This window comes from Cyprinodon tularosa, unplaced genomic scaffold (assembly GCF_016077235.1).
Source record: "Cyprinodon tularosa strain WSP-4 unplaced genomic scaffold, ASM1607723v1 ctg551, whole genome shotgun sequence".
NCBI classification, from domain to species: Eukaryota; Metazoa; Chordata; class Actinopteri; order Cyprinodontiformes; family Cyprinodontidae; genus Cyprinodon; species Cyprinodon tularosa.
In genome coordinates this window covers 1282343-1556591 of record NW_024039287.1, presented here as the reverse complement: position 1 = coordinate 1556591, position 274249 = coordinate 1282343, and the positions used below count along the sequence as shown (strand labels likewise).

The 274249-nt window shown below is 37.8% G+C and overlaps 12 protein-coding genes across 21 annotated transcripts in view; 7 read left to right on the top strand and 5 right to left on the bottom strand.

The window, feature by feature from the left end:
- Window positions 1-5834: 5834 nt before the first annotated feature.
- Window positions 5835-14111, bottom strand: LOC119796553 (zinc-binding protein A33-like). The gene is made up of 6 exons (XM_038305156.1): window positions 13481-14111; window positions 12911-13006; window positions 8408-8641; window positions 8254-8276; window positions 7733-7848; window positions 5835-7031 (listed from the first exon to the last, which is right to left on the bottom strand). Exons 1-6 carry the CDS (start codon window positions 13997-13999, stop codon window positions 6466-6468), a joined length of 1554 nt encoding a protein of 517 aa, XP_038161084.1. The 5' UTR covers window positions 14000-14111; the 3' UTR covers window positions 5835-6465.
- Window positions 14112-17923: 3812 nt separating this feature from the next.
- On the top strand, window positions 17924-20329 carry LOC119796502 (endonuclease domain-containing 1 protein-like). The gene is made up of 2 exons (XM_038305092.1): window positions 17924-18397; window positions 19601-20329. Exons 1-2 carry the CDS (start codon window positions 18095-18097, stop codon window positions 20207-20209), a joined length of 912 nt encoding a protein of 303 aa, XP_038161020.1. The 5' UTR covers window positions 17924-18094; the 3' UTR covers window positions 20210-20329.
- A 2578-nt stretch (window positions 20330-22907) lies between these two features.
- si:dkeyp-121d2.7 (zinc finger protein 92 homolog) lies at window positions 22908-27897 on the bottom strand. Its single transcript, XM_038305149.1, has 5 exons — window positions 27707-27897; window positions 27031-27343; window positions 25939-26219; window positions 24402-24513; window positions 22908-24297 (listed from the first exon to the last, which is right to left on the bottom strand). Exons 2-5 carry the CDS (start codon window positions 27329-27331, stop codon window positions 23276-23278), a joined length of 1716 nt encoding a protein of 571 aa, XP_038161077.1. The 5' UTR covers window positions 27332-27343; window positions 27707-27897; the 3' UTR covers window positions 22908-23275.
- A 6177-nt stretch (window positions 27898-34074) lies between these two features.
- On the top strand, window positions 34075-35777 carry mif (macrophage migration inhibitory factor). Its single transcript, XM_038305128.1, has 3 exons — window positions 34075-34287; window positions 35242-35414; window positions 35496-35777. The coding sequence occupies exons 1-3, from the start codon at window positions 34180-34182 to the stop codon at window positions 35560-35562; spliced, it is 348 nt and encodes a 115-aa protein (XP_038161056.1). The 5' UTR covers window positions 34075-34179; the 3' UTR covers window positions 35563-35777.
- A 2434-nt stretch (window positions 35778-38211) lies between these two features.
- Window positions 38212-51972, top strand: LOC119796542 (zinc finger protein 777-like). Of its 4 annotated transcripts, XM_038305142.1 has the most exons (9): window positions 38212-38358; window positions 39674-40030; window positions 40135-40262; window positions 41648-41695; window positions 43009-43066; window positions 44113-46095; window positions 46537-46817; window positions 48709-48812; window positions 48926-51972. In XM_038305142.1, exons 7-9 carry the CDS (start codon window positions 46541-46543, stop codon window positions 49841-49843), a joined length of 1299 nt encoding a protein of 432 aa, XP_038161070.1. In that variant the 5' UTR covers window positions 38212-38358; window positions 39674-40030; window positions 40135-40262; window positions 41648-41695; window positions 43009-43066; window positions 44113-46095; window positions 46537-46540; the 3' UTR covers window positions 49844-51972. The 4 variants fall into 4 exon arrangements, with proteins under 4 accessions (XP_038161070.1, XP_038161067.1, XP_038161068.1 ...); XM_038305139.1 differs by lacking the exons at window positions 46537-46817; window positions 48709-48812; window positions 48926-51972 and having other exon boundaries at window positions 38213-38358; window positions 44113-45946; XM_038305140.1 differs by lacking the exons at window positions 46537-46817; window positions 48709-48812; window positions 48926-51972 and having other exon boundaries at window positions 38246-38600; window positions 44113-45946.
- Window positions 51973-61381: 9409 nt separating this feature from the next.
- LOC119796543 (serine/threonine-protein phosphatase 2A 55 kDa regulatory subunit B gamma isoform) lies at window positions 61382-89237 on the top strand. 2 transcript variants are annotated; one of them, XM_038305144.1, is made up of 11 exons: window positions 61382-61585; window positions 61936-62258; window positions 69651-69807; window positions 75863-75960; window positions 76112-76277; window positions 77932-78044; window positions 78468-78645; window positions 79285-79449; window positions 81491-81660; window positions 85846-85937; window positions 87366-89237. In XM_038305144.1, exons 3-11 carry the CDS (start codon window positions 69726-69728, stop codon window positions 87658-87660), a joined length of 1359 nt encoding a protein of 452 aa, XP_038161072.1. In that variant the 5' UTR covers window positions 61382-61585; window positions 61936-62258; window positions 69651-69725; the 3' UTR covers window positions 87661-89237. The 2 variants fall into 2 exon arrangements, with proteins under 2 accessions (XP_038161072.1, XP_038161073.1); XM_038305145.1 differs by lacking the exon at window positions 69651-69807 and having other exon boundaries at window positions 61389-61585.
- A 1751-nt stretch (window positions 89238-90988) lies between these two features.
- Window positions 90989-102618, bottom strand: wfs1b (Wolfram syndrome 1b (wolframin)). Its single transcript, XM_038305124.1, has 10 exons — window positions 102453-102618; window positions 100537-100917; window positions 98686-98762; window positions 98383-98527; window positions 98092-98265; window positions 97932-98012; window positions 96775-96932; window positions 96362-96598; window positions 96137-96255; window positions 90989-95305 (listed from the first exon to the last, which is right to left on the bottom strand). Exons 2-10 carry the CDS (start codon window positions 100913-100915, stop codon window positions 93763-93765), a joined length of 2913 nt encoding a protein of 970 aa, XP_038161052.1. The 5' UTR covers window positions 100916-100917; window positions 102453-102618; the 3' UTR covers window positions 90989-93762.
- Window positions 102619-110296: 7678 nt separating this feature from the next.
- jakmip1 (janus kinase and microtubule interacting protein 1) lies at window positions 110297-138443 on the top strand. 4 transcript variants are annotated; one of them, XM_038305112.1, is made up of 23 exons: window positions 110297-110595; window positions 119314-119628; window positions 120770-121102; window positions 121970-122131; window positions 123602-123814; window positions 124150-124305; window positions 124522-124668; window positions 126207-126377; window positions 126990-127049; window positions 128121-128249; window positions 128427-128555; window positions 128644-128727; window positions 129557-129619; window positions 133762-133860; window positions 134601-134702; window positions 134794-134847; window positions 134935-135000; window positions 135153-135221; window positions 135322-135399; window positions 136362-136571; window positions 137245-137310; window positions 137984-138057; window positions 138148-138443. In XM_038305112.1, exons 2-22 carry the CDS (start codon window positions 119473-119475, stop codon window positions 138032-138034), a joined length of 2598 nt encoding a protein of 865 aa, XP_038161040.1. In that variant the 5' UTR covers window positions 110297-110595; window positions 119314-119472; the 3' UTR covers window positions 138035-138057; window positions 138148-138443. The 4 variants fall into 4 exon arrangements, with proteins under 4 accessions (XP_038161040.1, XP_038161041.1, XP_038161042.1 ...); XM_038305113.1 differs by having other exon boundaries at window positions 110298-110595; window positions 124192-124305; XM_038305114.1 differs by lacking the exon at window positions 136362-136571 and having other exon boundaries at window positions 110298-110595.
- An 82-nt stretch (window positions 138444-138525) lies between these two features.
- LOC119796515 (rootletin-like) lies at window positions 138526-154431 on the top strand. The gene is made up of 18 exons (XM_038305111.1): window positions 138526-138661; window positions 139163-139338; window positions 139589-139723; window positions 140691-141554; window positions 142680-143159; window positions 143255-144655; window positions 144813-144875; window positions 144958-145104; window positions 147431-147547; window positions 147772-147894; window positions 147977-148033; window positions 148146-148658; window positions 150316-150546; window positions 150677-151238; window positions 152100-152230; window positions 152346-152399; window positions 152481-152655; window positions 153382-154431. The coding sequence occupies exons 3-17, from the start codon at window positions 139661-139663 to the stop codon at window positions 152592-152594; spliced, it is 4920 nt and encodes a 1639-aa protein (XP_038161039.1). The 5' UTR covers window positions 138526-138661; window positions 139163-139338; window positions 139589-139660; the 3' UTR covers window positions 152595-152655; window positions 153382-154431.
- Window positions 154432-162668: 8237 nt separating this feature from the next.
- LOC119796525 (Kv channel-interacting protein 1-like) lies at window positions 162669-227675 on the top strand. The gene is made up of 9 exons (XM_038305123.1): window positions 162669-162805; window positions 163011-163289; window positions 220091-220215; window positions 221222-221291; window positions 221366-221436; window positions 223143-223250; window positions 223337-223441; window positions 227118-227180; window positions 227603-227675. The coding sequence occupies exons 2-9, from the start codon at window positions 163202-163204 to the stop codon at window positions 227648-227650; spliced, it is 678 nt and encodes a 225-aa protein (XP_038161051.1). The 5' UTR covers window positions 162669-162805; window positions 163011-163201; the 3' UTR covers window positions 227651-227675.
- A 1362-nt stretch (window positions 227676-229037) lies between these two features.
- On the bottom strand, window positions 229038-232595 carry LOC119796524 (T-cell leukemia homeobox protein 3-like). The gene is made up of 3 exons (XM_038305122.1): window positions 231882-232595; window positions 230539-230776; window positions 229038-230148 (listed from the first exon to the last, which is right to left on the bottom strand). Exons 1-3 carry the CDS (start codon window positions 232306-232308, stop codon window positions 229965-229967), a joined length of 849 nt encoding a protein of 282 aa, XP_038161050.1. The 5' UTR covers window positions 232309-232595; the 3' UTR covers window positions 229038-229964.
- Window positions 232596-258791: 26196 nt separating this feature from the next.
- Window positions 258792-274249, bottom strand: part of LOC119796513 (histamine H2 receptor-like) — a 22410-nt gene continuing 6952 nt past the window's right edge. Inside the window, exons 2-6 of one of the 3 annotated variants that reach the window (XR_005282481.1) lie at window positions 266440-266459; window positions 264899-266351; window positions 264609-264780; window positions 264250-264397; window positions 258792-259406 (exon numbers count right to left, since the gene is read on the bottom strand). Coding sequence is in view for 1 of the 3 variants with exons in the window: in XM_038305110.1 (XP_038161038.1) it covers window positions 264605-264780; window positions 264899-265904 (1182 nt within the window). In the remaining 2 variants the exon portion in view is untranslated. Of the gene's footprint in view, window positions 259407-264249; window positions 264398-264604; window positions 264781-264898; window positions 266352-266439; window positions 266460-274249 lie in introns of those variants that run through there. The other 2 variants (XR_005282482.1, XM_038305110.1) reach the window with 2 other exon arrangements.

Here is a 274249-nt window from a genome sequence, read left to right as displayed (position 1 = left end):
TCTTGTTTTCATATTGTCTGCTCATTCATTCTGTAAAAGATGCAGGGATGCTTTAACCTCAGCTGCTATGCAAGGATGAAAGGCGTGCTTTAAGCTGAACCACATCACCTCTTCATTGCTCCTGCATGTATAATCCCTTTCATCAGGCATGGCTGAGCTCACACGCACACACAGGTAGACATGTCGGCAGCAACCTCTATTTTTAGCTGAGCGAGCACACAGCCGTGTTAACATTTTTTTGTGCTTTTTTGGCTCCTCCTGGAGAGCTGTGAATTGCTTTGTCTTGCTTGTCCAAAAGGAAGTAATTCCCCTAAAAGCATTAGGTTTCCATAAATAAAATGCCCCGTTAATTTTTCTACCCTCATAGGCAGGTGATCGACAGCTAAAATCTCACTTTTTGTCCTTGCTTTACCCTCAGAGATAATCTCCTAATAACCCGCTTTAAATACTAATAATGTATCGCTCTCCAGTTCTTAAGGTTTCCATAGATCACTCTGACGACATCCCTCTGCTGCCTTCTTGTCCCTTCTCATCCCCCCTTCCTCATCGAATATTGATTAAAAGGTCAGAGACAAATTCCCGGGGAAATTGAGCTCTGTAACCGGAATGAGGCTTTAAACCAGCAGGTTGTATTTTAGGAGCAGATCCATTGAGAAAAGTGAAAGGACTTTTATGAAGTATTTTTCCTATTTTTGGCCTACATTCACCTGAACCTGCAACAAATCCACTCCCAGACATGTTGCACCAAGAGCAACAGATGGGTTCATAATTTAGAGGTGAAGGATTGTGTTTCTGCCAATTATGATATCTTGTTGCACATCAGGCCTCTATGGTTAATGTAATGGCTCGTGGCACAGATACGTTTATGTACGTCAGACTAATTTTCATTACTTATTTCTCTGCAACAGTAGTCACTGACACACTTATTAACCTTGCCTAAGAAGTTGGTGAAAAAGGAACAAGTTGCTACTGTATCTGACAGGTAAACACAGACACAGCCAGGAGGCGGCTAGTCGAGCGATTATCGCTGCTCTAATTCTTAAAACTCATTTTATTCTAAGGATGATCTGCAGAATAAACCTGAGAGTTAAACAGGAAAATATTTAACATTGTGTTTGTCTAATATTTTTTGTGTTGAAAAAAATCTATATTTAAATTGAAATTGGATCAAACTGCCTGTAGCCTACAGTAAGTGTATTTGATTATCTCCAGTCTGATAAAATAACTTTTGGGTCTGGCTGCAGACTGATTCTCAAACCCTGTGTCCGTCGCCTTTATTGCGCTTTAAATGCTTTATGTATTTTATGACAATATTCTGTGACAGGGAGCTTTACCAGCTTTGAATCATCAGTCAGATTTATATCCATATTGGATTAGATTCAACTTTATTGTCATTACACAAGTACAGGTACAAGGAAACGAAATGCAGTTTAGGTCTAACCAGAAGTGCAATAGCAGCAAGTGCAGGATAAATAGTGGTTCCATAAATACAGGATATGGGTTTCTACTGAATGAGTATAGAGATGAATTCCATTATAAATAATGAATATAATACATAGATCACTAGTGTTATGAACTAAATTTACAGCTGTATATGTACCGAATATAATATACAGGTGGATATTACTCTATCTATCTATCTATCTATCTATCTATCTATCTATCTATCTATCTATCTATCTATCTATCTATCTATCTATCTATCTATCTATCTATCTATCTATCTATCTTCTCTGCAAGGTTTGCAATAGTTTCTGTCCTACATTGAAATGATGGATTTAGGGCTCTTAAATATGTTTGTGGTTATGTGCCAAAAAGTATTCACACCCCTGGGTTATTTCAATTCAAAATAGTTTTAGTTAAGTTAGTTAAAGAAGAGAGTTTTGATAAGAAATAACAAAGGCATCTCTGCAAAGATGGTGGAACATATTTCATTTACATTTCATTTTAAAATTATATGTTTAAACTTATTATTGCCTTCTCAATAGGTTTTTGCAAATTCTCACATCTTTTAAACAACATCCTGCCATTACTGTAATCTTTAGCTCTGAACATAGAGTCTTCATCAGATTTAAGTCTGGACTTTGGCTAGACTGATCCATAACATTAACACTAGTCAGAAGAAACACCTTGAGTTGAAAAGATTGCATGAAGCTGTTGCAGAGCTGGACAACTCCTGCAGGGACTGAATGCTGCATCCTAGGTGCATGAAGGAGCTCCATCATATATTATTCGTCTCCGCAGCTGTTAGACCTCACAATCAACAGCCCCAAAGTTACTCATAACGTGTTTACATGTTTTCTATTTTTAGTTTTTTTTCCTTCTTTTGAAAATTCAGATGATATTGTATATGCATGAATATTCATACAATATTTTCATTATTTTAAATCACCCTACTTAACTGCATAATGAGCTTTTACCACCATCAGTGTATGACTGTGTGAATGTAGTGATTTTGGAGTCCCCTGACTTGAAAAGGTGCAAAAATAAATACAGGCCATTTATCTGAATGTTTTTTTTTTTAACTGTAGTTTTACTTGTGCTGTAAATTTGTCACTCATTTCATCCTTTTGTTTTGTTTTTCTTGTTTTTATATTTGTACCTTTTTATCTATCTTCATGCTGGCAACTGGTGCACCAAAGTAAGACACAGCCTGGGCACCTAATCAAATGATTATCCCTTTAATGATGTTTTTTTTTTTTTTCAATTGAGACCAGAAACAAAATAAAATAAAATAAAAAAACAAAAAAAAAAACAGAAAGGGTCTAAGTTATAGATAACAAAAACAAATGAAGTCCTTTAAAATAAACTTTTTTAGGTAGATTTCTCTGCAAATTAAAATATTACATTTATGACCATTATTTACCTCAAGCCAGTGGGTTTTATTTGCTTCAGCTTTGGGCTCCAATGAAAATAAAATATATTTTGGTTTCTAATTGAACTGTCGAAGCGCAGCTTCACATAAAAGAGATCTGCAACAAAAATACAACCCCAATAATCCTGTATGAACAATTGTAGCTTCATTGAGAAACAGGCAGAGCTTGGCCCTGACTGCAGAATCAGTACCTGTTGGGCTGGATCACAGCATAGCTATATGTGTAGTCAGGGCAGATAACTTAAAACCTTGTGTAGCTACTATAAACCTAGATATTTAGACTTAAAAAACATATAAAACCATGAATTTTAACTCCTACATTTGATTAGGTTTGGGCATAATTAAAAGGTTTTATGCAACACACAGATGTTTATTCTCATTACTTATTTCTTTGTAACAGTAGTCTTAGATTATTGAATTTCTCTCTTGGCACAAAGAGACTCATTAACCTTGCTTAGGTAGACAGTGCCCAAGGAACACTTTGGTGTCTGTGACAGGTTAACACCAAACTCTAACACAGCCTGGACAGCTAATCAAATGATTAGTCTGACGTTCAGCTTCTTTCACACTGCATGTTCTTGTCTCTGTGTCATTTCATTTTAACTATGAAGTAAAAAAAACTTCATAAAAGCATATTTGTTGTCTTCATGCTACTAATGGCTTTATGAAATCTTCAGTTCTTTATTTCTAAGATTTTCTTATCTTTGGGAGAAAGATGCAAAGTCAATAGGTTGCAGTTTGGTTTTCTTCAACAAAGTAGTGCTCTAGTTTCAGAACATTTGAGGATATACTGATATTTCAAAAAAAAAAAACTCAGCTAAGAACATAGAAAATAATGTTACTGATGACCATAAAAGCATAGATAGGAAAATTACACATAGTAAAATTATTCCTCACCCTCTTAACTCAATAATTAGCTCTCTGCATCTTTCGCGAACAGAAAAAAGTTCCCATATGTTGATAATTAGGACCGGATCATATCTACTGGGACGAATTTTGGCCCATTTCTCTGAAGCATACTGGATTTACCCTCTAAAACTGGTTCTTTTAGCATCTAGCTGCTAGATTATTGGACTTGCTGCCTGAACAGAAGCTTCTTGAACCTGTCTATGGATTCCGGTGTTAAGGATCATTGTTTCGACACAAGCTCAATTCTGTTGGTGTACAATTGACAGATTATGGTGTTTTTTTCTTTAGATTGGAAATTATTTAAGTCAGTAATGATTGATGCTATCAGATTAAATTAAATAATCTCATCCAAAGTAGCAAGAGAATCCAAACCATGATTAAAAAAAATAAAAAAAATACATGAACTCAACTCAGTTGTCTTTTTATTCAGTGATGTCCCATTATCAGGATATAAAGTATGTCCTAAAACTTTCTTTAGGTTAATAAAGCCCAAGTAGAAACAATCTGTTTAACAGATGGAGATACAAATGGAGTTCATTTTGGATGACCTCTAGTGGAAAAAAGTAATAACAACAGGAAATGTAAAATATGATTGAGCGCTACCATCTCACACCAGTTCTAAACTAAAATTGAATCTGCAGTTTTAAAGGAGAATTCCGGTTTTTAACACTTTTAGCCCATTTTCTGTAGTGTCCAGGATGAAATCGAATGATCGACACCAAAATTTTGACAATTGGTCCTGTCTCTGCTTTTCGGCTCATTTAGAATCAACCCCTGGCTGCTTCAGAATGGCTTACATAGTGCATGTCCGATAATGTCCTTAAAACAACCTTAAACGTTCTTTTTTTAAAATATGCTCCTCACCGGGTCGTCAGCGCTGTTCAATGACGTTCCAAAAAAAGTTTCGTAAAGAAAAAACGTTCCTGTAGTGTTTTATTTAGCATTTTGTAAATCCCATTGAGTTCTGTTGGAATAGTCAATATTCCGCTGCCACCGGAAACGGAAATGGGGCCTGTTTACACAGTTGAAGTCTTTTCGCTTCACTCTGTGTACTCCGACGTCGAGAATCAAGAATCCACCTTTCGTATTCCATTTTCAGAGTTTTTAAAAGTGTTTAACAGAGACGTTAGCACCTCGACGTCGGAGTACACAGAGTGAAGCGAAAAGACTACAACTGTGTAAACAGGCCCCATTTCCGTTTCCGGTGGCAGCGGAATATTGACTATTCCTACAGAACTCAATGGGATTTACAAAATGCTAAATAAAACACTACAGGAAAGTTTTTTCTTTACGAAACTTTTTTTGGAACGTCATTGAACAGCGCTGACGACCCGGTGAGTAGCATATTTTAAAAAAAGAACGTTTAAGGTTGTTTTAAGGACATTATCGGACATGCACTATGTAAGCCATTCTGAAGCAGCCAGGGGTGGATTCTAAATGAGCCAAAAAGCAGAGACAGGACCAATTGTCAAAATTTTGGTGTCGATCATTCGATTTCATCCTGGACACTACAGAAAATGGGCTTAAAGTGTTAAAAACCGGAATTCTCCTTTAATGTAGAACCGAAATAAAGTGAAATCAAATTAAACATAATTAGGAAGAAGGTTTGGAACAAAATCGAAGTAGTGACATTTTTGTGTATATTCCAATAAACAAAAACTTTATATGTTCTTTAAATAAACAGGATTTTGTAAACAAAATATTTCTAAAAATTTTATATTTTACTGTTAGACAATTACAGTGAATTTACAGGAAATAACTTTTTAAATAAATACAAATCCTAAGGGATTATCAACAAAAAGAAAAAAAGTTGTATTTCAGGCAAGAATATACTCACTACATTTACGAAATTTAAATGGAAAAGGTAAGTCCACATTTTCTTAAGTCAGTAGATGAAGAGAACAGTTAACCTAACCCAAGAATTTCATTTAAAAAAAAGAAGAAGCAGGTTTTATTAGACGCTATCAAAGAGAAGAGGCAGCTTATTTATCAAGGAGCATTTTCCAGCAATGATCACCTAATTTTGCAGCATAGACTCAAAATAAGTCAATCCTGTTTGAGGGGTTTATTTAAATTGATAAATTGTGTCAGCTGTGTGTTTCATTGATTTGCGTGTGCAGGTGAAGTTTATAATCCACTTTGTTCTGAGATGCCTGCATGTTTTCTAAATGAGGGAGGATCTATGTGGGGACCATAACAGGAAAACTGTACATTACAGAAACCAGATATTGTAATAACAGTCAGGAACAGCTTTCCCTTGCATGTTGGTATGTTACAAAAACAGTTTATAGACGCAGCAAACACACAGAGAGTAAAAATAAACCTAAAGGCATGTACTGAATGGAAACTATGTACATTGTGTAAGATGCATACAATTTGTCAAACTATTTGCTAATTTAAGTTTTGTGTTGAGAGTTCGTAAAACCAACTGAGAATTGTAAAGTGTCTGGACTGATGCCATGCTAAATTAGCCAAACAAACATAAATCTGAAGAGTACATGAATGGAACAGATCAAGGTTTAGCTGCACATTTTGTAGGCAAACATCTTAAATTAGATCTTTGCATGAGGCTGTGAGGTCCTAAAGTGTCATTTATGGTGTTCGTCTCTGGTTTTATCTCCATGATAATTAGCTGATGATTCCATAATAGTGTGTAGCTAGAATCTTCTGCAAAACGGCATCTACTCCCAGTGTGGCGTTACGATGGTGAGCGGCTCTCTGTTCTGTCCATTGATGATAGGCCAGGGATTAAAGTAAGGGAAGACGGGTTCTTTAAAGTTTGCATTGTAGAAGGTAAAGAGATGGCTCATATCTGTAGCATCATAAAAAGACACCTCGCCACGTCCATAGTCCAGAAAGACACCCACTCTCTTGGGAGGTTTGGAGGGAAATATCAGGGTGTCATCTGCATCAGTGCACGCTTCGTATTCGCTGGTGCCATCGCTTTTGTACCTGCACACCATGGTCCAGAATCCATCATCCGGACAAAGGCTGATCTCCTCCTTTCTGTTGACAGAGGTTCTTGCTACGCCCAGACCCCATGCTTTCTTGCAGCCTACCTCCACCTCCCAGTAATGTCTGCCTGAAGAATACGCCTCAGAGCCAAGCACGATGTTGTACCGGGTAAAACGCTCTGGATTGTTGGGAAGGTTGGCTTGGATTTTCCCCACCTGGACACTGGTGTGACATGGAGACACCCACAAGCAGGGATAGGCTGTGTTCGGGTCAAGAGTCACTGCTGAGACAGCTGAAAGGAAACAGGAGGAGTTGGAAAATGGTCAATGAATAAACATTTGTACCAGGAAGAAGCTGAGAGTCAGAGTTGATAACATACAATGCTTTTAAGATCAATATTGTTAAAGAAAATACAGGATAAGCACATTATTTTTGACACTACAAAGAGAAAAGTAATGACCAACAGTGTTGGGAGTTACTGTGTTACATAATAACGCCATGAATAATCATGTTAGTTTTCATTCAGAAAGTAACCTTAACTACTTTTCTCATAATTTTAACAGAACTCTAATGCATGCTTAACAACTAAGTCAATGAAGTCAATCAAAACCACTGTATAAATGCATTTAGTGCTGCAGGGAGAGATTTTTACTGCAGAGACGGGGCAGGGGAACTCAGACAGAGGAACCGATTGGCTGAGGAGGGTAATAGGACAGGATGTTCAGCATGCATCCATTGCTGCTCACACCGACCAAGAGGAGAGAAGATGGCAGAAGGCTCTGCTGTCTATGATAACCCTCCTAAACCGGGCATTCTCTCTGAAGTCAAAACCTAAATGTTCCCGCTATTTGCTCATTATGTCGGGGAGCAAAGCCTTAATCCCACGAAGCAGTGCTGATCCAATGAAGCTCCTCATATAAAGTTACAACAAAAAACACATTCAAATTTGAGATTTGACTTTGAAAAACTTAAAAACTAGACATGTGCTCATACCCGGCCGAAAAATGGTGCTCATTTTCCTCCAGGTCCTGTACTGCAAGGGTCCCAGATACTCTCCTGCTTTCAGGTCCACACTGACCTCTGGGGGGCGCTCAAACAAACCCGCAGCTCTAGAGGAAAGAAGGTTTTTATAGTTGTGATGCAATTTGTGGAAAAAAAGGGATGCAATCTAAAGTTAAACAGCAGCTAAAAATGAGATTCGTTAAAGAAATTTTCATAAACTGTAACCTTGAAGAGTTAAATCTTATCTTAGACTCAAATAATTGTTATAAACTCTTTAGATCAGGTTCTTCTTCCTGCTGATTGTCTTCATATGTGACAGCAATGAATCACAAGACCACAATCATGCCCCAACATCCTGTCAGAGCTCACTCTACGAGTGATTACGACATCACACCACCACCTTGTGACATTGATCAGGACAACAGTCACATGGACATTACGAAGACATGACCTGTAATTCAGTCAGATATCTGTGTTGATATTTTTGAAATAAGAGTGGAAAAAATACCCACCCTCCGATGAAATCTTTGATTCCCTGAAACAGAACAGAACAATTGGTACAAAACACAGATACAATCTTTGATGTTAAACTTAATCAAACTGATCTCCATTCTTTGGTTTTCATCTCTATTTTGTTTCTTCTTCTTCTGTTCTGCTTCTACTTACCTTGAGTTGTTCTGGATTTTCTTCTTCTCTCAGTTTAAGGCGAAGTTGTTCTGCTGTGCTTTCCAGTTGGCTGATTTGCTCGGTGGTGTGGGTCAGCGCCTCCTCCAGCTGATTCAGCTTCTCTTCTTTCTCCTTCTGCAGCTTCTTCTTAATGTTCTCCTCTTCCTCAAGCAGGAACTCCCTCAGACGGCCAAACTCAGCAGTAACCAGCTCCTCCAGGTCTCCTGCTCGCCCCTATATCACATTAAAATCTGAGTTTGTTGAGCATAAGGACTGGAGTTCCAGTAAAAAACAGATCAAGTTTCTAAAAAAATTTTAAAACATATTTTTTTACACAGTATGTTTTTGGTTGAGCTGTAAATTCTATGTCAAATAAAGTTAAAACATTTCCTGCAGACCAGAGATATCCAGCAAGCGGAAGGAAATCTACAATTTCTCTTTTTAATAATACTTTTCTGTGGATTTTGCAGCAAAAAAAAAATATATCCTGGTGTTCTTTTTTCAGCATTTAGGAATCTTAGTGTTGCTACTTATTACCAGGTTTCCAAACACAAAACTTTTTGGCTAAAATAATGGTATTCAAATATTGTCATCTGAGTTGAAAACATTTAGCTGGTTGAGTTCTGTTGTACTAAAAAAATAACTAACCGATAAAAATAACAGAAATAAAGAGTTGAAGCAGCTTTCAAAATTTCCGAACCAAATAACCAAATAATAATTTTTTTTGGCACCTGGGCAAGTTTAGGCTTGTTAGATTCCCCAATTTACCAACAACATCTGACCTGGATTGAACTGGATTAAACACAAATCCTTTAATTTCACAGTTTAAAATTCAAAACACCTTCCTTTCACTGCATAGGAGGAAATGTAATAGTCCAATACAGTAGCTGAATACAAATCATCACAATTATAATTAACCCAAATTTCTCAAATGTCTTGTTTCCCATCATTTCAATTCAAAATTAAAAGTAAAAATCTGGTATGGGGAATAATGCTAATCTTACTCACTAAATATATCTTTAACATTTAGATTTTACATGTCTGGCATCTGAAATATGGTGTCCTAACAATGAAAAACTTTCTATGCTGCAGTATTAGAAATTTAAACACAACAAATTTTGATGTTGCCAAGGATTGGATGAGATTGTGGAGCTTTATTTACTGTAAAACCCAGAAGCAAAATGATTTAGAGCTGTGTAATTGAGCTTATTGGATTTTATACCAGCTTGTGCTTATTTGGTTTTGCAACATAATGAAATTGGTGGACAAAAACTCAAGCTGTGATGCAGCAAACTAAAGGAGACAAATCATTTAAATATCCATTCAGGTAAAAAAACAAACAAACATAAATATAGTTTGTTTTTTATCTTTTAAACAATTAAATAAAAACTAAAACCCAAAAAGTTATTCTATCAATTTGTTCTCATGTTTGTTTAGAAAAATGATGAAAATTAAATTCCATACTTTTAGGACTCTATAGATGTGTTGGTATCGACTTATTATTACCCTGTAAATTAGAAAAAACAATGCAACAACGTGTTAAAAAATTAGTTAAAAAAGAAAGAAAGAAAACCCTACAATTCCTAACATTTTTTTTAAACAAATGGCTGGTAAAAGGTTCATTATTGCATTATAACGGACATGTGGATTACTGCAAGTTATCTAGGATTACCTTAATGAACAAATGTTAAATATACACATTATGAAAAGCTGCAATTCCTCATTGTTATTTCAGTTTTAGTTTTCACTCAACTCAAGGCAAACCACTGCACTAATTCCGCATTTAAATCTCCTAATTCCTCAAGCCTCTGCTAGAACTCAGAAAACGGGCCTATTTGTACATGTTTTGTATGACGAATAGCATCTCATGTTTTGACTTGTTTGATTTAGAGCTGTAGTTCTTAAACATTTTGAGAACAATTGTTCCAAAAAGGCAAATGAAAGGAAAAAAAGCTAATATAAATGAAAGCAAATACCAATTAAAAGAAACAACAACCAGCATAGTATTTTTCTGTAAAACAAATTAATTAAATTTGTAGCAAAGGAAAGACGCTTTGAGTTGGATAGCAATCTGGATAAAGGAACAAAAGCTGTTTGTTTTGGCTTAGACACATAAATGAATTGTTGGCTAACTAACAAGGTTTTACTGTGTGCAAATCAAAATGTCACATTAAATAGGCTAAACATTAAATTCTGCTTTTTCACTGTCTATAGGGGAGGGCTTCATTTGCTGTTATAGACAGTTATAAATGACTATAAACTGATTCCTACAATACAACTTTCTACAGCTAAAGGTGGGATTTGGGTGCTGATTTGCAGAAAACATTGACCCCGTAATGTTCATAAACACAGTAAATGTTTTTGATTAGGAATAATTATGGAATTTCAACTTTTAATTCAATCCCAAGTTTCTAAAATATTCATTTATAACTTTCATCTGTTCAACGGGGCTCGATATTGAATTAATTTATTAAGACCAGGGATTGATCTGGGAGGAGTGGTTTTATAGTAGTTAGAGCATTGCTCTTGGGTCCCGAAGGTTGTGAGTTCAAGCCCCACTCCCAAAGACTGCCACTCTGAGTCCCTGAGCAAGACCCTTAAAGGAGAATTCCGGTTTTTAACACTTTTAGCCCATTTTCTGTAGTGTCCAGGATGAAATCGAATGATCGACACCAAAATTTTGACAATTGGTCCTGTCTCTGCTTTTTGGCTCATTTAGAATCCACCCCTGGCTGCTTCAGAACGGCTTCCATTGTGCATGTCCGATAATGTCCTTAAAACAACCTTAAACGTTCTTTTTTTTTAAATATGCTACTCACCGGGTCGTCAGCGCTGTTCAATGACGTTCCAAAAAAAGTTTCGTAAAGAAAAAACGTTCCTGTAGTGTATTTAGCATTTTGTAAATCCCATTGAGTTCTGTTGGAATAGTCAATATTCCCCTGCCACCGGAAACGGAAATGGAGCCTGTTTACACAGTTGTAGTCTTTTCGCTTCACTCTGTGTACTCCGACGTCGAGAATCAAGAATCCACCTTTCGTATTCCATTTTCAGAGTTTTTTAAAGTGTTTAACAGAGACGTTAGCACCTCGACGTCGGAGTACACAGAGTGAAGCGAAAAGACTATAACTGTGTAAACAGGCCCCATTTCCGTTTCCGGTGGCAGGAGAATATTGACTATTCCAACAGAACTCAATGGGATTTACAAAATGCTAAATAAAACACTACAGGAACGTTTTTTCTTTACGAAACTTTTTTTGGAACGTCATTGAACAGCGCTGACGACCCGGTGAGTAGCATATTTAAAAAAAAGAACGTTTAAGGTTGTTTTAAGGACATTATTGGACATGCTCTATGGAAGCCATTCTAAAGCAGCCAGGGGTGGATTCTAAATGAGCCAAAAAGCAGAGACAGGAGCAATTGTCAAACTTTTGGTGTCGATCATTCGATTTCATCCTGGACACTACAGAAAATGGGCTAAAAGTGTTAAAAACCGGAATTCTCCTTTAACCCCACACTGCTCTCCAAGGGGATGGGTTAAATAAAGAGAGTGAATTTCCCCATTGTGGGACAATAAAGGGATTTACATAAGCTAAGGTTTTTCCACCACAGAAGAAGTTGTAGGCAGATTAACAGATGTTTTGGTAATATGTGCGGATTTAGAATCTGTTGTTGGTAGCTAAATGTTTAAAATAAAAAAATATATATATATAAATATTTTTTTTTAATCTATAGCTATAATGTTTATGTTGTTCAGCTTTCTTCCAACAACCTTAATATATTAATACATCATGATAAAAAAAAATAAACGGTATCATTTAACTCCTGAAATTGTTCTAAACCGTATAGTAAAAAAATCAGTTACTAAAGCAATAACCAAACTCTTTAAATGTCAACATTACATCAAGTGTTTGCCATTTCTGTGGTCTGGCAGATACTCGTCATCATAGTTCGTCACATAACACTGAGAAGAAAAAAAAAAAACATGCACCGAGGCAGAGACGACTTCCTCTCTGTTCTGCTAATCCACATCCTGCTCTAGTGACAGAAAGGAAGAAGTGAAAATGTGTGATTGTGCAAATAAAGTGGGTCAGACAGACATCAGAGACAGGAAGGTAAAAACAGTCTATAGTAGCCGACATGTGGTGCTATCTGCTGCTGCAGAAACGACCCCTTGAAGCACAACACACGCTGAGGCAGTAGTTTTCCTCCGGGTATTGGCACGTTGTTAACATTTCTTTAGGTATAGGTGTATGAATAGAGTGGGTGTGAGGAAGACAAACAAAACAGGCTGTATTTACACTAGCACATTTCAGGTTGAAGCTCAACCTGACAGTCGCCACATTCAAACAAGGCCCAGTAACAACCTGTTGTGTCACAGCCTGTCATTAGTCATCCCACAGTCTCGTCTGTCACAGCTGGAGGCGCAGGAATGCAGGTGGACGTTCCCAAGCTCCCTGGACTTCTTAATGTAAGGTTAATGGATGAAGAAAAAAGCTTTAATACCTTAATGAGCAGGATCTTTTCATTGGTTTGATTCTGGAAAAGCGTTGCCTCCTCTGATTGAAGCTGAATTCTTCCCAAAGCTACAACCAGCTTCTCCTGATTGGACAGAAATAAAAAAGAAAATTTGTTAAGAATCCAAGATGGCAAACTAGATTACTTAGAGTTAATGTAATCTGTGCTTTGCTCAGACCGTATGCAAACTTTAATCAGAGTCATATGATGGCTGACAAAAGAGCAGCCCAGTGCAAAAAACTGAATAATTATAATAAAAAAAACTGGTCAAAAACACAAAAGTGGTGAGGATTGAGGGGGAGTTGGAAAACTTCACAGAGGTCTGTTGAATTCCAGTAAAAGTAGACAAAATCTGTCTGAGCAAATAGGGAGTCTCCTTTCAAAACACAGCAGCCATGCTTGTTCTGTGAAAGGCCTGTGTGTAAAGAGCAGCAGTGAGACACTTCCTGACTGGAGCTCTGAATCTGAAGTGTGTGGAGTCAGTGGATTAAAGGATTGATTTTAAATGGTTAAAAAAGGGGGAAAGATAATCAGGAAGAAAAGAAGAGAAAGGCCTACCCTGTAGTTTTCAAAGGCCTCAGTGATCGGGATGACATTGTGGGTTTTATGGTCCCGGGACATCCCGCACACCAGGCAGATGGGCAGCTGGTCGTCCTCACAGTACAGCTTGAGCTTCTCCTCATGTTCCTCACACATATCCAGAACCGTATGAGGCCAGTGTCCGATAGAGGAGGCCACGCTGCCCATACTGGAACCGGGTTCTCGTTCCTCGGGCATCTCCAGGGGCCCCACGGGATCCCACCCGGGCGTCCCCGCGGCCGCGTCCATGGCGCGCGCTCTGCGCACACTGTCCACCACGTTACACAGCAGAGAGTTGGGCCGCAGTTTGCGAGCGCAAGTCTTTCTACACTTTGGACAGCTGGAGAGCTCGTCCGCCTTCGCTTCCCAGCACTGGATGATGCACACCTGGCAGAAGTGGTGACCGCACTCCAGGATCACCGGGTCTCTGAACAGCTCCAGACACACCGGGCAGGTGAGCTCCGACTGCAGCTCTTCAAGCGCGCTGGACTCCGCCATTCTCCGACGCGCTCATAATTTTTTCCCCCCTCAACAGAAACAGTGGCAACTATGGGGTTGAGACAAAACTAGTCTTCCGTTTATGCCAAGAAAGGGTGTGGCCTGAAGCTGCCAGCAGTGCGAGTGTCCTCAAAAAGAGGCGTGCTGTTACAGGCTCAGAGCTGCTGCGCAATGGAGAGGATCAGCCAGGAAGCGCACCACTTCAGCCCGCAGCGCTTTGACAAACTTTCTTAGAAAGAAAAAAAAAAAAAATAGAAGAAACAAAGAGTAAAAGACGAGGTAGTTTAAAAATGAAGTAAAACATAAACCATAAAAATCAATCCAGAGCCTGACCAAGGTATAAGCGAACTAAGTCATGAAGCAACATTTGATTTGACAGGGTGTTTTGCAAGCTTTTTCTTAACCATTAACTGTTTTTTTTTTATTATTTTGTCACGTCACAAAAAAACCCTGAGTGTTTCTTATATTGTTTTATTTGATAGTGCAACACAATCATATAGAAATGATGTGGAAATAATTAAGTGTATGACTGTATTCAGACTCCTTGAATCAGAACTTTGTTGAAATATTACCTCTGCATTTAATCCATCTCCTTGGGGAGCAGTGGGCTGCCATCATGGGGCACCCGGGGGTTAAGGGTCTTGCTCAGAGACCCAGAGTGGCAGTCTGTGGGAGTGGGGCTCAAACTCAGAACCTCAGGATTCCAAGCTCTATTCCCTAATCACTAGGACACCACTACCCTACCTATACTCATACTTGCAGGATCCGCTGTAATTCACATCCATCGACTGGCTTTTCACATCTGGAGAGTAAACTCTTTGCTCATTCTTTTTACAAAAAATATCTCTGAACATCTTACAATTTTTTTTTTATATGGGTTTAAATCTAGGCTTTGACTGAACCATTCTTACAAATTTTTATTGAAACCATTTTACAGTAGCTATGAGGAATCTAAACTTCAGTCTTAAGCCCTTTTCTCATGGTTTGCATGTAGGCCAAATGTTTAATTTAAGTCTCAACATCCTCCACAGGTTTCCTTATGGATGAGGTGGATTTTGATTGGATGATTTTTCTCATAATAATGACTTTCTTTTTACATTATTCCATCTATATGTCTTTGGTGCAGAACAAACAGACTGAAAGTCTTCCTCCTGAGCTGTCATTCTCTACAGCTCCTAGATGGGCTTGGGTGGTGGTAAATACTTGTGCAAAATAAAATAAAAAACAAAAAAAATTGTTTTAAGTGTGTGGAGTACATGTTTATACATATCTGAAGCTGAAAATCTTAAAAAGCAGGGGTTTAATTCAGGACGACATTTTTTGAAGGAGGTTGAGGAAACCTGCTGCAAAATGTTGGTTTAATTTCTCTGTGAGGAATTTTTTTCAAATCTATATACACTTTCTATCCCATCATTGACCGTAAATAAAACATAATAACTCTGAAAAGAAAATAACATAGAAATACCTCGTTAGTGCTTTATGAGTGGTGAACAGTAATTCCAGCGATTAGCTACTTAACAATGATAATTTACCCTAGAAGGTATCTACACATTTTGGGTTTGTTCTGAATATAAACGCTAGACCTTGCTAATGCTATGGAGAGTGGCAGACATCCTCCAAAAGAATACATTCGATGATTTGTATAAGCAGTAAGTAAAAATGTTTAGTGAATTTTATCATTTATAACCTTTTTTTATACAGATTATTTCAATTTCAGATTTTGTTTTTAGGAGACTGACAAAAATGTAAATATGTGCCTTTTTCTGGAAATAAGTACATTTTCCCTTAAATTGATCAAGTAAGTAATAACATAAATCCTCTTATTACAGAGGAGTGGGCCAAAATACCTGCTGAGCAGAGCAGAAGCTTTACTGACAGTTAAAGGAATCGTTTAAGTGTAGTTGGGCAATAAAACATTAGATTAAGGGTACCATCATTTTTGTCCAGGCCTGTTTAATGTGTTTATATATATATATCTCTTTAGTCGGATTCAAGTTTTTTCTATAACCATTGTGGATTTTCTTTTATTAAAAGAGGGAAACCAATGATTTTGTCTGCATGTGTTTGTGATCAAGAACTATCAAGAACCTGATTACCTAGTGTGTCATAGTTTATGTAACAGAAGGATGACAGTTATACAGAAATACTGAAAGAGAAACAAAAACAGGGATTCGGTGAAATGTGTCATTGTGTCAAAAAATTTTAAGAAATAGCTTCAAAGCAGTAAAAACTGCATTTCCTATGAAATGCAGTGACACAGGACTCAGGGTTCAACTGTAAAAATGGAAGCAAATATTGAATGCTTTAAATCGTCGTAGAAACCTGCTACTGTTTAAAACAGAGGTCATCGGTTAAGCTGCTGTCTCAGAAATCTTGCTCTGAAGTTTGCACTATGCTCTGCAGAGAGGTTTGGTGGAATTCCGGGCTTCTTGTATTTCATAATTCTAAAGAAACAGCCATTTGCAAGTCATGCCATGTGAAAGAAGACACATAATTTTATGTTTTCATCAGTACTTTATTGTTGATTTATTGTTAAAGGTTGGACAGAAAGAGGAGCATGTTTGCCAGAAAAAAAAGAACAAAACAAACATGAAATTTAGGCGTTTAGCTTAATATTATAGTGGATTAACAGCTTTAAGTGGTTAACAATGCAGTGACTATGAAGCTTAAACAAAAACAGGGTTTTGATAATTGCAGCATTCATCTTCACCTGTTTAAGCTTTAACATTATAGCTGAATGTAAACAGGCCAAGTGCATTTTTAAAGAAAATAAGTTATTTGATTGTAAGGAGCATTCGATTTTCATTTTCTACAGGAACTATAATTTCTGGACAGATTTATATATATATATATATATATATATATATATATATATATATATATATATATATATATATATATATATATATATATATATAGGCATAAAAAATTGAAGCTGAATGATGAGACTAGGGTAAGGATAAAGTAGGTAACAACAATAGGAATGATTTAATGCATCCACACAGCATCATCACCAACAATCCCATGTGAACATCTCCACAAATGGTTTGGACTAATATACAATTTGCAACTTTAGCATTTCTCAAAGTACAAAAACCTCAGTAGAGCTGCGTGATTTAAAGGAAAATATTTGATTTGCTTTTTCTATGTATCGAGGACATTTAATGGAACAGGCACTGTTTTCAATAACAGATTTACTGAGAAAGCAGCAACCACAAATAGGCTTGAAACGGAAGGCAACTTGACAGTTTTTGAAGACGTTTTGACACCTATCCACGAGCCTTTGTCAGTTCTGTTGGCTTGCACTATTTACACAGGCATGAGAAAGGAGCCATTCCATGCGTGCATCAGGGTGCTCATAGTGCAAACTAACTGGTTTGCACTTTTATAACAAATATATCTATTTATTTATCTAACCCTAAGTCTAAAGGCACTTTTCTGTTTGCTCTTACAAGATGTCTCTACTCTTAGTTAGCAGTAGCGTATTAGCCACAAAAAACTCCCCTGTGATTGGCGTCCATATAACGTGGCCAATATGCAGAACATTGTGCAAAACACTTTAGATATGTCTGTGGCTAAATATTACAGTCAAGCAGTCCTTTGTGATTGTGCTGATGGACACTTTGGGTTTGATGCCAACCAATATGCATCTCCAGACTGCAGTTGCCTTGTAATGGGGGCATTTTTCTAAATGTTCAAATATTCAATGCTTTGAATATGAAATGGATGAAAAGAAAAAAAACAAAAACAAAGTCAGTTTGTGTAGGAGTAAACTTAAAATTGTTTCAGTTTGGCCACAAGATTGTTAGTGTGTCTTGTTTCCCGTCACTGATGTCATAAGACCAAACATTAGGTTATAGGAAATTATCTAACTGCTACAAAATTCTTATTACCTGTTTCTGCTACTTTGACCGCAGGTTTAGGTAAGAAGTTTTGCTGAAAATGGGTGTTGTTCAAAACATCCCCACAAGGTTTCGCTTGTCAGCATATAAAGCATCTCCCTGAGAATACAGCACCTTATAGGAGGAAGCCCATCTGCAGATCTTTCATCTCTCTACCGTTGATTCCTCTCATCTGACCAACTTGCTCCACAAGATGTGGAAGAACTCGCTGCCGTTCTCCTCAGCAGTCCTGCTCTTTCTCTTGCCCTGGTTTGGTGGTCTGGTCATGGGAGAGATCAGCAAGGACTTCTCCCCCTGCCTCGATTTCTTCTACAATAAAACTCCCCCTAGGGGGATTATTGGTGCAGAATACCAGCCTATTTGTCAGCGCTACAAGAACAGATATCACTTTGCCAGCCTGTACAACCGTCGGCATCGGGCTCCTTTGTACTCTGCCTACATTCTGAGTCCTGCTGATGGAAGGCGGCCCAAACCCAAGTGGAAGTATGAACCACAGGTAGGTCCAATAAGAAACATAGTTGAACTATAAGTCCATGATTTTAGAAAAGTGAAATATGTACAAAAGGTCCCAAAGCTGAGTATCATTCTGTCAGTAGTAACTAGTTACTCAGTTACATTTTCATAGGTATTCATTTAATCGTTTTACTGCACATCACTTATAATATTATTTTAGGGTAACACTTCTGGCTGCTCTAATCCAACTTACTTTACTCTATGATGAAATGCCAAGATCTGCAAGTTAGGTTGTGATTTTGATTCAGCTTGTGATGTCTTTCCATATTCTGCTACTTTTGCTGTTTGTCTTTTTATTTCTGTTTGTTTAGCCCTTTTTTATTTGTTTCTCTGAAGAATTTCTTTGTGTTTTTGGCTGGTTTTGTCTTTACTTCCTCAAGGCATTACTTTTGCTTTTTATTTTACTGCGTCTCTTGTATTTCCTCCATTTTATCGTTTCCCCCACAGCTTCTGTTAATTAGCTGGTTTCATGCACCTGTTGCTCATTTGTTTGATTATTCAAACCAGTCTTGATCCTTATATAAGGGATCAGTCTGTTGTTCCTCATTTGCTTGATATGATCGGCTGAATTCTCAGTATTCACCGTTCTGCCTCTGAGTGTTAGTCTGCATTTTTTTTCAGAACCCCTCAACAAGCCTGTTTTAAACCAAAATTGTTAACTTGCTTCATCGTTTTAATTAAATCTTCTCTTTGTTGAGTCCTTGTATGTTTTGGAACATGGATCTAGAAAAATTTTTCTACTACCTTAATTCGTTGTTTTTTAATTATGTTATTTATTTGCTCTGTTTTTGTATTTTTATTATCCTGAAGACTAGAAGCTGCACATAAGTTTTAGATTTTCTGTTTGTTACATAATATTTTAATGAGGGTATTTTTGCTGGGATGATCACCTTGAAGTGACTAAACGTATGCCAGAGTAGTAATGCAAATACTTAGTACAATTCTTGGCTTCTCTTCCCACCACTGCCTCTGTATTCATATGCCTCATACACATTTGCACTGTTAAAGTAATTGCCAACTTTTAATGTAAAACACATAAAAGAATATTTCAAAGACTCCTTAAACAATTTTATTGGTGTATACATAGTTGTGTCCATAGTAGGAGTTTTATTTAATCTGTTGAAGTTTCTACAATCGATAATTATTGATTGATTTAATCATTCATTCACTGTTGTTCTGCTACCAGTTGGCGTTTTCCGGTGCCAGTCCAGAAATGAAAGATTTTAAAGCCACAGTTGATCAGAATGTTGTTGAAAGCCAAGCCGTCCTCCAGGACTACAAGAACTCTGACTTCTCCAAAGGTCACCTCTGTCCTAGTATGCACCAGAGGAGGGAAGAAGACAGGAAAGCCACCTTTACTCTGACAAACATTGTCCCTCAACGGGTTGCCTCAAACTCTGGGCCCTGGAACAGGCTGGAGAAAGAGGTGCTGAACAGATTCAAGGACTTCTGCAACGGGCTGATGTACGTAATCACTGGTACCATGCCTTACAAATCAAAGACACGCTGGATCAAAAACAGAGTGTCTGTTCCTGAGTACATGTGGTCTGCTTACTGCTGCCCCTCGTACAGAGCTGACCTCCCTGAGGCTATGAAACAGTTCTTTCCTACATTTGGTGCCGTGGGAAGAAATGATCGCAGCAGCGGAGAGGAGATTGTTCCTATTAATGCTGCAGTGAAGCCATCATTTCGAGGTTATGATGTAAGGCAGGTGCCTCTGAAGAATTTGGAGGGCATCCTGGCGCAGAGGCTGAATGCTACTATCCGTCTGTTTAGTGGAAAATGTGAGAAATGAAGGAATTCAAATTTATAAAAGGATTGGCTTTATTACTCACCACTGAGTCACAAGTAATAATTTGGATTGTTTTATTTGTTATAATAAATTTTACAAGGGCTACAATCAACTAGACTCTTTTGTTTTTTTTTTCTGTGTCTAATTTTCCATTAAACAATTAGAGAATAAGCATGAAACAAAACGAGACTTAAGGCTTTTTGTCATAATAGTTTGATGCTTTTGAAAGATTTTTTTTTTCTTCATTTCTGATGTAATCTATTTGTATTAATCTGTGCTGTAATTGACTTGGGATTCGTATGATTGGATTACATTTCATGAGAGGAAATCTGTTGTTAGGCCTGGATAAATGAATGAAGTTGAGTTGAATGTACAATAAGCAATATTATGGAAATTAAAACTAACAGAACAAAGGAGAGACTCATAATTATTTACATAAAAATTATTTTTAAACTGATGTTTCCCTTTGGGATTGATAAAGTATTTTTGAATTGAATTGAAATGAATGATATGCTCCCACTGATCTAATCATAATCATAAAACTACTGTTTTTTTTTAATTTATTTTAGGCCTGGTTTGGCCTCTAGTCTGCCTTTATTCACAGATTAGATATAACCCAACAACTCTAGGTTCACTGGCGGCCAAGGTGGGAGTGCCCCTTTGACTTGCACTCTTCCCACATAGCAACAGCACAGTTATTGTATAATTATTATTTTTTTCATTTTTAATGTTTAAACAAAAACTCTTAAAGGCAATAACCTGAAGAATAAATATAAGTTTTAGGGATAGAATTACAATATTACAATATACAACAACTTAAAGAGTCTGTGAATGTGGTGAGTGCAAAATTAAAAGTAACTTTCAGCTGTACAATCTAAAGTAAAGCTAAAATATCAAGGTTAAGACAATAAATTTGAAAGGCAAAAGTGAAACAGAATAAATGTTAACTTGGTTATTACAATAACCAAGTGTTTTGTGTCATATATAGACCAGAATAAATCAAAAGCAGAACTCAACTATCTCAATGTAATTGTAAAAAAAAAAATCTTATTTACTTAAAAACATTATACCACAATGTGCAATCAAAGTCATCTTAATGAATGTCAACAATACAGGATCACTAAGATCTCTTTTTAAGGAAAATAAGTTGACACAGAACTTACACCAAAATCTCACTAATATTCCCAATTTTTAAATTTAACTAATCAGAATTTCCTATTTCAGTATCCATGGTTTCACAATATATAAATACCGGTACATTTAGTTCATTTTTCTCATTATGCAATGTTGCACCATGTCCAGCAGATGGCGCCCCCGGCAGCTGCCTGTGTCGCCTGTTGGAAAATGCCCTGTTCAACCACTGATCTCTATTCACATAAATGATTGGTGCAGATACCTTCTGATTGCAGAAGGATGTAGGAAGCCTGAAGTATAAATATACTGAGCATTTTAAAGTGGTGTTTGTTTAATAAGCTATATAGAGTGTTTGAAGATTAGATAAAAACTAAGCAAAACGTTGCAGAAAGGTTTTAAACCTTAAGGGTTATAAAGGGTTATCTTTTCACTTTCTCTCTCTATTCTACAGCGCCCCCTGCAGGCTTTCCAGTAGCTAAACTCCTCCTTTGCTTCTTCCTCCCTTTGCAGAGTGGATGTTTTTCTACTTTATTCCATCCAGACCAATTTACTCTGAGCTTCTCTGTGGCCACAATGCTCAGGGGCCATTTTAGTCTAAAGCTAACTACAATAGTAGTACATTTATTAGACAAAATTACATTTTTGAGGACTCTTTGAACAACAGTCAAGAGCCAATTTAAACCGCTAATAAAGGAACATTGAAAAAAGGGGAAGTGATATTTTGGCTTTCTGAGAAAAATCCATCATGGCACAGCTAGAGGGGATTGTCTGTTAACATTGAACTCAAATAAATGGAAAAAGGCGAGAATAACTTATATTATGTTTAACATAAATGATCAAGTTCAATCATGTTAAGAATGGGGTATGTGATTAGAACTACCGGTATATATTTCAGGCCCTGGTGCAGTTTGTAGCACTGCTGCCTTGCAAAAACATGACTGTTGGATTAATTGGTGTCTTTACATTGTCCTTAGGTGTGTGTACGCATGATCGTATGTCTCTGTGTTGCCCTGCGCCAGACTGACGACCTGTCCAGGGTGCAGACTGCTGGAAACACAGAATTCACATTAAATTCTTTGTTTCTAGCAACCCTGATGACTATTTAATTCTTCTACAATTCTTCAGCGCAAACACAACACAGGAATGTTGTTAAATCTGAAGCCTAAAAGCAGAAAGACACATGGTGTTGTTTATCATTCAACTTGTTTATCATACAACTTTACTTTTAATTGATCAGCATCATTTACACAGAATATTAAATGTTATTTCAGAATATTTAATGTTATTTCAGTGGAACAGGCTTTTTGGAACGTTGACCACTTAAGTTCTCACTTTCTAAACACTGACTGTTTATCTTTGTTCTTTGGGAGTTTTTAATTAGCAAGGCATTTGAGAACCAGTGGAGCAATATTTTCTTTCCAGTCAGGTAAAATAACTGGAAGAAAATAAATCCAGAGAGCACCCTGTTAACACTGAGAGTACAGAAGGAAATATCAGGGTTTTTGGAACAAGGTCTTCTGAGAGGCAGCAAACCGTGACAATTGAACCTGTAAATAATGTGCACACATTTCATCTGATGAATCAAAACGTTTATTTTTCTTACCAGTGACCAAAACACAAAGATACAAAATACAAAGCCTACAAAACGGTCAGTTAAATTGGCAGGAAAGGAACTGGTACTAAATACAAGTGAATTATTGCTAAAATAATGAAAACTAACAATGTAGTCTTTCTTATAAATATTTTCTGATTTTACACATTTCCACAGAAAAACAGCAGATATTTTTATGACCTGCAACAATAAGAATTTTTGAGTTGATTTCTTGCCAGCAAAAATCACCCAGGTGCACCTATAACATTATCACAGAGTAACGCAGTCGTGTTCGTTTGCCAACTCCAACTTTCTACAGAGTCTGAGGTTCTCAAAGGGAGGCTCTAAAAGCACTGATGGTTCTTCAGCTCCTCCACATCAAAGAAGCTCCTCCCACAGTTGGAGCACTGCAGTGTTGGCTTCTCACTGTTGTGAATCAGCTGGTGTCTTTTTAAATACTCCACACGGCTGAAGCGTTTGCCGCAGGCCTCGCATCCGTACGGACGTTCCCCCGTGTGGATTCGCTGGTGCCTCTCCAGGTTGCCTAGACGACTGAAGCAGCGACCACATTGCGGGCAGCGATGTGGCCTCTCGCCTGTGTGCACCAGGTGATGGCGTTCTAGGGACCGCGAGTGTGTGAAACGCTTCCCGCAGATCTCGCAGCAGTGCGGTCGCTCAGCAGCGCAGGCGCACTCGTGGTTTTTGAGGGCCCAGGCATGGCTGAAAGTGTTGCCACAGTGGGCACAGGGGAAGAGGCCCCCTTCTGCTCCGCTGCCCTGTAGATGGGCGACACCTAGTGGACACGGATGCTCATCTAGCTCCGCCTCTGAAGTGAAGCCTCCTCCACAATGTGGACAGAAGTGGAGCAGATCTCCTCCGCCCTCTTCTTCTCCGCTCTCCTCAACGCTTCCAGGAGCAGACAGATGATGCAGCTGCTCTGACTCTGCCTGCTCTACAGAACCCTCTACAGGCTTTACAACAGCACAGTCTGCCTCTCTCAGCTTCTTCGACCAGGCTAGCTTTAGCTCCAACCCATCCACACCTTCAGCCCTCACATCTTTCAAAGCAGCTTGCACAACACAATTCTCCCTCTGCAGAGCAGGAGGCTTAGGATCCAGTTCTTCTTCCTGTTCCAGTCCATCCAGTCCAATGTACTTCGGAGCCACGCTTGTCTCATTCCCTTGTGTCACCTCGCTGTCGCTCCGTGTTGTACCGGTGGCCTGCTCGCGGCCTCTCTCAGCTCTCAGCGCAGATTCCAGACCTCGAAGCTCATCCATTGTCATGCCTCCAGCTGATGGTTCAGGACGGTTCAGAGCCCAGTCCTCCTCTCCTTTCTGATGAAGAGATGGAGGGCGATCTGTGAGGTCTGCAGGGGAGACACAGAGGGAGGAGGGAGTTTGTGAGATGAAGAGTTTGCACTTTCTGTAAAACTGCTCGTCTCTGAAGTCTTTCGAAGTCTGACACCATTACCTTCACTCGAGGGTTTTGAGCCACAGTGGAGGTTCTGGCTGGGTGGATTCATCTTCAAAGCCTCCTTTATGAGCCTCAGAGAAGCTGGTTGATAGCCTTCAGTCTGAGAAAACTACATCAAACCACAGAGAGAAAAACACAGTCATTGAAGAGGATAGGATTTGTTTGAAAATCAGAGTCTGTTTATCTAGGTTTTTTTAAAAGAACAAATGATCTCAGCAGAACTAAATTGCAATCTTAATCAAGTTTTTTTTTTTTATAAAAGTTTAGTAGTTTTGTAGGTACTACACAAAAAGATGGATGCAGAGGACTGGAAGCTAGTAGAAAAATACATGTTAATGTATAAACAGCTGTTGATGTGAGTAAATGTGTCAGGGTAGGTAGCCGTTGCTTAGACTAAAATAAAGCTTAAAAGTTAAAGAAAGCCAGTTTTTATTTAATCAGCGCATAATTAATTGTTATAGGATGGTAAATAACTAACAGTAAATGTAGTGTGTATCGCTAAGGGGTTGATATTATTGCCGATAGAAGGATGCCGGGATGAAAGAAGGCATACTTTATCTAAATTGTATATGGCCTGTACTTATATAGCGCTTTATCAAGTCAGAGGACTTGACCAAAGCTTTACACTACATTCATTCACCCATTAAGTCACACACTGATGGTGGCAAGCTACATCGTAGCCACAGCTGCCCTGGGGCTCACTGACCACCATCAGTCTAAATCTAAGGAGTTTAATCTAAATCAAACTCTTGCCGTTCTTGTCTGCTGTGATGCACGGTGGTGGCTGAGTCATCATTTCGCTTGTTTTGTTTCTACACACACTTCCCTTTTATTTTTTTAAAACTATATTTCTAAAAACTATGGTTTGTATTTGGATTCAGTCCAGTAGAGTTAATGTTTGGAGAAAACAAGTTTGCGGTTTGTTTCTCCCAGCTTGGTGCTACTTAAAGCCTGAAAACTTTGTTTCATTCAGTCTGAAGAGCAAAACGGAATATTCATTTATCTCGGCTCTTATTATGACCTGGACTATTCAAACACATGCTTGATCTAAACCATGAAGTTGTAGCTCTGTCTTAAGGTTTTGGATTATTGTCTTGCAACAGGAGTATTTTTCCAAGTCAAAAGCCTGTTTTTGAAGCTAGTAACAGATTTCCTTATTTATCTAATAGTTAGCTCCATCTATTTTGATTTGGCTAAGATGCGGTATGAATTTACTACTTGGGTGTCAGGCTGCATAGTTAAAAGCTTCTCATCTCTTCCAGCTTTTTTTTTAAGCTAAAAGTACTAGACAGTTGAAGATCTCCACTCCAGAGAAATTCTTGAAGATTAAAAAACTAATCAGCAGCGTTCCCCCCATCACAAACATTTCTTGCGTGAATTTCTTTTTTTTGAGGAAAGAACAAGGGCAGGAGAAACTCTCATCACATCTCCTCATTATCTCTGTCAACATTTCCCATGATCTGCCGAGCAACACAGTGATGCTGCGCCACTTTTCTCCTCCTACTCCTCCTCCGAGAAAGCCTGTCTCTCTTACCTCCTCTTTGATGTTGGCATTCTCCTCCCCCTCACCGGTGAAGCTGCCCTCCCCGTCCTCGTCCTCCACCATCTCTTCCTCCTCCTCCTCATCCCTGGGGAACTGGACATGGTACGCCTCCCTGGCCTCCTTCCCCCCTCTTTCTCCTGCTGCTGTTACTAGGCCTAAAGCTCCAGTTCCTCCTCCTCCCCCACCGCTTCCGCCACCTCCTCCTTCCTCCCACACACCTCCAGGCCATTCTTTGCCATGGGCTGCTGATGGGACCTTCTTCTGCTTGCCTCCTGCAGATAGGGGAGGGTGGCAAAGGAAGGACAGAAAGGAGGCGTGGAGACAGAGGGCACAGGGAGACAGAAGATGAAATATGAGGGGGAGAGAGATGAGTGGGAGGAGATGATTAGGAGGGTGAAGAAGAGAATATGGGAGAGAGGAAGATGGGGAAATGAGTGGAACAGAGGTTGGGGTGAAGGAGAGAAGAAATCAAGCAGAGGGAGGAGTATGGATGATGAACAAGTGAGGAGTGTGGGCGTAGAGGGAGCGAACATGTGAGAAATGACAGGAGAGGAAGAAGAGTTGTTGAGAAGGAGGAGACGCAGGGTGGCATGTTGAAGGAGAGCATGAAGGAGTAGAGAGAAAAAAAGAGAAGTTGAGTGTGTAATTATGGAGGGCGATGGAGAGAGAAGCAGGAGAGGAGGCGGGGGAGAGAGTGTGTGTGTGTGTGTGTGCAACGTGATCAAGCAGGAGGAGGAGAGCGGAAGGAGGAGCAGGAAGGGGAGGAGGGAGCCAGAAGCAGAGGAGCAAGGCAGGAAGGGAGGGAGCAAAAGCAAAGAGGAGTGGGAGGGACAGAATGCAGTGGAAAGCAGGAGAGGGGGGAGGTGAAAGATGGAGGGAGAAATCATGAGGAGGAGGCGGAGGAGGAATGGAGGAGGGAGGGAGAGAGATCAGCTCTTGCCAGATGGTTTCCAACAAAACAAGTGTGTCAGTGTCTGCACAGCCAGATTAAAGCCTCGTTCAATAAAAAAATCTGCCAGGAACTGATGAAAATACAAGTGTTTGGTTTTCAACCCTTCTTTAGAGGCCAATAGAAATACTTACGGGCGATGTCAACTTTCCGTTTCTGCCTTCCTCCAAGCTCCTCGGCCGCTGCCAGCCCGGCGTTGCGGCGGTTGGCCGCCCAGCCCATGCCGTACTTCCGCTCGGTCCTCAGCTTGCTCTCGGTGAGCTTGAGCCGCAGCTTCAGAGCCTCGTTCTCCTTCCTGTTGAGAGACAGCTCCACCAGGTAGTCGCTCACGGCCTCCTGGAACAGCTTGCTGATCTCACACACCGAGGCGCGGATCAGGCTGTCCATAACCGCCGTGAGATGCGTCTCAAAGGCGCTCACCGACTCCTCCATCATGTCGACTTCCAGCTGTGGACACGATCAACACAACATAAACATTAAAAATCCTCGCGTTAAAGAAACGATTTCGACAACAGGATCCTAAAAGTTGATCATAACGTCTCAAACAGACGTTACTTTGAGCTCAAATGTGTGAATCAACTGTTAAATCCCAGGTTACCACACCTGAAACAACTCAACCTAACCATAAAGCTTAGATTTATTAGCCCCTGTAACCGTAACCATGGTGATGTGGCAGTTATTTAAACACCAGCAGACAGATCTTGAGTATTTTCACATGTTGGCTAACTCCAAAACCCGCAACAATGTTTAAGTGGAAGCAGCAGGAGCTCTAGTGCTAGCAACCAGGCTAATTTAGCTCTTTATACGCACCTTCTGCAGATGATAAGCCCACTATTACCTCACCACACGTAAAATAATAAAACACACGATGTGGTTGTATTTATCACAGACGGTCGTAGCGGGAAATCAGCTCTGGGAAGCGGCCGCAGCCCAACTTCAGCCCCCTCCGTCTCCCTTTCTCCTGCTGCCTTCAACTGTTTTCCTCCTCCTCGGCTCCTTCAGCTCTGCTTATGATGCATGCCCACTACCGTAATAACCCTACTACGACGTTCAGCTGTAATTTGTAAAAAGTGCGCATTCTCGATTTTTTATTGAAATAATTAAAAGCCAGATTACAAACATGCAGGTCAATAATTAACATATGTCACACACCCAGGGAAGCAACACTTTACTAATTTACTCAGCTACATATCACGGTAGCTGATATGGAAGTCCCAAATCTCATTGTATCCGTTGCAGAATATAATGACAATAAAGGCTTTTTGACTTTGACTTTTGACTTTGACTTTTGAGTAACTTTTTGACAAAAAAAGTACTTTAAGAAGAAGTTTTACAACATGGCACTTTTCTTGAGTAATATATTGGTAAAATATTTCCATTTTTACTTGAGTAAAAGGTTTTTGCTACTTCATTAAGTGTGAGTAACCTATATATATAAAACACAGTTAATGTTTATCTAGTGAATCTACTTTTATAGTTGGGGTCAAGCTTATTTACAGTAAGTTGAAATTATTGTCACTGGAGATACTATGTTTACAAGTTTTATGTCAAAAAGAGAACTGGTTTGGAAAAGAGCTTCTTCTGCCTGAATTTCTTATTTTTATATTACATTATTTATTTGTTTCAATTATTTGATAAAAGACTTTAAAAAAACCAAAATTTACAAATAACTTTTCATTTTTGTCTTTCTTATTAAACATTTTAAATAGTAAATCAGATCTTATGATTTATTCATTACATAAGCAGCCTTTTTACCAAACACTTTTAATTAATTTATTAGACGTATACATCTCATTCTTGCTTTTGCTTAAATATGATGAAGTAGTGCTACTCTTAAATCTACTTACCTCTGGAAAGCAATTTACTTTAAAATGAATGCTAAGTTTTTATATTTTTTGTCACTAAAACTAAATAATGAGTTTCTGTCAAATAAATAAATAACAATAATAATCAAACTGTTCAAAATTATTTTTTTGTGCATGTGGGAACTTTTTATCCAAAAGAAAAGGAGTTCCATTCCCACTTCAGATTAGGATAATCAACCCCTTGAATTTTTAGAAAACTGATCTAATCATGCTTCATCTTCATGTATTTTAAAGCTGACAAATTTACCACACCTAATAAACCTATAGTAAGCTATCTTGATAAAAATGTATTTTTGTATTGTACTTGCATTGGCTTATATTGCCTGAAATACATTTAAAACACATTCGAGTCACAGAAAAGTATGACCTTCTTGGTCATATTTTATGAAGAAAAAAATAAGTAAATAAAATAAAATCCACACTAACGACAAATAGATAATTCACTTAAATAATGACTTAATTAAATTATAATACAACTATATAATTTAAGGGATATGCAGAGAAAATAAGTGTGAAACACAATAACATTTTTTGCAGCCCTATAATATATCATGCAGCAACTGGACTCCAGCAAACTGTGCAAGGATCCTATTTTTGAACTTCAGCTTTGCCTTTAATGTCACCGAACACCAAGAGCTTGACCTCCAGTCACCAGTCACTCAAGCTACTGAAGTTCGCGGATGACACCACCTTCATTCACATCATCCTGACCATAATATTAGCTACATCCTCTTCATCCCACAGAACCTGAATTGGGAGCTGAACATCTCCTCACCAAGAGGACGCAGCAAAGGATGCTTAATATCTCAGCAAATGTGTACACATATTATTTAGACTTAAACTTAGACAAAATTCGTACCCTGTGTATACAAAATAAAATTTCGATACATACAGCTTTCAGCAGTGAAGAGGCAACTAACGACAGTGAAATTAACTTCACCATTTATAAAGTGCAGTAGTTATCAGAATGTTAATAGTGTAGGAGAAAAGGAAACTGGTTTAAAGTCATGGTGTAAAAGGCATTGATTTTGAAAGGTTCAGTATGGTGCAAATACATAAATATGCTGCAAAATGCAATAGAACATTGAGTTGTGCTCTATGTGAAGGTAGTGCAAATATGATGTTTACCGGTGTGATGTACAGTCTGGAGTTTCAACAGTTCGGCAGTCTGATGGCAGTGGGAAAGATGCGGTTGCAGAATCTGCTGGACCTGCATCAAATGCTTCGAAGCCTCTCCACTGAGAGAACAGTCCATGGTGGGGGTGTGAGGGGTCATTGAGTCCTCTTTGCTGTTCTTACCACTCTTCTCACCTTCTTCCAGTCTGAAACGCTGCAGCCTCCACACCACAATGAGAAAGCTGGTCAGACGATCTCTATGGTGCTTCTGTAGGTGGTGAGGATGGGTGGGGGCAGGGGGCGGGCTCTCCTCATCCTCTGCATGAAGTACATGCGCTTTTGTGCCCTTTTGACCAGTGAGGTGGTGTTTACATTGGTTGTTTTAAGTGTGCTTTATAAATAAAGTTTGAGTTGAGTTGAGAAAATTGAATTGCTTTGCACATTATTTTATATTCCTTTATAATCATACTCCTATGATGTTATTCCCTAGCCCTTTTCCGTTATATCATAAGCCCCTGTTAAAGCTACAGTGTGTAATAATTACAGGGATATACAGTCAGAAATGTAATATATTATACATAACTATGTTATTTTATCATCATCTACGAGCTCAGCCTCTTAACCTTAATATTTGCGTTGCCTTAGAATTCGTTATTTATAATTACATAGGAGCGGGTCTCACAGCCATGGAGGCAGACATCTTTGCGCTACGGCAGCGCAGAGCCAACAAACTAGCGATTGCGAGATCGGCCATTACGCTCGAAAGTAACTACGGCAAGTTTAGAGAGATGAACTGAGACGGTACTGAACAATAGATGGCAGTATTATGCCTGAGAATACTATCTGTAAAATTATCTATGTAAACAAACCTCATCACATGAGAAGGTAGGTGATGCGACATCGTGGAAGACATTTTGTCCCGTAACGCTCGCCGTACTGTTGGGGGGGAGAAGCGGTGGGGGGGAGATGTTCATGTTGCTGCGGTCTGCAGTCTGGACGTTAGATGTCGCTGAAAATTACACACTGTAGCTTTAAGTAATAAGTAAAATATATAACCACAATAAAATAAAACCAAAAACGCAAAAGAAACGAAATAAGCTATCCCCACATAATAGGTGACCCGCAATCATCTTCCAAGACAAAAAGTGTCGCTGTGATAAAATGTAATACTTTAAAAATAACCCAATCAGTGCTGCACCACCATGGTTGTTTCAAGAAACAAAAGTTAACTTGAAAATAAATGAAATGAAAAGAGAATGGAAACATAATGAAGTTGGGGTTAAAACTAGCATATGTATTAAACAATTGTATTATAGTTATTTAAAAATTTACACAGATAGTTCAAAATATTCAAAGTGAAATGTGGGAATAGGGATATTCATTCAAGAGTTTAATATATGTATATGTAAAAGATTAACAGGCCTTTTTTCTATATACACAACAGAAATGTTAGCAATTATTATTAGTTGACAGTGGGTGGAGGAGGTTAGACCGGACAGGGTGGTGATTTGCACATTCTAAAGCTGCAATAGAAAGCATTCATTCAGGAGGAAATAATAGGAAAGACCTTGTACTAGAAATTCATCAGAGTTTTTAGATTATTTAGGTATGAAATAGATGTTCAGTTCTGTTGAGTTCCAGCACACAAAGGGGTGAGAGGAAATTAAATAGCACACAAGTTAGCTAAAAGGCTTTAGGAAAGCAGAATATACATCAGATTCCATTTGGGAAAGGGGAAGGTAAATCAGTAATCAAAAAGAAAGAAAGAGAATTATGGCAAAAAAACATGGGATGAAGATGAGAAAGGAAGAAGATTATATAGGGTTCAACAATCTGCAATTGTTAAAAATTATGGAGAAAGAAGCAATAATTTATACTAGATTAAGAACTGGACTTACTTACTTGAATGAGTTTTTGTTTGGACTAGGGAAGAGAAATAAAAATATATGTGAGAGTTGTGAAAGAAAAGAAAATTTGGATCATGTTTTGATGGATTGCATTAAATATGCAACTGAAAGAGAGAGGATGAGGAAAATAATTATGGAAAAAGGGAGAGAATGGAGTATTAAAGGAATTTCAGGGACAGGTGGAGACAGGGAGGGAAATTTGGTTATTAATAAAGCATTGTTTTTATTTTTACATAACACAAAAATAAAAAATAGAATATAGTAGGTGGAACTAAGTATTTTGTTGTCAAAACGAAAGAGAAGGAGGAAGTAAAAAGAAAGATTTTTTGTTTTTGTTTTATGGTTGAAGTGATCAATTGTAGAGACTACAAGAAAAGCCGAAATCAAAGTAATAGTGAAAGCTGCAGAAAAGTATCTTACGTTAAATATTTAAATTGGGAAATGGTTGAAAGCATGATAGGAAAACCAATAAGACCATCAGAAACTGGCAGAGTGACGATAACTTAAAGATAATTTAGAAATTATGAGGGCAAATGTGATTAAGTATTTATTATGTTTGGTTAGTGAGTCGTTTCCTGTTTCCTAGCTTAACTCCTTATCAGTTATTTTTTAACAAAAAAAATATTTACATTTTCAAGTAGGAATCACCACATTTGTTTCTTACATAAAAAAAGAAGACAAGATATATTATAAACTTAAATATTGCCAAGCAACTCCTTATCAGTTGGTGGCGGTAATGCGCTTTTCACCAGTTTGCCAACCGCCATAAAAACTCACAAGAAGAAGAAGAAGGAGGAGCGGACGAGGGGAAGAAGAAGAAGAGGTGTCTAGGATTGCATGTGGATGGTCGTTTGGTGCATGGCGCGTGTTTTGAAGCTGCTTATGGAGAAATGTCTTGGGCCGTGAGTAGTGAGGAAACAGGAAGCGATTCTTGTGGGATGGAAGAGGGAAATAGTGACAATGAAGGTTGGAAGATAGCAACATCAAAAAATGAGAAAAAGCGGAAAAAACAGAGATCAGTTCAAGGGGAATCTAGTTCAGAACAATCCAGTGATGATCATTCCATACATTCCACAGCACAACAAAATGAATTCAAAGTCATATTCAAAGTCGTTAATCAGGCAGACTCTTTTACAAATTGGAATCCGGTTCACTTAACAAAAACCATCAATAAACTTGTCGGAGAAGTCAAAGGTGCCAGAATTCTGTACAGTGGAGACCTGCTAATTAACTGCAGAGACAGCGCCCAGCAAGGCAAAGCAATACGTATCAACAAAATTGACGGGATAAGAGTTCAGTGCAGCTTAATGGAGAACAAAAAGATCAGCAGGGGAGTCATTGGAGGAGTTCCTCTAAAAATTTCTGAAAAAGAGATTCTGGAAAACATAAGCGGTGCAAAAGTAAAAGAAGTAAAACGGTTAAAAACAACAAGAAACGGAGAAAGATCTGACAGTTTATCTGTGCTAATTAAATTCGAAGTAGAGCAATTACCAAGCAAAGTATTCATCGGTTACATAAGCTATAATGTCAAAATCTACAATCCTCCACCATTGAGATGTTTCAAATGCCAAAAATTCGGTCACATTGCAGCAGTTTGTAAAGGGAAACAGAGGTGTGGAAGGTGTGCAGGAGAACATGAGTACGGAAAATGTGGAAAAGAAGCTAAAATAAAATGCTGTAATTGTGGTGGAGAACATACTGCTGCCTATCGCGGCTGTGAAGCAAGCAAAAGGTCTGAGGAAATAAAAAAAATGAAATTTGAGCTCGGAATAACCTACGCTGAAGCTGCAAAAAGGATCCCATCTCAGTCAGAAAAACCCAAACCTACAGTTCAACACACGGCAAATTCCAAACCTCTAGAGAAATCTCTAAAAATTGATGAAGACTCACTTATTGTTAAAAAGACAAATTTTGTTCTTTTCATGGTAGAAGTGATTAATTGTACTGCACAGACAACAACAAAAACGGAAAAAATCAAAATAATAGTGAAGGCTGCAGAAAAATATCTGGACATTAAAGATTTGAACTGGGAGATGGTTGGAAGTATGATGGGAGGACCGATGGGACCATCAGAAACTGTCAGAGTTAAGATGACCTAGAGTAAATTAAAATTATATGGGCAAATGTGATTTAGTATTATGTTGGTTTAAGTTACACAGGTTTTTTTTTTTTTTTTTTTTTTTTTTTTTTGGGGGGGGGGGGTGAATCGTTTCCTGTTTTCTTGCTTTACTCCATATCAGTTGGTGGCGGTAATGCACAATTCACAAGTCTGCCAACCGCCATAAAATCCCATAAGAAGAAGAAGAAGAAGGAGGAGCGTGGCTACTTTACTGTGAGCAGGAGGAGGGATCGTTTATTGCAACCCGATTAAGTGAGGGAGAACTTAGCAATAACCATGCCGATGTTCGTGGTGAACACCAATGTGGCCAAGAGCGACGTCCCTGCGGCGCTGCTGTCTGAGGCCACGGAGGAGCTGGCTAAAGCGATGGGGAAACCAGTGCAGGTAGGCCCGGCTGGGGGTCACCGGTGCTGCAGGGTCCCAGTGAGCCCGCATGATATGTAAACGCCTCCGTTTTCTACGTTAATTAAACTTACTTTTGATGCCATGTGATTTGCAGAAGTCATATTTCATACTAACATGTGCTGTTATTTTCCTGTGTGAAACTATGCAAACATGGCCGGAACCGATGAATGATTAACCAAAGAGGGCCCTTTATTTAAAGCAATGCTGATATGATTAAATCAAAATCTTTGTTTTTAAGATTTAAGTACAAAAGGAAAAAAAAAAAAAAAAAATTATTACATTATTGGCTCATGCTACAACTGCAAGTCAGCAGCCAACACCAATATCCCGAGTTATTTGTTCCCATTTACTTATTAAAATGTTGAATAATGGAATATTTTAGACTTTATTTTGGAAAAACTATTTTCATCGCTTTAAATGTCCTTTATTTTTCTTTAGTCTCTATATCCATTGTTTTTCTACATCATTTTCTATGTATTTTGTATATTTTGAACGATCTACACCTGGGTGAAGTCTAAATATTCACCCATATTAATTATATCTGTAGGTATAAGAGGTTAGTATGTTTATATATTTATTTGTTTGTTTTTTGTTCACTTTCATATTCTTTTGAACAATTTCTGTGAGTTTTAGCATAGAAAACAAAGTTTTATTGGCTCATAGACTGTCAGAGCACTTAACTTGAATTGCATGAATTTTAGGCCCTTCAGTTTCACAATTATTTATATTGTGAAGATTGTTGCATTTTGTGATCATTGTGCAGCCTTATCTGAAATGTCTAGAAGACATTAAAAAAAAAAAAGTCGTAAGAAACCATTAACCAGTGTCAACAGAAATTTGAATAAAACCTGCAAACCGACTTCTCTTAAATGATCTAACACTAATCAATTTGATCTGACTGTTATTTTTTTGCCAATGTATTGTTTACACCAGTATATTGCTGTGCACATCAACCCAGACCAAATGATGATGTTTGGAGGAAAGGGAGACCCCTGTGCACTCTGCTCCCTCCACAGCATTGGCAAGATCAGCGGTGCTCACAACAAGCAGTACTCTAAACTCCTTTGTGGACTGCTCAACAAACACCTGGGTGTCTCTCCTGACAGGTAACAAAAGCATTGAGTTATTTGACATTAAACATTAAAGTCAGTTCCCTTTGACCCGTTTTCCCCTTTTTGTCATTTCAGGATTTACATAAATTTTGTGGACATGGATGCAGCCAATGTGGCCTGGAACAGCACCACGTTTGGCTGAGTTTGAAATCAACGCTCTCAAACAAACTACCATTCCAACATTCTCCTTCGTTACAAACCTAGTCAAGTGATGAAATAAAGAACAGAGACCCTCAGAAACACATTAGTACTTTCAGAATATAATAGGCTTGCCTAAAAGTCACTTAACTGGACCCCTTTCCTTTGCACTAAGTCTTTACCATTCGGTTAAATAAATAAAATCCTGTAAATCATAAATGAGATTGTGTTTGCTTTGATTGTCTCTACATTTCAGAAAGTTAGTGTTGTGAAGGCCAAGTTTGCGTAGTAAACTTCTATTTTTCAGAAGAAAAACACGAGAGATAACTGCAGAAAGAAGGCTCCATGTTCGATTACCAGCCCGGAGTCTTTCTGCATGGAGTTTGCATGTTCTCCCTGAGCATGCATGGGTTCTTTCTGGGTACTCTGTCTTCCTCCCACAGTCCAAAATATAACTTAGTTTAATTAGCTTCTTTAAATTCTCCTTGGAGTGAGTGCGTGCATGACTGGTTGTTTGTCTATGTTGCCCTGCAATGGACTGGCGACCTGTCCAGGGTGTACCCTACCTCTCGTCTGTAGTCAGCTGGAGATAGGCACCAGCAGCCTTTGCGACCCTCCAAGTAAGCATTGACAATGTGTCAAACACAACTACGCATTGATTTGGTGTGAATATAAGCCATTCAGCCACTTGTCCAATTTGAGCTGGTGCTCATCGCTTATTTCCCATTTGCTGAGAAGCAGTCAAGTATGGCAGGCTGTATTGACATTTATTAGCTAGACTGAATATGTAATCCAGATGTTTCAAATGATTTTCTTCCTTGTCAAAATTAACATTTTAGATATCTGAAATGTAATTCTTACTAGTAAAAATTACACATGAATACAAAATCTAAAACCTTCTTCATATCTAAAAATTAATTCTTGTGAGGCTGAAATCTAATTTCAAATCTCCATATTAAAGCATTCAAATTGATTCAAAAGATTTCTATCTTAGGAAAACCAGTGGATGACTTATTGACTCAAAGGCCATTCCTCACACCAAACTTGCTTATAGCGACAGTGGAGAGGAAAAACACCCTTTTAACAGGAAGAAACCTCCAGCAGAACCAGGCAAGGTGTAAGCGGCCATCTGCCGAGACCGACTGGGGTTCAAGTAGACAGACGCAGACATACAGAAAAAAGCAGAGATACAAAGTGCTGATGAAGATTCTCAGTCATCCAGGTCATAGTCATTCCGTAAAAATTAAAAAAAAATCCACTGGACTTGGTTTCCAAGATTTGAAGACGCTTCACCACCTCTCCTGGGAGCTTTCTCAATTTAAATGTCTTGCGGGCATGTTTCCAAGTGATACAAGGCTGTGTCTATATAAGACTCAAACTCACTGCAGATCCAGACATTGGAATTGAGAAAGCTCCCTGGATAGGTGGCGAAACGTCTTCAAATCTTGGAAACCAAGTCCAGTGGATATTTTTAGAATTTTTATGGAACAGAGATACAAACCGACATCTCCCATGTCAGAGGACGGACAGAGCACATCCAGCCAGTCACAGTCAGGGAGACAGGACTACACTTAAAAATGGGCAGAGGTCAAACATCTATAAACAAAGGTGTTGATGGGAGCAGCACAGCTGATATTTCTCTCCAGGATGGAGTCACAGCCAAACAGGAACAGACGAGATGAAGCTACTATGAGAAAAAGCAGAGAGAATTATTTTCAGATATTGAACTAACAGGTTCTGCCGAGTGGGAGAATAGAGATAGAATGATGAAAAGGGGGTCCCTATGTCCTAAAGGAGTCTAAGCCTATTGCAGCATAACTATAGAGATAGCTCAGGATAACCTGAGCTACTCTAACTTTACACCTTATCAAAAAGGAAAGTTTTAAGCCTAACCTTAAAAATTGACAGAAAAAAGACAAAAACTATAACTAAAAGATCTGCAATCACCTCCCACTCTACTTTTAGAAATTCAAGGAACCACTAGTAAACCTGCAGATTGAGAACGAAGTGCTCTGTTAGGAAAATAAGAAACAATTAGATATCTGATGTAAGACGTACCTCGGCCTTTTGAAGGATTTATATGTGAGAAGGAGGATTTAAAATTCTATTCTGGCTTTAACAGAGAGCCAATGAAGAAAAGCTAGGATAGGGGAGATATAATCTCTCTTTAATTTTCATCAGAACACTGGCTGCAGGCTTTTAACTACAGTTTCTGAACAGAAAAAATCTGAATCATTGCAAGAGGAGCTGAAAAGTTTTTGGGACTCGTAGAAGTTAGTTGGGAAAGCCATGCTACATGGTTGGAGATGGAGGGAAGAACAGGAGCATCTGGAACATAAAAGTTTAGGATATTAAGAATCAAGTTTAGTTTATTGCCAAGTAGGTTTGCACTTACAAGGAATTTGACTTGGTGTTGTTGGTACAGACAAAAAACAAATAAAAAAAACAAAACAACAACAAAAAACAAAATAAGATAGAAGATAAAGATACAAATGATAAATAGTGATTATATTAGATAAAGATGTAGGATATTGATTTCTTATATTATAGATGTAAAGTATATACATTTATTGGGTAATATGCTGTCATTTTTTTTCCACAATCTATACCAGTAGATGGCGGTAATACATTTTCAAATTGTTTGCCAACTGCCACTAAATTTAATTTAACGAAGAAGAAGAAGCTCCAGAGACGTCATTGCGATAGTCGGCGGGAAAAAGTCAGTTTGGGCCATCGTTCCATCTACTTCGACTTGTTTACCTTACTTTCACTGACACAAAAAAAACCTCCCAACCCGTAGGTGAGCCAAGGCTAGCTTCAAACGCATCCTGTCTCCCGGTGAATTCTTGAACGACTATTACCGGTTGTTTTGGTAACCACGGTGCTGCCCACTGATCTCTATGATGGCTGGATTATGCTAATGCTAGTTTATCCGAATGCTAGGCCGTAGCTATCACATTGATAGTATATTTAATTTGCATCTTAGAATCTGAATAATATTGATATTGGGCTTCAAGGTGTTGGAGTGGATTACGAAACGCGGTATGTTGTTTATATCTTAGTTGGTTTTAGACAGAAATATGGCGGACGATGATCATGTTTCCTCGTTTAGGTTATCAAAGTAACTAGAGGCTAATGTTGTGAAAGTTGCCTATGAGGCAAAGTTTAGCAAATCATATTTTTGGTCAAAACTACCAGCACCTGTCCCCCCTTCTTTGTAACGTTTGCTTCTTTTGATGCTTCTTGTTAAGTATCTTTATTTTAAAAAGGAAGTCATGTCTGTTTCCAGTCACAACAAACCCAGCCTACTTTAGAGACGGATAAAAAATAACCTAATCTCTGGGTATAGTTCTTTACCTAATAAGGTAAAAAAGTATTTTCTAACTTTAATATGTGGTATAAGTGTTGCTTGTACAGTTGGAAGTTGCTTTATGATAAATAATGCAGAATCATAATAAAACAAAGAAAATATAATTTGCTGTGTTTTCTGTTACTCTTCAAGTCCAGCTCTACAGGTTCTGTAGGATTAAACAAACTAACTGATGGCATTAACTTACATACAATATATTATTATTATATGTACTTACATTACTTAACACACTTGGGGATATTATAAAGGGATTATTAAGACAAATTGGTTTCTGTTTATCGAAGGCTAATCTTCCACAATCATTTGCAGAAATCCTGGGTCGTATAGTGGGACGATTGTTTATTTTAAATCTGTCAGATTTTTTTAGCATTAAAATTCCAACACCTGAGTTGCACAAGTTTACGTTATTGTGCTTGGAAGGAAAACTGTTACTTATTCTTGAATTTTGGTTAAATAGAGGTGTTTGGACACACCAAATTTGAAAGGATGCAATCAAGAGCTATCTAAATAATTTTGCATAAGCTGTTTATTTTGTTGTTCCCATGATAACGAGTTTCTTATTCTGTTTTATTGCACTATTGTGTGCTCTGAACAGGTTGTTTCAACATGCTGGTGAAATAACAGCATTGTGCATCATTTACTGTACATGGCATGATTGATATTATAAAAATAAACCATAGAAAATCCATTTTGGTTTTGAAGACAACTTTAACCTGATTATGTGTTCTTGTGTTTAACCAATCAGGACTCCCACAACCTCTCACTGTAATTAAAGGTTGATCATCTCCAATCATGTCCGACCATCTGATGCGAGGTGTCCAGGTCCAGCTGACCACAGCGATGGACAATGTCTTGAGGACGACCGTGTTTGAAGTCATGAGGATTTTTGAAAGCGCGTTCCATGACCATAAAATGGAGTTGGTGCAGAAGGGAGAAGAGATTGCTCAGCTCAAAGTAAAGCTACAAACTGCAGAGCTTAGGATAAAAGACTTTGAGGTGCACAATAAAAGAGGAGCAGAGAAAAGTAAAACTCAGACGGAGCCAGAAGTTGTTTCAGATGTCCCAGAGCAGTTTACAGTTGTCCCTGAGGTTGATGCTGAAGGTATATAAATTTTTTTTTTTTTTTTTTTTTTTTTTTACCTCAAGTAATCTAAATATTTACTACAGTGGAGGTTGAACATGCTTTCTATGTTTGTTTTTGCACAGTGCCTGATGACTGGTGTGCTCCACTTTGCGATGATACAGCGACCAAGCCAGAGGAGGGTTTTTGTCCCAGCGTAAGGCTGCGACAGTTTTCCATTCCTCTGTACCCTGTCCCACTTCTTAAGTACGAGGTGTGTAGATGAATGGGGAAGTTTTTGTTCACTGAAGTCTGCTAGTTTCATCTTTACTCTTTTTGCATGTGAGGCTGGGTTGGTTGGTTCAAAGAAGTTACCAGTTGGAAAATTTTAAGATTTGTCTAAGAATTTGGAGAGTGTAACCTCTGGCAAAAATTGTGGAATCTCCAGCCTCAGAGGATGTTCATTCAGTTGTTTAATTTTGTAGAAAAAAAGCAGATCACAGACATGATGCAAATATAAAGACATTTCAAATAGCAACTGTCTAGCTTTAAGAAACACTAAAAGAAATCAGGAAAAAAAATATGGTCGTCAGTAACGGTTACTTTTTTAGACCAAGCAGAGGGAAAAAAATCATGGAATCGCTCAATTCAGGGGAGAAAAAAATGAAATCATAAAAAACAAAAGAACACGTCAAGACATCACTCGTATTTTTTTGTACCACCTCTGGCTTTTATAACATTGCAGTCTCTGAGGAATGAACTTAATGAGTCACAAACAGTACTCTTCATCAGTCTGTTTGATTGCTGTTCATAGATCAGCTTTGCAGTTCGGAGCCTTGTCATGGACCATTATCTTCATTCTCTTCTTGTCATGTCTTTGATCTGCTTTTTTTCTACAAAATTAAACAAATGAATGAAGATCCTCTGAGGCTGCTGATTCCATCATTTTTGTGGAAGCCGATATACTGATGGACATGGTGCCTATAGTAGAGAAGCCTGGCTTCCTTCGCATCATAAAAGTGTGTGATCCAAAATGTGGCCCGCCAAGTCGTAAACATTTTGCGGATGTTGAGCTACCAAAACTTAACAATGAAGCACGACAAGCGCTCTTTGAAAAATTGGAATCTGCTTTGTTATTTACAACTACTGCAAATCTTAAGTCCACTCGATCTCTTCAGCCGTCATGAGAATCAGACTTTTTTCTTGCACCTGTGTTGAATATATTGGTGTACATTTTTAACTGATAAAAAATCAGTACAATTATTGTTGGGCGAATATTTGTGTTACTTGCACAAGATTTATGTTAAGAATATGGAAGTTTAAAATTTTTTTTAACCAATCATTTATTGTCGACTAAATATTTGTTACTTTGCCCAATATATTTCTGAATAATATTTTAAAATCGTAATTGTCCAAGATGACAAAAAAAAAAATCGAGATTTTATTTTTTAGCAATATCGCCCAGCCCTAGGCAGACATTAGGTAAAAATATCCCAAGTTACTGTCAGATCTACTCTTTTATTTATTTTGTTCCTTTTAGCTCCAAATCAAATTGCTTTGAGTGAATAACACTGGATCCATTTAACTTAGCAAAAAGTGTTGTTATCTGAATGCTTGATTGTAATGCAAAACAATTGACTTTAAATTTTTTCTCCTTAGCATTTATACTCTGTCAGACATGGAGCCAGAGTCAACCTTGGCAAACAGGTAAAACATGACATTAACCCAGTTTCTAACCTGAACTATTTGTGCAGTGTGAGCCCTGCTTCTAAATATGGTGACAACACTGAGAAAACTAATGGAGAAAGGTGCCAAATTCCTCACATATTCACAAAGTATAAATCCATCCTGCTCAGACCTGCAACTGACATGAGTCCAAGTTTGGTCCAACAATAATTTACAGCTGACAATAAGTATACAGATCAGCCTCTTCCACTATATGCAAATTATTGTGGAGTCTCACATCTTTGACTAAACAACAAACCAGCTAAACAGCTTAACAACCTTACTGTTCAGATAGCATTACTGAAATTTACCCAAGTGATTTGTGTATTTACTTGCAAACACTTAATGAGCCTTATATTGTCTTGACTAAGAAGTAAGGAAAATAATCAGCGACTTTACAAATTCCAGCAACAGTGAAAACTTAAGTAAAGTACAACGCCTTTTATTAATTCTAGTCAACGGCAAGAAATCAAGGGACTTTTCATAAGATGTTGCAGAAAAACTATAACTGACATGTTTAAAGTATGAGCTGATGAGATCCAGAACAATCGAAATAAGGACACATAAGAGGACGCTACCTTCAGACAACTGTTCCATGATCTTCTCTGGAGCGTAAGATCATACAGTTTTTAGCTAAGTGTTTTAGCAAGATTTTAATTCAAATGAACCAATGCTTTAACTTGTATTGCCCCTGTGTCTGGTTTCGAACACTCTTTATAATTTATTTTGAGTTGAATGCTTTTGGAAGGTGGTCTTACTTTGCAACCTGATACAGATTCATTTTGAATAGAGGGGAAATATCTTAACCCTCCCGCTGTGGGGGACATCAGAGTGGCAGTGGCAAAACAAGTAAACAGAAGAAAGGGCACAGGTACATATAAGATTGAATAATATAAAGTTATAGAAGTTGGCAACAAAAGAGCAAAACACCATGTGGTTATTAATGAAATCTCATACTTGAATAAAACTAAACGTTCAAATTAAAAAACAAAAAAGGCAGCCAGTTTATGGCATGATGGGGAATTAAAAGGAAAACTAATGACTACCGGTATAAGCCTTATCAGCTCCCACTGGCCCCGAGCACCTCTGAAGCCAATTGGAGGGTGTCTGTCCCCAAGGCCTTTTAAATGCTAAGCATCAATTTGAATTTAAACCCCATGATATACACAGATGTCAGTGCCAGGTCTGAACATGCAGAGAGTTGTGTTTAATTATGGTAAAACCCACAGTTCTCCCTATTTTCTATAGATAATGTGTTGCTCTTTAGGAATATAACGAGTCATTCAATTCTTTAGGTGGACATGGGAGCCATAACCCTGGGGAGAAATCTTGGAACCAGGAGATCCACAAGAAGTAAGTTGGTTTATGAACCGTTTTTTCCTTTGGGAAATCCTACCATTCCTTATGAATGAGCAGAGCTTTTCATTAATAAACACAGAAAATTCTGTTGGCTTTAGCGTGAGCTGACAGGACCTGACCTCACACTCCTTATAGACTTTATCAATGAATGGTTGCTGGTCAACCTTTAAACGATGATTATTATGATTATTAGCCATAATGAAGACTTATCAGTTCCAAACTCCATTTCCAAAAATCAGAAATAAATGCTTGGGAAAAAAATCAAGTGTAATAGCATGTGTTTTACATAAATTTCACTTTCTAAATTTAAGACATTTTACATTGAAATTGAAGAGATGAAAAAGCAAAGCAATAATTTTTAAGGTAGTCAAACCGCGTCTCTGTTTTTTTGGAATACTGCACAGAAAATGAACTCAATTATTTCACCAGCAGCTTTATTGCTATCTGTCATGCTCTCTATAGACTAAAGAGCCGTTCGGACAGTTTGTCCTTTTCCTGGATAGGTGTCAAGGTTTACATAATTGGCATGAACAGGATGACTGAGAATTAGCAAAGACAACATAAAAAAAAAACTTGATTCAGCCTTTTCCAGACAAAATCATGATTTTATTTTTTACAGATGCATTTCTGTAACATTTTTCACGAAATGATTGACATTGTCTCCATGATGTCATCTTTCGATTCATCAGCCTCATGAAATTTTGAGTAGGACACAGTCACTAGTGTGTTGGTGTTTGTATTTGTATTTCATTTAAGCCGTACTTTAAAAACATGCTGCATGAAATAACAGTTTTCTCTTTATCGAGTCTGTCTATTCATAACCGCCTTGCTGTAACGGTTTAGGTGAGGGCGAAAAAGCTGAGGGTTTTTATGCAGGTTAGATTTTCAGGTTAACCGTACCTGATCTTATTTTTTGGAAGTTAATTTCTCCCTTTTATTTACCATATTGTTAAATATAGAAAAGATCAATCATTTAAGACAAGTCAGTTCACTAAATTCATGCCACAGCATTATATAATACTCTTCTTTGTTCTTCCCAGGTTCTACACGAAAAGAAAAGGAAAAGCCCTACCAAGATAAAGACCTAGCCGTATGTCACCAAAGCAATCGCCCTCCAAAACTAAGTGGTGACCTCAAAAGATTATTCCAAGGTCTCAACACGAATTACTCCAACCTTAAAAGTTTGGGCCGTCTACGGAAAAGGAAGAGTGAGGGATCTTTTGGTGATGAAGAACAAAAAGAAAAGAAAGAGAAAGAGGACTTATCAGAGCAGAAAAATGAGGAGAAACCAAAAGAATCCGAACCAAGTGAATCCAAGGCAGCCATTCTGCAGGCAGTGAGAATGCAGAGCAAAGAAGCATTCTCCTGTGGAAGGTGCAAAAAGTCATATCCAACAAAACCTGGCCTGCTTGTACATTTGCATGCTCAGGTGAGTTGCGGGGGCTGCAACATGGTCTTTTGCTTCCAAGAGGCTCTTGACTACCATATACGATTTTGTGAAAAGCACAAGGCATTGATGAACAGAAATCACAAAGAAGATGAAAAGATGGTTACTGGTGAAGGAAATGTACTTAATTCCAGCAAATTGATCATAAAAGAAGAGAGGCCGAATTCTTCTGCTGTTAAAAGCAACACATCCCGCGAAGAGTATTCCTGCAAACACTGCGTCTTCAAGACTAAAAATACCGGCAAATGGAGAAAGCACATGAAAATTCATGGTGGGAGGATGATAACTTGCAGACTGTGTTCAAGGAAGTTCTCTCGGAAGCCTTCTCTCAAAGCACACATAACAAGAATGCACAGCCAACGCACCGATCCAGATGACAAAAGAGGAGACCTTGGATGGACAAAACCCTTGGAGGATGTCGACGAAGACAAGAATTGAAGAGACCCAGTAAATAAATGGTGTCTTCTATAAAATCCCAAGGGGACATTGTAACCACACAGGAGAGACGCTCTCCAACTGTGACAAGTGACATGCAACATGTCGCTTCCTCACTCTTTTACCATCCATAGGAAGAAATATAGTTGGGCTGGAAAGAAGTGCAGCTCTGCTCTGGAGGAGATCTCAGAAAACAGAAGGACTGATGAGCAGCAGTCTCTTACATCCACCATGCTGTCTGTGTTTGTGCAAACCTGTAAAGATTCTTTTATTTCCTAAACCATTTCATTAAAACTGAAAGATGTCTTAAATTGCAGGACAAACTTAAAAAAAGAAAAAAAACCTGCTATAGTTAGCTTCTGTGTTTCCTTGTTTTTCGTTTTTATTACAGCTCTTAATTGTCACAAAAAGACCTAGATGTGAAAGCTGTAAATGAAGCCAAAAGATATTGTTTGGTAAGATATTAGCTTTTTTTTTGTATGTTTTCAATTTGTTGGTTTGACTTATTATTTGACACATCTTTGGTAATGTTTTATCCGTTTTGTATGATTGCATTACTTAATGTTCTTTATCTGTGGATCTTGTCACAGAACTGTTTATTACCCGTGACAGGTGAAAAAGTTAAATGTTATTTAAAATTGGGTAACTCGCTCAAGGATTTCATTTAATTTAGTTCTAGTTTGAAATTTATAAGGAAGGTCTTTTTTTATTATTGGTTCAACTGATAATTTCAGTTTAGTTGTCAAAAATTGGCCTCATTTGATTTTAATGGGTTCTATGGTTGTCTTAAACATGAACATACAGTTTGGGATTTCTTTGAAATATTTGGAACAGTTGTAAAATGTCTTAAAAATTGAAGACTGGTTTTTACACAGACTCATTACCTGTTTGAGTATTTGCTGATTCCCATTTAGAGCTTTGTTCCTCTAAGGAGTGCTGAGATAAGAACATATATTGCAGTTTTTTAAATAAAACGTTTGCATGTTTTTCAACCACCCGTTTGATTTATATTTGTATTTGAAATTGTTATCTCTTTAATATAAATCAAAAATATTTTTAACTGCGTTACTCTCATATATCCTGCCTACCTTTACCCGCTGCTGAACGGGATTTCACGTTATCGCGAGATTTGCTGCCATAGGTAAGTTGCTGACCTGCTATATGAAACGTGCGTTTTTCCCTCCTTTCTAAGCTCTAACATTCATTTTATCTTGCCAAAAAAATTATATTTGTCCAGTAATGTACAACCGTTGCATCGGTCGGACAGTTTATGTTGCTTATTTTGTGTCTATAAAATAAACGGAAGTGCTAGCTAGGTGCTAGCTAAAAGTGGCTAATGCGACCTTCGGATCTTTGTTTACATAATTATTCAATGAAAACCACCGCGTGAGACGAGACAGTTATCGTCTCTCCTTTAACGACTTTTTAACCCAATTAAACGGAGCACATGTATCCAATGTTACGTGCGGCTGTTGTCATTTAGCCTAAATGTTAGCCTGGCGGTTTCTCAGCATGTGATATTTTTTATAAGCTCAGCGGCGCGTAGATCTGTCTGAGGATATTGAGTTTGATTTACAAACAGAAGCATGGAGGCTGTGAGGGGTGTTTTCCACGCTCAGCTGGCCACCGTCATGGATTCCCTGCTCGCTGCCGCCGTTTGCGAGATCGCCAAGATCTTCGAGAGCAGCCTGTGCGAACAGCAGGCGGAGCTGGTGCAGAAAGCGGAGGAGATCTCCATGCTTCGCTGCAGGCTGGAGAAGATGGAGAGGAGGTACAAAGCCAAGGAAGGGGGCACCGAGGAGGGAGAGCTGTCATCAGGAGTCAGAGAGGGCAGTCTGAGGCAGCAAACCCAGACAGGATCAGGTATGGCACATTCTATTTTATTGATCTCTCAGAGGCGTAGCCAGACATTTTTTATATGGGTGGCCAGGCAATAAACAATGTAGACTGAGGGGTGGCCGGAAGTGGATAGGTGCCAGAACCTCAGGGTCAAGTCCAAAGATAAGACTAACTATACTTTCCTACAGCCTTTGCTAACAAATAGAGGCATATATTTGAACATCAGCACTTTCTAGATGAAAGGTAAAGTTGAATCCCAGTCGGCCTGAGTCTGGTTCTGCTGGAAGTTTCTTCCTGTTTAAAGGGAGTTTTTCCTCTCCACTGTCACTATAAGCATACTTAGTGTGAGGATTGCATTCAAGTCAATGAGTCGATGCAATCAACTGGTTTTCCTTAGATAAAAAAACTTTTAATCAATTTGACTGTATGATCTTGTGAACTGTAAAGTGCCTTGTGATGGCATGTGTTGTGAATTGGCACTATAGAAATAACATGAATTGGATTGAATTGGATAAAATACTTTCAGGTTTGTATTCTGGGGCAAACATCTTTTCCATTGTCATTTCTTACCTACTTTTATCAATCATTCTGCATAACGTTGATATTTGCAAGTACTAATATCTACATAAATTGATTATTTAATATGTTTTTATTAAAATAGTAATTTATGATTTTGACTGAAGACTCCTAGATGACTTGCAGAGACACATCATTTTCTCTTTACCCCATAAAACACAAAATCTAGTTCTGAAAACAGTAGGAATTCTGTACTTATCTTTAATGTTAGTATATTGATGTGTATAATTAATCAGTGGTTTTGTTGTCAAGAAAGTATGAATTCATGAAAAAATAGTAAGTAATATCTGAAAAATTACTGCTGCTACCATCAGTATAGAGGGAAAAAAATGGTAGGGGTGGCCAATGATTGGCTAAAGGTGGCCATGGCCACCCCTGGGCCCCCATCTAGCTCCACCTCTGCTCTAGACCACACTCTGTGAGGATGTTGGCTGACAGTCTGAACAAATAGCCCTCATTAAATTTAAGAAACAAATTGGATCTATAAGGCATGTTGCAGTTTGGTTATATGATAGGTGTGGTTGGTGACCTGTGTCTGGGTTTAAAGAATTTCCGTGCACTGCCAGTCAGCTGGCTGAAAAAGGATCATGCCTCTAATTTATTATAAATAGAAGAAACTAATCATATAGCTTTTTAAAAAAAATTAAATGAACTGCTTAAAAGCCAATTTATATAATCATCCAAAAAATTAAAGACAGCTATGTATAAAGTGTAGCTTATTCATGTAAATTAGCATCTATATGATAATTGTTTAAGTTGACCTTATTTCAAAGTTAGCTTCTGGACAAACTGCAGCTTTAATGTCTGTTAATCAGCTGCCTGCATACTGGGTTACCCAGACTAACTAACCAGTTTAAACCTGCTAGTTGATTACTGCATCACCGTTCAACTCTACTGCTCAAGAACTGCATATTTTAGATGTTCCTCTGCTCCAGCACACCCACATCAAACCAATGCTATATTTCCAGGCCTGGGCTTAACATCAATGATAAGCTAATGGTGTCATTTAGCCAAAATTCCAGCTGTTTGACCTGCATCTGAAGCACAGTACTGAGGGCTGAGTTGGACACCCCTTCACTTATGCATAAAGTGAAATGACAATAAGCAGTTAAATCCACTAGTAATTTGTTTGTTTTTGATGCTCCATTTTGAAAGTTTTTGCATCAAACAAAAAAAAAAACCAAATACTTCATGTTAAGAAGGTTTTAGGTACTGAACTCTGGTCAATAAAGAAGCTATACTGCAATATTTGTTAGCCTTTCTGCTGCATGTTATTCAGTGTGACCATTTTTGGTAAACATGTCAGAGTATGCACTGAACTTTTTTTCTCTCTGCATAGTGCTGAATGGGGATAAAAATTCACCTCACTCGGAGCCAGAGGAGGAACTCCGCATGCTGAAAGAAGAGGTCACAGGGCAGGAAGGAGCCTCCATAAAGAACGAGGTCAGCTGTCTGTCTACTTCCCCATTGAAACACACACTCTACAACATGATTTTAAGTTAATGTTTTTGCCACTATAAATACAATTTTTCTATTTTTTGTTTTTTGTTTTACAGCCGGTTAGATCACGGTCTGTTACAGGCCAACCCACAGATGGTGACATTTGCATCTCCCAAGCTGGCTATGGCTCTCCCAAGCCTGATTCTGGTCTACTTCAAGCAGGAGACTGGACTGGACTGAACTCGACCCGCGGTGGTGTTTCAGGTCTGGAGAACCCGCACGGGGATAGAAATGTCTGCTCTGCTACAGCTAGCAGCAGCATTGGCAACGACCCTTCATGTTTCCAACCTGGTTTCGGGTCGGAAGAGACCAGCAATGAAGGTGACGCCTCATTTGTTTTTCTGGACCAAGAGTCTGAGAACCAGAACTCAGAGGAGGGCTCAGAAGAAAAGGAGGCAGATCTTATACCAGCCACCTCTGCTGAAGCGCCATGGCGACCAAGAGATGAGAGAGTCGCAAGAGGTCACGTCAATCACGCTCGAAGGATCACTAATGTTGCTAGCAGAGACCCGCTGCGGCCACAGTTGAACGCTCAGCTCACTCTTAATCACCCCACGACCCCCGCTGGAGGAAACGGTCGCCCTTACTCCTGCCCGTACTGCACAAAGTGTTTCACCTACCCTTCCCATCAGCGCAGGCACCTTCTGCGGCACACTGGCGTCAGACTGCATCCCTGTCAGTTCTGTGACAAGAGCTTCCTCACGCCGTCAGAGCTCACCGTGCACACTCGCACGCATACGGGGGAGCGGCCTTTTGGCTGTGCTCAGTGCGGCAAACGCTTCGCCCGCAGCGGCAACCTGAGAGCCCACCAGCGAGACGTCCATATGGGGAAGAGGCCCTTCGCTTGCATAGAGTGTGGAAAGAGATTCGCACACAGGGGAAACCTGAGGGTGCACAATCACAGAGTTCATCAAGGGGATCCGTACTATACTGAGGCTCAACCGGAGCCTGACGGCAACCAGAATGCTATATAAAAACAGCTGAAGATCAAGGTTATTACGCATCACCTTTGCAGCAATTTGGAACAATTTCTGACGTTTGTCTACGTTTGACTCTGTCAACCAATTTAGGTCAAATAGATTTGTGAATGAACAGTTATATTTATCTGGAACAAAAAGGCTGCTGATGTTAAAGAAAAATAAAAACTATTGGGATTTGTTTTCCTTTTTAAACATACTCTGCTATTCATTATTTAAAGCGATTCGTCTATAAGATCACATTTGTGGATAATCGATTGGTACTACAGCTTCATCAAAAAAGTGTTTCCAGAAAGTCTCCTTAAAAAGGGAAATTCAACATAGATTTTACATAGATTAATTATACCCAGAGCGAATATACATTTCTCCTATTTTATTCAGTCTTGATGGTCGTGGCTTACAGCTAATAAACCCATATTCAGTTCCTCATATTATTAGACAATCAAAAGAGCTTAATAAACCCATTTATGTCCGGCCATGTTAATGGAAGGTAAAGGTGTGGTAGAAAAAGGTGCTTATGTTAATAGATTTGCACACCCGTAAGATAACTGACTGACTTGTGCTTGAAATGTTTGCACAGACTTGGAGGGCCATGTCACCTGGCAGCATTGGTCTTTGGTTTCACAAACACAACATCTGATATTAACAAGTCAGAGCAGCTGTTTAGTGAAAGATTTTAGAGCAATATATTTTTTAAGAAGCTTCATGTAGGTTGTTATTTTAGATCTGTTAACACTGCAAGGTCTATCACAGGACTTGGTTGATCAGAAAACTGACCTGACTGAAAATTTAGATGGAATTAAAAAGTTAGAAAATGCTTCGATGTTTAAATTCCCTCAGATCGATCTGTGCTCATCTGTCTTTTCTTTGAATATAAAGAAACGCATTGCTAAAAAGAACAAAGCTCTTCTTCAGCTGAACATTCAGTGTTAGACTAGTCAGAAAAATGGTTCAAATGATTTCCTTATTTTATTTTAAGAAGTGTAAATGTAAAGCAATCACTCAGTGTGGCACAAATGCAGAGTTTGCACTCCTTTGGACTCCCTTGTTTGATCAATTCTATTAGAGCTCATGATAAAAAAAAAAAAGAAATAAAAAATGATTTCTCTTATCCTACATTTTCTTTATTTTTGGTTAACAGGGCACGTAATTAATAAGCAGCTGTGTAAATGTTATCACAGTTTTGTCACTCCATACCTTACATGGAGTGCACTCATTTTATTTTGATAATACTTTTCTTTCTTTTTCCAAAATCTAATAGTTAAAATTTGAATGCTACTGTTTTTTGTATGTAATAGAGCTAGAAATTATTTTCTAGATCTATTTAGGATTTATTTCTTTTCTACTTGCACCTATATTTAGAATATTTTTCATTCGCTTCATTTATCTCTCCATCTACAGGCTTGTTATATAGTCGGTATTGTTTAAAGTTAAAAATTACAAAGTAATTTTGTTTTTCATTCATCACTAAGTGATTTTATAAATGTCATTTTCTTGAGCCAATTTATTTTCTTTAAAGCAGATTATTTAACTGCTCGATGAGAGTGCTTCTTTTTAAAATGATTTTAATACCAAGACATTTGCACTATCCCTTTGCAGAAAACTACACGTCAGGTTTATTTATAAACGCTCTTGTGAAATGCTTTGATGTAGCAGACCAAATGTCTGAGACTGTCTCCCTGTTTTCAAGTAAATTTTGCATCCTGGGATTTTCATCTACAATAAATAAAAATGGGCAGCGAAGTATGTTTGTTGCAGTGTTTTTGGGAGACACTAGGGGGCAGTGCAAATACAAGCTAAGGTCTGCAGAAATGTCTCCAGGCAAATATTGTGATGAAAGTGTTGCTCTCAGCAGGTTTTTACCTTGTGTCCTACATCTGTCACTTCCTTCCCTCATACATGCACTCATGTGTCATGGAAGGTCAATAATGGATTTGTTTAAATTCACATGTTTGTTCAAATTAAAATGTGAAATGTTACTTTCTTTACCCTCACAAATGCTAACTTTTATTCACAAGTATGCAAAATGTGTAAGTTTCATTCTCATTATTGTATTTGGAAAATATGTTTTTATTTTGATTTTCTGCATACTAGAGATGCCCAATAAACATTTTGTTTTTTTCAGACTTTTAAATGTCTCATTGGGTTTTCATGGAGAACCACGTCTTGGTTTTTGAAGAAATAATTTTGCACAAAAACAAAACAAACAGCAGAAACTATAAAGGAATTTAATTAAGTGCAAGATGTTTTAATCTACCTTTTGAATACCTTCTGCTATTTGGTTGCTGTCAAGTCTTACATTTTATTTTAACAAAGGCAGAAAACTTCTGTTTTTTAAAACTGAAACCTAAACCTTTAATATAATAATTATTTAATATAATGTATTTTTTTTGCTTATAGGCTCCCGCTCAGCTGCTGAGTCCATAGATTGCTCACAGAATGACAACATGCAGTGACCTCCCCTTCCCCCCTAAGGTCACCTGTGTTTGTGTGAAGGTCACTTCCTGCTTAGGTTATAAAAGCTGGACATTTATTGAAAATATACAGGCCAGAAGCTGTGCAATAAAGACTAACAAGACGTCTGCATGCTTCACTTTTTGCTTCAACATTTATAAATCTGACTCAGAAAAGGTTTACTGTCTGCTGTTAATGTGGGTGGATTGCATTGGGAAAGCTGGAGGTTCTTGCAGACCTTTAAAGTGCACACAATTTCAGTACTGTATTTATGGCCTATTGAAAGCATAAGGTCTGATCATCATTAATTTGTGCAGGGCATGGTATCAGAATGTAGTTTGTTGCAGATTTTCCACATTTTTTAATTGTGCTTTTGAAAGGCAGATCATACCTTAATGATTTTTTCACATTGCATGGGTTTATCTAGCTCTGCAGGCTGAAAAAATGTGAATAAGTTATTTTTATACCTCTGCATTCACCCAAAGCAGTCAGTCCATCACCCTGACATAAATAATCTGCAGGAAAAACCCCCTCCGAACTTGTCCTCTAGATGTAACATAGATTTTCTCTCAGACTTCTTTTTGTATTGTTTCAGAGACACTATAATCTATTTTAAACATATAGTGGTTGCAGACAGATGTCGCTTGAGTAAACGTGTACAGGAGTCGAGGCTGTTTGGGATTTCGAGCTGCCCAAAGGTTGTTCATTATCCACCCAGACCAACACCTCTCCAGAGGCAGTGGTTTCGTGCAAGTTGCTATTACAGTACTGAACGTCCCCCCCCCACCCAGCCCCTTAGGGGAATTATGGAGCTGTCTCCTGCTCAGGGCACTGGTTGATCCATCGTCTGCTGACTGTATTTAAGCTCTCCCCTCAATGTGCTAATGGTGTAAAACTGGATGGAGGCTGCAGAGCTTTTAACTTTCGTCTTATAATGCCCTCAGTCTTTGGGAAAATGCAGATTTTATGGCTGCTGGGCTCTAAATATTGGTAATCGGTGGAAAACAGAATAATCAAGTAGGGAAAGGTTATACGTACTGCTTTAGCTTAGTGTACATGGATTTTTTGTAAAGGTTGTTAGATTCAGCTGTGTCTCCTGGTCTCATAATTTGTTGGCTGACAGGTTGAGGCAGAGGGCAGGGTGGAAACATGTTATCCTCCTCCCTCACATTTCCGAATGTGTGCGTGCATGAGAAGCAGCATGTTTGAGTTGGTGTTCTCCATAGGCTGCTTGTGGGTTGCTAAGAAACCATGCGTCTGCACGGTGGAGAGGGGGGGTGGGAGGCAGCAGGTCAACAGAGGCAGACGCAAGCGATGCAGGGTCTGATTGGACGCAGCTTATTGTCTGTGATAAATGATGGAGATCATTATCATGTTGACGAGGTGTAGGCCTGAATCGTGATGGGATCTGCCATTTGGCCCTTTATGGAGCATGAAGTCTATTTATCTGGTTCAGGGTCTGCCTGCTCTGCTCTCCTTGTTCTACAAGGTGAAGAAGCAGTAAAAGAAACTAATAAAACATGGCTAAATCAATAGGATATATATACTATAACTAATTTTTATAAAGAAAAATAAAAGGCATTAGAAATTATTAACAGAATAGAAAAGAACATCCATTTATTGTCCCACATTGGGGAAATTTTGGTGTTTACAGCAGTAAAAAGATTATAGAAAAAATGGTCACACAAATATGGAAAAATGTATAAGTTTAACATAACAGTGAAGAGTTAAAAGATAAACAAAAGTTGTTAATTCACTGTTCAAAGCAAATGTGTTTGAAATCAAAACACTATCATTTTGAGTTTGTGTTGTTTCCTGGTCTTCCTCATAACCTCATACACCTATTATTTAACAATAAAAGGCTATTACTGTTAGTTTGTGCAATTTTAATGTGCCTCTGTAGTTTTTTTCTTTGTAATAAAAGAGTAATGAATAATCAGATATTAAAAGTTTTTTTTTTCTCCAGTTTTTTTATTTTTAATATAAATAATCCAGTTTTGGTTCAATAAAGGCACATTTAATTTTATCTTAGACATTTTGTTTCTGAAGGCTTTAGTCTGATGTTATAATTGGAATAATGTGTGATATTAAGAAATATAATAACTTATTAACAATTGATAAACAAAGCTTCATGACATTTAACAGCATGAATTCAACAGCCATTATTTGTTGCTGTAGCAGATACTCAAAAACTGGTGGTGTCTGGTCAGTCGAGGTTTTTCAGCAGCTCTATCGAACTCTGATCTGTCATTTTTCTATGACAGGATTAATAATATCTGTCTCTACGAAGGCAGATTTTTTGCTAAACATTCTATCTAAAAGTCACCACGGTGTTCCACCATCTGCATGAGGAAGCCGGCGTGAGGGAACAAAAGCAGGTCAGATGCAATGTGGTGCGAAGGGTCCGAGTCAGGGATACGGTTGGTCATGCTGACAGTCACCATGGTAACTGGAAGGTCCTTGGCCAAGTCTTCACACCCGAACGGCTTGGTCTCTGCATGTGACAGACCGTAACCACACAGGACGGTCCTGTCAGGGTCATGACGGGTTAACAAGGGCAAGCTGAGGATTTAATGTACAGCAAAGCTGCTGCATGAAAGGGGGATGATAGAAATGCTTACAGGAGTTATTATTAAGTTGTTTTATATAATTTTTTTAACTTATTTTTTATTGTCTTGCTGTTTTTAAACAATTTAATTTGCTCTATAAATAAAGTTGAGCTGATAAAGAAGTCAACAAGGTTGGGAGGTTTGTTTGGAATAATTGTGAAAAGCCGAAAGCGGTATTTGCTCTTCAACATTAGGTCCAAGAAATAAACAAGATAACCTAATTTTTAAGTCAATGGCTCAGAATGACTTTTTCTGTCCCTTTATTGGCTGTTATTTATCAAGGCACCTTCTCTTGTCACATATTTATTGTTTTTGGTGAAAATAAAAACACTGTGACTCCATTTAACCTAATTGATTAATTTCTCACTAGAGGAAAAAAATTATTATAATCCTTCAGGATACATTTTACAGCAGCACTTTCCCAATGACAAAATAAAGATTAACAGTTTATTACCTGAAAGTTAATACTACCTTTATATAGATAAAAGTAACTAATGTGTTAGCCTAAAAGATTCATGACATTTAAATCATTATTAGAAAGTTCATTTGTAATAGCATCGCTATCATAATGAGAAACCAATATCAACTGGATTTTATTGGTGATTGTGAAAAAGGCTTCAATACATGGGTGGGCTTTGCGGTTCAAGCAGAACTGACATTGACTTGAGTGTCAAACTATTGGGTAATTCAGCTGTACCAACTGCAAAGTGTAATGTCAATGGAAGTATGCAGATACACAAAAAGGTTACAAAAAATGTGCTACTGTATATTAAGGAAAATTTTGCGAAAAAGGAAAGAACATGTTTGTATTCATGCATAAAAACAAAAGAAAACAAAGAATAGTGGAAAAGTTATATAAAAATAAGGAAAGATATAAACATACTGATAATACACCTGCTTGGAAGAAGAATCTGTGATGATGCTCCTTTGTGCACCTAGGATGCAGCAGTCTGTCATTGAGGAAACTCTCCAGCTCACCAACAGCTTTGTGCACGAGGTAGAGGACATTTCTGACAGGGATGTTCTGTTTTCAGAACTGGGTTGAGGAGGCTTCCTAGAGCAGAGCTGCTCTTCCTGAGGAGTATAACTGTCTGTGTCCTCTTAGCTCGAGAAAAGCTGCTGAATCCAACAAATTTCCAGTTTCATATCTTCCTTTTGTTTGAAAATGATCACTGCTGATTACTGATTGCAAATTCTAGCTGTTATATTTAGCCTTAGATCTCTAGACCCTTTCTGTGTGTTTGTGACATTACTATTACATAAAATATCTATGCAGCGCTTCCGTTAGGTATTTTGCTCCAGTTCTGCAGATTAGAAATAAATCTATTTATGAATTTCTTTTCTTTTTTTTGTTTTTTTTTCAGGTGGGGAGAAAAATGAGCAAAAATAAACAAAAAAAAAACTGTAATAAATAGATTTATTTTCACCTTTTTTGCCTGACTATTTAGCTTTAGACTAATGTTTTGAAAGAAGTTTGCAGAAGGATACAATTTTTGATTGTAAATAAACAACAAATGTGCAACCAAATACATAAATTAATGTTTTACAGGTTAGAAAAAGTACAGCAGAAGTATGATAGTTGATCACAAAACTGTTTTTATAAGAGAATACTTTATACTGTGCCTCATTACAATGTCTTAAAAGATATAGATATATTTTTATCCACTTTATTTTTATCCACTTTCATAAATTCAAAGATAAAAATATCTCTACATGAAAGACTATATTTTGGGGACCTTCTAGTGTAGATGTAGCATGTAGAGTGCTGCGTGAAAATAGTAAACAGTCGGGGAGATTAAGTCTGGCAGTCTTAGAGTAAGTCTGATGATGAACAGCACTTCTTGTTCCCTAGGAAGGAGGGTTAAAGCCTGGCGGCAGACAGCCAGCCTCAGTAATGGCACCAACTGTCCCTGGCAGTCCACACTCTTTGCTGCCACACCAAGTGTGTGTGTGTGAGTGTGTTTGTGTGTGTTAAGTGGTCATTAATGATCCCATAAAGTCGAAATGGAAAATATAAGAAATAATGTGACTCGATATTAACGGCAGTGCTTCTCCATTATGAAAAATGATTGGATTCATTGAACACAGAAATGTAAAACCAGTATTTTTATTTAAATACAGCTGTTGCTGTTAACACATACAGTACAATAGAAAAAGATTTAGAAAAGTCCACTGTACTTGAGAGAAAATGTCCATGTGTGCAGCTATTTGCTATCACTCACTGAAAGAACTGACCGCTCTGCTTACTATTATTTATAGTTATGAATTTTAATTATGATAGTTTAAATCAGGCATCCCCAAAGTCGGTCCTCGAGGGCCGCTGTCCTGCAGGTTTTAGAGGTTTCCCTGCTCCAGCACACCTGATTTACATTGATAGTTGATTAACAGGCTTTTGCTGAACTGCAATCATCAGAATCAGCAGTGCTAAAGCAGAGAAACCTCTAAAACCTGCAGGACAGCGGCCCTCGAGGAGCGACTTTGGGGACGCCTGCTTTAAACATTAAATTAATGTGTAGTGGTAACTTTTGACATTGCACAATAGTGTTAGATAACATTTCAACCCTAATAATTGTTGAATTGCAACAATAAAGAGGTTTTTTCAAACCCTATCACAGTGTTAACACTTTCAGCTGTGTCATTTTAACTTGATCTAGTTTGGACTAATATAGATACTTGAAAGTGTTGGATTTAACTCCTGATGAGTTACCTCACCTGGACTGTAAACACCATCTCACTGGTCAAAAGGGAACAAAAGCGCATGTACTTCCTGTCGCGGATGAGAAGAGCCCGCCTGCCCTGACCCATCCTCACAACCTTCTATAGGGGCACAATAGAGAGGGTTCGGACCAGCTGTCTCACTTTGTGGTATTGAGGCTGCAACTCCACACAATGGAAGAAGGTGAGGAGAGTGGTGAGAACTGCAGAGAGGATCATCGGGGCTCCTCTTCCTTCCATAAAAGACATTTCCTCCCAGCGTTGAGTGTCCCGAGCCCGTAACATCATCAATGATCCCTCACACTCCCACCATGGACTGTTCTCCCTGCTGCCCTCTGGGAAGAGGCTTCAAAGCATCTGATGCAGGTCCAGAAAAATGTCCAGTCTTATGTTTACATCTGATCATCATGTTTATATTTTATCACTGCTCCACTATAAGAAATGGAAATGTCTTGAGAGCTGTTCTGAACAAAATTTCGTTTTGTATACACTCTGTGTCTACAAAATGACAATAAAGTTTGTCTAAGTATATGTCTAATATTAACATTTATAAATCTGATGTCAACACTGCAACCCCAAATATATGGCAGTAAATAAAAGACGATTTTACTTGTTAGCCAAAAACTGAAACCTCTTTTGTAATCCTGCTCCGCATGTATTAAAATATTGTACTAGTGAATGAGAGGGTGATTAAAGCGGTTTTAATCACCTTGTTTTAATAATTTTTGTTTTAAAAATCTACTTTAAACATCTTAATGACCATCTCCGGTTGAAAAAGTTATGGCTTCTATATCTGTATGTTCTTATGTTCTTTATTTTTTTCATTTTTCCTACTTGCTTTGATTCTGTTTTATCTTCCTGTATTTTAATCATGTAAAGCACTTTGCATTGTCTTTGTACTGAATTGTGCTATACAAATAAATTTGCCTTGCCTTGCCTATAGAGGATATAGCGTTTCTCCTTTTTCATCTTACCATCCATTACAAGAGTTCTGCAAGGAACAAAATGTTGAAAGGCAGCTCTACTTTATGATTTTCTCATCTTCAGCCATCATTGCTGTTATAATGTGTTTGAGATGTTGCATAATGTAAACCACACCCCAGACATGTTTTGGTTTTAACATCCAAAGAGCTCAAAGATCTTATCTGAGCAGATCTCTCCAGGTATTGGTTTTGCTTGAATGAATCTTCTGTTGCAGATTTTGAGGAGATTTCAGTAGACTTGTCTTCAGGATAGGAGTTTGGAAGGAATGTAGAAAACTGAGCTAGATACACTAAGGGTCTTTCTAAAGCCCTCTACCCATGGTCATTGACCCTTAAACATCACTTAAGCTTCTTCTGTTAACCCTTTTGCTAAATATTTAACAAAGGCTACTTGGTATTGCTTTGTTTATGATAAAACCATGCTCCTTCACTTGGATTATGGTCCCAAAGGTACTTTATGGAAGATTACCTCTGTTGCTACTTTCATCTTTTATTTGGCAAAAATGAAACTGCAAGACTGAAGATAACCCTTTGATTTAGTTTTGCCCATCAGGATATGGTTCTCATTCCGCACATTGGTAATCATAAACAATTTAATGGGTCTTTATTTGGTACCAGACCAGCTGTTGTTATTTTGCAGTGATGGGGGAAGGATTGGCTTCTAAATATTCTACAGTAAAAAGTAAAGTATTTGCTCAGCTGCTTTCATTCACATATGAGCTTAAGTGATGTCCCATTCCTAATCCTTAGGAGTTCAATATGATGTTCGTCCACCCTTTGCAGCTAGAACAGCTTTAACTCTTCTGGATAGGCTTTCCACAAGGTTTAGGAGTGTTCATGGGATTTTTTAACCATTTTTTCAGAGGCATATTTGTGAGGTCACACACAGTGTTTGGTGAAAAGTCCTGGATCTCAGCTTCCACTCTAATTTATCCCAAAGATCCTCTATTAGATTGAGGTCAGGACTCTGTGCAGGCCAATCAAGTCCATCCAAATCAGCTTCTGCCATCCATGTCTTTATGTGTGCTGGTGTACAGTCATGTTGGAAGAGGAAGAGGCCAGCTCCAAACCATTCCCATGAAGTTGGAAGCATGGAATCGTCCTAAATGTCTAGATACGTTGAAGCATTCAGAGTTCCTTTCACTGGAACTAAGGGGCCAAGCACCTGAAAAACATGAAAACCTGCTAATTGAAAACATGTAAAAACAAAAACAAGGTTTGGATGGGCTACAGTACAAAACCTCAATCTCAACACTATTCCATTTTGCTTTGCATTTTGAATTGAAAAAGCATCCTGGATGGGAAGCAAAACGTCTTCAAACTTGGAAACAAAGTCCAGTGGACTTTTTTTGGAATGACTATGGATGGCCGAGACCTGGATGACTGAGAATCTTCACCAGCATGTTGAACTTGGTGATGTACAGGTTGGATGCAGCTGCTCGACCATAAAAACCCATTCCATGAGGCTTTCTGTTCTTAAGCTAATCTGAAAGCCATATGGAGTTTGGATGTTTATAGTGATTGACTCTGCACAAAGTTGGTGATATCTTCGGACTATGAACTTCAGCACCACTGTCCTGTCCCCACTCCTTCAGTTTGTGTAGTTTTCCACTTTGTGGCTGAGATACAGTCATTGAAGCAGCTGACAGTTCACTGTGGAATATTTAGGAGCGAGGAAATTTCACTACTGGATTTGTTGCACAGGTGGCATCCTATTACAGTTCCTGAGAGCGAACCATTCCTTCGCTAATGTTTGTAGCAACAGTCTGCATGCCTATGTGCTTGATTTTATACATCTGTGGCCACGGAACTGATTGGAACAGCTAGCAAATACTTTTGGCAATATAAGTGTATGTCACATGTCAAACTGAGTCTACGAGCCAAATCCCCGCTTCTCTGCAATCTACCCAAGTGCCAAAGAAGGCATATGTTATTTCAAGTGTACACTCTACAAAAAACAAAAGGAATAATCTTATAATACCAGAGCATTTTCATCTTTGGAAATAAAATAAGAAATCAGAAGTGGAATTATTCAGCTGCAACAGGTCAATTTGAAGACTTGTTGATGCCTAAACTGGCCTGATCTAAAAATGAGTTTGGTCTATAGGTTTATTTATAGACCACTTTAGGCATCAGACCATTTATTACTGATGCTGTAGAGTGACTTGGTGATGGGCTGCACTCACCAAATGATATTAAAGCTCAAACTTTTGTTGCTCTAGTAAGAATGAGGATGATTCCAGAACTTAAATATCACAAACTATTTTTCTTCCAATAACTTGAGCACTATGTTGTGAATAATAAGCCATAAACCTTTAACCAAAGTTTAGTTATTCATTTCATTTAAGGAATTTATGTTACGTTCCTAGCATGGTTATGGTTCTAACTCAGAAACTTTTTGTAGGCAATGCAGACTTTTAATGCAGTTGTCTCCTGATCTGTGTTGGCTTTATTATAAACATTTGTATGTGTAGAAAATGAGTCAGTTTTTCTATCTATGTGATGCTTTAGTCAAATCTCTGTGCTCTGGTTTGTTTTTAGGACCTAATGAAAAAATTGGGTTCCCCTTTCCTGCCTTTTCATTCATTGATCACAGCCCTATAAGATCCTCTGTCACTCCTGACCTCCCTCCTCTCCATCCTCTCTGCTTCTTCATCATAGATAATCACCTACAGTCAGTGGTTGGGCAGATCCTCGTTTCCGTGATGATTGGTTCCTCTTGATGGAAGGTGGAGTCTCTACCAATGCATCATCCAAACGTAACAGCGCAGCAGGACTCATCCTCTCTGCCTCTCCCTCCCCCCCTCCTACCTCTCACTCTTGCACATACGCCAGAGCTCAGACTGCAGCAGAGCGCAGAGCCAGCAAGGATTTTCTCTTTCTATTTGTGGGAAGGCTGAGACATCTACTTGGTGCGAAGGTCCTGCATGGAGAATTGACTGAGGAAGAGATTCTGAAAAAAGCTCCTGAGTGTGTCGGTAAGAGTGTCCTCATTTCATCATCTGAGTGTGTCTCCATGTGAGTGGGTTTACTGCAGGAGCAGCAGCACTGCAGATACTTTGATCAAGAGCTGTGCTCTGCTCATCCCTCCCCTCCCATCCCCCCCCTCTATCTTCTTCTTTTTACTCATCCTCTCATCTGTTTTTGGACAATCCCACAGTAACACTGACTTTACCAATTTCTGTCAGGACTGTGATGTATGGGTGTGTTTTCTGGTGAATATTTAGATCAGCCACACCTGGAGTCAGCCACTGCAGGGTGCACAGGTGCTGCTTTATCTCAAACCATGACTGATATGAATGCTTTCAAATATTTCCCTCTTCTGTAGGTTGACAACTGGCTGTCTGAAGGAATTTTTAAAGCCCCATCTCAATCTTTTCTAAGGGACCTGTCAGCTACCCATCATCTCCTCAGATTAGGATGCTCCGCTGTGCGCCCCTGTGCTGAGGAGGCGTTGGCGGGCAGCAGCATGGACGCTGTGCTGACTGGCATCCCCACCATCCCTTCCACCACCACCAATCTGCCACCACCACCACGCTGCCCATCCGAGCCGGGCGCTCCCCCCATCCCTGCTGATGGGCGAAGACACTGACGCCACTCCTACGCTCAACCACCACGGCTTCCTCCCCGACCACAACTATGTGACTGAAGGTAAGACGCAGACAGAGGAGACTGGGTGTGTTTACAGTGTTCCACCGTGGGACACAACAAGCTTAGAGCCCTAATCTTCTTAAAGCTCTGTGTTGATGTGTTTAGACAGAGCTGCATCCAAAAGCAGTGTCTTCCTTCACTTATCTGCTGTTTTCTTAGTTTGGAATCAGGGTTCCTACACATGCCAGGTTATGTGGAATGTGATGGAAGAGATTTCTGGGATGCGTGAAAAAAGTGTTTAAAATCTCTATTTCTATACCAGATATAAGTACCCATGATTTCACGGTAAACATTTGTAATTTAAACATTAAAATATGGACTGAGAACGATGGAAATGTGAGTCTGCAGAAATATGGGACTATGAGCAGAGGATGGTGTAGGAACCCTGTTTGCTTTCTGTGTGCTTTCGTTCCTGCTGTCCCTCTGTGTGAAGATCAGCTTTTTTGTTTCACCACAAGGTGATCTTAAAATATAAATGTGTTGATTTTTTTTTTTGTGTCTCAGAGAGACAATAAGGAGAGCGAAAGAGTGAAGAGAGGGGAAATCTTAATTTCCCAGAAACTTCTACAACATGCTTGAATATGCATTAAACCCCATGTCAGCTCTTACAGTCTGCTGCCGCCTCACTTGAATTTAAAACAGGTGCGTGAGTCAAACTGAATCCATATCCGACCTGTGTCGAGGGACTATTAAAAAATTCAGCAGCACTTACCACCCACTGAATTTCCTTACAAGCCTTTTTTTCCTGCCATCGCGCTGAATCCTCGGTCTGCTCATTGTTCACCAGCCTTCTCAGACCAGATTATCATTAAAGGGTCACAGCAGTGTTAGGAGCTTATTTGTCATCCTCTTATTGCTACAGAAAGTGTTTATGCTGAACGTATCCTAACCCTTGAAATATTCTTATTTTGTCCGATTTTAAACACAAAGTTCTGTGTATTTTATTGAGATTCTATGTAATACAGCACTGTAAGGAGGTAAATGACATTAAAGGAAAAAAATGACAGTTAAAAATCAGAAAACACAAAGCTGTGTATATCCAATTAGCCCCTTCTACTAACCCCTCTAAATAAAACCTAGTTAAACTAATTGTCCACAGATGTCAGCTCAAACCAACCAGTAAATGCCTCATTGGTTTGTTACAGAACATTAGTACTGGAAAGGCATCATGAAGGCCAAGAATATCAGTAGAGATCAGATATAAGGCTTTGGAACGGCGATTTAAACCAATATCTGAAGTTTTGAACATCTCATGAAACATGTGCCTTGTATGAAAAAGCAGAGTAGGACTTTCCTGCAGACCTACGGAGACTTGGCAGTCCAGCTGAGCTGACAGGCCAGGAAAAGGGAGTATTAATCAGGGAAGCAGCCAAGAGTCCCAACATCTATAAGCTCAGGATAAACTGCTGATAAGACACCTGTTAGTTTTGCCGCTGACGACTCTGGCCTTCATGGACGAGCGGATGTGAGGAAACCAGTGTTGCATGAAGGGGAATTAAAGTCCAGTTTAGGGTTGGCCACAAGCCGTATAGATCACACAGCAAACCAACGGAAGAAGGAACTTGGGTCATATCCAACCAAATTTAAGCTCTATAGTATGAAATATAATAGTACACATCACCCTCATTAGCATTTGCTTTTATGGGTATGATTTTTAAGCAGAGAAATATTGAAACAAGTCAAAGTCTTTGAGAAGATGTATGGAAGTGAATGCAGAGCAATTTCAACTGGGATTTAAACAAAAGGTTGCTCTCCAGGGTACTGACCCCAGAGGCAACATCACTTCACAGATTCTTATTTATGAAAGCCGTGCCGTTTTTTCCCCTATCATTATTCATTGTTCTATAGTGGTCCATCAGATAAAAAAAGAAAAAAGGTATGAATGTTTTTGGTTCTAACACTAGAACATGTGAAATCCAACATATCCCATTATATATAACAGGTGTAGTTTAGATAATGTTAATCTGCCTGTTGCTTGTGTAAATGATCATGTGGGTATCGTCGTTTGCTGCAGGTGCGAGTGAGCATCGTGTTTTCTTGAGTCGTGTGTCTGTACATCCGTGGTATTTTTAGGCTGGAGCCCTGTAGTAAAAATCAGTCCAACTTCCTACAAACACATCTATGATTGCCATAGAAACAGCCAGCGGTGATGAACACGCTGCTTTTCATGCTTGACCAATGTGACTGACAGGCTGTCTCCACCCACCTATAATGGCAGTATTAATTATTCCTCACATCTCAGGCACAGTCACAGACATTATTCAGGGTGAATGGCTGATGAGCTCGCTCCGAGGGTGGACTCACAACTCACCGCCGAGGGGTTGTTCTAGCAGATAATGTAGTACCAGGCACAGAATAAATACTAAAAATACATCAGATTCTGTCCTCTTATCGGTTAAATTATTACCTTTTGAGGAAAGAAAAAAATGGTTTCTTCTTAATGCTGCTCCTCCCCCTTCACTTTCATCCATGGTCACCTCTGTAACCCTCCCTCCCTTACCAACCACCACCATTGGTCCTTCAACCAGCAGCATTGTCCAGCACTGAAGTGCTGTGTCTGCCAAATAATCAACCAGTAGTGTTCTCTCTGAGGGCTGCTCCTACACAATGTGCTTCTGGCTGTGAGTGAGAAAAAAAATGAGGGTGGTAAACTTACAAAGAGAGATGGGATTTTTTGGTAGACGTGGAATTATAAGTCATTCCTTCATCAAATGTATTCATTCATGCATTATTTGAGCAGATAATGCACACCTTTTGTTTGCTAAGGTTTGTGTATATGGATGTTTGTGTGCGTGCAAGTGTTTTATGTGTGTGCGTATTGTACACACACCTAGGGATTCCCACGAAAGCTTTAACTCCCACTTTGAGGGGTGTTTAGCATCCCTCGTCTTTACTTTCCCTCTATTCCCCGCTTCCAACCATCTCCTACTTCTACTCCCCTCGCATTTTTATTTTGGCTTCCAAAATAAATCTTTCTCTGCATCCTTCTCCTCCAGATGGAGAAGAATTGTGTCCAAAAAAGAGGAGGAAACAACCATGAAGATGCTTTTTTTTAAAGGCATGTGACTACATGAAGTAAAACATAATGGAGAAATTTGAAGTAAATTACTGTTATTTTTTTTATTAGGATAAATACATCAATACTCTAGAGTAAAGGAGCATATTGTTTTACTTAAAGAGGTAGTACCTGTAGGAAGAGATTTTTAAGAACAAAAACGTTCAGACATTCTTCATTCTTAGTGCATTATTGTGGTATGTTTGGAGTATATTAATAAATAAATGCCAGAACATTGCAATTTAAAATAACTGCACAGCTTTCCCAGTTGGCAACAATCAGTGAATTCAGTCCAGAACAGCTTAAAGGGGTTTAGTCACATACTATGACTTGAAGTATTTCTATGCCAGTAGCTCACTCTTGTTGTATACAAAGGTTTTCTGATTAATTGTGGTACCCTGTTGACATATTTGGTATATTTCTGTGTTTTCCAGTTTATTTTTGTTCCATTTGTTCAGAAACTTTACCATAAAACGTTTCTGGAGGTATGATTATTTTGTGTGAAGGTAATGAGTTTACAAAGAAGTAAGTCAGCAGGGCAAGTCTCCATCAGAGGTGCAAAAAGAAAGAGAATAATTCCAGCATGTAGCCTGTAAAAGGGCAAGAAAATATATGGATGATAGAAGGGATAGACGAGCACTTGGAATACGATATGAACGTTGGTGTTCAGTGAAGCAGTAGCTACAGCTGCTGAAACGTCCAAACTGACTGATGATGAGTAAGTTCGAGTTTTTCTAGTCTAGTTTAAAAAAGGGATGCAACGATTGCGGCAAATTTTGGGTCGATTCCAATTTCCCTTCAATGTGTTTCCTAATAGAGAGTTTAGGAAACGCATTAAAATCTTTATTCTCTTATCTTCCTGGAGTTGTTGGTTTGTACAGTAGGAGGGGAAGCAACATTACACTGTGTGAAAGAGCAGCTGATGTTAAACCGGAATCACAATTAAATAACAATGCAAGACAATTATAGAATTGACCATTTAAACTGGCTTAAGCATCTCACATTCACAGATAGCTTACATGTATTCCTCAGAGAGAAATAATACTGTTGTAAACACTGACTGCTCTCTATGTGCTCTGCACACACCATCGCCCTTAAAGCAGCTGGAAACGCATATCCGAAGAGTAGGGCAGCGAGGGGCATGGGACTATTGATGCCAATAGCTTTACAATTGGCTAAAGTAAAGCTGTTTTTCTTACCGCAAGAATGAGAACTCAGAAAGCTGCAAGTATGATTTTCTTGTGTAGAGGCAGTAAAGCTGGGCGTACACTGTGCGATTTTTTTCAATCGTTGCTAACAGCTGCTGCTTAGACTGTACGACTAACTGCAAGTTTTAGTCCCCATGTAAAACAGGACCGCATGGACCCGTAAATAATAAAGTGTGACCCAACCCTTGGTCACACTCATATCACACAGCCATTTATGATAACAGAGGCAGTAAAGAACATTACCTTGCGCTCAATTCCAAACAGATTAACAGCTGTAAATTGGCCGAAGTAAGAAGGTTTGCCTAATTGCTTATAGAAAATGCTGTTATCTGGATATTCTTGAATAATTTATTTTTTTAAGATGTAGAGTAAATAAATAAGAGTATAGTAAGTTTGAATTTATGCTGTAACTCTATGATCGCCTGCATTTTATTCATTTATACCCATGTCCACACCCATGAAATAAAATAGGACTTTTTTCTACCTGTTGATGTATGTTTTATACGGGTACCTGCCCAACTCAGTGCTGGACTCTGCCTTAGACCCCTCAGTCATCTCATATATGGGCTTTTGTGCTTTTGTTTTTTTAAGTATACATTACCTATCTTTAACGACACCACTACTGATCTCATAGCAGCGTTAGCTCTAAAGTTTGGAATAATGTTAGAGGTGTAGTGGAGGATGTTCTTTTTCTGGGTGGATCATCTAATAATTAATCATTCTGGTGATATGTTTACGTAAGACCGTTCTATGTGCTTGTCCCTATTTTCACCTATCGGTGGTAACTCTGACGTAGTGGAAAAATGCAAATCTTCTTTTGGAAAGTAAGCTTGTATGAGCTATGAGAACAGTAACTTTTAAACAGAGCGTCCACGAGGAGGCTTGTGCATGCTCTCGCACACCCTTAATAGGCATTTCCTCTCGGGAGCGTGTACAGGGTTGTGCATGTGCATTTGTTTTTTAAAGTTGAAAGGGTGGGTCTTTTCAAAAATTTTCGAAAATCCTCTACTATACCTTTCAGATCCAAGAACACCAGAACCCAATGTCCTTTGCCACTCTCGCTTTATTGAGATGGTTCTGATCTGATCTGAAACCAATGGCAAATCAATAAAGGAGGGAAAATCAGTAGAGGGTTTTAATCCTGGATGTGTCTCATCTATGTTAGCAGAAAGGTGTGCTCTTGTATAATAATGTAGAAATTGTCCAAAAAGTAGTGGTTCCCTTCAGTAAGTTTCTCTTTTGGTTAGCCCCATTTAATAGTTCTTAATAGGTTCAATGCTAGAAGGGGAAAAGGTTGAAATATTTCCCAGACATAATGAACATCCAAAAGAACACATTGTTAATGACCCTTAAACATGTTTTTATGAGTCTTAATGTACCACTTGCTACCTACTTTAGCCTTCAACAACACAGTATTTTAAAAGGACACACACTAATAAACACTAGCCTTGATACCCAAAATGGACATCATAATGTTAACATTGTTAAGCATGTATGTTGACATTATTGCTAAATAGAATTTTCCTGATTTAAGGAGCAAATGTTCATAAACAAACTCTTTGAACTACAGTGCTAGAAGAAAAGGAAGGATCCTAGTTCTTCATGAACATGAGATATTGGATTTATCTATGCTTATCAATAACAAAAACAGAGGAAGGAATCTTTATTCTTGAAGAAATTCAAAGAAACTGAAGATCAGAGATATGTTTCAGTAGAGAATGTCTCCCTGTTGTCCCTCTGTCCATCTGTGTTTAATCTGAGAGAACATAGGCACTAGTGGCGCTTGAAGTCAGTTGCCAATACAATTATAAGACACCAAGTGGCAGTGCCATTAGTGTTCCCTTGCTGGTATGGTGACTCAAGGGCTGAATGTAGCGAATACTAAACCTTTTAAAAGACATTTCTAAAAGATATTTTATAAGAAGGTAATCTACTTCCTACAGCAAACTACTTCTTGGCTTCTTTATTAGGTAAAAATCCGTATTTGATTGTCCTGAAGGCTGCAGATAAGGACTAGCTAGAGCTTAGCCTGGACGGAAGCAATCTAATCCAGTATATATCATAGTTTATGCAAAATTCTTTGTTTTGAACCTTTAAATCCTTATCATGCTGGAATTAAATGTGTATATACAGAGAACCCAACTATGCAGGAAATGGGGTTGGGAGGCAGAGCGCCATCAAGCATTTATGATCAAAAGAACAATCTGATATATCATAATAGTGACTTAAAAATAACAACATTATAGATCTTTAAGTCAGCACTATTCTGTAAATACGTCTTTATCAACATTCATCGGACTTAGTCTAGCTGTTTTCAGCTGACTGGACTTCAGTTGTCATAGTTAGTGGTTTAGCCTGTATAATCTTGTTATAGTTCAAAGAAATATTTCATGGTGTGTTTCAACAATTTTAAATGGGAGATCTCTGACACATATTTAATCTCTAACGTGCGATATTTACCCAGTTATATTCCAGTCGTCGTCTTCTTTAATGCAGCGAAACCGGCTTAGATTATGATTAGCTGACATCTATCTATCAACAGATTGGGATAAGAAAATGAATGACATATGGATTAGCTGTGTGGATACGTTACCACGGTTGATCTTTTTATTTTATTTTACAGTAAACATAGCATTTTTATATCTGTGTCCTAAACATTAATGTGGTAAAAAGGACTAATGTGGCTCTCAGAATTTCTGAACCTTTTCTTGAGTGCACCTCATTAAACATCTATTAAAGAAAAACAAAACCATATCATTAGCCGCAGAGGAAATTGGTTTGCTCTCCAACTTTAAGCACAGTTATCAGTCGCTAAATCTCATTAATAAAACCTAACAAGACAAAGGAAGGATTCTTTGTAGCAAATCTATCTCTGTTCATCTCCATGTGTTTGTAACCCTCCTGCTGATCCCCGTTATTATTTGCAAGTATTTCATGTTGCATAGGCATAATGTCATCATGAATATACTCCCTGCAGATTTATTTTTCTTTCAAGTGAGTACTCATGCCCAAATGTGGTGATGTAGTAACTCAGTCCCTACCCTTAACCTCGCCCGGCCCTTTTCCCTTCCTCACCCTCTGCCTCCCTCCCTTCCCTCCCCCTGCCGTCCACCATTGCTCCTCTTTCAGGGCTGCTCCTGGCTATAGCCTGAAGAGCTCCGCCCATCCCGTCCACCCCTCTCCACCCTGGAGTCCTCCCCCAGGATGTTGAGCCCCATCCAGGTGCTGTGCTCCGACATCACTACCCTTTCTCTGGAGCCTGAGCCGTTTGCCTCTTACACTGAAGGTGTGTTTTTATCCTCTTCTATCCCAAAGGTCCTATCTATGTCACACATTTGCGCCACATGACCCCAGAACTACATATGATAGATCAGGCATGTGTGTGTGTGGACGCGTTTTACCTACAATGTGGGTGCAGTATTTTGTAAAATATCTACATTTGGGGACTAACAGGTAAATATGGAGACATTCAACTGGTCCCTAAAAGGTTAAGGTTCTGCACTGGGAGTTGGGGTTATGGGTAGGATTAGGTATATGTTGGCAATAGTTAGGGTGAGGGTCTGGTTTAGGCCATATAAAATGAATGCAATTCAATTAAATGTCCCCATATGTCATGAAAACACAGCTGTGGGTGGGTGTGTACGTTTGTTAATGTGTGTCAGAGATAGGTGGATTCTGGTGTGAGTCTGATTGTTATAAATATCTCAAACATCCCTTTATCTCACTCTGTCTGCCTCATCGTTTCTAGGTGGGTTTATTTTTGTAGCAGCAGCTTTATTTTTGTCTCAGCTCAATCCATGTCTTTCTGAATTAAGTTAAATTCTGCGTTCTTCACAACTGAACTGTCTTACATCAACTTCTTTTTAATGTAGACTTAGAACAAAAACAAACATTTTGATAACTGTAATTGCTAATAAGACAGGGTGCTCAGCTTCTTAGATACAGTTCTACCTTTTCTGCTGTGCGTTTGCATATCTTTTTACACATGAACATTCTTCATAACTTAAACATTGTTGTGTTTTAAAAAATGCTATTTCTGCAGCTAAGCAAAGACGGATTAGAAGTGTATACCACACACCCTGAAGCAAAAACAGGCGTGGTTTTATGATTCTAATTGTTTGAGTCTATAACCATTAGGCTCGCAGCAGCCCAGCTCCACTTTACTGATGCGTGTTTAGAGAAACAGTAGATTCCCCGCTGCGCTAGGCTCAAACCACTTATCTGCACACATGTGCACCTCCAACACAAACACGAGCAAAATTTTGATTTCTTTTTTAAAGATAACTGCAAAACTGCAGGACAGGGATCAATTTAACATCTCCCTCCGGCACTTCTTTCTCCTCCTCCTCTCCCTCCATCCTGTTTAGTTCTCTGCTGGGTAATTGTGCACAGGGCACAGAGGAAATGTGTGGCGCTTGAGCTGCGGCATGCACACACACACCTTTTCCAACACACATGCATGTATTCTTCCTGCTGCGCAGTGGCTTTTTACTGCTTTTAAGAAGTGTGTGTTTCTGGCAGGGCTTTAATGGTCCGTGTTTACCCTGAACTGAAATTTCTATAATTGGAACATCTGCACCCCCACCTCTCTCTTTCCTCTATAGAAACCTTAGAGAAAAGGATTTCCCCTCATTGGGCTTTCACCATCATAATCTCTCACAGACCTCTTCTCCTCTTCTTCCGCAACCCCATGACTCCAAAAAGGGTTTAAACTGAATATTTAAAGCTCCTTCTAACCTACATTTTTATGCTTTAAAGAAAAATTGATTTATAGATAAAAACTGATCATATTTCAAATTGTGGTTTTGAAGATCTGGGTTTATTTAATGTGTTGCTTTTTAGTGTTTTAATGAAAATGTTACAATCGAAAAATTAAAAAAAGATTTCATCAAACTACTAAATATCTCTTGATTATTACCCAAGTTACAGCTTTTTTAAGTCTGAGTTCAAAAGTCAATTTTAAAAGTCCTAAACTAGAAATTCCTCATTGCACAATTAACTGCAATGAAAACAAAGGTTGTTTAAAGAGCTTTTCTACCATATGGCTTTAAAACAGTTTAAACTGTGTGCCAAAAGAAAAAATCTTGGTCTCATCTGATAATCTAATTTATCAAGAAGTAGTAGAATAAAGGAAGCTTATTGTTCTTCACAATAATGCATATGTTAGTCTTTGATTATCACAAAATATACGGATACATTTGCAAGTTATCTTGGAATTAATGGCTTGGCTATATTTGAGCATCAGCGACTGTTTAAAGGTTTAGATCCAGGCAGCACATGTCTGGGCAACAAATATTTAGGTCAAACTTTATTAGCGGTTTACTAAGCTTTGTTTTAGGTAAATGTAAAAAAGCAACAAAAATGCCATCAATAAACAATAGCAGATATTTTTATGTAATCTATAGACAATCAAATATTTAAAATATAAAGTAGACAATTGTTTTTATTTTTACATGTTCTATGTTCTTCTGCACGTGTGTTTAAATCTTTTGGTTTTGGTTTTACCTGAGCTGCTTTCCCTCCAACATGTTCTATGTGGTTTACTGTGTGACTGGGTCATGAGTAGTGATGCTGCGGGCTGTCAGAAATGTTTATAGTTAGTGTTCCTTCAGCTTCTGCAGAATAACAGTTATTTTTGGAATATTATATAGAATACAAACATGGTTAACTTCCTATACCATTCAGCCTAAAAAAAGGATCCCTGCTTTCAAGTGTTGCAGTTTTAAACATATTACTCTGGATAACGTTACCTTGTACTTGTGTGGTGGTTTGTGTTCTTAATTAAACTGTAGATCTCTTTAAAAGGGAGGCTAAAAAGAGAAAGGATGGTATGAGAATTGTGTCTGTGCAGAAGCACACAGAGTACCTCAAAGGCGAATAGGGTGGAGTTTTAGAGCAGACAGTGTCTGCTCCATATTTTATTCAGTTACATTGTGCACTCCTCCTGCGGTTTAGCTGACCTCTTAGCTCTCTGTGCACAAAAAGCAATGGAAAGAAAATGTTCTAGTCACCTGTTTGGCATTGTGGACTCATGTGCTTGTTAGTGAGTCTGAGTGTATGCTTGTGTTCTGCTGTAAGTGTTCTCCATCCCTTTGGTGGTAATTTAGGAGCATTTTGGACAGTAGACAAACAGGAGTGGAATGATTTCACTCCGCTGCGTCTTCCTGCACGGTTTAGACTGATGAATCCCACTTCCTCCTTCATCACACGGCAAGCCGCCATGAGTACTGCCGCCCCTGGTTGGCTCGGATTGTTACCGTGGCAACCCATACTCATCAGTGAAGGAACCCCTCTTTGCTATTTTTTCTTTCCCATTTTTTTTCCAATCACCTCCATCCTGATGCCTTATCTCCCTCTACCTTCCTCTCTCATGCATCCCATTCTTCCACCAGCAGCATCACCAGTATGTACACTTTTGGGTTCATTCGGGAAGCCCAGTACCAGTGGGAGGGATGAGGGAAGACAGTAAGAGGAGAGATTTTAGTGTATGAAATTGGAGATTACTGAAGAATATGTGGAAGAAGAAAGCTCAAATGATATCCAGTAATACTGTAACAAAATAATGTGAGATACAGTGAAAAAAGGGAACCAGTTCTGGTCAGTGTGTTAAGAGGAGGGTGAGTAATACAATGGAGGTGGAGAGAACAGAGATAAGTCCCTGCCTCCACTCATTATAAAAGCTCTCTCCGTGTTTCAAGGCCGTGACAAAACAGGCGTTCGCTCTGGCTCTCAATGAATATGCTTTCTGAGCTAAATTTTTTTTACAGACAGAGCCGAGTAAGGAAAAGCAGCCCCTGCGATTTCCACAGCAAACATGCAACATTTTTCTGTACATATACATAGAAAGAAATGGTAAGAAGAAGTATATTTAGTAAAAATACATTGCCTTACAAAGTGGGGAATATTTAAAAGAGATCTTTAACAGAGCAAATTTTTAATTTTTTTTTATTGTTAAAAGAAAAAAATAACATAAAACTAATCTCTTATGTTTTCACTCTTTGTGCCAAATTAAGATCAAAGATAAGTATTCAGGCTCTTTTTGATACTGTTAAAAGGAAAGCTCTGTGTTTACGCCTTAAAGCTTTCTCTCTCCGTTTTTTTTCTGTAAAAAGGGATCAGTTGGGACAAACTCTTTAAATAACACTTCATAATGTATATGTATTTAATAACCATGAAACATGAGAACAGATTTTCATAGAAGTTATAATCTTACTCAGATCAGAGAAGTTGCTTTGAGTTTTACAGAAGGCAGCTGCTTACCAACCGGGCTCACTTCTCGTGAAGCGGCCCCGATAAACAGTTAGAGAAGCATTTTATACATCTCTAGTCTGCCACATCCTCACTTCATCACATCATACATGTTTGCAGATGAGGAGACATCCATTGCTCAAGCCTTATCAAAATATTACACTTTGTTCTTAGCGGAAGGACAACGCTCTCATTCCATTCCCAAATCTTTACCATGTACAAAGTGAAGATTATAACTGTTTATCTGGACAGAGGAACTGTCCTAATGAGATAAACTACTGGGGAAAACATCAGTTCTGACATGCAACAGGCAGGTAATATTAGGGTGTAATAAATTAACACATTATCAATGATAATGATCCCAGCAATACGAAATGCGAAGTAAATGCATCAAACTCTTTATTTTAAACATTTGTGACTGAAACCTTTAAAATGATGCAATTCAACCGACAAAAAATCTACAATAGTTGCAAAGAGGAATAAGAAGCTGTGGCAAATTATGAAAGAAGGCTGAAATGGCTTGGATTTGAGAGAATGCTGTGCCATAGAGATTGTAAATTTTCAGTGACCTTTTTTGAACATACTGAATATTTATAAATTAACCTAAAAGTTTTTGATAAGAACAATATATATATATATATATATATATATATATATATATATACATAGTTAAATGTATTACTAGGAGCAAAGGGACTGAAAATAGGGAGAAACTGCCTAATAAAAACACATATTAAATCAGGTCATGGTATTCAGAATAATAACATAAAACAATATAGTAGACATGATTCAAATAATTTGTCATTTGCAACACAGCTTGAGATATTTCCAACATTTACTGTTCTGCAGATCAGTGTGTAAAAATGTCACTTTGAATATGTCACGGTATTTTGGTGAGAATGATTCGACATAAGGAATGATTACGCAGCCATCACACTGGTGATGTGCAGATGACAGATTTGACACTTAACAGCTCAGCCGCTATTATAAAAAAGGAGTGATCATCTGTTCATCTGTGGATTTTAAAAGAAATGAAATACAATGATTGTGGGAAGACAGAACAAGTTAAACTACAGGATTTAAATGAAAGCAGTGATTGTTTTTTCTAAGTTGATGTTCTGTTACAGAAGCTATGATCATCTTTGTCTGTTAGATAAGCTCGGACTGCTGATCTTCTTTTTTTGGAGTGGATTTGAGTAAAATTAAATTTGAGGGCAAAGTTCAAATTTTTCTATTTCTCTCTTATATAATAGATAGATGGTATACCCCCTAGATAACACTTAGCCATACATTGGTTGGTATTATATTAATGAGAATAAACATGATTACTATTGTTATTAAAAAGATTGCACTTAATAAAAAATAACACTTTACCTATGTTTTATATTTCTATAATGGTACTATGGTCATTAAAATCACATCAGATATGAACTGGATCCCAAGTAATTCAAATGTGCAAAGCAAATTAGTTCACAACACATTTATGGGCAATAATTTAGAACAACATATGAAAAAATATTGTATACAAACATTAATTAGATCATTTGTATTGATTACAACTGCAAGTCTTCAAGTTAAAAGCCTGGTTCAGGTGTGACTTTTTGATCCAGTCCACAAATACACTGTCTTCACCTCTTAATCTTTAGATTTAGTTTTCTTTTTAATGGTATAAAAGTTATGCTTCTAAAGGGCCGTTCTAAATAATTTAGTTTCTCTCAATTAAATCAATCCAGATTTTTGGGACCATGTTTACACTCATTTCATCCTGTGGTGCTTTTAAAAGATGGCCTTGTCTGTTTTTCCTTTCATCCTAACGTTACGGTTACCTTACATGCAACAGTGGAGTCTTGCACAGTGATCATTGCAGTTGAGTGCTTTACTTTTTTTCCAATGGAAATATTTAATGCTCTCTGTGAGTGCACCATAGTTTACTCAATAACTCTATGATCATTATTTGAAATCGTATCTGGGCTTGAATAATATAACTTCTGAACTTCTGAAACACCTTTTCTGGTTTTCTGAGGGATGCTTTCTTTTAAATTAAATCTGTTTTTCTGTTCTCCATCTTTTTTTGCTTGTCTTTTTTGTTGCAGCGGATATTATCTCTACTGTAGAGTTCAACCACACAGGAGAGCTCCTGGCCACAGGGGACAAAGGAGGCCGTGTGGTCATCTTTCAGAGGGAACCCGAGGTAGGATCACTCTCTATTGGTTTAAACAAATACAAAAGATTGTTCTCAGCAGTAAATAATGAACTGTCTTTAATTCCAAATGCAGATACTCAGGATCTGGACTCTAATCTTGCGTATTTTTTTTTTTTAATTTTCCTTTTATTTTCCTTAGAGCAAGAATGAGCCATTTTCCCAGGGAGAGTACAACGTCTACAGCACCTTTCAGAGCCATGAGCCTGAATTCGACTACCTTAAGAGTCTGGAGATTGAGGAGAAGATCAATAAGATCCGATGGCTGCCCCAGCAGAATGCTGCACACTTCCTTCTCTCCACCAATGGTGAGTATAGAGAAAAACCTACTTCACATCCCACCCTGGATTTCTAAGTATAGGTGGGCTTTATTAAAATGTTACATTATAATAAATCAGAACTTTCTGGCAGAACAGAGAAATCCTGGTAAGAACTACAAGTGAAGCATTATTATTTTTGATACTGCCGAAAATCCTTTTAAATAAGCAAGTGACCCCAAATCAACAGTGTTATGCGTAATATTGTGAAATCAGTGGGTTTTTTTTTTTTTAAATTGGACTGAAAAAATCTGGACTTTCACCATTTATGCTGATGCTTAAAATGGAGTAGCAGTAAAGGATGGACTGTGGCTGCCTTTGCAGCTCAATTATTTGTTGCAGGAGTGTCCAAGTCCAGTCCTCAAGGGTTGGTATCCTGCAAGTTTTAGATATGTCACAGGTCCAACGCAGCTGATTCAAAGATCATACAGGTTAGCTGAACTCAGGGGATGTAAAGATGCAGTCCACTGGACTGACTTTGGACACCAATGCTAAGTGTTTTATAAATAAATGCTAAAGCTGTGTGTTTTTCATTAAAGCTTTTTGAGACACTATTTCATTTTAGGATAATATCTGAGAAAGTTATGTTCTTGTTTTCAAAAAAACAAAAATGCAGAGTTTTTTCTGTAAAAAAAGTTAGTTTATAAAATAATTTGGTAAAATCAGGGCATTTGTTATACATTTGTACATTAATCGTTGGATTTTAATGGCATTTAGTTCAGAATCAATTGACTTTTTAAACATTAAATTGAGCAAAATAAGAATTACTTGGAATTAAGTTTATTTAGATTTTTTTGTTTCTTCTGTATGAAGTAGATTTTGCTTTAAAAAAGATGAGCCCTAATGTTTCACAGATCCAAAATTGCATATATTCCAAACTTGTTATTTGGCAAAGGAGCTTGTATTTATACATGGCATTTTATAGCTATACACTTAAATCTATAGGTTTACCCTGAGAGCCACATTATTGATTTCTTCAAGCGTTGTATTATTTATGATGTAGGTTATGAAAAATGTAGGAGCTGCCTCAGCATATTAGTGCTGAACCTGTAGAGAAGCTGTCACTATTTCCAGTGTGCTAATATGAAGTATGTTTTTACAACATCTATTTTGGCTATTTCTGTTGAGCATTTTTGTGTTTTTTCTTTGTGAACCCAAATAGGTTCAGAACAATTAATGCAATTGAATGACGCCTTTGAAACCATATTTATTTTTAGCTCAAATACTTCACACTTGCACTTAATTAAAACTAACATATCCTATGAAGATAAAGTTGCTTTACTCTAGCTATATGTGGCTGCTATGGTATAAACTGTAGAGTATGTATTATCAGATAATTCTAACCTGAAATATTTCTTTAATTTTAGCAAATGCATTGTTTGATAATCCTGCAATATGCATTTCAAGAAGAGAGAGAGAGATTTTTTTCTATGCAGGGTCTTTGGGATAGGTAAAAATACCTTTCCACGTAGCTATACCTTAGTTAAGAAAGATCAAAGAGATTTCAAAAAAAGAAAGTAAAAGAACTAAGAAAAACATCCAACAAAGGAGTCTGGCCTGCAGACATCATCCTGAGAACAATAAGTCAAGTACAATGAATATTACTTTTTAAGAAATTCACAGTAAGCTCTTCCTAATTTTCCAGATAAAACCATTAAGTTGTGGAAGGTGAGTGAAAGAGATAAACGGCCAGAAGGATATAACCTGAAGGATGAGGAAGGTCGCATCAAGGATGTATCCACAGTCACCTCTCTGCAGGTATCAATCTTATCTTATCGTATCTTATCTTAAATCTGATCTTATCTTATCTGTTGGTTAGTTGAGCAATGAAACTAGGTCAGTGGATTCAGCTGTGCTTGCATGTACAAAAGTGGGTCAGTAGTACAAGCTACACATAAGTAATTATGAGTTTAATGGAGAGGTGGAATCCCTTTATATGAGCAGCTGCTTCATCCAAACATCTGCTGTTAATCTAAACTCTTTATAGAGGTAGTTTTTATATAAGGAGACTGATCTAGTTTTTCTAGTTAAGACTTAAAGCTTTTATTCTCTCTATTTTAATGGACTGAAACATTAAATATTAATATATGATAATATTTGTCCAATTAGCTATATACTGGGAGTTTCTCTTCTTTTAACCTGAGGGAAGAGAGGTAACACGGCTCTGCTTCGTTTTCCCAGGTGCCGGTCTTGAAGCCCATGGATCTGATGGTGGAGGTGAGCCCTCGGCGAGTGTTTGCTAACGCCCACACGTACCACATCAATTCCATCTCGGTCAACTCGGACTATGAGACGTATATGTCTGCCGACGATCTGAGGATCAACCTCTGGCATCTGGACATCACTGACCGCAGCTTCAGTATCCTTCAGTGCGCTCACATACTGCGGTTGAGGGAATATAGACTCCAGAAGGCACAAAGACACTATAATAAAGCATACACTCACCCATGCATGCTTATAAATTACTGATAACGAACCCCACCCCCACACATAAAAAACTTCCACTCTGCAAATCCCACTTTGCTGTATGGATTAATGAATAAAGACCCACATAAATTGGGGGAGGGGATTATTGTTGTTGAGTAGTGAAACTATATCCTAATGAATAATTCAGAAGCTGCATAAATATTCCAGCCCCTATCTTGGTTCTAATCCAGGTTGGAGAAAAGAACAGTCACATCTCGGACCCAGACAGAATTTATTATTATGGTTTATCTGAATACAGATTTTTTTCCCCTCAACAACAACAATTCCCCTCTAGATATATTTTTATTGCTTGCTATTTAATATCCTGCTGTAAATCATCTGCATGGTGTGGCCTATGTTTACATTATGTTAATGTTTTGCATGGCTGGAATAAGGGTAACTTGAGCTAATCTATGAAAAGAATGATGGAGTTAATTTTGCTAAATAAAGTAGCTCCTGCAAATGAGTTGCAAATCCTGGAAGCTGATTTTTTTCTTTGCTGTTTTTCCTGAGCGACGCCTCTTTCTATCAGACATTGTGGACATTAAACCAGCAAACATGGAGGATCTGACGGAGGTGATCACAGCTGCAGAGTTTCACCCCCACCATTGCAACCTGTTTGTTTACAGCAGCAGCAAAGGCACCCTGCGCCTCTGTGACATGAGAGAAGCAGCACTGTGCGACAAGCACTCCAAATGTAAGTCCTGCTGAAACACAAAGAAATGTTATTTTAGACATCTCTTTTATTTATCATGAAACTTTCTGTTTTTATTTCTTTTAGTAAGTCTTTCTTCCCTTTTGCTATAGGTAACACAATTTTATGGCGGTCAATTGATATCTTAACACTGTATGGAAAGTTAGAAGTTTTTTATGGTCATTCAGGTAGCAGGACTTCAAGGATGGTTGTTTTTGTTGGATTAAATATCACTGGGTATGGCTACTGGTAAATTTGGCCATTCTTGTTATTTTGTTCTGTTTTTTGTTTTTTTTACAAGAGGTTGTTGTAAATTAATTGTTGAATTGACTTTTAATGCTTTTAATAGAGCTAAAGCCGAGACTGTCTCACTGATAAAGCTTTTGTTAATGTTTTCTAATCCAGTCTTGTCCTCTGACCAAGGTTGCTCATTTATACTGATAATCTCTCTTAAACACTTAAAGTGGGTTTTGCTGCCACATGGAAGGGAAGAGAGAGCTGCTGCTAGTGCTTATCCATGCATGCTAGTAAATGTAAGCATTTTTCCACACAACAGTAACAGTATAGTCCTGCAACAATGGACAAAGGTCCTGAAAACAATTCAACCCCGGAGTAAAAGATCTACGTGCTTTTGGTTAGAGCAAAGGAAAATAAAAGCACAGCAGCAATATTGTTAGAAAATAAATAATAATTTAGATTTGCGGCAAAATCTTTAACCCCCATTTTACATAATCTAGTTATGCTTTGCAGAAACCCCTTTGAAAGTGATAAAGACTCACCTCCACATGTGGAATGCTTGTAATGGGTCCAAATAACAGCAGTCCTGCATACCTTGTGATTAATACAACTTATAATCGTGTAACCACCTGCCACCAGTCATAGATTTAGTAAACAGAATTGAAATTCCATCCCTAAATGATAAAAAGATCATTCAATATGGAGAAAAAGGTGGTGACATAAGGTCAAATTGATGTGATGTATGTAAGGTAGAGGCAGAATCTACAGTATATTTTGCACCCTTACATCTCATTACACACCCAGATACAAAACAGGAGTGAATCTTACGCCACAGACAGATATTAAAGGCCAACCAGGACTGGATGTTTCAGAGAATATGCCTAATTTCTTCATATTTAGATGCTGTGAAATGTGTTTTGAAGATTGAAGACTGGTGAAATAAGAAACAGATTAACAGCTGCTACACAAAAGTCCAAGTACCACCAACAAATTGTATTATGCAGATCCATCTATTATCTCTTTAAGAAATCTAATCAACAACAAATATGGAATAAATGAAAACTTATAATTACTGAATACAGGATCTAATTCTGTCAACTTCCTACATATGTTCACTTGAAGCTAAAACGAAGAAAGATGGCAATAGTTTTAGGCCTGTTAAACATTAGTATGTTAGCTTTTAGCCTAACAATAGTCTCATGTACTTTAACCTAGCTGGAAATAAATACGGTAATACTAACTTAGTATTTATCTGTAGTTTTACATCTTAAAGTGGGACATGTTATATAGATCAGAGGCTGTTCAATGTATCCGCAGGATATGTACCAGTGAGTCCCTGACATTGAGGGAGCACTGTGTACTTCATCTGATATAACAGGTTGCATATTCGGAGCATTACTTCATAAATCTGCCTTCACTGAGGGACACAAATCAGTTGAGGGTAGATTCAGCCTTTAGGGCCCCAAGGTATCCAAGCTGCATTTTTTTATTGCCCCTTTTCTTCCTGCTGAAATGTTTACCATTTGATTTACCGCTCTGACCGTGAGCCATTAATGCAGAGTTGCCGCACGACCTGTGCTTGTTTTGAAACTAGAGCTTTTATATTGATGAGTAAAATCATGTTTAACAAAGAGCTTGAGTTATTTCTGTCAGATTTTCTGTGGTTAATATCTATCAGTATTTTCGAAGAGACCCTGCCTTACTATCATACTGTTTACTCCCGAGACATACCCTTTAATCTCTTGGCTTAAGATAAATACCAGTGTTATTCACCTATTGTCTCATTTATCTGTCTCACCTTCTGCAGTATTTGAGGAGCCAGAGGATCCGAGCGCTCGCTCCTTTTTCTCTGAGATTATCTCCTCCGTGTCAGATGTGAAGTTCAGCCACAGCGGCCGCTACCTGCTCACCAGGGACTACCTGACTGCCAAGGTGTGGGACCTCAACATGGAGAGCAAACCCCTGGAGACGTACCAGGTGTGTGACCAACGAAGCACGGTGGAAGATAGAATACAGTACATTGTCATGACTCAGAACAGAGGAACCTAGTATTCAGGCAAGACAGACAGTGGGATTACTTCAAAAGGGTTTATTAAGAACTGGATCAGAGTAGCAGCAGCTAGGGCATCAAAAGCTGCACTCTCTGCAGGAGAGAAACACAGGTTGTTGACATGATAATCTGGCAGAGGATGATTATTCATGTGAGTCACTAACCTGGTTTACAAGTTCATTACATGCCCAGAGAACAAGGTAGGATCAAGTGGATCAGAAACACAAAGCAACTCTAAAAACACTGTTAACATTGGCTAAAGAGAATAAGAATAATCTGGCCCTGATGACTGGATTCAAGCACCTTAAATAGAGGCAAGAGCAGCTGGATCAGATGAGAGGTAATGAGCAACTGGGCAGAGTTAGACAGGTGAATGGAATGAGTACTGAAGCCAGGCATCAGTGCCAAGATCTTCACATATATAGAGAAGTACAATGACTTCTACATGTCAAAATGTTTTCTCAGAATGTTTAGTTTTATTTTTACAGTAACATACCGGTAATCATTATTTAGGTGACACCATGTGTCCATAAAAACCCATGTAATCCATACAAAGAAATGAACACAAGGTGATTCAGTGTTGAATCCTGGATACTCTAATTGAATACTGTAATGTATTAAATACTGATCTACTTGGTAATGACATCTCTCCTGTATGGAGGAACCAGCTGCATACATTTCTCAATTGCAGTTTTGGTCATTTGTTCCAAATAAACTCCTTTAATTAGCCACACAGTGTTGCAAAGGTTGCCACACTGTATGGGCCCTGGGTGGTGATGTGTGGAACCAGTTCTGCAGGTACTCTTCTGCAGCAAACTTGAAACAAGCTACATGGGAGTAATAGGACAATGGGTTTTCTTCAGCAGTGGAGTCTTACAGTATGCAGTGAACAGGACTTTATTATTGCCAGGTGTCTCTAACCCCAGGACTAAGGTCCCACTGGTGTGGAGGTAGGGAAACACCTAAAACATACAGGATATTTGGTCCTGGGGAAATACTACTAATTATTGGCCAAAAATAGACTAGAAAGTTGATATTGATAACTCTCTATAGCAACCTATTTCATTATTTTTAGTAGCTTTCTGTGCCTCTTATATAAATCTTTTCCACCCCTAAAAGGGTTCTTAGGACGTGTTCTTAGGATGAGATCGTCTCTAATCAGTGGAAGCATTCCAAACAGACATAAGGTTTTAAATTGAGTTGAGACGGAACATAATCAGCAATGTTGTGTTATCTTTACTGAATAGATTATTAATTCTGCAAGTATAGCTGTAGCAAATGTCACCAGCTGCACATGCAGAAACGTAAAACCCTGAAAGAAACCACAACCTGTGCTGATAGAGAGCCCCAAAATGTCCCATCCACTCTCACTATCATATTAACTGAAGTCATTCAGAATTTTTTTTTTTTTGGAAAAAGTTTTTAAAGTCCTAGTTAAAGTCTTATCTCCAGGATAGACTTTGCTCCTAACATTAACAAACTCAACTTTCTTTTGTGTTTTGCTTTTTCTCTGTTGCTGGCTGACTAATGTTGTTTAGTTGCCATCCAAGATGATATGCAAATTTTGAGACATTCATCCTGAGGCAGAACATCTGTTCACATGCCCTCAGTCCTCACTAATGATTACATCTTTCCATAAACTTTCTGGAAACATAGGCCAGAGGGAGTTTCCTGATGTTGGCTCCTAAACTTTTAAAAAAATGCAATGTGATGGATGAGGGACAAAGGTTAAAACAATTTCCCAGGATTTTTAAAATACCTGGTTAGAAAATAATCCCTACTCTTAAGAGTTAAGCACAAATAAAAACATGTTTCATTTCTGATTGATTACTATAAAAGGTAAAAAAAAAAAAAAAAGTTTATGTTTATTGATTTATGAGTAGCTGATTATTTTGTCCCGTCTTCCTGCAGCAGCTTTTTTTCATGGAGGTGTCTGTCTGCATGCAGGCCTGAGTGTTGAGGACCCCCTGAGGCAGCCTTCAGTGGGAGGCAACAATGCACTGGAGCTATTTATAGGCTGCAGTCTCCACTCATAAAGTAAAGTGGGAAAGAGGGATACCTTACACAGTGGCTGACACCTAGATCTGCAATGCAGCACAGAGAGGGAGGAAGAGGGGGAGAACAGGAGTGCGGGGCTGGAGGCAGACTGGGAACAGTGTGATGGAGAAGGAATGAATAAAACTGAAAAAAGGAAAGAGGAGAAGTTAGGGAAATTGTGTAGAAATAATTACTTCTATGCATTGCCTAAAAGCATAGTAATGGACTACTTAAAACCGTCTGGGTCAGAGTTCCTTTAAATTACAGGAAGGAATGGCTCTCTAGTGGCTACATATCAGGAATATATACGGACATTTTTTTTTCTTTTCTTCTGTGTTATTTAGAATATCTGGTTGCAAAAAGGAAATTATTTTTAAGCTTTCATGGTGAAAGTCATTAACTAAGGTAAAGAAATGTCTGTTTGTGCGAGAAAAGAGTTAACATAAACAGCTGTTGTTTTCACCTAGGTGAAGCACCTGTTATTGGTAATAAGCCAGTATGCCATTTCTATAACAGGTTCTGTGTGTATTCTTAACAAATCTGGATCTTTACCTCAAGTTCTCCAAAAAGCTATCAACATTACCACAGTGATTTTTTTTAGAATAAAGATTAAAAAGGCCTTCAGCTGCAATCAGCTGTCATGTTTCTAATCTGATCTACTATGGATTATACAAAAGCTCTGCAGAGTTCCAACAAAGTCTGAAAAAGGGTGGAGTTTATTTTACTTATTTTTATATATTTATGTAATATAAAGTGAAAGAATGTTTGTATCTTTGTGTCCCACTACCTAAAAGCTTTACATTTTTTTCCATCTGTCCATCCACTCTCTTTATATTCAGTTATTGCTGCAGGTTCAACATTTAAAGCCCTACAACTGCAGAGACATCTGGAATAAATTCACCCTGATTTTTTTTTTTTTTAATTGCACCTTAAGATTCAACTGAAACAGGAGCAGAAAACAATCTGAAAAAGAATGGGTCCATTTTGCAAGAAAACAAAAAATAAATAAAATGTTTGGAGCCCTGTTTGTTTAGGTCAGAGCTGAAATATTGGGAGCTGTGGATGGGAGGAAAACAGCAGCAAACACAGTTCAGAAAGGAAACAGTGACATTCAGCATGAAAACCTTTACCATCAAGACCCCATCTTATTATTTCACAATAGTTAATAGTATATTTCCACTTACTGTTTTGAATAATTGACAATTATAACTCAGAAATCTTTAATTTCTTGCATCGGGTTACAAAACTTTTCTCTGTGCATAAACAGACATATCATAGAAGTTGCTTTCCCTATAAATGGATAGATTCTAGTAAGACTTAAGCTTTTTCAGCCAAAAAAAAAAAAAAAAAAAAGATTATCTGAGGCAAACAACTTATCATCCAGACCCTAACTTAAAAAAAATGTAAAACAAATTTGATTAAAGCACTAGTGGAAACCTTCTCGTTAGATTTTTTTTTTTTTTTTTTTTTTATGAGAGGAGAAAACAGAAAAGGATTTCATTCTTAATTGCTCTGACACAGCAGTCTAAAGAGATGGAAAAAATGAAGAGCCCCCAAAAATTGTATAAATTAGATTTTTTTAAACAGGACGACAAAAACTGAAATAGTCTCAAGCGTCGGTTGACCTTGTCCCTTTTGACCCTGTGTAGAAAGGCCTGTTGGGGGAAACAAAAATGTCCCAGGAAGTGATGTACAAGCAGAAAGTGACCTCAGCTTGACCGTGTATTGATTGCAAGGCCACTGACTGCTGACTTTATGCAGAATGTGGGAGGTGAGTATGGGCTTTACAGACAAGGCAGCTGCAGATTTCAAATACTTTCATCACCAACAGACACAGCATAAAACCAGACAGGTCAAATCGCTGCACAAGGGGAAAAAAACGGCTCATATGAGCATGTGAGTGTAGGGGTGATGAAACAGAATTGGATATTAAGAGAGTTGTTTTGTGTTGGAAAAGACGTTTGGATCAAAAGCATTTTTGCTACAACTTGGCCAGAACAAACATTCCTGGTTATTCCTTCTCTGAATACGTACTTCTCAGGGATAAAGATGTATCCTAATTTCTTTTTTTCCAGGTACACGATTACCTCCGTAGCAAGTTGTGCTCCCTCTACGAGAACGACTGCATCTTTGACAAGTTTGAGTGTGCCTGGAACGGCTCGGACAGGTAACTCATGGAATAGGGTTTTTCTTTTGGAGGGCTCCAGCTCTGGTCTAAACTCACAGCTGAGTCTCTTGTTTTAAATAGGGGATGTGTATCTCAGTGCTGTTTGTGCTTATTTTTATTCAGCTCTGTATAGAAGTCTGGAGAGATCCCTTTTTATACTTTTTTTCTAGCAGTCAGATCTTCTTTACTGAGAGTTCGATTTAGTGTCACTTTACAAATACAGGGCTCAATAGATTTCATTGAAATTGTTTTAGGTAGACCAAGAGGACTTGTAGTTGCATGTCATCGTAAAGAAGGAAATAGATAAAAGGATTGAAAACATTTTCCAAATAGTAAAAACTGAACAGTGTGGCATGCATATGAGCTCAACGTTCTCAGTCAATACTTTCAACAACAACTTTGGCTTCGATTACAGCAGCAAGAAGGCTGCTGTGTTTGGAACATGTAGGGATAGGTATTTGCTTTGACTAGGCCATTCTAACACATGGGTTTGCTTAGATCTAAGTCATTTCAGCTCTGGCTTTATGCCTTTCCCTCCTGAAATTTGAGCCTCCCAACAATTTTACAGTAGCAGCCATTCAAAATGGCCTTTTGCATTTAAAAGCCAGCCGAATGGCAGCAAAATCCCCTCCATCTTCCAGCCACTGGCCTCCTCAAGGGTGTGCATATTGTTTTACTCTGACTCCACCCTTTCACTGAATTACAGGGTCTTACCAGGAGATAACACTTCTCTTTAGATCTTAATGTCCACAAATCAGGACAGAAAGAATATTTTAGAGCAAAGATTGTTGTTTAAAAGGGAATTGTCGGGGACCAGCCAAGGGCCCATCAAGGAAAGTTGGGAAATATTGAATGGCTACTACTGTAGGTGTTTTCCTGCATTTTTACATCTTTTTATACCCTTTATCAGTTCACCCTCCCTACAGAAGAAAAGCATCCCTAGAGCATGATGCTGTTGTTCCCCTTTTCCACAATTACCGTTTCCCTCCACATGGCTCATTGTAAACTTTAGGCAGGTCTTGTTATGGCTTCTTACAACAGGACTAGATTTATTGTTTTCTTATTCCATCAACTAGTTATACTTGGGCTGAGGGTTGCTCTTCTTGCTTGGTATGCCAGTTTTGCATAAAATCCAGCCTTTGAGGGTTGACTTCCTGCAACATTTGCATATGTTGGCTTTAATATAACCAAATGAAAGAAATAGGTCATCAGCAGGGCTCTGCAGAACTTGAAAGCGTACTGATGAGGTCATTTGACTCAGGTTTGTTTGAAGGGAGACACTTCTAAAAGTTGCAAGACACTGACACAGGAGGACTAGAGTTTCACACCTGTGGTAGAAGTGAACTGTTATGTTTGAGGGGGGCTATTCGAGGTCTGTCTGCTAAATGTATTTGTCTTTGTCTCCTCCTTTTGTTTGATTTTGTCCAGTGTGATCATGACCGGAGCCTACAACAACTTTTTCCGAATGTTTGACCGTAACACCAAGCGTGATGTGACCCTGGAGGCCTCGAGGGAGAGCAGCAAACCCAGGGCCGTCTTGAAGCCTCGGAGGGTCTGCGCCGCCGGCGGGAAACGGCGGAAGGACGACATCAGCGTTGACAGCCTGGACTTTACCAAGAAGATCCTGCACACGGCCTGGCACCCCAATGAGAACATCATCGCCATCGCCGCCACAAACAACCTGTACATCTTCCAGGACAAACTCAACTCTGAGATGCACTGATGAAAGGATGTCGGCGGTGGGCCACAACAAGTTTACAAGCAAACATGCAACTATGCTAGAATGTACATTATCAGACTCAAACAACGGCCCAGAGAATCCAGGAAGATGCCTAACACACACACTTAAAACGCATACACACATTTATCTCCTCCTCACCCTCCCACAACTGAAATGGAGACCAGTCAGGGATAAAAAAGGGAACAGGTTGGATTACACAATGCTTTATCTTTTGACAATTGTCCAAACTGTGTTTATTTTTAATCATTAACCTGTGGATTGTGGTTACTGGTGTTTATCACCACAGATTGACCTCTGAGAGGGGATCAGATCTTCTCTCAGACCCAGAGGATGTTTATATTTCTTTGTCTTTTTAAACTCTCACTTTTGCTTTCTCCGCCTCCTCCTCTCTGTATTTGTGTGCTCAAGCGAAGCCTATTCTTATCCCCTTTGCCCAGTGTTTTGTGTAAAAATGGGGCATTTATATAACTGTCGGTTTTTCATTCCAGATAAATCACTGTTTTTGTAACTTGTTGTTAAACGTCGATGACGAAGGCAAATCTGATGATCAAAAATGAAAAGTTGTGTGACAAGGATGACTCGGTTGACTCTCCCCTCGACCTGACTCCATCAGACCGTGCTCTCTAGTGAAACATTCATAGTCCTGGTCGAAGCAGACATTAAAATCGATTCCAAAACACGGCGTGTGTTCAAGCAATGACTGTTTTCACTTTTAGCCAAAACATGTCTAAACATACCTGTTTGTGTTTTCTTCTTCTGATCCAGGGCTGTTTTGTGCTGCTGCTGCTTCAACACTGAATACATTTAACTCAAATAAAGCAAAAAAAAAAAAAAAAGAAAAAGTACAAAAAAAGTGAAGAAGTATTTGCAACAATCAAGCAAAAAGATGCTGCATGTCCAACAAATTTATTTTATAAATTGTCTGTCTGACTGACTTGGCTGCCTTCTTTAAACATTTAGACCTAGCTATAGAAAGGCTTCGGGGGCCCTGACGGGGGGCCCCTCGCAGCAGCACGAGCCACCGTAGATGACCGATGACCTCTTAGTGTCCACAGATGCTGAAGCATGTTCGGTTTGTACACGTCCATTCTGAATAAAGTTGTCGACAAATCCGTCAAAAACTGAGAACGAAGAATAATGGGGAATGTTTCAGATTTAATGATAAACCTTAATAAAAAAAAAAAAAAAACAATAAATGTGAAAGGGGCCTCAGTGGTGTCTGTATATAAAAGCTCTGTTTCTGACATGAGGTTTTGTTTTGTCTGTAAACCAACTGCAGACTTGCCTCCAGTGTTACAGCGGAGTGATGGTACTTAAATCGCCTCAGCCTTCCTCACTGATTACTTTTTGGATGTGCAGTTTTTATTTTTTAAAAGACGGATGCTTCTTTATTTGGAACATGTCTAGGTTGTCCTCCTTGTCTTTAACAAAGACATTTGATTCACATATTTTTGTCTAAATATATGTCAACAAAATGATTGTCAAATGGACAGTTATAAATAATGTTAATATGTTTCTTTCTCTTTTTTCAATAAAGGATTCAAGAAAATTGCACCCAATGAGGACATGGCTATGACTTCTGTTTCTGACTCAAGCGCCACCTAATGGCTAAATATCAATACTACATGTCATTTTAAAATCACATGGTTAAACTTTTAAAATCTCACTCGACTTGTAACATTAATGGCTCATTTATCCTTTTCACAGAAACATAGATATAAACTAAGTGATTTTTGACAAACCGCTGAATTCTGTGATTTGTCAAAATCCGACACTGAAATGGCTTAAAAACATTTTCCCCATTTATTGACATATTTCCACTATATCAACAAAACAACTGTTAGTTGAAAGAAAGTGTTCACACCATGAAACTACTTACATTTATGACTCAATTTCAACATTCTTGTGTTCAGGCCTGCCATAAGTTATTAAACCCTATCAACCTAAGAGGAATATGAGCATTTTTCCTGACGTTTGTGCACTTTCAGCATTTAACCAAAATGTGCAGAGATCTTACAGAATATATAATTACAGTTGCTAAGGTATGAGTGAGCACTAAGACACAAAGAAAAAAAAATGTGTTAAGATGTTAATCAAAAAGATGAAAAAAAATAACACTGTTATAAAAACTGGATGTTTGTGCAAAACAAGCGCCAACAAGATGGATAGTTGTTAGGGAGGTTTCCAAGAGGCCAACTAAAGGATCATGAGGGGCGAGAAGCGTTACTCTCTGCATGTGACACCAATGTCCTGCATTCACTAACTATTTGGACGAAGACCAGATGCTTCTTGCCAACCTAAAATCTCCCAAAACCCTGTGGGAGGATGTGATAAAATATCATCTATCCCCATCAGTTCAATACAGTATGTTCATCATTTTTAAAACACAACCAGAACTACAGAAAAACATGGAAGTGGAAGCATCATGCTTTGGGCTTACTTTTTTTCCCACTGAGAACCAAATTTTCAAACCACAAAAACTTTCCTACCTACACCAATCAGTTTAGCCATCATTTAACCAGCTGATGGCTAAAAAGGTCAAGTTGATTATTTTATTCTATACAGCTAAATTAGGAAAACAATGGCCTCATCAGAGGAAATGTGAGAAGCACAGAAAGGGGCATCTAACACCCCCCAGATCTAACAGGATATGAAGGAAGGGTAAATATTGTAAAGTCAAAATGTTAGAACTGTAAATATACAGTATATTACTCTTATATTACCATTTTTTATGTATTTATTACTGGTTTCAAGGCTACACTTTAAAAAATGAAATTGTCTAGAACTGTTTTAAACTAAATTTCTTTTTGTTTAGACTCGAGTATACAAAATAAATCTGTTTAAGTCTAAAATGTGATTTAAAGGAATCCCACCAAAGTAAATCAACATCTGCAATGAGAGTGTTTGTTGTTGAATGTATTCTCTTTGTAGGAAATTTCAGATATTTTACATTTTACCCCAAAGCCAATCCAATTGAATTTTGGGGCTTACATGTCACATTTGGTTTCCTTTTAAAAAGTTATGAAAACCAGTTTTTTTAACGTGCGTGTGTGTTTGTATGCTGACGAGATTCACCACGTCTCTAAAATATTATTCCCTTGTTTACCTGAGGAAAATCAAAAGAGCATATGAGGCACATTTTGTCTTTATTTTACAACATAAATACAATTCAAACCTGCTAAATGAAAAGAAAAAAAACATATTAAGTGGTAGAGTTTGAAATATTGTGTGACTTTGAGCTTTTATAGCTAAAAAGAGTGAAAAGATAAGCCTTTTACTATACAAAATCAAATGGAAAGTTTGTCAAAACTGGCTCGACTAAACAGTTTTTAATAAACACATCCAAAAACTAGAGTTTCCACATATTCAAGGGTCACAGTACAGAAAACAGCAGTGACATCCAAGACACACCCTCAGTCAGGGGCTAAATATTCAGTTTATTAAATCTCTGCACAGCAGAGACACAAACAGAGGAGGAAGCAACAAGGCCACTTTTCTTATTTTTGCTTTTATGCCACACTAAAATGTTTCAGATCATCAAACCATTTTTAATATTAGAAAAATATCTAACATGAGTAAATTTAACTTTTTTTTTTTCCAAATGAAGATTTATTACATTCATTGGGGGTGAAAAAAGCTATCCAAGCTGATCTTCTATATGAAAAAGTAGCTGCTCCCCTGTTTAAAAATCACAAACTGCCATTAAATCAAAGCTTAGAAAGCAGAGCTTCTATTATCTGTTGATATAATTAAAGTTAAACCTCCCAAGTAGATTAAATATTTAAGACAAAACAAAAAAAAACAACACATCCAAAACAATTTCAAAAGCATTAACTAGTAATTGATGATTATCCGTTTGAAGAGGCTTATGGAGCCATTTTGAAAACTTTGGGACGCAAAAAGGACCAAAAGTGAATTTCATAATCAAATACTGAAGAAAATATATAATATAGGTTAGGTTCCCAGGATAGGCAGGTCGACCTAAATCACTCCAGTAGCAGATTGCTGATTTGGCTAAGGCTGTGCAGGCCTCACATGACTTAGCTAAGATCATGATTTGACAAAAGGAAAAAAAAAGAAGATAGTGGGAGGAAAGAAGAAACCAAAACCACTGCTGATCTGTAATGACCCGTATTCAGAAACAGACCAGCAAGTACTGGTCGCACATACTGGAGGAACATGGTGCTTTGGGGAGATCTGGAAAGCCTGCAATTGATGGAAGAATGTATTTTTTTTCTCTACTGGAAAATTCTGCAGAAACATGTAGCCATTTGTCCCACTCTGGTTCTGTAGCAATCAGCAAAATTTCAGAATAAATACCACCTTTGAATGACTTAACGACAGCAGAACTGTTTTTAAAGGCTTAGCTGAAATCTGGACTTTATTCCCCTTTCAGATACTGTAGCAGGACTTTATAATGTTAATGATACCAGAAAACCCTTCAATAAAGTGCCTGTCTGTCTGTGTACAGGGTAAACTGAAAAGTTATGGTGTCCCTTGTGGCAAGGAAAAATCCATTAAATGTTGGTGATGATCCAGATCATAGTCTGGATACAGGATTTTAAAAAAAGATTCCATAACATTGTGAGACTGGAGTATTTGCAGTTCACCACTAAACCAGAGGGTGGCAGCAGTGACTATTGACAGCATCAGCATCGGACTCAAAAAGTCTGGAGGTATTTTACTGAAGACAAAAACATGAGGAAAAAAACCAAAAAGAACGTTGTTGGTTTGTTAGTGGACTTATGAACAGATCTTATGGACTTTTTTTTTTAACCAGATGTGTGCCTCATGCCAAGGAACTAAGGAACCTAGCTATAGGGGTAAGTCACAATATGGGGCAAATTGGCTGCATGGCGCAAGTCTGCGCTCGCCAAGTTCTTTTCTAGTTTGAAAGCTGTTTTTGTATCTAATTAGGCTAGCTAAATAAAAAGAGAGAACATTAAAAATAGCTTTGTCTGAAACACATATTCATTGAAAAGAGGAAATCTGTAAAGAAGCCTTTTCCCACCACTGTATTTAGACACATTTCAAGTGAAGAATCAGATATTTAACCCCCCCTAAAAGGTACTGTATTTACCCTATAGTCAGCAAAGTTAAATCATTTAGTGTTGATTGGAAATCCTTCAAACGGTAAATCCTTCATTGGATAAACAATAACAGAGTCTTTCGAAGTGAAAGCCAGAGAAACTTAAAACTGAAGAGTTTAGCCCAGATTTTAGACGGGTTTGATGGGAAACTGTATGAATGGAAACAAAATAAACATTTTTACTAAATGGACCCCCTAGGTCAGCACACATACAGTACAGCTTAAACTCGATGAAATGTTTCTACATAACTCAGGAAAGCAGTAGCAGCAGGCAGTAAATCCTGATTACTTGGTGTTTATTCTCTCTCTCTGTCGTCACCTTTATGTTTTGGCTCAAAAGCTTTAAGAACTCAAACATGTATTTCCAGATAAAGTGTGCCTTATAAAAGTATTCACACCCCAGCGATCCTTCTACAGCCTGTCACATTACAACCAGCAACATTTGCACTGGATTTTATGTGATAAACCTACAGAAATGGGGCATAGTTAGGAAGTAAGTTACAAACATTTTGTTCCTTAACTTTTACTCTGATGCAGAGTAAACTATTTCTTCCAGAAATTCGTAATTAAAGCTAATGCTGCTCATAACCCTGAAAACACTGTCATGATTAAACAGCATGATGCTGTGGGGATTAATTGGTGGAAGATGAAAATATTTTCTTTAAAAGACTTAAGGCTGTGGCAGAGTTTCACCCATAAACACAAAGAAAAAGCAAACTTTTTCTGCCAGAACAACCCAAACCTAAAATAGCTCAGATACTGAGTTTCAATCGATGTTAACGGATATTCCTAATCAGGCAGTGTAAATCCCCAATAGGTCTGCAGCTGCTGATACGCTGAGTATTGTGGTTGTAATGTAAGCAGCGTGAAAAGGTCTGAGGAGTACGAGTGCATTTAGAAGAAACAGTGAACGCCTGAGGATCTGTTTAGTCTCCTGTAGTCAGTCACCACTATTAAGAACATTGTTGTATAACCATTAGTGTTCTTAGCTATCTCTATCCATCCTGCTCCACACTTTCTGTTTCAGTCTCTGCCTGCTCTTCCAGCCGAGCGGTCAGGAAGGGGTTGAAGAAGAAGTCGAACCCAAACTGGAGGGCGTTCTGAGCCGTGCGCCTCCAGTCGTGCTCGATCTTGTACTGCTTGCGGCCGAGAGTGCGGGCGTCCCCGCAGGACATGCAGTGGATAGCCTTCATTTCAAACACGGGCCATTTGGAGCCTAAACGTCCCTCCAGGATGGTGCTGAACTCCACTAGGCTGCCGGCGTTCAGGTGTAAAAGCACAGACTTGAACTCGTTGCTCGCCCGCAAAACAATGTCCTTGGTTGCATCTTCGTCCTCTATGATTGTCCCGTCTTTAGTCTTCCTCTCTAGCGGCATGCCCAGGGTGACCTCAAACTTGTAGCGGTCAAAGCGTTTGATGTGGCACTCGTGTTTTGCCAGAGTCTTTAGCTTGCAGAGCGGATCTACTGAGGGAGGAGCCGGAGCCGGCCGCGGTTGGGGTTCATTGCCGGCACTTTTGTTCTTATCTTCACACACCGGATAAGGTTCTCCATACAGACAGCGCATCCAATTTCCTAGAAAAACAGGCAGCAGGTTGATTACTGACTGGGGCCCATTCTCAATATCCGTCACACGGACGTATTTGAAGCGTCCCGTCCAGGTGACTCTGTGTCCTTCCAGGTGAGAGCAGAGAATCTGAGTTTGGGCCATGTTGGACTCCTTCCAGGCCAGCGGCCCGCAGAGGTTGCTATATTCAGGCCACGTCAGGGTGGAGTTATACACCTTCATTCCTTCAGATCTGTAGACGTACATCCAGCAGAAAAGCACCACTGCACTCAGCCACACCAGGATGAGCTTTACGATGCTGCTCCGTGACAAAGACCTAAAGACAACGATGGGGTTGAGGCTAAAGCGAGTCCATAGCCTCAACACCACTGGCACAAAGCAGACGATCAGTGTGACCACCATCTTTGTTACCTCCAGGGTGAGAAACCACTGCACTAACTGGATCATAATCATGGCAGCCAGACCCAGTGAGAGGACAGGAAGGGCAAAAAGGAAGAGGAGATAGCCCACGCAGGTCCGAATGAGTCCTATAGCTGTGGCATTATTGAGGAACACCAAGCAGAGCTCACACCAGGTAAAGCAAACCAAGTAGGGCACAAGGCACAGGTAGGTACCCTTAAAGCCTCTCAGCTGGGCCATACGGAAGAGAAGATAGACGAGGTGTCCGTATAAAAGGCACGGCACGCCCAGGTTTAAAGCCACAGCGTCCCCGAGAGGCACAGTGATGAAGGTGGTCCCAAAGATCCGGAGGGACCAGAGGGAGGCAGGCAGGTGCTGAGTGAGGGAGCACGCTCCGGAGAGGACCTCTGTGAGAAGGGCTTTACGAGCAAACAGCTGAGCTGAGGCGTGGAGGCTGAGGAAGGCTGTGATGGTGAAGAAGAGAGCCACGGCAGCTAGTTCTGAGCAGGGAATCCAGGATTTATCGGCCACCGGGAAGGAGAACACGACAAAGACCACAGAGAGGAGGAAGTACCTAAGAGGAAACAGGAAGCACATTTTCAAATCTGGGTGTACTCTTAAAGTGGGAATGCATGCATGTAGATCCTTTAAAGACAAATCTAAATTAGGCTGATAGATCACGATGATTTGTCACAGAATCTAATGGATTTCTGCAAACATGCGTGCACTACACAGGTTTAAACTAATTAGTTGATTTAACCTCATCTCAAATGACAAATACTCGGCTAGCACTAAATAATATTGGGTTATATTAGTCTCAGCATGTTGCACCTGGACCACAAACATCCTGCAGCCATCCAAGAGCTTCTGTCCCAGGCACAGATTTAACATGTTGGACAAATGGAAGGCAATTAAGTCTGAGAAGAAGACAAAAGCAAGATCTGCAGCTGGAATCAATCAAGCCAAAAATTTTAAAAGTCAGATGAGACAAAGTCAGTTGCAATGACGAGAAAGAATATAAAGAGCTCATGAGGAAACTTGCAGACCCGAAAGCATGATAGTGGCGGTATCATAATGTGGGAGTATTAAGCTCAAATTGTTATGATTGCATTCCACAACAGAAGGGCTCAACAGTAAGAGGGCTGAAGCGTAGACACAGAGAGGAATACGAGTTTGGAATATTCCCATCTAAACAACCAATAATGTTTCGATAGCACTTAAAAGCTGACTATCAACAAACTGAAACTGGTTTTACCAAAACAAATAATAGTTCTCTTATATCAGTCTACTGCTTAAAAGAAACAATAAAAAAAAACAAATTTAAAGACCCAACATAACATGGCATCCAAGCACATGATGACAGAATAAATAAAAAAAAGGAATTAGTAAACAGAGGTAATCTTACAGGTAAGGTTCTAAATGTGTCCATCCAAAGTTGGTCTCCGCCTGCTCCAGATCCAGACCAGGCTCAAACTGAGCCAGCAGGTCTGTGAGAGCTCGGAAATTTTCCCAAGCCTTTGAATTCTAGAAAAAACAAAAATAATAATTCATAATTTCTCCATCCTTTCCTCCGAGCCCGTGGAGTGACTGTGACCAAAGCAACGATTTGAGATGGCAATCTATAACCAACCTGAAACACCCGCAGAGTGCAGATCACCATGGAGAAGAAGGACAGGTAGAAAACCAGCAGAGGGATGAGGAAGATGAAAAACTCGATGGTGAGGTTAGAGATGATGAAGAAGAAGACCAGCGCGTTAACGTGGTGAGTGGGGATGAGGGCGCTAAGCCACTGCATGCCGGCCCGCGATGCCCAGTCGATGAGATGCTCCTTTATCTCCAGAAGAGCGTGAAGCGGGAACTTTAGCATCTGAGAGAAGCACAAGAAAATCAGATGAAGTCAGCTTGGAATCACCTTCTATTTGATGTCCTCCATTTATAGCTAATATTATTTATATTTAAAGTGTATTTAAACTGTTAAATCTATAGCAAAATGTTAACAAAGCTTAATAGATAGATAAATAACTAAACAAACAATTGTCTTACCTTCTGATGGAGTGGCAGTTCATCTGGGTTTTTTACCACGACATCGTCGTAATCATCATCATCATCGTCCGCTGAGGCCATGAACGGTGACGGTGCAACACCCTGAGCATATTTCTTAGTCATCTCAACAAAATCATCAAGACCAACATGAGAATTGCCTGCAAAGCAAAGCAAAAACAATCAAACTACTAATCTGAAATAAAATAAAATGTGATTACCCTTTGTGCGAAATGTAAAAAATAATCATGCGTCATATCAAATATTCTAACTCCCAGATTCCACATCTTCTGTCCCCGCTCCGCTCATGTACGTCATGGGCTGCACTTAAGCAGTCATGTTAATCAATGAGACCTGTTCCACCCAACACTACTCCTCTGCACGTCAGCGTCCACGTACCTCTTCTCCGTCCTTCACCGTCAAAATACGGAGCCAAGCTATTTTTTGCTCTGCTACGGCCAGTTGGAATCCAGTTCAGGATCCGCAATTGCAATCGCACCAAACAGGAAAAATAAAGTCGAAAAGATCTAATTTGTCAAATTAATATATGGTGAATATATTATATTATTATATATTATATTGGTAAATACAAATTAAGAGCATAATTCTTATATATTCCCAAAAACTAAAGACCGTTTCATTAAATTTTTGGACGCAAACCATTCATACTTCAACATACCAGCAAGCTGATTTCTCATCTCAATGAAAAATATTTATATTATACTCAGAGGCTTAAAAGTTTCATCAAATCCAGTCACAACAACTTCCAAGAACGTATCTGACAACTAAAAAAACTAACTTTTTATTCCAGGCATGAATGAAGAGATGCTGAGTTTTGAAGTAGAGAACAAACCAATTTTGTATGATCCTAGTTATCCGTATTAAAAAGACCCAAAATGAAAAGATAATGTTTGGGCAGAAATGTGTGTTATTGATGCTGATGATGAGTTGTAATTAGGTCATATTAAATTTAGCATTCATTATCGCATGTTTTGTTCCTATGAATTAAATAATAATATTGCGTATGCTCTCCTCGAGCTCCAAGGAAGTTGGAGAGGAGCAAGACGGGAGGAACCGCGGAGGCTGTAGGCTTTGTTTTGGAGCGGAGCGGGGCGTTTACGGAGGATGTGGGATTACTATGTAAGAAAAAACATGCGTACCTTCTCTGGAGACCATAGTCTCCAGGACTCTCCTTTGCTTCTTGGTGGAGCTGTTGAGCGGGCCTGAGCAGATTGGTTTGCCTGAAACAGAAGATACCAGTAAATCATAGAAGAAAAAGAATCATGGTAAAGCAGAGAACATGGCTTTTCCTTTCAGCACCTGGTTCTATGTGAACATGCTCCACGTTCTCCAGCAGCTCAGACACCGCCACAGACTTCTTCTTCTCAGGGTTGAGCTTGTAGTACATGAGCAGAGCTGCTTTCCTGACTCCCCTCTCAAAACGTGTCTCTGTGCACAACTTCTTAACCTCCTCAAAGTTCTCCAAGGTGATCCCTGCAGAACAGAGGAGAACATTACCAGCATTTAAAAAAAGAAAAAAAAGAAAAGAAGCTATACTTGATCAAACGTCTGCAGTCGCAGGTTGAGGGAAGCTGAGATTTTTTCGGTCACCTTTCCTGGATTTCAAGCACTGCTGCAGCAGTTTGACGGCATCTTTGCGGCCCTGCTTAGCAGCCTGGACCAGCCAGGTGACTGCTGTGCAGTTGTTCAGCTCCTCGTCGCTTTCTTCTGCCAAGGCCAAAAAGTAACGTCCCATCTGGACACACACATTTATGTTCGAAGTTTTAAATTTGCAAAACAAGCACCACTGTGGCTTATTGACACACCGACCCTGAATAACCAAAATTTATATTGACTCAGCTGGTCTGCTGTTTCCAACATATGGTCAACCATTTCTGCTGGATGTTCACTGACCTTTGTTTGTGCTTTAGCATCACCTGACTTTGCCCTCTCCTCCAAAACCTCCAAACGGACTTCCTCCTCCGTTTCATCTGAAAAAAAAACAACAACAACAAAAATCAGTTTAAAGAGCTTTTATGGGTCTTAACAATATGATACTTTTGAAGAGTAATAAAAAGTTGTTTCTGTTGCTTTTGAAAGGTCTTAACTACAAACTTTTGTGTATTTTGTTGTGGTAACTATTGCCATTCAAGCCCCTTTACTCTAAACCCACAAAATAAAAATCTGCTGCAGATATTTAACTTCAGAGGTTACCTAATTGTTGCCATTAAAATGTAATATAAGCTGTTCTATGAAGTTTGTTAGAGAATATCGTGAGGAACAAGGAACACAGCAGACAGGTTCAGGGGTTAAGTTGTTTAAAACAATATCCCAATATCCCTTTAATCAGCTCACAGTTCCTGTCCTATATAAAAACAAACCAATCAAGATGAGGCTGACCACCTACAACAACAAGAACAGAAGCTGCCTGAGGGCCCACTTACTGCCCAGTCCCAGTTCCGAGTCAAAGCAAAGAGAAGATGGGATTAAAATGTCGCAAAAACACAGAAAGTATGAGGAAGAAGGCTGGGCTGGGTAAAAAAAAACAAAGCAAAAAAAAACATCCCAGGTCATGGGGGGCCACCATGATTAGTTATATTTAATGGGGACACCATAAGATGCATGCATACATCTAGTAGATTCCAAAAAGAAATATATCGGGAAAGCAATGAATTGAGTATAAGAATACTATTTGTCAGAGGTAAGGGAAAATTTATTAGAATTTTCTTAATTGATAATATATGTAATAATAAATCAATTTTTGATTACATTATGAGAGCCATGGTTTGGCCCAAAAATAGGTGTCGGCCCACTGGGTATATATGACCTGTACACCAAACGGCCAGCCCAGGTCTGCAAGCAGCTGCTCCGGTGTGAGGAAATCAAAATAGATTTTTTAGGTCGTCATGCTAGTTTATTTTATGCAACATTAACACTGAATATCCCTAAAAAAGCATCATGCTGTTGCTAAGCTTTTTTTCCCCCCAAGAAACAACAGAGCTGATCAGTATTTTTTTTTTTTTATTGAAGGAAATTAGAAGAATGTGGACCCAAGTTACAAACACTATCCTGTCAGAATCAGCTTTGACCTTTATTAACCTTATTTTGTTCTCACTATCCTCCTCAGTCAATCACTGACCTAATCGCTACCATCCCCTGTTCTCAGTAGGAGCTACAGCTCAACCGTACACCATATCTGATCAAATAAAATGTTACTCTCAATCTTTCCATGAACTGACCTTTCCAGAGGGGTTGAAGGGGATGCTAGTGAGAGGAACAGTGGTCTCAGAAAATACTGAGGATATCTAGTAACAAGTGTCTGGTGTCCACTGCTGTTATCCCGGTACTCTGCTCAGACTTTCACACTCAATCTGAACCCAAAAATAACCGGTAGTTTTCATACAGTAAAGGGCTGCTGCCTTTACCAAACATCCAAGGCTAATGTCATAGGTTTATATTGGAAATTGATATTTTCACAAATAAAAGCTCCTGTTTTACATTTTCATGTAAAGTTACTCATCTTTATATCATTGCAAAGACTAGCAACACTGCACGCATTTAATGTCTACTTGACAACCAGACAGCAGAGAACAAAACAAAGCAGAGAAAAACCTGAAGAGAGTAGAAAGGGTGGAGCTACTTTGCATTTCTGTTGGTTATGGAGACGCTACAGTACCTGGGAGAGTTGGCTGCACTGATTGTAGAACAAGTGCAAAGTGAAACTAAGCTATGGAGCCTGTGTTTGGGCTCAAAGGTCAATATTACCTGGTTCAGGTGAGGTAGCTGATGGAGGCGCAGCAGCAGCTGTTGATCCATTTAGAAGACTCCCTGTTGTTGAGGCTGCGTTCAACTGCGATCGGCCCGGCTGCGAAAAGCTTCTGGTGGGCTGGCGGGGAAATGAAGATGGGGTTGAAGAGAGAGAGGAAGAACGAGAATGAAGCCTTTGAGGTATCACAGGTGAGGCGGTGGATGGAGGAGATGATGGAGTGGTGGGAGGCGTTGGTAGTGTGACTTTATGTCTCTGTGGCTCATGGGTAGAGGAGCTCACAGATGAACCAAGAGAGGAAGTTCTAGACCTCGAGGAAGATGGAGAGGAGGGGTTAAGCTCCGGTGCAGGTGGGTTCCCAGTGGATGAAGGATCCATGCCTGAGTAAAAGAAGAAGAAAAAGCAAAGCTATGCGATTAAATCACTTAATTTGCCTTTGAGTGAAACAGAGGTCTGTCTGATCAGTCTGTAAAACTCTTAAAAACTCTAGAACTTCACACCTTAAAGCCTCAAATTGGATAATTTTATAAGGATTTTAAATGGTTGATCAACACAGAATAGTAGTACTCTTTCTATAAATCTCTTTCTATAAAAAAAACTTGGCATTGAATTTTATTTACCACATTCCACCACGAAAGCCCTGAATAAATTCAATCAAACCAAATATATTAAGAGCATCCCTGAAAAATGTTATTTAATTTTATTAGAAATACATTTGTTCTGTTCTACTGGACAAATAAATCCTCACACAAAGAAGCATTCCAATCTGGAGGTGCAGCAGGGATTCAAAACTCAGATGGGGGCGAAAAGGTTTTGGCACACTTGCACAAAAACTATGAAAAAAACGTATTACTGTGCCAAACCCTGAACACATCATTATTATTGTAGCGCCATGATGCGCTGGGGATGCAGTTGGGTTAAAAACAGAAACTTTCTTAGAGAAAACTCGAGACCATAGAAGAGGTTCACTTTCTAGCTCGGAGAATGTTTATGAGATACAAGGATACAACAGAATGGTTTGTTTAGACATGATCCAGAACAATGTCAGATGTAATTTATTTTGGATCCAAACTTCTTGTAGAGGCAATAGCTATATAGACATACTGAGATCTAAATACTAATTTAATCATGCATCTATTGGTGGAGTTGTGGCCTAAAGATTAGGGCATAGAGCTAAGGTTGCGAGTTCGAAACCCACTTCCGCAGACTGCCACTCTGACTCTCTGAGCAAGACCCTTAACCCCCGATTGCTCCCCAGGAGCTTCACAGTGGCAGCCCACTGCTCCCCAAAGGGGATGAGAGTTAATTTCTCCATTGTAAGATCAATAAAGTTCAAATTATTAATTATTATTTTATTATAACTGAGAATAAACCTAAACATGTTCTTATTCATTCATTTAAAGTTATTGTCCATCATTAGAAATGCATAAATAAGCCACAGTTTACTACATATTTTATTTTGGACAACTACAAAAATTAACTTAAGCATGTTTTTACTCCAATGGTACCAACTAAATAAATGTTTTTGTAACATTACTACAGACGGCTCTAAATCCAGCATGCCGATTTAAATTATATAAAACATAATGATTACTTTGAACGGTGAAAGTACTCTTTACTTAATCTGTGCCCAGATTAACTCTTTTTTTTTTTTTTTTTTTTTTTTTTTGTTATGAGTACATGAAGCTCGTCATGTGGTCTTAACAGTCTATTTCAGACAGCATCAAACTGGACTGAGAGGCTAATTTGAGACGGGTGACATCTATGGATTTACTGGAAAGCGTTTCAGTCCCGTTGCACTGTTGGGAACCACCATTGTTATGTAACAATAAAACACATTCGCGAACCATTTAACAGATTAGATCAGCAGCATAGCCTAGCCTTTAGATGCTAATAATGCTAACACCGATCTCACCTTTCTGTATATTCCAAGGCTTACTGAAGTATCTCTGGTAAAGTTCTTGTTACTCGGTGTTTCAAGTCATTCTTCCGTTTGGGTCCTGATAAATGGAGATGCCCTTTCTTCTGACAGTGGTCAAACTCCAAACACACTGCGCAGGAGTCAGGCAGCTGCTACAGCTGGTGTACACGCCTACAGTTAATTTTTTGGGTTCTGATTGGCTGAAACTATGAACTTTTGTGACTAAACGAAACCCGATTGGCTAAACTGGGAGGAAGTAAAAAAGTGAAACGTGAAGGACCGCCCTCATTTAAAAGCCAACAAGGAGAGTGGTGAGCTTGAAAAGAAAGGCGGAGTTTCCAGTGTTACAAGCATGTAGTTAGAAAAAAAACATTAGTCGTTAATTAATACCAATCTTTTTTTATGTGTCAGCACGACTCGTTTAACACCAGCAGATGGCAGCATATTACATAAAAAATATATAAGAATAACAGTACTTAACTTTTAAATTCTCCTTTTTTTTTCTTTTTTTTTTGCTTTTTCTCATGGCAAAAAAAAAAAAAAAATGATATAAAACTATATAATCGGTTCAGCTTTCCCCAAAAAATTGACTTTATAATTGATAGCCTGCAATTGCTGGCAAATTGTGGCAACTAGATGGTGCTTACACCTAAAATCAATAGGATCTAACAAGGTTAAACATGTTAAAAATTGTAATCACGTGATGCTTATAATTGAAAGTACTTTTATTTAAAATGTTTTGGTCTGTAGATCGAGTAGAGGGTGGGAACAAGGAAGGAAGGGGGAAAATGGGGTTAACCAAGAACTTAGTGAAGCAGGAAAGAGTGGCAATAATTAAAGGACATTAAAGGCAAGAAGACCCAAAGGAATGGATTGAGATTAAAGTTAATCTATGAGAACAAGAGTAGATATCAAACTGTGGCTAAAGAAAAGGAAATTACCACCTTAATTTCCACAGTGCAGCTGCAGAGAAGCAGTTAAATAAAATCAGTGTGATTGTATTAGATTAATACAATCCAGTTTAGAGGATAAGCACTCCCCCCTGCTGCTTTAGTCTTTGAATATATTAGACAAGCAGTCCTATGACAGGATTTCGGTATGAACACACCCACAGCTGAAACACATATTCTCTATAATTAGCTTATCAGGAGTCCAAATCTTCTGAATATGTAAATCCCTTTTGTGGTTTTGTCAGTCCCAAAGTGCTTCTGCTTGAAACAGGCATGGTCACTTTTTTTTTTTTTTTTTTTACAGAAAAGTCATTACTCTGAGTTATTAGTATTAAAATTGGAACAAGCTGTGTCCTTTACTCCTGTCTGCTTTTCATTTCTCTCTATCACCCAAGGCAAGTAATGACTCAAGTCAATGCAGTCATATTTTGTGTTAATTGATCAGAAAGTCAAACACAAAGATTAAGAGACAGGCTTACAGTTTGAGTTATGTCAGTACTCTCAGTATTTGAATGAAAGAGGTCCAGTCCATATGAATGGTTTCGCCAAGGCAGTTATATCACTTATAAAGCACAGCTGGTGTATGCTTTACAGGCTACATCTATTACACATTTTGTCTATTAAATAAACATGTCTTTCAAAGGGCTTCTGTGCTTTTAACATTGTGATTAATTTATCTTCCTCATCTTGACGCCTTTTCAATCATTACTACACATCTATTTCTGGGATTTAGTGATGCCATTAAAGCAAAAATAATTCAAATGAGGAGTAAATGACCGTGTTAAGGATAAGTTGTTGTTCATCTTTTTAAGCCTCTCTGCTATATTACCAGTACCTTGCAGAATTATATTTATATATCTTTTCATGTTCTAAATCCAAACTTAAAAGTGTTTTATTGAAACTGTTTTTATGATAGTCCTAAACAAAATATGATTCGTGCATAGCAACTTCCATATTTGGGATGGAGGGAGAAAGTATTTGGGAATATATAGCAGCTTTATTCATCTAGAGACCAATTTCATTAATTTTTTTTTTTACTTCTCTATATAAAGTTGGTCTAGCTCAGTCATACATGACTTCAATGTCTTTGTACCTACGTTTTTAAGGCTATCCATGGGTTCATGCATAGATTCAGGTTTTTGACATTGAATGTCTAATCAAGTGGTATCCAGCCTGAGTCAACAGTGGCCAATACTCTGGATGGTTTAAATGTTTCCCAAGGTTCAACAAATCTGAATCTAATGAATGGACTATAAGAATGCTGCTGCAGAATATGACACACCCATTAGCTAATCCAGCTATTTAAGTCAGTTGTGTTGAAGAAGGAAGACATCTGAAGAACGTAGTAGGGTATTAGTAAAATGATTGGAGTTGGACACTCCTGAATCTAACATACCACTGTACTGTAGCTCTGATTGAATATTCTGGAATTTTCTTTCCCAAAAGAGGTTTAAATTCTGGCACGTCTCAGGTCTTTCACAGCCAGTATAATGTTTTCTTCCACAGTACCCACGTATTTAGGGTCATCCATCCACATATCAGCTCTATCCAGTTTTGCTGTACTTGCTGAATCATCTTAGAGTCTGATCCTGCTTCAAGATTCTCCTCAACATTCTCCCTAATCTATCCAGTGTGTACAACATTATACTGTTTATGTCATAGCTCAGAAAGTAGGACCCAGAATTCACTAACCTGGTTGTTAAGTTCTGTCTGTGCCCAGAAGTAGGAGTGGAAACCAGTCGGATGACTTCTCCACAGCATGCAGCAAGAGCTGCCCAGAGAGTTCCAGGAGTATGGCAGAGCAGAGAGACAAGTGGAAGCCAGCAGATGCAGAAGAGCAGAAGAATCCGAGGGGAAAGTCCAAAGCAGGTGATAAACCAGAAGCAGAAGTCCAGGCCAGTAAATCAGAGAGACAAAGAGGTACCCAAGGGGAATCGAAGTCGGGGTCAGGGGACAGATCCTAGGTGGTTAACAGACAGAATCTAAGCAGCAGTCCGAAAACAGGGACAGGAAGAAACAGACCGGAACAGGGGCAAGCCAAACTCAGGAGTTCAGAGACGGAAACAGGTCAGGATCAGGTAATCAAAACACTAGAGGGTATGCTAGAGAACTCTCAAAATTGGCTCAAATAATCTGGCACTGGTTGCTGGAAACTAAAATAGAAACTAGAACAGGTGGATCAGATGAGAGCAAATGAAAACTGGGTGGAACAAAGCAGGTGGAAGAAAGGAACAAATAATCCAGTCATCAGTGCCAAGATCATGAAAGTTTTTTCACCACTAATATCTACATAGCATAAAAAAAAAAAAATAATAATAATAATAATAATAATAATATCTACATAGCCTGTGAAGCGTTCACAGAACAGCTGCATGAAAGTCAATAGTCTTAAAAATTGAGGTGATTATTTGGTTGACAACCTTTTTTTTTTTTTTTTTTTTTTTGCTCGACATTATTTAGGGCTACTGGAGTAAAATGAGGTTTAATACAAATTTACCCTAACCCTATTTTCACTATTATATTTAATTTTTGTCAGTCTAAACTAGAAAACAACTGAGATATATGGGACTTTAACATGAAACCATCATAAAACGTCTGAGAGGTGTGTATACTTTACAGGAATTGCATATGTTGAAATTTTGCTTCTATAGGTAGAAAAAACAAGAAAATTGCAAATAAAACAGATAATAAAATATTAATAAATCCATACATCTCTCTGGAGGAGCTTCCACATCTCATACCCAACAGCTTGCTGGGAGGCATCAGTGTTGACCACAAACACACCATATGGCCCTGCCCACATTAAGATGTTTTTTATTGGTTTTGTCTGTATGCTTTTGCTAAAATGATATTGTAGATATTCACAGCAGTGATTGGCAGAGTCAGTGCTAAAAACTGAAATGTTAAAGCATTACAGAATATAAGTTAATTCTAAAGTAATTGGGTTTATTTTTGATTGGTACATCTGTCTCTGGAATCTTTAATGATTACGGTGTTGGGCAGGGTGGTGATTTTTCTCTTTCATCAGCCTTTAAATGGGACATATGAATTTAACCCAATGAAACATAAGACCTAGAAGAACCAAGATTTTGGGTACAGACATGGAACAACAGGCTCAGAATTTTGTAGTGACTAATAGTGGTGAGTCATGCCCAGGGAAAGCCTAATTACCTTCATATGAAACAGTTACGCCACTGTAGGCACTTGAGTGTAAGTTGTGTAAAATAGGTCAGTATGGCGGACTACCACTGAAATCTTCTAACTCACTCAGTGGCGTTTTGTTCCTGTTTGCGTATTGGTTTTAACTAAATCTCCTGGTATCAGTTTAATTCTCTCAGGCTCTGAGGACTTCTGTAAAAGCTGTAAGAGGTCTAGTTCTGAGCACCAACATTTTAATCTTATTGTGAAATGTCTAATAGATACGCTGAAAATAGAAGGATTAGCTTAAGTTCAAAAGAAATAGAGACTTTACTTCAATCTACAGTGCTTTTTAAAGCAACTGCCCTTCATATGTTCAACATTTTATCATGTAAAAACAGAATTTAATGTATTTGTTGGGAATTTTAAGTTAGGAAACTAGATAATTAGTGTATAAACTTGCATATTATTGTGTGTGAAAGATTCAATGTTATGTATATTATCAGAAGTGGAAATAAGGTATTTGTTTGTCTTCTATTACACCTATTACTATATACCATTGGTATATAGGATTTTTATAAGTTGGTAAGAAGGATCTGATTTTCACAGATGAAATTATGACTATATGAGGCTTTCCATTGATTTATGAAACACGTGGAGTAACATGCCTCATTCAGTTGAGGCAGGCAAATTAGGTTTTTATAGGCCCTATTTTTATATGACTTTAAAAGGTCTATTAAGATGCAATACTTGGAACTGTCAGTGTTTACTGAAGTGGAATAAACTTTGAGAACCACTAACCTGATTTTTTTTATTGCTGGTCTTAGCTGCATATTTAGGAAGGATTGTCTTGAGATAAGGTGAACATCAGGTTTTCTTCCAGAATCGGCCTGTTTATAACTCGCTCCATCTACTAACCAACTTTGACCAGCTTCTCAGTCCATATTAAAAGAAAATTCCCTTAGTGTAATGCTTCCACCCCCATGTTTTAGTGTGGGTTGGTTTAAGGTTTTTGCATCAGGTTACCCTCTCCAAAGATAGGGAATTTTTGGTGTGTTCTGACCAGAGCACTTTGTTACACCAGCTTTCTGTGCCTCCTTAATGTCCTCTGGAAAACCTTAAACTATCAGACTGGACCTCTGAAAACATATGAGCAGAACATACTTATTAGTTAGGAGAAAAAAACAATGTATACTTTTGCCTTTATTTTCATTATTACCTTTTACTCCTTTAATTGTCACTAATATTATTACCTTAAACACCTTTAGTTCCTATTATGTTCACTAAAGAGAAATCACAAGGCCTTATCACAAGACCAGTGTGACGTCAGATGGATATTTTCCTTTATCCTGTTTCTGTGACCTGCACTTGTGTTGCTCTTTTCAACACAGGGCATTACACAAACCAACCAGAAAAAAAATGGCATGCTCCCTAAAACTGTGAGAAAAAAAAGGACACCTCGGGCTAAACAAACAACAGACACTGTGACATACTTTGGCTCCCCGAGTCAATTTTTCACCAAATCAGACCAGGACCTACATTTAACCTGCTCCCAATTGCTCCCAGCCGGCAGCAGCAGTTTTTTTTTTATATTTCACTCCATCTATGAGTCTGCCTGCTGACTTTCAGAAGAATATGAGTGGAGTATTAATTTATATTTAAATGTCTTTCTTATCTAACTCTGAAATGGTTCACATTTATAAATAGCTCAAGCATTAAAAGCTGTATATAAAGAAAGAAAATGAACACTATTAAAGTGCACTGTCGGCCATGTGCTCTTCCTCTTGTGACCTCTAATGCCTTGAAGCAATTAGCCACATATGTTGCAGGAAGCAGAGTGCAGTGCTATGTGAGGGTGTGTTTCTGGCTGCTCCTGGATGGCAGTAGGGCTGGGAAAGTGAGGAGCAGCACAGACAGGCAGCTGTGCGTAAGTAATGCATTCTCCTCGGAAACTGGGTCATAATCACACCACTTTTACTCTGTCAGATTTTTCCTGTTTTTATGATTCAGCTAGTTACTGTATGCTGTCATAGAAGCGTATTATCCTAGAATTATTTCTACAACTGCAAAATGCACAAATATCTAAAGAAATTAGTTAAATTATACAAGCTATTTAGATTGAATAACAAATTATACAATTAATTTTCTTGATTAGATATTTGCCAAATAAGCTATGAATAAAAGAAGGACAACTTAGAAAACATAGATTTTACTCAAATTCTTAGACACTCTGATCTGGACAAGTTTTCACTTTGTTCTGCTCCAATGATTCCATTTAAAAGCAGAAATCGTACAGAAACACATTCTGTTTTAATGCTTGTTCATATCAACTGTATTCTTCTTAAGTTATATTTGTTAGAAAATGACATTTTGAGATTGAATCTATGATTCCTTCTAGTTTTCACAGACCTATGGGGCCCATTTAAGTTAGATACATTTACAAAAGTTATGTAGTTTTACATAGTTTTCTTTATAGTGAGAATTGTTTTCTCTAAACTGAAGAAATAAAACCTACAAATCAGCTTGAATAAAACTTTCCTTGGCATGTAACCAAGTAATATAACTGAAGATTATGGAATAAACTTCTATTCTAATCTATTCAATAAAATAGGTAAGAGAATGGCAGACTATATTTCCTTGCCATTTCATATATAGGGAGGCATAGCCTATCGTGCATATTGTTTTTTTTTTACTTAATAACCAGTGGTCCTTCTAAAATTTTTATAATTATTAAAGTAAATTGCAAAGGCAAAATAACTGAATGGTCCAAGGGATGAAACAGTTGTGGGTTTTTTTTATTAGCACTGATAATCATAAGAAACTCATTCAGTATTAGGATGCAAAAACTGATTTAAAAAAGTACAAATTTCCTAAAATAAGCAACTGTGCTCTCAATCTGAGCAGGTTATTACTGTGATCTACCAAATTAATTACTAGTTATAACACTTTAATCATCGCGTTGACAAATCTTCCAAAGTAAGCCAATATTTCAGTTTGGCATCTTTAGGATTGTATTTTTTTTAGGCTATGACAAGTTCTGTAGGGTCACTGGCTCCTGTTTAGAACCAACCATGAAAATAACCTTCACATGATTGTTGCTGTTACAATTTGCACCCACATCCATAGCCTATAGGTTTTGAAAACAAAATAGAGTAAAAACACCCTTTATTGTCCCACAGTGGGAAAATTCAGTGGGGAAGTTCTACTAACCTAAATCATTTCCCTGGTTTCAGGCTGACACACACAATGGCTGGCTGAAGAGTGTAGGAATAATACCATTGTTGAAGTGCTAAATAAACAAAAGCATATTTTTTTACTCCATTTTTAAAGAAAGGGGCACTCAAGAGCTTTGAAGCACAGGCAGCCATCACTTATATTCATGACGTTACATTTTGGTTTATAATAATAAGAAAAAAACCCAAAAAACTCAAGGTTGCAAAGCTGGGTTTGCACCTAGAGAATCTAGAAAAGCAGGCTATCCATTCTCCTTTCTATGTTCTCTAACTGTGACCGCACATCCTGTACGTCTCCTCTCCCGCACCGGCTGCGTGTTCACGCATGCAACCCGCGTTCGGTGTCATCCTTGAACACGCAGTCAGGTGTCGCACCTCTATCACGCTTCTGGCTACGCCCTCGCCGATAGGCTGCATTCACTAACCGTTTTTTTTTCTACTTATTTATTAATTTATAGTCCTCGTGGAGATGTAATGTAAAGGAACGTATGACGTAGCTGGGGAGGAAAAATTAACGTCCAGCGCGCGAGGAGGAGGAGGAAGAGGAGGAGGAGGCTGCTGGTTGTGTGTCGCGGCTGGAAAACAGAGTTTAGGTCGCTATGTTAAACTCCTGGACATGAGTGCACGCGCCGTTGAGCGCAGGAGGCGGTGGCCCCCCCACCCTCTACATCTTTAACGTGTTCATTCAGAGCTCCACACAGTAGCCCACCCACCCCACTAACCAGCTTGCCTCCTCCTTCTTCCTGGATGTAAAAGGAGCGACTCCTCACCATCACCCGGACACTTGTGACCGCTCGGTTCGGACCTCCATTTCAGGTGAGTTTGTTGTCAGGCTAAATAACTTCTGCCGGCTAATTTGCTGCAAACTGACAGGCGGCTAGCCGGGGTGCCGCTACCCGCGTTTAATGACGGTTATGTGGCAACGGCGCAGAGGACTTACACCCACCAGAGGTTTCATATTATCGGGGTGTCAATGACCTTTTCTTCTGTAAATAATGAGTTGGACTAGTTAAAGACTGTAAATAATGCGGCGCTTTGCTAAAAGGGTCCTCCAGCTAGCCACATATGAAGCCTGGCGCGCGGCGATAACGTTCCCTAACGTGAGTAACCAACTGTTCTTTCCGCCTGCTACTTTAATAAAAGCTTATTTTATTTTATTCCACCTTTTAATGCTGGTAATGATTAGCAGGAGAACATAGACCTAAACCCCAACCCGCTGTGGCTGGAGGATGCTGCGGCAGCCTCTGGCTGTCGCTGCGGGGTGTGGTTGACAGGCAAGCCGGACAAACAGATTCCCAACAGCAATCCCTCTGCTCTTTAATCTCCACTTTGACTTCCCATTTGGGGTTTAGCCACTGGTAATATCAACCAGCACGTTATTTCATCAGCTTCCTCTCTTACTGTCAAAGCTGGAGCCCTCTTGTTGTGTCAGAAGCTCTGGAGTCGACATGAATTGATCAGAAGGGATAACACAACCCTTATTTACTCTTCATAATCCCTCATTGCCTTATGCACCCGTGTCATACTCAGTTTAATGCAATAATAAACCTATCAGTATTACCACAGTAATGAAGGCAAGTCATATATCCCCTGTGAATTAGGAGAAATACTATGATATTCATAAAAATCAGGCAATGGAACTTATCATCCAATGATTTCTAATGAGCCTCTTTGGGTTTAATATTCATTAGGGTCCCCCCTCCTGCAGGGATTGAGCTGTCCTAGTTCTTTGCAGATCATATTCTATACCAGTGTCCACAACCAGCCTTAACATATCTTAAGTCTCCAGACTGCTGAGTGTGTATGTGTGGTCTGTGGAGGGATGTCTGGAGAGGAGCCAGACCTGTTCTGATACTCTACAATCTGCTGATGTTACTGCAGTGTAAAGCGTGCAACCCCCCAGCATTGTAACACACGTGGAACAGAAGAGGATATACTGTGAATTTAGCTTTCCTGCGTAAACTGAGTTGAAGTTTAACCCATGCAGAGATGGGGATAGTCTTTGTTTGATCACACATTTGCCTATGAGGCTGCAGGAAATGTATTATTTTATTCATGTTTAGGTAATGTTTGGCAATTCTGGGTGGATTTTGCTTTATCTTTAAAAATGCAAAAAGGAGAGTTTTAGTTGTTGCAGAAACATGAGTTAGCCCTATCGGTAATCTCTCTTTGGTTGTGATTGAGCATGGATCTTGGAAGTCTGACCCATTACCCTTCAAGCTGGGTAGACAAAGCTCATCAGAAACACATATTTGATCCTGAAATACCTCAGCCAGTAGCATGCAATGTGCATGCTTTAGAATTTGTCATATATCCTCTGTTGAATGTAAAACTAATTCCCGGATCAAGGAGGCAGCAAAAATGTGTAAACTCTTATACACTATGGCTGTTGGAGACAAATTTGTCAGTTCAGATCCTAAAAAGAAGTTAAGTGGTATCTTACAGGAAAAGCCTTAATGGCTGATCTGTAAACTAAATTAACTTTTGTTTAGTAGTTAAAAGTATTTTAAAAACCGTGCTTCAGAAGCAGTCGTCGGCTTTTTCAATTACACTAAAATTGATTAAAAAAAGAAAATAATAAAACTACCAGTCTATCAATTAGGATAGCAGAATGAGACAGAGCACAACCTTTTTTCTTTTGATGAGATTTTAAGTGCAACTTCCATGAAAACAAATGTTGACTGATATGGTTAGCAGACAGGCTTGTTTTTTCCCCTAAGGCCTCAGGTTTCTCATGATCAACTGTTTCCAGCTGTTTAAAGTGGTTGCTTTACATCCTGGATTTAGAAATATTAACCACTGGCTTGCAGAGAAAAGCAAACAAAGAAAATTAGCTGCTTCTAAGATATAAGTGTTTTTATATCCTATTTTTTTGAAATTTCAGTTTTAAAAACAGTAAAACCCATTCTTGTGTTACAAGGAGGTAAAAATTTTTTTTTAGATAAAATAATAATAGTAATCAGTGTTTTGGAAACTTTCGAGTGCTTCTAGTTTTGACTTTGTAGTATGAGTTCAAGCTTTATTTTACCTATGTGCGTAGATTTGTCTAAAAACATGTATAACTGAGAGATTTCAGTTGTTCTTACTTAACAGGATATTTCTTAGAGATGTATTGCCACTCCCATAAACACAATGCCATTGAATTCACAATGGAGAAATTTCATGGCAGTGTTTTAGCTTATTATCTGAGTTGCACCTTATTTGCTTTTAGCTACTTCTCAAAGTAACCTTGTTGTTTATCATTTGTTCTTTTAATTTACCTTGTTGCTAAAACAATATCTGGTTTGTTTTTAGTGTCATGTTGGTTTTGTCTTTCAGTCAAATATGAAGATGTATCAACTACACATGGGTAGTGGGGAGAATAATAAATCATGAGCTGTCAGTTGTCTTTGTTGAAAGGTTTACTTCCTTTCTGCAGCTGTAAACTTGACTCTACTTGAACAGGATGAGGTAATTCAAGGTCTTTGACCAATGCTCACATTTGTTTGCTTCTGTGAACATTCAAGGTGCTTGTTAGCTCCCCAGCGCCCCTATAAAACGTTCCAGTCTCGCGTATGACATTCCTGGTTTTCAATAAACTGTAAACTTCAAGAGTTGGTGCGTATGTGCCATCTCTGGAACATGTGGCTCTGTGGTAAATGGCAAAAACTGTGAGGGCTGTAAAATGTTTTTTCCCTCTTACTAATTTATTTGGTTTTTGCTATCTTATTGAACTTAAAATTTTAGGTTATGACAAAATACATATACATACATAATTACAGATATCCAAAGTAAATCTAAAAAGCTATCTTCAATAGATGTTTTAGTTGAAGAGAAAAACCAGTTTTCGAAACCAACCTAGCACTGTGTGAATTATGGAGCACCAGTTGATCGCCCTCCCAATTTATCGGCCTTGATTTTCTTGTTTTAGGGAGATTCGTGATCCGCCAGTACTTTGATGTAAAACTGATCTTTTCCACAGATCTTGTCTATCTCTAGCCTGACGTAGTCCGACTTAATTCTAGTCAGAATATGAGTCTGATACTGCTCCATAGAGCTGTGATTATGGGGCGTGTTTTGAACGAACCAGGAAAAAAAATGCCTCTGTACTCAATTGGATAGACCTACAACCAATAAGAGCAACGGAGTGCGTGACGTATGTTAAGCGAGGCATAGTTGTTGTCCACAAAAATCAAAGCGTGCAGTTTCACGCCTAGAATAAGAAGATGAGACTTGATCACGTTTCTCTGTTCCTCTTTTAAAATTAATTTGCTGTCGATATCTTCTAGAACAGACCTAATAGCAGAATCTACTCACCCAAACTCTAAATTAAACGCGGTGAAACAAGAAAAATTTCCACTGAGGCGTTTCGGAATAGAGCGTATTAACAGACGCTTTTTTTATATTAATTCAAAAATGTTAACATATTTTTTTAATAGTTTTGATATAATTACAATTTTGATCAAATTAAGTGGGTTGCTTTGTCAGCTAAAGGCATTTTTTTAGAGTCTCTATACTCCAGTTAACGATTAATCGATTACCAAATTAGTTGATGATTATTTCAATAATCGATTAATCACGATTAATACGATTAATTGTTTCAGGAATTTTATCGTTTCACTGGCACTAATTGGCTTTCAGTAAGATCAGATTGAAATATTAAAGATGTCTTGTGATTTTGTAACAACTGACAGTTGACAGTGTGGGTTATTATAAAAATTTGGTAAAATTCTCATTACCTAAAACTTGTTGTTTATTACATCATGCATAAATAAACTAGCCTACTTGACTTTCTTTATGCTTTTCTGGTAAGTTTGTGTGTTTACCTTCAACTACAACCTTTTCTCAATCATATCATGCATAATAGACTTGTTCCACTCATAGTGCCAGATGTATGCATGCATATTGACTATGGGTATGCTGGTCTGACGGGGAATGCTGATCTGACAGAACACCGGCATGCCAGCTTAAGATTGGGAATTGGTGATCAGCCACAAATCTTCAATCAATGCACCCCTAATTGTCACATATAACTTGTTAAACCTTTTCATAGGTTTAAAAGGTTTAACATGCTGTATAGCCTTGACAGCAACACCTGCTAAAAGCATTTTCAAACCTTGCAACATGCATTCTTTAAATAATAGCTTCATTCATCTATATCAAACAATTTTAATTTAGCATTTAGTGTGTTGAAGTGTACATCAATGCATTTTTACAATGGTCAGGATTTTGGGAGCAGGTCACTGATCACGGCATCAATTCTATAAATTCTTTAAATATTGTCTCATGTACATGGACATTGTATTATTAGGTATCCAGATTATCGAAGATGATAAAATATCATGAACTGACCACCGTTTAAGTGAAGGAGGCAGCAAATACCAGCTTTTTTTTAAATCAAAATAGAAGATAAAGAAAATAATATTTACAAAGGATGATGTGATGATGCTTTTAAGATGTTTGTAGGTAGCTTTTAGAAGAAGGTGTTCAGTTTAGCCCAAGAAGTACTGTTTCATCAGCCTACCTGCAGCATAGACTTCAACCAGCAGTAACATTTTCTACTCGCTCCAGTGCGCTGTGTGCCCAGCAGCTGTGGTTCCTTAGCTCCAGAGGGCAGCCCGGCTGGGAACCGGTTATGGTTCTCTCTCAGCTGCTATTCTCACACTGATTACCTGCTGCTCCTGCTGAGCTCAAGAACTCTGTCTCTTTTATTTACAACTATACATTTTTTTCCCCCCAGTAATGTATACAAATAATGTCTAGGTTACAGATTAGCAGACCAGGATCCATATCAGGACCCACCTGCTGGCTAATCCGGACCCAAACAGATTTGAAACATTTGTAAATTACATGATAAAAATTACCCCATGTTGTCCGACGACGGTGTCTAACTTTATTTGCACCACTTCTCTTTTTAACATGGTAAAGCCCTCCGGAGTGTTGGGACCATGCTGCATGTGATATAAATTAGCCAATGAGCTGTGTCAGTCTGGGTCACTGCTGCAAGCCACTTTTAGACACAGCAGGCAAACCTGGGCAAGCTAGGAGATGGGAAAGAAGGAGAAGATTGAAAAAAAAGAGCAGAGAAAGTGTGGACTGCTGGAAGAACTGCAGCGAACTGGTGAAAGAAAAATTAAATGGTGTTTAAAGATGACCCTGCACATTTTAAGTATGTTTGGCTCAGCCTGCTGCTGTGAAGCAGGATTGCTTAGCATGACCATAATCAAAAATAAATTTGATCCAGGCTCACGAATGAGCACCTTGATATGTGCTTGAGAATGGCTTTGTCACCATTCAAACCCAGTTTTAAAAGCCTTGCAGGTCAACCTAAAGGCCACTGCTCTCATTAAGCCAAAAAAAAAAAAGGTCAGTTCAGGAAATTGTCCATATACCAAACTGGACGATGGTTGTTCTCTACTTTAAAAAAAATACTAGATTTTAAACATTTTCTATTTAAAAAAATATATATTTTACTATATTATGCTATAATATAATATACTAATATTATTAGTAATTAGGGTTAATAAATTATAATTAAAAATGTCTCTGGACCGTTACTGGTTGTTAATTTTCTTTATTCAGACCCCGCTGATTTTTAATTGGTTTCCCAGAGTGTTGCAGAATAAAGGTATTATTTTATCCTGAAAAAGGAAATATAGAATAAATATAATTATTTTATACATATTAAGTGGTCCTTTAAAATATAAACATTTATTCTCTGGTTATGATGCCAACTTTGACACAGATTCTGGACCAATAGGAATAGAAAGTTGAAGTCATGTGAAACAAAGTTGAGGCATTGCCAGGTCCTACTTGCTCTGAAATGCTTTTTATACATTTGTTAATGAAATTAAGTGAGACAAGGGTGTCCTTTAATCAAGCAGCAATCCTTATGTGTCGGTACCGACGTTACGAGGCAACTGAGCTCAGGCTTGCCTGTCACAATGATTGTGTTAGTTTTATATAGATTATTGCATCATATTAATCACAGACTTGCTTATTAAATATCACATATCATTGATATCCATCTACGAAAGCATCACATAGTTCCCTTTTACCAAGCTACTATAAACGTGATTCCAGATGTCTCTAAGAGTGTTACAGCTAAAGGTAACATTACAGTGCTGAAGAAAGTATAACTTATATTAGGTGTTTGTTGTGGGTTTTGTGTTGTACATGTGTTTGCACATAATCACTTTAACTTGCAAAAATCTTAAACAGTTGCATAAAAATCATGAAAAAAAGTGTTTGATATGCACCAGGCCTCTGAGGAAGCCTTTGATCCAGATGCGACCAAGTTATAAATTCAGGCTTCCTTAATTATCCGTTACACCCGGCAGCCATTTCTTCCTGGGTGCACCTGGTCTTTCCCAGTGACACATGCAAGCATAGACATGTCGAAAAGTTTATGCACAAAATACTTAAGTTTATGTTCAGATTACTCTTGCAGATGAATATAAATCAGCTGTGATGTACTAAACATAAAACATTTGTTCTTGCTGTGAATAATCAATGGGAGCTGTTGGTGCCAGTGAGTGTCAGCTGTTCAGTTAAAGGCTGAGAGATGTGAGTTTTAGTCACTGCTCTCTGTGTGTGAATGATTTGTCTCTCTGTGAAGGGGAATAAGATCAGGAATATTACCATGCAGGGGCTCCGGAATGACACAACAAGCTTGGGAAAGATGGTGGAGTTCTACATTTACCTTCTTTCTCATTTTTTAAATCTAATTTGCTTCTTAAGGATAAGTCTCATTCCTTTCTTTCTTTTTATCGCTCCCTTATCGTTACCCTTTATCTGCCACGAGTTTCTTGTGCAAATTCATTTGGCAGAAGCCTCTTTGCTCGCCGAAATCAATGCTCCTTCCTCGGTGAAGATCGACCGGAAGATAAAACGCAACATCATGTGTTCACATAGCAGCATTTCTGATGTACGACGCAATAGATTTCTCCTTCCCATCAGTCGTCCCTTTAAAGACGATGCAAGGTTTTGTAAGAAAGAGTTGCCTTGGCAACGATTTCTGCCATCTGTGTGTGTTGTATGGTTGTTTTGCAAATGTGTGTTTAAAAAAAGATGGAAGCGTCTGTAGTCTGAATGCTCTGGCTCTCTCCTTTTTGCATTATTATTTAATAAGTCAGCAGAAAGAGTCTAGGGTTACTGGGCTACAGCTGAGGTTAGAGCAGTCCACTTTCGGCTCAATGGATTTGTGTCATTGCAGCAACACATGTACAACAAACTGTGCAGGAGAAATGGACGCCTTGAGCTGGAAAACAGGGAGAGGAGAGAGGAAAAGTGATTATTAATTTAAATCCCTCTCTATTTGCTCGGTCTTGTGTGCCTTGGTTTCTTTTTTACCAGCTTGAATGAGAAACTAGGTTAATATTAAAAAAATTATTAAATTTTTTTACAAAGAGACGACTATTACTATTTTTGTTATGAATCTAAGGGGAAAAACAATTAAATCTTATCATGATTGGAAAGAAAAAGGTGGAGCGAACACTCGCAGCGGTGTTGTGATAGATACAGTGGAGGACTGGAAGTCAGGGAAGCAAGCAGCTTCTGTCTGAATATGTCTGGTCAAAAAATTAGTCAAAACTTCTCAAAGCATCAGGCTAGGACTCCTGAAATAATCATTAGGTAGCAAAAGTGGCTGTAAAGGTTTTCTATTTAGTTGATTGATGATCACATTGCTGTATTCATATGTTGATTATATTCCAGTCTGCCAAAATAAAGAATATGGAAAATTTGGAAATATTCTAAATAGAGCTGTGTAATTGTTTCCTTTTTAGGATATCTACTTCAGACCTCGAAAACAGGAATTATTCCCTGAATGGGTTTTAGATTTGTTACTCTAACCCAAAATAATTAGTAGTTTTGCCAACTTCAGATAAAACCAAAAACAGATACATCTGGAAAAGAGTTGCTTCTTGTGAATATTCTTATTTTATGAGATTTAATTATTTCAAACTCTGGCCTGACCCAATCAGAAACATTGTTGACAGTTGAGAGCTATTTCCTGCTGTCTTTTCGTCAGTTTGTCTTTGAAAACATCACACTTCCTTTGATGCAACACTTCCACGTGTGTTTTGCAGTGTCAGTGCTGAAACACTGAGTTATATAGAAAACCTGTAGCTACTGTTAGCTGCAAAGGAAATATGGAATTCATTCAAGGATAAACCTTGAATAACCTTTTTAGGATATCCTAAAAATATGTCTATCTTCTCATAGTGATAGTTTCTTTGTCTGCTGATGGAAATAAGTGTCTAGTGAGATTCATCTGACAGAGTATTGTGCTGCTTGGATAGACGGTTATATGCACCATGTAGCTTAAAAAGGGAGTCTAGGGAGCACAACAGGCTTATGATAGATGACCATTGTGTATTAAAAGGGAACCCAGTGAAGGGAGAGTGTAAATGTTCTCAAAATAGTCTGTTTTTCTTGGAGGTATTGCGTCATGTGGCTTGGGCCCAGAGTGTTGTACTGGATGGTTTTGTGTAACCCAGTTTTTAATACTGACTCAAACTTTTCTTTCTGCTTATTTTTCTCTCTCTTAAACAGAACATTCCAACAAACCCTTTACAACGATGTAGTGTGTGATGATGATGATGATGATGATGATGCAGAGACTAGAAGGGGGAAGGAAGAGTGACTGACACTCTCCATCTTTTTGCCACCTTACACACTCTATGTCTGTCCTGACGGGACGGCTAGAGTGCCATGTCATCAACCACCCCCCCGTCGGCCCAACCCTCTAAAAAGGGGAGGAAGCTGGAGAAGTCAGAGGTGATGGCCGATTCACCTCAGCCCACCAGCGAGGAACTTAGGAGCAAACTGATGGATGTTCAGCTGGAGCTGCAGCAGGAGCGTGGCAAGGTGAGAAAAAGGATGAACAGAAGGGGAAAGATTTTAAAAAAAAAAAAAAAAACTAGGTTGAAGAATTTTATTTATATATTCATAATTATAATAATTATTTGAATATGAAATATCTTGTATGTATTATATGTTAAATATATAAATTGAAATATATGAATTATTGGACCATTAGGTCCAATAATTAATGAGACTTTCAGTCTTAGGAACACTAATCTGACAGTTAAACTTGTTGTTTATAGTGATGCATTAAAAAGTGGATAAAAAAAGATTATAACCTTAATGTTATGCAACTTCAACCATTTTAAAAATCTAATTCTAAACAACACTTAGCTTCTTAGAGCTCCTTGCTATCAGACACTTCCCGTTAAAATTGTCTTAAACTCTTCAAAAGACAACAGTGTAATTAGTGTGTAATTTAGTGTGACTAGTCTGTTACAGAAGGCTCCCTTTCCTTCACTTAAGGAGAGCACATTGTCTACATCACATTCCCTACAAACAAAAAACAGTTAAAAAAAATCTCTATTTTTAAAGCAGGAAAATCTAAAGCATCCAGACAAGTGTTGATGTCCCGGTTATTTATTTATTTTTAAACGTTCTGACATGTTTAACCTGCAGAAATGTCACTTAATCCACTGACCTAACCAAAGAAAACTAACATTAACAGCTTAATCCTACCTGTTAAAACTCTATATATAATGTATATTTCCCTTCTTTATAAACGTATCCTATTGAATAGTTTGGCAACATGGAAGGTTGAAATTAGACTAAAAGTCCTTTAATATCAACAAGAACAAGAGAAAGTTCCAGAGGAAAGATGTCTCTTACTTGCAGGATCACCCCCAGGAGGAAGGCCTGTTTGTCTGTAACTGTATCCTCCTATTGAAATGAGCACTCCCTTTATGATCTGTTTTTATCTTTTATTGTTTTATTTGGACAATGTCAGTAACCTCATTTGACTTCTGTTTGTTTAGTTCAGGCAAGTACAAAAAACAGCTACATGATGCTTACATCCCAAAGATGAATTTCACGGTTACATCACACACATGTAACAACCCTTCTAGGTAGAACAAATGGCAGTTTAGCAAAGAATTTTGCTGCATTTGCAGGAATATTAGTGTTTTTGGTATGTTCTCTTCTACAGGTCTGTAAGCTCCGAGAGCGTCTACAGGAACAGCGACAGGCCCGGGAGCTGGAGCAACACAAACACGCTGTGGCGCTGACAGACCTGCGTGCCAAACTCCATGAAGAAAAGCTACGTGAGATAGCGTGCACTCGCGAGGCACAGGCTCGGCAACATGAAGCGGAGTTAACCCGGGCGATCAAGATCCGGGATACAGAAGTGCAGAGGCTGCAGGGACTTGTAAATGCTCTGAGGGATGGAGCAGCTGACAAGCTGAAAAATGCCCTCCTTGGGGAGGCTCGGGAGGAGGCCCGCAGAGCTTTTGATGGGGAGAGACTTAAACTACAGCAGGAGGTGGGTTTTTCTGTGCTTCATGGTTGGATCTTCTAAAATGTAATTTTCTTCCCATCTTTACTGTTGCAGTTTTAGTAATTTTGTTGGATGTTAGTTTACATTTTGACAATGGAAGATTAAGAAAAATTTTCTATCATTTACTTGTTCACTCTGAATCATTGTGACCTCCAACAGGTAATACCTTCTAGCAAGAGATCAAAATCTGTTATGTTTTATTAGATTTTTTATTTTGATTTTATACTAGATTTGACTAGGCTAACAGGGATAAAAACGGCAATTATTAGGAACTGTGTCATATGTAATTTTTTATAGAATATCCAATGATGCCATATTCTAGTGTTTTATCAGTTTTTTGCTCAGTAATATTTCAATGTGCTAAAATAAAGTGCTTAAATTGATAAGCAACTCTTATCTACATAGGAATGAAATTGTTTGTGTGCATAGAAAGAAAGTAGCTTGGGTAAAACGGCAATTTGTTGGTCTAAAACTGGGTTGTAAATGATTTGAAACCCATGGTTTCCATAATACACATTGGTTTTTAGGAATCATGAATCCCCTTAAGATTTTAAGCAGTTTTTATGGTTTCATTTTCTTAGTGGCTATAAAGCCACATTTCCTTGGACTAAATGTGTGAATATGCGGGGGTGTGTGGACGTTCTTCTGATACTTCATACACCTTTTAAAAGTTGCTGGTGAAAAACAGGAAGCAAGTTGAAAAGCTTGCCAAGCTATTGTTTTACTTAGTGTTCCATAGACAAACAGCCTTACCAACACTTAAATAGGGTGCCAAGTATTTCTAAACGGATGAATGTCTTTTATGTTTTTATATAAATTTATGTGTGTTTTTTAATGTTTTTTTTTTTTTAGATTCAGGAGCAAAAAACAGCCAGGAAGCAGGCAGAGGAGGCCCTAGCAACTGCAATGCAGGCTGATAAAGCCAAAGCAGTTGATCTACGCACAGCCTACCAACAACACCAGGATGAGATTCATCGAATTAAACGGGACTGTGAGAAAGATATTCGCAGGCTGGTAAGACTGCATTAGAGAGAAAAAAGGATTATATAGACGGTTTATATCAAAGCTTTATGATTATTTAGATAATTCTCAGGGAAACAAAACAGTTTGCTAACTATTTGAACAGCTTTTATTTGACTTCACATTAGCTATGACCTTTACATGGGTTTTAGATCTTAAAGATTATCTTCAAACAACTGAATAGATACCTGACAGATCAGCTCCTTATTACAGGGCTTGCCTATAGACACAGATTACCGCCCATGTTTACATTGATGCCTTTGACCTTTTGGGAAAAAAAACAGTTGAGCAAACCAGCATGTATTTAGACTTTGGGAGGAACCTGAAGCACTGAGAGAAACCCATGTAGGCGCAACAAGATCATATAAACTCAAATCAGACCTCTTAAAATCAGTCCATAAATAACATCTGTTAACATGTGTAGGTTCGTTTCTTGATGCCTAGTCCTTTATTTCATATGAAAGAATAAGCGATCACATGGGTGTCTAATATTAGACACCCATGTGATCGCTTAGAAATGGCTTTTATCTGACTTAAGCAAACAGAAGTTTTAAAATATTTTTCTGGAATTTTGTGTAAAAGCACAACAATGTATTTAAGACTTCTTAAAGTTTTGCATCCTTGTTTTTCATTTACATAAAAAAAGGTAATTTACAAATAGAAATCCTACAGTATTAAGGAAGGGTATTATACACCATGTGACTGCATAAAAGCAAAAGGCAGCAGTGTCTGCATTCTACACTGAGCATATACAGCATCTTTTATTGTACTCTCCAAGCCTGTCCTGGTTATGTTCTAATTATTACAGCTATAGTTTTCTCAGACAGACATTCCCATGAAGGTCAGGTCTAGCATACCATGGTTCTAATGTTGTGTGAAGGTTGGCAACTCATTACTGCAGTGTCTGCTGTGAGTTTATCTTTATAGTGTAGTTCTTATCTCCAAGAACAAAAGCATCTACACCTGTTTTAGTTGCTTATTAACCTCCTTTAATGCTGCATGACTTTTATACTAGCCATCTTTGTTAGTTTAGGAATGTCTGAACAAAGATATACAAAAGACATGAATCATTGTTGACAGGTGGACAGCAAACGACACAGGAAGCACTGGTTATAAAGAACAAAATAAGGAGGGAAGTCAGAGTTAACAATGTCAGAAACAAGGAGGGCTCCAACATGAGTTAATAAAGTAAAAGGTTTGATCCTGGACTACCAGAAGAATCAAGTCACTTTCTCTGTTACTGAGGTTCAGAATGAACTGAGTTGAATTGTTTTTATTGAAAGAAAATACTAAGATATGTATTACAAAAATATTAAATAAAACTTTCTCAAACTTTTGAAATCTGATTCGAATACTGGGTGAGAATTTGCTTTTTGTGGTCAAATAAATAAGTTTTTGGCTGAAAAGTTCCAGTTTGATTTTACTTTCTAAGTGATTCCTGTCTCTATTCAATCCCTTTTATAGATGGATGAGTTGAAGGCAAAGGATCGGGTGATGTGTGCCCTGGAAAAAGAGTTGGGGGTGCAGGCTGGATATGCCCAGAAGCTCCAGCTTCAGAAAGAAGCCTTGGACGAACAGCTGGGACAGGTACGAGAGGCTGAAAAATATAACCACGGCAGCCCAAAGCGAGAGGTGGTGCCTGGGCTAGGAGAAAATCCAGACCTGCTTAATAACCAGGTATGAATCTACAGACACGAAGATAAAACCATATGCATCCACAGGCCTCCCTGGCTGAGGTTTTCATGATTCCGTTTTTCATATAGATGGAACAATTGTCACCATTTTAACCTCCTTTCATTGACTCTAATTTAAGTGATCTAAAATATCAGTGTCTCAGGGATGCTTTTGTGATATATCTGCAAAGTTCCTTTAAATATTGAAAAATATCTCTCATCCTTCAAAATTTAACAACATTTAAATTTATGCCTTTAAGATATCAACTAATATTTCATCCTATCCCCCTCCCTGTCCACCTCCATCGTCTGCTGGCCTGCATGTGTCCCTGTTTTCAGTTGCTGTCTTCCTTCTCCTCTCCTCTCCCCCCTGCTCAACAGGAAGTGGACGAACGGGACATGAGGAGGTTCCAGCTGAAGATTGCAGAGCTCCACTCGGTCATTAGGAAGCTGGAGGACAGAAACGCACTTCTGGCAGATGAGAGGAATGAACTAGTGAGAAACACAGATGATCATGGAAAACACTTGTGTTCGCTCACTGGATTGATAAATAACATAACTGTACATGCACAGGAACATGGACGCAAAAAAAATCTCTATAAAAATGCTGAATCTTATTCTAACAACTAAATATGTTGGAATTCAATGTCAGCAAAGGTCAAGACTTAAGATTACAGTGTTTTCCCCACCCCGTTTCCTTCCTCTGTTCAGCTAAAGCGAGTGCGAGAGGCAGAGAGCCAAATGAAGCCAATGTTTGAGAAGAATAAACGGCTGTCCAAGAAGAATGATGACCTCCTACAAACTCTCCAGCGGATGGAAGAGAAGCTCAAGAACTTGAGTCGAGAAAATGCAGAAATGGTAAGATGACACAATATTCCTACTTGTGTTATTAAACAAAGATAAGGTTCAAATACTTAAGTTTCACTCAGCAGATGAAAAAAATGCACTACTTTAGTCAAGTTAGTTGTTTCACCCCCTCCCCCAAATCATTATATTTAGGTTGTCTGATCATTTTCATGGCATTTCATGCCTCCCTTCATGGTAATTAATCAGGTTTAGCAGCTGACAGGAGACCCAGAATTACATTGGATCCAGTGTAAATGCTGATGCAAAGGGGAGGGTGGCTTAATGCTGCTGTAGGGCTTAGACTCTTACCGTTAGTTCCACTGAAAGAACTTCAGCATACCAAGACATTCCGGACAGTTTCATGCCCTCAACTCTTTGGAAACAAATTGAAGATGGCCCATAAAATTCCAGCATCTATTTTCTGTCCATCTGTCCTTAAACTGTGTCCATATAGACATGAAGACCAAGGTTGGTGCTCACCTCCACCAGACAGAACAGAGGAATTAAAACCGAGACTGTGAGCTAGGCTGTATTATCAAACATCTATGTTTTGCAAATGGTTGCCTTGGAGAATGATCAGATATTTACATAAACACAATCTGATTACCATGTGGAAAGCTGTCCCAGAGGAGTTAAAGCTGATGGAGAGTCAAAAGGCTGGCCAATTCCAAATTAAAACCTTCATTTTAAAATCAGGATTTTGTTGAAGGTCATGTTTGTCTTAAAAAAAATCTATTCAGCCCAACAGGGAATATTTTGTAGAGTTATGTCACTTTCCAAAGTACCTTAACTTGTGATGTTAATATGATAATAAAGCCAGTTATTTGTGGTGCAAGTGGGTAAAATTAGGAAAAGGAAATAATCAAGTTTCCCTCTAATTGTCATGACCATATATAAACTTTATCCTGAGTTGCAAGAACTTTAATCTTATTTTTCTACCAGAGCAAAGTATGATCACATGTTGCTATGTGGGCCGTTAATTAGAAATAATGAATCTTTTATCTATTCTGTTATTTTCCCAATGTCTCTGAAAATTGAAAATAGAATTAATTACCTTTATTTTTTGACAAATTTAAAAAGGGTTAAAAAAAGGAAAGAAGGTAGCATTGCAAAGCTTCTAAAAAGTAAGTACTCATCTTGGCAGTATAGATGTCCCTGCCTGCAGTAAGAATCTCACATCCTGCTCTAGAAATAAGATTCACCCATTATTAAATACACCAATGCACAAGGCAGTCTTATTATACTGCCTGTTTTTGTCAGGGGTTTAACATCATCACAGTAACAATGATTCTTGTTTATTTATTTTCTTTTGACAGTTTGATGCCCAGCAATTCTTCAATTGTTTAATATCTTCTTGCTTTTGAGTAGCTCATACATACTGAGATCATTATCAGAGCTCTTTCTGCCACTCAGCAAAACATGATTAAGAGCCCTAAGCAATGACCTGATTGTATTAATGGCATTAGAAAGGCCTGTAGAAACTGGGGCCTCTAGCGGCAGTTAAATGAACTACAATAAACTACTTATGATTCCTGTTTTTCCTTCCCCAGAAGGAAAAGGCCTCTTCCTCTAGACCACCCTCTCAACACCAGACCACTCAGCCTCAGTTAAAGCGACCCAGTTCCCTGACAGACCTTAGTCACGCCCACGAGGAACAGGAGGTGGAGTTCCTCAAACTGCAGGTTGCTGAGCAACGTGGCATCATTGACGAGCTCACGCAGGTAATCATGTTTTACAAAAAATGTTGCATGTAAATAAATCCTTTCTGTAAATTGTAGTATGGATATGAAACAGGTTTTAGTTTTCTTAATTTTACATTAAATCTATTTTGTAATTGTAAAGTAATTAATAGTTTTGTGGCAATATTGTGATTTTTTTATTTTTGAATGTTTACTCAAAATGTTCTCCTTCACTAATACCATGTGGATGGTTCCTCCCATTAGCTTTCTGAACATTTCTAGATGCATCACGTAAAGAGAACAGTTTATATTTGTTAACTTTAATACAATTTCATTCAATTACCCACATTGGAGAGTAATAGGCTACACCACCACACCAGTTACTGTTTTTTAACACTGAAATGGGCCTTGTCCTTAGTCTGTAATTGAGTGGGGTTGTGTAATTTTTTTATGTTTCCTGTACTTGAGCTACCTCATTCAGCAGAAAGTGTCATTTTATATATATAGTTTGGAGAACAATTACATTATACTTTTTTTTATGTATTCTAATGTTTAGTCTGGCCGTTGTTTGGTTTATATCCGCTGTTATCTGGGAGTGGAGTCAGATTTTGAGGTTTCTTTGTGGTGTTTCTTTTTTCTTTTTTTTCTTTTGAGGAACGGGACCGGTTGGCAATGAACAAGAAAAACCGACGAAAAGCAACCAAGCTGCCAAAAGTAAGCTTTCATGATTGCTTTACCACACATGAAAACTAACAGTGTCACTAAGCAACTCTGCTATCACTAGCTGACAGATCCTTAAGTATTTCTTCAGCTGGTACTCTGAATATTCTTCTGACTAATTAGGCTCTAGGGACAACAATGACGACCTAAGGATACTGCCTGAACAATCCTCACAGTCAAACAAAATTATATTACTTTTTTTTTGTTAGAAAACAAAACAATCTATAATTTGCTGTTCATAAAATTTGTCCTATTTTTTTAACTTTAAAGGGGAATCAGCTTCAAGGTATTTTGGTTTAATGAAAGCGGCTCTGACGTGCAGCATATGACTGGGCTTGTTTGAGCTCATGTGCCAGGGGACATTTCAAAGTGACGGATGCTGTTTGGAGGAGGAGATTCTAGTTCCATTGTGTTTTCTCCATCTCTCTTCACTGATTGGTTTGTTTTAGTCTGAGCTGCTGGAGAAGAGTGGTGTACACTTGCTTGGGTTTTAGAGATAAACTTGGACCATTGGGTCACATTTTAGGAATATAAAACGCATGCTGAAGACTCTAGGGGAGAAAGAGAGAGAGAGGCAGAAAATCCCAGAAGCTGACTTTGAGCTTTTTTGGAGTGTGCTGTTTAACAGGAAGCTTCATTGTCTGTTTTTTGCATGGGAGGGGGAGAAAAATATTTGATCTCTTTCTTACATCACTGAAGCCTTGGATTGTACTCAAAAGAGAAGCTGCTGGACTCCAGGATCATGACAGAATATATCCTCCTCATCCTTTACTTCTCCTCCTTCATTTGCCTGTGTGCTTTAGTTTGCCTTTATTTCTCTGGTTGCCAGGAGATGACTTATAAACATGATGGTAAGATTAAGAACCTGTGGAAAAGTTACTGGCTAAATATGTATGTAAGAATGCAGCTATTTCATCATCTGATACACAAGAAATTACAGTATTAACAGCATAACAAAAACGGCTTTAATTAGATCAAAGATGTAGTGATCGTTAGAATGTTAATTACAAAATATAACTTAGGATTTAACAGACGTATTCAGAGTATGATTTCTTTTTCCTACAGAGGCATGTTGTGGAGACATATTTTGGATTTGATGAGGAATCGATAGACTCTGAGACGTCATCTCTCACCTCCTTTAACACCGACCTGACTGATCGAACACCTGCCACACCTGAGGAAGATTTGGAAGAGGTATGTGACCATCTACCTAAAGAAATGTCTGATATCTGATTGAAAACGCTTAAACACAGACACTGTTTACCCATAGTTCTCAAATAATTTGTTCTAAAAGCCTGATAGTGGTAACTGATTGGATTGGATTCAAACTTGAAGTGTGTTAACTTGACCTTTTCCATGCTTTTATGTCAGACTGTTTCCCGTGAGGAGTCAGAGCTTCGTTTCCGACAGCTCACCAGAGAGTATCAGGCTCTCCAGCGAGCTTATGCACTCTTGCAGGAGCAGAGTGGGGGATCTCTGGATGCCGAAAGGGAGGCCAGAGTATGTATCCATTTATTTATTTATTTTTTTCACTCTCTTGGTTGATGGGCATAAGTATAACTTTAAACTCCACAATATCCTCCCATAGACACGTGAGCAGCTTCAGATGGAGCTAAGCAGCTGCCAGGCAAAGATTATTGACCTGGAGAAGGCCTTGGCAGAGAGTGGACAGGTAATAAAGACGAGGGATGGGGACAGGAGCTCGGTGGTCCTGCCCTTACTGGTCCTGCTGCATGTCTGTTTGGCTGCTCTGCTCCTCGGATGGCGTTATGCTGAGCAGGTGTTCCGCAAAATCCTGTGATAACTCCATCATGCATGTTCTTTGCTCTTCCATGGCATGCTCATGTTCGTGGTGGTGGTCTGCATCCGGTCACTGTGCTGCCAACTCAAAAGTTAGACCTAAGTTAACTTGAATTCATTTTAGTAAAATAATCTTAGAAATATTTGCATGTCAGTATTAAAGGTTTTAGTTTAGGTTTATGAAAAAGTCATTATGAAATGGGAAACATCTCGTACTGTAAAATAAAGTTAATTATTTGATAGTCAAATATTATAGTGAGCTAAAAACAGATAAAATGATCTCTAAATGGAGTCAATTGTAAAACTATCCTTGTTTTTCTGCATGTTACACCCTCCTCCACTGTGGCTTGATGCAGCCTTTGCTCCTCTGGTTTGCTTCTCTGCTGTTTTATTTCCTCTCAGATTGCCTTCTGTTCCTCACTATGAATACTGGTTGGAGGCAGCTATATTTTCTGTTTTCACCAGAGTGGGGTCTCTTTGCCTGGATTAATAAACTGGTCCTCCTCATACTCTGCTTCTGTCTTTTTGTTTCTGTGTACGTCTCGGTGTGCCTTTCAGATTTATTTCAAACATTGTATGTTTTGGTTTTGCTGGGGATGTTTGCTGACATCTTCGCTTATTACACCCAGTCACTGGGGATTTCACTTTCCCTCTGCTGCCAAGTGCCTTCTTGCTGATGTTGTGTTTGGTTGTTATGGTAGGATTCAAAGTGGGTGGAGGAGAAGCAATACTTGATCAGGACCAACCAGGAACTGCATGAGAAGGTATGTTACATTGCATATAATCACTTTGCTCAACATAAGCTGTCTCAGTTGATTATTCTTTAGCTAAGAATCTTGTTCTAAAGATTAGAGGTTTGAGTTATAAAACAAACACTTTACTGTATTGCAGTAAAACTCTTTTTACCTGCCAAACTAAAGCTCTCATTCGCCAACTCAATTTTAGGTGTAATTATTTACCAAAAGTTAAAACGCAATCAAGGATTGGCTCCTCAGCATATGAACTTTATAAATATGGAATACTTTTTCAGTATGACAATAATGGATATCACGATCCCATAGTGAAAGCTTTTTTAAAATGAAATATATTTAAATTCCTTTTAAAGTTAAAGCAATCACAAAGCACTTAAACTATAAAACAGCAATTCAAATAAAAACATTAAAATAAGATGCAATGGCCATAAAATAAAAATGAACATTTAACAAAAAGCCTGTTTAAAAGATACATTTTAATTGCTTCTTACCAGTCTAGAGTCAACTAAACAGAGCTACAAAGCCAACTGTTCCACAGCCTTGCTGCCTGAATGGTTCCATCCCTTTTATTTTCAATCTGGTTTGTGAGAAAACTCACAGTTGTGCTTGATATGTTAATGTGAGAATTTTAAGGTGTGAACCTTAAAGATGATAAAATGATGGGATTTAGCTTTCTAGAATGAGTCTAAAGTCTGGCAGAGGGATTTTGGGTAGTTTGGAGACATGAGATGGAAGATTTATCCAACCCAGTAAATAGAGCATTATAGTAAACTACCGTATTTTCACGACTATAAGGCGCACTTAAACGTCTTTTTTTTCCCTCAAAATGTGCGGTGCGCCCTATGGTGCGGTGCGCCTTATGTGTGTTGTAACTGCGACTTTTGAGACCACCTCATTGAGGAGATGATGAAAGAGTGGCTGAATGTAAGGAGACCAGGTGTTTTTTTTCCACCCCTCACCATCGCTGTTAATATGTAACTCCATGCGTGCCCATCTCACAGCTGATGTGAAAAACATGGGGAAACAAATTAACGCTGTGCTCGCTGTTCAACCGCTCGACATCGGTGTGAACCGGACCCAGCAGGTGCAGCAGAAGCAGCGAGTTTACATGCAAAGTCAATGGTTGACGCGCATATAGGTGCAGCAAAAGGTCCTGCAGCGCGTTTTGGTGCAGCACGTCGGGAGCGTTTAAGCATCTGACGCACCGCCAACGCGCTGCTGCTGCTCAGATGGAAAAATTGAAGTTTTGCTGCTGGACGCGCCGCATCAACCAATCAGAGAAGCTGATCTGGGAGCTGGCTGGGAGACAGACACAGCGCTCTGATGACATGATATTAATGCAAATGAAAAAGGCTGGATGAATGAGGAGATGATGAAAGGCAGGTGTATGTGAGGAGACCAGGTGCTTTTTTCCACGCATCACCATCGCTGTGTGCCCATCTCACAGCCGATGTGAAAAAAAGATGAATCAAATGAACGCTGTGCTCGCCGTTATCTCGGGGGTCTGACAAAGGAACTTCAACCGCTTGACATCGGTGTGGAGCGGCCGTTCACAGTAAGGCTGCGAGCGGCGTGGGAGCGATGGATGACAGACTGAGACCACAGTTTCATGATAAATGGAAGGCAGCGCCGTGCAAGTTACGCCACCGTTTGCGGATGGATTGTAGATGGACTGTGTCTGCTGGCTCTGTTGTTCAAGCTTTTGCAAAAGCAGGCATTATTTCTGAGGAGCTGCGCTGCACGGAAAGTGACTGACAGCGCAGAAAAAGGGGAAACTGGCATGTCTGATTTAGCGCAGCTGTTTTATTCAGAGGAATGCTGAGGATAACAGAGGATGATGACTTTGATGGGTTTGATTAATACTTTGTAATAAATACATGAATAAAGCACAATCATACTCAGGTTTGCTCCCGCTCTATTTTTCTACCTGAAAACTTAATTCAACAGCAGCCTCTGAGCGCGTCTCCTCCTCTTCAGCGCGGTGGCTGGCAGGTGTTTTTTTCATCTAAATAATCTAAATCTTGCAGCTATATTTGCTGTGATCAGTGGGAATAAAGTAGTTTTAATATGTTTTTAAGTGAGAAAGGCCACCTGAAAACTTAATAATTGCAGTCAGTTCATCCAGATTATCTATTTCTGTCGGAGGCGCTCAGACCCCCACATACCAGCGGTGCACCGACAGTAGAAATCCTTTCGTTCACCGCGGCTGCTGGCAGGTGTTTTTCATCTAAATAATTTTAGCTGCAGGCACCAGGATACCGGTAATAAAAGCGAACATATTCCGTCGGCAGGTTTCAGGATTTTAAGTTAATTTAGGAGTGACCACAGCGCTGTGTCATCTGCGATGTGTCTGTCTCACGGCCAGCTGCCAGGTTTGATTAATACTTTGTAATAAATACATGAATAAAGCACAGTCATACTCAGTTTTGCCCCCGCTGTATTTTTAAATACGCAGTAGAGGTATTTAAAGGTAGTAGAGGACATGTACCTGTATATAAAAAACGCGCCCTATAGTCCGGTGCGCCTTATGTGTGTGTTAAATACAGAAATGGGACACATAACTGAGAGTGCGCCTTTTAGTCCGGTGCGCCTTATGGTCGTGAAAATACGGTAAGAGCAGTGACAGACGCATTAATTCATTTTCTATTCAGCTGTAGTGACAGTGGGCCTCATGCAAGAAGTGTTTGTAAAAGAAAACAAATAAAACTCAATTTGTTCTTAAATTGTATGTATGAGTGATTGAGGAGAAAATATTGCATTCACCATTTTTCTCTTATTTCTAATATTCTCTCAGGTACAAACAAATTTTACCAGTGCTCCAGTCTGGCGCAGTCAGCTGTTATCTAAACCCACTTTTTCACTAAATTACCACATTTGCAGTTACATGGACACAGTTGTCCATTTTATTAGGCTACTTCTTTATATATATATATATTATGCAACTCTGCAATAATGAATTACATTTTTATTTGCTGATTACAGAAAAGTCGGCCAGTACGCTTGCTCATGGAATGTTTGTTATTTTGTCAAAAGGCAGTCAGATCAACCTAATATTGAAATAACATCTGGAACAGAAAATGATAGAAAATTCAGCAACGTGTTGCTGCTTGAAACTTCTCCCACAGTAACACTGGCTTTCATTTCACTCCATGGCTGCTCCTTGGCTTTGTTATTGCGTAACCATTTAGAGTTTTGTTATTTTATTTTTTCTATACATTTGTTTTATGAGAGAGATAGGGAGTTCAATAAAGGCAAGACAGATGTGGTCTATAGCTGGAGATGTGCAGTAAACGTGTGGATAGGTGTGTGTTTGTGTATTAAAAAGAGATTTAGCAAAAGGTTGTGTCATTTTGGTTGATGGAAAACTCATATTTACATCGTATTTACAGCTCATTATTTATAGCTGTTTTGATTTATTCCCCACTGCTTGGATTTTACTGGTCCTTTAAATCTGCTGCTCAGCTCCCAGTCAGCAAATCTTTGATCTGCGAACCAGAAAGGTTTTTCTTCTTTCTCTTGCTTCTGACGAGCGTGGGAAGTCATAGCCTTATATGACATTATTACACACAGGTGGACTGCATCAGGTTTACGAGGATCATTTACTGAAGTTAGGAGCGGTTGTTGAATCTGACGTGACAACTTGTTGGAGAAAGATTAAGGGAAAATTTATTACAGGAATATGAAAGTGTTGATGCATGAGGCCCATTGTGTCAGAGTTAAACAATTTTATTTTAGTTAAAAAAACATGAGTGAGAAGGATTTTAAATCTGAGTCATGGCCCAAAGAAAAACTAAAGAGGATTAGAGTTGGACAAAATAAAGCAATAGCCTGACTGCTTTTTTTTTTTAAAGTGCAAGAGCTCCTATAATGTGCGTCTCTGTTGTTTTGGAGTTTAAAGAGAGGTAATTTTTAGAAAGATAATCACAGATATTGGATAAACGGTGGACAAAGGTAGATGATAAAGCTGATCAGCAATGGTGGCCCTAAAACTGCTGAACTAAACAAGAAATGGTTGGACTTCAAAGTATTTTAGTTTTTATTGTTTCCTTTCTTCTCTAAAAATAAATATTAAAGCAATATTTATAATTGCTGATTTCCAAATGAAAAATGTCCCTGCTATGTACGATAACATTTCTTGCCCTTTGTGTGTGTAGATCTGTGCACTGCAGCAGGCAGAGTCGCGGCTGGAGGCCGAAGTTCAAGACGCGCGGGACCAAAATGAGCTGCTTGAATTCAGGGTGCTTGAACTAGAAGTAAGAGACTGTCCCACCATCAAACTGTCAGTGGGAAGCGAGAATAACAATCTTAGCTCCAGATGCAAAGCGTACATACAGTGACCCATCAGGCATGCATGTGTTATGCTGTCTATACTGTTCCTGACTGTTCCTTATCATATGCACCTGTGTTCTCTTGGTTTTTTGTCTGCATGGCAGCTGTTTGCGTATCATCCACTGAACTGGATTTTTTTTGGTTGTGTTTATTTTTCTGAACAAACTGTATAAAGATGAATATTATTTTTTAATGGAATAAAATATATTTAAGTTTAACATCCATTTCAAACTTTGAGTTTGTCATTTTTTGTAAGCATGCTTCTTTGTTTAATTGAAGTTAAGAATCATATATTTTTTTCCCACGTATTGGAACAATGAGGCAAATGCAACTGCATTATTATACTAATAAATCTGATGTTTTCCAAATTTTTATTCTCCAATTAGGGAAAAAGTCGAATCATATCCGTAGTTTTTAGTTTTAGCATGCATCCCTGTCGATTTGTTTGAGTTTCACCTCCATCGTTTTGGCAGATCCCGACCAATGTTTTCACTGTCATGTAAGTAAATCCTCAGTCCCTCCCATTTCACTGCATTCCTTTTTCACATTGAAAAATAGTCATTTGAATTCTTCATTTATTTAGAACCATCAGTGTCTTTACAAGTCATCCCTGTATGGCTGTTTTTAGATGTATTCAGTATTGAGATGGTGTTTGTTTCTGTAGGAAAGGGAACGCAGATCTCCTGCACTCAATCTCCACATGTCTGCATTCCCTGAAAACAGCAGCAGTGCCCTGCAGACCTACTGCCGCCAAGAGGGAGTGAAGGTAGCTCATCTGCACAAAAACATTTTTATACATCATCTTTTTACATTAATGCTGTCATGATATGTTGAATTTCTGTATTTTCTCCCTATAGGATGTGATAATTCCCGAGCTTATGAAAAAACTTGATATACTAGGAGATAATGGGGTTAGTTTGATCGCTTTTGTATTTTTAAAGCCAACATTTATATCCTGTAAGAATATTTCTTTCAAATTTTTTGTACAATATCTGTAGAACCTCAGAAATGAGGAGCAGGTGGCCGTGATCCAGGCTGGGACTGTGATCTCACTCTGTGAAAAGGTGAATAAAAGCCTCTCTTTAGTGACACCCTGTGGATTAATGCAGTACTGTAGGTGTAAAATCAGCCTACTAATCAGCTTTTTGCACATTTGTACTTACATTATATTTACAACTCTGCAGTTCATTGTATGCTTTTCCTTTTTAACGCACAGTGGTTGAAGCAGGTAGACAACACAGAGGCAGCACTGACTCAGAAAATGATTGACCTCGAAAACGACAAAGTAAGAAACCAATTCAGACTTTACAATTTATATTTAAAAACACACAGAATCTCATTCATGGCCCTCATTATATGGAGTCTGTATTCTCATCTTGTTGCAGGAGTTGTTCAGTAAGCAGAAGGGATTCCTTGAAGAGGAGCTGGATTACAGGAAGCAGGCTTTGGATCAGGCTTACATGGTAGGAGCCCAGTAGGGGTAACATGCAATTTAGACTTTTTAATATTCAGTTAATTTAAAATCATGTGCGATTTTATCAGAGCTCTGTAAAAAGCATAATTTCTCTAGTAACTGATTAAAACATCCAAGGGGCACAACATGATCATTTCAGCATGTAACATAAGCATTGAGAAGCCCATTAACTGCTGTGAATGCAACATTTTTCATTGAAATAACATTTTTCACATTGTGTTGGGATACTGCATCTTTTACAACATAAGACCAAATTCTGTGATTGGTTTCTGGCCCCCAGTTTGCTGGGTTGATTATTTATTTCTGACCTGGTCTGGTTTTTATTATTGATGAAGACCTTTTACTGACTTAGTCTCTGTTCAACAATTTAAATGCAGATGCTGTATATTATTTTGATATAATTTTAGGTTGTTTTTGGGTCAAGTCTAGGTAAATTGAGTAGATTTATTAAATATTTTCTGAGAAAATACAGTTACTAAGAATTTATTAACCCCCTTTTAACACACAGGAGTTTCATGTTTTGTTAGTTTTTCTTTTTTTACACCCTGACTTAACGTTCTTCTGTCAATCTTCATGCTTTTACCATTTTATTTGTATCCGAATGTTAGTTTGTATTTTATTTCATATTGCTTTATCTTTTTCCTTTGTATTTACTGTGTTATATAATCTTTACTGTTCTCCTAAAGAATGGCAGTCTAAGCAAAGATTGTGTTAATAAAAGAAAAGGATTTCTACATAAATGTTTAATTCTAAACAGAATACTAAGTAGAATGGTATTCCTTATATATAACATGGTCACAGTGCTATGTGTGTGTGTTTCTGTGCAATCTGTGTTTCCGTTTGTATGTGCTCCTGTGTGCATGCCTGCATGTCCCTGTGCTCGTGCATGTGCACGCCTGCGTGGGTGGTTTTTTTGTACCTGTATGTGTGTGTATGTGGCTGGCTGTGCAGAGGATCGAGGAGCTGGAGGCCACGCTGTATAGCGCTCTGCAGCAGGAGCAGCCGGCATGCCAGGCGGTGGCTGAGTCGCTGACAGACAGGCAGAGGGAGGAGCTGAGGCTAGCCGTGGACAAGTTGCGGCGTCAGATTCTCCGGCAGAGCCGGCAGTATGACAGTCAGATCTTACAGGAGCGCATGGAGCTCCTACAGCAGGCCCAGCAGGTAAGGCTCTAAACAAACCCAGTCAGGTTTTTACGTCCTGCCTGCCCTCAGTCTGCCCACTAATAGCTGTCTGAAACTTCTGAGCCCACCACCAGAGCTCTGGTGCTTTGAAAAAGATGCAGTATCCCTCTGTTTTCCTCCCTACAATTCTGCTGAAAGTTGACATGAAGAAATGGAAAAGCAAAAGATTAGTCAGGCTCAGGTTATCAGTGTGTGACTGTGTGTGTTTCATTGTATAGTAGTCTCACTCCTTTACTGTTCACTCACTCAAGCAGCACTCTTTGTAAATTTACACACGTGTTTATTTTTGTGCACTTGTTATTCATTAAAACCACATCAACACCCTAAAGTCATTCAAACCTGTGTACCTAGACTCATTACCATGACCAAATCTAACCAAGGAACACTTTGAACACTAACACATCATTAATGCACAACACTAACTCAATCAAAATGTCTAAACCAAAGATGAAACTTTATTAAGTATAAACTTTAGTGTCAGAGTGGGAATTTTGATGTTATAGCTGATAAATTCTCTCCAACAAAATAAAGTAAAAGAGTTATTTTGTGTTATAAAAATTAGTTTGTCAATTGAATGAATGATTTAAAACAGATTTGTGTTAAGATTTAAAATTCTGCTGACCAGCTAACTGCCTTTGTTTTTGTGTTGCAGAGAATTAGAGAGTTGGAGGACAGGATTGACTTGCAAAAGAGACAAATAAAGGAAATAGAGGAAAAGGTACAAGCTCAGAATTTTGGGGGAAATGTTTTCTGTCCTGGTTAGTAGAATTAGCGTGTTTGAAATATTAGTTAAATTATAAATTTACCCCTATAAAAAACACACTTGTATTTAAATGGGATTTTTTGTGATTAGCGAACACAAAGTTGTAAAAGTTGTAAAGTGGAATTAAAAAAACAACTTTTTTTTATCCATAAAGAAAAAAACCTGTTAACATGTTGACAGAGATCTTTCCTATGTTCCAGAATTACCTTTCACTGCATTGATGAAAGTCTTTGGCTGTGTCTGAACATCCGCCCTAACTCCTCAATCATATAGAGCAGCGACAATATAGTGGACTTTATAGTGAACTCGGTTAACTTCCTGTTAGGACAGATGATCACTGCTTTTCGCTCCCCAAATCTGAAATAGATTTGGGGATTTATAGATCAACCTCTTTGTGTTTGTTGATGACATAAGATCCCACTGAATATAACTGAAGTTTGTAGCTATAACTGGTGAAATGTAAAAAAAAAAAAAAAAAAAAAAAAAAAAAAAAAAAAAAAAATGTTTGAGGGGTATAATGATTTTGTTTTATACACCAAAGCTACTGTGGTGATGTGCTTTATTGACATCCTCTTCTATTCTTCTTTTTCTCCTTGTCATACACCAAAAATCCTTTTTCCCTCTTTAGTTTTTGTTCCTTTTCTTATTTTTCTCTTTAGCATTTATTCTTTGGCCTTAATGGAGGTGTCCATGGACTCTCAGGTAAATCCCGACTAACTATATTGCAGTTATTTTAATTTACTGAAAGTGAGCAGGATAGTAATGGTAAACCTTTCCCTTTTGTTTTCTTAGGTGTTGACTTGTTGTGGAGAGAAGCAGAGAAAACTTTATTGTCTTTTTATGTTTATTTGTCAGTTTCAAACAACCTTATGGCCTTTTTGATAAATGTGCACTTTGCAGAAAACCCCCTACTTAGAAAGCAAGCAGATTTGAAAACTAAAATCGTATATACTTTGAAGAAAAGTGCATTGTTTATTATTACAGCATTGCATTTGTCTTTGAACCTGAAGCAATGGACTTCTTGGTGGGAATTAAATCAAGCAGTTTTATTGTGAGTTTCTGAACATTTTACCGATTTGGAAAAAAAATAACAGCATGGAAGAATGGCCTCAGTGAAAAGAAGAAATGGAGGGAGGAGAAGTGAATGTTTATGAGGGGGGGCAGGCTGGGAGACGAATGGCTGTGGAGGATTCCTGTAATGAGTCTGTGGAGTTTCTATGGAAACCGGATTACAACTAAGTCCACATATAAAGACATGGAACTTACTGGAAGGATCTAACTTTAAGCAGTGGAAATAAAAATTCAGGTCTGTATAAAAGTTTGATCATTTTTAAACCTTTATTTCCCATTTTTGTAGAAATTTATTAACTTTTTTTTAAAGCTTTTATAGAACACAAGTTAAAATCTGTTATGTTTTAGAATGCTGTTCTTTGTACTTCTCTGATCTGTCGTCTACAATAAGTGAAGTATTAGTCAGATTTGCTAGGTTCCTTTGCAGTCCCAACCCACAGGTTCTGGTATTAACGGTGCAATGTGGTGATGATTGACTAGACTGAAGGTGGTCAAAGTTTTAGGGATGTATCCTGCAGAGTGGTACAGTAGGAGCTTTGGGAAAGAGGAGGTTTGGTAGGAGCTGAGGTAATCTGAGCGATACTTCTGCCCAACAACTTGCCAGCAAGCTGTTGACATGTTGAATAATAGATGAAGATATTCTAAATTTTCAGTTTGTCAGTTTTCATGTTGGACATAAAGCTTGTTATTAAACCCACAACAAAGAAAAAGCTCTTAAAAGTTTTTCTTTTCATAGCTCGTCCTGCAAATAAACTTTCGTCAGAGGATAGAGGCTGGTCTACGAAGGATCACATGACCTCAACGGGCAGAGCAGGTTCTAGAAGCAGCTCTGTTACAAGGATCTGACACGGACCTGTAGTTTGTGTATAACGGACAAGGAAGACCTGAAGCACAAAGCTTTTTAAGGAACAGGTGGGAACCCGCATGACATGGGATCCAGTAACACTACTGACTCCTGCTTCTTTATATGCTCACATTTAGCTGAGGAGATATCAGGTATCACAAATGGGTACCTAGAGTGTACGCTGTCATTTAAACGTAATGTGTTTGGCAGATTTTATCTAGATCTTTGTTCTTTTTTTAGAGCAGCTTTTAAATTTTTTGTCACTAAAAATTGTGAAAATTAAATCGAGTGCATTACTTTTTTTCAATACTTTATTAGAATCAGAGAGCTGCAGAATTACAAGAAGAGCCTGCTGCTTTATCTCTTAGCCTCTGCCTAAGAGCTCACAGCATGCAGCTCTCTCAGAGCCTGGACCAGAGACTCCACATGCTCAGACAGGAAGTCAGGACGATGGTGAGTGTGCTGGAAAAATCGAATTACAAATATTTGTAGCTTTTTCAATAAGTTGGTTTAGAATATTATTGGCAGGCTGGAACAGAATGTTTAAAAAGATATCATACATGGACAAAGCAGTATAATATGTCTTACATACATCATTCCTTGGAATTTAACTTGAAAAGGAAAAAAACAATTATTGTTGTGTTTTGATTAAGCTGCACTGATAGTTTTATTTTATTTTACTTATCTAAAGTTGCAATGCTTTGTGGGCTTTTGGTAAATTCTAGTTGATTTATTTGTGTGAATGTACAGCCCTTTTCAAGATTGTAGGAGACTGTTAATCCCATCAGGAGATGTCTGGAAAATTAATCTACTGCTTGTCATCAGTTTAAGTAGAATGAGGTTAATAAAAGAATAACAGCTGGAGGACATGAATAAGACAATGTCCTTTGCAGGAATGGCAGGTCATGGCCACTTTTTTTTTCTTTTTCTTTTTTTCTGGCTGTTTTCATTTTGTTTTTTCCCTTAAAACTTTGCATGTGGTCAGAGTGGCTGTTATTACTAACATCATGAGGTGATGCCTGGACACAATAGAGGCTGGTAGTCCATCTAATCCTGTTTTCAAACACAATTTAGAGCATTAAGTAGATATGAGGAGACAGGGGAGCTGTACATTGCTGCAGAAGGTCCTTATTTTCCATCCAAAAGACCAAATGTCTTCTCTTTTTTTGTAATAAGGAACAAAAAGAGGTCTGCCAGGCCACTCCTGTGAATGTCCCACACCAAACAATCAGAACGATATTATTAGGAAGATGCACAGATGAAAAAATACATTTTCCTTTTCTTTTTTTTAAATTACTTTCTGAAAGCCTAAACTTATATGGAAATGTATGAAAATCATTCAGTAACCATGTGCAGTTGAACTTTGCTGTGATTTCCCCCCCCCCCCACTAATTTTCCAACGTTTTCTGCTTCTACTCAGAGTCAGGAAAATGATCGAGAGGAGCAAGTCTGGAGAGACCGGCTACAGCGCTGTCAAAAGCAGCTAAAGGCTAAAGATGAGGAAATGAGTCGTCAGTCACAGTATTTTGAGAACTTTAAAGCTCAGCTTCAACAGAAACTCAGCCTGGCCAGAGACAGAGAGCAGAGTCTGCAGAAACGCATCTACAGTTTAGAAAAGCAGCTGCTCGACGTGACTGTCAGCTCTGCTACTGGAATGGCAACAATCACAGCTGTCAGAATTACTGCTGGGACTGTAATATACAGCGATGAAATTGACAGGTTAGCGTCTCTGAGAGGGGAGGGGGAGGGCGAGGAGGAGAACAAGGACAACAGGAGGAAGCGGTGGCAGCCAAATGTTCCAGCTGTGATCAGAGAGAGGCCACGGTTTGATGAGGGTAAAACAGAATCAGACACAGAGGAAGGAAGAGACAAAGAACCAAACATTTCTTCAAACGAGACCAGACTGCAAAATTTCATCTGCAGTTTGCAGGAGGATCTCAAGGTGCTGCTGGAGAGAGAGGAAGCAGGGACAACTGAGCGGGGAAAACTGTTAGAGGAGCTCCAGGAGGCTCATGAAAATGGCCAGTTCTTGGGCTGCAAAGTGGAAGAGCTGAAGGCAGAGCTGCTTCAACTGAGACAGTCAGAGAGCTCATTGACTGAGGAGATTAAAAAACTGAGAGAGGAAAACCAGAGTCTTCAGCAGATGCTTAGGGATGCAGCTAACCCCACACCTCCTCACTCATCTCTAAAACCTGAGGCACCATGCTTGATTTCAAATGCAGATTTCCTTCCCTGCAGCCCAGATACAGAAATCAGACAGTCCTTAGCAGGAACCCTGGGAAAGGTGTGTAAGCAAAAACTTTATCATTATAACCAGGCCTTAATACTTATTTTTGTTTATCTCAGAATTTTTCTTAAAAGCATAATGCAGAAAGTGATACAGAAAGGAAGTGCTTGAAATAATCTGAAAGAAAATCCTACAAATTATTCCTCATATATTTACTTATAGCTTTGACAGTTTTAGACACTCCTGACAATGAAAGCTAATCAGGGCTCGCTATTTACTGCTTTTATCTAACAAAAAGAATGTGGTCCATTTAGTGTCTGTAATCAAATCATCTAATGTAATTTATCAAAGAAAACCAAACATTCTTGACCTGCATAAGTAAAAATAACAAAAGCATACAAACAATGAGTCCATTAGTTTCCTGACACTCGAAGCTCCAGTCTCCCCATAGAGAAATGATTTTCTGTTACATCAGAAATACCTATAATTTTTCTTATATACCCAAAACAAATACAGCCGAAACCATTTGTTCACATATTTAGAGCTAAAAAGTCATTCTTTTGAACTGTGCATGTTTGTGAAAGTTGCATTTTAGCACATTTTTGATAAATTCATTAACTTTTGAGAAACATTTGCCACAGATCGATTTAAAGAGAATTAACAGGATTAATAGTAGAAATCTATCATTTACAAAATATATGCTTTTGTTGCCCAACTGTGAAGTGATTCTTACAGACCTGAAAGAAGTCGATCAAAGTAACTGGTGTTGGTTGGTAGACTAAAATAGATTTTTACTTCCTTTATTAAAAAAAAAAAAAAAGTGTGTGTGTGTGTATGTATGTATATATATGTATGTGTGTATGTATGTATATATATATATATATATATATATATATATATATATATATATATATATATATATATATATATATACACACTTTTTTTTAGATAGATAGATAGATTTGAGTCATTTATGGTCATATTGATCAACTGAATTAATTTAATATTTACATGACAGACATGTAAATATTCAATTGAATTTTAAGCATTACAGATCTACTTTTCTATTATAGTATAACAATATTCACTGTTTAATATTTCTCAACTGCTAACTAGATTGTAAGCAATTGTTTGCATCCATTTAACTTTTAGTATTTGTTGATATTTGTTTGATTTTTGTAGGTGCAGCTAAATGCAGATGAGAAAATCTGTCAGCCTGCTTTGTCTACAATTCCACCCATTGACCATCGGGGTGCAGCAGAGCTCAAGCTGAACAACAGAGAGAATCGTTTTCCCCCAGCCAGTTCAAAAGCGCCAAACCAAAATCCTCTCAACCTCTTTGACCAAATTGGCTCCAAAGCTCATCCAGAGTTCCAGTCACTTTCTTTTTCCACAGAGTCTCTTTCTCAGCCTAAACTGGGAAGCATGGAGGAAAATCCTAGTGAGGAATCTGATGCCCTGAGGGCAGCCTTTCAAAGCCTGGGCTTTGGTGATGATTTGCAAGCTCTTAAAGAACAACGTGACAAACTGGAGATTGAACTTCAGCGCACAACAGCAGAGCTACAGGCAAAAGTTCAGGAGAACGCTGACTTAAAGTTACTGCTCAGGAGGGAAGATAAACAACAACAGAGTGAAAAAGAGCAGAGCTCATCAAAAAATAAGGTATTTCATGTGTCTTTTCTCACTAAAAGGTTTAACTCTACCTTCAATGTACTTCATTATCAAATTTTTTTTTTTTTGATTTCTATGTTTTGTAGATTACCACCCAATCCTCTTGTAAAAGTGATCATCATCCTCAATTATATTCTTCCAATGATGATGCAGCATTTGACCTTGCTCAGACTGAGCTCATCCAAGCCCTTAACCAGGAAAACCGGGCTTTGGCGGACAGAATCCAAGAGCTGCGGGCTCACATTGAACTCAGAGAAGAAGAGATAAAGAAGGAGCAAACTGCCCTGAGGGGACATGTCTGTAGGCTGGAAGAGGACTGTGTCAGGCTGGAGCAGGAGAACCAGGAGCAACTTGGTTTGATCTCAGAACTCACCAGGAAGACCGAGGATGATCTGAATACTATCATGGAGCTTCAGCAAAAGTTAGAAGAGAGCAGAGAGGAACCAAGGACTCTGGGGAAAAGTGAACACCAGGCTGGAATAGTGCACGAATTTCAAGAAGAATATGTGGAGAGTTTAGTTGACGGTTTTCTTAAAGCAGATGAAAAAGCCCAGTTGATTTTCAGTCAGACAGCTGACAGTGTGACCACAGCCTCCTTGTCTGGTTGTCAGGAAAATGTTCAGCATGACTCATTGCAAAATTTCTCTCAGAAAAGTCTGTATGTTGGTCCTCTGACAGATGAAGTAACCCAGCTCAACACGTCAATCCAAAGCCTCAAAACCCAACAAAAAGAGCTGACAGCCAACATCAGTTCTCTCAGAGAAGAGCAGAAAGAAGTCGCTCTGTCGGTCCAAAGACAAACGGAAGAAAAACAGCAGTTAACTCGCTCAGTATGGGCACTGAAGGAGCAGAAAGATTGCATCTTTCAGTCTCTGCATAACCTAAAACAAGAGAAAGAGCAGCTGAACAGGGCCGTCTGCAGTTTGAAGGATGAGAGGGATCAGTGTTTAAGGTCCATCAGTGGTGTAAATGGAGAGAAAGAGGAGCTAGCTCTGTCTTTATCAGCTCTCCAAAGAGACAAAGATTTGATAAAAGAATTTATTTCAAGTGTTGAAGAAGAGAGAGATCGGATCATGAAGTCTCTGCAGAGTTTACAGACGGAGAGCGACCAGTTAAGCCAAACTGTTCTTCATTTGAAAAAACAACGAGACCAGCTAACCGATTCCCTCAAAGGTCTCAGAGAACAGAGAGACCAGGAGCAGCTAACTCACTCTTTAAAAAATGAGCGTGACCAGCTGACAATGACTGTCAGCAGTTTGAAAGAAGAAGAGGAAAAGCTGCAGCAATCAATCATCTGCTTAAAGCAAGAACAAAGCAGCATAAAGCAAATCATTTTAGATTTAAAAGAGGAGAGATACAGCCTTCAAACAGCAAAAGAGATCAACCAGAAGCTGAATCTAAGGAGGGAGGATATGACAAACAGAACTGGGGAAACAGAAGATGCTCCAAGATGTGAGATCAGTGAAAACAGTGGAAAGTCTGAACAGGTATCAAGGTCATATTTAGTCATGTCCACCCGTCCATTTTATCTATTATTATTCGTATGTCATTCTGTAGAGCATCATATTATTTCAAACTAATGACTCTGTTCTCACTCCACCTGTTTTTAACGGATGATCTGTGGAATCTGACCTGATGAGGAAGATTGAGGCTTTGAGAGCTGAATTAATTAGGTCAAGAGAGGAAGCGGAAAAGAGTCATGTAGAGGTGAGCACAAGCTGCTTCTCCTTTCTAATGGGAAGAGTTGTTAATACATGGATGGTCATTATTGTCTGTCTCCTACTTGCAGATCAGTAAAGTAAACATTGAGTTGTCTCAGGCAGAGGCCAGGTGTGAAGTGGCAGAAAAAAAGGCAGCTGAGCTGGTGATGAGACTGACAGAATCAGCCACTGAGAGGGAAGACATCATGAAGGAATATGAGGTCAAAGCAAAGCAGGTACTTAATCAAATGCTGGGTTATTTTAACCTTGTTCCCCAAAAGCTCTAAAACTATCTAATCTTTTTATTTGATCTAATAATTTTTAATAACATTGCATTAGGAGTCCCAAAGATGAACCTTCCTTATAAAAAACAAAACTCCAGCTTTATGTTGACTGTAACTAAGGACACAAAGAAAGAATTTCTGTACTATAGTTAAATCTATATACACTTCTTAAAGGAATAGTACACCCAAAACATGATTAGCCTTCATTTTCTACTCACCCCCATGCTGAACAACACTCTGGAGTACTTTTTTGATATCTCAAATGCATCTGGAGATCTGGGAGGCTTCTTGCTGTCTGCTGACATTCAAATAATGGAGGTCTATGGTGACTGAGGCAGAAAGGTCCACAAAAGTCCACAAAAAATGTGTCAATATTCCTCCATACTGCCCGTCCAATGTATTCCAAGTGTCCTGAGTGGGTAGCGTCCATAATTTACTCAAAACAAAGTCATTTAGAATGTTTTTAGAGCATAAACAGTAGTGTATAGGATTTCCTAAAAGCACGCGCCTGCGAGTTCACGAGCCTACGGAAACTGCGGCAGACCAAACCAGATGAAAGTGCGCATTCAGCGTCTGCTCTGCCGATAATGCAAGCGTAGAAGAAGAAATGTGCTGTTTACCTGTGCAAAGAAAGAAACAACGAAAGAAAAATGTCGGAGGACTTCATTGTTGAGGAAGAGCATGAGTTCTTTGCCGAGCTGAATGCGCACTTTCATCTGGTTTGGTCTGCCACGGTTTCCGTAGACTCGTGAACTCGCAGGCGCATGCTTTCAGGAAATCCTATACACTACTGTTTATGCTCTAAAAACATTCTAAATGACTTCGTTTCGAGTAAATTATGGACGCTACCCACTCAGGACACTTGGAATACATTGGACGAGCAGTATGGAGGAATATTGACACGTTTTTTGTGGACTTTTATGGACCTTTCTGCCTCGGGCGCTGGGCACCTCCATTATTTGAATGTCAGCAGACAGCAAGAAGCCTCCCAGATCTCCAGATGCATTTGAGATATCAAAAAAGTACTCCAGAGTGTTGTTCAGCATGGGGGTGAGTAGAAAATGAAGGCTAATCATGTTTTGGGTGTACTATTCCTTTAAGATCGCTTTTATCAAATCAAACTGTTATCGTTCTTCAAACTTAATCCTTTTGTCAGTTGTATGTAAAACTTCATGGTCAATGTTCAGCTACTCTGCTTATCTACAAATCTTTATTGATATGCAAATATTTTCCAAGAAGATATCCTGAGCTAAGATCAGTTTTCTTTCTTTTTTTACAAGAAATGACATCAATCAATTTGAGATGCCTGATCTGAAAATTAAAAATACCTTAAACTGTTTACAGCAGCTATGTTTAATCCCAACATCTATTCATTTCTGGATTATTTTTTTTTTGAGTCCATCATTTCTTAACATCATGTACTCTGAACCCTGTAATCAGGGTTTCTGTGGGTCATTAAAAATCATGAAATGTCATTAAAAGCCGTATGTTTAGAAAAAGCTAGAGAATGGGGGGAAAAAGGACAATTTCAACAAAAGTGGCTGGAAAACGAGGAATTCCAGACATGGCTGCAGCCTGTTGACGGGTACCTGTTGGTGGCATTAAAATTATTTATAAGAGCATTAAAAAGCATTAAGTTGGAGTTATTAATTCCTTTATAATCCCCGGTAATGTTGGTCAGCAGGCCACAGCTTGCTTTACCACTATGGCTTTTATAGAGTCTTTACTTCTTGTCTTTAAAGGTCATATTGCTACTGTTTTATTTAAAAACAACTAAAAAAAAAGTCTCTGTATTTCTTTTTCTGGAGGCTGCATGGGGGCTGCTGCTGTTGCGCATTGTTGACGACTTATTCCTGGGGCGTCTGGCTGCTTTGAGGAGGCAGTGTCCTCCTGTCCTTTGCTGGGTGGCAGGCTTTTTTCTACTTGCAGCGCTGCACCTCCATGTGACAAACTCACTAATACATTCCCACTAAACATAAACACACCTAGCTTTACACATACACTCACACACAAAGAATCAAATCTACATGGTTGAAGGTCAAACAAACACAGGTTACTATTATATCCATGAGGCCTGCCTACTAGATGCTGGACAGAATCTGGATTTAATAAAGTCAATCGTGTCGTTAGGATACCATCGGAAGATATTCTCTCCTGTATGAGTCTATTATATTCCTTAAAAGCATTTATGAACATAACTGGATCTCCCTTTTTCCATTCAAGCTCAGATAAACTGCTTTTCTGCATTAGGTCTGACTGCTGGTTTCGTCTGCTGCAGGTGAAGGAGCTGCAGAATAAACTGATGACCCTGCTCAGGGAGAAGACTGATGCTCTGTCTTTGAAGGCACAATCAGAGGAGCAATATAACATCCTTTCTGCACAGCTCAAAGCTAAGGCACGGTTGTTTGTTTTTCTTTATGTCTCAGCATTCATTCACGAGAACATTTATTTAAGTAACAACCAGCCTGTGAAAATGTAAGGCTTATAGAGTGTTGCTGCATAGACATATAACAAGATGATATTGACATTTCTCATTTGATCACGTTCATTGCTCTTTGGCTGTTTAAAGTAGTCCCATTAATTTGTCCTTGATGTGAAGTATGTGTGTAACCCCCACAGACTGTCGCTCTGGAGGAGCTCAACTCGGAGTACATTGCTCTGAAACGAGGGCAGGGCAGCAGGGATGATCAGTCCGCTGCAATCTGCTCCCTCAGAGCACGCTACAGTGACATCAGAGCTAAGGTGAGTTACCAGCCAGCTTTTTGTTTGAGGCTCAGTCTTAATTTGTTGACTGAAAATTTCATGCATTTGTTTTTATTTGCAGTATGATCTACTTCTTAAAAGAAAAGGCCAAACTGATCTGGATGTTGCTCCCTTAAAGGTGAAGATATGAACATGTCTGTCTTGAATAGTTTTTCACGGTTACTGTTTTTGCTGCTGAACAGCTCTCTGTAGTTGATTTTTGCTTACAGACTTTTTTTCCCCAATAACAGGCCAAGCTGTCCTGCCTGGTGGTGAAGTGTCAGGAGAGAAACAGCTTGTTAGCTGAGATGATGAAGTCCATGCACAGGCGAGGCTGTTTAGAGCCCAGGCTGACGCAGCAGGCTGAGCATCTGCTCAGTGATGCTGCTCTGCAGGAATACACTGCTGCGTTCTCACCAAAAAGCAAAACCCAACTTAATGACTTTACCCGAGATTTTTTTTCAGTTTTTCAAGGCTGCAATAGTGGTTTCATGCCTGATCCAACCGGCCCAGTTGAATCAAGCTGTTTGATTAAGCATCCAGAAGAGGTCTCACCAGTACCTGGAGCTCAGTTTGGTAAAAGTGAAAAGTGCTCTTTGATGTTTGGCAGGGAGACTACAACAAATCCTCAAGACTGCTTTAAAGATGCACATGCAGCAGCAGAAACGCTGAAGGAGAACGGCTCAGTTTCCACATCCCCTTCAAGTAGTATAATGTCCCCTGCTGTCCCATTAAAGGAGAAAATGTTCACTAACCGTCTGCAGGTGAGGAAATATAGAAAACTGTACTGGGTAACAGTTAAAAATGCTTAATAGATCGAAACTATAATACATTCTAGCAAGTGGTTAAAACAAAGATGATTCACAGCAACAGTCCAAAAGGGGATAACATTTAGGGAGATAATTCTGAGGACCAGCGTTACGTTATCCAAATTAGATTAAAGCAAGCCCTAAAATAGCAGCCCTGTTATACCAAGGTCAAGTACCTTCAAATAACCCAGGTAATTCAACCAGCTAGCTAAGATCTGTTTTGTTCAATTTTTTAGGTTTTTCATTTATTTAAAATAAAAAAAGAAAATCTATTGAGGTTCTTAAAATTGTCATCAGCTTTAAAAACATCTGAAAACATTTTTAGATGAACCCCATGTCCTTTCTGTTCTGCTTCATGTTACATCCCCTAAATATTTCAACCAGTGGATTGTAGGAATTAGCCTAAACAACCACTGATGGAACCAATTATGTTTCTAATCAAAGTTTTTTGTAACTTGCAAGCAAAATGAATGTTTTATACCTTTATTTGTGATTATTATAGAAAAAAATAGAATTTCGACAGCAAATTATAATCACCTCATTTATTTTAAAGACAGGATTTACCTGGAATTAAAACACCCTAATTGCTTTTCAAGCTTAATAAATCTTGTGACTCTCTTTACACATAAGAAAAAGGAAAAAAAACAAGGTCTAGATTTTAGGTACACCTAAATGTATTCCTTATCTATACGCACTTTAACAATAACCAGCTGCATTTCTATTTAGGTGAAATAAAAAAGGCTCCTCATATACAAACATTAGGTTTTTCTAATCTTTCTCTGCAGGGACGGCCTTAAGTTGTCAGTAAACATAAACATTCTTCTGCCGGGGACCTTGTTTGTAGAAACTGGACACTGGTTTGCTCCAGTGCTATTTGTTTTCATACATGTTATTGATAATTTAGTGCATAACTTATTTTTCTCTGGTTCCTCTTGTGGTAACAAAATATCAAGATAATTGTTCTGCTTGCCTATACATTTGTTTTCAAGTTTCTCATACATAGCTGTTGGTTAAGCCTCAGCTGCCTTTAAAAAAAAAGATGGACACGGACACTATAAAAAACTGAAATCGAAAAAATTATTTTTCTCTTAAAATAAGTGCATTTGTTCTTGAATTGAGGATGTACAGTAAGTGAGACACTTTGCCAATAGAACAAGGCAATTTACATTTAAATAAAGAAAAAAACAATTGCGTTGTCTTTGGTGCACATTATTTAATTATCCTTTTTTAAGAGTAAAAATAATAATTCCATTTGCAATCATGTTATTTACCTACTCAAACTAAGGGTAAATACACTTAACTTAAGAAATGTTGACTTATTTCTGGATCGTTTTCGCAGTGGAGAACCAGTGATGTATAGAGAACATGATAAATAAATGGGATTAAATACAAATAGTCAATTACTCAAACAAATGCTGCATTTGATACAAAACAGCAGATATAAGTAACTTGGCTCAGGTATAAATGGAAGATACAATCACATTTTAATAAACTCTTACTATTTGTTCTACTATAAGGTTTTTATAACAAACTTCTTTAATCATTTTTAACATGAACTTCAAATGAGAAATTGTAGTAAATCTAACACAGCACTCTATCAATCCCTGCTTAGCTTTCTTCTACCACTGGATCACTCCAGGCAACCTGCTGGCCAGCGGAAATTGACTCTGTTCATTTAAAGATGAAAGAGAAATGCTCAAACCCAGCTGAGTTTGGGGAACTGTCTCAAAGTCCTACAGCGGTCTCTAGCAAACAAGTCAGTCCAAGCAGGAGACTGAGCAGTCCTGAGAAGATTCTCAACCTGCAAGAAGAATTGCAGAGGACTCTAATGGACATCTCTCAGGTACCCTCAGGCATAAATGTTGGATAGGATACTAAAGTATTTTTGGAACTCTTCACTTTTAGTCTTTTTATTGAAAAGTTAAATAATTGTTTAAGCTGATTTGTCTATTGTTGTTTGTCTTCTCTCAAAGGCGCCGGAGAGCAGAGGAAGAGGAAAGGAACCTCGGCGAAAACTCTCACTTTCAGACACTACAGAACGAGACTATCCCAAAACAACTGGACAAAACTTTTCTGTCATTGTTCAACGTCCTGACTCTCTTCCACTCTCAAATTTTTCTTCTGCCACTAAACATAACCCAGCCCTAACTACTAAAACTAACACCTCTAACAAGTCACCAACTCTTTTTAATGCAGTTTCTTCTCGGTCTGCCAATGCCAAATTAACTCCAAGCATAATCACTTCCTGTCACCTTAAATCAGACGGATCCTCAGAACTTTTAACCTCTTCTGATTCTTCTTTAAACTCTGCAATTCACAGAAAAGACAGCTCCATCTGTAGTGAAGAGAACAAGCTAACAACACACAAAAAGCAGGGAAAGAAAAGCCCCACCATGCTTAATGTATCAGATGAAACAAACACAGAGACATTTCATAGTTTCTGTAGTGAATCTGTTGGTTTTTCTTCTGGGAGATCTCACAAGGCTGCTGCAGATTCCACTGCTTTGTTGGAAAATACTTCAAGAGACAGACCAGGTAATGAGCAAATACAATAATTCAGGATTATTCAGCTTCATGTTTTTTTTTTTTTTTTGTTTTTTTTGGCCAAAGAAAGTTATGGGTTGTAAGGGTTTCCTGAAAGACTGATTCTACTCACTTTCAGGAACCTATTTCACGTCAAATTTACGGTTTGTTTGTTTTTTTCGTCCATTTTTTAATGATTTTTGAGACAGACAAATAATCCCAACATGATTTAATTTATTGTAAAAGTGAAATTTGACCGAGCTACATGGCATTTACGTATAGGTGCAAATGGACTATTTGCTTTCGAGGGAATTATACAAATCTTGAACACTCCTATGTTCCAGTAATTGGTTTCAGTAGAATTGAGAAACCAATTACATTAAGAATACATTCAAATCCTCCTGATATCCCTGTTGCCATGTTTGCTCCTCCTACTCCAATACAACAGGGGAAGAAACTTTGTTTATACATACATGTTTTTATGTAATTTTAAGTTTGTCAATGATGTACTATTCAGATGTACTCTGAGATGGAGTAGATGTTGCACTGTTATACAGCACTATATTAGTTTTCTTTGCATATTGCTGTGATACGTTTACACCTCCCAATATACCCTTTCCTCTGTGCCTTTCTGTTAAATGGATGAAAATGCAGCAGCACACTCCAGTGCCCATTCTAGTTTAGTGTTCCCTATTTATTGCCTGCACAACACACTGCTGTATACGATTATTATGTTTTAATGCATCATTTGGGCCTATTAACTCTCTCTGAATATACTGTGTTGTGTTTTGTTTCTTTGGTTAGAATTTGAAATATGAAAATAGCTTGTCCTTCTCCAGAAAAGAAATAAAATAATAATCTAACTCTATTTAGGAGCTCCAGCGGAGGTTCGCTCTGTTGAGGTCATTAAAAGAGTGGGACAGAGCAGCCTTCTGATTGGCTGGGAGCGGCCGCCTCTCGACGAGCTCGGCTGCAGCAATGCCACATTTGTATATGGATACAGGGTAGGTGGAAGAAATATGTTCCCTAGATTTGCAGATTTTCTTTTACTTTATTGCCTTTTTCGGGGGAGGGGTTATTTATTGTGTAAAAGTACAGCATTTCCTTTTAAACCTTCAGGTTTTTGTAAACAAGGAATTCCACAAATCCGTCATGAGCTCCGCGTGTACTAAGGTAAAAGCCCTTTTTCCAATTTACATAACTTTTTTACCTAAAAGAAATACTTATGGATAGTATGTGTTATTTTTGTTTCAGTGTATTCTGGAGAACATCGACCTAAGTGTCCCTGTCCACATTGGTGTCCAGACTTTGGGCTCTAATGGACTCTGTTCTGACAGTGTCTACACCATTTATGCCAATGGAGAATAATAAGCAACCCTGGCTCTAGCAGCTAGACTTCATCAGACCTCTCAGTGGGAAAGAACTGCAGGTAATACTGTTAGATATGTGCTGTCTGTTTGGTTTTGTATCTCGTGTGTTTCAGATTGTTGTGCATCTGCTGCAATGGAGCACATTCTCCACAGAAACTGATGGTTTGGCTTATTTGATCATTTGATGCTCAATATACAGAAAACTAACACGTCTGTCAGTAAAAACATAAACCTGCTACTAATACTCAATACCAACTACTGCTTTGATACACATCCGACCAGAGAAGCAGACTGAGTTCAGCTAAAAAAGGATTGTCACAGGAAGCTAAGCAGTGGTTTTTCCACCTATAAATCCTTCCACATTACTTTCTGAGTCTCCTTCCTATGATGACCCAATCCCCAATAAGTTGGCACTTTTTGTAATGAAATGCAGACTGAACTGTGTCAAGATTAACAGATTTAACATATCTGAGTTGAGCCCACTAAACCTTTAGCTGGGGCAGCTTGATGTAGGCCACACTTTTCATTTTGAAAAAAAACATTTGTTCTCTTTTCAAATGAGAATTATTTGCAACTTTTAAGAAAATCCTAATCAAATATATAAATGTTTACGGTTGTAGTGAGAAAAGGTTTATGCAGGTGTCAATACTTGGAGGATGCTGTAAATTTAGTCTGATTAGAATCTTCCCGTTGTTTTCAGTGTACCAATAAAAGCAAACTCTTGGTCATTTCAAACCAGACTGTAACAGTCTCTGCCTTTTGTCCTGTGTTTGTTTCACCTGCAGAGCAAAGCCGTCTAAAGCCACAGTCAACTGCACGGACATCCAACCCCAACCTTAGCTGAGCAAACTCTGGGACAATCCTGCCAACCAGTCTGGAAAAAGAAAAATAGTTTTTAACATGGAGCAACCTTAAGCAGACATTTAAACCTCAAAACCTTCACATGAAGATGTCAAAGGAAATTAGCTCTCTGCTTCTGCAATCACAGGTCATTTCCTGTTTAAAAAAATGCTTATTTCTCGTTGGAGTAACTTTGCGTTTCACCTGCCGAACTTCTAGATGTGGTGTTTTCAGCACATTGAGACAGTCAGCCGTAATCACCGTTAAATGAGTAAATATATCTTTATCTCAAAGCCAAGAAATGTTAAGATAAAAAGGCATCATTGACACGGAAGTATATTGACTTATCTTCATGGATATGTTAGTGATGTCTGTATTATACTGTGTGGACAACATGCTTCATCAAGGAGCTCTACCGCTGCCTCTCTGGACTCTACACGTTTAGCATCCAGCTAAAGGAACATTTCATTCCTTTGAACTGAAAACAGGTCAGACCTGATGGTCACACTACTTGATTTTTATACATGAAGCCAAATATGTTGAAATGACGATTCACTCCAAAGACTTGTCTGTTCCCCTCCTCTCACATGTCTACAGAACTTCTTTTACCGCAGAAGATTAAATTACATTCAAATAAAAAAATGCACAAAGGGATTATTTAGATCTTGCAGAAGAAATTTTAACAATGAGATAATCACTAATATTTTTTCTAAAGAATATTATAAAAAAAAAAAGATTATGCGAATATAATTTACCTCACACTGTATCTGTTTTTGTATCAGTGACACTTCATACTTAGTGTTTGCACTCAGATTATTTTCCTTTATTTTGATAAATGTTCACAGCACACATAGTAAATTGTTTTGCTACAGGCTCTAAATATGTGTGTAGAGTGATCTTGGTGCAAAAAAAGGTATTTTTCTATCAGTTATTGATGTTGACTTCCCACTGATTCATTCTTATTGTACCAAGAATAAATATTTATAAGATACTAATATTAAGGTGTGTGTGTCTCTTTATGTGCCATAAAAAGCCGCGTTTCATATTTAAAAAATAATATGATAGTCCAGGGAAAGAAAGCATATTTTCCTTTTATATCTACAATGAAATGTATTGCTGCTAAATATGGAAAACTCTTCTACTGTACACTAGAGGGCAGTCACTAGATGTATGTTTATATGATTAGGAAAGTCAAATCTGACAGGTGTTCTTCATAGAGATTTTCTTCAAGCATGCATCTGAAAACATTGCATTAAACATTACAAGAATATATCTTCATTTAGGACCAACCAGACACAACAGCAAAATCAGTGAAAGAATAAGAAGCACAAGCAGCAAAAAAAGAGCTTATTAATCACCTGCTGTGCTCGACAGCTTTGAGAGCTCCTCTGAGATCGTTATTGCTGGAGCTCAGCAGAAAGAATGAGCCTACGGCAGAAGAGGGAGAGAGAGTATGTGAAAACATAGGTGTGTAATTTACAGATTCAAGAAGGCTGTAGAGTAAATTTACTTTACAAAGTATAAATTGAATGTTAGTCTTGTTGATAAATCCAACTGCAGCACGACAAGTATTTTGATTAGTTATGTTTGAAAGAGATAAAGTACCCCATAGTGATTTTAAAAATACTTCAGTAATCATTTCAAATTCTCAGATTATTACTTTTATTCTCTGCATCTAAATAGGGATTCAGCTTGCATTTTATGTATTAAAAGGCAAAAAATACAAGCTTAAAGGTTTTTATGCATGTGTATTGAAAGATTGTGGTTGAAAGCTTAACTGAGCTTTTTCTCTAGATGTTCTGGTTGCCACCCACTTTCTATAAAATGTGTTTTCAATTAAATTCCGTTTTAATTACATTGCAACAATCCCTAATAAATATCACCTCTAGCCAATTTACAGAGACAATCCAATCATACAGACAAATAGGAAAAAGGGTTCCATCTAAGGATACCCCGCCGATTGCACTAAATCATTATAATTTGCTACTCCTGGATGAGCATGTAGCAACAGCACACATTTGCTTCCATTGTGTTGTTCACCTTTTAGCAGAAATCCCCAAACCGAGCATGGATGAAGCGACAGTGGAGAGCAAAAATATACAGTACATATACAGCACACGGGATTAAACAAACCTCTACCAGAACCAGGCTCCTTGTTAGCAACTTCTGGCTGAGGTTGACTGAAGGTTTGAGAAGACAGAGTAGACGTGAACAGGAGCATAGAACCACTGATTCATAAATACTTTCTACTGTATTTTAGAGACGACAGATTAGCTCTATAGCTGGTTCTGCCTGGTTAATCATGGGTTGATGAGACTGGGTTGGGTTAATGCAAGTTCAGCAGATGAGCTCTGAGTGAGTTTTTGTCAAAAGGGATGAAAGAGAGCACATACAGTAAAAGCTGAGCCACCAGCTATCTCTGGGAGAGAAACAGGACTAAACAATGAAAAACAGGCCCAACTCTATCTTCTATTGTTAAAGTTGTTGATGCAGCAGCCCAGCTAATGCCTTCCTCCATGATTGTTTCACAGCTGTACAGAGAACCAGGCCAGATGTAGCTTCTGTACTATGAGGAGAAAAGGTGGAAAAAAACATAAAGCAAAAAGTATAACTACAAGTAACAAATAATCCAAAATTGGATAAGGACTAAGGAAAAAATTGTCTATGCTCTCCAGCAGCTTAAGCCTATAGCAGCATAACTAGTCATGGTAGATTATGCCATTCTAACAATAAGCTTCATTAATGTTATTACTGTAGGTTTAGTAATTACTGCATTTTAAATGCATTTTATAGCTCTAGAAAATTGCTATTATAGCAAAGTTTTGACATTTGGTCACTTTTAAACTGTTAACTGTTTAGTATTTTATGTGGATCTAATGAGAACAAAGTAGTGCATAATTGCATGTGGTAAAAAAAAACTGTATGAGGGTTTAACAGATGCTATTTTATTTAAAGCTGTTATAGATTTGCCATGCATTTGGACTTTACTGTTACTTTCTCATCTGGTGAAGTTTTATTTGAACTATTATATTCTAGGTCTTGGGCAGCAGTAGTCTTGCTGACATGCTAACCTTCACTTTCTTCCTCAGCCTTCTGAAGCTTCCCAAAGGTTTTCTCATCAGCTCCGAACAAGTTCCATGTCCTATCTCAGGAAGGCATCCCCACAATATAAAACTGATATGAAGTGGGCATTGGATCTTCCCTACAATGACTCTTCTTTTTTTTGGTTTGCTTGGTGGGTCAAATAAAAGTACGCCAAATAAAAATGTGTGCCAAACTTTGCATATTTCTATTTGGAAAAAAAAACAACCAAAAAACAAAAAGGATAAACGTGTTTCTTCACTTAAATATAATTTGCATTGCTCTATCCCATTACATTGCTGTTCAATAAACTGAACTGAGTGGCTGTGACATGACAAAACATTGAATAAGTTGAAAGGGTTCTGAATTTGTTTGCAATGCAATTTGCATTCTGTCTGCAACTGTTCAATTAGGAGGCATGGTGAAAAAACAACCTTCTCTGTCTCTCTGTTACAAACAAGGCAGTGAGCTCGGCATGAAACACACCACATAATTTAACAAAGTGTGTTCTATATAATTTACTCTGACAGCCATGACACAATAACCAGAAACAGCTTTATTCAAGCAATGAATTGGACTTTGGCTATACTTTGCTAATTCCTTATCAATACCATTCATACTGAACAGGAAACTGAAAGTAATCATTGTTTGAATATTCAAAGCCCTCTAACATTGAAGTGGTCCCTGTGTATATTCTAGTTGCTGTAAAAAACATATAAACTTTTAACACCTCCAGATCATTACCTCTGGGTTTAAATTAGTAAAACATTTGTTTAAATTTAAATGTAATAAATGCCTATCTGTGTTCCATTGTAAAATTTGGCATTAAATTGCCTGGATTAATGACCATTTCATACTTTTTACGAAGAAGGAAACCTTTTTCCATCACTGTCATACAACATGCTGTGTTCATTAAATCTGCTCATAAGATGCTTACTTCAGATTTAACATTCAAACACGTCCTTCAGTTTTTTTAACTAATAAAACTGTAAAAGCCACGGGGCCCCAATCCCTTCCTCATAAAGACTCCTCTCAATTATTAATGGACACCAAAGAAACGGGCTCAGCAGTGGTACCTGCTTAAATTCTTGTTTACCTGAAATAATGGCTGCTCCGCATCAGCTTTCCTGTTTCTTTTACGTAGGCCAATGTATTTCATTGGGATTTTATCTGATAGACAAACACAATTAGGTTAATAATTAAGAATTCTTACATCTTTTATTTCATAGATGACATTTTGTTGAAGTAACGCCTGCAAGTATTTTGTTTTACGTTTCCACAAACTTTACACATGCTGGATGACATTGTTGTCTTTGCACAAAACCTAAAACCAAGTCAGACATATTAGAAACATCTGTGAACATAGAGTCTTTCTAAAAAAATTCAATTTATTTTTACATTGCGACCCTTTTATCATATAGGTGTGCCTTTTTCAAACCAACCCACTGTAGATCAGCGTCTGAGGGGCAATGCGCTGTTAGTGAACAGGTTTTTTTCTAGGGTTGTCTTTTTTTGTATTTTTATTATATTCAATCTGTTTCACTATACAGGTCATGTGTTCTGGGTGATCTAATGTTTTGCATGTAAGCAAATATGATAATTTTGTATTGGGTGCAAATTTTAAACAAGACTTTCTGATTTTCTTTAACAATGGCTTTCTGATACAGGAGTGGACATAGAAGGATTTTTCAAATTTCGATTAGAGGGGATTAAAAACACCTATACAAAATTTGCTGTTGTTTTTTTATACATACAAAAAAAAACTATGAATTCTCTGTACCTTTTTTTTCACAAAAAAAATAAAAATGTATTAGGAATAAAACTATGTTTACAAGATTCGATCGGGTGGTGTAAGTACACCACAGCTTCAGTAAGAATATTCTGTTATAATACTAAAAGTTCTGCCACTCTGCCTTTCTTTGAAAGTGAATCAGCCCTGCAGGGGATATCTCTCCAACTTGCAGGAGACTCTGTGTGTGCCTTGATGCAGACAGACTGTTACCACCAGCGGGGTTAAAGGGGGGCTTTTTAGAAAAGGAGAAGCAGATGAGAAATAAGGATTGCTGAGGTTGTAATTTCACCCCGAGGAGATGCTGTCACTCCATCACTGTCGCCCGAAGAGCTGGGGGGCCAGAGAGTAGAGGTGGGGGAGATCAGCTCCACCACAAGTGGGTTTCTTCTGCTGTTGTGTCTGGGCAGATGGGTTTTAGATGCTAGAAGGCTGTTAGGTTTTGTTGCATTGCAAGCAACTGCAGCAGCAGTGTGACCCTCCTGGGAGTCCCTGCAGACATCTTTAATGCTAAGAGTCACCATTGCTGTTGAAAATAACTATAGCTGAAGGAAAATGCTTCAGTTTGTATATACATGTGTAATATTTTGGACATGTAAAACCTTTATTCTGCGTCTCTGCCAGCTGCTCCTACCAGTCCATCTCAGAGATGATATATTTAGAGGTAAAGCAATATCAGAGCTTACAGCTGGCTGCCTCTGATTCAATTCTGACAGCATTCAAAGCAATCTCTTCTGTTTTTGTCCTGCACATTTCTCTGCCTACCTCATTCTTTAGCCTCGTATTTTCTCCATGGTGTGGACATCATCTATTATGTTTTCATCTTATCTGTTCTAAAGCTTCTGTTTTTCTCTTTTCCTACGTAATGGTGACCAAACTATGTTTTGTTTTCTCTATTTACCCCCTTTTTTGGGCCTTGTTCCATTATAAACTTTCATCTTCTTTCTTCAAAGGCTTATTAAATGAATTTTATCTTACCCTATAACCCATTTTTTCAGCAATTCGCGTTTTGTCTGAGCTTCATTACCATCGTGCATTGTGAAATTCAATCTTTCGGAAACAGTTTTTGTCTCTCATCTCTTGCACTCATGTTTCTTCCAGATTCTCTCCACATCTTCATTTTCCACGTTCCATATCATGTCCTCACTCTCTCCAATGGGAGGACAAATTAGTAAGCCTATACCCAAATACACATCAAACAGAGCTACTTCTAATTCGTGGAAAATAGACAAGCAATTAGTTGCTATTACATCCTTGAATGTTCCTGCAAAGGCAAGCTTAATCTCATTAATCACGAACAATGGGGGCGGTAATCGAGAAGCATGTTTATGCAAATTCCCCCGCACTGTAATCTCCTACATGCTTGATAGCCAAAACAGAGGAGGTGTGCTTTAAAAAAAAATAATAATACAACAGATTATCTGCTTGTTTGACTTGTCATGTCATGTTTCTCTTTGCTAAAGCTCCAGGTGCTTTCAAGATGTGTGAACCGAGACACTCCTGAGAAAATATCAATCTGTGTTCCTGCTCAGCCTGTAACTTCTGATCATAGAAAACCCTGAGGTGATGGGAAACCCTCCGTTTTCCATCCCACCGTAGTTCAACTGAGCCTCCCTCCTCCTTTTCCTCCTCCTCCCCTCAGCAAATTCTCCATCTCATTTACCTTGTCCCCATCAGTTCTCTCCATTTCTTGTTTTCATGCTTTCCATTTGCATGTTTATTGTTATACTGTTTGCCTCTCTCTCTCCTCTCTCCTCCCTCACTTTGCATCTGTTTCCCCATTTCTCCACATCTTCACTTTCCCATTATAGTGCTATTTTGTTCTGCATTTTTCATTAGAGCTACGGGTCCAGGAGCCAAGCACGATTCACAACTAAATATAGCCTAGGTAAAACATTGTAAGATTATCTGTGCAAATCCTCTTTCTCTTTTCCTCTCTCTCATGAGCACCATGCCTTTTTCCCATAATATCGTCTCTGTTTTAGCCTTCATCTCTCTTGAGTTATGTGCCAGTTTCAGATGAAGATGATGAAGACGGCACAATGTAAACCCTGGAGTTATCAGAGGCCTGATAAAGGTCAGACTCTCTCCCTGACAGGGATAGAGAGAAGTACATACATGAGTTAAAAGAAAAAGAAATCAATAAGGTGAAGAGGAAATAATAGCAAACACATCTGATAAAACTGTATAAATTTTAGTGGGCTGTCCATCTTAGGAAAAATGGGATGCTTCTGTTTTTTTAGACACTCCTCAACACACCAGGTTCAAACCAGTGCAGCTCGCTGGGTTGAACTGGGTCATCAAACAAAGACAGCAACATTAAATTCCTTTATTTGACATTTTCACAATTGCATAAGTTAGATGAACTTTAGATCAAAAAAGTTTCAGAAGGCGATAGTTTTGCTCTATCCAGTGAACAAGGTTTTGAATTAGACTCAGTGGAGATGGGAAGGATGGAGCAGGATTCATTTCCTAAGAAAGTGTTATATAAACAAGTTTTTAAAATACAGTCTGGGTATTAATTATTGTTAAGAATAACATTTAGACTAAATAAAAAAAAAAGTATGTAGTACATGGTGATTTTTAGAGGCTTACTTTGTATAAATCATATGTATTATGAGAGGAAAACACTGTTTACCATTAAAAAGTGTTATTAAGACTAATATAGTGTGTACATTTTCCCATAAATATGCTTAAGTGTCTAATAAATCATGCTTACTCTGCCACATGGGGTTGTGGTTGGGCTAATTGTTTAAGGGTTTTCCAATTTGGATCTAAATAATCCCATGAAACTTTAAAACGTGTCTCTACAAACACAAGCACCAAGCTATGAAAATCTAATTTGTACACTCATTATACATTTGTTTGGTCCGATCAAATTAAATGCCATGTTAATTAGTTATAACTTGATGAGAATTTTTCAAATTTTTAAAATGATGAGCTTTCGAAAATTAGCTTATTGTTAGTTAGCTTGTCAATAAAAGCTTCTGTTGCACGCTTTAAACAGCCAGCTTTAAGAGAAGGTTTGTTCTGGAGGAACACTTTCATTTTGACCCTTTTGCTGTTACATAGATAACAGCCTTACAAAAGCATTCAAAGCTTTCCCCTTTGCCTCTAATACATCCAATAAAGTAAATTTAATTCATTTACACATAATTTTGAGGTAAAATAAAAATAATTGAAAATGCCTTACTTTTCTGTCTATTGTATTCCCCTTTCTCTGTTATTCTCAAATGTTGTACAATCCAGTACGTCAACAGCCTTTAAAAGTCACTGTGTTACTAAACAGATTCCATATGTGTTTCATTTAGTCACAGAATAGATGCAGCTGTTCTGTGAAGGCCTCAGGGGTCTGATACACAACATACAGCATCCTCTGGATAAAGAAAGACGTCACAAGGAATACTCGCAAAAAAATGTGACTCCTGAAAAAGCCCTTTGGGATTAGTCATCAGTCAGTGTTAGGCGATCTAGCAGGAGTATTAAAATGGTTTATTGTGCTCCACAAATCTGGTGTTTAAGGAAGTGAGGTTTTAAAGCCAATGTTAAAAATCCTGTTTGTTTACCAAATCCATCCAATGATAACACATGGTGGTGAATGCATCATGCTGTGAGGTTTTCTTCAGGAAAAAGAAGAAAGCTGCTCAAATTTGATAATGAGATGGATGGAGCTTAACAATGACTAACAATAGAATAACATCTGTTTGAGACTTGAAGAAGCTTCAGAGGGCAGAAGTTTGCTATCCATCACAACAGCAGTCTTAAAAATGCATTCATTTGCAAGGATTTAGTTAAAACATATGTTTTCATGACCAGGTTAAAGCCCAGACCTACAATGAGATTTGGCTTAAAGTCCTACTATTGGATTAGCTCTTTATAAATGTGTTGAGTAGCTCTGGGAAAATTATGTTTAAGAACATATCAAATGTTTAAAAGTTCAATGATTTAATTACTCTTTAAAACTGCAACTTAATGAATGTAGTGAAATAAAACAGAAAAAGCAAATGGGGAATTTTGTAAGCATTATCTCACTTTTTATAATGTAAAAAAGTTACTCTTTATAATACTGAAATTAATACACAGTAGTTAAGAGAAAAGTCTCCTTTGATATTTGTTGTGAAACTACTTTGTATTAACTGCAGCTCATTATTATAAACCGATGAGCAAACAGTAGCCCAGTGTGCTCTGAGTCTGCAGAGGCTGAAGAAGTGTTTAGGCTCTCTGCGTGGGTCTGTGTGTGTGTTTGTATTTGAACCACAGATTGAGCTCAGTGTGCTTCCTTCCCAGTGTGGGAGCTGTCCATTGTCACTGGTGCTGAAAGTGGATTACTGCTTCCCCTCTTAAGTAAAGAGTGAATTTGATAAGCAGGAGGGAAGAAAAGAGGAGGAGGAGCAGGAAAAGGAGAGCACAAACCAAAAAGAGTTCAGAAGATTGCTTCATTACTTTCTTCCCAGCAGCTGGCTGAAGATTGAGAGGAAGTTTTTGCAGAGACCTTGACAGTAAGAACACTTTATATTTGAAACTGAATCTATTTCACCAACACATCTCCTTGTTTCTCTCATGTTTCTTCCTTCTTTCACATTTTACTCCTGAGTAGGCACTAATTTGGACACATTAAGGAGGTGGGATGGAGACGAAGGAGGAGCGGGGGAGGGAATGCAGGGAAAGCAGCAAGAGATCATAGTTTCTTTTTCTCCCCTCCAGCCTCGCAGTGGGAATTGCAGCTCAGTGAGAGGAACGGTCTTTCTCTGCCTCCCTCGTCAGCGTTCGATTCAAAAGCTGCTCCACTGGGGAGTTGTGCAGGCTCTGCTGCTGCTGCAGCCGTTGTTGGTGCACCTGGAGACCCCTGTCCTAGTCTGGCCCTGCTCAGCCAGCTGTGTCTTGGGTCGGACAGGATGACGGGGTGTGCCAAACGCTGCAAGCAAGGTCTCATCAAGTTTGCTCTGACTCTTCACAAACTGGTCACTGGGACTCTAAACAAAGGTATGTGCCATATTTTATACAAGTATAAGTTTTTAAAAAGTGTTTGAGTGATAAGAGTGCAACAGTAGAGTAATAGAGAGGTCTGCAAATGAACTCTGCATCAATTGAAAGAAGATAAAGTTGAGTCAACTTCATCTTTAATCTCTGGAGAGTGAAACTCTTTCTTCGAAGCCCTTCCATCTGCAGTTGACCTTGTTCTGCTCGCTGTCTTCTCCAGAGGGCTGGAATGAAGGAGACCAAGATTAGGGGAGTGAGGAGCTAAGAGAAAGGAAAGATGTAGCTGATACAGAGGGGAGAGCGAGGGAGCATGATCGTCCTCTTCTGATAAATGTCAGTAATAAAATGCGTAGCTGTGGTAGTGTGGAAATACACACATAAGCATAAGATGTTGAAAGGAAGAAAGGGGGGTTTAAAAATGTTGAGAATTAATTGTTTTCCTGTTAGTTTGGCTGTATATTTTGTGCATTTTTTGAAACTAAAACTGGCATCTTTACTTTTGAGTAATGCACACAAAACCCTACACCGTCACGCATAGGATGAGGCTCTTTGAAGCTATTGACGTTTTGTCTGGAGGGATGGGAAACATCAAAGAAGTCATTCAGTAACACACATACAGTCGACATGCTTAGATGTGCAAACACACTCACTCACATGGTTTTGGATGGCTCAAGTATGCAGCCACAGTGGGGAAATTTGCCCCTGAGGTCTCACACTCATAACGTCACAGAGGAGCTGCTGCTCAGCCTTTTGGTTACATAACAAATTACTCCACAGGGGAATCTCTAAGATATTGGAACAGTCGCCTTTTTATGAACAAAAAATAAATAAAAGCTTAATATAGTAAAATAGTAAAAGCTTTAAAGAACACAGTGGAGCTGTGTGTGAAATGAATATACGGACAATAAAACTCCCACGCAAGCGATAAGTAAAGCGACTGCAGGAGTAGGAGATCTGTTTTTTGCAAAATGTCATGTAGACAGGCAATGGTCCAGATCTGGTCTTTTTCAAACCTCTGGCAGAAATTGAATCTGATTAGTGGCTCTGGTCATAAAGCCTAAGGTACACACTGATATACACCACTCACACTCCTTAAAGAGACATTCCTAATTTGTACTTTAGGAATTGTGTGTTTTTTTTAATTTATTTATCATGGTAATCACAATCATGAGGCGATGTTTCATCCCTTTTTAGGAACTTGTCTCTAGCAGGTGTTAATGCAGTTATCATTTAGTGTCATTTTTCTTAAAGAAAAATGTTCAGCCCAAGCAGATTTGATTTTGTGATGGATTTAATATAAGTTCTGGATGAATACTTCAGTCTATTTTAGTCTGGTTCAGACAATGTTAGATCAGGAAAGAGGATACTTGATAATGGTTTATGAAGCCATTTAGAGCAATCTTGAAAGGAAGAGTGGTTTCATTTGGCTTTTCTTTTCAAATGTTGCATAGAGATGCCTAATCTTATGTGTCTAATAATCACATTTTCAGATGACTGGAAAAGGTCAAATAACAAATATTTATTGTTGAAGACTATGAGAGACTAGCTAATCTATATTCTATTTAAATCTGTGCTGTATGCTGTAGATTTACCAAGAAGCTTTGGATTTTTATTAACCCTCTTTTGTTTAAGTATTTTTTTCTCTTCTTCACTGCAGAAATAATTAAAGCTACTCACGAAAACCACTTAAATATAAGTTCCTTGTGGTTCAAAATACCTTTCAACATAAAAAACAACAACAACAACAAAAACATAGGTAAAATTATAGAAAGTATAAACAAAGTATATAGTAAAAAAAAAAACTATATAGTAAAATTTCACACTTGTCCCAATTTGATCCCAAGTAGTCCTGTTTTGGATTTCATATCAGCTAGACCTATATAGATTTTGTTTGGCTATTTAGTCGGTTTATGACTTTTGGACTAATTCTATGAGCATTCCTCTGTAAACAATTGATTGCCTTTTTCCCTTGAATTAAAAGCATGCTTTGCCTTTTCAAAACCATACTATCATTATTATTCAAAGAGCGGCCATATTGGCTGCTTCAGAGACTTGCTCTACTGTATGAGCAGTTTTTAGAGATCCCCTGGCAAGAATCGAGCAAAGAGCAACTAAAACACTAGACATAACCTACTGTAGTGTTTTAAGTTTGTCTGCTCATGATAGTTTGAAGCCGACCTAAACAATAAATCAAACCAGTGTATTAGCCTGCACACTCAGAAACTGCATAAAAAGACCCGTTTCTTTGAGACCTTTACAGCTCATTCTGCAATCTTCATTGCATCGTTCAAGGATTTGTTATGGCCACTCCATAGTATCCAGTTTGTTGTCTTTAAACCACTCAAGCAAAGCTTGTTGACATTAACCATAAGGAAGAAAACAAACAACAATGTTGTATTTCAACCAGTCCTTCCTGCAGCAAACACTTATACTGCATGAAGCTGCTATCGCTTCTCTTCACAGTTGGTTCGGTTTTCTCTAAGTTTCCAGACTGTGCCTCGAAATACTATTTTCAGCACTCACTTTAATTCTGTAACTTTTGTGTGAAGTTATTCTTTTTCCCCTGGGTAAATTAGACAAACTTGAACCGATCTTTTTAAATGTTGACTGTGGACTGATACTGTAATTTTTAAGTGGCCTTTCAGCCCAAACTTGTACAAAACTCATCTTACTGTGGATAATAAAGTCTTATTTCCTGCTTCAAAAGCCAATAATGCTTCACAATATGTTTTTCCTTTGCTCTGTGGTTGATTTCACACTACATGTTCATCTATGGGATAGAGAACCCACTCCTCAGGGCTGGGTTAACCCGACAATCATTTGGTCTTTTTACTCGATAATCGATTTCATCATGTTCTCTAGTGGAAAACCAGGCTGAAGGTTGCACCCAATCCCTTCCTGATATTTAGACTAATGCCTTTATATTTTCAGCATAGTAATACAATAGATTAGTATGTTTGAGCTATTTTCTTTAAATAAATCTCCATCTGTTATTTTATGGATCTAAAACATAAATAAGAAAAGCATAACATCACAATCTGGACTTTTTTTTTTTATCTTATAAAGTCATACCAGTTATAATATAAATGTATGAAAACCTATGACTTCAAATAAAATACTCATTATTCTTGCTTTTGGCAAATAATTTGTTTTAATCTTAAGTACCATGAAATAGTAAACATTTAGCCTAATTCAAATTAATATATCAAGCAAACTGTTTTCTCTTGTATACAATATATGTAAATATCTAGTTTTAACTTTCTACCTTTAGAAACAAAGAACGACGACTTCTGTGTTTTGCATTAAGTGTTAGAACCATTATAGAAGCTTATTTGAAGTAGAAACTCCAGTCAAATATTAAATATCTTTTGAAAAACTGATTCAAACATTCAAAGTGTGTCATTGGGACCTGCTGTGGATAAATGTTTTAACTTAGATGACCCTGGAGGGAAGAAATAATGAGATCTTCAGGGTAATTCCAGTTACCTTGTTGGTGAAGCTGGGACATGTTAACAGACATCTACCAAATCAGTTGCAAACAATGTCTGCTTTACTTTAGGCTTAAGTGAATTAACATATTTTTTTTAGCTTTAGAGCTGCTTTAGATAAAAAAAAATTAAAAAAACACTGCAGCTAAAACTGCATGTGCACTTGTTGCTCTTGTTTGTAGACATTATTGTTAGTACTGTAAACTAGATGCTATAGGAGGTTATAAAAACAGAAAGTGATTGCTTTATATTTTGTTCATAGATAACTTACCTATCCAAATTTTTTTTCTATGTCAGCTTATGCTTCACTGTTTCACTGTTTCAAGTTATTTTCTATCAGGTAATCAATTTGTTCCTGTTGCTAAGAGGCCTTGCTTACCAAGTTAACATAGTCATTGTCATAGTTAGTCTGAAAATAGTTTTTTCCTCCATCAGTAGTAACTGAATATATATCATTAGAACCATCTTTGTAGAAAAAACAGAAATAGTTATAGTTTAAGGGCACAAAGCAGCGAAAAAAGAAAGCACTCAAAGGATTGCAGTGTTGTGTTTTGACAGAACAGCACTGACCTCTTCTGGTAGTTCAGCACATTTCAAGTCTATAAGAGGAAGAGAGTTCAATATAAAGAGTTTGTGCAAATTTCAAAGAAAATCTGTCAGCAGGGAAAGAAGAATGAAAATTAGATCAACATGAACAATTTAATTTATGTCTGCTATGAAGAATCACAATAGAATTCTTTATTGTAACTCTTTTTCATAAATGGGAACCATGACATATAAAGTCTGTTTGTTATATAATTAGCTTTATAAAATATTTTAGTTTATGTGTAGGTCATACATTTTCTTACAATTCTTTCTTGAAACCAAAAAAATACTGTAGATTTGGAAGGGAAGAGACACACTGTGGCGATATGAACTTCAACCTGGAGTTTTTTTTTGTTTTTGTTTTTCTGGAAAATTACTTCAAAAGAACTTAAAGGATCCTAAATTTGTTAATTTAATTTAGTTAAACTTCTATCCATTCAGACTGTGGCTCAAATCTAAAAGCATTAGTGGTCTGCAGCCTTGGTTTGTTACTTTCTTATGATCTGAACGACTGCAGTGGTGTGTGAAATTTTGCGAAAACAAGTTTGTTGAAGTTAAAAAGCTTCTTTAATTTAGGAATTTAGGAGACATTTCATAACAGCACATTGATTTGCATTTTGTCAAAGCTATGAGCTGAATTATTCTTTATTGTATAATGACTGAATGTGGAAACAGGATCAGTAGTTATGACAAAAGTGCTGTTGATTTTTTTCTTCCAATTTGGAAATTAGAAGAGTTTCTGGCAACCAAATAGAAAATATATAAAATTGATTGAGTAAACTAAATTAATTCATGATGATGTTAGTCAGAACCAGGCTCTTGTCTGAGAAAGAATGCGAGAGTCTGAAACCAAACTGATGTTCACATCGAGAGATGCGTATATAGGAACATCATATCCAGGGAGACCAAGGCCAGTTTTGTGAGAGTTAACATAGAAAAGCTTTTCCATGTTTCATCTGTCTTCTAATCTTCCCCCCTTTGGATTTCAGTTTGGTTTTGGAGTTCAATATTTGGTGAATTTGGGGAAGAATTTAAATACTTGTTAGTATTTTTTAGAAACTTGAGAGCTCCAAGAAATTCTTCAGTTTTTGATAAGTTTTAATGACTTTTATATTTTAGTATTCACAGTCATACTTATTTGCAATAACAATGTTGTACATTAAAACAAAATCAGTTGTCTTTATTGAACCCATCCCTTAGGGAGCAGTCGCTTGCCACTGTGCATGGGGAACATTCTGTGGCTGAGTATGAACTTAAAGCCTCCCTGGACACAATTATCCTGCTCTAACCAGGTCACCACTGCACAACATTTTTTTCCTCTAAAATGTGGTGCATATATCAAAAAACATCTTTTTTGTTAATCAGCTCTTGCTTGAGATATTTTATCAGTTGTTGGAAGATTTACAATAAATTATATTATTGCTTTAAGTGACTCCAAGCTCTCTGTCCTTATATATATTTTGCATCCAGATGTATATAAACAGAGTGTTGGTCCCAACAAGTGGTTGTTAGTCCCAACAAATAGTAATTTACGTCACACCCAGGATTATGCATCAAATGTAATCTAGAAGATGTATACTGTTTTATTTAGCTTGCATGTCGCATTTTTAATTTTGATAATTGTTCCCAAAAAGAGTTTAATGTGTATTTAAAAAAACACAGGAACTATAATCCTCTCAGTATTTATAAGATAATTAATTTTTGTGTTTGTTTTACACTATTAAAACCTAATCTGTCAGGGTTCTGCCCTCTTTTTTTGTTTAGTTTTAGCTTATTTGTTATTCTGTGTTTTTATTTTGTAGTTGTTTTCTGTCAGTTTGGTATTTCTTGAGTTACTTTCTATTGCCCCTTTGTACCTGTTCCTTTCCTCTTGGCTCCCTTCTAGTTAGATCTGTTCACACCTTCTCCATATTCAACTCATTAGCCCATCCTTTGTTCTGTTCCCCATATATACACCACCTTTGCAGTTCCTCTTTGCTGGTTGCTTGTTGTTTTGTTGCTTCCTCCTCTCTTTTTCCCCACATCTATTTTCCCTGACATTTATTGGGTTTTGTTTGGTTTTCAGTATTTTTGCACTTTTCTTGATTTTTGCCTCAGTTGCCTGTTAGTCCTTAATTAAATCAGCAAAATTCAGCTGCCTTCCCATCTGTGCATTTGGGTCCTCAAAGCTCCACCCAACCTGACATAATCGTCTCTTTGGTTCCTTCCTCTCAGTGAAGCCAGAATTATCTCCTGTAGTTTAATATTTTTTATAGTTATGAAAGAAATCTGAAAGCCCATCCGAATAAAAATACAGTTTTATCTAATATCTGGATCTTTTACCTCCTTTTGTTTTCTGGATGCCGATTACACTGAATCCCTTCCCTGACTCTGTCTGCTCCACAGCTTTCTGTTCACTGTTAGCCTTTAACTCCCCTTAAGCTTGGTGTCACCTCTGTAAACACTCAGTAAAAAGGCAATAGACTGAACACACCTTATAATTCCACTCATCCTTTTCTCACAGCTTGCTCTCTTTGCTTCCAGCTGCCAGTGTGCACCAGCATGGACATTTTTACTGCTCCTGGTGGCAGCAAAGTAAATCCTGTTCATCTGGAAATCCACAGCCTCCTTTCACCTCTCCTCTTCTTATAGGCAAGAAACAAAATTCCTTCAGAGATCAAAGACGAACAAAGACGGCAAAAAACTCCCAGCTTATCATTTAAATGCTCTTATGATATGCAGGTTTTTTAATCTTCTTCCTTGCTCTATGTTTTCCACCTAAACAAAGATAAATGGTCATAAAAATGTTTTTACTCCCTTGAAAATTGGCTTTATAGAATTTCTAATTTACTGTTTCTATAAACTTGCAATATTCAAGTACCCATCTAGAACATTTCTTTTCTCTGAACAGCAGAGGGCATCAGAACAATCCTCCCTACCCCTACTAAAACACTTTATCCATACATTCCCACGTTGTCAGAGCAGATGTGAGCAAAACGAGTCATCTTCACCAAATGAAGCTTTAAATATTCAGAGTCTCACAGCGCTCGCTGACGAGGCAGCTAATCCCTTGATGGCTGATGACAGACAGACAGCGAGGACGATTTTTTAGGATTCACTGTCATCTCATACAGCCAGTCAGATCTGCTGTGTCTCCTATAAGCACTTAATGAAATATTCAGCAACTTGATTTTTTCATCAGATATTTGCTTGAGGTCCCCATCCTGCTTTGAGTCTGATGGGAAATGGATGCTTGTTTGCATTCAGAGAAGTGACAGAGGGAAAGATGAGTAAACTGGAACAAAATCTTTGCATATGATTGCATTTTTTAGTCATGTGCATGAGCATATTCGAATAGTTGTGCACATATAATCTGAAGCAAATGTGTGTTTGCCCAGTGTTGAATTTCTCTGTGTGTGTGTGCTGCTTGGAATGAAAATACTGTCATGTTACTGTCAGTGAGCCAAGGGCATGGGGGAGAGAGGAAGGGGCAGGCTACATGTTTAATGCAAAAATGTAGCACATAAAAATTCATATAGAAAAGATTCACTGGGGGATGAGATGCCTTTTTTTACAACTCAGCAAAGCAATCAGTCAAAAAATCTGTGTACAGATAACACTTTGATTATCTGTGAGTGAAATCGGGGGAAAAATGAAGAAGAGTTTTTGGAAGCGTTTCTGTTCAGATCAGACTAACCACTGGGCTGCAATAGTCAGGGAAATAACTGTGCTGCAGTTAAGTTTACTTTTTTAATAACCAATTGCTCTTAAGACACAATTAAGTGTAAATCCTGTTAATAACAGGAAAGGTGATGCAAAGTTTAAAACAGAAAAAGCAAAAACAGTTAGTCTAATGCAGGTTTAATATTCGACATATGGCAGTTTGAAGTGTTTAGGAAAATATGTCAACTTTATGAAGCATTTATGAATTTATCTGACTGATGGGATTAAAATAAACTAAACAAAATGCAGCTGTTGTGGCCTTGAAGCTTGTTGTCATGGAAAAAAAAACTCAACCTGCAAACATTCATAACAACAGATCCCAATTATAAAGATGTTACAATGCAATCAGTCTGCCAGATTGTTAGAGAAAGGTCTTCCTTTGAGTCACAGTATAAAGTAGGACAGCATTCACCATTTTATATTCAGTGTGTTCACTTTGGATCAGAATTAGATGTTATACTTAAATACATCTAAACCAGCTGTGTTTAAATTATTTTAAAACAAATACTCTAAATATATGTTATGTATTCCTCTACCAAAAAAATGGATTCTTGAATAAAAACAAGCAGGAAAGCGTTTTTTATTTTTAATTTTTGTTGTATATTCGTACAACCTAATTTTTATATCAAATATTCACATGATGGTGTTTGGTTCACCTTTTGCTGGATGCGGGTGTGAAGGAGGTGATTTATGTTCTGCATTTGTAAATGAAAATTATCCTTGCGAGAGATAATGATGTCAGAAACTGTGTAAAATAAAATGAGCAAAACAGATTAAATGAGTCGGCCGTTGCTTGTTCTCTTGCTGCATATTGATTATGTTTCTTCAGTCTGTGGTTGTAGCTGCTGCCAGAGGTATGGTGTTGGAAGACAGCTGACCTGCAGCAGTATGTCTTCTCTCTGCAGACAGGGATGGTTGGATGGATGCTCTCCGCTGCTTTTCTCAGTATTAAACAGATCTGTTAGTTGTGATAACTCAGACAAGATTGTCTGAGGCCAGCTACAGATTTCACTCCTCCATCCCCCTCTCTGTCCTTCCATCCCTTCTCACCTTTTACCCCTGATATCTGTTTTTGCCGGCGGCTCTCTGCTCTCCTCCTCTTCACAATTCATCCATCCTGTCAGCTTGTTTGCCCTCTTGTCATTGTAGTCCATCTTTCCAGAGCTCCCTGCTTTCAGTTTCATCACCTTTTTTATCTTCGTGGTCTTCACTGTGACAGACTTCATCCAGATTTCGTCTAATAAGACCAGACAACAACTAAGCGGCCATTTTATTATTCAATGCCTGTTCACCCTTTTCTGTGCTTGTCAACACACCTTCTGTCTCTGCAGAGAAATGCTTTTTATCCTCCAACTTGACAACTAAAATCTGTCTTTTTTTCATTCCCTGCCTCCATTTATTCATCCACGCTGTCATTTCAAGCCTGTAAAAGGTCTGCGGTGTGATAGTTAATAAATGTTGAAAGAAAAAGCGGGCTGGCACTCTGAGTGATTCACAGCACCCTGGATGATGTGATGAGCCCTATTCCAAAGCAGTTCATAATGCAGTTATGCAATATGATTCTATTAATGTTTCTGGTTCAAACGGATTGAACCATATAGTCGCGTATCAAACGTGAGACCTTTTTTTTGTTCTTTTGGTTCACATAAATGTGAATTTAAATTGAATTCATGCAACTACTTCATGGGTCCAGATAATCCTGATGTCAACTTGTTGCTATTGCAGCTAGTGACTCAAACCCTGTTTCTGTTTTGCTTTTTAAAACTAAAGGTAAAATGACAATTGTGATTATAAGAAATCTAATTAACATTAAGCTGTAAATTAAATTATTGTAAAGGAAAGAAAAAAAAATCTTTAATAGCTGATGAAGGGTAGAAAACGTGTTTTAACTAATACAGCGCCAGAAGATAAAAAGATGAAAATGTATATACATTTTTTTTTTTTACTCATTTTCTTACTGTACGGCTCTGAGATGGAGGATATATTATTTTCAACTGCAAACATCTACAGTGTATATTTAAAAATCAGGTGGGTGATATCAAAAATATTCTCCACTTATAAGCCATATTGTTATATCAAGAAAAGATAAACCAGACTTAGCGTAAGGTACTGCATGTGCTATTTTTGTTTGAAAATTGGGGGAATATTCAATGTTTACAACTTATCCACCCGATTTCAGCCTGTCCATAATGTGCAGGATATTTGGAACATTATCCTGACATCTTTAATTTATATACTAAAGTAAAAAATACAATTTTCACTGGTTTTTCCTGATTTGCACATTTTTAGAGGGCAAATACATACATTTGTGAGATTGATAGATTTATAGATATTTAAAATGACAAATAAACAAATTAAATCTGTCTAAGTCTCTAAGTCTAAGTCTAACTTTGCATACTGTAATAAGTATTTAAAACTGCCATTTTTTATTGCTGTCCTCAGTCCATTATCTTAAAAAGGAATACTTCTGTGCGAGCGTGATAGAAGCTAGGCCAGCATTTAATCCAATGTAAACAAGAACTGATTGAATAAAACAAAACAACAACAAATGACCTAATGTTTAATTAACAAGTTTGTGATGAAAAGTGTCAGAAAGCAGAAGAGATGGTTTGTGAAACTATCAATTTAAGAGCAAAGATTAGAAGACTAATGAATACTGGATCATGCTGAGCAGGTTCTGGTTGTTATGTTAGAATAGTAAGCTGCAAGGATCCCTTGAGTTATGAACTCTATCAAATCCGAGAAAAAACATCTTGCCTAAAATTTCTTATGAAAGAGTAAAACAAAACAGTATCTCAGCACATTTCAGGTCTACATTTGGGTTAATTTTTTAATAAATATGGATAATTTCATGCCCCTAAGGAAAACAGAAACACATTTTTTCCATTAACAAAAATAAAATAATGCAGTGCCCTAATTTTCCCACTGCTAAGCTTAACCACTAAATACAGTCTGTTAATGTACGTTATTTTGAAGGCTGTGGGTAAAGCCTGTGTGTCACACATTATATATGTTCAACTACATAATTGTGATTTCCTGTTTGGCTGTGGTGCCGTCCTGGAGAGAAAACATCAGCTGTGCTGCTTCCATCAACACCCTTGTTTACAGATGCTGGAGATCGGCCTGTTTTCCAGTGCGGTCCTGTTTCTCTGACCGTGACTGAGTGGATGTGCTCTCTTCATCCTCTGGCATGGGAGCTGGCTCGGAGCTCGTCTGCCTGGCTGTGTGTTTCCTGGACGGGGCCGCCTTTTACAGCTGCTTTTTGTGTCTCTGCTTCTGTCTCCTTGAACCCCAGACGGCCTCAGCAGATTGCCGCTCACACTGAGCCTGGTTCTGCTGGAGGTTTCTTCCTATTAAAAGGGAGTTTTTCCTCTCCACTGTCGCTACAAGCATGCTTAGTGTGAGGGATTTTATGTGAGTCAATGAGTCGATGCAATCAACTGGTTTTCCTTAGATAGAAAACTTTGTATCAATTTGACTGTATGATTTGGTTGAACTGTAAAGTACCTTGAGATGACATGTGTTGTGAATTGGCGCTATATAAATAAACTGAATTGAATTAAATTGATTTAGGTCATGCACAACATAAAACCATAAAGGAAAGCTTGACGATGGGTTAGAAAAAATAAAATACACCAATTATGTTTTCCAACAACATATATTGTAAGGCATGAATCTACGCCCTGCTGCCAATGTTGCTTTAACACATTTAAATCATAAGACTTTAGTCTTTATGATTTAACTTTGATTTAGTCTGCAGCTGATTCTATTGTATTGCATTGTATTCCAATTCTCTTCTTATTCTCTCTCTTTGGTCTCTTTAGTTTTTTCTGAAACACTGTTTATAATCTGTCAATTTTACAGTGATCAAACCCAAAAGATCAGACTGTATTTTCAGCCTTTTCATGGCTTTTATTCATTTCGTTCAAAAATGTTCTTTAGAATGTGTTTGATCAGGAGAAAAGGCTGTCTTTCTGCTGATAGAAGTGTACATAACACCAACACTGAAGTTAAGCATTTTCGTTACAACAAATTGTGTTATCTCTCCTTTTCAGGCAGAGTCTGTGTTTAATCTTTGATTCTTTGCATCACTGCTGGTGTTTATTCAAAGACGTATTTCTTTTTTTTTCAGTTGACATATTGCCATTTTCTCTCGCTGCTACCGTGGGTGTCTGTGCATGTTATGAGATGTGTAAGCATGCGGGGTAAGTGTGAAATCGGGATGTAGTGCATGTGTTACAATCAAGACAGGCTGTCAAATTTTCATCTTGAAAAATAGAGAAAATGTTTGTTTTTCTGCGATATTACTTACATATGACATTTTGCTCATTAGATTTATGGCAAGTCGGTTTACATTTTCTCCCTTTTTTTTCATATTCCTTCTTCTAAATCCTCTAAACTTTTCTTCCCTGCAATAATAGGCAGTAAATGCTATGGTCTAGTAGGTTTAGCTTTGGATTCAGTTGTATGGGGCCAGTCTCATTGATGCCTCAGTTCCTAACTCCAGCTTGACGTGAGCACAACACAACTGACAGAAGAGCAAATGTGAGACGGGTTACGTTTCAGACAAGCCTCAGTCCCTCATTTGTGTCGCAGATCCAATCTGTTTTTGTATGTGCTAAAAACCTGAATGTAAAATGCAGGATTTAGCACTAAACGCCTAATCCCACCTGCTGTAATTTAAATAGATTTAGGCTGAGGGAGCACTGGAGGAATAACAAAACTGCCTAATGTTGATTAACGACAAAAACAGTTTAATTCAATTCAGTTCATATGTATTCATCTGTCCAGTCTAAGTTAATCATTTTTGGTTGATGAAATAAAAGCTGATTGGAGAGGAACAAAGAAATGCATAGTAAATCATATCTGGAGCAAATCCAAACAACATATGGACGGGAGGAGAGCAGATACGAAACTACAGGCAGTCTAATTCGGGGTTTACGTTGCTTAAATTCCTTCTTGCCTATTTTCCCTTTAGCTGTTATTCCCCTTGTTTTTTTTCATCTTCTTGTCAGATACTCCTCCATTCCTCTTGTACCTGTTTCTTCTTTTTTTTGTATTTTTTTTTTGCTACATTCAATTCAATTCAGTTTATTTCTATAGAGCCAATTCACAACACATGTCATCTGAAGGCACTTTACAGTTCATCAGATCATACACTCAAATTGATTCAAAGTTTTCTATCTAAGGAAACATCGACTCATTGACTCAAATCCAATCCCTCACGCTAAGAATACTTGTAGCGACAGTGGAGAGGAAAAACTTCCTTTTAACAGGAAGATTCCCATCGTCAGAAGCAACCTAGGCCTCTTTACTACAGTATACTCTGGCCTCAAGTTCAACCAAAGAAAACATAACACACTGACACCATGCATCAAACGGTTTAGATACTTGCCTAAAAAAAAACAGTAAATAAATTTTTCGAAGTGGTGAGCCCAAAATTAAACTAAGTAGCCAAAACCATAAATGTTACATTTGGATAGGATTAAAATTGTTCTGTAACAACATATAAAGTAGAGTATTTAGGTATTTATTGTATTTAGTGTTTAGGGGATGTTGGATCTACAAATATACCCGGAAGTTTGTGAAAACTGATTAGAGAATCATATTGCCGGTGAAGGAACATTTGCACCTATTAGCCCTGAAGCTGTGATGGGCCTTAGATATCTAAATAATATAAAACACAAGGTCAAGTCAACCTGTCATTGATTGCGGCAGCAAAAAGAGAAGCATCTGGAATTGCAATCCAACTCTACCAAGAAATTATTTACAGGTATGTAAGGTTTTGTTTGGTCAATAAAAATGGCAGCTTTACATCTGAAAAATAGAATAAAATCAATCAATCATTAAATCCTCATCCAAATCTTAAACCAATAACTATGAGTAACTTACATTTTTTTGTATTATTATTTACATTCTTTGGAAAATGACCCCGGAATTCCAAAAAAAAAAAAAAAAAAATACCAAGGTTTGAAAACGAAAATATCATAAATGCATATTTTGCAGTTATTGTTTTGTTAACCTTCATAACTTCATAACCTTCAAATTAAATTGAAAACTCAAAAATAGAAATGTAAAATCATACTGATCTATAAACTGTAAACATCCTTTATCACTGCTTTTATGTTGTTTGCTTCTCACACATTTCTGCCTCTTTCATCAAAAGAAAATCAGTTCTGTGTAATGAAGAAGGGGAACGGAAACAGGCTCATTTATTTGGACTTGATAGTCAGAGCATGTCTGATGCAAAGTGTGGATGGTGGTGCTTGCATGTGTGCAGCAGCATGTCAGCATCAGATGTGCAGGGATTGTATGGGTGCCCTACCCTCTGGTAGAGTAATCACACACACACCACCTGTCAGACTCGTGCATGTAGAGATAAAGCTGCTCATACGCTTCCCCACAGCCAGTTTGTCTGCTGAATAGCAAAAGGGGGGACAGATCAATCTGCCTCTCCTTTATGCCCATTCACCTCTTGCTCTTCTTCTCAGTCCACTTCTTTGCCTCATCCTAAACATCCTAAACACTCCCACCCTCCTCCTCATCTCCCTTTCTATATTCTCCATTGTAATTTTCAGCCCCCCTTCCATTTGTTCTCCCCTCTGCTTTGTTCTCCTTTTCTTCCCCTCCCCTCGATTTGTCTCCCTCTTACCCCGTGCAACAGTGTGCAGCCCCTGGTTCCCCCACCAGACAGACATAGACAGAGCGACTGAGATGACTAGGAGAGACGGAGGGGAGCAGGGAGAAACAAACACAAAGAGGCGAGGAGGAACTGATGGAATGACAAGTCTGGCTTTGGGTTCACACTGAGAGGGAGGGTCCGTGAAGAGTAGAAAGAGACATGAGAAATAGGCAGCTCCAGTGACAGGGTAGACAAAGGTAGTTTCAGAGTGCGTGTCTCCTGCTCATTTCATTCACATACAGAAACACACACACTATTTCTCTTCTCGCTCACACACCCTCCAGCAGAAGAAGCCGAGCTGTGTGGGTGTGAGGCGGCAGGAGGAGTGATATCTGTACTTCCATACATACAGCCGGCTGACGGATTCACTTAATCACAGATGACAGACACCTGCTGGGTGCGCACTTGCTAAAACACCTTAATTAAACCATACACCCAGGCTCACACACAAGAAGTCAACATGGGTCTGGTGATGGGAACCTTCTCCCTGCAGTCCAAGCAGATGAACTACCACAAAGGTAAGAATTCCTGCTCTGAAGGGGAGAAACCTGGGTGTTTATCTCACATGCAAGCACCTATAATGTTGCATGTTTTTAAAGCTAATCTGCATGTTTTCTCTCTGTGACATCAATATTGTACAAGTCTGGGGAAAAATAATGAAGCTCATGCATGCACTCTCCAGACCACCTGTCTTTTGTTTGAAACTGTGGATTTGGCAATAGTTGTGTCTGTGTGTTTCTGTGTGTGTGGCAGTGCCACTGGTTATGTCTATAATAGGTGATGGCATTTGCCCGACTGCTCTCCATACGAGCCCGCTTCCTGTCTGCCCCGCTGCTGTTTGACAGCTGCTGTCACTTCACACGTGGTTGCTTACATTCTTTTGTGTATCAAAGTGCGAGCAGCTTCACAAAAAATGAGATCTAAGGGTCCTGAATGATCTGTGTGTCGTGTGACATCTGGGGCTGTGTGTGTTTGCGCTTTAAATCACGGCGTAATCCCTCAGCCTTCTGACATGGTTTGCCTTGTAATTGTTGACCTTATATGCTGGTGTTTATCTCTGAGGTACTTCAAACATGCCAAGTGGAAAAGAAGGTCAGGGTTGTTATTTTTTTATTTTTTTGACATCTATTAGAAAAAATACACTATATAAAATCATAGCAAGATAACTGAAGAACTAACCTCAGGAAAATATTTTGGATAAAGTTGGAAAGGTTTACTAAGTTAAAAATCATTTTGAAAATGCTTTAAGGTAGTTTGTATTTTCTGTGCTATAGCATAAGGTGTGTTCACACCGGATACTAAACCTGCGAATACTTCAGCAGTTTTGTCTGCTTTTGCTTGCCTTGATATTTACCTGGTGGGTGAAAGCATTGAAAGCCTCTAACATCATTAAATCTGCTGATCGTTGGTTTCACCTCATCATAACCACATGGATTTACAAAATGACTGGCAGTGTTTTTACTTTAGAGAGCCAAAAAAAAAAAGCTGTCGGCATTCCTACTGTAGGTCCACCAGATTCTCAGAGATGGAACCCTTATGGGGAATACCACCACCACCACCTACAGAGGCTAGGTCTGGGTGACGGTCGTTTTAGCTGTACTTGCTTATCAGTGACCCAGTTCGTAGCTCTGCTGTCCCGCATTGGGGGAACTAATCCAATTTTATTTGTTAAGCACTTAAAAACAATGTCACATCATATAATAAAAAAACAGCTAAATCATGGGTGAAAATAGCATATAATAAAAATAACAACCAATCAATAACATTGAGAAAAAAATAAAGGGAATAAAATGAAGTAAAATGAAATAAAGCCCACTGTCTTGATAGATTATAAACAGTCAGAGAAGAGGCCTGTCTGATGTGCTGAGGCAGGTCATTCCAGATCCTTTGGACCTGCAACAGCGTAAGCACAGTCCACTCTGAGCTTCCCCTCAGTTTCAGTCTCTCTCAGGAGCAGCTGACCTGAGAGACCGAGAAGGTCTATAAGGAAGTAGAAGCTCGAGGAGATACGGTGGGGCAAGCCCATTCAGGGATTTAAAAGCAAATAAAAGAATTTTAAAATGAATTCTAAAACGAAAAGGCAGCCAGTGGAATGAGGCTAAAATGGGGGAGATGTGCTCATACGTTCGAGTACCAGTTAAAAGGTATGCTGCATCTGGATACGAGAGCTGGAGAAGTCACTAACCCCCACATAGAGGGTGTAACAATGATCCAGCCCAGTGGTAAATAAGGCGTGGTTTACCATTTCAAACCGTTTTCCTTGAAATAATTGGCTTTATTTTTGCCAACTGTATTAAATGATTAAAACTTGATTTAACAACCACCCTGATCTGGCAGTCAAACCTTAGATGCATCCACCTTTACCCCTAGGTTAGCGATAACTGGTTTGATATGCTGGGCCAAAAAGCCCAGATCTATTCCAGTGGTTTCACCCTAAAACTATCATTTCAGTCTTTCTTTCATGGAAATTTAAAAAGTTCAGAGACATCCAGGTCTTTATGTCATCAAGACACTTGATTAAGGCAGTGATACAGTGGACATCTTTCTTTTTAAAAGCGACATACTGTAAATTTGACTGTCGTCTGCATAGCACTGTTAAAAAATCCAATGCTTTTTGAGTATGGATAGAAACGGGAGAAAATAGAGAGAGAGCAAGAGGAGGAAACAGAGTCACCAAGGCTGACACAGAAAGTTCGGTCAGCCAAATATGACCTGGACTACTCCTGAGATACGCCCCTGATGCCCACACACTGTTCCAAATGAGAGATCAAGGTCCATGGTGTCGAATGCAGCAGTTAAACTTAAAAGCATAAGAATAACACAGTTACTGGAGTCTGTGGCTAAAAAGATATCATTAAAAACTTCCAAAAGAGCTGTGCATTGATTTACATCTGGATTGGAAAACATCAAGAATATTTTGGTCTTTTAAAAAGGCCCTGTTATCCCCTTATGAAAACAAGGGCATGAAATTTCCTCCCAGTTGAATAAAGAGTGTCATTTAGATAGGAATGACCTACACTTAATCTGTTCATTAATATATCTTCCCTGCTGTTTTCTCACTAATGATTTTAACTAATACAGATTATTGTATGCTATAAAACACCTTCCTTTATCATCTTCATTCCGCCTTTTTTCCTCATTTCTGTTTCTTGACTCTTTCCTTAGGAAAATCGTTACCCTTATTGTCCCATCTAAGCCCTTTTAGACAATTTGTCTGCAGGTTCATTAACTTTAGCTCCTTCATGTGCAGGAGCCCAACAAAACTAAATACCCATACAACCCCTGTACCATCTAAATAAACTGAACTGAATTTCTATCAGCAAATCATGCCTATTATTTCCTTTTCTAATGCTTTATAATTTGTCAAAATTTTTTTCTTTCTTCTATTTTTTTTAAAGGTTTTCTCCACTGGGCTCCTTCACTCTACCTCCAAAAGATTCTAGTGCCTAGTGCAGGCAAGGTGGCGATCAAATGTCACAGAAATCGTGCCGTTCACTCTCCAATATTAGTGACCATCGCTGCAAAATTCACATTTAGTGTGAATGTACCTTAAAAGTTCAGAGCAAAGTGCTGTTGAAAGTCTTCAGAGACATGTAAATGGATGGCATATATAGCATCCAGCGTAGGTTGTTCATTTCTGACCTGCATGGCAGTAGCTTTCAGCTGATGCATCAGCGTCCTGAACAAATCCTTTAGGCACATGTTAACCTTAAGAAAACAAAATGTATCATCGCTAGTGGATAAACAAGAACTGATGAGCTGCACTTTGAATGACTCTGTCTGGTTTTATCCAGACAGCGCCCACATATACACTTACTGGATAAAAAATATTATAGTCTTATAATGTAACCTATCTGAAATTGTTTTTAATTAGTTTTCTGGGTTAAACCAGTGATTAAGATGCACACTCAGGCAGCATAACAGCCACCATATACTGTAGGTGTTTTTTCCCTTTCACTGCTTGTATTCTTCGCAGCAATGATCTCTACATCCTTTTGGCTGTAGTAGAAGAAATAAAAATGTGTCCACTGGGCTCTTCCATCCTGTGCTTTAAGCTATATTGCTTTTTACAAAACCAGTCCCTGCACAAAGATTTTGATAGACATATTTCTGAATTATCTGTCTTTAGAAAAGCAAGTTCTCAACAAAAAAGGCAAAACAAAAAACTGCTGCACTGGGTGAATATCTTCCTCAATATTATTCACAAGTTCTGCTTACATAAGCAAAACTTCTCGGTGGAAAGTTTATTTCTTGTTTTACCCTTCATCAGCCTCACATCTCAATTATGATGCATTTTTCGTTTATAATTATTTTTGGACCATTATAGGTTATTGCAATATGTGGAAGGAGAGGATTTCTTTTATCACGTACATGTATACGCACTGTATATACCCCATGCACCTTTTCCTACTTTTGGCACCTTCTTTTGACTATTGAGCCGATGTTACAAATTAATCTCTCCACTGTAAGATCAATAAAGTCTATCTTATCTTATCCAGAAAGACGGCTCTACGCAATACTTAAAATTAACATTTTGTTTCACTAAACAGAAAAATGTCAAATCTGCTTCTTTAGTTACGTAGTGGAACAGTAATATCTTCTCAAAGCCGTGGAAACGTCCAAGTTTTCATGACTTTGGATTAAAGAGGAGGAGGAGACAGATGAGAAAAAGTAGGGAGTGAAAAATTGCGGAACTTGAGAGAGTAGGTGAGATTGCTTATCAGTGGGTGGTGTGTGTGTGTGTTTGAGTGTGTCCGTGAATGTACGGGTTCTGACCATCTGTTACAGTGCAAAAAGTTTCCTAATGAAAGCAGGACAGGATTCATTTGGCAGCGAAGGTTTGGCCACCCTTCATCACAGCACAGTGGGATCGAATGTCCAGCTGAGAATGACTCAAAGTTAAATGGTCTAAGCACTTTAAAGCAAAGAATTTGACCTCCTTGGTAATCTGTTGATGTACCACATGACTCAACAGAATTTAGGAAGTGATGGCTTGCTCTGGACATTTGAAACCAGGAACCTCAGAGGTCAAATTTCACTTCAACCTGGCAGGGACACAGATTTAGTAAAAATAAATTCTTATTAACTTTAGTGTGTTTTAGTTTTTAAAAACACGATGGGTTAAGCAGCTGTAGATAAGCTGTTTACCTGATTGCAGGTTTTTTTTTCTTTATCAGAGCTGCCTTCCATTCGGTAATAACAGGATGGAAGGCAGCTATTCCAGGCTGGTGGAATAGCTGAACCAGCCTGGAATAGCTGAACATCCCAGCTGAGAGAACAGTGTGCAGAAAACCTACACCTTTATCTGCGAAGGTTAGCTCTGACTCAGAGATTTTTTAGATTGGACCAAACATCGTCATGCAGTTTCCAATGACTGTTTCTGGGAGGCTATTGCTTCGGTATTTTTTTTAAAAGGAAAATGAAAGAAAAAGAAAGAAAAAAGAAGAACTTTTATGAGATTTCTGTTGCTCTGCTGGTATTTAATATGCAAGTAAAAATATCAAGATTTTTTAAAAATTGTTACAAGACCAGTTAGTAACCATCCCAAGGTCCTTTTTCGGGGTGCTGTTAATGGGTTCCTTCAGGTTTATTATGTTCTGGGAAACCATTCTCTGGTGTGGGTAAAAGTGCTAAAAAAGGATTGGTGTGAAAGCAGCCTGAGAGAACCAGACAGGTAACCCTGTGATAGGAAATACCATCCAGACCTAAAGTTAGGTGTGTCATTGTCTTTTATGTGGCTGTCTAGTTCTAGCAAAGTTGTCTGATTGAGATGATGGCCGTGAGACTTTGACTCCGATGGCGTACAGAAGTCGGTTTCGGAACTTAACATCCTCTTTGTCTTTCACTTCTAACAACCTGCTTAGGTCTGAGTAATCCCAACATTTTTCGTTGTTTTATTATCAGTACTGTGAATGTTAACTTTTTTATTTTTTTAATTAATTTTTTCTATTTTGAGTGTTAGTTTCCTGAGTTTGTTATTATTCTGTATGATACTAGATTATAAGAGTGTTTGATACATTTGCTTTGCTTAGACCATCTTTGGTATTAATCAACCAATGAAAAATAATTGGCTTTAAAAGAAGACGTTTTCAGCATAGTATTTTCATATTGTACTCTCAAAAACATGTTTAGTGTTATTACGTTTTTTGTTTTTTTGTTTTCAATGTGAAAGTTTGCTTGTATAACATTTCTAGTGCAGCTTTCAGTCCAAATAAAAAAACATTTACCAAATACATCACTTTAGGTATTTCTCTGTATCAGTAGTTCAACATTTGTACAGAGATGAGCTGTTTCCATTGTTTAAAAGAAATAAAGTCAAAAACTTACCAAAAACAAATTAGAAAAAACAATATTCTACTTTAAATAACTACATTTCTGTAGTGTGCATTTATTATTACTTTAAAAAGAAAATCCTCGTCCATTTTGTACCACTCGTGGCCAGTTTTGGGCAAGTTTACTTTAAAGAATAAGTTATTATTAATTACTTCACTTCTAAAATGTAAACCAGCTTCAAAGAAACCAGTTACTATGCAAAGTAACTCTGCCATTACTATGATTTATGATCTAAAATGCAAAGTAAAATCATAAAACTTAAAAAAAAGTTTAATAATAAATAAAATTGGCATTTTATGTTAGTGATCTATTAACTGTGTGAATGCTGGCTGCAGCAGGGATCTAGTTGCAAGCCACTAGTGTTTAGGATTTGAGGTGGATCAGTGGTTCAAAGTTGGTTGTAACTAATGGATATCAAATTTTATTACTGCACATATGTTGCCATTCACTTCTTCATTTATTCTTGTGAACTTTGTAAATGTAGAACGATGTTTTTAATTTCAGTTTATGATCATTACCTTTGAATTTCTGAGGGTCTCGTCATCCGTCTCTCATGCTGTTGGTCTCAGTCACCCATCTGCCACCTCAGCCAATCAGTGTCATGCATGGCTCCATCTCATTAGGTCCGCTCTCCCCGTTCACTAAAGAAACAAAATTTCTAAAAAACAAAAAAACTGTTATTTCCTGAGGGTTGCTTTAATAGTAACTTGATGCTGCGTTTATAAGTAATTTAGCTTTGTTGCTCAAAGCAATTTGTTTAATTACTCTGTTGCCGAAAAGATCACAGCAACTCTCTTATTTCCAACACAGCTAGAAGCCTTTATTTGACAATGTGCTGAAAGGAAATAGATTGAGAGAGAAGCAGAAGGTGCGCAGCAAAGGTCCATGATGCAAGGGGCTAACAGGAGATTGCTGGGCTGATTGCTGAGGACTGAGGCCTCTAAACATGTGTCTTGCACTATACCTTGGTAACTGCTACAAACCTGTGCATCTATTTTCTAGCATATAAGTAGATAAATAAAAAGCAGAAAATGTGTCCAAAATCTTCTACCATCTGTTGCAAAATGTACTTTTTAAAGCCTGATAGATTAATTACTGTGCTTTAACATGTGGTTAATAGAAAGTTTCTTATGTTCTTTTGAGGCGTTTCTTATCTTTTAACTGACAGAGAGGGAGAAAGCACCCTCAGGTGAAGTTAGAAAAAAAAAAAACTGATGAAGACATTGATGTTTCGGTCCTCATGACTGAAAAGACCTTATTATTTTTCGTTTTGTCAAATAAAAGCCGAGATAATAGACTAAGACGAGGAGAAGCTGTACATTCATTTTTCCCTGAGGTAAAATAACTGAATCTAATGTCAAAAAGTCAAAGGTAATTATGAATGTAATGTTCTTATTTCATCCTGCATTTACAGATGGAGGTGATCTGAATATAAAAGCCTTTTGTTAACCCTCAGAAGACAACAGCATGATGCAGATCCCACTATAATGTGATGCATTTGTAGCTGTGAGAGGAACGGCACCCTTTGATGATTACATGAGCGAATATGCTGCATGACAGTAAAAATAGACTCATGCAATTCCCACTTTTCTTACATTCTCTTATGTGTATTTTGGTAAAAACACAGAAAAGAACCAATTTTTACATCAGACCCACATCATTATCTAAACCTGCATTTGAATTACAGCAAAAATCTGTTTATTGTTTTGTTTATTCTATGTAGTTGAAACCTGATATTTAGATTCATGGATAATAATACCAAACATGTCCTGTTTCTAATTAAGTTATTACCAAAACTGATTACATTTGTCACTGTAAACATCTGAATGATCATAGAAGCAATTTTAAGATCATTATAAATCTTGGTTTGAACTGAAGAGTTCCCATACGTTTCCATAGCATTTGGTAAAACTCCCTTTAAGTCTTTATGTTTTAGTTTAAACATTTTGTCTCTATTCCAGATAGTCTACTTAGTTTTACTTTAACCTCTCTAGTGAGTTAGTTTATATGTTTAGAGTCACTGACCTTTTATTTCAAAGACTCATTTTTACCCAAAAAATAACTTGCTGGCTAATATATTACACTCTATTTCCACAATCTTTACTCTATATAATGATGACTGTATTGTAATATGTACCTTTCTGTTTCATAGCAAACACCCCATTAACATGAAGCTGCCACTCTTGTATTTTATGGTTGGCACGGCGTTCACAGGCTGCAAGTTTCCCCTCTTTCCCACTAAATCTAATGAAGGTCATTAAAGCATTAAATTCACTTTGTTTTTAGTCTAATCATAGTGTACAGCATGCCTTTAAAAATCAAGCTTTTTCTCCCTGAGTGCATTTATCACTCCCTGAGTCATGAATGCAAATGTTGCTGCTGGCGAAGCAGCTTCTTCCTCTCTAAGCCCCCCTCTTGGTAGATCACTTCTTTCTTGTGGATAATTATGACCGCCCTTTTTTCGGGATTTTGTTTTAGATTTGATTTATGTTTTTTTTTTTTTTCCACAAAAACAGATTCTTCTATGGGACACAGATGAACCTTTGTGAATGATTAAATTATTGGACATTACCAGTACACCTGCCTGAACAGATACACTTGTGTAGATTCTCAATTCTTTCCCTTCTTTCATTCTTGATTTATTAGGATTTTCCCATCATGTCACAAACAGGTACAGGGATTTGAGGAGCTTTTTAAAACACAGCCAGCCATTTTACTAAAATGTTGTTAATGAACCTATCTATGGTGATGTGTGCCTGAAATCCAGCATTAAACACTGAGAGAAGATGATCTGATGTGTAGCTTGTAGATAAATCTCAGAAACCAGCTGCTTAAAAGTTGTCTTCAACCTCGCTAATGCAGCCAAACATCAAGAGAATAAGAGAAAACAAGCAAACAGATATCCAACACATGGGAAGACTCTAGCAGGAAGTCCAGAATGTTTTCTCAGAGGCTTTTCTTCTTTTCTTTTATCATCCTCTGTGTTTTAAAGCGATACTGTTTTGGGCGAGTGCAGTTTCACACTTTAGATGAATGTAGTCCAGTTACAGTCCTATTCCCAGCAATTTAGAGTGATGAATTGACCAGATTGAACAAAAGACAGTTGCTAAACTATATCAAAAGTTGTTCTGTTTTTCTGTGTCAGTTACTGAATGAAGCTAAATGGATGATGTGACCTACTTATATTTTTAGCTATAAAGACTACGAGACATGAGTTATTACCAGTGGCCCAGCAGCTCATACAGGCTTAGGTTGGTGGTAAGGCATCTATCAGTATGTGTCTTTCTCCACCTGGGGCAAGAACAGGAAATGTATTCTTCATTGCTGCCCAAACTGCTTTGAATCCATGAAGTATTTCCCAGAGGTTATAAACTACAAAACCTGGACCTTGCAGACACATTTATCTCCTGTTTTTTTTTTTTTGTTTTTTTTTTTTTTTGTTTTTTTTTGTTGCTCCTTTTGATTCTGCCTCTACTTTCATTTCTCTGCTCTCTCATGCTCTGTCAAGTAAACTTGTTCTTTTTTTTTTATCTTACTTGCTCTAGCCTCTTTTAAACTCTTTGTTTTGACTTTCAAAAGTTGCTCCTTTTAAGTTTTTTTATCTTCAAATCTTTTTCTCCTCTTAGTTTCAGCACAACCTTGGCCAACTCTACGATCATTCCAACTGATAGAAAATTAGATTTTTATAGTAAAAACGTTCAGCTTGATTTTAGCATATGTTAAAACAAAGAGAGGGTCTCTTTCCCTTCTCCTGGAGAACATTTAGAGCTGTTTTCTGCTGCAAGGATAAAGGGCTGAGAAGAGCTTGGAGGCACCTTTCTTTTATTAAACATCACTGTTTTCACCTCTCTCTCTTTCTCGCTTCCCTCCACATGAAAAGACATCCACAAAAAAAGCCAATTAGGACAGCAAAAGAGCCTTATTAAGCAATTTCAGACATGAAATGTGCTCCTGGTTAATCCTGCGCTAGGAGAATGTGTGAGCGTCTACCAACAGATCTGAAAACTACAACCTTAAAATCTCATATTTCTTCACAGTTTGCTGCTCATCATGTAGATACTCTATTCGCAGCAGGTATCATTTTTTTTTTTAAATCAGCCTAGCACACAGGATCCTCTGCCAGCTTTTGATGTTGTAGCGTAGCAAATTAAACCCACATTCTGGCATTTTGTCCAATACAGGATCAGATTGCTGTATCTATAGAAATACATTATTTACATAATGTTTTCAGAGAACTTCTTTGTTTGCTTTTTCTAAAGATAAAAAAACCCTTTCAGTTCAATTTATCTCTGGTTCAACCCTGTGTGAGCCCCCAGGCTTTAGGAACAGTGGAGCCAATGATAGAGATGCTGATGAAGAATATAAATGGACCCTGACTGTTTGGTTTAACCACATCCACCTCTACAGTTCATAGAAATAGAATACATTTGTGCAAGCAAAAACGTTATTACAAAAAATGGATTTGCTATCTGATTATAATGCACCTAAAATAGAAGCAATAATCAGAATCCAGTGTTAGTTATCATTGCAATTAGTCTAATGTGAATAATCAATATTTATGGCAATTCCAGCTTTCTTCTTCTGGCAGGCAAAAATGTAAGTAGGTTCTTGGTTTGGAAGTAATTTCGTTGCAGCCAGCCTGGTATGACCCAAAGATGCATGGTTACCTTACACATGAGGGAGTTAATGCTACTAATCCATCATAATAAGCATGGGTGGAGAAGAGAATCTAAGAGTAATCAAACTTGAGTAACGTTAACATTTTTATTTTTCATTTGCCTTCAGGGATGGAGCAAACCCTTAGATTTCCCCTTTTTATCCTTAGACTCTTTTTTTCTTGGTGGTTCAGCTATCTAGATTAATTTGATCACTTAGTTAAAATCAAGTCAGATTTTTAGTCATGATCTGGACTTAAACTATGCTTTTCTAAATTCTGTTTGGGAGAATGGCAGTAAACTGCATGGATTGGGCTGCATACACCTATTCATTTGAACTCATGCAGCAAGTAGACTCAGGATGACTGTTAGGAGGAAGATCCATCCATCCATCCATCCATCCATCCATCCATCCATCCATCCATCCATCCATCCATCCATCCATCCATCCATCCATCCATCCATCCATCCATCCATCCATCCATCCATCCATCCATCCACTCTAAGTCCTCTCCAGATGACTGATCTCTTCACCCTATCTCTAAGGGAGAGTCTAGACACGCTATGTACCAGGCTCTGACACTTGTCATACAGATTCTTTTAATGTCCTGTTAAAGACAGCATAAAATTTGGTCTGAACATACATGTCACGTATGCAGCTGTTAGTAGTCCCCGAGGGTCTCCCCCAAAAATCTATAGTTTAAATGATTTTTTTTAATCATCTTCCTTCAAAAAACAGATTACTATTTGCACACCAGCTATAGAGAAAAATTCAAAGCATGCGTCAAGTGTCTTCAAATAGACACCAGCATACAGTACCAGAAAAACACAGTTTAAGCAACGTCAAAGACTGACCTTTGATTTCATTTTTTTAAATTACTTTAAAGTTATTACTGGGAACCATTTGCTTGGTAAATCTATTTGTTCTGTTTTTATTATTGACATGTTGTGTTGCATGAAGAAAAAGAGAACAGCTAAAAACAAACAAAAATGATGGATCTGTAAGGAAATAAAGAAAATCAAAAACATTTATCATTGTTGTGCCCGACATTTTAACTCGGTCTCTCAGCCCAATGTGCACAACAGCATGAAAATGGAATCTATTGATCTGTGTCGACGGGGAAAAAAAACAAGTTTTCTTTGCAACTATGGACAAAAATGAACTCAGGAATGAAGTTTACTCATTACCTTGTATTTCAGAAACTTTTCACAACATCTGATATAATAGATATGTCCACTTAAAAACAAAACAAAGCAAAAGCAGGAATGACGTGCAGCGGCTCCATGAGCACTGAGCCTTAATGCTCAGAGATCTGATTATTCAGATACATTTTATGAAAAAACAATTACACAAAAATCTACTTCTTAATCATTAGAACGAAAGATACTATAGGCAGTATAAGTTTTTTTCTGATTATGAATCCACTTTAATGAGTCATATCTGCTTGATGCTTGATGTAAGACATTCAAAAGATGACATACTGACCCGGTTCTTTCCTTTTAAGTTCCCTTTCCAGTCCTGCATGCACACCTCTCCGTGAAAGCTTGAAAAAGGCTTATTTGCAGTCTGGATATTCAAATCAGAAAACCAGACTTATTAATGTTTCTCATGTATAATAAAAAGAAATAATGTTATTGTGTCAAAATGGCCCTGCAATGGACTTTAACAGATTAACCTGAAGAAAATGGATGGATGGATGTTTCAAAATGTACATGTTACCATTTTTTCTTGTCTGACACTCATGACGCTTAAATTTAAAACTGAAAGGAAATACAGCACAATGACGTCTGCGAGTGCAAAACAAGTGTGCATTTGAAATTTAAATTGCCATCAACTATACATGTCTGAATCAGAAAGGAGGGAAAAATGTAATAGATCAGCAAAACCTATCACTACCATACAAGCATTCACATATCTTAAAATTAAAGCAAGAATATTTGTGTACCATCCCATCTTTAGAGGATAAAATCAGATATTTGATGTAACTAAAATGGCAAATGAGATTAAAGCACAGACAGTTTCATAGTTGTGTTTCAGGAAATATTTGATCTTCTCCTTCTCTCTAAGTCCGGGACCTTAACTCCTCTAATCTGACTCCACTGGAGGATAAAAACTAATCTACATAGGCAGTAATTCTTTTCAATTAAGGTATCAATGGATTTCCACTGTTACTCGTCTATTTTTTTTGTGGATTCTGAGAATATGATTCAGGATTTGATAAATAATCCATTCACTTTCCTTTCGGCCCATCCACATTAGACATCAGCCAAATTTAGATTAATGAGGGGCCAGCATGTTGTTGGCCACTAAAAGTCCCATATCATTTTTTTGTTATGTATGAAAGAAAAGAAAAGAGGTTTAATTGATTTTTATTTAAGGGATTACTTTCTCTAATTGTATAAATCATCTGTTTCTTTTCATCCCAAACACATTTACATATAATTTACAGTAGCTCTTCTGAGCCTATGTCTGAGCTGTCAACTGCACCTGTGTAAAAGAAACTGAACTAATAGATTTTCTCCCTTTTTTGATTTCAGCCATTATTTTAGATCTTGCAAATTCTTACTCAGTCTGAAACAGCGTGTCTTTAATAATTCGTGAAAACACCACTTTATCAGAGGCACTCAAATTTAAGAAACAATATTATTTGAAAAAAAATACATAGGAAGTTTGTACCCCTTTACTGAAACTTTTTGGTCATTTTTAAAAATATGTATTTTATATGTTTCTAAAAGGCTGCCCTAGATAATGACATGCATGCTGTTTATGTTTATGTTCTGTTTTGCTTTTTTAATTTATCAACTGAAAGATGCTAGTCCATACAAAGCTCAACTTTGTGCAACTAGATTTTCTTTTAATATCCCATTATATTAGTTTATTTCAAAATGTATAGCCTTAGAAATACTTAAATCTTAAAAAATTTATTTTAATGGATATTGTCAGGGTAAAGGTCATCAACTTTTGTAGGTCTTGCTTTTATAATGGTTTAATGTAAACAACTTTGGGCTACATCAGTGGTAACCACACATTGAAGAAGTCTTTATATAAAGGTGATGCGTTTTATGTTGTGCTCATTTTTTCTCTTTGACATGACATATAGTTGGCTGGCATGGTATTTGGGAGGAAATATTCTTTCTGAATTACATAACTCTATAACTGTATGATTTTTGTATGAGAGACAGTGAAAAAACTAACATTGCTCCAGTTTGGCACTAAAGTAAAAAATGAAATATGGCTGTTATCGAAACACTTTCCCTCTAAAAGTATCAATATTACTATATCCGGGGAAGGTTTTGCTGCAATAAAAGTTTATTCTTCTGTTTCTGTGATATTGTTTTGATCTAAAAATATTAGAAAAAAAACTGCCCATGCAGAAATCAAATTAAAGTTTGTGAAGACAGATGACTTTTTTTGGCAATTGATCATATAAACCCAGCAAAACAAACAAATGGAACAGTAGATCATTTTTTTTTATCATCACTAAGATATTACTCACTACAGATTATTTTCGACAAGCACTATGCTGTCACAAGTTAAAACACAACTTTTTTGTTTGTTTGTTGTGGAAATAAAAAATTATTATCCAGTCACTACTTGTTTAAAGTAAACCTGATAATTTTTCAAGTTGGGAAAATAAACAGGAAATTCCACTGAAATAAACATTAGTAACAGAAAAACACTCATCAATCCTAACCCTCACTCCAATAAGGTACCATGTGTCAAAACATTGACATAAGCAATTCATTTGCTCTTTCAATTTATGTTTAAAAAAAATCTCTTTAACATAAAACAGGAACAACCTTTAATATGTTCCTCTATTCTTGGAATACTTGTCAGATATTGATCTCATCTTGAATGGTTTCACCAGGACATTGAGTACAGCAGGAGGCAAATCCTGCTTTATTTTTACTTGTAACTAGATTGTATTTTATTTAACTAGGATTAATATTACTCCTGAAACTAAGATCTGACTAAAGAAATAAAGTAAATTCAGCTTAAACAGCCATCAACACCTTTGCCTTGGTTCCACTTCAGTATCTACTATATAGTTCTTTATAAAAAAAAAAATCTCCACTGCTCTTATTATGGTCCTTCGGTTTAGACTTCACTTTGACTTATAATTATTCCTTAAATTGTTTCTGTGTTTGGGTTTCCTTTGTTTTTTTGGTTCAAAAAAGGCCTAAGATTAGTGATATTGCCGATCTTTGTAACAATAAACAATATTGTTTAATAGGCTCAATGGAGTTTATTTCCCTCAGCTTCTTGTTCCCTTCTCCAACTGTTATTTCTAGTCCGTGCTGTGCTCTGCCTCAGCTGTTTCAGATCAGTAACTTTAGCTCAACTGTTTTGTTTCACATTGATCAATCACTCTCCCTCATACTTTAACCCCGAAGTCTTTAAGTTTCTCACTTTTTATGCTCTGTGATAACCTCCAGCTAACTTGTTGGTAAGCTCTACTTTATTCACTCTTAAGACCATCCTTCCAGCTAAACTTGCCTTTTGCCTAACCTATCATTACACATCGTTGCTGTTATGTTACATTCAATTCAATTGAACATAACATAACATAACAGCACTGATCTTTTAAGTGTCTTTGAATCAAATATCATTGGGCTTTAAAGGAATAGTACACCCAAAACATGATTAGCCTTCATTTTCTACTCACCCCCATGCTGAACAACACTCTGGAGTACTTTTTTGATATCTCAAATGCATCTGGAGATCTGGGAGGCTTCTTGCTGTCTGCTGACATTCAAATAATGGAGGTCCATGGCGCCCGAGACAGAAAGGTCCATAAAAGTCCACAAAAACGTGTCAATATTCCTCCATACTGCTCGTCCAATGTAATCCAAGTGTCCTGAGTGGGTAGCATCCAGAATTTACTCGAAACGAAGTCATTTAGAATGTTTTTAGAGCATAAACAGTAGTGTATAGGATTACCTAATAGCGCCCCCATGCGCGCTCGCGATTCTACGGAAGCCGGCAGACCAAACCAGCGCATTCAGCTCGGCAAAGAACTCATGCTCTTCCTCAACACTGAAGTCCTCAGACATTTTTCTTTCGTTGTTTCTTTCTTTGCACAGGTAAACAGCACATTTCTTCTTCTACGCTTGCATTATCGGCAGACCAGACGCTGAATGCGCACTCTCTTCCGGTTTGGTCTGCCGGCTTCCGTAGAATCGTGAGCGCGCATGGGGGCGCTATTAGGAAATCCTATACACTACTGTTTATGCTCTAAAAACATTCTAAATGACTTCGTTTCGAGTAAATTCTGGATGCTACCCACTCAGGACACTTGGATTACATTGGACGAGCAGTATGGAGGAATATTGACACGTTTTTGTGGACTTTTATGGACCTTTCTGTCTCGGGCGCCATGGACCTCCATTATTTGAATGTCAGCAGACAGCAAGAAGCCTCCCAGATCTCCAGATGCATTTGAGATATCAAAAAAGTACTCCAGAGTGTTGTTCAGCATGGAGGTGAGTAGAAAATGAAGGCTAATCATGTTTTGGGTGTACTATTCCTTTAACTTCTTTTCTATGGTCGCCGTTCTGGCTGAATAACTCTATATTATAGCTGAGTGGTCAAATACTTGAATAGTTGACAAGTTAGATCAAGGTCCACCAGTGAGTCTTGTCACAGTTTATTACATTAAGAGTTTTTGAGGAGCTGAAGAATGAATTCACAGCAGTGGATCTCTCTGCTAAGAACTGAGGGTTGTTTTCTCAGCTCTCCAGCCTGACTGTCTCTTGGGTGGTTATTTTCTTTTATTTTAAAATGTGGTAATCATTTTCCAATAAATATGATCATCAACTTGTTGCTAATGTATTTTTCTGCATGAAGGCTTCACCAATCATTACAGTTCTGCTAAAATAACGCTCAGAATTGAATGCGATCAATATGGGAAAGAAAAGTCTTCCTGCCCTGCTCATTCTCAGTTCATCCATTCCCCCAATTTAATCACTGTGCTATAAAAAATAAAAAATTTCTCTAATTTATTTCTGACGTCTGAAATTAAAACTCCTTTTTGATTCACAGCATGTCTTCATTTTCTAGCTCCATGTCCATTTTTTCTAATCTCCTTTTTCATTATTTATTCAAACCAACCTTAGCGTTTTTTTATCTTTTCCTTCCACATCTAGATAGTAGCAGATCAATATAATATTTTCATAAAAAGAAACAGGTAAGATGCTTGGAATACACCTTAAAATAAGAAGCAGCTGGTGTAATAAGTGCACCTATAAATATTAATAATGATTTTCCTTATATACATGTTCCCTGTCAGCCATGCTGTCTCTGATGAATAATTGCAGATGCTTGGTACGATAACAGAAGACTGTCATATGGCCCTGTGAGGAATAGATTACTGTTCAGATGTTTCTTTTAGATGGAAAAGAATAAACGGAGCAGTTTATCACTGAGGTAGATCTTTATATGTGCCATTTCATTCATTGAACCTATGTATTTCAGTAAAGCTTCTTCTAGTTTTTTAATCTTAATCAAAATTTGAACACTTTCATTTTCTCTTAGGTTAATTCCCTGCGTTTTACTCATTCTCTTTGTTCTTGGGCTTTATTCTCTAGAACTGTGTTTGCTTTGCCCCCCTTTGCTCTTCTCTGCATTTTCTATCTTGCTGTATCAGTCGCCCACTCTCTCGTTTTTGAACCACTTCTTTCTCTTTCATCGCAGTCTAATCTCCCGCCGGAAGCTTTTCCGGTGTACTTTACCCATCCTCTTCTTCATCACCCACTGCCAAGCATGTTTGCATCTTCAATAATCCAGCTCTTTTCCCTCTCTTCTGCATACATCAGTGGACGATATAGGAAGAGGCGTATCAACCCACTACACTCATGAGTTTTATTTTGTTTCTTCATCTCAGTATTGAAAAATGTGACAGGGACCTTGTAAAACGGTGCACAGCTTTTCACTCCCATCCCTGTAGGGAAACACCAGACAAGTCAGTCCCAATACTTCACTCACAAGCACAAAAAAAAATGAAAACAAGCGTACTCACTGCTCCAACCTCTCCCCTTTTCTCTGTGCTGTGCAGACAGACGTTGAAATGATTACTAGATGGAGAAACATTTCTGTCAGAGTGTGGAAATGGGCCTGTCAGACACTGTGGGGGGATGAAGATTTGAGATTGGAACAAGCAGGGAACTGTGTTTGAAGCGACAGGAACATTACTCCAGTACAGAGACATGGATTTATAGGGAGAGATGGTTAGATACTGTAGAGTTGGTTGTATGCCTAAAACAGACACACAGCAGGATGGAGAGAGGTGCTTATGTATGGTTTAAGGCTAAGGATAAAGTGGAGTGCAGCTGAGATGTGAGGAATATCTTTTATTCTCTGTAAATCCAGGCAGGGAGTTACGGGGGAGGAAGCAAAAAGGAAGAGGAGTCTGTTTGTGTTTTTTGACACGATATGGTCATACTATTTATTGAGACCTCAACCCTTCATCGTTCTTTCTGACCCTGGTCAGTGAATGAGCTATATGTATGTGCAACCATATGTGTGCTTCTCTCTGCGTTTGTGAAAGCATGTGTGCGAGTGGGCAGGGTGAAAAGATTGCTCCCCACGGCTGTCCGTTCTGGCTCACTCACTGTTGCGAAGAAACAGCAAAACACACACACCAACATTTTTGTCTTGCTATGTGTGAGTACTACTGTGTTTACTCCCACTGATCTTCAACCCTTTCTAACCCTGAAATACCCCAGATCATAACCATTACCAGCGCTAACCTACACTAACCTTAACCTCAACCCAATTCCTACCTTAGTCTTATACCTATCTGTTAGGAAAATAGGAAGTGAGGACTAGCAGAATGTCCTCATTTTGCGACAAACAGTGATTACTTTGCTGTTCAAATCAGAAAAATTATCCTCACTCTGATGCAGACAAAGGAGCACACACACACACACACATCTCAGAATGAATGAGCCCAATTTACAACAAACCAGGCAAAAGATTTTTAATTCACCACACAAAATCTTTTTCAACTAATTCTCCTTATGGCAATCCTACAATAACACTTAGTTCACAATTCTTTTCCTGAAAAACCGAGTCTTATTAATGAATAGCAGCTTTATGTCAAACAAATGGTTTTAAAAATGAGTCAATGTGTCTACTCCACAATCAGGCAACTGGAAATTTTGCAATGAAAGCAAGCACATGTTTCATTTGTTAGAATACTTGACACACTAATAAAGAGAGGAGAACTAATCATTTTCCTTTGACTGGTTGTAGCAGAGTTTGTATCCTGGGGCTTGTAATCTTTTACATCGTCAAGCTCAAGTTGTCAGGCTATAATGACAGGAGAGGCTAGGTATAATATGGTTTTGCATAGTGCATAAAATACTTAGGCAGTACATACCACTTTCCCCTTCATACAGTTCAGAACTATATACTCTAAAGAATCTGCAGGCTGAATTAGGTGAAAATTGCCCCTTGAAGAGACAATGCTCGATCTTAATATCTCAAATTGTCGCTCCTACTTCCTGTTCCTAGCTCCTAATCCTTAATCTTTTGGGGAAGTCAGCAGTAAGATCACAATTCAGGGTACTAAAGGAACTCTGGACTGCTGTGCTAAATCTGGACAGCCTTCAGCCTATGGACGTCATTATGGACACACCCATAAATGAAGTGGCTTAAAAAAAAAATAAAAAACATGTGTATGCATGTGTCACTCAGAGTGCACATGAAAGATAAACTCTCATAGGTCTGCTGTGTATATATATCCTGTCAAAACTAGCTAGGCCTAGGAACATCAAAATGTCCCTATGCCTAAATACTGGCAATAGGAAGTCACTTGCAGTAGCAGGGGAAACCTGGAACCCAGCAGCAGCAGGAGAGGCCTGCAAGCCAAGAGCAGCACAAGAAGGAGAGTTCTGTGAGCCAGCAGAAGCAGAGACTTGCAAGTTAGCAGCAGCAGTAGGCTGCATGCCAGCTGTCACAGCTGAGACCTGCCATAGAAACACCTTACATTGCTTCAGTTCATCCCAACAGGGGTCTGCAGGATGCCTCTACTTTCACCTCTGAGGTTCTGCAGTACACCGCTTTGTCTGTCTGTGTCAGAGCCACCTTACCTCTCACCTATGAACCCAAAAGCCCCAAAAGCTTCATCATCACAATGACCATCTTCATATACGTATACCCATGGCTCAATCATTTCCAGGCTTCAATCATTTCCGCTGTGGCTCAGAACTCTGGGTTCAAACATGGCACCAAGCACTCTTGCCCTAGGTCCAAACCCAATTCTCCAGCCTGAGTCAAAATCTCTTCAGTCTTCCAAACTCAAGTCTCTTCAGTCTTCTAAGCCAAGCTCTGGAGCCTCAGGCTGGAGCTCAAGGCTCTAGACCTCAGGCCAGAGCTGGAGGCTCCAGCGCCGCCATCCCCCAAGTTTCCTGTGCTATATTCACTAGCATCTAGGGATTCAGCCAGAAGGCTGCCTTGCCAGGCTTCTGGCCCTTGCTGATGCCGTCATTATTGCCCTTTTCGGTAGTTTGCTGGACTGTGCACAGTTAGGACAACAGGAGTCTTAATACTGAGGTTCCCCTAAAACATAAAGGCCAATATCTGCAATTTTACTCATATATCTCACTGGAACACAAAACTTCTGCTATCAGAACTCTGTTACTGGGCTGAAAATATTCCCTCAGTCGCAGGGGAGAAATATCAAGAACACAAATGTCAGGAAATCCCTCAAACAACATTGCATCTAAAAGAGGTAAAAACAGACATTTGCAAAACATTGTAAATGATGTGTTGCTTGGGAAAAAAGTAGCTACAGTATGACACTAATCTGATGAGATATTTTGGTTCTCAGATGTAGGGTTTAATCTAGAGGAGGTAAAGTGGAATTATCTTAACATGTAACTTGATGACTTCTCAATCTGCTGGTCCAAAGTTGTGTGCTATCAGATTTCAAAACATGGAGGGATGTTGTGTCTTCACTGGCAGTGGTGGTTCTAGACCAAACATACCAGTGGGCCAGGAGGGGCCAGGAGTGGGCCAGTGTGTTTTCATGGGGGCACGGAAAAGCATGAAATAAAGAAACAGGGCAAGGGATTCAAATGTATTAAGATAGCTGCATGATGTAAAAATTCTATTCAATTAGGTTTAATTAAAATTTAACATAATTTTGACTTAATTTGAGTTAAAATTACCGTATTCAAAATCTGAAATAGAACTCAAGAAAAACTAATAAATTCAGCTGTATAAATTTGAGCAATTTGTTTTGAAAAAACATTTAGCAGATGAAAACTGGGATCCTATCTCAATACCACTGAAGCTATCACCTTATTGTTTTTAAATGATTAGTAAAACAGAATTTGTAAAGAAAAAAAGGAAATAAATCCAAAGGACCCATCAATAACCAGCGCCCTGTTAGGGCTCCTGTACTGAAGGCCAGGACATGATATATGCGGGCACTGGCCCTCTCTAGAACCGCCCCTGTTCATTGGCCTTTAGAGGGGTTAAACCTGAAAGTTGCATGTCAAGCGCCCCCTTCTGGCTTAAAGTTATACATTGTGCTTTAAATGTATAAAAAAAATAAAAGAGAATTTATTAGCAGATATGCAGATTATTGCTCTACATTTCATAGTGGAGATGGAAACATCATTATGTCATTTTTAAATCTGACTTTTTAATAATGGTGTTTTTTCATTCTGTTCATGTTTTTGCAGATTCTTTCATGGCAGCAGAAGTCATTAATGGCAGATGCTATCCCCAGCAGGACAGTACATCCTTTCCCACAGTAAAATCCATCCCAGAACAGCATGGGTAACATGAGAAAGAGAAATCACATGTTAACCTAGCCTTTAGTATATCCCCTAGATTCCAACCTGATTGTGTGATTCTCTTCAAACAAGCCCAATTCACATTGTAACAAAAGTTTCCACACCACAGGAATTCCCAAATACTACCATTACAGGTTCACCCTTTAAAATAACAACCATTTATTGCCCACTAGTGGGTCCTAGTGACTCATGGAGCCAATAGGTTTTAGGTTAGGACCAGGGGTTTATCTAATATCCTGGGGCATGAACTGGGCTCTTGGGTTCATGTTCTAAGATTTTATTGTTAGAATCAAACATGTTTTACTTGTGTACATAAAAAGTGATATTGTGGAATGAGCTGGATTATTTGAAAAGTTTAAATTTTGTTATTGATGTAATAAGACCAAGAAAAGAATACGATTGTAGCTTGTTTGTCAATTTAATCACATGCTTCAAAGGTTTTTAATGCAAGAAGTTTCATCTAAGTTTAACCCTATATTTCTGTGCATGTCAATCATACACCAACAACAATTTCGTTATTCCTTTCACCAATATAAATTTGTAGTTCTGCATTGATTAAGTTTTTTTTAAGATTTGTGGAAAAAAATAAACAAAATAAAAATGTTGGTGACCCCCACAAAGACGACCTTTGCTTTAGATCAAAGCACAGTAGTTAGATTGAACAGAGCACATCTATTAAAGTTAGTTTTTATGTAACACTACAAATGTTTAAATACATTTTTATCTGGACTCTAAATCAAAAACTAAACCAAGCTTCCAAAACGAAATAAAATTAAAAACAATCTACTGGACTTTGTTTCCAAGTTTGAAGATGTTGCGCTTCCCATCCAGGAAGCTTTCTCAGTTCTTAATGTCAGGAATAGCGTTGAGTTTGAGGTTTTATTCAGTAGCCTAACAAAGCCTTGTTTTCGTTTTGAAAACATGCAAATTGAAACAGAAGAGTGAGGGTCGTGTGGCTTCTGTTGTTAGACGATCCCCATCCCAAGGGGGTGGAGCCCTTCGTCCGTTTCGTCCATTCGTCTGTTTCAAACTTGGAAACAAAGTCCAGTAGATGGTTTTTAATTTTCTTTTTTTGGAATAACTATGACCTGGATGACTGAGAATCTTAACAAGCGTAACCCAAGCTTAAGCAACGTTTAAAAAAATAACCAGTTTCATTCTGTGGATGAGTGAAAACCATATATCTTATTCATTAAAGTATCAATAATATATATTGAATTAGGTTAGGGTTAAAATGTATTTTTATAACAGGTAAAAAATATACTTTGTTGATATTAGTGATTCACAACAGTCACTGCAACAGAAATAGAAATAAAAACTACAATTTGTTTCAAATTTGAAATGAAATAATAAACTAACTGCTGAAGTAAAGTACACTCTATTGCACTTATTTTTTAATTTGAATAATTCCCCAATTCTTTGATTTATAATGTTCATGATTTCTATCTTTTTTCACCTGCTGTTGAAGGCCAGTTAAAAGAGATGTATTTTGAGTTTTGATTTAAACTGACCTAAAGACATTTATTGTAAGAAGGCAGAGTGTGGAAAAGTTTAAGGGTTGTGAATACTTTAGCAAGCCACCTTATATGCACTTGGAACTACTTTCCAGTTTCTGTGGATTGTAAGAAACTTTTAACTTGTGTGTTCAGCTTTGACAGACATGAGCACAAACTCCTGCTACGTTATCAGATACTTGTCCTGATCCCCCTATTTCAGTCCTATTAAACGTCGCAGCAGCTTCTTCTTGCCCTTAATCCCCTCTCCTCTCTCATCCTTGACTTTAAGCGTTTTCTTTCTTTCCTTTTTTTTCCTGTCGTATCTCTGACTGCTTGGGATGTCTATCTACAACCATGCACACATAAACTGAGGACCCCTTGATCCATCTCGCTGGTGTGCCTGAGAATGTTGGGGCATCATGGATGAATGAGCAGGAGTGATGGATGGAGGAGGTGGAGGTGTTGATAGATTGAAGTGGCCTTTTCATGAGCATTGCTGCCAAAATTCTGGGACTTTTATAATTTCCTCCACTGTCACGTGTTTTCCTGCTGCCCCACAATTTATAGCCGCCTGTCTTTTCAATATTGAAGGTTGAATTGATCTACATATTTGTTCTTCATCAAGAGCTTCCAGCTGCTTTTAGGTTGATGACTGAAGTAGGGGCATGTTTGTTTTTTTCATGCAGTGATTCACTCCATAACATTATATCAAGGGTACACTCATATTCATTTATAATTCACTAAATCAGCATCCTGCTGATTTCATGCTGGATTACTGGTGCTCTCCTCTGGCAGTGGGCTTCCACTGAAGGTGGGAGTGTAGCAGTATATAGAGTTAGGAAAAAGGGTAATAAAGGAGGGAGTGAGAGAAAAACCCCTGATGAAAAACAAAGGATGGGGAGGGGTATGAAAAGGAAAAAAGGGGTGAGAGAGAGAGTGAGAGAGGGTAAGGGGAAGCGTTGTGAGACAGAGTGAGAAAGCATGAAAGGATGACGGGGAGAAGGTTTATGCCGAGAGCAGCCACTGAGAGAGGAGAGGAGGATGAGGGGAGCAACGGAGGGCGCGGGAGTGTGTGCTGTAGCCCTCCCAACACGTGACGAAGAAATACAGACTTGAGCATCCAGACGCACTTGTTTCCACAACGACAGCGGCAAACATGGGGGCTGTGGTTGGCACACTGACCATGCAGACCAAGTCGAGGAGGCTGTCAAGGGGTGAGGGAGCACACACACACACACAAACACACACACACGCCTGCATGTCCTTATCCACAATCTCTCACCCACACATAGACCCATGCATGGATCTTTATATTCCTGCAGAATAACTACATATTTTCCTATTTTTTGAAGATACTTTAGAACAAACATACAAATAACATGTTTAAGGTGCATCATAGATTCACAAATGTTGTTTTATCTTTTAAGACAAACAACAAAAAGGAAAAATGTCAAAAAGAAGAAGGGAAAGGAAATGTTATTTCATAGAGAAAAGTGCATCTGTTTATTCTCAGTCAAGTTTAAGTTTGACATGTTTCAGTTGTTAGACTTTTTCAGCAGCATTAAGACATAAATTTCATACAGTTCTTCAGCATATTCAAACATTCTGATCTTATGCTCTTGTACCACATGTATATATGTCCTCTGGCAACTTACATCTAGTTATAATGGAAACTTACAGGATTAAAATTTGTAATGTTATTTCACCTTCCCCATCGACATCGATATCAAAAACTATGTGAAACAGTTGCTACAACTGGTTTCATAAAATACAGAATTACAAAGAAATGTGCTGGTTTTAAAATTATCATTCATGGAAGTCTTCTAATTTAAATTAAATTTCAGATTTTAATTTGATTTAAAAAAAAAAAAAAAAAAGGTCTGCTTTTAAAAACAACAATTGTGCATTTCGGAGGCCAGTTAACCACACGTTCTATCCCTCAGCTACACCAGCAAGTGGCTTTGATATTAACTTCAACTTTTGTCTTCTATCAGGTTTTCTGAGGACAGAGTCAGATATAAAACAAAAAGGGTCACATTTAGACTTGGAAAGTTGTTCATTTGAAATTCTGTGTTAAAAGTTTCAAAAAGAAACGATTCATCAGAGGTTCTGGAAGTTTGTATCACATTATACCAGAATTTAAGCTGTACCATACAACCTTCATTAATCAGCACCTTTGGTTAGTGTTTTAAAAATTAAAAGAAACCTATTATCAGTAAAATAATTAGTAGACAAACATTAATGATTCCCACTGGTTTTTCAAGCACTCTTAACTGTATTGTTATGTTATTTCCAAATCAAAGCCTGGACTTTCAAGACCACTGAACTGCATTATAAGGTAACATCAGAGTTAAGGGCAACATGTTGAGCATCGCTAAAATAATGCCATGGTAAACATTCTCCCAAAGATCTGTTCACTTGTTTTGCTTAAAGTAGTTTATTATTTGCTCCTGCTTATAATTTTTTTTCTTTTTTAGAAAACATTTCAAGTTTAATAAAAACAGACTTATGATTAAATTTAATGCTATAAAAAATGTGCACTTAACAGTCGACTGTCTGACCATGTATGCTTTTGATTAAACATAAAAAAAGAAATAAAGTAATGTTTTCTTTATCACTGTGAGTAGAAAGGGGTTTTATGATATTTAAACTCATTATTGCTAGGAGAATGTTGCTCTATATGATTTCTTCAGAAGCTCCAAATGTTTCCTGATGCTGTCTGTCTACCACATTTCCTGACTATAACTCTACACCACTAAGGATGCATCTAAACAGAGATCAAGGATGTGGAATTCATACATATTCTCCTTCCGGATAATGACCAGATAGAATACTGTTGTGATTTTATCATCTCTTTCTTACGTATGCATTTTAAATGATCACATATGGCCAACTGTGAATTACTTTTATATGCTTTGGGATTACCCTCAAATGGTCAGATAACTATTAGCCAGATTAACCAGAGAGCATGTAAAGCTGTCAGTTACACTTGTATAGTTATATTCAGGTAATTGAAGCATTTGCCTGATATAGCTCAGGTAACACTATAACTGATTCATTGATGTAAAATTTTAGCAATAGCAAATTATGCACATATTTAAGTATTTATGGCCATTGTGAGAGCTGCAGGGCTCATGCAGCTACAGTCTTTAAACATCCGAAAGAATCTGACAGCCTGGCTTAGCTGCACATCAAATTACATATCCTACAGTCTCAAGTGCATTGTTATGTGAAGTGGGAGTATTATATTTCTTTGGCATCATGTCTTCTTCCACTAAGGTACACAACAGCAGGAGCAAAATCTAATATTTGTATATTAACACATGTGAGAGTTTAAACAGTCTTTAAACCGTTATTTTTCTTACCGCAACAATATCTTTCATGAATACAGAGACAACTTGTAGGGAATCTATTTTCGCTAAGTTCATATTAAAATGTGTCCTTCATTTCAGCACCACAACAGTTTTGTTGGTAATTGCAAAAGCTATTTCTGCTGCTGCTTGTGTTACTGTTGCACTAAGTTGCAACATCCTTCAAGTAGGAAAGTGGTTTAGTATTTCTACTTTCCGAAAACTTGCTCTTCATTAAAGTTGTAGGACTAAACAAATCACATCACGGTATTCATGAATCAGAAGAAAATGTTTGGTTTTTAGTTTTAACTTTAAGAGGGGATTGTTATTGGATGCTGATTTAGGTGATGAAAAACAGTAGTAAAACAATAATCTGGATGAGTGTGTGTGAGTCTCACTGCCTGCGTGTACAGATACATGCATCAGAGCTGGTAAACACACATGTCAGAGGTATTTGTCACCCTGCTCACACACTGCTTCTCTGTCTTGCTGTTACCTTGGAAGCATGGTAGCCATGGCAACAAAAGATGTGGGTTTTGGGGCAGGAGGGGTCGGCGGGGGTTGATGAGATTGGGGGCTTTCCTTAAGTACGCAAAAAACACAAAAAGACAGATGGATTTCTACATTTTAGCCTTGCTCTGATATCTTCTCATAAAAAAACCTGTTGCTTGACGGAAATACTTTTTTTGCCCTTGTTGATTATTTTCATAAACTCGCATAAACCTTTACTTGTACAATACTGAACAAATCCAAATTGGAAACAGTAATAAATGAGCACACAAAAGTAGGAGATCAGTGCCAGGATGAAAATATCCCCTGTTAATAGTGTGTAGTCATTTAAGCTTATGTCTCCAGGCAGGCTGTTATCAGCTTTCAGTCCAAATTAGACCACACCGGATATTTTCCAAGTGAGCGCATATGGCTGGTTTGATCTCCTGAATAAGTCCTGCTTTTTCCCCTCCTCCACCACAAGCCCAAACACCTTCCCTAAGGGTGTAAAAAAGGGAAGGCGTGAATTTGTTGCTATTTTGAACAAAATAGGTGGTTGTAGAAGCGGTGCAAAAGTACGAAAGCAGACTCTTTGTGCGAATGAAAACGAGGCTTTTTATTACCTCCAAATTGGTCCTACGACAAGATGGCAGAATAGGACGTTGAGCTGAAACTATTTAGGGGTTGTTTGTAATTCTGGTGATGTGCTGTCAGCGGCTTTTGCTACATTCAGGGTAGTATGTAACTGAGTTATACAGTTTTACAATTGTATAATTCCTAGATTAGCAGCCTGATACTATAAGATTACTTAGTTTTTGCATCAAATCAGTCTGCCTCTTTTAATTTATTTATATTGACTTTAGGGGTTGGTTTTATTCGATCATTTGCAGCAGTGTGGTTTGAATGTATTCCTGGAGAAGTTTTAGTGAGCATTATCTTTACCTCCCTGGTGAATTCTCCTCACTCTCTCCCTGCAGCTGTGCTGTTTTTTTCATTATATTCTCTGTTCTCCTTTACCTGTTAGTTTATTCTTCCCATCCTGCCTTTTACTGTTTTCTTTCTCTTGCTTACTGATTTGTCTTTCTATCCTTGTTTGCAGTCTCTCCCAGTGGCGTCTCTCATTTCTTTTTGTTTGTTTCCCTTTATTTTACTTTCCTCCGCTTTTCCATTCACCTGCTGCCAACACAAGCTGCTCTTGCACTCCTTTCCCATCACAATACTTCTCGTCTTTTTGTCTTTATTCTTCTCTACTGCTTTTCCTGTATCATCCACACTCTCATTAACTTGTGAGAGTGCTTATTAAGTCATCGTCATCCCTTGGCATCCCAGCAGTATGTGTGTGTACACATGTATTCCTGCAGATTTGGAGTCTAGATGTGTGTTTGCTTAAAGATCAATATTGGCACGCTGCTCTGTCTGTCTAAATGAGCTGTACTTGACTCGATATTTCCAAAAATAATCAACTGTGACATACTAATACTATATGAGGAAGTGGCATTGTTTTTGTTTCGTTGTCTTGCACAAACATGCAATGCTGCAACTACCCTCCAGCGCTTCAGTTCTCCTTCATGGGGTGACGATGTGTGTGTATCAGACATGTTCACAAGTCATTTTTTGCAAGTCCAAGTCAAGTCTCAAGTCTTGAGAGCGCAAGTCCAAGTCAAGTCTCAAGTCTTGAGAGCTCAAGTCCAAGTCAAGTCTCAAGTCTTGAGAAGGCCTGTCGCAATAATCAATTAATCGCACAAAAAATTCTAATCACTTGATTCATTTAAAAAAGTGCAACAATTTGCGTGCTTGCTTGTTTCTCCTTGTGTTTTCATCTCCGTCACTGAGACGGTATAGCTTAAAGGACGCTATTATATCTATGGAATTATCATTATCTTGAACTGCTAAATGAAAAATACAATTAAAAAAAGCACACGCAAAATTTTTTTCCAGATAAATTTTGCATTTTCTTACAGTATTTACCTGACATTTGTGGTTACAACTTTTTCTAGTTTTAGCAGTAAATGTCTGCTCTTTTATTGAAAATGAGGACTGTGGAAAAAAAAAAACAATCACAATCCTGCCGTCCACGTACTGTTGCGTCAGTGACGTCAGTGTGTTGCACAGGGGAAAAATATGGTTTATGGTTTTCTTTCATTTTAATGTTAGTTTTATGCTTTGCATGTTTGGAGAGGAAGATATGATTTGTTTTTCTTTGTATTTTCTTCTTGAGCTTTGCATGTTTTGATGTTTCTATTTTATATGATTGTTTTCCTTTATTTTAGACTTTTGAATTTTTCCTGCATGTTGGGTTGTTTTGGTTTGTTTTTTCCTTGTGACAATTCATGCGCACTGGACTGAAGTAGTTGTCTGAGGAGGCGGAGTGCATTAATTGCGCTGCGTAATGCTGCGCTCAGGTGTGAGCAAGGGCTGATTAAAGCCGACATAAAAGGAGTCTGAAGGAAAGGAGAAGGAGAACGGAATCTGCAGGTGACAGAGACGGACGCGCTGCCAGGGGAGATGCAGGTGGGATCCGTGCGCCAGGAGGGCGCACAGATGGGGCAGAGAAGTATTAGGGCAGAGGAGGAACCTCGCCTGTAAGTAGCGCTCCCCCTCGCTTAAAGCATAAACAGGCATATATCTTCCGACGGGGTTTTGGCGCGTGGATGCTGGCGTTCTCCTTGCTTCTCTTTTTAGCTGGATCGGTCTGGATGGGGGTTTGGCACGCTAGGGAGTGGAACAGTGCTGGAGCGCCGCAGAGTCTGTGGATCAGCCAGTGGGTGCTCCTGACCGATCACTCGCACCAGAAGCAGCATAACAAGCGGAGCCCAACTTCCAGCCTGTGATTTTTAAGGAAAACTCTTGAATTTTAGGTTTTATCAGGAGAAGAAAAGGACTGTTTTATTATGCCACTTTTGCTGTGGCTTTTTGTATAAATAAAACACTTGAACTTGAGTGCTTCACGGTTTGGGTCTTTGAGGGTTTTTTTTTCTTTTTTCTTTTTACCTCTTCTGTGTGCGGGTAAGGCGAGCGGCGATCAATCAAGTTAGTAAAACAAAAAACACTTGAATAAGTGTTTTTACACTGGAATAAAATATTGTTCACAAGTCGGAAATCACGAGTCTCAGTCGAGTCTGAAGTCCTTTAAATGCAAGTCTAAGTCGAGTCTGAAGTCATTAAATATGCGACTTAAGTGCGACTCGAGTACGAGTCACAAACTCGAGTCCCCATCTCTGGTGTGTATGCACAAGCAGGGGAGTGCATTATGCACATAATGTTTTCATTCTCAATGACTCCTGAAATAATGTGTTCAGCCTTGTAGGGCTTGTGTGTAGGCGAGTCATTGCACTTTCCCTTAAACAGCCAAAAGGAAAGTTACGGCCTTTGATATGGATTAGCTCTTGTGGAAAACAATGCTTCTCAGTCTAAAGGTTTTGCTGCATGAGGCATGATTATCAGCATCTTAAAGCAAATATGAATGTCGAAAGAGAAACTATGCTGCCTCTGCACCTCCCAAAAAAATTCACTCCAGAGGATCAATTTCTTGGAGAGCGACCCCTTTCTGTAGGCCAGGATGGCAGATCAGGCTAATTCAGATTATGCAAATGAGACGCTTTCCGGCAAGGATTACAGGACACTGGGATAAGGCAATGGAGAGTGAAAGGGTGAGAAGGAAGTTTGGTGGAGGGGGTGATAAGACATGGAGCAAAAGTAGTAGCAAAAAGAAGAAAGGACAAGATGGTGAAGAGCTTTAGGTTGTGATATATAGGAAGAAGGGGGCTTACTTTGGAGGAGGTAATAGATTTTAGAACTTTACACAAGCTTCACATCAGAGGGATAGCATTTTTAATCGCTGTTCCCCACATATTTTATCAGTTCATAAAACCAATGAAAGTGTTTATCTGATTCTTATCTACATTCCTCTCACCTGCTTAGTCTTTACCGTTGTTTTTTCAGAGCATGAATTACAATGATGATGATGCTTTATTGGTTTTATTGATTATTATTACATGGGGGAATTACACGTGGAACATTAGCAAGACTAGATTTTAACAAAAACTGTTTGCAATAAAACTGTGTCACAATAAAACAACCACATACATTAGACTACATACAATATGCAGAGGAATCAGAGCGTGTATCTTTATCTATTGGACATACAAATATTCATAACAATAGCTTGAGAAATATGCTAAAGTATTGCACATGGTTGGATTGATGAGAGGCACCAGAGGTAGTTGTGGTAAAAAGTAGTTATAAAACATCTTCAGCTTATCAGTTTTATATTACACGTTTTGCGTGTTATTCATTTTTATAGCAAGTATGAATGACCTTGCTTGTTGCTTAAAGTGCCTTTTATTGAATTCTTGGTTGGCAGTAAGAATGACATTACAAAAACACTTCTAGGAATTTGCCACTTTCAACCTTGCTTTCTATGAATTATGTTGAATAATGTAAAGCCCAACAGTGAGTATAAATAATTGATATATTGCTGAGTGATCTCACAATATCCTGTCTTCTGTGAATGCTTCATGTACAAGCCAATTTTATACAAATAACTTCTGAAGAATTACATTTCATTTATTTGACAACCTGAACTTGAAATTTTAGTTAAAAAAATATGGCAAGACATTGACATAAGAAAATTAAAGTAGGAAGAAATATTATACTTAAGACCATTAGAAGATGAGGTTTAGTGTGAACATTAAAAACTGAAAGCTTTTTATTAACATCTGCCTTACTAAACATGACAACTTTATGTTTAGTAGGAGAGCCAATTGATTACATCTGCCATCCAGGAAGTAACTGCAAAAAACTGAGTTTAACAAATATGAAAATCTGACAAAAAATGTTAAATAGACTCTGTTTCTAAACATTATGCCAAAGAATTTGATACAATTTACAAAAAAATCCTCTTCTTCAACAAATTTCTTTATGCTATTTTATTGCTTTCTATTTGATTGAAATCGTATCCACTCATCTGCAAATGCCAAGCCATATACTGAACACATACAGTATTGGTTGACAAAATCGGATTAAGAGTCTTGCCTACTTTAACATGTAACAGCAGATATTGGTATTAGGCTCTCTCCATTTGGTTAACCAGTTAACTGTTCTTCTCTCTAACCAAGGCAACCCTGAGCAGTTCAGAGCATGGCATTGGTTTTATTATGGTTACTCTTATGTGAAAATAGCTGCTCAGGAAATGGATATAAATTGTGCATTTAAAAAACCATAAAAAACATTAGCCAGGATTAGATGCTGACTAAAACAAAATTTTCAATTAGTTTGTTTATCATTAATCTTTGTTATTGTAACATGCCATAACTTTTAAATGAAATATTGCATAATAAACTAAGAAAATCTCCAGAGCCTCCAAAGATTCAAACGTCTTACTGATTTAAAAGCTTTTCAGTTTCTGGGTTGGAAATTGTTCATTATTTAGGTCTTAGAATACTCAGCAGGGACCCATAGTGATCAGAGGCTTTAATGTAAGAACTAGTGCAATATATGGGTTACTGTTTGATATTCTTGTGACCATATATTATTTAAGTCTTTTCTCTGGCTCATTTTGAACAAACTGGGTTGAAACAAAAATTATTCTTTTGATTTTGCAGTTTAAAGGTTGTAATAAAGTAAAAACTTTATGCATCAAAATTAGACTTGATAACCACATACTTACAATTTTAGAAGAAATAACTGCACCAGTTAAATTTTCCTTAATAAGAGTGATGATGATGGAAAACTAGACATTTCCCTATAAATTAAGAAATAAAACCTCAGAATGGTCACATGGTTTGTCTTCAAATGCATAAATACATCAAATATCTTGGTTTCAATGTACTTTTAGATTATTTTCTCTCTTGTTGAGAAATGATACCCTGATGAAATGGAACAGATTTTTTTTTTTTTTTACCTCTTCTACAAGAGTCCAAATATTTAGCTCACATTGCACCTGTTAAGCTTTTATAGAGCTCTGGCATTAACAGTTAGTTTACATCACTCTACTTTTGTTTATGACCTCAAAGTTTCATCAGATGGGGACCAGTATGTGGGGATCCAAATGCATTTTTAATTAAATTTTATTGATTAATTAATTTTTATGCTAGATTCCTGTTTAATAGAAAAGTCTACATTTTGCAACATGTATTAAAATGTTTTTTGTCTTTTTGTGCTATGATCTCTTAATACGTCTGTTTTCTGGCATTGTGCTGTTTCCAACCTAAACACTTTGCTACTATATTTAGCAACTTTTTAGACCTTTCTAGCAACTAGAGGGAAATCTATAGAAGCATTTGTTGTTGTGGGAAACTTTGGCAACACTGATCACTTTCTGTTTTAAGCTCACAGCGGTGCTCACAGCTGAGCAGCGAGCTGTAAGAAGATGAAAATTGTTGGTCTTCTAGGGTGAAAGAAAAAGGGAGTCCTACTCTGACCTTTCTACAAAAGCTGCATACTTTCTGTTGCCTTTTACAACATTGTATCCATGCAAGAAAAGCTTCTTATTTAGGAAGATATAGATTCCCAGTCACCAAATTGAGGGCCATGATCTGAGACAACCTCAGTGGGAATACTATGAAGTCTGAAGACATGGGGAGTTTGGCTGGTGTGGAGGCTGAGGGGAGATTATTGAGAGCCATGAGGGGACAAGCTTTAGAAAATCTTTCAATAATGGTGACTATTATCATCTTATTTTTCAATGCTGCAAGGCGGTGGACAAAGTTGAGCGATATGTGCGACCAAAGAAATTGAAGTAAACCAGCAGAGAAATGTTGACAACTCTTCCTTTGGGCACAGACTTTGCAAGCGGAGATAAAATCAGAGTTACCTTTACCGAGAGCTGGCCACCAGAAATATCAATCGAGTAACCACATGGTGCAGCTGACATTAGAGGGACAAAAGAACTGGATTTTTTTTTGGAAAAGAAGGCACAAGCATGGAGCTTGCTGTCTGTTGGGGGTCTCTGTGAGGTGACATTGATGCCAGAGGCATTTATTTCCAGGATTAAACTGGGACTCAGTCTTGTACCTGTCAATATTTGGGGGGGTCCCCATTTCCCGATTGTTGCGCAATACTGATCTAAATTTTCTCAATATGCAGTAGGCCTATAAAATTGCAATGTCAAAGTCAAAGTCAGCTTTAATGTCAATTCTGCAGATTCACCAGACATACAAGGACTCGAGAGGACGTTTCACATTCACCAACAGCGAAACAAATAAAGTGCACAGGCACAACAGATACGATCAGTTCCTAATATCAAAATTTATACATTCAATTTCACAATAGAATATAATGTACAATAATATAAAATATACAATACTTATGCTAGTGCAAAAAGGCAGATGGTAATAGCATCAGAAAAATTATTATTATTATTATTGACAATTATGTAATATATATTTGTAATAGTAATAGTGCAAAAGAACAGTAAATAAATATAGTAATAATAGTAGTGCAGGAGACAGTTTGTCCAGAGTGATTTTTTTTAGGAGAGGGGGGGGTCAGCCTGGAGGATCTGGTTGTGGGGAAAGAGTTTAGCTTCCTGACAGCCTAGTGGATAAAGCTTGTTGTGAATCTGGTGGAGCGGGCAAGAGCCTGAACAGACAGTCAGTCTATGAAAACACACATACGCACAAAGACTGTCTGTCTGTCTCTATCTCTGTCTGTCTCTCTCTTTCATGCACGCACATGTCCTGCTTTAATCCAGTTTCTGACGAATGAAACTGGTTTGAATTTTTCCAGAGGAGGTCCGTTGAGGTCCACAAACAGGAGTAAAGACATGCTTTCTTCGCACAATCTGTTTCGCGTCTGGTTGCCCGTGTTATTAACTGCGGAAAAGCGCATGGTTAATTTGCATACACAAACAGGATTGGCTGGCTCCACTTGGCAAAAAACAGAACATATTTGTAAATAAAGGTTTTGAAATTTAAATACTGGACATATTGAGCTTAAAGACATTTTAGTGACCATTAGTGACAAAAAAATATTTAATTTTTCATTTTTTTGACACAATTTAAGACCCCCTTTAAATTTTGCTTTTCAGGCTTTCAGGGGGTTTAATGGGTTAATCAGAGTGCGAAATACAGGGGGGGTCCGGGGGGGCTCAACCCCCCCCGGACCCCCCCTGTATTTCGCACTCTGGTTATAGGCCATAACATCAATACTAAAATTGGATATCAATATTGGTTCAGATCCTAGTATTTATAGAAAATTGTATTTTGATTTTTGGAAAGTAAAATCTAAGTCTGCTTTATTCTACTTGGACACACTTTTCTTGTCAGAACTGCAATGTGCTCACATCCTCATTATGTAAACCAATTCATTGTAAGTTATATTTGCAGAATTGAGTCTTTTATGTGCATATCCTGCATGGCCTTTAAGCCTTTTGAACAAATGTGTGATTCTCAACCAGTTGTTGCTCTTGACCTTTTCTGTCAGTAAAAACCTTTCTCTTGAAGGGCTTAGAGATACAGAAGCGCACACATTTCAAATCTGCAATTCACTGAGTAGTGTTATTACATGTAAAATATTTGTTATACAATAAGACCCACACTTTGGAACTTACAAGAGTTTGCATCTCACCTTTTGCCTGTTTTAAAAAGCAACAAGTCCTTATAATGACATTCACCTTTTTGTATATTCTAATTAACACCGACCTTAAGTCTTTTTTTTGTGTGAAAAATCTAAATTCAAGTTAAACAGTCTCAATGGGAGAAACAGAAAAGCAGCCGAACAATTAAACAATTTATCTAAAAATAACTCACTGTCTTATCATATCCTGTCAGTATAAGTGAGATGGGCTCATCCGGTAATTACTTTTCATTTTGCAGTACTGCCTTCTTTAGCCTTGTTTTTTTACATGTGCACTTTTGACAAGAATAAGTGTGTTATTAAGTATCGCGTGAATTAGATACAACCACACACAGAGATAGAATCAACCATTAAAACTGGCCATTTCAAAAAGATATAGGCCAGGAAATAGTTTTTTATTCAATTACTTCTTTACTGACCATAATCTTGATGTTATGTTTTTGAAACGAGGCACCAATTGTGATAGTTGACACCTTAAAACTTCAATGTTCTTTTTGAGAATTGGCCACTTTTTTCACTCACAGTCTCAGTTATCTCAGTTATCGTAGGTTTAAATCACTGATCAGGCTCAAAATCTGTGTTGTGATGGACTAATTAGACCTGAACCTTCTAGAGGTACTTAAAGAGAGTCACAAAGTTTGTTTTCTATCACTTAAGAATAGCCTGGCCAGCCAGACTGACTTATGCTTTATAAACCAGTCTGGGAACCAGGAAATCAGTCTGAAAAAGAACTAGTAGATCTTTAGAGTCAGGACTAACAGATTAAAAAAAAACAGTTCACAACCAATCAGATAAAAACAGATGTAAAAAGAAAAAAAAAATGATAGCAGCAATTTGTTGAAATAGTAAAGATGCAGGACAGCATAAAAACCGGCTCCGTTTTTACAGATCCAAAAGCAGCTTCTAGTTCTTATGCTTCATTAATCTTTGAGGGCATGCCAAAACCTTAAACTGCTCTAAATTAACTAAAAACCATATTGTTTAGAGTTACCTTTGACTGTGCTCTTAAAATTGTTAAATAACCATAATAGTTGAAGTTTGTAGTCAAACTTTTCTTTTTCTGCCTTTATTGTGGCACTGCAATGTCATTTTCTCTGCGTGTTTTCCTTTTTTTTCTTGTTTTTTGTGTGTTTTTTTTTTTAGTACAGCACTTTACTCTCTTACTAAATTCTTTATACAAATAAACCAGCCTTACTTTGCTTTGCCTGCCAAATAAACACCAGAGAAGCAAATATCCCATATTTTCTTATGTGAATGGATGGATTTTACTGTCATATCTTGCAAATATACATTCTTTTGGTAGGCGTAGTTACTAATCTGTTGGTCTAAGCCTAGTTTATCTACATCTGATATCAGTATGTGTATTTGGCCAGATGGAAGTGTTGCTAAATAATCACATCGTATGACATAAATAAATCCCAAGTGAGACAAAAGATAAAAGTAAAATTTGAAATGATAAAAATATTTCTAATTTTTCACAAAATAAGATAAAATCCTTCTAAATTAAAATGTTTTTATCATTGTTGCTGTAATTTAAGAGCTGTAGAGAAGTGATAGGAAAACTGATGGAGCAGTAGAGCCACCTACAGGCTAAAGGATGACAGCTTCACTTGTTTTTATCTGGTTTCTTTCAACTCTAACACAATTTAATTTGGCTGAAGAGTTTATCAGAAGTAACTTATGGAAGTAAGGCTTCAGAGCAGTGAGATACTGTCTAACTATGTCAAGATACACAGGAAGATACATAAAGATTATGGTGGAAATCTTTCTAGCTTCTGCTATCTCAGACAGCTGAATTGAAACAGTCTAGATCCAGCTTGCTGGTTTCTAGAGAGGGCAATGCAAGACAGTTTCTGGTAAAATTCGTCCTGCATAAAATTTTCTCTTTACTTTATGGCTATACCTTACAATAAAACCCCCAAACATCCACAAAAGATGTGTAAACCACTATTAGACTAGCTCCTTTTAACTTTAGCCCACTTTAATAGGATTATACTGGGTAATATACAAACCAGAGCATCGTTCTGAAGTTCAAGAAAAAGGGTTCATTTTTTTAAATTTGAAAGATACAAACCTTAAAACAATGGTATGTAATCATATTAGGTCCTGCTTGAGTCAATAGCCCGAAGAACCACCTGTTGTTGCAATTATAGCTGCAATATTCCATCTTTGCAAATTTAGAGACTTCTACCAATTCTTCACCACAAGAACACAGCTCAGTCAGAGTATTTCCAGTTTGCATCTGACTGATGTTGTTTCCCTTATTATTCTGAGATGTGTTTCCCTAATGTTTGAGGCTACATGTGGTTCAGTTAAACTTTAAGGTTTACCATATAAGCTCAAACTCTTATAAAAACATCGGTTTTCATGCTCTTATAGCTAACTAAAACTGATTGGAGTCGTTTTTCAGGTTGCCTTTTGTAATTTTTTTTAAACATATTTGATCACGAGTTTTATGTTTGTATTCATGCTTCAGATTTCGTTGCCAAAAAGAATGTTGGTCCCTCTGAGCACTGAGGAGCATTACTGCAGATTATTTCTTCCAGCAGCTGTTAGACTAAATAACTATCACTGCTCCCTACAAGCTCAATGTTATTTATGTCTATGCTTGTAATTGTACACCTTTTTTTCCCTGTAAATAGTATGTTGCTGTTTTTGATATACAATTGTGCATTTTTTAATTTATCCTACTAGGTTACACATCTTATTATTTGCATTTCTTGATAACGATACATTTCTCTTCTTTATAAGCTTTTCCTTTTTTCCTGAAAACACCTGTAATTCTCCAATGAGACAATTAAGGATTGTTCTTTTATTATCATTTAATCAAAGTCTCTCTAAACATGTTAATTGATCAAACAAGTTGGGATTTTAAACCAGTGCATTATTGTTCACAGGAGTTTGTTGTAATAGGAGAGACTAAACTTGACTTTCATTTTTTATCAGTATTCATGTTTTAGGATCAGTAACGTTTTCAATAAGCTTTAGGCTTTTCTAATCAAGTAAAGCAGCTTGTGTGGCATGTGCATGTACGCTTTATATTTTGAGTGCCAATCACAATTTATTGGAGAAAGGGGTATTTTTTTGTTTGTTTGTTTTAGCTCTGTATAACTGCAACATCAGCTGGATCTATTGCTTTGAAGGTCTGTTGGTTTCTGCTTCCCCCTGCTGGTAGTCAGAAGCTTAACTTGGTTTTTTTGGCTCAGCTTTGATCAAAACAGGAGACAGAATAACTTTTCATCTGGAGTTTTGATTAAAAAACAAACAAGCTTTAGAGTAAAACTTCAGCATACTTTAAGAGAAAAGTCACTTTTTCACGAACAGTTTCTGCTCTGTAAAGATGACCCTATATGTAAACGGAAACAATAAATCAAATGCTGATGTGAGAACATACAGACATAACCCCACACAGCTGAAGGTGAGTTCATCAGTGTGACTGTGCAGAACAGATTGGACCCTCCAGTAAAAATACAGCTCCTAACAGTGAAGGACGCAGAGACTGTTGAGGGGGACACAAAAAGAGTTACTGGCATGGAGAAAAGGTCAGGACATGGGGAGGAGATGCTGCAGGGACATGGGGGAATGAGGGATAAAAAGAAACAGGTGAGTGCAGCAATCTCTGTTGGTGAAGCAAGCTCAAAATACATGGACTATGCAACAGAAAGACGTACTTGGCTCTTTGGAAGTTACTTGTTCTTATTTAACATTGTATGAAGTTTTCATTAGAAAGTGATCAGAATGGAAAGAGAGGAACAGAGGGACAACAGCTTACAGACTATAGCCACCATCCTGCTATGTTGTGGCGCTATCAAACTGCTGCATCTTTTAGGAGTCATCTCTGTAGAGGGTGAGTTAATCTCCAGCTTTAATCCAGGTCTGATTTTGTGAGAAAAAAAAAATATTTCCACTTTTTTCACTTACTGTAGCTGGTGAAGGGGAAAAAATATCAGAAATCTAAATATGATATATTGTAGTTTTTGCTCTACTGCTGCCACTTACATAGATCATCATTGTTATTCAGTTGTAGTAGCAAAATAATTATTTTCTAAATATTTGCTTCATTATTTGTGAAAAACGTTATTATTTTGTTATGATTCATTATCTCTACTAATGGAACCAGCTTAGATTGAATATAGATATTTTCTCACCTCTTGTAATGACATAACAAGAATAAAGCAGGTGGCAGCAGAGATAATACACTTTCGTGCACCAGTGTTAGATAATCTCATTAGTCTCCAAAACAAAGAAAAGTTAAATGAACACATACATTAGTCATGTGTTTCATCATTATGTCAAATTATGCTGCTCCTATAGTTAGAATCATTTACTTTGATAGGCTTTATTCAGTCCATAAATATGATAGCAAACATAAAGTCTCCTAATTTCATCTGTCTTGCAGTTTTCAAATGAGAAATTACAAAGAACCGCCTTATTTTATTTGTTCCTCCACAACACATACTGTTATATTCACATTCATTCAAAACTATGATAATCATTGTGGTTAAAATATGTTCTTAGAAAGAGGATATTTTGCAAAGCCTGGGCTTTAAATTAGGACAGAACACTCATTGTAACTCTCACATTCAAGCTCGCTAAACCCAATGAAAAGTATGGCTGTATCAGTTTCATATTGCATCTCAGAGTTTTGCATAAAAATAAGATGCTTTAAAGAGCTTAGTTTCATGTTTATTGTTACTTGGACTGTCTGTTTCTAACTAAAGCTCCGGATAGAGTGCTGTAAAGTATCTCTACCCTGTTTTATGAAGCATACGACCTTCAGCAGGATGTAAGCATGTGTGTGTGTCTAACAGATTCACGGAAGAGACCATAAAGCAAGGCAAGCAAGTTAATATATATATGGCACATTTAAATAGCAAGACAACTCCACGTGATTTACATCTAAGTCCTACCAATTCATAAGCCTTAGGCAATGAATGGACAACATTAAAGAAAGGTATTGTGTGGTAAAAAGAATAGTTCAGAACGTATATGACATACATTAAATGACTGACTTTTAAAAGTGGCTGCAATGTTTCAACCTTACATTTATGATGCAATGATTAAAGCATAGATATGTTTTTTATCTTATGTACATTTTTACGGGTTTACTGGTGACTCCACTGTTACTCAAAGTAATTATAGTTGCACTGCGACGTTGTTCCGTGATTTATTGAAAGGACCGACTTTGAAAGGCTCTGGAGTAATGAGGCTTTGCAAAGTCCTTATGTTTTTTTTTCCACGGAGAGAAAAATTACTTAATTTAAAAATTTTCAATGTCTCCATGTCTTGACATTGAAGGACTCAGTAAACATTAAACTGTGAGACATTTTTAGGTTCAAATCCATCATTATTAAAATTATCAAGCCGATCGGTTTAAATTGAAACAAAATGATCAGATTTAGAGGTAATAATTTATCCAATTAAGACTGAGACTTTGTATATTAAAAGCATATTTCAGGAAAGCTTTAAAAAGAGAATTTTGCCCTTGATTATGTTTGACTACTCCATGCAATATTTGTTGATACATCTTTGTGGGTTAGAGCTTTTATTTTCTAGGGCTGATGTGCCACAGAACTGCTGCTTAAACCCAACTATAGGTATATTATCTATGTTAGCCAGATGTATTTATGACCTTAGATTTTCATTCGAAGCTGCTCTCTCTCTTGGACATTATCTTGAAAGGACCTTCATTAAACATCACACTTTATTATCTAAACATCTCTAAGACCACTTCCTTTTTTTGCTCTGAGCTTTTATTGCTTCCCATTATGAACACTTTATCATGTTCGGAATTATTATTCGTACTTAGATTAAATTATGCACAGTTATAACAGCATGCATAATTATTACACTAAAGGGCTCAGGGGGTTTTGAGCTGCATAGATGGGTGTGTTAGAGAAAGGACGAAGGGAAGGGGTTTGATTTTATGCTGTGATGATCACCTATAGGCATGCTAGTGTGTGAGGAGTCAATGGTGTGTCCTTTCTCCCCTCCCCTGCAACCAGGAGGATAATGAGTTGGTAATGACAGGGTCTGACTGAGGACAAACATGGAACGGCTGATCTGACCTCTACCTCTCTTCACTGCCATATTTCATCCTCTCTTTCACTTTCACTCATTTATTGCTAACTGAATATTTGCAATAAAAAAGGTCCTCAAAGGCTGAATTTTATTTTGACAGTTGTCTTGGTGCGTGCCAATACATGAAGGAGCATTTGGTTATTTATATAGTCTTTTTTTGAGGAAGGATGTTGGAGTAGAAAGAGAGTGAGAACACATACATGCATGAGGAAAACATTAAAATTGCACAGAAAGGCCTCATGGTTTTGAGCCTGAACCTGACTCCTTCTAGCTGCAAGGCAATGTTGCTAACAACTGTACCATATCACATCAATGACAGGACTGGTCACAAAACAAATCTCCATACAACATTGTTTTTTCCTTGCAGGTTTTTTAATTGTTTAAATGTTCCAGTCAGTTGTTTAAAGCCTAACCTCGAAATATGTGCAAATTGAAGTTTTGAGTTTAAAGTGAGAATTCTGCTGATTAATGTGAAAAGGTAACATTTTAGACATGAAAAACGTATAGAAACGAAGGCCATATGTTGTTAACTGTATGAGTTCCTCTGTTTGTCCTTTCAGACAAAGCAGATGACGACTTGGAGATGACTGTTGTGTGCCATCGACCAGAAGGTCTCGATCAGATGGAAGCTCAAACCAACTTCAGTAAAAGAGAACTCCAAGTGCTCTACAGAGGCTTCAAGAATGTAAGATGCTATACAAGTGCAATAAAAACAAGAAGTCATGTAATTATTGTTAAAACTACAATATGCAAAATAAAATAATGAGGCAGGATTACTTCAGAACAGTAGATTGTTTATTGTAAGTAAGTTTTAGTAGCTGTTTAACACTGTGCTATATAAATAAATACACTGGGTTTGGGGGCTGAGATAAAGATACCGGTATTTGTAAATTCAGGCCTAAAATGGATTTTCAGTTTCTTAATAATTCTCATTTGCTATATTTCCAATTTTATGAACCATTTTTATGAAATATTTCATAAAAGTTATGTGAAATATATGTGAAAAATATAGGTTAAGTTTGCAAGTTATGGACTAAAGCATCTAAAAAACAAAAACAAAACAGTTTTCTTAATAAAATGAAATTAATCAAAACAGGTACGCTTATCCGTGGAGTGAAATGTTTTTTCCAGCATTTTGAATTTGTTTCAGTTTGTTAGCTATTGTTACTCTGAAGGAATCTGATTTGTGAGTAACAATTACAGAAAAAAAGTTTGTGGATTTATTTTAGGGTTTAATCTGACAGTATTATAATCTTAACAGGCGAACATATTTTTACAGGCAGCAACTTTCAATTAAAGCAACAAATTATAAGGAAACTTTGTTAAAGCTCTCTGCCACAATTTGAATCTGGAAATTGATTAATGATCCCAAACTGTATAGTACATTGATAATTGGCTTAATAAAATGACACCTACTGTATCACTTACTTAATTCATGTTATTTCCAACTGTTAATCTGTAGAATGTTGGATTTATGTTCATTTTAATGTTGCTTACTTTATCTCGTCTAAATCTCAACATGAATTTATGTTTTTTCTGTGCAAATTCACTCAGAGTATTTGAGTGTGTGATAATTGAGTCTTTAATATTTCTGTCCAGATGTCTGTATGTCTTCATATCTTATTCTAGTCGCTGTAGGATTTCAATGTTCCTCTCAACGCTGCATTTTTCTGTCACTCCTTCTTTTTTAGGAATGTCCCAGTGGAGTTGTCAGTGAAGAAACTTTCAAACAAATCTACTCCAAGTTTTTTCCACATGGGGGTGAGAAGTGCCATCAATATTTTCTCACTGTTGGCTCAAATAGGTTCATTAACTGTTTATTTTATGTGTTTCAGATGCCAGCGCCTACGCTCACTACCTGTTCAATGCTTTTGACACTGGACACACAGGATCAATAAAGTTTGAGGTTTGGTTTATTCATTTCCACAGCTAGCAGGGCTGGACTGGGACCAAAATATGGCCACTTTTAAACATGGTGGCCCAGCATGATTGGTTGTATGAGTATAGAGAAACATGCAGCATTCAAGAGGGTGTACTGTGTTGTTTAAAAATAGAGTGAAGGGTGATGAGTAAAAAACTGCTTGGTATAAATCCATAAATCCTTATGCATAAAGTCATCTGTCAAAGTTAAGTCAATCATTACATCTGATTTTTTCTTGTTTTTTATATGTAAAATAAACTTGTATGAAAAAAAAAATAGACTACAGAAATGTAAAATTTATGCAGGATAAGACATTTTAAACGCTTTAAATCTATGTTTCAAAATAAACCAAATTAAATCAATATCTAAAGTAGGTAATTTATATTTACTTTTGAATAGCTCAGCCCAAAATAACATTAGAAACAAAGTGTTTGTACCAACAAGAAGTCTTACTTAAACCTACATGTAGGTTTTTATAGGGCTGGATTCATTTCTGGTTGAAATAAGTCAGTTCTTTAATCATTTAAGCTTCTTAAATGATTAAGTTGGGTAGAGCAGCCTAAAAATCTTATTCAATACTTTATAGTTATATATTTCTCCATTAATATATTTTTTTTATATTGACCTACTTGTGCCTTCACAAAGGTGAGCATATTACCAAGGTAAAACCACACCTAGAAGGTGACTCAACTAAAGGTAACTCAATACTAACTACCTCTGCTAATAAAAAAAAACAATCCATTCTGCCAATGCTTCTCTAATACTACATCATAATATTAAAATACCAAATTAAAATTGACACAACATTATTTCAACATAAAGCCCCTCCACACACATCCCATCTCATCTTGCTATATGTAGTGAGGACCATGTGTTGACTCCCATTCATCCTAATTCACACCCTAGCCCTAAACCTAATTGTAAGCAAAAGTAAGACAAGGCTGTTCTCACTTTGGGACACAGTGAAATGGCTGTTGGTGAAATGGGCACTAGAACACACAATTTCAGCCGTCTGCTTTCTCTATAGAAATTATCTGTATTTTGTATTAAATTGTACATAACGCTGACACACACTAGCTTCTTATTGCACAAAGAATGTATCTTTTATAGAACTATATATTTGTTCTATTGCATGCTATTAGCCTACTTCCCACTTATCTGTTACTAGTATTTTAAAATAGGTAAAAGTCTCCCTATGAGGAGACTATTTATTGTTAAGTCTTCATTTATTAGTTCTGCCAGTGCTAACATTATCTGGTTCACTTTACCAGGCTGTTAGTAGCTATTCTGACCTGATCCTGAGTCCACCTGCATTTCTGCTCCTCCCTGCTGCTAAAGTTACACTTGTGGCACAAAACAAACATTTTGATTTGGAGCTTTTGTCTACGTCCACTTTGAGGCTTTTTAGCCTCCCCCCGAGCATCTTTGTGCTTCCTTCGTATTTTACTGGTTTATTATCTATTTTAACAGGTGAAAATATAATGGGAATGGTTTCTTTATATACTAATTTAGTTATTTATCAGATTATTTGTTGCATATAAATGATTTATATCAATTATAAATGCATTTTTTTAAATGAGATAATGACATACATGGACCAGCTTAGTCCAGCCCTGGTTGTCATGTAAAGTTGTTTTACTGCTCTGGCTTTTATCCGTTTGGGACTTATACTGTGTTTCTTTGTTTTGCAGGACTTTGTCACGGCTTTATCCATCCTGCTAAGAGGTTCTGTCACAGAGAAACTCCAGTGGACCTTTAATCTCTACGACATCAACAGAGATGGATACATCAACAAAGAGGTTTTTTATTTTATTTTTTTTCCTTTCAATTGTGAGGTTTTAAATCTCAGGCCTCTTTAAGCCTGTGCTTCTGTTCCATTTCGCAGGAAATGACAGACATAGTCAGAGCAATCTATGACATGATGGGGAAGTACACATATCCTGTCCTGAAAACGGATGCTCCCAAGCAGCATGTGGATGCCTTCTTTCAGGTATGAACGACAAGATTGCTTCATCCATAGCAGTGATGAATGGTACTTACAGCAAAGCAACAAGTGCAACTTAAAAAAGCTGAATAATGTAAAAAAGTGAAGAAAAAAAAAAGCATTAGGCGAGATGGGTGTTATAGATATTGGGCATCAAACTCATATGTGAGCCAGTACAGGGCACTGCCAGATTACTCTTGGAGGGAAATCTTAAAAAACTAGATCAAAGCTCAGTGGTCACTAGTTTTGAACATTTCAGGCCAAAAATCATTTTACACCCTGTGCTGCCTCAGACATAAGATCTGTAAAGATCTACCACACATAGAATGAAATATTTAAAAATATAGTATAATTATAGTGTCTCAGAAAATTTGAATCTTAGATAAGATCATATAGAAACTGTATTTGTGCATGATTTACTGCATCAGGTAGGCGAGCTATGATGACGATCAGCCTGGGGCTCTGTTTGTATGTAGTCCAGCCTGCTTTAATACGTCTTCTGATCATTTCCCTTGTTTGGGTCGAGTATCTCTCATTTGCCTCTTTACAGTAACCTGTAGATTTTCAATAGGGATCAGATCGGATGAGTCTGATGGTCAACCAAGCCCTAGCAACACTATGGTCGCTGAGCCAGCTTTTGGTACAGTGTGGTTGGGTGCTGAAATCCTGCTGGAAAATGCGATCAGTATCCCTGTGAGGTTTGCCAACAGACGGAGGCAGAATGTGCATTAATATTTCCTTTTAGGCAGCTGTGTTGACTGTGGATTTCAGGAGCAGAATTGGCCCAATACCAGCAGATGGCATAACACCCTAAATCATCACTGTGGAAACTTCCCACTGGACTTGAAGGACAGTTAATTCTTACATTCTCCATTCTTTATTTAGACTCTGGGAGGTTGACATATTATCAAATGAAATGCAAACTTATTTTAATCAGAAATAAGGACCCCATACTTGAGAAACTGTCCAATCTCCTGTAAATTAGTGCCTTATGGCTCTTCCTGACTTCCAACTTTGTCCTTTTAGCATATTTCTAATAAGACTTACTTCCTCAAACATTTGTCTGCAATGTTTGGTATGTTTTTTTATATCGTCTTCTTACCTACAAGACAAAAGTGTCTACATCTTAGTATGACTTTATTTGAGTCAGGGACAGCCGATGAAGTCTCGGGGTCCTTGCCTGTCAGTCAATGACACACCAGTAGAGCGATATTACACCTCATAGAGTCTTGCTGTTATTGGTTAAAACCATGTGGGCTGTTTGGCTTTGTAGCTGATTAAATAAGGTTTCAAACAATGTTAGACGTGGCTGGGTTGCATAAAGCAGAGCCTTGTTACCGGAGTGAAGTACACTGCTGAGACTGGATCAGTGGGCACAGTTCAGAATATCTCCGATTTTTTTGAAGTTTGGACGCTGACTTTCTTTTATGACAATGCCAAAAAAATATATATAAAAAATACAGCTCAGAAAAGGCACTGGAGCTTATTTTAGCTTGAAAAGCAGCAGTTTCACTATTTCTTAGACATTTTATGTTCTTTTAGGTTTATAGATTTTTCATTTTGTTATATACAGTGTTTCTGAAAAGAAGTGGCTAAATACTTGCTTCATAAATGTTTTGTTGCCATCAAAATGCTTCAGTGTTATTCTAAGGGTCAAATAGTTGAGTAAAAGCATTTGGCACAATTTGGCACATTTGGAGGTTTGGAGACGCTGGTGACACCAAAAGCCCCACAGCTCTGGAACGGTTGCAGTTAGAGGTCTGAAATGTTCTGCATTTGTGGTTGACATGATATAGAACAAATGTAATACAATGAGACATGCCTATTCATGAGCATATCTTTATTACTGCTGTTCAAGTAAGACCTTTTATTATTGAGAAGAAAAAAAACAGTCATGAGTCATGTCTGAACTGATGCAGCTTAGGCTGTGTTTTACTCACCCAATTTTCATTTATATTTTCAGAAACTAGAAGGTGTTAGCTTTCAAATGATGTATCACACATGTAATTTAGGCTTACCATTCCTCAGTTATTTTCTTTTCCATTTGGGTATGCAAAATAGGTGAGGATTACTTCAAATGCAATGAACTTTGGTGGTTTTCCCTCCTTGTGTGTCTTTAATTTAACACTTTCATGACTGTTTAGTTATAAAAACAGACTGAGAGGCCATTTAGAATCTTAGAAAAACTTAGCAAATGTTCTGATATATTTAGCTAATACGTGTTGGGCTTCATGAATTTCCAATTAATATTCTAATTTTCCCGCTACTCATAAGCCATCATTGTCAAAATTGCTGCCTGCCTTAGGATGTTCTGTATACAGGTGACAAAAAGAATTAAGTTTTGGGAAAACAAAACAGTACGCCAAAAAGAAATCACTGCCCAGCCCCCTGAACATACAATCACACACGATAGAGCTGAATAGAAAGTATTTCTTAACACAGGTGTCAAAGCATTAATATTTATCCAGAGTATCAACTTAAGCTTTTTACTCAAGTAAAAGTGTAAAAGTACCATTTTTAAAAATAATACAGGAAAAATGTTAAGGACAGATGCTTTAAACCTTATACTAGTTACTGCTCTACCCTATTAAGGGAAATTTTTTCTACAATTCTGGATGATAATTTCCTTATACTTAATTTCCTTAGTTTTATAACTAATAGTAACAAGGTCAAATTTAACTCTGCATAATCTTGGAAAACTATTCATTTTGGTATGTGGGGAACAAACAGTTGGTGCAGTGCCGTGTCCAACCACAGAAATTTATTGCCTGGATACAACAAATTATTTTAATGGTTGTTTAAACCCCAAAAAGCCACAACAGAAATTTTCTGAAATGAAACAAAACTAATGAGTCTAGTTTAAAATTTAAGCCGTATAAAGTAGACATAATTACCAAAAATGAGTAAGGAGTAGAAGTGAAAAGCTGTCTTAAAAGGAATAAGGCATAGATAGCCAACATTTCTTCTTAAGTAAGGTAACAAAGTATATGTACTTTGTTACTGGACACATTTGATCCTGAAAGAAAAGAATTTATATGCTGCCTAAGACTTGAGAACAGGTCAGAGGTTCACTTCTCCATAGAAAAATAATATAGGAAGTACTAAAAAATAGATTTAGATCAACGCATATTGATTAGTTAGAATTACCCAATAAAGTTCTAGATGGAAATTCTTTCCGAAAATTTCTGAGTTGGGAACACATGATCCTTTAACGTCAGGTTGGGGCTCTAGTATCATGATGTAGCTGATGATAGCTAAACTATAGCAGGAACTAACAGTGTATCTTGATGGGGTGACGGATGGATTTTTTTCCCCACCTGACCGTTACTGTTTTGATAAAACAGTGGTTCTCAATCCTGGTCCTCAAGTACCACTGCCTTGCATGCTGTAGGTGTCTCCTTGCTGCCACACAGCTGATAAATGAGGCATCTGTAGCGCATAATGGCTGCTTGGAGGCTATGGAATCATTTAGATGGGTGTGGTGCGACAGAGAGACATCTAAAACATACCGAGCAGTGGTACTTGAGGGCCAGGATTAAGGAACACTGGATATTACAATAAAATACCTTGATGTCAGTGGAATTTGTCAAAATGTGAAAAGGTTCGAGGACTATTGTTGTAAGGCACAAAAAATATTTGCAAAATTTGTTTTTGTCATTAATATTTGTTTATCTCTCCTCAGAAAATGGACAAAAATCGAGATGGTGTCGTCACACTTGATGAATTCATCCTTTCTTGTCAAGAGGTAGATTTCCTTTTGTTAAAGTATCTTAATCGAGAGCTATAAACCTTTTGGATTCTTGTTTAAAAAAAGATATTATAACTGAGAGTTTGTGCTTGATGTTTTATTGTAATTTTTGCAAGCTAGAAACACATTTTTTCTGGATTTGACCAACTGAAACAGTACCAAAAAAAGCAGTTTTTCCAATAATACAAATTTTATTCACCATTTATTTAAGGCCTCCCACATTTGCAACTCTCACTATAATGGCTATTAATTAAGGTCTTTGCTATCTTCCATATAAGTGTGTTTGTATTGAGAGAGATCATTAAGATTGTTATTACCATATACTGCCCCCTTGTGGCTAGTAAAATGAATTAAAGGGTGCTTGTTGGAAGGTTCTCTTCTCTGAAGTCAGCTTTTTAATTTCTTTCTTTTTTGTACAGGATGAAAACATTATGAGGTCTCTGCAGCTCTTTGAAAATGTCATCTAAATGACAAATGTCAGGAGGGAGGTGGATCAACAGATGACTTCAAGGACAAAGAGATGAAAAAAGAAGAAAGATAAGGAGAATAAGAGATGGTCAAGAGTTTGCTGCAGAAAAAAAAACATCATAACATCAGAGAGAAGCAAAAAATAAAAAGGAGCTTTAACTGCCACTTTGGGTTTAGAAGGTTATCTCCTGGGACAAACCTTCAGCTGTTTGGGAAAATGTCTTTCTCTGAGTGTCTACCTCGTCTCTGTCTCCTTCATTTATGGGTGTTGAGGCTTACTGTCAGCTTGGACTGCCTTTGGTTTTTGCCTCTTTGTAAATATGCTGCCAGTCTCTTCTTTGGTCCAGTGTGTAACTTGTTATCAAATGAAAAGCAGCTTACCGGTAAAGGTCTACGACAATAATCTGTTTTCAACATAATTTCATGTAACAGGGCTGCAAAAAGTGAAGAGTTTTTGAAGCATGTAAGACAGAGGTCGACATTATACTATATTTAGTGCGTATCTGCAGCGTGAGCGGCAGAATATTTTGTCTTTTTTCTTGTATTTGAGAATGCAGACCTGTTTACAGAGCTGAACCCAGTCAGTCTGTGTTAGCGTGACCCAAGTCAGTTCTTCAGTGTTGTAACTACTAAGCTGTACTACAGATATTTAGCTGTTGTTTATGTGGTATTTTCTTACCATCTGATGTTTGTTTCTGTTTCTTATCCTAATACATGTCTGTCCTTTTGTCTGCGTGGATATAACTCTGTAATTACACCGTCTTTCTCTATAACTGCTAAATAAAGAGATCATCAGCTGGTTTACACATAGGAAGCAAGAAAAAATGCATGTGTGTGTGTGTGTGTGTGTGTAAAAGAGAGATTATGTGGTGTCATGATGTTAATGTCCTGCTTGAAAATCCATTTAATTTTGAGCATGTGCATCAATCAGTTCATGTTGAGGAACCTTCAGTGTACAGAAGAATGTTTAAAGGATGAGAGGACAGTTTTGTTTTCAGCTCTGTCTTGTTTAAAACCCAAACAATGACTCAGAGTGACCAGAATTTCACTGTGAGGGGTGGAGGGATGACTGAGGAGGGCGAAAATCTGAGAGCTAGACCTCATCACTGATTCCGGAGGAATGGAAGCCATTTTTCAAACAAGAGCCATCATTCTGAAGAGCGAGCAGGAATGAAAGACATAAATATTTCGCCTTTTCTCACTGTGCTATAACAATAGTGTCATCTGAATTATTTGCAGTTATCCAGACAAGATGACAGAGAGATAGACAGGCAGAGATTCCTAAAACTGTCAATTCAAATTATGTGTGTATTGAAATGTTGTATAAAATCATATTTATCAATAAACTTTTCAGGAAAACCCAAACAATGAAAAAACAATGTTGTGTTTTAACCATTCTTCCCACATATTTCCCCCCCACACTTTTATACCTTATAATAACACACTTAAAAACTTTGGTGCACAAGAGTGGAGCATGAATAAAAAAACAAAAGATCACAACAACGGTTTATAATATTATCTACACATGTACAGTAAAAGTACAAAACAGAGTTTCTGGCTCGATTCAAAAACATAATAATGTGAATATGAAAAGACTCTAGCAACATCTCTTAGCATGCATCACTCCCTTTATTACCTTAACTTACAGCATGGCTGAGATTTCCTTATCTCCTGAAGCCTGTTTTCATGTTATTACAACTCAAATAACGTTCCTCACCCAAAATGCAATATTTCTGGCATCTTTTTTTGTTTGGTCCAATTGTTGCTTTTTATGTGACAGTGCATTAGGAAGATTTTTATGAATGGGAGATGAACAAGCACCACCAAAACGAAACAAAAAAAGAAAAAAATAGGAAAAACAATATCAGCTTTTGTGTCCTCTGTGACACTATGTATTTTGTAGAACCAGTGCACCAACAAATGGCCATGTTAAGAGAATGCAGACTCAGAACATAGAATCTCCTTTTTACTGTGGAAAATTAATTACATCCCTTAAACAAACTGCATACAAGACATTTCTCTCCTCTCTTATTCTAATTAGCAGAATAAGTGCAAGCATAAGAGGACAGTTACATGTTTCCAAGATTTTTTTTTTTTTCAGCAAGTATGATTTAGATCTGTTTCCCACAGTTGTGGTATTTCCACCCACCGTAGTAAAACAAAAGTAATCCATAGTTTCGTCTTCTGAGTGCGCCGCACTCACCAAATCCTCCGTTTAAATAGATGTGACCCATGCTTCAGTTTCAAGTCAATTTTACTCCATGAAGCATGAATGGAAGTATGTCCCAGCGGATTGATTTCTTTCATCTGTCCCTATTCCCTGTCCTCGGCCCACGGCTGGAGGTTCTGCAGAGCGTACAGGGAGGAGTTGTGGGCGCATAGTGGATCCGACACCGCCGATTCGCTCAGGGATTTCTGGAGGGCGGACTGCTGCAGCTGCAGGATGAGGCGATTGGCTTGTTGGCGCTCCGCCTCCCGCTCCTCGGCTGTTTGCCTCCTAAAAGACGGCAAGTGGAGGAATAAAACATTTCGGAAGTCAATGGAAACTGAAAATAGTTGGCATTAAAATAAGAAAAGATGCCCTTCTCTAGCACAAAATTATATATATATATATATATATATATATATATATATATATATATATATATATATATATATATATATATATATATATATATATATATATATATATATATATATATATATATATATATATATATATATATATATGAAATTAAAATTTGGAAAAATTGTGCTAATGTAGTACAATTCCTAAGGTTTTTTTTCCCATGTAAACGGTAAGGAAAAAAACGCATTGTAATAAAAGAAAAAATAAAACAAATTTAAAAAGAAATGTATTCACTGCTCCATTATGTTTCCTACCAACCTCCACTTGGTTCTGCGGTTCTGGAACCAGGTTTTGACCTGCGCGTCGGTCATCTTCAGACTTTTGGCCAGAGCTGCGCGCTCGGCGCTGGCCAGGTACTTCTGCCGGTGAAAGCGCTTTTCCAGTTCGCAAATTTGGACTCTGGAGAAGGAGGTTCTGGGCTTTTTCCGCTTAGGTGGGGTTCGGTTCTGGTAGGGGTGACCTATTCGCCGAGTGACTGCAAAAGGCACCAAAGCCGCTGCAGGAGGCAGGAAAGGAGGTGAGTTATAAATACAGGAACATTTTACACAAAGTGTAACAAACAATCATTCATGGTTACCTGGATGCCCAAACCCAAACAGCCAATCACATGCGCCATGGAGAACACGTTTCCTATTTAGGTTGTTTTTGGTTTCTATCTTTCATTTATTTGACTCCACATTAGTTTTTCCTCTTGACTGTTAAATTATAGTTTGTTATACTGTCTTTTATGGTGTGTTTATATAAAAATAATAATAATCCCCAACCTCTAACATTATCGAGCCTTAAAAATTGTAAAGCCATTTTCAACCAGCTTTGAATTTAATTACACCTTGAATTGAATTTAAACATCTATCTATCTATCTATCTATCTATCTATCTATCTATCTATCTATCTATCTATCTATCTATCTATCTATCTATCTATCTATCTATCTATCTATCTATCTATCTATCTATCTATCTATCTATCTATCTATCTATCTATCTATCTATCTATCTATCTATCTATCTATCTATCTATCTATCTATCTATCTATCTATCTATCTATCTATCTATCTATCTATCTATCTATCTATAATTATCTATCTATCTAAATGACAAATATTTATTGTTTTTTTATTAACAATTTATCATTATAGTACAGAATGTTTTTTAATATCCTAATTTTAAGAGAAGCCGGCTGTGGTGTTTAATGATTTTAGGACATTCATTTTAATCATTCCGTTTTATGTTTACATTTTAGGACTGATGGAAGTATTAACCTAAATAAAAAAAAACACAGAGCAATATAGTTAGTTTGACTTTTTGCCACTTATTGATACTAAGTTGTGCTTTTTTCTTTGTTTTAGTTCAGGATTTCTGCTGTTCTATAAATGTATTTTTAACTTATTTGTATTTTTCTTGATTAAATATCATAACTACAAATGTACCGGTAGATGTATTTTAACTATTCTGATAACAAAGAAACCAAAAACATTTCTGTCGGTTTGAAAAGCAAGTCTTTTTTTTTTTTTTTTTTTGATATAGGTGCCGTTGATGCCGTTTTAAACTTTATTCAATTTTAATGAGGGGATCCCGTTAGCTCTGCCAGCTGGCCTACCTGATATTCTGTCCTTGGCGAACCTGTTTCCTATCCAAGGGAAGCACAGCCCTCCAAACCCAGGAACTGCGCTCTGCACAGGTGCCGCGGGTCCAGGGGCCGTAATTGGTCTATGAGCGGGGACTCGTATCACACCCCGGCTGCCCAAACTCCTGTTCTCTCCGTATGAAGCTGAAGCCTCCGCTGGAGGCATGATCCCAGAGAGGGAGATTGACAGCGCTGTGTATGAGGGCGCATTGGCACCGCTCGGGTTTCCCAAGCTATAATAGGCGTCACCGTTGCTTAAATCCGATCCACTCTGTCTCCCCGGTGTGTTCCCGTTCTCTGGCTCCGATCCGGCTCCCAGAATCTGATCGATGCCGAAGCTGATGGGTTCGTGGTTGACTGGTTTTGGAGGAGGACTCGGCGCGCTGGGTGCTTGCTCCATCCCTCGCTCGGTCGCTGAAAGGATGGGGAAACTGGATAAGGTGCTTTCAGAGGGGAATCACAATGAGGTCAAACTGCACCAAAATTCATCGTCAAAAGTCTCTCCATCGCTTTGCATGTCCAAAAAAATTATAATAATCAGCATATGTTCTCGGATGGGCCTCTTCTGCAGCATTGACTCCTTTCTACCGAAAGTTTGATGGGCGTTTGGAGAGATGTGACGCTCTGTCCTCCTTCTCAGCGCGTCAAAACGCTCAGTCTTGGAGCTCCGTCCTCCCCCATCCGTCTGCACCTTTCATTGGCTGGCACTGGAATGACTGATTGAATGTCAGCAGAGGGGAAGGCCCATGGTTTGGCAGAATATTCAAGATTTCCCATAACCATGGCTGTCAGTGTGTTTTACATGTTAAGAGATGGCATCTTAAAGCCGTGCGAGGGATTCAGAGTTTCGCTTATTAAATATTATAAACACACAATAACAAGCTCACTAAAACTCAACGGATATCTTCCTGATTTATAAAAAAAAAGCAAAAAAAAAAAAAAAAAAGTTGTCGATTATTCCAGTCACATATAACACACTGTTATATGAGATCCCACATTATTGTTCAAATCACTCATTTAAAGGTTTTTTTTGTTTTGTTTTTTGCATATTTTTCCCCTCGTTTCTTCAATTTTTATAAGAAAGCTGTGGACTGGTTGTGCTGGAGACCAGTGTATGTTATGTCTCATAAAAGGGACTAAATTAATCCAGCACAGAATTTTAGATAAAAGTTTATGTCTGCTAACCTACCTTTATTTAATCTACTGAATTATGTTTTTTTTTTGTTTCAATTTAATCGATTATGTTCTCTGTTTGTTGATTTTATTTATTCAAATATTAGATTTGAAAAGAAAATAGCTAAAAAACAAAAAAAAAAAAAAAAGAAAGAAATCAGTGTTAGTTGAAATCCAGTGCGTAATTACGCACGTTTAACCCATGACACCACAAAGCAGCACTTCGCTCCTTGAAATAAAAAGGCTGCTTGTGAAGCACTGGCAGAAAGCAGTGAGCTTGGCAAACACTTCTTTTAAGCGGCCTTATTTGTTCCTGTGATAGCCAGTCCCACATTAAATGACCTGACAAGGGAAAGCCACGGGCTACTCCAGATAAAGTGTCCGGGCTCTGGAAGCTACTAAGCCCTCAGATTCAATGTAACAGGCGCCCAAAGTGACCAGCTAATCTCATTTTCACTAACTTGTCTCATGGACAGACAAATGCGCGTCAGCTTTGGATGCGGCAGGTGGCTTTTTAGGCTATCACATTGCAGCACTTTAACAAACTGAGAGCTCATATATTTGCATATGTAACGTACAATATTTATTATACTTTCTTATTTTTTAACACATTTTGTATTTTTTTATTTTATGTTCTTGTATATCTTTAATTATGTTTTTAAGCATAATATTTTATATTGATAAAAAATATTCCTACAACCACAATCTAATGGCAAATGCTATTTTGGATACATTTAAAATACATTTAAAATGTCCTGGATATATTAATACAATATTTGTTACTGTCATGACATTTTCCTCCAAATTTAAATAGGAATATAAATCTACGGCTCTTTATTTTTAAGAAAAGCAGCATATTGCCTCTGACAATCCGGTGTTATAAAAGCAAGATGATGAGATGGGACAAGGCCCGAGGTGTTTGTGAGGCAATATGGACAGAGTGTTGGCTGCTTCACCCTGGCCATATGTGAGCTCACCGGTGGCTTTTGATGGGGGAGAATTGGTCTGTTAAAGCTGTCATCGTTTTAGACAATTTTATGTTTCTGTCAATGACATTTGTAGCTAAATAATTTAGCTTAAAAACCAGATATTTCCCTACAAACCCTTTTATAATTTGATTAAAAAATGTGATACTTGTTGACCAGCTGGTGGATTGGATTTAGATTAAAATAACAGTTAAATAAATTGATATTGAGATGGTAGTTCATGAAACCTTATGCTGCAGCTTCTAGTTGGAGTCCCAAATAAATAGAAGATACAAAACTTGATCTAATCTAAGTCCTAAAAATGTTAAAACAACAACAAAAATGTGCTATTCTTAAAGCTGCAAAACTAAACCGACATCCCCTCCACACACACGATGTCGCTTTACGCTTTTGTCTGGAGTGTGTCCTACAGCTGAGTTACTTAAAATGAATTTTTAAAATACTTTTTCACATTAAAACTCGTCAAAAAGTGAAATAATCATTCGTGGTAGTAAAAAAAAACAAAGAAGAAAAAAAAACAGTTATGAAACAATTTGTAGTTTTATATGAAAACATTTGGAGACTATAATATTACATTTCTAAATAAGGTAAGAGCAAGATACAGAGTCTGCAGTGTATTTTGAATTTTAGTAGATGTGTTGCAAAGAAATAAATCAAATATCTGAAACCTATCTCCACTCACTTTCCATTACCAATTGCCCTATGATGTCATTGCCCATTTATGGTAGTGGCGTGTGGCCATGCATTGGTTACCTTGTGGGGACAATTTCCCAGGAATAGGCCACATTGTGGAGACTACAGGTCCTGGTGTGTGTTGGTGGGGAGTATTAGGTCATATCCATGAATATACCTGCTGTTTTAAGTCCAAGCCCTTCAATACAACACGTATGTTTACTGAGAACATCCATGTTCATTTATTTTTGTAAATTCCTTCAAATGGAATTAAACACTCCTTTCCTGACCCGAATTCCTGCTCCGTCAAAATGAGGAACTCTGAGCGCCCTTTTTGAGCAGGAGACCTATATAACTTCACAACCCTTTTCCTGACAACTTATATGGATGTATTAATAGAGAGGACCTTAACAGGTTTGCAGCTACACGCCCAAAAAGCAGAGTCCACATAAAGGCGCTCTTGAGGTCATTTCGTTCATGCCAAATGTTTAGGTCCTAAAAAGCTGCAGCCCGCATAAACAATTGCTCATACCCTCCTCCTTTTTTTTTCTTTCTTTTTCTTTCTTTCCAGAGGCAATTTAAAAGCTGACACCCTGATTCCAAAAGTCCAAAAAAGAAGCGACAACAAAAGAGTGAAAGACTGCGATTTGTTTGAGAAATTACCACTTGATCTGCATAATCGGGGGGTTTGGGGCTGCAGCTCGGTACCCGGGGGCTGCGTTTTTATTGCGCGTCTCCTCGCCGTTATCAATTTCAGCGGAGCGCCTGACTTTTTAAAAGGAGGGGACGAGGCCGGCTGCCTCTGAATAATGAATGACACGCTTTTATATTGTCGCTAAAGTGCCCGTGATGTTACAATATGAAAAGGCAGCGGTAAGTAATAGTGCATTTAAGGGGGATGTAGTGTATTATTATGATGTAAAAGAGAAGGAGGGAGAGGGAGCAGAGCGGAGAGCGGCACCAGGAGAAAGACAGAGATTGTTTTATTACAATAAGAGGAGATGAGTTTGCCTCGCAGCGAAATGGGGGACCAGTTAATGAAACTTTAGCGCAGCTAACGATTTCCCCTCCCTCGCTCTGAAAACCCGCCCTTATGAAATATTTAAACTATTTAATATAGGTAGTATTAAGCTGAAAGACACTTGCATCGGCAATATGACAGCATTTACAAAACTGAGAATTTTTTAAAACTTGGGGAAAGATAGCCGTGCTGCCCACTCTCCCTTTAACTCACCCAGCAAAAGAAATCTACTTAGAAATGTAAGGATTTACTCATTCCTGAATCCTTTCTCACGGAGATATAAGCATCAGCCATCAATATATGCGCCTATGTTTAATGGGTGGGATGGCCTCCCCTTGTGAGGGAGGGATAGTGTTTCATATTGACATGCACAGTGGGATTGTTGGATGAGAAGAGAGCAATGGGATCCCCCATCAGGGAGGCGGACAGGACTATCATCATCAGTGGCGGTTCTTGCATGAATGCTGCCCTGGGCAGCAACTCCCCCTCCCAAACCACACATGAACTCTCACCAATAATCACTCTCAAATAAGGAAAGAAGAATTTTAAGAAAGTTTAAAAACTCAAGAAATGTATTTGAGAGAGAGAGAAAATTAGAGAAATTTCATATTGTTTTTTTTTTTATTTCCCTATTTTTTGTGAGGAAAAAAAGAAGATGAAAAGTTCGTTTTTGTGTTTTTATTGTTAAAAAAAGTCTTAGACATAAATGTTTTACTAATCTCTTATTATTTTCTTTGGGCATTATTTGAGTGAAATAGAATGATCCAGGCTACGCAGTGTCTCGCTGCAAGAAAGTTGTGGGTTCGACTCCTGATCCCAGGTGTTTCTGCATGGAGTTTGCATGTTCTCTCTGAGCATGTTTGTGTTTTCTCATGGTACTCCGGCTTCCTCCCACAGTCCAAAAACATGACTGTTAGGTTAACTGACTTCTCTAAATTCTCCTGAGTGTGTGTGTGAATGGTTGTTTGTCTCTGCGTTGCCCTTCGATGGACTGGTGACCTGTCCAGGGTGTACCGCGTCTCTTTCCTGTAGACAGCTGGAGATAGAAACCAGCAGCCCTTGCGACCCCACTTGGGATAAGCGTCATGGATCCATGGATGGATGGATAGAACAATCCACTTTCCGACTGACAAATTCGGTTTTTAACTACAGGCAAAAAAAATGCAGACCAGATTCTAGGACTAAGTAGCATGCTTGTACACCTACAATGCAAAAACCATCTAGAGGTTAAAAAAATTCTTAAATTAAGTGTACTTACCCTTAATTTGAATAGGTAAATAAAATGGACTGAGTATTTGTACCATTAAAATAGGATAATTAGATAATATACACTTGAAATAAGACAAAGCAATTGTTTTTTCTTATTTTAATTGTAAATTGTCTTGTTGAATTGGCAAAGTGTCTCACTTACCTCCTCAATTCAAGAAAAAATGCACATAATCTAAGCAAAAATTACTTATTTAGATTTCTATTTTTTGCAGTGTATATTTCGTTACAGAGTTTAGATTTTTTAAGAATAAACTGTAGACTGTGTCACAGGGGATTGATTCTGCTGGTCCTCGGCTAACATGCAACCAAGCAACAGAAAAATAAAACATAACATTTAGGGTAAAACCGACAGTTTTCTTTCTAAAATCATACCCTGGATTAGCCATAATGCTATAAGATCGCAACGGACTATTCCACATCTATCCTCTGCTTTTACAGAAGGACTGGTGAGCCGCTCTGTGCACATGAACACAATTCATTTGACAGACGGTTAAAACGCAGAAAAAAACACCCAAAATGTCACTGTAAATGTCACTTATATCGCCTGGAAGATATTAAAGGATTTTAATTACCAGATATGAAGGTTACAGTCCCTAAAGAGTCTCTTTATTGGAGGAAATATATTTTATTTTTCTCTAAAGGACGGATGACAGCAAAGGTTTAGTGCTCTATTTGTTGTAGCAGATTATTGTAAAAACATGTATTTTTTATTTTATGGGGTCTTTGCACATATTCACATTCAAATATTCCCTGATGGGCATTTGTTTCACTTCACATTGCATTCTGGCTGCTCATGAGGAAGAATATGCTTCTTCTCTGCGTGAGAGCTTAGAGCATGTTCGCCTGTCTGATGGTTGAATGCATGGCTGCCTCTTCACGCTGGTTAAAAGTCATGGAAGGAGGAAGATGAGGAAGATGGTCAAAAGAAAGGAAGTAGGCATCCAGAAGGAAATGAATTATAGGGATGGACGAGAGCAGGATCAGGATTGCTTAGACTGGGATGTAAAGGAAAGAGTTAAAGCATCAGTGATGATTATTTAGGGATGATGATAATTGAACATATGGTTTCAATTTGGGCAAAATCATCCCCCTCAGGATTGTCTTCCACTCGTCTTTGTGGAGCAGTTAACCTTTTTTTCAGTTGTGAGTGCTAAGTAAAAGTTTTCTATCCTTTTAAATCCCTGTTCAATCCCAGAAAAGCATTCACAGACATCCTGCTGACAAAATGACTGATGTAATCAATTAGTATGTTATTGCTTTAATTGCATATGAGTGATTTATGTCTAAGAGAGGCCGTTGGAGGCAGGGTTTGTGTTTAAGAGCAGCTGATTACTCCAGAACGCCCCAGTCATTGAGCTAATGTGTTAATTCATTACTGCTTGTAGTCAGCTGCATTGTGTCAGAGCTGCGAGCCCCGTCTCCCCTCTGCTTGTGTCCTTCTTACTTCATAAAAGCCGATTATGCTGCATGTCGCCCGTTCTCTCCTGCCTCTTGACCTCCTCACCCCTCCTGTTGCCTTGCCTGCGGGGCGCTCATGCAGGGGAGCAAGGGGAGGGAGGAGCGGAGGACCAGCTGCCACCAGCCACAGTGCTCTGGTGGCTGGCACAGCAACCTACTTGAGTCTCCTGCCTTGCTAGGGCCTTCTGGCCATTAAGAGTTGGATTTTTTCCCCTGTTTTTTTAGGCAGAAAGAAGGGGGGTTTCATGCCACCAGCTCCACCTGTCTTGCCCCAGGCACAGTGCGACCGATTAGGCACACAGATACACACAGCCACATGCATTTCAAAACCAGCTGACTTCAAATATGTCATTAACCACGGTTTGTTCCGCAGTCTTAATTTAAACTGTTACAAAAGCTGCTTTAGTCATGCATAAAAGCATCAGTCAGGCAGGCCTGCACAGCGTCTTTCAACAATTATCATTAACCCTGAGATCAGTTTAATGTTTAGGCATCAAAAATAAACTTCAAAGTATTTAAATTAGAGTTTATGTAATAGATCAACAAATGGCGGGGAATAATTGTAAACCTAAAAAAAAAAAATTATTTTTTTGAGTGTAGTCATATTGAGCCCCATTTTCACTCAAACCCCTAAATACTGTAAATGTCATAACAAGCCACTAGCTTAAGAATTGAACTAATTAGGGGTCATATGTACAATTTAATTTCAGCATAAACATAGTATTTCAGTCAAGCCCTAATGAACATAAGGGAAGAAATTGTACCACAAGTAATCAATAAAACATCAGGCAGGTCCAGGATAAGATATATAAAAAAAAAATAATAATAAAAAAAAAATCCCCAAATCCATCATTTGAATAAAAGTGCATTGCACAACTAAAAATCTACCAGAGCATTAATTAGAGATCTAGTTTACTCTGGAGGAGCAGCAGCGATCACAGCACAGGTGGGATACTGTCATAGTTAGATGTGAAATGTTGAACATGATGAAAAATTATGGGCCTTTTTATTCATTCATTCATTCATTCACTCATTGTATCTCTAGTTTCTGTGCATTTTGAGATATTCCTCTCATGGAAATATTCAAAGTCATATTAATGAGAAAAAAACCCAAACTCAGCTGTATTACCGCATTTTAGTATAAGAAAAAACTGTTTTTAGTTCTGCCTCGTATTGTCTCTGCAGGCATGCACAGTAAGTGTGGTCTCAAAGATCTGTGCTGCATATGGATGTCCAGTTTTGCCAGCAGACATAAGCAGGCAACGACAGATGATGAAATTTGCATTTGTTTTGTTTTTTGCGACAGAAAATGAAGGGAAGTGGGAGGTATGAATTTGTCCTGTTTGTTCAGATCACCCTGGAATAACAACTCTATGGTTAAACATTGTGGTAGAGGAAGCATGCTGAGGGGGCTTTTCTTAAGCAAAGATTAGAGAGACTTGAGGAGAAAATGGATTATAGAGTAATTTTAATAAAATAAATTGTTTACATATAATTACAACAGGCCCCTCTGCTCTATAGACCAAATGTGCTTTACAAACGTAAATTATTTTATGTTTGTCTATTGCAGAATTAATTAATTTTGGTCATTATGCTACAAACTGTAAAAACTTCAGGGGATATGAATACTTTTGCAAGGCACTGTAAGTAAAAAGATTGCCTACACACATTTGAACACCAAGGCCCTGATCCTAAATATGGGAATACACTGAGGCGCTTTGCTGAGAGGCGTGAAAGAGCGAGAGCTAAGTGAGGCCACTCCAGAGTGCTATTCTCTATATTGATTTCCCATTATCAGACCCTAAGTCCCTGTGGAGTCATTAGTGCTGGGATCAAACAGACAGACAGAGAAGGAGACTAATACCAGTCACTTACAGCAGCGCAGGGAGATCACCTTACCTCCCTCAGGGCAGGAAGGCCAGAGAGAAGCAGAGGAAACGAGTAAGGGAGAGAGTGGGGGCTAGTGGACGGACGAGTGCAATGGGCCAACAGATGGAGACAGCAATATGTAGAAGGAGAGATAGAGGAAAAAGGAGGGGGTTTTGCTGAGGAACAGTCACGCACAAATGGGAGACACTCTTTGATCACTTTATTTTGTGGAAATGTCTTCTGTCTGCTCTCTGTTTCAGCTGGGTGTTCAAAATCTGTTTGCAGTTGGCTCAAATCAAAAGTTTTCTATATCTTCAATCCTGGACTTGTACAGTGCAGCCAATATAGCTGCTCAAGCTCCTTCCTGTCAATAATTTTACAGTAAAGATGCAATGATGAATGGTTTTCATGTAGCCAGCAGCTGTCCCCTCACCAGAGAGACACTTAAAAAAAATGGAAGCAGCGAAAGACGAATATGAAATGTGAGATACTCATTTCGGTCCCTTCTGTCATAATTTCTGTGGATGTATTTATCCTCCAAGGACTTGGTGGCAACAATGAATTTGTAGTTGAATCAACACCATCAATCTTGTTCACTTCTGCCTGCCAGCAAGCCCTGAAAGCGCAGGTTGCCACACTAAACAAGGACTGATACACACACACACACACACAGGGCTCAGACGGGGGGTGACCCTGGCCTGACCCCCCTGCTGACCCCCAATCTGTTCCCCAACCTCACACCATGAGAGACTGGGGCACACAGGGACAGAGCTCAAAGACGCACACATACACAGTTTGGCATCCAGTTCAGTATGTTGATCTGATGGATATCTCCTCAGACAGCACAGCGCGTACTTGTGCAAGTGTCTAAGTGTGCATAGCCTTTGCCCCCTCCAACTGGTGTTAATTGATTCTTGGTGTGCTTTTCTGATTGGTGTGAGGACCCCTAGAGGCGGACCCAGTCTCCACCAATGCCCCCTCCCCACCTGAGTAGCACCTTAGTCACACACATGCAAAACACAGTACATGTCGCACAGGCATACAATATGCTGTATCTCTAAATATACATGCTGTTTGTCCACAAACTCCCTATGCACATGTGTTGGTAAGAAAAAATGAAAACACACATACATACACACTCTCTGGTGTCTTTCAGGGGGTTTTCACACTCTGATAAAGAGGAAGCTGGCTGGCTTACACGAGCAGATTGTGGCTCAAAGGAGATGATCTGCATAGAGAAAATGGGCATCTTAGAGGTGATTCATGAACAGTAAAGGTGGGTGAACATAGGTGTGTGTGTGGTAGAGAGAAAGAGGGAGTGAGCCAAAACGACAGTAAGAGAGATGAATCTCTGGTTATTAATTTCCAGCCGCGGCCCCTGGGTGAGATGTTAATATAGGGCTGATTGTGACTAATTTCTTATTAATTGCCATCAGCGATTACACAGTGGCCAGTAATGTGGCTAATTTGTTGAAATGAATTTGGTTTTCTGGGGCATTTTAATTGCTGCAGGTGGGCAGCGTCCTCTGCTAGCTGTCACTTTTGTTTTTCAGCAGGAAACTTTTGAAGGTATGCAGCTGCTGCCATGCAAATAATGCATGATTTAAACAATGTAGCTTCAGTATTGTAGCAAAAATACATATTTTGTTAAAGCTATTACTGATTAAATAGAACAAAATCCCCTCTTAGTTTTGTATTAAACTCATTCTTTTTTCAAGAGTCCAGAGTCTTTATCATCACATAGAAACCAGAAATTTTAGCGAGACACCAGGTCTGTATGCACAATAATAATAATATATATGGAGAAACAAATTAAAAACACACACAAAAAAATGCTTAAAAAAAACAGAAGAGGAGTCTTTGGAAAATGTAAAGAAATAATCCTAAAGAAGAGAAAAACTTCAATTTGTTCTTACTTCTTTCATCCTTGGAAGAATATGATCATTTAAACAGTGTTTACATAAAGTGGAGATGTTTTTTTAACAGTCTATGAAATAAGCAGGTGGTTTATTTTATTGTTGTGATTATTATGTGTGTGTGCGTCTGTGATCTTTTCTGTGTTTGTGGGAAGGTAAGATGGGGCTAGACTGACTGACTGCAGGGGGACAACTGCTTTTGCAGCTTTGGAAGAGAAAATATTCATGAGGCTATTTGTTTTGAATGTAATGTTCCTGAACAATTTTCTTAATAAATGTGGGACAAACCCAAAAGTGCATTGCATCTTGAAACATAGGAATTAGTGATGGGCAACATTTGTGTGCATATATTGATTTAGAAATGTATTAACTTTTTTAGGTGTTGTTTTATAAAGAAAAGTCCAGTAACTAACGCAAATACGATAGAATAAAGTACCTTTTTTACTTAACCATTCCCCCAGTATTTTTACTTACTAGATTTTAACAAATAAAATGATCACATCTGATCTAAACCATTAGCTATCTCATTCTGGTAGGAAAATATATTTTTATTTAACCTGTTTAAAAACTGTTATCTTGATTGTTGTACTTGTTAGTCCAGTGGCTCTAAACGTTTCTTGCTCATCCACCTTTTTCTTTCCAAGAAAGCCCTTCCATCCCTCATCTACTAGTCTTCTTTACATCTTAACAAATAAAATTCAACAAAAGAAAGTTACATAGTGCAATCCTTAATAGCTAATCATTAATTAAGTAATAATCTTTAAATAAAAATGTCCACATTTCAAGTGCAGTTATTTTAAGTTTAACTATTTTTTTTACAGTGTAAAAGAAATTAACACTGCATTTAATACAGTAATTTGAAAAATACCCTTAGAAAATTTGTCATTCATTCAATTACATTTTAACATACACTCCCTGCAATTACACTGGGCTCCCCCTAGGCGGTGCGTCCCCTGTTGTGGGAACCACTGATCTAGCTTATGTTTATTTTAGAGGTGACCGTTCATAGATTAGCAAAGTGACACTTGACCGGCTGCCATTTTGTTTTCAAGTCATGTAAGCAAACATATTTACAAGAAATTTTAATTGTGTTTCTTATTAATGTAAATTAGCTTGGTTTCTTTGGAACAAACATATACTTTTCTTGTAATTAACCCAGGCTGTGCACAGGTTTGCTTGTCTGGTTTTGCAGTCTCTGGTGACTGTTCTGTCAACCAACAGTTGGTGTTTGGTGTCTGACAGAAGCTTCCATGTTGCGGAGAGACTAGAGAGGTTAATGTTACCAAACACCACATTGAATAAATGTAGTCCTATATATATGCCCACTGACCAAATACAAGATCATAGAAACCTGTGATGCTTTACTTGACACTCCTTGATTGAACATGTCCCTTTGGTCACATTATTTAATCTTTTTTAGGGATACCATCATTTGCCCCGCATTGGTCCTCAGCCCTGTAATGGACATGAGAGGAAAAACCTGCTCTTATTTAGTCTCAGCTAGGTCTCTGATTCCAGCCATTCCTGCAGAATACAAATAAAGAGAGATGAAGATTACTTCGTCTGTGTTATCTGTGGTTGTTTTTACTTCTTAGGAAAGCAGGGTGCAACAAGCTTTGGAGAAGTATGAAATGTACCATCCTTTGCCAGAAGTTCAAACCTTCAAGAGAGCTCTGTTGTGGAACTGTGCAGATGGGTGCCCTGTGGGAAAAAAAAGAAGCCCTTTTTATGCTGCTTTTATATGAAGAACCCCCAGGGTATCCCAAAATGTCCTAGAAAGATCCTCCTTTGGGAATGTTGTAAAAGTCCAAAGATCCAGTATAGTCTATGTTGATATTCCATTCCATGTTCATCATCTCATGACTGTGAGGTAAAACAGCTAAGATATCTTCATAGAAGAAACAGCTAAAGCATACTCAGTAAAAGCAGGGCTGTAATTTTGAACTGGCGCTCCCCTTCTAGGACTACAAACCTCCAAAACCCAAAAGTGTTCTCTGGTTACTGTAAAGCTTTTCATCTGGAATGCAGCTGGGAGTCTTTCACTGGGTCAGTGGCATAAAAACAGTGTGGTTTACTAGCCAGAAACAGAAAGGGGAGATGCAAATTGTCACACTCATCAAGTCATCTCAAGGACTCTTAGGCTTGTTCAGACAGTGACCCAGATTTTTTTTTGCTTATATGTGACCTGTATCTGATCTTCTCCTGACAGACTGAACAACACAGATCCGATTTTTTTCCAATGCGACCCAGGCCACTTGGCTATGTGGTCCTGAATCCGATAAGTGTTTGATCTTTTCATATGCCACCTGTGTCTGCACGGCCAGGTCGCATTATTCCAACCTGTAAGCCATTAATACTCGACTATGGTCACTATTCTGTGTCTTGCTTGCAGTAAGAAAAACAACAAGCATGGTGGAAGGTAATGTGGAGAGCAGTCTTTATTTTCAACCATCGTGAAAAGATTGTGTTGTTAATGCACTGGCTGAGGTTGGGAAAGATTGCTAGATGCGCTCCGGCACTGCCATATTTGTTTTTACTTGAGTAAACACTCCTGTATTTTTGTTTTATTTGTCACTAGTTCTCTGCGTACTGCATAGACAACGTAGCCCACACAGGAACCCTGCCTCGTCTGGAAACATAGTTTACCGCTGTATAAGATGACACTTTGAAAAGCAAGAGCAGCATATTTCTCCTCATTAACAGATGGAAATAAGAATAATCCTAGATATCTTTTTTATACAGTTCCCACACTCTCCCAGAGCCATAGCTCTGTTGAACCATCCATAGCCCCCTGCTCTTAGCAGTAGGGATTTTATTATTCTTCATAAAAAAAAAAGATTGATTTAATTAAAAATAAGGTAATTAGCTCTCCTCTAACTATTATTGGTTTATCTCTGGGAGATAAGGCAGTATCTGAGATAGCCATAGAATCTGAACTGGGTTTAGACTGCTTTGATCCAGTTGAACTTTCAGAGTTAGCAAAATAATTGTCTTCATCTAAGCCTTCTACTTAATGTTAGATCCAGTTCCAACCAGGTTATTTAAGAAAGTATTCCCTTTGATCTCCTCCTCTGTGTGATTAATCTATCTCTTTTATAGGGATATGTACCTCAGGCTTTTAAGGTTGCTGTAATTAAAAGGTACTTAAGAAACCGTCTCTTGACCCAGATGAGTTAGTGAATTATAGACCTATATCCAATCTTCTTTTCTTACCTAAAATTCTTGATAGGGAATTACCAAACAAGTGTGTGACCACTTAAGCCATAATGAACTTTTTGAAGAGTTTCATTCTGGCTTTAGAGCTCATCATAGAACTAAAACAGCTCTGGGAGTGGGGCTCGAACTCAGAACCTCAGGATTCCAAGCTCTATGTTCTAACCACTAGGCTGCCACTCACCCCCCATATCAGGAGGTTTCTATAATTTCCTTCTTTCATCTCCAGAATATTGCAAAAATTAGACATATCCTGTCCAGCATTGATGTTAAGAAACTAGTCCATGCTTGTTACTTTAATGCTGAAATATTGTAATTCTTTACTATCAGGAAGTCCACAAACTATACAAGCCTTCAGCTGATCCAACATGCTGCAGCCAAAGTTCTTATGAAAATTAAAAAGAGAGAACACATCTCGTCTATCCTAGCTTCTCTTCATCAGCTTCCTGTTAAATCCAGAATAGGGGATTGCTATTTTTATTACTATTTCTTGTTTATTGCAAGCATTTTTATACAGTCTTTAAAATACCATAATTTTTACATAACCTTATTTTGGTTGATCTATTTAAATAATTATAAATAGCACATGTTATGATGAGTTACTCAGTACTTTTTTGTAGTACTTTGAGGTCTTTTTTAATAAAGGTGCAGTATAAATCAAATGCATTATTATTATTATTATTATTGACTAGACCTTTTACCAATATGATTTACTCTTACCGGTACTTGAATTTGTTTGTCTTAAATTGCTCCTTTTTCCTTTCATTTGAGTAAAACTATAAAAAGTAATGCTACTTTTACCGTAAAATATTTAGTAAAATATTTAGAATGATTGTGAATGAGAAGAATAGGAAGCCTCACACACCAAAAAAGCTGTGCCTTATAAAAAACCTGTAAAAAGTATCAGCTTTGAGAGTACAGAATTGAAGAGAAAACTGTTTTTTTATACTTTGTAAAGGATTTAAAACTATAAAGTTTTGGTCTTTTCTTATAAAATTTCTGTAATACCTTAAACACTATTAGTATATAAAGTATAATTTTATAAATTGCATTTATGTTTTTCTTATCTTTTCTGTTTGATGTTTTCTTTTCTGTTACTCTCTTTTTACAGTTATGTGAAATGTTTGCATATCCATTGTGAGTATGAGTGCCTGTGATACCAAATAACATAAATTCTGACAGAAACACACTCAGGGGCAGAGACAGCAATTCTGTCCTGTTGGCATACGTGGGTCTGAAGCCACACACCTCCCAACAAAATAAAAAAAAAAATAACGCAAATATAACTTATTTTGGCAATCCAATCAACTTGATGATTATTATTATTTATTATCATTGTTATTTTTATGTGTAACCTTCTTATGAACAAAGTTTTATTTAGATATTAGTGATAATGGTCACTATTATTGATGATTGCACAGGATTGCTATTATTACTATATAAGTATTATTTTACATAATTATGACCAGGTCCTTGGAAGACGCAGCCACTAAATTCGAACGCAGCCTCTATTTGAGTTAAACCCATTTTATAATTTTAGGAACTTTTTCCGAGCTGTCTTTGAACACACCACACGCATATGCACGCTAACGCAGAAGTGACGCAAACGTGATGCAGAGCAGCGCTGAATTGAACATTGGAATGTTTATGAAACCTGCTGCAAGAAGCAAAAATTTTTGCAATTTTTTTTTCCAAACAAACCATGTAAGTTGTCAAATATTGTTTTCAATTAGACTGATTAGTTAAACGATGAGAAGCCAAAATATCAACAAGTGAAGCCAGTTCTTGATAAATTAAAAGGTTGCTATACCGCTGTGAGATTAATTGTGTATCCTTGGTATGAATCCAGTGTTTTATTTCTAAGCAGGGTTTGTGCTCACAATAAGTATTTTCGTCACAATAGAGAGGAGAATCAGGGAAAAGCTAAAAATATCTATGGGATAAATATGATTTTAGAGTTAAATGTAAGTTTTACTGCTTTTCTTAATAATTAGATATTAAAATGTTGCTTTCTACATTTTTTAATGTTGAAAGTGCAGAGTCTGGTTGGAGGTGGCGCTGAGGAGCGGGTCCAACATGCAAAGTCTGCACAGCAGAATAAAGTATTAAAAGTAGCTAAGAAAAAAAAAAAAAAAACATAACCATGGGTTGATATTAATGTACTCTTTCCAATGTCATTTCTAAATTTTGCTTTCCACATTTTAAAATATCTATTGAAGATGGACCAGAGGCCAGCAGCAGGGAGAATCATGTAGGGGAAAAACTGAATGCATCATTTTTGAGATGATGGTTATGCTCCTGGAAATAGGATGTGGATTCTGTCTTTAACGTTATTGTTGTTCATTCAACCAAAACATTAGAATTGTCTTGAAAATCAAAAAATGTATAAAATGTAAAAAGTTAAAAATACAAATTTTTATATCAACATCATGTAAAAAAACAAAGAAAAATCACAATCCACCCGCTAAAGAGGCTGGTGGCTCAAACAGTTCGGGCCCTGTCTGTCATTAAATTTCCATCTTGATTAACTACGCTAGCCTGCTGAACGTAATTTTTCCTCCTTGTCAGTCAGCCTGTCACATAAAACACTGAATGTCTTCTGTTTCACATCAAATTGAGGCTGCCTTCACTTTACACTGCATATCTCTGTACTCCTGGCGACTCACCTTGGACTACATCTTCCCACTCCTTTTTGGCTGAACTCTTTCTCCTCTTCTTCCTTGTTGCCTTGAAATGCTTTAAACTTCCATGTTTTTTGATCACTGTTGCACTTTATGAAATGAAAATATACATTTTACTGCTAAGCTGCTGCTCATTCACTGTTTGAAAGCTGTTCAAAACAAAATTTCATTTTGTATACACTGTCTATAGAAAATGACAACAGAGGTTGTCTAAGTCCACCACAAAGCCATTTGTTAACTCCCCTTCCAGAAGAAATATCCAATAATTTCCTTCCTGTCTTCCACATTAGCTTTAGTTGTCAGTTTTGAAACAGCTCATTATTCAGAGCCTATCTCAATTTCTCCCTTGTGCTGTGGCACAATGTTTATCCATTTTCAGCTTCCAAAACTTTTTCCTCTCCTTTCTCTTTGTCCTCTTATACTTCTTCACCAACAGAGTAATTCTGCTCACCACCATCCTATGGTGCTTGGCAACACTTTCACCAATTACCACCTTGCAGTCACTTGTTCCTTCAGTCCATATCGTCTACTCAACATGTAATCCACCTGTGCGCTTACCTTTACTCCTGTAAGTCACCCTGTGTTTCTGCCTGTTCTTGAGGAATTCAGCTCAATTAAATTAAAAAATACTATATTGAACCCGAAAGGAATATTTAATAAAATTCATGAAAAATGTGAAAGTATTCACTATGAGCTAGGGCTGCAACAACGAATCGATAAAATCGATAAAAATCGACTTTTAAAAGCGTTGGCAACGAATTTCATCATCAATTAGTTGTGTCGCGCGATTATTGCGTCATCCGCCGCGCCGTCATCACTGCCTCTTGACTGAAAGAGGAAGAAAAAAAAATATGGCAGAGCGAGTCAGCGCCGCAGGAGCAGTGTTGCCAACTCAGCGACTTTTCAGACCCTTCCAGCGACTATTTTTCAAAAAAGCGACTAGCGACAAATCTGGCGACTTTTTTCGGTTTCACTGGCGGCTTTTGGAGACTCTTACGTGAAAGCATGTATCGTTCCTACTCTGCCGTGGGGCGCCTCCCCCCGCTCCCGCAGGAGTCCCTCTCAGCTGCATTCAGAGCCTCAGCGTCCAGACTGCAAATGAAGCGCGCATGCACCGGGATTGACGGCGCAGATTGATCACAATAATTAAAATAGCCTGCGCTTTGTAAAGCGAAAAAAGTGATAACATGCAACTTTTTTTCAAAAGAAATGAACATGGCACGGAAGCACCATGTTTGTTTGGTTTTAAAGTGGGGAAACGTAACGTTAGTTTCTCAGGAAGCTCATCTGATGCTTTCCTTACCGTGTTAGTAGGTTACAGACAGTGATAAGGTTGGCTACTTATTTTACTTTTAATTTCATTTGAATTAGCTTAAGCAGCGTTTATATTTACTTTATAAATAAATTAACTTGCAAATTATGAGGGCAAGGCTTTTAAAGTTTAAATCTTCTGGCAAAGATAAAGTAAAGAAGATCCTGCAATTTATGGAAGTAAAGCAGAATAAAATCCAGCAAGATCAGTAATATGTCAATTAATTATCTGCCACATTCCCATGTAAATATCTGTCTTTGGAGGATGTGTTTTTTTTTAGCACCCCTAGTTCTCTCATTTTTATTCCAAATACAATTTATAATTTGAATCACAGGGCTATTTTTATCTCTATGGTTCAGTATTTTCTCAAGTAGCAACTTTAACTGCTATACTTTCCTGTCTTAAAAGGCAGAACTCTTCTAGTCTAAAAAAAACGTATTTGTTGAAATGGGGGGGCCTATTGTTTGAACCCCTTAGAGGCTTTTAAAAACAAAAATGTCTTTTTTTGCGCTTTATGAAACAAAGTAGCCTATATTTTGTGGATGTACAGCTACATTTCTCATGTAAGTTTGCGTAGTTTTAACACAAAAATGTATTTTTCATATTGCACCAGTACAGTTAATGAGCAACCTGTACTTGTGTGCTTGTTTGTTCTGTCTAAAATGTTTATTTTGGAATAAAGAGGTTAATATAAAAAATATTTTTTGTCCGATTCATCGATTAATCGAAAAAATAATCGGCCGATTCATCGATTTTTAAAATAATCGTTAGTTGCAGCCCTACTATGAGCATATCCCTCCTCTTTGCAAATTTTACTACCTTTGCTTTTTCTCTCTTCCTGTTCTGCATACCTAACCTACCCATCACTTTCTCCTCACCTCTGTTCCAAGCTCTGAAATGTCAATTGAAGTCTCGGCCAATCACCACTCTCTCACGTCTGGGTATCATTTGCATCCCATCAGCTAATTTACTCCAGAATTTTCTCTTTGCCTCTAACTCCCACTCTACATGGGGGGAATAAGTACTAACAATACTGAACAACACCTTTGATTTTGCTTCACTCTCATCTCCCTTTCTCACATAATTTTTATCTGCAGCACATTCCAGATAACTTCCTCTTTCAAGATACAGTATCTCCTACACAATTTATCTTTTCATCCACACCTTGGCAGAACAGCTTGAACCTTGTCCCTGAGCTTTAAGCTGTCACAGTCCCAACATTCTAAGTCCCTATGCTCAGTTCCACACTTTTCCTTTTCCTCCTTTCTGTCTATGAACATGTTGCCTTTCTCTTCATTTTACTTACAATCAGTTACATACTGTACCCTCTTGATCTCCCGCTCCATTGGAGGTCGTTGTTAATCTGGACCTTAACTTATTCCAGTATGGAGATCACATGCTTGACTTGATTTTTAATTTTTGCAAAGGTTTTATGCCAAATACAGCCCCATGACACAACCTCATGTATGGGACTGGCCTGAAACAGACAAAGGGTACTATGTCACCTTTGGGACTGCATTGATCATTCCAGTGTGTGCAGAAAAACTGAGTAAACAAATACATACTGCCATCACACTTTAAATAACTCTTGACTTTCTTCTATGGTTACAAGGAAGCTTCAGACCTATTAATTATCAGTAAAAGTTGTAACTGCATTTGTATTTCTTAAAAAAATGTAAGTGCATGATTGCCTATTCTACTCTGGCCAATGGGCTGTCACACTTTACCTTTGTTACTAGAGGACCGCATCACCGCTGGTAGTTGACATGGTACACCTTTTATAGGTACTTCAGCTTCAGGGAATTTCATCTTTGCACTCAAAGATTTCTGTACAGATATGTTTATTTGGCTTCATGTGGATGTAGCCTTGATGAAGGAGACCCATGCTGTATTCACTGATTCTGTTCAGGAAAAATAATATGATCAATTTATTGTTTGGGGGTAGAAGTTAATGCAGGATTACAAATTTGTTTTTCACATCCCTTTTTTAAAATTAATTGGATCAAAACTGAAAATTTTGATTCTAACAGAATTCAATTTGATCACTTGTACCGCATTATCTAAAGTGGTGTAACTGGTGTTTTGTATTTGTCAAATGCAAAATAAATTTTACAATGCTGAAACTCATACTGCATTTCTTTCTGTGGATTCAAGTAAAAAATTGGATTTAACATTACCTCAATACTATTCATGTAAGTGCTGGTGTCCTGAAACTGCCTCAATTTTATTACACCTTTATCAAATGACTGATTTTACTCCTCATGCTTTTAAGGTATATCTAGTCCTGGTGATTACCTAACAATGTAATTCCTTTGTGTTAAAAGACACATCTAAAATCTTCAGGTTACCATTCTATAAGAACAAGAGATTTAGAGATGTCTGTGCAAAGTAGAGATGCACAGATCCGAGTATTGGATTGGATATCAGCTACAATATTTACTAATTAGCCAGATCAGTTGTCAGATAAATGACACAGATCCAGCATTCTTTATCCAGTCATTTATATTTTTATTAATATCATACACAGCAGTACAGTTACAGAGCTCTGGTGACTTCAATGTTATAGTTATGTCAAGATGACTCTGTGTTAATCTGTTAGCATTTTTTTATAATGTTTTTGTGAAGCATGATGCCTTTACTAAAATGACAAGGTATATGGTTAAATCACTTACAGTAGTATCAGTTCATCATGGATATTGGCCGATCCGCTCAGCTCATTAATCGGTATCGGATTGGAAAATAATGTAGCATCTCTATTTGAAGGTAGAAATATGTAATCATGAACCCAAAAGAAAAGCCCTATGTGGAGCCTTGAATAATGGCGTTTTTTTTTTTTTTACTATTTGATGCATGCGCTACTAATGATTATTGGTTTCTTTTGAAGTTGTAGGGAAGTCATATTTAAATGTAAAATTTTTCTGGCTTAAAAATATATATAAATGTACTCTTTATCAGAACATATTGTCCCAAAATAGAGAACATTTCTTAAAAAAAAAAAAAAATCCTGTTTTAAAATCTGTGAGCTTTTTTTCATTACTTTATGCAGGCCAGTTAGTTATACGTCAGCTTGTACACCTAATTTCGGCCAATTATATATTAATGTTAATCTCTTAATCAAATTTTCAGTCGTAGCATCTTGATTCATATGTTGCAACTACTATATGCAATGGTTGAAATAAGAAATAAGAATCATTATTTCCTTTCCCATTAAGTGCTGTCCCAGTGTTCAAGGGGATGGACGTCTGTGTCTTCGACAGGTGTAGAGCTAACAGAACTGGCAGCGTTGCCATTCAAGGGCTCAAACATGTACGGCTGTAAGCCTTCTACACCAAACCAAGCTTCTGCCGCCCTGGCGTCCTCTTCCACAACATCTTTTTCCCCCGCTTTCCTCCTCTAAATAAAAAAATGTATGACGGAAGAGACTCATCAACGACCTCCGACACAAAACTCTCCTCCTCTTGCATGTTTCCTCTGTCCATAGCGTTCCTTGACAGTGTCGTTTCTAAGTCACCAATTTAGTGCTACTTCTTCCCAATGGAATTTCCCATTGGGAACCTACTAGCACTAAGTTTCTAACTGGTTAGCGGCCACAACAAAACTTGCTTGCGCCACAACGATCATGCCCCCTTGATGAACGACCCATTACATTCACTTTATTCACTCGTGTAAAGTTGGGCATCACTCGGGAGAATTCAGAAATGCAACGATTGGAAAAGCCGCTTCCCTACGACTTTAAGTAGAATGCCAAACTTACATGTCAAACTAGGCTTGTACTTCTTGATAAAGCTCTTATGTTATCCTAAACTTTCTCTGTAGTTATGCTGCTGTAGGCTTAGGATGTTGGAGGACATAAAAAAACAACACTTTTCCTCGCTATGTCACATCCTAATACACTACTTCTCTAGTGTTTTGCAGTATGCGATAATTTCAGCTCTCTCACAATGTTTTTTCTTTTTGTTCTTCATAGGAGGTTTATCTGGTCTGAGATCCTTTTTTGCTGTGATGCTATCCTGGAGAAGGTCATCGGCCTTGCTAAACCTGCCAACAACTTCATGTTCTACTTCTAAAGGTCGTACACTTCACCCTCTGTTTATGTTATTAACCCTGTCTTTCTTCAAAACAAATTTATTGAATGAACTTTAACTGCAACAACAATTTAAGGTGGGCATAGAATGTACAATATTTTCCATCCTTGTACTCAGCTACAGCTCAAACTGTTTGACGAAACCGCACTGTAAGTCCAAAACCCACACTTTGTACTCTGTGCCGAGAGATGGCGCTGGTGGAACTCATCCATCAGGAACAAGAAGAATTCCCTTTTTTGCACATGCGTAGGGCGTGATGTTCAGGTAAATCAGCTTGAAGCCGCTAGTCGCTCTGCTTCAACTGCAGGATTTGCACATAAACACTTTAAATATGTTTGATTTTCTCCCGTTAATACGATTCCTGATCTAAAGATGGTCGTGAGAGGCTAATCTCCCCTTGTTACCCCCTGTATACTACTCGATGAGACTGAAACTCGGTCCGATCCAACAAATTCTTGCACCACCGTAGAATTGGCCCGAAAAGGACTTGTACATTGTATACCCGGCTTAATGCTCTTTTTCATCCTGTAGACTTGATTTCGAGATTAGTTTTTGCACATGAAGCCACCAAACAACAGCTCTTCCCATTATTTTTTAAATTTTACATAGAAAGTAATTCTTGTGAAGTGCCTCTGTGTTCGCTTTGTGTATGTTTTCTGTCTTTTCAAAAGTCTAGTTGAGCATAGCAGAAGGCTTTCAGATACGTAAAGTGCCTAGAGAAGTGTTTTGATATAAATTGAATTAAATGGAATGTATTGTTTTGACAAACAACCAAACTTAAGGCTATGAACAAAATTCTTTATGTTCTATACTGTATTATTTTTGATTACTTTAGCTTAGAAAAGAGATAAGGTGAGATTAAAGTAAACGAGAAAAAGAGCAGCTCTAGATGTGTAACTGGCAAAACCACTATCACAGTGAGATTAATATACACAATGACTGAATGTAAACTTTCTTGTCTGTGCAATCGTTTCTCTGTCTGTATTTGATGACATACACGCAAACAAATCCTTGCAGCATCGTGGTAAATGGCCCTGATATCTTATTCATCAGGTTTATCCGTCCTCCTCCTGCCGTATTTCTCCGCATGTTCACAATCATTACTGCTGGGATTGGTAGGGTTGGGGTGGGGGGTGGCATTTAAGTTGTTGCCTTTGTTTGTTGAATGTTTATAGCTTCCGTTAGCACAGTCTCAACGACCACTGAGGAACCAGTAGATACAAAATCCAAATCCTCCCATAAAAGAGGAGATGCCCTCTGGGCAGCCATAGCTCATAGTTGGCCTGATTTAGTGGCAGCCAGGAATCCAGGCTTGAATAAAGACAGAGAGAGCGAGGGCAGAGTGGGAGAGATAGAGGAAAAGATAGCTCCCTGCGTGATAAATAGCCCCGGCTCCCTCTATTGCATTAGCCGTCCAGGCCGATAGATTGCGAGCCCAATAGACCCAGACGTATGCCATTGGTTTCTCATATAAAAGTTGCATATTAAATTCCTCCACAGGACTGTGCCCCCCAAGCATGAAGGAGGGATGGGAGAGATGGGAGTTAAAAAAGCAGAAAGTGGAGAAAGAAATGGAAGAGCAAGAAAAAGGCTTTTTATGAGAGATGAAGCGAAGGCAGACTTGGGGAAGCCTGATTAGAAGGGGGAAAACTAAAGGCTGCGGGAAAGTAGTTTGATGGTAGAAAAGACAAATGGTGATGTCATGTATTTAATAAGTCCGTGGATATTGGGCGATGAGTGCGACCGTACGTCCATTTAATCAGTATTGCCTCCCAATGAAGATTTCTCTTGTTTTGCACACGCCCTCCCTTCCCTCTGTTCTCAGCCTTCCCCTACACGCTAACGACCCCTCTAATTGTTTCAAAGCTCATTAAGATGCTGCTGTTTTAATAGTAATTAATCCGTCATTTGCCTACATGCAAACGTAGGCCACTGAGGTTTGTTCATTGCTGTTTCAATACACTGATAATGCAGTGGATGATTCAAAGCAGATAATATCCTGCTAATTTAGCTCATCACTGTTAATTGGTTGTTAAGTGCCTTTAATTACCAGGCAGGCTTTGGGATTTAGGTTTGCTGAAAGAGAGCATTCGCTATGATTGTCCCTGTCCATCTAATGAATCTTGAGTGAACTTTGGAAAGTGAAACAAATGACCAAACTGGAGACACGCTCTGACCCTGTTTCTCTTTTATATAGGCTGTTTTCTCTCCTCCTTACTTCTCCTTTGTCCTTCCGTCCCTTCCTCCATCTGCTTCTCTCTCTCTCTCTCCATCTCTTTCTCCAGATATTATTAACTCATTAAGTTTTTTTCATTATTTTTAATAAAAGATGAGTTATGGCTTTAGCCTCGCTGTGGCAGCACACCACACCCTTCCTCTTTCCTTTTCTCTTCAACCGTTTACTCCCTCCCTCATTCTCCTCCTCATCACCCCCCGACATTTTTGCCTTGTCTCTCGGCGATGTTGTACGCCGTCGCTCTGATGCGTTTGACCCCTGAACCCCTACTTCCGACCTCAGAGCTGCCTCTCAAAACCTTCCGTCCAGCTCCTTCATTTTCGCCACTGCTACACCCATCTATCAATCATCTCTCTTTCTCATAGTGCCAGGCAGTCTTTAGATGGCATTCATAAGATTTATGATTCATGATCCGCTCTGTTTGTGTGTGTGTGTGTTTGAAGGAGAGAGATAGTGGAAAGAAAAGAGGATAAAGCCAAAGACAGACTATAGAGATAGGAAAAAGTGTCTTGCAGATGACACAGAATAATGACAATATCTATGATTGATAGCCTATCTGGAGAGAGTTGTGTGTGTGAGTGCATTTTGTGCCTTCATATGCATGCGTACGCTGCTCTGTTTGTTCCACGTTCATCGGATATTTAAAAATCAGTGATTGAATGGTTTTCATGGGGTTTGAGATTTTAATGATCACAGGAAAAGGGTGTCAAGTGACCAGGATTATCAAGGGACATGGTGTTATTTTTCTTGCAAAAGAAGTAGAAGAAAGCTGAATCAATTTGTGGCAAATAAGAGCGGTTAACCGACGTCCACTTGTCTTGTCCTCTACACTACAGGCAAAATTAGATTAAAAAATCTTTTTAAAGGCTCTTATTACATTTGGGTTTGGGTTTTTTGCCGCTAATAAATACTCAGACTCCTCGCATCGATGGGAAGAGTTGTGTACAGTAATCATTCTTCCTTACTCCTCTAAGCATTATTTTGGTGAGAGTATTTAAGGAGAAAATCTGCAGTTACTGTGCAAAAAGAAGAGATTTCTGTAACCTCAGCATCAAAAACAAGTAAAAGGGGTTTTGGTTTTTTAAGCTAAGACATTTAGATTTCTGTTTTTGCAAAAGCAAAGCTCCAAAATGCGAGACCGTTGTTAAAGATCTTTAAAGGAATGCTGACATTATTTGTTCACTGTTTTGGTTACAGCCCCAAGTATAAATTCATTTTTGTTCGATCAGTTTTAGAAACTGCAGTATATTTTATTAGGCCTTGACCACTTTAACTTTGCTTAAACATATTTTTTTCTTTCTTCTTGGAAAGAAAATCCAAGACTGTTATTGACCTGAGAACACCTTGTGTCTGTATTTGCGAACATATTTGGACTTATTGATACATACTATCCATTGATGCAATGCTGAAATCCAAACTGAATATTAAAAATATGAAAATATATTTCTGCAAATTTAGAAAGAACATTGTAGCAGCTAATCACTCTAAAGTAGAAGATGTTGGAAATAACGAGCAATATGCCCAAGTCTGGGTATCCAACCATGTTTATTCTAAAAGCAGACTACAAGATGCTACAAGAAGACTTCAAAACGCTAAAATCCAATCATGACAACAAGAGCCGACTCCCCCTATGGCTTATTTGACGGATCATATTTAAAAGAAGATCATCCAAGTTAAACTTTCTCGAGATGTGAGCAAGAAAGAAACATTTGTGAGAAACAGAAAATTAAAACAACTTTCAGCATGTAAGCAGGGAACTCTTAAGGTGAAAACAGAAATCTACTTAGGTACTTAGTATAGTCTAAGATTTAATTAGTGTTTCCTGGCTGTAGTGTCAGCCTGTAAAACAACACTTATTTTTTAAAGAAGTTTGTCTATAGGCTGGTAAATTAATATACGTAAATGGGTTGTACATGTGAACCAAAGATATCCTTTATATCTTGGATTTATTCCTGTTTATAAACAACTACATAAAGGAAATTCCTAACTTGGACAGCTTGTGATTAGGTTCTGTAAACAGTTTTAAAGACACTTATGAATCAGGTTTGATAGTTGGGGGAAACTAAACATCCTCTGAATACTTTTTCTTAAAGGTACTTGAAGATATTAATCTTAGCTACTGTAGTATGCCTCTGAATTTAATATATAAAATTAAATGTAACTAGCTTAAAAAAAATGTCATTTATCTAATAGTTTTTGAATAATGTGTGATCCTGGTTTAAGAGCTGCAATGGGCCTCGTTTTCAGTATCCTGTAATTATGTTCACCTAGCACCTTGTCAGCTTCGAAAAACAGTTTTTTGTTAGTTAACATACTTTAATAAAGGCAGTTTATAATATTAGGTTTTCAACGTTATGTTTTAAAGATAAATAATGCAGTTTTTTATTTGAAAAAATAAAATCTTATGCATTTGTGTAGTCATTTAAACTCTGAATTATGCATTAATCTACAGTTACAAATTACTGCCCCTGTTTTAAAATAATGAAGCCAATTTTTTTGCTATATTTCCAGATAATTCATCAAATGCAATAAGAGATAAATCTAAATACAAAACAATGAATTGCTACCGATCTTCTGGTATGGATAGACTGCTATACTTACCATATAGAAATACAATCTGTTTAATTAGTTTTCTTGTATAAAGTGCCCCTTTAAACTAGTGGTAAAATAGCACCCCTTGTCTAACAATATGCAAGTGGAGTCTGCTATGTCATCTGGTGGGAGACCCCATCAGAACTGATACTGTAGTTAGAATTGGACAAACCTTAAAGACAGATGTCCTAAACTTGGCTCAGATCAAAACTGTGTGCTCCATATATTTTTGATTATTAATATTAGTAATTTGAAATGTGATTATATAAAACTACCATACTGTATGGGTGAACTGGAAATATAGTGTATGTTATGGTAGGATTCCAAATAACTAATAAAAGAAATAATTGATTGTCTATGTGACATTTTGAAGTAACATTTTCAAACTGTTTTTATTTCATTCATGTTCTCAAACACACATGCACATATGTTCAGCAAACATGTATTGCCGCCAAAAACAGTATTGTAGAATGTATTTATTGGCATGAACACACTTTTTTATTACTTTTTTAATGTAAACACCACATACAGTGTATTAAAAGTCACTGGTAGTGTTTATATATCAGTGTGATACATACATTTGTCAAACGCATGCAACAGCATTAACAAGAATGAGGCAGGGACGGATAGTATATATTTTTTCCAAAACAAACATAATATTACATTGTGTGCTGCAGATTCAACTCATAGGCCCATTCACTCAAGAAATCTGTTCATGACTTTCCCTCTCTTATTTGATTACTGTAAGAGAACATGCATGCAATGTTCTTTTGAAGCTGGAGATGTCGTACTTCATATTTCCACTGGAGTGCAGTCTGGCGTCAGGATAAAAAATTTCCCACAAATTAACGATCCATCGATGTTGTTATCTGCAAACTAATTGGCTGGTGTCATGTATTCTTGCAAAGCTTCAGTACTTTTCATATGACATCCTGCTGTGAGGGCACATTGATTCTTACTGATGAGGTCCTGGGTTGTTGAGGTCTTGGGTTCTCTTTTCTTTGCTCAGTATTAGCTATGTTCAATACAAGGGGGAAAAAGCAAAACGCTGATTAAAGGTTTATCTTTAATTTATCACAAAAAAAAAAAAAATCCATTTCACCAAAATAACTTAATATTTGTGGAGGATTACATTTACAGTCAAAAAATGACTGTCCTCAAAAAACAGGATGCATTTGCTTAATATATAATACTACATTCAAATATAAAATTAGACTCACTATAATGTCTCTTGTTTGAGATTGGTTGCATCATATTGAGTTGTAAAGATCAACAGTATATCAATATCACAAGTACTACAGCAAATATTCTTTCACAGTTCTTTTTAATACTGGAACAAATAAACAAGCTGGGTTTTTTTATATTTACATGATCTGTACAGGTAAAACATAAAACATTTTCCAGCTTTAATAATTTGAGCAGATGGGTGTTTCATTTGCATCCCACATATACGAGTACCTAGGATATGTGGTTCCTGAAATGAGCACCACATTTTTGGTGCCACCAGTGCAGAGCCTGCTTAATACTTATGCCAAATGCCACATAAAATTGAAGTGACAAGATAGGCCGCTGAAACAGTGTGTTCCGCCGAAAAGTAAATCAATCAATAATATTTGCTTAATAGAAATACTTAAGTAGACCTCATGAGCATTTTATGTCATAGACAAATACAACGAAATGCATAGAGGAGCAACTAAATAAGACTTCAAGAGTCTGAAAAATTCCATGAAGAATTATTTTCACAGCAAATATGTCTTTACCAGCCCAGTGTTATTTTGACAGCCATCTTCGATTTACTCTTACTGTAGTTCTAGTATTCAGAATGAAAACTATTAATAGTTTTAGTCACAGTTTAGTCATTACTGGATGTGATAGTTTTAGTCCAGTTTTAGTCGATTAAATATCAAAAAGGTTTCAAGGTTTCAAAAAATAAAAAGTAACCTTTACAATTTTGAGTAACAACCAGTTTCCTTACCAGACTGACACCTTTTCTTGCCTAGATACTGCAGTTGCTGGAGATACAATGCTGCCGAGCAGTTCATCATTGCTGTTGGGTGGAAAACCTTGATTTATAGTATTCAAATAAACTTTTATTTTTTAAGAACTGATGGCCTACTTTTTCCAATGTTTCTCACCAAAGTTGTGAAAATAGCAGGTTCAGTTCAACACATTATGTTGGTCAAAATGAAGCAAACTAAATTTACAATAAATGAATGGTTTTAGACATAAAAGGTTTCCATCCAAAAGCAAACAATTCCTGATCTACTATGAATTATGCATTACACTCAGATCAATAAAATCATCATTACTCCAAAAGAGCAAAGAACAGCAACATTCTTCTCTTTTGCCTATTGGTCACCGCTTCTCAGGGATCAAAGTAGATTTAAATAAGGGTCTGATGTAAAAAACAAATATACAGAAAACCTATATAATTGCCGTATAATACCATGCCAAGTAGGTACTACGTTTAATTAATATGCTAATTATAATGTTGAAATATTCAAAGGAAACAGAGAAAATGTTTTAATGACAATACAAAGAAACATTTACATCATATTTGAATATATGGAAATGAGAACTATGAGAGAGAAATATTCAAAGGTCAATGTACCTTTTTGTCTGGGTCTTTATCAAAAATAAACAGAATGCAATTAAATATTTGCTTTGGATATCATTTAGGTTCTTTTTGGTATAAATTAAAGACTGTTTTGCATTATCTCTTGCAAGAAATGAAATCTTGATAGTTAGACAAAAGGATTTTTTAAAGCTTGGCAGAGGATGATCAGCCATATATAGTTTATTTGGTAGCGAGAGCAGGAAGAGCAATACTGCTGAGAGTGAAACATTGGTGTGTAGCGTGAAGCACAGACTCAGAGCTAAGCCACGCAAATACACACTTCTCACACCCATGACTCTTCTTTCGCCATAAAATAAAAAAAGACATGTTTAGCTTGTCAGTTCTCCTTATCGTCATGGAAAAAAGGAGCGTCAATGAAATACTTTAGCCACCGCTGACAAAAACAAAACTGTATCAGCCTTCAAATCTAGAAAATGACAGCTAATTTTTCTCCAGTCGCTCAACCTGAGTCACATTGGATAGATAGGATTTGTTTTTGATTCAAATATTCTCGTTTGTATCTAAGTCATGGTTTTGAACAATACATTCTTACAGTATACTCGATAAGGGTCTCATCTACCGTTCTCTCTAGTTGTGGTTGTTGTCCTGCTGAATGATATATCTCCACTAAAGTCTCATCTCTTTAGCTGTCCCTAACAGGTTTTCTTCAAGGTTTGCATTGCATTTAGATATATCAATTTCCATCAACTCTAACCATTTCCTTTTATCTGGTGCATGATAAAATAGAATACAATACAATATAATATAAAATCCTTTTAATGTCCCACAATGGGGAAATTGTGGTGTTACAGCAACAAAAGGTTATAGCAGAAGTGGTCACACAATTAGGACCTTAGAAAACAAATAACAAATAACGTGGAAACGAACAACGGAATAAGTGACAGAGTTGAAAAAATAAGAAAAGAAATGCTGTACTGTAGTGTATTTACAATGTAAATACTCTGTATCTGGAGAATAAATAATAAATAAACAGCTGTGGACATTTTTACAGTAATTGACATGTAGCAACACCAGATATGTGCAAAACATGACAGCAGCATGTTATATAAACTGACTAAGATATAAACTGTGCAAAAATCTGCATGAATGTAACAACTTATTAAGGTTGTTTGGAACAGTGATGGTTTTAGTCTTACAGCTGCTGGGATGAAGGATTTGTGATAATGTTTCCTGGTACATTTTGGGTGCAGCAGTGTGCCACTGAAGGAGCTTTCCAGTTCAGCAACAGCTTCATGCATGAAGTTAGAGACATTATCCAACAGAGATGTTATTTTAGTTTGGGTCCTTTTGTTTCCCACCTCCTGCACTGAGTCCAGAGGGCATCCGATCACAGAGATGGCCTTCCTGATCACCTTATCCAGTCACTTTCTCTCAGCTATAGATAAGCCACTGCTCTATCAGATAGCTCCACAGAAGATGGCTAAAGGCACAACAGAGTCATAAATCTTTAGGAGTGCACCCTGCACTCCAAAAGACCTGAGTCTCCTCAGCAGGAAGAGTCTGCTCTGACCTTTCTTGTACAGAGCCTCAATATTGTGAGTCCAGTCCCTGTTTGTTGTTCAGGTGAATACCAAGGTACTTATAAGAGTCTACTATCTCAATGTCTGTTCCCTGGATGCTGCCACGACTATGTTTCAGTCTGCACCACCATGATTCCATGGCTAATGTTGAATATTAGGTTTTCCAGAACATACTGTATAACCATTTCAATGTATGCCAGTACATTTCAACTGGCTCTCATATTACTAGAGCACCTTCTTTTATTTGCTCACTTGGTCTCCAACGGGATTGTGACTTATTCATGTTGGACATCTTTTCTTCTTTCAAAAAAAGCCAGGTTTGTAGAAACGATAAATAGCTGTGCTACTTCAGTACTGTAATGTCCTCACTGAGCTGTTAACCTATAGGCATCCAAAAACTTAATCTGTGTGGATCCAGCATTCTAATCAACCTAATCACAGACTGTGCCTTTCTCAGACAGTGTCTGGAAAAGTTGCCCAGTTTCTCCATTCTAACAGCTTTAGGTCATCTATAAGTGTAATTTACATTGGTAAGGATTAATAATCTTATCCATATTCTAACAGGTGTATTTCTTGGTCTTTATGATATTCTTTGTACACTAAAGTCCTCTGACATATTGGTCACTGATGTTGGGCCTGAAGACCCTCTGTCCTTCTACATTACGACATAGCTTTCTCCATATGTTACATCTGTTAATAACCTATTCATATAAATCCGATATCTGTGATACTGTGTGGGCCATGGCTGAACAATCAATATCGTTACCATTGATACAAGCTTATCACCCTTAGAGATAGGGTGAGGAACCATTAGGAGACAAGATGAAGAATAGCTGCTGGACCTATTAAGGGTTTTTGGGCATCTGCTCAGGATGACACACTAAGAGAAAACCCTGGGGCACACCCAGATTTTTCTGAAGAGACATTTTATCCCTTCTGGCCTGGTGTCTTGGTTTACCTACTAAGCCTGTAAAACCAGTGATTCCTCTCAGATAGGCAAGAGAAAATGAATGGGACTTCCAAATCTAAAACTAATTCCTTTTCACTTGACAATATATATATTTGTTCCGCATTATTCTGTCATAAACAACTCCAATAAAATGTTTAGTGTTGTAAGAAACAAAACTGCGTAAATGTCCAATGGTGATGATATCAATGAAGTATTGACTATTTGTATATGGACATGTTTGTTAGATAAAAGTTTTATCAACTTATAAAACCTACTTTAGTAAATCATGGAAACAAATGATATATGAAAAAAAAAATCATTACAAGATGTTAAAAGCAAATTTGTGTCACTGAAAAAAACAGCAATTGTTTAATATGCACACATATACAGATAATGCTTACAAAAATCTGTGTGAAATCCTGTGATTGCTTTTTTGTGCATAAGAATATGTCGACCCCCTTATGTTCTCCCTATCTGGTAAATATCTTAGTTACGTAGGGAACAAATACAGCTTTATTATTTTCCTCCCTCCAAACTTTTAACTACATTTTTGAAGGGGAAATAAAAACAAGTAATGAAACAGGATGACAACGGCTAAAAGCAAATCTCTTGGTCTAATAAGCATACTGCCATATGGCATATTGCACCATGGATGACACAGCAAGGATCTGTGTCACAGTTCATTTGTTTTGGGCAAGATATGGCCTGTGGGGGCTATAGTGATGTCAGTATGTGCAGTATATCTACTTACATGTGGCATTATGGTTGGTTATGCAGTGGCAAAGACTATGCTGGGGGTTGTAACATCTCCGTCCATTTGTGTTGCCTGTTTCCTGCAGACTGATTAATACTGGATCAGGGGTGTACAGTGAGCAGATGCTCAGCACAGACCTGAATCACTGAATACAAAGAGAGAACACACACATTTAGAAAAGTAAATGAGCTTTTATCTGTTAATATATGTTTTAACAGAACAACGGGTAAAACAGAGTTACTGTTGGGCCTTAATTAGTTCAAAAAAGGGATCCATCATCAACAGTTTTCAAACCTTAATAAAAAGTACTTGTTTAACTTAAATATAAAACATTTTGAAATCTTAAAACAAATTACCCCTGGTGGCCACTGACATATGTGGTAGCTGTGTCATTTGTAGAGTGAGTGGCTGGAGCAGTTCCATCAGTGTTGAGGTCTTGAAGATTGAGGTTTTGAGTTGTTATTGCTACAGCACTGGTGGTATTGGTCTGATTACATAGTAGTGTCACCTCTGTTAGCTGCTTTCTTGCTAAGAATTGGAAAAGAGAAATCAAATTAACTGTTAAAGAAAAGCAAGCTGAAAGAAACAGAATAATCAGGCTGGAAATTGTTATGACATAATTAAAGCTCCAAAGCAGTTGCTTCACCTGCCGTAAAAGTGGGAGATGATTGCTGACTTTTCCAGCCACTGTAAGTAGAGAAACGACATCTCAGTAGTTGGGCGTAAGCTGACCTGAAGTCCCTGTTGAGGGCTCCATAGATTACAGGATTCAGGGCTGAGTTTGCGTATCCCAACCACAAAACAATAGAGAATTCTGGTACTATGGCAGGGTCTGTATGCTCCTTTAGACCCAGCACTGTGAACAATATGAAATAAGGCAACCAACAGACAACAAAAGCCCCAATCACTGCCGCCAATGTCAGTGTTGCTTTGTGGTCTTTTAGCGCCACAGCTGTAACTCCAGAAACCAGAGTCATCTTTGTGGAAGGGCTGTTCTTGCAATTGTAAGTGGTGATGCGAATAGGTCGGGTCCTGATAATACGCTTGGCCTGTGCACGAGCTATCTGAAGTATCTTAAGGTATGTCCAGCACATAGCCAACAGAGGCAGATAAAAGGTAAGAAGAGAGTCTGTCAGTACATAAGGCCTGTTTAACTCAAAACGACATTTCCCCTTAGAAGCCCAGGGCCCGTGATTCTGCACTGTTCCATTAACAGTGTTCCATCCCATTTGTATTGGCAAAAAAGACACAGCCACTGACACCGTCCAGACACTAACTAAGGCTACAGCAACTCTACATGGTAACACTAGAGAAGCATATCTCAGAGGCATAGTCACTGCCATGTAGCGGTCCACACTTATGGCGAGCAGCGTTAGAATGGAGGCCGTGCACAGCATGACATCCATGGAGATATAGAAGTTGCAGAAGACTGGGCCAAGCGGCCACTCGCTGCTGAGCTGGAGGAGAGCAGAGAATGGGAGGACCAAGAGACCGAGCAGGAGGTCTGTCACCGCCAGTGACACAATGAAGCAGTTAGTGAGGCAGCGGAGGCGTCGTGAGGCGCAGACAGCTAGACACACCAGCACATTACCACCCACAGTCAGAAGGATGAGGAGGGACAGGATGACACCAAGCATCACTTTTGACAACATTATTTCTGGTGCTTTACTGAAGACAACCCAAAGTCACTGCTGTTGAAGATGCTTGTGAACCATATCTGTATGCTGTCTTTTATTTACACTAAATTATGTTGATATTTAAGAGGCAGGCACATTTTATAAGTCTTGAGCTGACAGTATGATTTTAAGAAGTTCTTGATTTTTAGTTGGCTTCATTCAGAAAACAAGTTTTCCAAACATGGAGTCTTTTCAGCTTCAGCTTTCAATGGTGGCTACAAGTTTATTTTTCTGTTTGAGTCAAGTTTTGAGTCTTCTGTGTGAAAACCACAATTTGTGAAAAATATTTTCATCCCAGAAAAAAAGCTAGGTAGTCAGCTTTCCCTTCTGGATAAACGCTGTGACCCAGGCGCAAGCTTTTCCACTCTGTTGGCTGGTTTTCTGTATTCCCTTCAACGCCATTATCTGTAGATGTAGTGACACCTAGTGGGCAAAGATAATAAGTACAGTTAGCAAGAGAGAAAAGTTTTATTGCACTCTTGTTCCATTACCAAATGCAAAAACACCTTACCTGTATAAAAGAATAATCTCCTGGATTATATATATAAAAAAACAGACAAATCAGATGTAATATTAGTCAGTTGAAACTTAAGCATTCTTTGCTAAAATTACTTAAAAAAATAGTAATAAATTTATAAAGGGAAACTACTTTAACACTTTAGGACCCTTTTATCATATGTATAAAAAAACATTAGACCATGTTGTGACCATAATTTTTTACACGATACCACCAAAGGGTGAGTTTGATCAGATTAGATATGGAGGCCTTTCTAAACGGGAAAATAAAAAAATAGAGAATGGGAAACAGTTAGATTCACAACCAATTTAAAGAAAAAGAAAACCCACAAAATTAGGAGAAGCTGTAGAGTATAATATGACAGAAATAGTATCTACAATAATCAGCATTGTCTGAAAAAGAAAAAAAAAACAGTGGAGGCAGTGTAATAATCCCTGAGTGCTATGCATCCAAGCATTCAGAAACAGTGGGTAAACAAAGCGGTTATTAGGAATGGGACAAGATGGGAGCATTTGAGAAGTGGAAGGGTGGGGTGTATGTGCACTTTCTGTCAGATATGAATACACTTAGTCTAATACCTTAGATTGCATTTGCCTCGTTGATGACAAAACAAAAGACGCTCACTCATTTATGAAGCTTTTTGTTGATTGTAAACAGTCTGCTATCAAAACCTTAAAAGAATTGCGACAGCTAAAACGTCTGCATTTACACAAGCAGGTTTAATGCATTGTCATTGTCACTAAATGCATAGATTGCTTTACTTAGTGTTTTTTTGTTATCCATTTATCATTTGGTTAAAGTCCAAATAACAATAGAAAAAGAAAAGTGCTCTACTGATAAAAATGACTTTCTTTTTCTCCATGTTTGTGCAGTGAAACACAGCACTGCAAACAATTCATCAAAATATGATTGCCCCTGCAAAATCTCAGTTTAATTGGAAACATCCATGCATTTATCATCCAATAGCTTCCAAGTACACTGTATTGATCTATGCTTGACCAATATCTTGAGATGCTTTCATTATCACACTTTGCAGGTGTAAGCAAATCATATCCTAGTGGTAAACAATGCTTACAGATAACCCTTTGAAAACCAAGTAGCTGCTGTTGGAGCAGCTCTGCGTTTCAGCTAAAACATACCCCTGAATTTGGAAATGTCATCTAAAGCATTATGCATGAAATGTCTGTTTCTTTAGACACATTTTAAAGTCGGTACTGATATTTGTTTATTTATTGCATGAAGTGGTGAATAGCAGGATTTTTCATTAATAATTTTGTGTGATTTTTGAGCAGTTCTCTTTTTGTTTTACAACCTTTGGATAATTCACAATGTTTTATGTGGATTTAATTGTCTTCTACATTAACAGGTTCATCCATCCTCATCATTTGTCACCATTTTATAACTGGGACTTCAAGATTCAGAGACGCTGAATATCTTTAGACTAATTTCAAGAGTTCTCTCTGTATAAAAAAGGGACTTTTCAACTTTTCAAGTAAAAAAATAATAGTGAATATCTTTTTTTAAGCAGTTTGGTGTCTTACTTTGACTATAGGAAAATAGTGAGGCATAGTTTTCAGGAAGGGAAGACAATGATACTAGTATGCAATACCTCTTAAATGCATAGTTTAGTTTAGTTTGCTTAGTTTTAGTCTTACTTTTGTTTCATTGTAAATAATAATAATAAAAAAAACATTGGCTAAATCATGTCAAGGCTCACAGTTTAGAAACCAAAAGCCACTGAAAATTAAAAACACTACTTTTCTAAATTACTGTACTCTTTGCTTATTGCCTTCTGTAAAGAGTGCAAAAAAGGCTTGATCGACTTTACACCTATATTTTCATGACTTCAGGCTCAGTATAAAGCTTTTTTTCATCTGTTTCCTTAAATCTAATGCAAGTCTTTGTGTGTCTGTTGCAGGGCAACACGAGACATACAAAGAAGTACAACCTGCACACACACACACCTAAGGACAATTTTAGAGAAGCCAATTAACCAATTTATGGACTGTGGGAGGAAGCCAGACTACCCAGAAAGAACCCACACATGCACAGGGAGAAAATGTAAACGCCATGCAGAAAGAGCCCAGGCAGGCAATCTTACTGCGAGGCAACATTGCTACAAACTGTGCCATCATGTGTTTTGTCAGTGAAGTAAAATTATAAACATCCTCTATAGGGTGGATGAGAAAAGTCTCCTCTAACATCCAAATACTTTCTATTCTTAGCATCTGTGCTCCTAATGGTGCACACTCCTGTTGGCACCATTCAGAGAAGAGACTCTCTGCCAAGACATCAATCACCTGCTCTTTTCCTCCTTATTTGTTCTTTTCTCTTTTTTGTTATGAGCTGATTGATGGGGTTATATTTTCCTTTAATGTTGGTTAGACATGTCACACATTAACACAAAGATCATTTGAAGAATGCCAAAAGGTGAAAAGTAAGCATTTACCTTCTATTATTATTGTGCAAATATCTGTACAAACATACAAGATTTATTGTCCGTGCAGTGACTCAGTACACTTAGCAGAATTAATTCTTTCTAACGTCGAAGGGCTCATAAGCTTAGTGGTGTGTGGGTATCTATTATATGCTAAATATATATGATGTTATAGAGCTATTATTATGAGGAACATTACCTACAGTTAGTGGCCATTTTTTTAAATGTTCCTGGTTGGACCTCTTTTTACCCTTTAGAGAGACTTTATATTGTTTTTTTCAAAACAAGGTATTGTAAGCTGTTCTTAAATAGTCTAGTCTATGTTGTAATAATAGCATCATATGGAAGCATGATGCTATCATAGATTCAAATCCACTGATCACGGATTCCAGATCTTTAAAAATCCTGACATGCTAATTCTGATTTTTGACTAATTTATCAATTTTCTAAAATTAGACACTGACAGTTGTTATAAGATCGGAAAAGATTGGTTTCTAATCTAAGTATCGGCCAATCACCAAAATCCAAAAATGAAGGAAATTGAGGCCAATAAATCAGCTGGCCGATCAACCAGTGCACCTCTAGCGATGTGGACAAAAAATAAAACTATGGCAATCATTTTTTCTTTTTCAAATAGTCTTATAATCTTGTTAAATGTAATAAAAATCCCTTTGTGGGGCAGAACATTTGGAACAAACTTTTAAAGCTTCATTTAAGTTAGATGCTATTTATGTCTAACATTGGCAATAACAAGTTCTCTTGGTTATTTATTATTGAAACCTCTGAACTTGTGCATATCTTATCTGGAATGCTGTGTGTCTCCTCGTTAAGTACAACTAATCGTGGAGTGCTGCTGAACTTCTGTGCAAGTCACAGATTTTGAATGAACACCGTGTTCAAGCATAATTACACCCTAGGTCAGAGGTCGATTATCAAGTTTTCAGTCTGACTTTCAGCTGCATATCTTGGACACATTCGGGTGAAGAGAGGAAAGGAGCTGTCCACCGATCACCACCTGGTAGTGAGCTGGATATACTGGAAGAGGAGGAGGGTGGACAAACTTGGCAGGCCCAAGAAAGTATTGAGGGTCTGCTAAGAATTTCTGATTGAGTCCTCAGTCAGGAACGTGTTCAGCTCCCACTTCTGGGAGATCTTTTCCCAGATCCCATTGGAGGCTGGAGACATGGAATTTGAGTGAACCATGTTCTCCACCTCCATTTTTTATGCAGCTGCCCTTGCGTCCATATGGTCTGTGGTGCCTGTCGTTGCAGCAACCCCTGAATCCAGTGGTGGACAGGGGTAGTGAGGGATGCTATTAAGCTGAAGCAGTCTTATCAATATGGTTGGCTTTTTGGAACTCATGAAGCAGTAAGCGGGTATCGGCTGGCCTCAGTGTTTCTGGGCAACCTTCTGCCATCTCTAGAGGGGGAAGCAGTGCTTTGCCAATAATAGTTTTAGTAGAAGTGGGGAGCTGCTGAGCTTAAAAGAGGGCATCGTTAGACGGTGGAAAGGGTACTCAGAGGATCTCCTCAATCCGGTTTACATGGCCTTCCGTGGTGGAAGAAGAGATGGGTTGATCAGGGCTGGATTCACTCATCACCCAGGCTGAAGTAATCAAGGTGGTCAAAAAAACTCCAAAGCGTCAAGGCTCTGGGAGTGAGTGAGATCTGCCCTAAGTACTTTAGAGTTCTGGATGCCATTGCACTATCATGGCTCAATCCCCTTCAACATCACATGGAGGTCGGGGACAGTACCCCTGGAGTTGAAGACCAGGGTGGTGGTTCCTCTGCAAAATTCTTGTTGTGGCCATAGCAAAGTAGATCAGCTCTACCTTCTCTGCAGAGCTGTCCAGGTTGCCTGAGAGTTTGCCAAACTTGACCACATGTGTTTTGTGAACCTGAAAAAAAAGGCATTTGAACTATGTCCCTCGTGGTGCCCTGTGGGGGGCGTTTCAGTACCGAGTCGGGGGCCCTTTACTAGAGGCTATCCTGTCTCTGTACAAGTGAAGTGTCTGGGGAGAGGGAAGTCTGGAAGTCTCTGCTGAGACTGCTGCCCCTGCAACCTGGTCCCAGATGAAGTGGAATACAGCGAGTATGAGTAGGTCTGGTACTACAAGTTTTCTTTACACATTTTGTATCATTTTTATTAATATATTTACAATATATAAATTTTATAATATTATATTTCTAGAACTATGTTTATATGTACTTATAACCTACGGTAATATAACAAGATAACGTTTTCAAAAAGAAAATGGTTCAGCTACAGCTGACTTAGAAAAACGAATGTTTTACCTCAGTTCGCCAGGCTTATAAAAACAACTGATAAGCCAATATGTTTCGTTAGTATGTTTTATTTAGTCTTACAGAGACACCATATCACTTTAGCTGGTATCTCCATTTCAATGTTCTTTTTTTAAATTGATTTTAGTTAAGTATAATAACCCTGGTTCCTGAGGCAGTGGTAAACTAAGCCCACCTGTCAGAGCCAGTCTTGCCTTTCCTCAGGTGCCTGTGGCTCAATAGCCACTGACAGTTGAGTCTGGCCTCATCTGTGACCAAAGGGGTTGATCATCAACTTTGCTCATGTTAATATCAACAGAGTTAGATTATGTGCTCCTAACCCTCACATTGCTTATAGCTGGCAACTTAAAAATGTTTTCAGAAACCTCGTCCTCCAGGCTGTGGGTTCTATAGTAATCAGTGGTTTAGCATGTAGTTACTGTTGTTCTTAAATAACTTTTGCTGCATTCAAGACCTCAATCCAAAATCCTTAAAACTAACTTTTGTTCTTAAATATATTAAAGTGCTTGTGACGTCCTTTTCTCATTAAAAATATATAGACTTAAACAACTTTACTGTCATTTTGTATAGACGTTGTATACAAAAAATAATATATATATATATACGTATATACATGTGTAAAAATAAAACAGACAAAAATACAGCAATAAATCTCATGTCACTAAAATACGCTATTGTTGAGAAATATGGTTAAAATCTCTCCCAAACAGCACTTTCACACTATCAGTCTTTTATACATGGAAAGGGACTCAAGTACAGTAACTCACTGCTTGTACAGTGGCTGATGACACAGACAGGGATGAAGAATAGGAATTTTTTACAGATACATTTCAGTCAAAAGATAAGAGAAGAAGAGTCAGAAGAAGAATGTCAGCTGCGATCAGATAGAAGAGGATAAGTATAGGGCACAACTCTGTATTTGTTGTAGCCGCTAGCAGAGCGCAAAGCACCACACTGTGGTAAAAATACACACAAATAGGTGAAAGGAGGCAGCCTGGTGATGTAGGAGCAGACACAACCTGATTTGTAAGTAAGTAAAGGTTTATATATATATATAAATAGCACCTGTCATAGACATTGGGGTCACAAAGTGCTTTACACACATGCAGAATTACAAGATAACGGCCAGTACAAAACAACCAAAAATAGTCATAGTAAAACAATTTGTTATTCATGTCAACCTTAGAAGCTGGAGAGATTTTTAATTAAATATGCCATATACAGAGCTGTGTTTTAAATAATTTGATTCAATAATAAAACACATGAATGTGGGCAAATAAATTATTAAGAGTATTAAATTATGATTTTATCTTTTAACTTCTATCTTCATCCTCAAGCATATATGCTATGTTCATACTGTACCAAATAATAGGATTAAAGAGTAAGATATTTCATATCTCTATAAAAACAACTATGAACATACCTCATATTGTTATTTTTGGAGTTTTCATTAATGAAAATAAATACTGATATCTAAGGTTACTTTTTAAGGTTGCATTCTTACCTGCTGAGCCCTGAGCTGTCTGGTGAAAGCCCTTTCTCTGAAGAGCTTTTCATATTAAATGCTCTAAAATGCATGGAAATAGAATATCCCTATAAGGGACTATTTTTTGTGAAATATTGGGAACCCTGGCATTGTTTCTTCAGCAAATTCAGATGTTTGTTTAAGACAGTTTTGCCATGGTCACGTAACTGGCTCTGCTTGTTCGAACCAGCCCACCTGTACCCTGTCAGTTTTACATCTCTGCTAATGCAGCATTTATCTTCTTTACTCCAGAAAAGCAGTGACAACTGATTTCTGGTGTCACTTTATTCCTAGCAGCAACCAACTAAGCAGCAACGTGCATTTTTTACCATATTAACCTTATTTTTGCTCAACCGATTATTTTCTTACTCTTTTTTTGTTTAACTTAAATTAAGGTAAATATTACTACATTAGAAAAATTGTTTACTAAAATAATTTTGTATATGCATGTAGAGCCTATTCTTTTTAACGTCAGCTGTGACTCTTTTAGGCACACGCAAACAGAAGCTTAAAAAGTCATGCTCAAAGCACAATGAGATCACCAAAAAAGTAAAATGAAGGCATAAACCCAGAGAGGCTTAATCATATGATTAGCTTTGTTACCATTTGTTTTCATGATGGATGACACAAAAAGACAAAACTAAGTAAACAGATCTACAAGTTTGGCTGTTAAACAACTATTGCCACAACAAAAATAAACTATGGAACATAGAAAACATTTAATAAATAATAGTAAAAAATACATTGCATGACAAAGATGTACTAGTATGGAGGGATAGTCAGCAAAGCTGGATAAGTGAATATGTGTCGTTGAACATTATTATTTTTCTTAAATTTTCATTACTCCTAAGCTCCAAAAAACAATTGAATGTGGTAGAAAGCAACTAATTCGTTGTTTTGCAGACAAACTGGGTGGTACAAAAAAAGCTTACCTGAGAAGTATCAAGAATACCTATTTCCAGGAAAAGAGGTTACGATCAGACTAAGAAAGTTAAATGAACAAAAATCCATAAAGAGCATTTTTGAAGAAGATGGCTTTGTGGATTTGGTTCTTGCCCAGATAATATTGAAATAATTAACATGAGGGTAGATCATGTTAATACGCTTGAGGATGAACTTTTTATGCAGACAATAGCTAATTTTTATCCAAAACCCAATATTTCTACTGTGAGTTTTCCAGTGCAATATATGATTAATTAATATTCTTAAAAATAAAATTTTTTTTCCCATTTAAGGATAATTTATGGGACTTAAACCACTTGGAAAGTTTATTCAACTCACAATTGATCGAAAACAGATATTGCTTTGTAACTGATAATAAAAAATGCTTTTGTCATCTGAAATTTTTTTTTGAAAAAGTCTTTAAGACCTAATATAAATCATTTATATAAATTAAGAATAAAAGTGGTCCACAGAAACAATAAAACCATAGGAGTGGGATATTTTAAACACCAATTGCTTTCAAATTTAAAATGAGTATCTTGTGATTATATGGTGTTGAACACTTTGGATAAATCAAGGAATACAGCAATTAAATAT

Coding starts and splice junctions, on each gene's coding strand:
- LOC119796553 (XM_038305156.1), bottom strand. CDS start 13,999: ATGGCGGAGTCCAGCGCGCTTGAAGAGCTGCAGTCGGAGCTCACCTGC. Junction 8,642..12,910: donor AAAAGATCCTGCTCATTAAG/GTATTAAAGCTT, acceptor AATGTGATATAG/GGGCGAGCAGGAGACCTGGA. Junction 8,277..8,407: donor AAAATCCAGAACAACTCAAG/GTAAGTAGAAGC, acceptor GTTCTGTTTCAG/GGAATCAAAGATTTCATCGG.
- LOC119796502 (XM_038305092.1), top strand. CDS start 18,095: ATGTGGAAGAACTCGCTGCCGTTCTCCTCAGCAGTCCTGCTCTTTCTC. Junction 18,398..19,600: donor AGTGGAAGTATGAACCACAG/GTAGGTCCAATA, acceptor TTCTGCTACCAG/TTGGCGTTTTCCGGTGCCAG.
- si:dkeyp-121d2.7 (XM_038305149.1), bottom strand. CDS start 27,331: ATGATGGAGGAGTCGGTGAGCGCCTTTGAGACGCATCTCACGGCGGTT. Junction 26,220..27,030: donor ACGGAAAGTTGACATCGCCC/GTAAGTATTTCT, acceptor CCCTATCTGCAG/GAGGCAAGCAGAAGAAGGTC. Junction 24,298..24,401: donor CTCAAAACCCTCGAGTGAAG/GTAATGGTGTCA, acceptor TCTCCCCTGCAG/ACCTCACAGATCGCCCTCCA.
- mif (XM_038305128.1), top strand. CDS start 34,180: ATGCCGATGTTCGTGGTGAACACCAATGTGGCCAAGAGCGACGTCCCT. Junction 34,288..35,241: donor CGATGGGGAAACCAGTGCAG/GTAGGCCCGGCT, acceptor TGTTTACACCAG/TATATTGCTGTGCACATCAA. Junction 35,415..35,495: donor CTGGGTGTCTCTCCTGACAG/GTAACAAAAGCA, acceptor TTGTCATTTCAG/GATTTACATAAATTTTGTGG.
- LOC119796542 (XM_038305139.1), top strand. CDS start 39,721: ATGTCCGACCATCTGATGCGAGGTGTCCAGGTCCAGCTGACCACAGCG. Junction 40,263..41,647: donor TCCCACTTCTTAAGTACGAG/GTGTGTAGATGA, acceptor TTTTCTCCTTAG/CATTTATACTCTGTCAGACA. Junction 41,696..43,008: donor GAGTCAACCTTGGCAAACAG/GTAAAACATGAC, acceptor TCAATTCTTTAG/GTGGACATGGGAGCCATAAC.
- LOC119796543 (XM_038305144.1), top strand. CDS start 69,726: ATGTTGAGCCCCATCCAGGTGCTGTGCTCCGACATCACTACCCTTTCT. Junction 69,808..75,862: donor GTTTGCCTCTTACACTGAAG/GTGTGTTTTTAT, acceptor TTTTTGTTGCAG/CGGATATTATCTCTACTGTA. Junction 75,961..76,111: donor TCTTTCAGAGGGAACCCGAG/GTAGGATCACTC, acceptor TATTTTCCTTAG/AGCAAGAATGAGCCATTTTC.
- wfs1b (XM_038305124.1), bottom strand. CDS start 100,915: ATGGATCCTTCATCCACTGGGAACCCACCTGCACCGGAGCTTAACCCC. Junction 98,528..98,685: donor ATGCTAAAGCACAAACAAAG/GTCAGTGAACAT, acceptor GTGTGTGTCCAG/ATGGGACGTTACTTTTTGGC. Junction 96,256..96,361: donor GCACTCTGCGGGTGTTTCAG/GTTGGTTATAGA, acceptor TGTTTTTTCTAG/AATTCAAAGGCTTGGGAAAA.
- jakmip1 (XM_038305112.1), top strand. CDS start 119,473: ATGTCATCAACCACCCCCCCGTCGGCCCAACCCTCTAAAAAGGGGAGG. Junction 128,728..129,556: donor CCTTGGCAGAGAGTGGACAG/GTAATAAAGACG, acceptor TTGTTATGGTAG/GATTCAAAGTGGGTGGAGGA. Junction 135,222..135,321: donor TTGACCTCGAAAACGACAAA/GTAAGAAACCAA, acceptor ATCTTGTTGCAG/GAGTTGTTCAGTAAGCAGAA.
- LOC119796515 (XM_038305111.1), top strand. CDS start 139,661: ATGCAGCTCTCTCAGAGCCTGGACCAGAGACTCCACATGCTCAGACAG. Junction 147,895..147,976: donor ACAGTGACATCAGAGCTAAG/GTGAGTTACCAG, acceptor TTTTATTTGCAG/TATGATCTACTTCTTAAAAG. Junction 150,547..150,676: donor CTCTAATGGACATCTCTCAG/GTACCCTCAGGC, acceptor CTTCTCTCAAAG/GCGCCGGAGAGCAGAGGAAG.
- LOC119796525 (XM_038305123.1), top strand. CDS start 163,202: ATGACGGGGTGTGCCAAACGCTGCAAGCAAGGTCTCATCAAGTTTGCT. Junction 220,216..221,221: donor TCTACAGAGGCTTCAAGAAT/GTAAGATGCTAT, acceptor CTTCTTTTTTAG/GAATGTCCCAGTGGAGTTGT. Junction 223,442..227,117: donor ATGTGGATGCCTTCTTTCAG/GTATGAACGACA, acceptor ATCTCTCCTCAG/AAAATGGACAAAAATCGAGA.
- LOC119796524 (XM_038305122.1), bottom strand. CDS start 232,308: ATGGAGCAAGCACCCAGCGCGCCGAGTCCTCCTCCAAAACCAGTCAAC. Junction 230,777..231,881: donor CGCCAAGGACAGAATATCAG/GTAGGCCAGCTG, acceptor TGCCTCCTGCAG/CGGCTTTGGTGCCTTTTGCA. Junction 230,149..230,538: donor AACCGCAGAACCAAGTGGAG/GTTGGTAGGAAA, acceptor GCCGTCTTTTAG/GAGGCAAACAGCCGAGGAGC.